Source organism: Urocitellus parryii, chromosome 3 (genome assembly GCF_045843805.1).
Source record: "Urocitellus parryii isolate mUroPar1 chromosome 3, mUroPar1.hap1, whole genome shotgun sequence".
Taxonomy (NCBI): domain Eukaryota; kingdom Metazoa; phylum Chordata; class Mammalia; order Rodentia; family Sciuridae; genus Urocitellus; species Urocitellus parryii.
Genome location: NC_135533.1, coordinates 115,012,704 through 115,292,366, shown reverse-complemented (window position 1 = coordinate 115,292,366; position 279,663 = coordinate 115,012,704). Strand labels below are relative to the sequence as shown.

The window sequence follows — 279,663 nt, the reverse complement described above, 5'->3', positions numbered from 1 at the left end:
AAAACCATCCACACTGGGCAAGAGGCAGACTTGCGCTAGGAAATGACGTGTGTGTGGAGATGGTAGGGTGGGCCACCACGGTTGTGCTGCTGGGGGGGGGAAGGTCTGACTGAGGCCCAGATGCTGGAGAAATAGGCGCAGGAACTGCATGCCTGGTGTGTGCGTGGGTCCTGGGGGTCTGTTGAGTGCTGGCACTGGGGCTGTGATCCAGGTCCCACTGATCCACCTCCTGACCCAATGAGGTTTCCCGATCATCTGGGAAGGGTTGTAGATGATGGAAAGCCCAAAGGTTGAGGAGTGGCAGCTATGGCTAGGCCAGCGATCTCTCCCCTCAGACTGGTGCAGTGACCCCGCCCCTCCCCAGAGGCGGCCAGGATGGCAGCACAGGTGGGCTGGAGTCCAATGGAGGTGAGGGCAGCTGGAGGGTTGAGAGTAGCTCTTGGGGCGTGGAGCAGGTGGGAACTAGGGTGACAAGCAGGTTTTTGGCTGGCAATACCTGTGCATTCTGTAGGGAGACATATCCCTGCCTCTTCAGGAGAGCTCTTCTCTGAAAAGGTGGGCAGTGGCATAGCCCCAATAGAAGCGCCCCCCCCCCATACCTCCAAGCTTGGAGCAGGGTGTGGTAACCTCTCTGGGCCTCTGAATGGGAAAGCAAGGGCATTAGATAGGCAGTGCACCAGCAGGTGAGCAAGTGGTGGTGGCATCTCCAGGATCTCGCTTGCTGGGGCTGGGTAAGGACACCCTGACCTCCCTTGAAGGTGTGAGCTTGTGTTTGTATCTAGCCTTGCTCTGGTGAGGGTGGGTAGGGCTGGGTTTGACAGCCAGGAGCCCCGCCCCTGAGCTTTCAGAGTTCTGTCTGCTGTCCTGCCTGGGCCTGGCCAGTCAGAAGGGAAACTGCTGGGGGGCAAGTTTCTTGGCTGAGCAGCATTTTCAGGTGGTGGCAGCTTTGAGTTCGTGGCCTGTGTGTCTTCCTGCACTTCCTCTGGGAACAGTGGAGGGAACAGCGGCTGAGAACACATCTAAGGAGCCACCCAGAGTCTTGACTGAGGGGTTCAGCAGGGCAGGTTGGGAGGGAATGGTACCCTGTGTCCACAGTCCTTTCTCTCTGTGTGGAAGCCAGAAGAACCCAGCTTTGTGCTCACAAAATCTGGTTTTATTCATATTTGGGTTGCTTTCTTTGAATTTTGATTATCAAGATTCTCCAATTTTATTTTTTTAGTTGTCAACAGGCCTTTATTCATTTCTGCACAGTGCTGAGAACTGAACCTAGTGCCCCCTACGTGCTAGGCAAGCACTCTGCAACTGAGCCTTAACCCCAGGTCTCCAGGTCTCCAGTTTTTGACTGTGTCTTCATTGCTTAGCTGTTCTGGAGACAATACTAGGCCTCCTACTGGTCCTACAGTGTAAGATATGTTACCTTTCACCAGTCCAATCCAACACAGACACCTGCAGACCCAGAGATCCACTCAGCATTCACTCTTGGGAGGTTCCAGTTGTCATGGGTCTTGGCTTTCCCTGGATAGAAGGGCACCTGCCAGAGGTAGTTGTGTGTTTTCAAACTTAAGCTCCCCATAACCCAAGGAGCAGCCCTGCATGTCCCACCACTCTCGGCTGTCAAGAGCTACCCTTCCTCCTCAACACTGGTGGAGTGCTCTGAGGAAAATAAAAAGAAGACACAGAGACAAGATGCAGAGGTAGGAAATTAAGATGGCAGAAAGGCAGAGGGACCAAGCTGCCAAGCTTTATTTATATCCATAGTTTACTATAGGTCATCGGCATAATTAGTACATATTGTTCATTGTATTACTAGGCAGGTTACAGACTTAGCAACATTATGCAGCTTATTCCTCAGTTACATACTAAGTTGTAATATGCAATGTTAGCAGCTTTGTGTAGCTCTCAAGAAAGCCCATTGTATAAAGTTACTGCTATGTGGACAGATTTAGGTTCAGTGTAACATTATGGTCTTCTAACAAGAGAGTTCCTTTATTCCCAAAGAGCTGTGTGCCTTAGATTAAGGTGAGGCTGTTAAGACTCTAACATGGAGCTTCCTATTGAAGGTCATTGCTACAGCAGCCAGGCATCCTGTGTCTTTGCACAGAAACTTCTTAGCTGCCAAGCATGCCACAGTCATGAAGACTGAGAAAATCCTAACCCTAAGATTTCTAAGCACGCTCTCTCTCCTCTGGAAGGTGGCAAGGGCAGCCCACCTAGCAGTAAAACATCAGAGACCTCAATCCCAAGCACAGAACTCCTACAGAGTACTGGGAGGGTTTCTGAACTGGGCAAAATATCAGCGAGCTGGGCCTGGAGGAGCGAGGCAGGAGGGATCTTCAGCTGGGACCAGTGTCCAAGATGGCTGCTCCTCAAGCCCCTCCCTGTCCATGGGCTCTCTCTGGTCCACTGTACCTGCAGGTACCCAGGTGCAGGCTGCTGGGTGGGGGTGTGGTGGCGCTCAGCTACCCTGGTACAGTTATACCTGGCGGTGCATCCTCCTGAGCCTGGTTGGTGGTGCTGCCCTGCAGGCTGCAGTGGGGACCAGGCCAAAGAAGAAGTGGGATCACCAAATGGGCCTGTGCAGCCACAGACCAGTGTTCCTTTTCCAGTGGGTGACAAACTAGGAGTTTGGGGTTGGGTTGCTAGAATATGGTCCTGGGGCTCAGTGTCTGGGTCCTTCCCTGTGTCACACAGCTGAGTGGGCACTTATTTTGAAGTGGCCAGGACCAGAAGCTTCTCCACTTCCCAGTGTAGTGAAATCATAGTGCTTTGGGGAAAATGGCTGGGAGATGGGTTTATGTCCCCTACCATAATCCTCCCCGCAGGCTTTCAGGCTAGGAAATTCTCAGTATCCTCTTTCAGTTACCATTTCCTGCTGCATAGGGAGGAAAAATGGACACCCTCCTAGATCATGCCTGCCTCTGGAGTCAGGGTACTGACTTCCTGGATGGACGGGGTGACTGAACCTGGGCCACACCTGAGTGGTCCTGGAGCCTGGGATCTGCCAAGCTTTTTATTTTCTACTAACAAAGGTAAACACAGTCTTTATTGCTTGTTTTATTCCTTAATAAGTAAGTAATTCATGCTTGTGGTAGATAATCTAGGAAGTACAGATCTACAAACAAACTTAAAAACAGCCCATGAGGAAGGATTCCAGCACCCAAGAGACCCTCACCATTGTCATTGTGGTTCACCATCTTCATGTTTTACTCCTAGGTGTGCTCCCACGCCCACCTTCCCATAGGACAGAGGGAGTTCTTAAGAATGCTTAGGAGGTGGCAGTTTCTCAAGATCTTAATTTTGACATGCTATGTATAGTTAGGTGGGGACATATTGACTTTCAAAGATTTCAGAGTTTTGGAGGTCTTAAGAGGTGACATGGTGAAATCAGGAAAACAAATATTAAAGAAATTGAACTCATATTTGGCTGGGATTCCTTGGGAGGTGGACTTACCCTTGGAGTATATGAATGATGTTGTATACAAGTGGTGTGCAGACATTTGAAAGGAATCTACATTGTGATGGTCACAAACACACACATAAAGGATTAATGTATATATATGCTAAGCCACATGAAGGCCTCACTGTGGTTTGTCAAGATCATCTTGATTCACAAGGACCCGTCTTTCCCTCTCCTTAGAGGGAACAGAATCTGAGTCCTGGAAATTGCCTTTGAAGAATCAAAATTGGCTTTGGAGATGAGAAAACACCGATGTTGGAGAGGACTGTGAAGATTTGAGTTAGAAATTGATTTCTAAATGTGGAAGCACAACATAGTAATACATATTTATCATATTATATATAATATAAACATATAATTGCTTCTAAATTATCAAGTCTAATTTCATAAGTATGTATTTGATCTCCTTAAACGTTTATATCATGGGACAAACCCACATTTTTATTCTCTCTGGAAAATTTTTTTTAACTCCCACACTGAAAATTTTTCTTAGAATTGGGTTCAGCTTGTATTTTGACACTTATGATTTTATATATATAATATATATATATATATATATATATTTAAATCTAGAGTTACTTGCACATATCATCTAATCACTTGTTTTTAAGTTGAATGTGATGATACACACACACACACACACACACACACACACACACACACACATTGATCAGCTGTTATTGTCACCCATTTTCTGCATGAGGCAGCAGAAGCACAGAGAAGATACAGAATATGCCCAGGACCCCACAGTGGCTTTCCCTTCTGAATGTTTGTGTCTCCTCCAAATTTATATGTTGAAGCCCTAATGCCAGAGTGATGGCGTGAGAAGTGAGGCCATTGTCAGGTAATTAGATTTAGATAGACCATGGGGGCGTGGCTCCCAAAATGAGATTAGTATTCTTAGAAGATGAGGAAGAGACCAGACCTCTCGGCCAAGTGAGGACACAGTGGGAAGGCAGCTAGCTATGAGCAAGAACTCTTTCCAAGAACTCAATCTGCCAAAACTTTGACCTTGATCTTCCCACCCTCTCAAATGGGGAGAAATAAATAATTGCTTTTTAAGCTTCCCAGTATTTTGTTATAGCAGCTAGAACCGATTACGGCAGCAAGTAAAAGGACTTCGTGAATATTAAAATGAAATAATGTATGCAAAGTGGTCTAGGAATACTAGCTTTATCATGTATATCACCATTACCATTTTTCATAACAAAATGGCATAGGAGTTATTTTCCCACCTAATCCAATTCCAAATGAAGCCACTGGACTTTGATCCAGCAGGCAGAGGCTATAGACTTCCAGATGAAGTGGTACCCAGATTTACAGGTAGCTTGTGGCCATTTTAAGACTCTACATAGACCTTTAGCTGCTCTGTGAATGATTTTTCTGGCCCATCATGAGATTTATACCCCTGTGCCATCAATACCATCCCCTTTTAGGGGGGCCAAGTCAATCTTGACCAGTCATTTACATCTTGAACCATTCTGAAATCCATGTGGATTTTCTCTTCCTAGAGGCCTGTAAAAACATGAATAACAGGTGATGTCACTGAAAACTGACACAGGAATGGAGAGCTCAGAGAGCCTGAAAAGGAGCCAGGCAATCAGAGGAAAAATGATACCAACGGTGGAGGAGGCCAGCCTTTGTCCAGGGGCTGGGAGCAGAGCCAGCCAGAGTTCTTTCTGGAACCTGCTCAGGATGGAGTCTTGGAAAAAGAGTCGATATGGTCAGCCATGAGCTGTGTGGAAGCAGGATGGATTTGGATTCTAGTAGAACTACATTTAAATTTCAGCTTTACAAATTTATAACTGAAGAATTAGGTTCAATTCCCTGAGATTCCATTTTCCAAACCACCAAATGGGCATTGTAAAGGAACCCTCGCCACAAAGATAGGGTGAAGGTGTCATGAGGCTACATTTACAAAGTACTTTTTTTTTTTTTTTTTTTTTTTGCAATTGGAGGCTGGCAAGCACAAGAGGAAAGTGTTGTGGAGTCAGGAGGAGCTGGTTAGAATGCTGTTTGGCCTCCTACCTGATTGACTTGCAGCAAATCACTTTACTACTCTGAGTTTCACTTTCCTTGTCTTGAAATAATATCAGAACATCCAGCCCCAATTGATTACAGTCACTACATGAGGTAACACACATACAAGAGTTGAGCGCAGGCCACAGAGCAAAGTATGAGCTCGGCAAAGAGAGGGTGTTGCTTTGTAAATCTGATTCTTATCCACCCCAAACTGCGCCCAGAGGAGAAATGTTCACTTATGTCGGCTCAGTTGTATGATGGAGTGCTGCATTCTTCAGGGTCCTAGCAAGAAACCGTTGTCATCACCACAGCGGGTAAGTTAAGAAATTAAGTGATAACAGCACCACAAATATATTAAAGTAATACAATCTCAAATAAAAATAACACATGCATGAATTATTTACAGGTGCAGTTGGAGCCTGACTGAAGATGGTGTGACTTACGGTTTGTATTTTTTTTCTTAAGCAGTTTTTATTATAATCGAAATATTAAGACAAGTAAAAAATAACATTGCAGGAGCTAGGGTTGTGGCTCAGTGGCAGAGCGCTTGCCTTGCACATGTGAGGCACTGGGTTCGATCCTCAGCACCACATAAAAATGAATAAGCAAAGTAAAGATATTGCATCCATCTATAACTAAAAAATATTTTTAAAAATAACCTTGAAATCAGGACATGGTATCAGTCAATAAAAAAGAAGAAACTCCTACAGTATGAAGAGATATGAAATAGGGAGGTTGTTTTCATTTAGAAATGCTAAATTTTCTTGAAACAGGACAAATAAAATACAGTGCTCTAAATATGCATAATTATGAAAATAAAGAAGAGCATCTGAACATTTACACTATTAGCATAGCAGACTCCATTGCTCCTATTTAACAGCCTTACTAACACAGGCCTACTCCCTTTCCAAGCTTAAACGACAATCTCCTCTCCGGAATACCAGTACAGCATAACTTTACATAGTTTATTTTGAAAGTTACCACCTACAGAGATATTAACACCTTGTCAATCTATTCTTCCCAACCATTCTTCACATGTACTTCTGCTGGAATGAATTTCCTTGGCTCGCAGGATAAGGTTATGCTATAGAAACTTCTCCCCAAAGCCACAAGTTCCCTTCTATGACCTATCCCTGCTACTCTTATCTCCTCTTCCCCACACTGAAATTCACCCTACCCCCAAAAAAATAGTGCAGTGCAATATAGCCTTGCTAGAAAAGGGTTTTGATGGATGTTCCAGGAGGCATGCTTTTTAAAAAGCTAACTCTGAACACCAGAGGTAATGGAAATTAATTGTGTTTTTGCATTTCATTTTGTGCTTTCATTAGGTCAAAAAGGTGTGCTCTGAGTACTTAATTTTTTGTTATGTGTATGGGTTTTTTTAAAAAATATTCAGATGCTCTGGGATATAATGGGAGTGAACAAAGTGAGGGTCAGAAGGGAAAGAGATGCAAGCTGGGGCCCGTGATTTGGCTAAGCTTCCAGCCCTCCTCCTGGCTCATTCTTTCACAGGAACTAACTATTGCTTCCTCAGCTGGCACCTGAGAGGCACCGCTCACCAATCAACTTAGGATTTTTTGACTTTACATTAATGCAGAGTGATCCACATTCAGTAAAAACTGTACTTTGAATTTGGATTCTTTCCTGGGCTGGTGAGAGTATGGTGTCTCACAATGCTGGGCAAGTCCTGCTCCCAGTCAGCCTCGGGATCCTGAGGGGAAACCATCAACCCTCTACAGTGGGCTGTGACCTGCGACAGTGCTGTTGAGCAAGGGTGTGTGGTAGGTCCCTGCACTGAGTACATGTTTGACTTTCAGTATTTTCTGATGGGTTTATTACAATGTAGCCCCATGTAAGCTGAGAAGCATAGGCCCAGGCAGGTTCCATCGACAACCACATGCAATAGTTTTGTATTGCAGAGAGAGCAGCAGCGGGATGTCAGTCATTTGGGATGGATAGAACTATTGTTCTAGTGTTTCTTTTTTTTAATATTTATTTTTTAGTTTTCGGCGGACACAACATCTTTATTTGTATGTGGTGCTGAGGATCGAACCCAGGCCGCACGCATGCCAGGCGAGTGCACTACCGCTTGAGCCACATCCCCAGCCCAGTTCTACTGTTTCTTTCTGAACCATGTGACACTGAGGTGTCTCCCAAAAGAACAGACAGAGGGTACATCTCCACCTTACTGATTTAAGTCATGGCCTTCAGACTTGCTCAGACCAATAGAATATGGTGGAGGACTTGATAGGAGCATGTGCCAGACCTGGCCTTCCATGCCACGCTCTTCCTTTTGTGGTTCTGTCATTTGCCATGAGAAGAACATGGCTCTGTTGGATCCTGAAAGGAGACCCACAGCAGGGAATCTAAACCCAACCAAAAGCCTGGACCAAGGTTAGCCAAGACCAAGGGAAAGTCAAAACCCACCTGCAAAGTCATGAATGCTTGTTCTCGTAGCCACTGAGATGTGGAGGTTGCTGGCTACCCCGTGGAACTGACAACGCACCCCTCTGGATTAGAGGGGACAAGGAGAGGTATGTTCCTGGACTGGACTGTCTGGCAGTCTTGTAAGAGTGGTGACTTGTTGTACAATGATACATGAAGCTGGCTTTCTAAATACCCATCAGGTCTCCTTGGTCACATACTAAGATGTTTATTCCCTACCTATTTTATAATTTCTGTGAGTAAAAAATAAAACCTTCATAACTGCTACCAAAAGAGAGGTGGGATGCAGTGCCTAGGAGCAGCCCTTTGGGTCATTACCTTGAGGATTTCCAACTCTCAGTTAGCTTGACTTCTCTCTCTTCCCATTTCTACCAGGACATTTAAATTCAGAGAGCCACATTGCCTGCCCCAGAAGGCTGCCACTTGGTAAAGACTAATATTGGTGTCCCTTTTAGTGTCTCCTGGGATTTCATCACACAAATACTTTTGGGCCATCATTTCTTCTTAAAGGGTAGGCTGATTGGCACCCCCCATAACAGCAATTCTGTGTCAATCCTGACACCTATGATTTAAACAGCTGTCCCACTCCAGGCTTGTGGTTAGGATCAAAATGTTACATAGTCATCCATGCATGCAATATAACAATATACTTTGGCCAATATCACTCCACAGTACCTTGGCCCTCCTACCCCTTGGTCCCTTTTCTCTACTGTTCTTTCTTTGATTTCCATGAGATCCACCCCACCTATTTTTCCCTTTTTCTTCTCTATCTCCCACATATGAGAGAAAACATACATCCCATATTTGTGCATCTAAGTTCTTTGGGGATGTTGGTGTGTAGGTTTTTTCCTTGATGTGTCCTTATTTGGTTTTGGTATGTGTGCAATACTGGCTTTATAAATTTTATAAATTTCATGGAGTATTTTGAAGAATTTTGGCATCACTTCTTCTTTAAAGGTTTTTGGTGGACCTCAGCTGGGAGTCCATCCAGCCCTGGGTTTTTCTTTGTTAGAGACAATAATGAAAAGCCTTCCATCTTATTACATGTTATTGGTTTGTTTAGGTTTCCTTTTTCTACAGTTTTGGTAGATCCTATTTATCTAGCTATGTATTCATTTCTTCCAGGTTTTCCAATGTATTGGAGTACAAGTTTTCAAAATAGTCTCTAATGATCTTCTGGATTTCTGTGATATCTATGGTGATTTTACCTATTTAATCTCTAATTTTATAAACTTGGCTTTTCTCCCCTTTTCTCTTGGTTATGTTAGCATGGGGGCTTATCAACCTTGTTTACCTTTTCAAAGAAACACTGTTTCATTGATCCTTTGGTTGTTATTTTTTATTCTCAAGTTCATTAATGTTGGCTCTGATCTTATTTCCTTCCTTCCTTCAGTGTTTGCTCCTCCACCATAGCCTGGATTTTACACCATTTCCCATTTACACGGTGCACGATGTGGGCTTCCTCAGTAGAGGGCGCTGAAGGGACACTGCAGGAAGCAGAGGCCTCTTGTGGTTAAGCTACTCACCATTGCTCTGTGATGCTGGGATGAGTCCATGTGAGGGCAGCGTGGATCAGGTGAGGAGATCTTCAGATCCTGAGGAAGGCTTTGGTCTCCAGGAAAATTTCACAACACTTTCCAAGCTGATCTTAGGTGATGGTGCACTCCTAGTGTATGGTCCAACTGTAGTGGGAGGCACTGGCTCCGAGTTCAGAACTTGGCAGTCCCTGGCCCCACTCATGCCCCACCTTCCTATGGTGGAAGAGCTGAAACACATCAGGTCTTTATCTTGGAGGAAAATTTCTAGAATATCAAGGAAGGACCAGCACAAGCCAGTTTTCAAGAGCCCCTGCTTGGCACAAAAGGAAAAGCATGGGTTGTGAAAAGTGGCTCCTAGAGTAAGGCGTAGGCATCCTTCTATTCTAAAGTACCCCAGTTGACTTAGGGGTGCAGCTAAGCAAGATCCACCACTGGAGCCTGAGGTCAGAATTTGAGCTGCTGCTTGCTCGCTGTATGCATTTGGAAAACCCCTTTCTTGGTTTTCTTCATTTATGACATAAGGACAAGTGGGAGTGGGCTCAATAGGGTCATGCAACCAAAGCCCAAGGACCTCAGCACAGTGCCCAGAACATACCAGGTCCTCAATCTATGGTAATTTTATACTTATTACCATTATTATTTGTGTTAGCTTTTTGGAGCTGTGACCAAAATACTCGACACAAACAACTTAGAGGAGGAAGGTTTTATTTTGTCTGATGATTTTCAGAGGATTCAGTTCATCTTCAGCCTGGTCAACTCAAGGCAGCCAGGAAGCAAAGTGAGAGAAAGAGGAAGTGTCCAAGGACAGGATAAAGCCTTCCAGGGCAGGTGACCAGTGACCTACTTCCTCCAACTACATCCGTCTCCCAGCAGGGCATCCACTTATCAATGGATTAAGTCAGTGGTGAGGTCAGAGTCCTCACGATCTGATCCCTGCCTAAGAGCCCCACCTCTGAACCTTGCTGCATTGGGGACCACCCTTTCCACACATGAGCTTGGGGGACACTGCAGGTCAGAACCATAGCATCATTTATTTTCTGCTGTCAAGCAAGCATCTCCCATTCTCCAGTCTCCTGTGGACTCAGCACTTCATCTCTGACAGTGGGGAATCCCCTCTTCTAGCTTAATAGGCACGTGTCCCAAGTCAGAAAATGTGGATCTTAAAGAGACGGTGCTGTTTACCTGAATGGTAATTCACAACTACACTGCCCTTGCCAGGCGAATATTCTCAAGGGTCCCCCCTTTCTGGCCTTTGGACCTATCTTGGTTTTATCCCATTTCCAAGATCTCTAGGCTCCCATGAATGTTGAAAGCAGCCTTCAGGCCCTAAGAGGATCTTGGCCGCCAGCCCTGTTGTGCACATCCCACTATGGTTCCCCTTGCTCATGCCACTCCAGGCCAGTGGGTCTACTCTCTCTTTGTCACACTCTCAGAGGGCACACTCATACCTCAGGGCCTTTGTGCTTGCTGGTTTTTTTACTCAAACTGCTCTACCTCTGGGCCCACCTCCACTGACCACCCTATTTCAGAATACAAACCCCATTTTTGCCCATTTTAAGAATGCAGTTTAGCATTTGCCACGTTTCAAGCATTATGTTAAGTCTTGATATAGAATTCCTTAAAACTGTAGTTAGGAAATAAGAATGACCTTTCTCCCGCCTCTCTTCCCAGCACCATTTCTTTTAATATTGTTTAATTATCAATGGCTCTTTATTTTTATTTATTTATATGTGGTGCTGAGAATCAAACCCAGTGCCTCACACATGCTAGACAAGTGCTCTACCACTGAGCCAGGACCCCAGCCCCCCAGCACCATTTTTGGCTTTTGCCACACTTTGACATTTTAGTGTTCATGAGGGTTCAAATACAAGATCTTTTTTTTAATTAAAAGTTTATTTATTTTGGTTGTAGGTGGACACAATACCTTTATTTTTATGCTGAGGATGGAACCCAGTGCCTCACGCATGCTAAGCAAGTGCTCCACCTCTGAGCCACAACCCCAGCCCACAAGATCTTCAAGTACAAGATCTTCCGGCTCCTTTTCAGAGCAGGCCATGTTCACGTCGTGCTCACCCCTGAAGCTGGAGAACCAAGAACTTCCCGAGTCCATAGAGCAGACCCACCTGTGCAAATCACTCATGTTGGGGCTATCCGTTAACTTCTGTACCATGCTCTGGTACAGATATTAATGCACATTTTTATATATGCACATTCCCAAATGCCCATGTTTGGAGCCAGGTTTCATTTGAAGGTCACCATAATTTGTATTATATCTCCTGATTCAATGAAAGTTTTCTTTATATGTGTTTATAAAAAATGAAAAAAAAAATTTTTTTAAGAGAGAGAATGCAGATACAGGCTCAGAAAATGGCAGTGGCAGCCCCACCATCTCTACACAACTTGCTCGCGCCCAGCCAGCACCCATCAGACATTCCATGAAGGATGCTTGCCCTCTCGGTCCCAAGCAGCAGGTGGATGGTGGCTTTGGGCATGGGGCGGGCCGGGGCGGGCCAGGGCTGGTTGGCTCCGCGCACCCTCCTGCCTGCCTCGGGCCATTCTTTTTTTTTTTTTAATTTTTTTTAATATTTATTTTCTAGTTCTCGGCAGACACAACATCTTTGTTGGTATGTGGTGCTGAGGATTGAACCCGGGCCGCACGCATGCCAGGCGAGCGCGCTACCGCTTGAGCCACATCCCCAGCCCCTGCCTCGGGCCTTTCAGAGGGTGTGTTCCAGAGGGCGGGGCCGCGCGCCATGACGTCACGACCTGGGCGGTCTTTGTCGTTCGCCCCGCCCCGCGCAGCTGCAGCAGCGCACCTAGCCGCGGAGCCGCTGCCTCCACCGCCGCCGCCTTCCCCGCCGCCGCCGCCTGCGACAGGACCTGAGCCTAGAGGACGCTGCGCGAGCCATGGCTGCGGCCCCCGCGGGTAAGGTGGGCGCAGGCGGGAGGGAGGACAGCCCCGGTCTCTCCCACCGCGTCCTCACCCGCGCCCTCCGGCTTGTCCCCCAGGGGCGGAGACCCGGCAGAAGCTGCTGCGCACCGTGAAGAAGGAGGTAGGTGCCCGGCGCCCCTGCGGGAGGGCGCAGCCGCCTGGGGAGTGGGGGGACAGCGGCTCCTGGAAGGATGCTCCTTGGTGGCGGGGGCCGCCAACGTTGGAGGCGGGCTCATCGGGGTTGCATCTACCTCCACAGGCCTGTAGGTGTGGCCTGTGAGTTTGGGGGTTGCAGGGCTGGAGGTGTGGGGGTACCTCTGGCGTGTTTGAGCTGTGTGTAGGGGTGGGTGCCATACCTTGAGGTGCCTGGCGAGACCCTGTCCTATGGAGGAACAGGTGTGTGGGTCTCAGTGAGGAGATCATATAGGAGAGACAAGCTCCCTGGGACAGGCAGGCCTGTTGGGGCAGGGGACTATAATAAATCGGGCTGCCAAAAGGGGCCCAGCCTTCAGCAAAGGGGAGAGATACAGTTTGAAAACAAAACAAACTGCACCCCCATGTTCCCAGTTTTTGGAGCCACTTCCAGGAGCTGGGAGGCCCCTCCATGATGGTCCCAGGTCAGTGTCTGTGGACTGCTCCCTTGGCAGGCAGGGTCTCCTCATCCCTATCTCCTCACTGACAGACAGGCCTCAGTTCTCCCTCTGCCCTGGGCCAGTTAGCCCAGTTAGCCCAGCCTCTGGATTTATAGCCAGCCACCTCCTGTATGTGCGTCTGTCTGAAGATGTCCAAACGTATTTCTAGGCATTGTATGTATGTGTATCTGTGTGTGTGAACTGTTTTTGTGAGTCTGTGTGATGCTAAGTATGAGTAAATAATAAGGATGTGATTGTGTGTGTGTGTGTTTGTGTGGTGTGTGTATTGCCCTCCTCTTTTCACCACCTGCCCCCCATCACTTAGCCTGGCACCCCTTTGCAGCCATGTTTGCATCTTGTGAGGTGCCAGCTCAAGATCTTGCATGGCTGTAGACCTTGTGGGCCAGCCTGGTCCTTGTGTGTGCATGGGAGTGGGTGTACATGTACGCGTATGTTTATTAGGGGTGGGTGTACATGTACGTGTGTGTTTATTAGGGGTGGCAGCACTGAGCACCACTGAGGAGCCCCTCCCCATGAGAAAGCAGGCAGCCCTCTACTGCAGCCTGGAGGCTGGGACCTGTTGCTGTCCCCAGCTTAGGGGTAGCATGGTTGTGCACACAAGCGTTGGGTGTGTATTTTTCTTTTTCTTTTTTTTTAAGAATCAGCTCCAGGGCTGGTTGCGCATTCTAGTGTTTTTGAATAAGGATATGTGCAAGATATCTGGGATCCCTCAGAAAGCCCAGAGGTTTTCTGTTCAGTCCTGGTTTGTAAGGAAATGCCAGGTTGGTCCAATTGAGGAGGGCAGAATTGAAAAATGGCAGTCAAGAGAGTGTCAGCAAAGCATCTGGGAGGGCTCAGGTTCTGGTCCCAGATCTGTCACCAGCTCCCTCAGAACCCTGCCCAAGTCCCTTCCCTTCTCTAGGACTCTTTCTTGTATGCAGAAGGAGGCATTTGTCCTGATGTCCCAGTCTAATCCTTGTCAGTGTAGCATGGTTTAGAGGGCAGGTTGTGGGGCATGCATTGCCCCAAGTGGCCAGAGATCTGGGCTTCTGTCCTGGGGTCATACAGGTTTGGAGTTGGAATGAGCCTTCTGTGTGGCTATAGGCTGAGGCCAGCTCCTGCTCAGAGGGACTGCTCCTCATCCTGCTTGGTGCAACTCGCTAGGTTGTCCAGATCTGTTGAACTCCAGATCTGGAATCACAGTTGCAAATTGGTGGTGCTTTCTAAATTCTGCATTGCTGGGGGCCCTCATTCTAGAAATAAGGGTTTCCATTTACCAGTAGACAGTACGTGCCATGCTCTGAGTATACCATAGGCTAATGAGGTAGGTAGGTTGAGTCCACTTCACACACAATCAACTGAGCCTCGAAGGGAGGAATGACTTGCCCAAGAGCATCCAGCGAAGAAGGGGCAGATTCAGGACTTACCGCCGAGATCTGTCTGACATCAGAGCCAAGCTCTTACCCACCCCCATACCATAAATGCTTCCATCGACACCTACATGGTGCCACAACCTTGGAATATGAGGGGGACATAGTTTTCAATGTATAAATGGGAATCCTGTGACCTGGAGAGGGTAAGCCATGTTTCAAGGACACAGATCCACTGGAGGGGAACTGGTTCAAATTTGCTGTCTTTGAGCTCTCTTTAGAGTATGGGTTCCCCTAAGAGATTGCTAAAATAAATAAATAAGTAAGAATGAATGAATCTGTGTCCCCAAAGCAAACCTCCTACATTCTTTCCTTCCATTGCTCACCTCCTTGGCAAGGAACATTTCTTCCAGTGTCAGAGAGCCAGTCTTTGGTGGGTTGGACGTCAAAGCTCTTGTTTAGAAATCTGAGTGCCGAATCATCTTTCCTCTCCCTCTTGGGTTCAGAGGAGCCATGTCCTTGACTGTTACAGCACAGCCTCACCCTTCTTTTTGGAAGGTGTATCTTATCAGCTTCCCTAGATAAGCTGGGTAGCTTGCAAGCTTGAGCTGAGCCTCTGCAGCCACTAAGGGCCTGGCACAGTCTATGAGGCTGGAAAATCTGTTCAGTGCTGACCTGAGAAACCATCAGGACCCAGGACCAATGAAACTGGTCAAGAAGGTACATTGGGCTCAACCAAAACTGGGTTCAAGTCCTGGAGGCTTTTTAAATGTTTTTTTTTTTTTTTTTTTTTTTTAATGAGGATTGTGTGTCCAACATGAGCTTGGTTTCATAAACACAGCAGTGAAGCAGACAGACTCAACCTCTGCCCTTCTGGGGCTGGCATTCTCCTGGAAGAGACAGACCCTGGAAGATTCTCAAGAATAATTATGAGGATCATTACAGAAGGCACTGGGCACCAACAAAGCATCAGATTGGGCAGGGGGGGTCGGGTGCAGATAGCGGTGTAGCTTAGAGGTAGAGCACTTGCCTGGCATGCAGGAGACCTTGGGTTCTATCACCAACAGAGAGAGAGAGAAAGAGAGAGAGATGACCAGGACATCAGGGACAGCTTCCCTGAGGATGTGATGTACAAGAAGATACATGAAAGCTGAGTAGGCCTTTTAGGTGGAGGTGTGAAGTAGCTGGAGGAGAGGGAAATCCATTCTGTAGGTGCTGGAGGCTTTGTTGCTGGATGGTGCATGGTGAATTTGAAGGAAGTGAAGTAGCTGGAGCAGAGAGGAAGGAGAACTGTGTAGGCTGCAGAAGAAACAGGGTGTGTGGTCTTAGTCTAAGAGCAAAGGGGAAAGAATGGGGAGAAGGATTCTGGGATTATGGAGGGAAGGAAGGGGGGGCTGAGATTGGTGGCTCCTTAGTCGGACCATCTTAGATAAGCACCTATCTCTATCTTCAGTGTCAGAGTTTGGGTTTATTCACAGTGGGAATGAAAATTACTCACCTGGCAGGATCAACCAGGTGAAAACACCCACCGTGTTCACCTGAGCTTCTCCAGGGCAGGGTTATCGCTTGTCTCTCTTCCCCATGTGCCACCAAGGCAAAGCTGGAGACAGGTGGCCTCAGCATGATTTCCCCTGGTTAAGTCCCACCAGCTCTGTCATGGCTCCTACCTGGCTAGCTTGTCTCCCTGACACCCCTTAATTTTGTTTTGTTTCCCAGAGTGAGCAGGGACTGGCTTCCCGTTGCCTCGACAACTGCCATTAAAGGAAGCAGCCATGTGATGCCAGTTGATAACGGAAGCCAAGTGACTAACTGCCTTGTTTTCCTGCCTCTGGCTGGGCTGGGAGGCCTCTTAATTGGAAAGGAGAAGGCAGGGGCTTGTGGGTGGCAGATGAGAGCCAGGGAGGAGGCAGGGAGATGAGGCAGGGCCTACAGGGGAAGGTGTTTTTACATCTGTAAACTGGGGCTGTTGGGAGGCATGTCACTGCAGAGCCATCTGCACAGCTGCCCAGCAGAGTGTGTTTGGGGAAGTGATCCTCCCAGCCCAGGATGGGGTGCTGGAGGCAGGCCAGGAAGGCTGGGGGTACTTGCTGTTTCCAAGGGAACTCCATGGTTTGACTCCAACCCAGTCTTTCTTCATGAACCAGGGCAGTAGTTTTGTCCTTCCCGCAAAGTTGGGTCACCAGATAATATATATATATATATATATGGTGACCCTACCCAGGGCACTTTTGGCAATGTCTGAAGCATTTTAGTTGTCACAGCATCCAGCAGGAAGAGGCCAGGCATGGAGCTCACAACATCCTGCACTACACAAGACTTTTCCCACCCCAACCACGTTATCCACAGGGAGGATTCAGCCCAGAATATTAGCATTGCCTAATTCCTCCCAGTTCATGGCAGGGTTACAGGGTGCTGGGCACCAAGCCAAGAAGATCCCAAGCCAGATCTCCTTCACTCCCCACCACAGCCCCACGAGGAGAACCCTCATCTCCTTTACTAGATTTGTGAGGAGCCAGAGGGACAGAGGTGTGAAGCAGCCTACTTTGAGATCACACGGCCAGTATGGAGCAGTTAGGATTCAAGCACCATTTTCACAGGCTCTTGTGGCCCTGGCAAGAGAGGGCAGCTAGAGGGAGCTTTGAACTTCAGCCAAGACCCCAGGAACATGACTTGAGGACAGGTACGTGCAGAGGAAGGAGATGAGGCAGGAGGCTGCCTCCTCCCAGTCTGTGCAGGACTGGATGAGCCAGGCTGCAGCACTTGTGCTCGCCTCAGCAGGGAGCAAGAGCTATAGGAGATGGAAGAGCAAGAGAGGGTTTGCTTAGAGCTCTCCTCCAGGAGGTCTCAGCTGACCGCAAGAAGGAGGGTGGACACTGTCTGCTGGATCATAAAAGAAAACTTCCTTCTTTCCCCTCTCCCTCCTTGCCCTCCTTCCATAAATATTTATTGAGCATCTACTGTGTCCCAGACCCTGTTCCAGAAGATGCAGATTGAGCACTTATTCACATGCTTTCATTGAATGTACAATCCAGCCTGGGAACATGTAGATAAATAATACATATCAAAGGTGATATATAGGGAAAGTGATATATATGATAAAAGTGCCATAGGAAATATAAAGGCTGGAAGAGAGGGAAGGGGCTCAGCAGAGGTAGTGGTCAGCTTGGTCTCTCTGAGGGGATAATGTTTGAGCAGAGCGTTGAAGGAAGGGAGGACATACACTTGTTCAGGAAGGGTGTTCCTGGCAGAATTATCAACACCTGCAAAGACCTTGAGCTGGGAAGACAGAGTAGCAAGGTGGCCAATGAAACCAGAGCAGAGTGAAGGAGAGTGACGATGAGGTCAGAGAAAGAACAGGGCCCACCATGCCGAGCCTCTTGGCTGCTGAAGTCTTTGGTCCTCACTCTGGGTAACATGAGAGCCCTGGGGGAGTTTGGACCAGAGGAGGAACATGCAAGTATCAGGGACAAGTGGGAGGAAGCACGGTCCCCAGGGTGTCAGGCCAGAGAGGAAACTTCTGCCTGTTCTTTGCAGAATTTTGACTCTGGGCTGCAAACTGCAGGCCCAGCCTTTATTCCCTTCCATGCAGAGGAGGCGCTGCAGAAGGTTTGGCAATTGGATGGGTCCAGAACCTCCAAGATGGACATTTCTGGGTCCCTGAGTCCTATTGGATTGACTTAAATGAGCCTGTGTGTGTAGGCTCACGGGGGCAGGACTTCTCATGAGCAATGCAGTCTTGTCCAAGTAATGCATTTTGAGGCTTTTTCAGGCCTCTGGCAGTGCAACTCCTGGGAGTTTCAGATAGTCCTGTGGCAGACTTGATGCTCTGGTTCTCAGTGGCAAGGGTGGCAAGAAGGGCCTGACTGTCTTGCTTCCTTGTGTCTCCTGTGCTGTTGAGTGTTGGGTGTCCCTGCAGCAGCCTCATGGGGTGCTGTAGGAGCTGGGGGGAGCATTTTATCATAGGTTAGCAAGTACTAAAGGTACTAAAGGGCACTTTTGTCACCTCTCAGGCCTTCAGTTTCTAAGGGTGCAGAACCCTAATGTGGCAGGACATGGCCTGAATCCTTATTCCTAAGCCTGTGTTCCTAACAACTATGACTCCTAGGAGATCCCTGCTCACAGCCCCTTGTTCCTGCTTTCTAAGCAGAGGGGGTTCTAGAGCTGCAAGAGTCTGAGAATCTCAGCTCATCTGATTGGCCAGCGCCACCCTCTGTGACTAGGCCCTGCCTGTTTTCTCTACTTGGAATTTGCCAAGTCTGCATTTAAGATGTAACAAAACATAGTAGCTGATAAGGCCTTGGGAGTCCTGCTCCCCTCCAGGAAACCCAGGGCTCAGCTAAAAATATTTTAAGAGAATAAAGGCTTAAAAAACAAAGAAAAAACATCAGAAACGGAGATTGTGGACAATCTCATTTAACTACCCCCATGCTCTGTGCAGTGAATAAAACACCTTCTCTTGGGGATTAGGAAATTGGGGCACAGAGATGACAGGTGACTTTCCAAAGGTCCCAGAGATGGTGAGTGGTTCACCCAGGGATCTGGCTGCAAACCGTGGTTTACCTTGCTCTGCAGCTGCAACCAACAGCCCACAGGTGGTTGTGACCTGGGAGTGTGGAGTTGGAGTTGGCAAAGGGCCAGACTTTGGAATCAGACAGTCCTGGGTTCAAATTGTGGTCCTGCCCACTTAGTAGCACCTGAACCTCTGGGATGACAGTCTCTTTCCCCTTATGCAGCAGTGTTGCTGACCTGTCCTAGTGGCACCATCTGTATGCAGGAAGGTGTGCTTGGCTCACTCCAGTGGGAGCAAGGTGGACTCAGCTGCAGGGGGTCAGTTTCTGCCCTCTGCTCACAGATGACTTTGCAGATGCTCTCAGAGCATGAGCTTGCTCACCTGGGTAAGCCCTGGGTGGGGGTGCTGCAGGCCCCAGAGCTGTGCTATATGTTGAATGCAAGGGGTATTTCTTGATGTCCAAAGGGACAAGCCCTTTGGGGGGAGCCTCCTGGCCCTGCCGTGGAGTTGTCCTGAGCCCCTGGATGAGGGGAGAGGTGGCATGTTGCCAGGGGAGCCCCACCACGAGCAGTGGGTGAACATGAGGAAGCTGGTCGTTCTGGGGTGTCTGGAGCTGGAGCCTGGGATGTGCTGGCTAGTGTCTGGGAGTGGGGGGAGATGGCGTGGAGATGGGGATCACGGTCACAGCTCCACAGTCTCATGGGTGACTGTCTGTGCATGGGGGGGGGTCAGCCTTATAGACTCTTAGCCATGATGCCCCCAGGTGAGCACCAGGGGAGCCTCCTTGGAGGGCTGTCTGAAGGACTGGACAGGACCACAAGTGGAGACGTGGATGTAGGAGCCTCGTCCCCAGGCCCTGAACACCCTCCTGGTTCTTGGCAAGCTGACCGGTCCTCACACTGTTGGGACAATTCCCGACACTTGTTGATAGCAAGACAGTGAACCATTAACCAGAGCCGGGCTGGAGCTAGCGCAGAGGCCTTTTTTTCTCCTTATGCCCCAACACCCGCCTTGAGGGCGGCAGGTTTGTTGCACTCTGACGACCCAGGCCACTGCTTTGTCCTTTTCATCCCCATGTCCCCTCCCTGTCGCCTGTTCTGGGGCTGCAGGATGCCCTCCAGCTCTGGCTCGGCTGTCATTACCTGTGCTGTATGGAGTGGCAGGAAGGGTAGAGGGTGGACAGTCCCCCCTGCAATGAATATGATCACTTACCAGCATCCTCCAAGCTCCTGCAGTCCTGGGGGAGCTGGGGAGACCACAGTGAGCACAGGGAAGGCCCCTGTCCTCCTGGAGCCCACGGTCTAGAAGGAGGGATTGAGAGAGGACAAGCAAACTGATGAAGAAATAGAATGAATTCAGAAATGGTTGAGGAGACAGAATGAGGGGAGAGAGGGTCAGGGTGTTCCTGGGTGGCAGTCAGAATGGGCTTCTCAGAGGAGGTGTCGTGAGCGCTGAGAGCTTATTGATGGACAGGAGCTGCTGGGCCAAGAAGTGGGAATGGCAGCGCAAAGGTGCTCAGGCAGCAAGCAGCTGGCAGACTTTGGGGAGTGAGGTGCAGGGAGGTAGGGACAGGTCAAGAACAGACAGAGAGATGGGCCCTCCTGACCCTGCGTCTTGCCCCATGGCCTCCTGGGGAAGCTTCTGAGCTGTCACCATCAGGCACCATCTCTGCAAAGACCCCAAAGCCCCTTGCAAGCCATGCTGTACTGAGCAGTGGAGAGGCAGGTTTGGAAATAGGCACTGGATCTGTTCGCCCTGAGCTCTGGCTGCCTGCCCTCAGCCTCCCCCACCCCCGTGCAGTCAAAGCACACTTTCTCCTCTTTTTCCTCCTTCTTTTTCTTTTCTTTTTTTGGTCCTGGGGATTGAATCCAGGGGTGCTGAACTACTGAGCCACATCCCCAGATTAGTTTTTTCTTTATTTTATTTACAGACCAGGTCTCGATGAGTTACTTAGGGCTTCACTAAGTTGCTGAGGATGGCTTTGAACTCTTGGTCCTCCTGCCTCAGACACCCAGCCACTAGGATTGTAGGCGTGGGCCACCTGCCTGGCTCTCTTTTTCTTTTTTAATGGACAATTTTGAAGAGCAGTTTTTGGTTGACAGCAGAATGGAGGGGAAGGTACAAGGATTTCCCCAGTGTCCCCCTCCCTGCACGTGCACAGTCTCCTCTGCCGTCAGTGCCCACCAGAGAGGCACATTTGTTACAATTCAGGAACACACGTCATTGTCACTTGGAGGCTGTGACTTACCTCAGTCTTCACTCTTGCTGATGCACATTCTGTGGGCTTGGGCGGTTGTATACTGACCTGTACCACCTTTGCCCTCTCGCACGGCATTTCCACTGCCCAGATGCCCTGATGCTCCCCCTGCTCATCTTATCCCCTTCCAGCCCCTGGTGACCCCTGATCTCTGCCCTGTCTCTTTAGCCTTCTCCTTTCCCGATGCCATCCGGTTGGATCATGTCATCTGCAGCCTTTGCAGATCAGCCTCTTCGCTTAGTAATAAGCATTGAAAGGTGGAGATTTGTCTTTGTTAGGACTGTGCTCTTTGGAGGTCTTGCTTGTGGCTGGAGAGAGGTGGGAAGTGCCAGGTGTGCTGGGAGAGCTTGACTGTGAAAATTGTTGGCCTAGGGCAGAAGTGGCAGGTGCTGCTGGGCCCTGGCTCTGGGAGCAGGGAATTGGCCATGACCATGACGTTCAGCTGCAGTGAGCTGAGGGAGCAGGTGCACTGGCCACCTAGACAGAGCAACCTGGGGCTCCAACAGATGCAAAGTGCAGTCTCCTCACAGGCCCTATAGGCCTTGCCTCCCCAGGTCAGCAGCCTCTTAGGGAACTTGGGAATGGTAACAGCGACACCTAGGTTGCATAGTTGCTGGGAATCTTTGGACTTGCATGGGAAGCACCCACTCCTAGGAAGCACCCATAGGGATCTATTGAATGAGTAATAAGTGCACCTACTGTGTTTCAGGCTTGGTGTGGGACAGATAAGCCAGAGTTTGAATTCCCACCCTGGCATTTCACGCTGCGTATTCTGTGGCAAGTCATTTCATCTGACCATGACTCAGATTCCTCATCTATAAAAAGGGGGTGTACCCATCTCATTGAGTTACCATGAAGAGTTGAAAAAATCATGTCCCTGAGCATGGGCCAGAAACAGTGAGCACTGTAGAGGTCGGTGCTGGGTGGTGCTACTAAAACAAGTGTACGGACATTTAACTATGCAGCAGCTATTGCCTTCGATGCTTAAAAGGTCCTGTGACCTCTCCTATCCTGGGAGGTAGGTATCTTACAGGACCTTATAATATCTAATGCAATGCAAGTGCTATATGAACAATTGTTATGCTCTGTTATTTAGGGAATAAGTTGAGAAAAATAACAACTTTTAAAAATATTTTCAATACCAGTTTGTTGAATCTGCAGATATAGAACAGTTGTATACGGAGGGTCATCTGATCCTCTTATGCCTCTGACACAGAAACTAATATCGCCCATTTCACTGGTGGTGAAGGTGAGGCCAAGGGAAAGGACATGAGTTATGGGTTAGCTGAGGCCATGCCTGTAAGAGCTGGAGTTGGAATTCTGGAAGTTTGGTTCCAGAGCCTGGTGTGCATAACCATGCATTGGAGGCCTGTCAATAGGGATTTGGAAGGGGAGGGCATCAACTTGAGGTGGGGGCCTTGGAGAAGAATGAGGAGTTGGTTGTGGCTCAGGAATTCATCCAGAGCTGGGGACAGATTGGAGTGGGAGGAGGTCAAGTGGAGGGACTGTATGAGGAAGCGGGAATCCTGTGGGTCAGGCAGAAGGAAGGACACCTGTGAGCAGCTCAGGGTGCGGGGAGGGAGAGGACAGGATTCAGAGGGAAAGGAACACTGAGCCACCCATGGAAACAGCCAGGTCTGGCAGGTTGGCACTGCCCCTTCCAGTCTGTGCCTTAAACTTCCCCAAATCCTCCCATCCTCACCACCACCACTGGCCCTGCTCCAGCCCCTCCCAGCCCCTCTCCCCTCCTCCCTGCCTTGCCCATAACAAGTGAAAAAACTCAAAGCTGACAGCCATTTCCACATAGTGCTTTCTCTGCACCTTGTCCATCCATCTGTTCTTGACTCCAAGTTATCTCTAGGGAAAGCACAAGGCCTCTCTACTTTAGAGGTGGAGAAACTGAGGCCCAGAGAAGTAATTTCTGCCTCTCTTTCAGATCTTGAGCCATCACCCCCTCCAGGAAGCTCTCCTTGACTTCCCCGCTGCCCTGTCAGGTCTGGTTTCTTGGTCATTTGTTCCCATAGAACCAAGCTTTTTGCTGTAGGGAACCAGCCTTAGGCTGTCACTGTTATCCATTCTCATGGTTCAGCTCATGTCTCTCTCACTGTGCGTTCAGGAGACACCAGAGAAACACAGTTAAGCATGGACAGCAGCAAAGAGCCTGCAACGCTCCAGGCCACCTTCAAAAGATGCTTTTACTAAAAGAGATCTCCTTTATAAATCTGAAATTTAGATTTATCTGAGCATCCCATAGTTTATCTGCAAGTCCTACCCCAAATCCAAAAGATTTGTTGTCTGTTCCTTTGTAGAAAAACTCCAGCGACTCTGGTCTTAAACTTGTCAGTGTGATCGGCAGCGAAGAGAGCTTGGTGGGGCAGAGACCCAGGAGCATGGGCTGCTGATGTTCGTGGGAGGGATGTGATCAGAGTGGTCACCAACATATATTGAGTGCCTACTGCATGCTGTGGCTCCAGGTCTTCCTGGGAAAGATGGGTGTTAAACAGATAAGCCCAGAGATGTTTGCCCTAAAAGGAGCAAGCAGGGTGCGAGGGGAGGTGGCTCGCAGGAGACCCTATTTTAGACAGGGTGATCAGGCAGCCCCTCCATGAAGGAGAAGTGTGGACCCCTGAATGAGAGGACACTGCTGTCTGGGACGCCTATTACAAGCACTCGCGGTGTGCCTGGCCTTGTTCTGAGCTGGGCAGGCCTTGCTCACAGAGCCTCCCAGAGCATCCCTGTAAAGTGTGCAGGCAGCATTCCTTTGTCACTACCAGGAAACTGAGGTCTGAGGTCACCCAAGAGCAGAGCTGGAGCTTGACCTGGCCTGCCTGGCAGCTCCTGAGGTCTCGTTCCTGCTTGTGCCTCCCTTGACTTGGGCCAGCTGTGGGCTGGGCCCTGCTGAGCCCCTCTCCCTGTGTCTTCTGTCCGCCTCACAGCAGTTCTGTACCCTAGGGCCTGGCAGCCCCATGCGGGGCTCAGACGAATAAACAGGACCCAGCACAGCAGGGCAGGGAGGATGTGACCTGACTGTGAGCCTGGCCGGGCATGAGGGTACCTGGACATGTGCAAGTGGCAGGTGTGAGGAACCCATGACTGGCCAGGTTTCCCGTCTGCCCTAACTCCCTCCTGAGGTTAATTCTACTTTTATGCTGTTTAAATATTTGCAGGTGGAGGGAGGGCAGGATCTCAGCGTGGCTTCTGAATGGAGGCAGGGTGGGGTGGGAGGTGGTCAGAGGCTTGTGGTGGAGGGGTGGGGCAGCGCCCAGCAGGCAAGCTATGCCTGCTGGTCTGGGCCCGGAAGCTCAGGCAAGAGGGAGCCGCACTGAAGAGCTTCTCCACAGCTAGCTCTCACCTAGTGAGCACCTCACGTCAGCCATGCGTGAGCCCCGGAGTCCGTGTCTCCCCAAGCTCGTGTCTTTGTCGTGTGTAGTTTGTGGGGCCCATCCTGAGTGTCAGGCACTGTCTTGCTGATCTCAGTCCAGCCTTACATCCTCCTATAGGTCAGGCTGCTGCTACCACTTAACAGACTGTGAATGGAAACATGCCCCAAATCACACAGACAGTGAGTGGCCAAGGATCCAACCCCAGGCCAGCGACTCTGTATTCTGACATCTGCCCTGAATGCTAATGAGCTGGCTCCAAAAAGAGTGAGCTCCCCATCATTGGAGGAAGCAAGCAGATGCTGGGCAGCCTTGTAAGGAGTAAGATCTTCCTGACCACTCTGACCTTTGGTCCCCCTCTCTGGAAGAGGCTCACAGGGTGTGGATAGCAGAGTCTGACCCAGGAAGCCTCACGATGAGTCTCCTGACTTACAATTCAATGTTTCTTTTGGTCCCAAGTTGGGGAGACTGAAGGGTCCCTTTTCACAGGTTTCAGGCATCTTGGGTTTCAAGATGACCCAGTACTGGATGGGGCTGGAGATGAAGCTTCACAGAGACCTGGGTTCAAGCCCCAGCTGTGTCCTTTCCTGGCAGTGTGACCCTGGGAGTTGTGCATAAACCCTCTGAGACTTGATTAAACATCTTGTATTTCTTTTGATGCTGGGGATGGAACCCAGGGCCTCACATGTGCTGTATCGCTGAGCTGCCCCAGATGTATGTACCTTTAAAAAGAGGATAATCATTAGTACTCTTGTGAGGACTGAATAAAGCCCTTGGCACATAGTAGATGCTCAGTAAGCCTCCTCTCACTCTAAGCTGGAGAAGTAACAAAAGCATTTGTTCTAAATGGCCTTTGCTTTCTGCTGTGGACAAGATATCTATTAGGATGAGGCCCTTGGTCTGCCTCCTGCCGCCTCTGTATAACCGTGTGTGGGTTATCTTTTAAGATCTGTGCCTCAGTTTCCCCACCTGTAAAGTGGAATCATTTGGAAATAACCTCATTAGAACTGTGCTTACACACAGTCCCTGGCACAGAGTGAGTGCTCCGAAATAATGAGTGCTGAGCACTGCCATCATAAAGTCCCCACTGTGTGCAAGCCCTTCCTGCTGTTTCACACAGTACATCTCATGTAATGTCCCTGCCGATCTTCACAGAGGAGCCCCTGAGATGCCAGCAGGGCATGACTGGCTACACTCAATGCAGGATCGGAGTGGCTGCGCTGGGGCGCTGGGGCAGGTCTGGGTGGCTCCAGAGTGGCACCACCCTCTCCTCTGCACTTCCTGAGGGAGGCCGGTTCCTGGATTCCTGGGACAGAGCCTAGAAAAGCATGCTGGTCGTGCTGAGCAGGGGGCTGCGCTGAGCCAGGGGGCCGCGCTGAACCAGGGGACCTTGCTGCCGTCACTGCCCCAGCCCACCCCTGTTGGGGAGAAAGAGATGAGCTAGATTCTGGTTCTTCCTCCCCCAGGGCTGTAGCCCCTACCTGCCCACACTCTGGTCCGTCCCAGGTGGTTTCCTCCCCTTGGGGTGGACAGCAGCCTCTTTCTGATGCATGGAGAGAGTCTCACAGCCACCTTCTGTGCTGGGCATCTGTCCCCAGCCCTAGTCACCAGCCTTTTTAATTTCCTCTCCTGGCCTCGGGCTACCTGTGGTTATTAACTTCCGCTGAGATCCTGATAGCTAGGCTTTCGAGGCGGGAGGTCCTCACCTGCACACACCCGTGGTGCTGGCTCCCCACCTCCATTTGTCACCCTGCCCTGGATCTGTGCCCAGGTGAGAGGCTTGGGGCCAGACAGCCCTGGGCTCCTCCCCATGTGACCCAGGGGAGGGCTTAACCTCTCTTGAGTTCCAAGATCCACAGCTGGAAGCAGATGGCCTTCTCCACTCTGCACGCTCAGACTTGAGAGGGTTTGTGCATAGAGTCAGGATGCAGTAGGAATCAGATGGTCCCCCAAACTCAGCCATGACGGCAGGCAGCGTTAACAGGGGGACTGTGGACTCCGGTGGGAAGTAGGCTGGGAATCTGCAAAGCAGGACGTAGCACCCTGTGGCTGGTAACATCGGGGAGCCAGGGATCATCACAACCCTTAGGGCTGGAAGTGACAGTGTAGGGAGGGGGTCCTGCAAGAGTCCTGGCTGAATTTCTTCCTTCCCCAGGGAAGCTGGAGACAGCTCCTTGTTCCTTTCCTTTCCTCTTCCTTTCCTCTTCCTCCTCCACATTCCGTCTCCTTCCTCTTCCTCTTACCCTCCAGTTCTCTAATCCAATTTGGGCATCTCTCAGAATCACCTGGAAGGCTTGAGAAATGCCCCACATTTTCCGGCTCAGTAGTTCTTGGGTGGGACCCAGGAATTTGCATTTCTAACCTGGTCCAGGGGAGGCGGGCGCAGCAGGACCAGGAGTGGGGCATCTGCTAGGCACCTCATCAGCCCCAGGACTCCATGGACTAGGAGCCCCTCAGGGGCAGGACCCTCTGATTCCGTCCCTGTAGCTCCCCAAAGCCCTGCCCTCTGTACCCGAGGGCTGGTGAGAGGGCCCAGCCTCCACCTCCTGCCCAAGTGAATTCAGGGGCAGTTGCACCTCCATTCGAAGCATTTGTACCTGGCCTGTGTTCACCGCTGTTCTGACCGTCCACGCAGCAGCATGGCAGTCCTGGTTGAGGGGGGCTCGTGTGCAGGGGGTTTATGAGGCACACTCTTGGGATGGATAGCAGGAAAGGAAAGTCAGCAAATGGGAGTGGGCAGGGACAGTAGACCATGAGGCCATCTCAGTGGAAGCCCTGATGTCCCTCTGAGGGAGCTGGGACTGCCTGTCCAGCTGTCCTGAGAGGGGAGAAGGTGCTGGCCCCCATCAGTGGTTGGATGTGGCCACGCTGGGAAGGAGTGAGACTGGGAGGAGGCTCTGTGCACCTGGGGGCACCCCTGACCTTCAAAGCTGCAGCCGAGTGTGGGTGGCTCAACTGTGGGGATGAGGATGTGATAATAACAATGACGCTGAGGGCAGACGTGCCACAGAACACGCCATTTAACAAACAGATGTATTCTGTGTTGGTTCTGGAGGCAGAAATCCCAGATCGAGCTGTCTGGTCGGTTCCTACTGCGGTCTGTGACCTGGGTCTGCTCTGGCCCCACTCTTTAGCATGGAGAAGGCCACCTCCTCCCTGTGTCCACACATGGTCTTCCCAGGGTGGGTGTCTGTGTCCTGGTGCCCTCTTCTTGTGAGGACACCAGTCATTTCAGATTAAGTCCACCCTAATGACCTCATTTTACCTCAGTCACCTCGGTGAAGGCCTCATCTTCTGGGCAGCCAATTCTGAGCAACCAGGAGTTAAGAACATTTCAATATATGAATTTGGGGTTCAGGAGAAAGACTCAACTCAGCCCATCAGAGTGGGAGAGGTGACATTGCAGGATCAGATTCCCAGGGTTGGGAGAGGAGTGATAGGAAAGGAAGGGCAGGAGGTGGCATCCTAGAAAGTGGAAGTCGGGCAGGTCTTTGAAGCCTGAATGGTAAGGGGCAGCCCAAGGCCACTGACTGGATGGTGACAAGGAAGACTTTCCCTGCCTGGCCCCTCCCTTCCTCCCTGAACTCCGAGTGAGAGCTGAGGATTTGGCTGTTCCGAGGGAGCTCATTGCTTCTTTCTGGGGACGTGGAGCAGATGGGGCCTGGTGCTCTCTGCAGCCACCATAAGGGAGGACACAGGTGGGCGGCAGGGCCTGCGTCAGAGCCACTCCAGAGAGTGACAGGCAGATGGCGGCTTCTGGAGAACAGGAGGACATTGGCAGGAGAGCGACAACCTGCCTAAGAAGGGTCAGCCATGGAAAGGGCTGGAGTGTGCGCCTTTGGGCGGGAGCCATGTTAGCAGGGGTCCCAGAGACTGCCGCCTAGGCCTGAGGCTGGGCCAGGGTGCAGAGTGGGCCGGCCTGGCAGAGGCACACATTCACCATTTATTGAGTACCTACTGTGCGCCAGAACTCGGGGTGCAGGTTACCTTAGTGCTAAAGCAGGGAGTCGCAGAGTGCTTGTCCTCACAGGGTTCAGAACCTGGCAGGGGAGCTAGGTGCGGACCACAGCACTGCAAGTCTGATCAGTGTTGGGAATGCAGCTGTTGTGGGAATGTCAGCAAGGGAATTTAACGTCCTGAAGGATGACACTCCAGCCAGGGCCAGAAAAACGGTAACAGGAAGCAGGTGAGGCTCCAGGCAGAGGTGACATTTGTCACAGGCTCATTATGTGCCGGGCTCTGCACTTAGGACCTGATGTTCCCTACCTTGTTCAGAGAGGTGATGTGATTTGCCTGAGGGAACACAGCTAGTCACTACAAGGACCAGGATATGGCAACTGGAAATGGAAAAATCTTTTTAAGTCCGAATTCCAGCTCTGCCTTTTCCTGGCTCTGTGACACTGGCTGGGCCACTTCACCTCCCTGAGCCTCGGTTTTCCCATCTGTAAAACAAGGCCCGCTCCCCAGGATCTTGGTAGGTTTTCACACTTAGAAACACTACAGGCAAAACCCAGCCTGAGCTCTCTGAGCTGGAGGTCGGGAGCTGTTCCCGGGGCTGGTGCTGACAGGAGGGAGGGGTGGTCCAGCGGCCAGCTCTGAGTGGGCCTTGTTCCTCCGTAGCACACAGCCAGGAGTGCTCTGAGCTCTGCCCTCGTCCCAGGAGACATCCAGATGTAAGGGAGAGTGGGCAGTGAGGCCTGCACTGCCCTCAGCAGGTGTCCAGATGTGCTGTAGACTGTGTGCAGAGGCCATGGGGAAGGGACCTGGGCAGTGCTGAACTTTCCCCCTCCTCCCTGACCCCACAGCCCAGTGATTCAGAGCTGAGCAGACCTTTATGGTCTTCTTTTGACACCCTCCATCTCAAGGTGGGTATGTGGGCCCAGAGAGGACAGGGCTTTGCTCAAGTCCCATAGTGACTAGAGCAGCTTGGGATCTAGAATCCAGTGAAGCCACCACAGGGCGAACTACATGAGCAGAGGCCTATCTGCCCTTTCCCATTGCCCCCTGTGCTTGGCACATCGGGGACCTCAGGTAATATTTATTGAGCGAGCAGGTGTAGTGAGAAAGCCCACAGCCTGGGGCATGGGGCCCGAGGTGGACTTCTGTCCCCTCTCTGGCCAGCTTCATCTCCCTGGGCAATTGCTTCCCCTGCGGAGCCTCCGTTTCCCACAGTGAGTTCACAAACCCATGTGGGAGGTGCCCAAGCAGAGATTTGAACCCAGGTCTACTGGATGCCAGGGCTGAGCGTCTACGCCACCCCTCCTAGTTCATTTGCCCACCTGACTCATCCAAACACCCACTCATTGAGATCTTTACTGAGCACCTACTATGTTCTGGTTATACTGCAGTGAAAACAGGAGAGGAGGTGTCTGCTCTCCTAGACCTTATATTCTGGAGTGGGGGGGTGCAGACAGTAAGCCTATAGAGAGAACAGGAAGGGCAGTGAGTACTGTGAAGGGCCCGTGGTAAGGGCCAGGATATGGACTGCTGTGGTCAGGGAAGGAGAGGACATTTGGTGTGACGTCTGACCTGGAAAGGCTCCGGGGAGCAGCACAGCCCTCTGGGGAGCTGCCCTGGTGGCACAGGTCTCTTCCATCTACCTTGCAGGTGAAGCAGATCATGGAAGAGGCCGTCACGCGCAAGTTTGTCCACGAAGACAGCAGCCACATCATCTCCTTCTGCGGTGAGTCGGTGGCCGAGGGAGTGTGGGCAGTGAGGCCACTCATGTAAGAGTCTCACTGAGTTGCTTAGCACCTCAGGAAAGGCGTCTTCCAGCCAGAATCGCGCGTCATGGTTTGCATTGTGACTCCCAAGTTAATTTTGGATCCTGAAGGGACTCAGTTGGAGAACCTGGAAATGCAGAGTAGTGAGAGAGGCAGTTGACAGTGACTTCCGCACCCCCCTGGAGAGGTGGCTGAAGCTCTTCACGTGGGCACCACCCACACGCCTAGCCGTGGTGTCCTGGCCCCTGAGCAGTGACCTCTGTGCTGGTTCCCTGCTCTGCCATGAGCTGGTGAGGTACAAGAATAGGGTGGCTGGGGACTTTCTAAAGACAGGGAGTGAAGAGCCGCTGACACCTCCCGAGGGACCATGGCCAGCTGGCTCAGCAAAGGCACAGGCCTGGTGCTCGGAGCGTGACTCAGACTTCTCTGCTAAACCCGCTCTGCCCGCCAGGTTCCAGGATAATGGCACTGCCAGGTGCTGCTGTGCTTTGACGGTGGCTAGAGACAGGGCTTAGCGTGAGTCTGAAGTCAGCACTCAGCTCTCGGTCAGTGTGCGCCCTGAGGGTGATTCTCGTCCTTCCTGGGAACTTTGTCTTCAGTGACAGCAGTGTCTCCTGTGAAGGCTTGCTGCAGTCCCCCTCCCTATGACTTCGGCCCCAGGAGGAGCCTGAGCAAGGGCACCCGCCAGCCCACCAGCTCCATGTGCATGGTTGGGACACCACGCAGGGGCTCACAATATGCTGAGCATGCGCATCACCTGGGGGACCAGAGCCTCAGTTCACCTGCTTTTCACCTAGACAGACCTGTGTCTGCCTCTTGCTGGGTGACTTTGGGGAGGAATCAGGGATTGAACTCCGGGGCCCTTGACCACTGAGTCACATCCCAGACTGATCTGTGTTTTATTTAGAGACAGAGTCTCACTGAGTTGCTTAGCACCTCATATTTGCTGAGGCTGGTTTTGAACTTGCCATCCTCCTGCCTCAGCCTCCCGAGTCCCTGGGATGGCAGGTGTGGGCCACCACCACCCACAAAGTCTTATTTTTTAAGTGGAATATGTTTATTTAAATATGCACACATATATACACACTCAGGTACTTATGGGTGTATATATAAATATATGTATTTTCATATGTGTATATGAGTACATATGAATAAGTATATATGTATATGAGAATATTATATATCTAGGTTTATTTGAAACATTAATATTTTGTTATATTTACGTAGCTTTTTATTTTCTCCTGGACTTTTTTATTTGCAAATAAAAAGCATACATGTCCGTGTCAAGACTTGCTAACATATCTATCAGTTAAGGCCTTAGAGAAGGAGAACGTGATAAGAAGCTTAGTCATAGTTCCCTAACTCTGACCAGTTTCTGTATGAGAGAAATCAGATGGCAGCAACGGAGGCTTGAAGGGCCCATCAAGGTTTGTTTTATCCATTCTCCTTAGAAGGTTCTGTCAGAAAGGATCCGACACTGTGTACAGAGCCTGAAGGTGATCAACTTATCAGTATAAACAAAGTGGAAAGTTTTATATGTACAAGTTAAAATTAAGATCATAAAAACGGTTTCACTCAAAATATTTTAAATGCATAAGCAGAGTGGGCGGTGTGATTTGGACATTCATTCAAACAAGTACTTGCCGACTGACCCAAAGCCTCTTCCTTTGCTCTTGACCTTGGCCAAGCCATCCACCTTGCGTGGCTCACTAGGGCTCTTCATGGGTTTTGTCTCAAGAGTTAAGTGAGGTAAACCTTAACAGTCATCTGACACCCAGCAGGTGCCCAATAAGGAGTAGCTGCTGTTACATACTCACTTTTTCAGTAAGCATTAACGATGTACCTGTTGTATACTGGCATGAGGAGAAGGTGAGAAGATGGAGGGCTCCCAGAAGTACCAGAGGCCATCAGAATGGCCTGCACAGGACCAGTTTCTCAGAATGACTCCCTTCAGCCCAGAGAAGGAAAATGGTTTGCCTGAGGCCACACAGTGAGTTAATGGTAGAGACCAGGCTATATATAATCCAGGTGTCCTGAGGAGAGCTAGGAAGGACTTCCAGGGAAAATGGAAATGAGAAGATTGCTATGAATTCCTCAAAAGAGTTTCAGGTACAGCACACCTTGAACTCAGATTGGGTTTGAATCCTGACTTTTATCACTCATTTTCTGGGTGGCCTTGAGCCATTCAGTTCACCTCTCTGATCCTCAGTGTCCACATCTGAGGAGTGAGGATAGTTTTTCTTTCTTCCCTGGCCTGGCAGAGAATAAAGGAGACCCATACGTGTTAGCTGCGCTACAGACACAGTGTCGATGATGATGATATCAATATTGATATTCCGTGGCCAGGTAGAGCTCAGCAGTCCCGTGGTCCATCTTTCCCTCTCTGACAGCACTATAGCTAACATTCATAAAGCACCCACTATGTGCCTGGCTCTGCTAAGTACTCCCATGCATTCTCTCCTCTCGTAACAGCAGCTCTGAGGCCAATGCTCACACTTCTGCCCTTTCCAGGTAAGGAAGCCGAGACACCGAGGGGGTCATTGCCCAGACACACAGCTGGCTAGTGACCAGCAGAGGACTTGAGTAGAGGTGGTCCAGCCTTGAGCCATGACTGTAGGTCACCCACTAAGCTCTCTTGCTTCATTAGAGGGGGAAGTCGGCTGGGATGCAGGGCAGCCGGAGGCAGGTGATGCTGGGGACTGGCTGTCCAAGGAGCCCGTGTCTGACTGAAGCTCTGAGCCTTGCTGGGAACATGGGCAGGAGAGTCAGTGCTGCTGACTGCCATGTCCCCGCAGCCGCGGTGGAGGCCTGCATCCTGCACGGGCTGCGGCGGCGGGCAGCTGGCTTCCTGCGCAGCAACAAGATCGCGGCTCTCTTCATGAAGGTGGGCAAGAGCTTTCCGCCGGCCGAGGAGCTGAGCCGCAAAGTCCAGGACCTGGAGCAGCTGATCGAGAGCACGTAAGTGTGGGGACCAGGCTGGTCAGTCCCCTGGACAGTGACCCCCAGGCCCTTCAGGAATCCACAGCCCCTGCTACTCTTTCTGCTCCTCAGACCCGCCAGCCCCTTTCCACCTCAGGGCCTTGGCACATACTGTACCTCCAGCAGGCTCCCCGACTTGGTCTTCCATGGCTGTTTCTTATCATCATTCAGAATTCCCCAGCTCAGTCACTGGCAGCCCTCACCCCATCTTCTCCTTCACATCACCTGGTTACTTCCTTCCCATTTGTTCCTGCCATTGGGAATTAGCTATTTCTTGTTTAATTGTGAACTTGATCGTCATCTCTGCATGAGAAACGGCAGCTACATGCATGCCACCCTATTGTGTCCCCAGCATCTGGGGCAGTGTCTAGCACCTGGAACATGCCCAGGAAACAGGTGGTACTGGGCCACACCCTGTTCTCAATGCAAAGTTTCATAGAATCAACATGCTCTCATCTGCAAGGGGCAGCTGCTGAAGCCACTGGGTAAAACCCTTTTTGAGGCATCCATTGAAGGGGGAGGAGTGTCACTCCCCTGTCGTGGTGACTGGTTAATGAGCTGGGGAGGTTTATGGACTGACTGTGTCACATGGTCCCTGTTGCCATAATCACCCCCTCAAGTCCTGAATGCACAGCCAAACCCCCAACTTGGGGCCTGGTTAGGGGTGGCAAATAGGTTTTGCTCCAGTTGTGCCTGGGGCTCCCAGAGACTGCAATGAAGGACTCTGAAGCCGTGGTTGGGCATCCTGGGAAAATGTGTGTGGATTGATTGGCCATGTCTGTCACATGCAAGGGAAGGGAAGGGGAGAGATAAACATACTCTTTGTTTGTCAGTTCTCTGTTACTGTGATAAAATACCTCTCATAATTAACTTAAAAAGAGGAAAGGTTGACTTTGGCTCACAGTTTGAGAGGGTGTTTTTGATGATCAGTGAGCCCCGTTACTGGGCCTATGGTGCGATAGCTGTTCACTTTATGGCCAGGATGCAAAAAAAAAAAAAAAAAATTTAAAGGAGGAAGGAAGAGATCCACATCTCACAGGGCTGCTTGAGGGCACTCCCTAATAACCTAAAACCTTCTGCCAGGCCCTCCCACTAAAGGTTCCACCTCCTCCCTGTAGCCCCAGGCTGAGCGGGAAGACTTTGACACATGGACCTCTGGGGGACGTTTCAGATCCAAACTCCAGCGTGCCCTAAGGTTGCCATCTCTGTGTAGGCTGTACTCCTCTGAGGGAGAAACGGCCCCCTTTTTGCTCTTGCCCTTCAGGCCCTGCCTGTCCAGGGCTGCTCCATAACTGAATGGTAGGCAGAGCTCATGACTGGGCTTTGCCAGCTCCGTTTGGAATGACTTCTTAGCCACCTTTAGGTTCCTTCCAGCTCACCTGCTGAATTCCTGGCTGATTACAGATAACAGGGCCTTCTACCGTGTGGGTCTGACTTCCTAGGGAGGGATCGGACCTGCCCTTGCCAGGCCATAAGGGACAGCCATCCATTCGCTTGTGCACTCATTCATGAACACGATTACTGAGCCTCCCCCTGTACACCAGGCACTGTGCTGGGCCCTGGAGGTTCAGACACAGGGGGGCCTGTGCTTGCCACATGCTTAGTCCATATTCTTAAGATCACAGAACGGAGGGGAACACAGAAAATGGAACAGCTTAGGGGGCAGAGATCAGCTTTGTCTGGTTCCAAAGGGCTTCCTGTAGGAGATGGCCTTGCTGAGACCCAAAGGGTGAGAAGGGATCAGCCCAGGAATGGGAACAGGAGGGAAAACAGGAAGCGGCATCAGCATGTGGAAAGTTCTATAGAGCCTGGCAGCCTCAGGAGTCTTCTCGTGCTCTGTGTCATGGAGTGAGCAGGTAGAATAAGGGGCTGCTGGAGAGGTGGGAGCAGGTCATGGAGCACCCTGCCAGTCATGGGGAAGACCTTCCTTTGCAGGGACACTGGGGAGCCACTGAAGGATCTGTAGTCCAAGGCTCTTGGTCAGCATGTCATTCCAGGAGAGAGGAAAGGAGCCAGGGAGAGAGGGAGGTGTGTCAAGAGCATCTGAAACCCTCTGTTGAACCACATCTGCACACTCACTGGGGATTATTACTTTTTCAACACTTGACCCAGATGATTGGAGCAACATGGGCTCCTGTTTAGCTGTCCTTCCTTCATTTTCTAGCAAGAATGAGCATTTTCCCGTTGCATATTGGTCCTGTGGATTTCATTTTTTGTTTCCATTCTTTCTTGTTGGTCTTGAAGGCGAAACCAGATCCAGGGCCTCCAGGAAAATGTTCGGAAGCTGCCTAAGCTGCCCAACCTGTCCCCACTCGCCATCAAGCACCTGTGGATCCGCACCGCCTTGTTTGAGAAGGTCCTGGACAAGATTGTGCATTACCTCGTGGAAAACAGCAGGTGAGGGGGAAGGCCAGATGCCCAGGTGTGCTCTGCCTCCACCTGCTGCCTGTCCTGGGAGTTGCACCCTCGAGTCTGTCTTTGTCCCATCGACAATGCAAGTGGGTTTGAAAGTGATTTTAAACAGGCCTCCTGGATGTTCCACCCTGAGCCAGGGCAGCTTTAAAAAATGAGAGGATTTGGGTGTTTAAGATCATAGGCTTCTGACTTAGGGCAGGGTGAAGGGATCCTGGGTTTCTTCCTTCTCCTGTAGAAGACTCCACTTGTGGCCTTAAGGGGCGGGGGGGGGGGGCAGGAGAGAATAACCTGTGCAGGTGTGTTCTGTTCCTCTTCCCATCTTACTGCAGAGGACTCTGAAGCTTAGAGAGGGCATTCACTTGCCTAGGGAGCCACAGCAAGGTGGCAAGTGGCTAAGCAGGGCTCCCATGCAGTCTGTCTGACCCCACACCCATGTCCTCCACTCACTGCTGGGTGACAGCAAGGGCCAAGCCAACTGGATGTAGCCCAAGCCTGCACAGCCCTACAGATGCAGTGACCTGACATGTTTCACCTCCAGCAAGTCATTTACCCTCTCTGAACCCAGCATCCCTGGGAGGCTCCTTCCAAACTTTGAATTCTGTTGGTCTGGGGGTCGCATGAGTTTTCAAGGATTTAGAAACCATGACACCATCGTAAGTCACACAAACAAACAAATGCAGAAGCATTCAGCCTGATCCTTGTCTGGATGACATCCCATAGTACCTTGCAGAGCCGAGTTTCAGGGGGCTTTTCTGAGCATCTCAGGCTGGCGTTCCCAGCATGAGGTGTCGGGGCAGGAAGGCCTGTTAGCACAGCATTGGGAGCACAGTGCAGGTAAGAGGCATTTTATTGTCTCAGAGAGAGAAGGGCAGACATAGCTGAGCCTCTCAGGACCTCCTGTCTTAGCAGAAGTCCTGGTGGAATCATCCAGCCTGCTGCTCATTACTCCTGTTGCTCAAGGGCCCCGTGTGTTCAGGTGGACACCAAACTCCACGCTGATACTGTTCATCTCATTTCTCTCAAAAGTCCTCCAGCAGCCCTGTGATATATACCGTGATAGTCCCCATTTGACACATGGGCAACCAAAGCTCTGGCAATAATAGGGTAGTGGGGCAATGAACCTGCTTGTCAGCCATGTGTTCTCTGCTAGCCTCCATCCAAACCCACGTGTCCTTTCCTCTTCTAGTAAATACTATGAGAAGGAAGCTCTCCTGGTGGACCCTGTGGACGGTCCCATCCTTGCATCCTTGTTGGGTAAGGGGTCTGGTGCTCTGACTTCCATGTGGTCCTGGGCCTCAGGGGTGCCTCCTGATGGCCCCTGGCTCCTCTCCAGCCTCCTCCATCCAAACTGCTCACTGCCTCCTGCTCCCAGGGCCTCCTCTGGCCTCTTCTTTGCAGGACTCTGGGGCTTCCCGCCTGGCTGAAGGGGAGGGGTGGTGGAACGAGTGGCCCCTCCTGCGGGATTTGGGAGGGTGGGCTCTCTGGGGCTGCAGTTCCCAGCCCCCTGTGCTCTGCAGTGGGGCCCTGTGCCCTGGAGTACACCAAGATGAAGACCGCGGACCACTTCTGGACCGACCCCTCCGCCGACGAGCTGGTGCAGAGGCACCGCATCCATAGCTCACACCTGCGGCAGGACTCGCCCAGCAAGCGGCCAGCCCTCTGTGTGAGTGCTGTGGGCGGCGGGGCTGTGGGAGGGCCTTGGGCCAGGGGACAGGGTAGAGGTCACTCCAGGGCCACCTGTCTATCTCCTGTCACAATACCAGATCCAGAAGAGGCATTCGAGTGGAAGCATGGACGACCGGCCGTCCCTGTCTGCCCGTGACTATGTGGAGTCCCTGCACCAGAACTCCAGAGCCACCCTGCTCTACGGCAAGAACAACGTTCTGGTTCAGCCGGTGAGTGTCCACCATGGGCCAGATCTTGCTCTGAGTGTCTGCTCTAGGTTATGGAGGAGGCTTTCCCTCTGGCTCTGGGTTGTTCGTCTGTTTATTCATCCATCCATCCATCTGTCCACCCATCCTCACCGGATCTCTAGCCTGCTGTCCAGCCAGTCAGCTCTCTTCCATTCTCTCTGGGCCTCCTTCTGTCCAGGCTCCACCCACCATTTGTCCATCCGTCTGTTTATATTTTTACCCACCCACCCATCTATTTAACCACCTTTGCACCCACCCATTCACCTGTCCTAATACTGAGGCCTGTACAGGTGAATTAGGGGACAGAATCATGATTTGAATTCATGCCAACGGGTGCCACTCATCAGTCACCTTCTATGCCCCAGAGGCTGGCCAGGCTCCAGGGGTGCAGGGACAGTGGGGCATATTCAGCCCCTGCCCTAGTGCATTGTCTCCTTTGGCTGTACCCTCTCCAGGGCCATTGGGTCACAGGGTCAGCATAGTGTCTGGGCTCTGCTGGGAGGAAGCTCTGTGAGTCATCAGCCACCCGAGATGTGTGGGTGCAGTTTCAGTCAATCACTGGGTGACCCTGGGCAACTCCTCGTCTTAGCCACAGTATCTGCTCTCTGTGGGCACAAACCTTGTTTGCTCAAGTCTAAGAAGCCATGATTTTAAGATGTGCCTTTTTTTCTAAAATGCTATTTAAATTACACATGGGACTTTTTCACTACACAATTTCACCTTACCCATTTGAATCAGGTCTTTGAGACGTAACCAGATATAGATTTTTTTGCTTGTCTTTTAATCATACATTGCTCTTTCATACACACAAGAGAAAATGTAATTAAAATACATTAGCTAAGATATTCCTAAAGCCTCCGCAGTCCAGAGTTTAATCTTCTATATCACTTTGGCTAAGAATCATTAATGCCCTAGTTTTTCCACATGCTTCTCTGTTCTACTATTACCCATGGGCCAAATGTGGTCTTCCACCTGTTTTTATAAATGGAGTTTTATTGAGACCCAGCCATAACCATTAGTTTGTGTGTTATCTAGCTCAGCTTTCAGGCTATGGTGGCAGAGTTAGGTTGTAGCCGAGCCTGTATGGCTCACAAAGCCAAATGTTTCTTTACACAAAAAATGTGGTGCCCCCTGACCCACAAGCCCAGAAAGTGCAGCATTTCTTCAGGAATATGCATCCTCATCTCTGAGATGGGTCTGACGTCCTGTGAAGCACTCACTTGCTGTTTTACAAGGGCATCTGGATTCACAGGCTTCCCTGCAGGGATGAATAATGTGCCTGCTTTGCCAATATCACGTTAGTAGTCTGCGGCTCTGTTCCAGCCTTTCTATGTCACAGTAACTTTTTTCAATTCAAAGCTGAATCACAAGCTAATCTCTCTGAAGGGATTTAAAATAACACCTGTCCTGCTCATGCAAAATAATAGCCATGCACAAAACTCAATTGAAGCGAGGACAGGCTGAACAGCTCTGACTGAGTTTGCGTGAGTTCAGGCAGTCACCTCTGCGTCATGGTTGTGAGTTCTCATCAAGGGTAATACATGTCCCCATTTAGGGAGGTTAAAATGTGAAAGGAACAGAATGTGCATCTTGGGATTGATGGAAGGCTGTGGTGGTGCTCCTCCATGGGGCACGGGGCTCAGCGGAGCCTGTGTGTGAGGACTGAGCCGTACTCCCTAGGCTCAGTAAACTGCACTTGGTGCTCAGTAAATGGTGCTGGGTCTCTGCCTGTCGTTGAGGTGGATTGGGTGCAGGGACTGCCTCCTTCATGTCTGAGGGATGTTGCACATCCCTCCTACTTGGCATAAAATAAAGCAGGTGAGAAGTCCTATGGGGAGTTAGGAAGGTGGAGGATCTGACCACTGGGCCAGAGCATGCTGGGGACACTGAAGGAGCACGTTGCTGGGGAATGGGCCACAAAACTCAGCTGCCACCTCTGCCTCCCTTAAGATTGGCCCAGATAAATGCCATTTTGAAAAGGGACAGAGCCCCCTTCCTAGTTCTAAAGACCCCTAGGCCTGAGAGGGAGAGTGTGATGGTGGGCGGCTTTCACAGCTGTACTTGGTAGTACTGCCCCACCTACAGGTTGGCTGCAGACAGCTTTGCTGAGCGCGGCCACCCAAAGAGGCTCAGGAGGACTTCAGCTTCTCAGATAACCTGCTCTGCACCCCAGAGTCTAACGGGTCAGGGCCTTTAGCCATATGTACTCCAACACCATGACCAGTCCTAAGCCCTTGTCTCTCTGCAGAGGGATGACATGGAGGCTGTACCTGGGTACCTGTCCCTGCACCAGACAGCTGACATTATGACCTTGAAGTGGACACCCAACCAACTGATGAACGGGTCCATGGGGGACCTGGACTATGAGAAGAGGTAGGTTGCTGGGTCCTCGCTGCACCCCGAGTCCATCCCCTCTCCTGGGCCCCACCTGGGAGCGGAGATGTGCACCCTGCCCTGTCTGCCCCTCCGCCTGGTTGTTATGGTGACCAGGCCCAGCCTCCCTGCAACTGTAGCCTTAGGGGCAACTCAGAGACTCAGGAAGATGAAGAAACCAAGGGAAGAGTGTTGGGGGTGGGGGTAGCCATTGGCTTGAACACCACTCAGAGAGGGAAGTCTACAAAGACCACGGAGCCTGCAAACACAGGATAGTGGCCAGCCTCGGCCCACCCTTCCCGTCACGTCCTAACAGGGGACTGGCGTTGTTACTGGGTTTCTGGTCCCTGGAGCTGTCTCTTCTTTGGTACCCATGATATATGCAACTCCGCAATGGCTTTGGAGTCATACTGGGAAGAACCACCAGACTGGGGCTCCCTCCTGCAATACCTGTGTTCTCGCCAAACCAGGGACAGCTTCAGGGAGAACAGAGGACAGCCATGGGTCTGAGGTGGCCCACCTGTCATTCCAGCTGCTGATGGGGAGAAGCAGCGATTGGGCTGTTCTGAATCCATGTCAAATTCTCTCTTTCTTTAAGAATTTAAGCTTGATTTTTTTTTTAATTTTTTTTTTATGTGGCACCGAGGATCAAACCCAGTGCCTCACCCATGCTAGACAAGCACTCTGCCATGTTTTTTCTTTTGCATTTTCTTAAAAAACATTTTTACAGTCAAGAATTTTTAACTTAAAAATAGTCATGGCACAGGTTCCCATGCCCCAGCCCTCTTGGCCGTTAACCATCCCCTACCTGGACATGTTTGAGAAGCTTGCAGATGACCTGTGATTTCATATGCATTTTAAAATGTAGTGTTAAAAAAAATAAGGGCTCATTTCAAGAAACATGGCCAAAACACTATTATTGAGTTCTACTTAATATGAAGCTCAGTGGGGTCCATATTAGATCTTGGGGTGATTCATAGCATTTTCTTAGCTGTTCACTTCTTGCTCTCTTTTTCCAGCCATCACCTCCTCTTGCACAACCATGGTCATAACTCCCCAGCTGGGCTTCTTAGTGTTAGAGAAGAAATATCCCCAGGAGGCGGCTACTCAGGCTCTGGAGTCAGACTGGGCTTGCCCCTGTCCCTGCCCTGCTATGTGGAGCAGTGAAGTGGGAGAACCTCTGTACCCTTTGGCAGGTTCTTTGGTTCAGAGGCCCCAGCACCTCCATGCCTAGGGATCTACCCAGGAGCATGATAACTTACCTACACAAAAGCTTATACACAAATGTCCACCATAGCGTTGTTCCTAATAGCTCAGCTGGAAGCAGCAATTCAGATATATTTTTTTTAATTTTTTAGTTGTAGTTGGACACAATACCTTTATTTTATTTACTTTTATGTGGTGCTGAAGATCGAACCCAGGGCCTGGCACGTGCTAGGCGAGTGCTCTACCGCTGAGCCACGACCCCAGCCCCTCAGATATAATTTTGATCACTGGGTTTCAAGGGTTCTTCTTGGGTTTTGGGGCCATCCTGCACCAGTCACTGTCACTGGACAATGGAGCGTGCTGATTGGCCAGGCCTGGGTCAGGTGATCATTGCTGGAGTCCTGGGGTAGAGAGTCGTGGATTCATCCTACCTGGGCCACATGGGCCGGGGAGGACGCTTCCCTCAGAAACTGAGGCTCTGGAACCAAAAGAAGAGGAGAAAGGCTGGGCAGGCTGGGACACCAAAGTTGGGGACAAGGGAGGACCTCAGGAGTGGTCCTCTGGCTTCCAAAGCCCCTGCCCACCATAAGGTAGGTGGCCTTCCTACAAGCCTCACCTCTCTCCCTTCCAGTGTCTACTGGGACTACGCCATGACCATACGCTTGGAGGAGATTGTCTATCTGCACTGTCACCAGCAAGGTAGGGACCACAGGAGATCACGGGACCGGCTGATGTTCCTCTTGGATGCCCTGCTGCCTCTAGCTCTGATTGTTCATTAGCCTCATGAGACAATGTGGTGGACATCCTGTTACCTGTGCAACTTCAAGCAAGTGGCTGTACCTCTCTGAGCCTGGGTTTTCCCTCTATAAAATGGCAATGCCTATTATTTCATTGTCACAACAACCCAGTGAGAGGTTTACTCCCATTTTAGAGGTGAAAAAGCCACCTGACACAAAGCCACACACCCTGTAAGCTCAAGAGCCTGGACTCAAACCAGATCTTTGTGACTCCAAAGTCAGTGCTCCTCAGTGGTTCTTTAAAGTCAGAAGAACCTACAGTCAAAAGAGGCAGATGGCCGTCCTGCTTTAGGAAGTGAGTGGCCTGTGTCTCACCGAGGTGTGAGACACTGCGGCTCAACTCCTAAGATGGACCTGGGTCCAGATCTGTGACCTTGAGGCAAAGTAACTTACCCTCTTGGAGGCTGGGTTTCATTTGTAAAGTAGTAGATCGGCCTCATGGGGATATTGTGAGTGTTGGACAAGACAGTTCTCGTAGGTATTGTGCTGGTGCACAGGAAATGTCCCTCACACTAGCCAGAGTCACCTAGGGGCCTGAGAGGGGTGAAATCTGGACACCCCGTGCAACAGTGAGCCAGGTGGATTTGCAGCAGATTCTGGAGGAGCGTGGGTGTTTCAGGGCATCTTTCCTTTGGCAGGTAACTTTAGGGAGGCCACCACACTGTTCCCGACCTTGTCCTGTAGCTCCCCATCCAGGTGGATGGTAGGTGGGATGGGTGGGACACAGGAGAGGTGAAACCTGCCCTGACCTTTTGCCCAGGCCTGGCCCAGAGCCTCAGATGCTTGGTCTGGCTGGGCACCTCTGGGGACATGTATTTGCAGAGTTGGGGGCTTGTCACCATGCCTCATAGTGGGTCTTCTCTGCTGGTCATGATGGCAGTGGACAGCGGCGGGACAGTGGTGTTGGTCAGCCAGGATGGGATCCAGAGGCCGCCCTTCCGCTTCCCCAAGGGCGGGCACCTCCTGCAGTTCCTCTCGTGCCTGGAGAATGGGCTGCTTCCCCACGGGCAGCTGGACCCGCCTCTCTGGTCCCAGAGGGGAAAGGTGAGCGGCCTTAGGGGTGTGGGTCCTTATGTGACTTCGCGGGCTGGTGCACGCCCCACCGAGACCCTTAGGCTGTGCAGGTTTGAGGACAGCTGTGTCCTTTCACTGGGACATGTCCTTCCAGGGCAAAGTGTTTCCCAAGCTGCGCAAGAGAAGCCCTCAGGGTTCCTCAGAGTCCACGTCTTCAGACAAGGAGGATGAGGAGGCCACAGATTATGTGTTCCGGATCATCTACCCCGGCTCGCAGTCTGAATTTGGTAAGCCACCCAGCCCGGCCCAGGGGTCCACCTGCCACCTGAACCTGGGAACAGCCCCAGGCATTTGGAACAAGAACTTAAGGGGTCAGGATTCTGGGGCTAGCCTCCACCTGGCTCACAGAGATGCCACTAGACAGGAAGCAACACGGGGTAGTGACAGTGGCATGGGCTCTAGAATCCAAGCTGCACCTAGCAAGTCACTTCACCCCGCGTGCCTCCGTGTCCTCAGCTGTAAGTGGGGCTGTTTGCAGCACCTGTCTCATAGGGTTGCTGGGAGAAGGGACCTGGACAGGGCCTTCGGCACCTAAAGATGACTCGAATGTTAGCTGCCCTCCTGTCCGCCTTTCGATGTTCACTTCAAGTCAAAACTTCCGTGACATGAGGAGGTGATGAGAGAGCAGCGTGTTGGGGGGGAGGGTGTCTTGCCCGTGGTAACCGTGGTGAGCGGTGGTGAGAACGGCAGTGGGGAGGCGAGCAGCAGCACTGTCACCAGATCGCAGCAGATGCCCTGCAGTCCGTATAGTGACTGCTATGAGGAGATGCTCTGCCCAGGGCGGCTCACCATGATGGGGCGGGGCCATGCGAACACTGTGAATGAATCTGCACAGCACTCAGAAGGGGCCTGGCACTTAGGCGGCCCTCTCTGGTGTCTGTTAAAGTAGTTCTGAGTTACAGCTTCTTTTCTGTTAGGCTCGTTTGTTTAGACCACTGCAGGCATGTTGATCCCATTTGAGGGACAATGGCCCTGAGCCTCCCTTTGCATAAGCGACCCTGTGCTGAGCCATGAGAGGCTCTTCGGAAAGCAGACAGATGTCCTCCCTGGCAGGGGCCTCATGCAGCCAGGCCCCTTACTTTCCTGGCTCTCCTCCTTGGCCAAGCACCACTGGGCCTGGGGCAGGCCTGGCGGTCAGGTATCGTGTCTCTTGCATTAGCCTGTGCTCCGCCCCCTGCCCCCCCCCCCGGCCGCCATGATGTTCTTTCAAAGCTCAGCAAAGCTTTGTTCCCACCTCACCCAGGTGTCCATGGCCACTGCTGCCCAGCATTAGGCCTCCCCGTGGGAGCAGATCTCTCAGGTAGCACTTGGCGCACCCCAAAGCTGTGCTGGCCCAGTGCTGAGAGCAGAATCCCCCAGGATGGGGAGCTGGCTTCTGTTCCCTTTCCCAAGAACCTGGGCTCCATCCTGAAGACTGACAACATTAGGACACCCCCTGGTGAGCCTTGTATCAGAGAGCCCAGATCCCTGGGGCTCTTTCCAGGAAACGCTTCCTGCGGATTCTTACCCAACAAATAATTTGCCTACTCCTGCCAGGAACCAGGCTGGTGCTGGATGCTTATTTGGGGGATGTTTGTGCTGAATCCTGTTGGGGATCATGTGGCCAGGAACAGAGGCCAGCCCAGCTCACCCACAGTCCTGGGCACCTCCCATTCTGGGCCTATGGTTTAACTGCCAGCTCCCATGGAGGTGTCTGCTTGGTGGAAAGGCTTCTCTGCCACCAGGCTCCCTTCTCCATGAGCGAGGCACGTTGGAAGTGCCCTGGAGCCTCCTCTGGCCCATGGCTGACGGGATTGGTTTGCAGATCCCAGCTCCCTCGGCCCTCGGGTGAGCAAGCTCTGAAATGTGCATGCTTTGCACAGCCCTCTGGTCCCCAAGGCCATCGGGCACAGTTGCCCCTCGTGGAAACCTGCTTGGTCATACCCTCCACTCCAGGCCTTTCCTGGCCTGTCTCGCTCACCTCTCTGCTACCCGAGCTTCTTAGGAGCACCTCCCAGATAATCGACTTGGGGTCCCTGCCTACCTTTGAGGAATCCTGATGACGCAGTGTATGTGGGACAGGGCCCCTCCACCTTGGCTCTGCTGAGGTGAGGCTGGAAGTACCCTTCACAGGACGGGCTTGTCCTGTGCATGGAGGATGCTGGCCACATCCCTGGGCTCAGACCCTGGATGCCAAGTAGCAAAGCTCTCATGTTCCTCCAAGTTGTGACAACAAGAAATGTCTCCAGACATTGCCATGTGTCCTCTCGGTGGGCAGATGGGTTGCAAAATTGCCCCTGCTTGAGAACCACTGGTTTCCAGAAAAGAAACCATCACTGGATACTGCTCTGCCACTGCAGGACACTCACGGGGTCCTTCCTGTTCAGGTCTCCCTTCCTTGCCTGGAGGACAGGGTGACAACACTGCCCCCCACCCCGGGTCAAATTCTGAGGGGTCAGCTCGATGATTTGTGAAACACCTTTCACCAGATGCAGGCCCATTCCTTAGTGGATGCTCAGGTCACAATCGCAGGTCTCCTGTACTGAGTGCCACACGTGCCAGGCCCACTTCTGCACTCGCTGTGTCTTAATTCACCTCACCCCCAGCGTAGCTCTCCCGAGCAGGATGTCATCACCATTCCCTGTTGTGCAGAGGAGAAAACTGAGGCACAGAAAGGTAAATCAACTGATCCAAGGTCACTCAGCTGGTTTGGGGCACAGCTGGGCTTTGCACACAGGTGCCTCCAGCACCTGTGCCTCTAAGCGCCACTCCATGCCTATGGTCCTGATGGTGGGGGAGAGGGCAAAGTACTTTCACCTTCTTCAACCTTGAGATCAGAGGCAGCCCTCAAAATGGTGACCCCACCCCCATCCTTGGTTGAAATTCTCAGGGGCCTGAGCCACACAGCGTTACCAGTTTAGAAAAATCAGAAATCAACACACCTCTTCCCGTGGGCCACATTTTGCAAATAATGTTTTATTGGAACACGGCCATATTCGTTCATTCACATATGGTCTGTGGTCACTTTCATGCCACAACAGCAAGGTTCAATAATTGTGACAGAGCTCAGATGGCCCCAGGCCAAAATTATATATTATCTGTCTCTTTGTGGAGAAACCATGCAGATGTTTGCCTTAAAGAGGAAGACGATTACTTCAACATGCGGGAGGGAAGACGTGGCTTAGCTGCTTCTACACTGCCTCCCCCTGTCATATGCTCCTGTCCCCACCACTGGATCTCTGGCCTGTCTTTATGCACAGAGCGGCAAAGACCAGCACTACAATGCAGACAGGTCACGGTCGGATCCTGGCCTTCCAGGCTCCTCTCTTGCTGAGGTTGTCTGTGCTGCGGTGGCCACAAGGCACATGTGCCAACTGAGCACTCGGAAGGTGTGACTGGTGAAGTTGAGGCATGAGGCGTGCTGTGGGTGCAAAACACGCCCCAGATTTTGAAGACTTTATGTGAAAAAAAGAGAATGTGGATTTTTGCATGAATAATTTTATATTGATTATATGTTGAAAGGATAACATTTTGGAAATGTTGGGTTGAAATTATTGGGACTGTTTTCACCTGTTTAATGTGGCTACTGGGCAGCTTTGAATTCTATGCATGGCTCCTCCATATTCCCTCCGACAGCGCTGGCCTGGGGCAGACTTCTCAACCTCAGCACTGTTGGCCTGGGGAGTCCAATAATTCTTTTGATTGTGAGGCTGTCTTGTGTGTTGGGGGGTGTTGCACAGTGCCCCTGGCCTCCAGCCACTAGGTGCCCAGAGCATTGAGCTTTTCTGCAAGTGTTGACAGCTGAAGTCTCAAGAGTCTCCAGAACCGCCCCGTTGAGAGCCGATGGGTGGGGAGACAGGAGCCAGTGGGAAACAGCAGTGGGGATTGGCATCAGAGCTTAGAGTCAGGCTCCTAGATTGGAATTCAGTGCACTAGCTGGAGAGCCTTGGGCATGTCACTCTATGTCCCTCAGTTTCCAAGTCTGTTAAAGAGGATGAGGGTACCTGCGCTCAGTGAGAGACCACTGTCATTAGAGGAAGGAGAAGGGGGACTTCAGTCAAAACGTCCAGCTTTGCCAGTCACTCCTTGATGGGTCTTAGGGTGACAAAATCCTGTCATCATTCAGACCCTCAACAGGGGAGAGCCGAGATAGGAGGAGTTGCCCAGGAGCCATGTGGAAAGTGTGCACATCTCTGTTCCTCAGTTACTTCTGCCAAATGAGAAAACAAATGCCCCCCTTAGAGGTTCACTGTGACCGTAAGACAGAGCACGGCCCAGCCCATCACCCACTCAGTATGCATGGGGGGGGCAGCTGTGGAGAGCAGGGCAGGGACGGTTCGAGCCCCAAAGCACTGGTTCTCGTGGCCATCTCCTGCCCCACCCCACACCTCGCCTTCACTAGTGCTTTCTGTTTTGTTTCAAGCTGCCCCCGGCCTCTTGGCCAGCGCTTGCCCCATCTCTGTGGGCCCCGCCTGGATGATGATTGCTGCTGGTCAGTCCACGCTGGTAGTGGCCAGGGGGAGTCGGTGGGCACGAGCCAGATGGAATACCACCCTCCCCACACCGGGCCTGAAGGAGCAGCCCCCCTGTAATGTCTGGGTTCCCCACTTCCCCCAGGGCTGGGTCCCAGCCACCTCTGCCATGTTGTCATTTGAGTCTTGGTCCAAGGGAGATGGAAGGAAGGTGCAAATCGATGCCCCAGCTGTCTACCTGAAACAGACAGCTGGCAGCCCTGTGGGTCCACTGGTGAAGTCTGCCAGGGTGAGGGGCTGGGATGGAGCCAGGATTGTCCCCACGTGGGCTGAGCCAATCAGTGCTTCCCTGAGACTGGCGAGGAACTGGGGATGTTTTTCTAGAACAGACTACAGGAATCACTGGCCTCTCTTGGCCGTCTCATTGGTGAGTCTGCATGGGGCAGAAGAGTGTGATGCGCCACTTTGGGTGGTTGCAAGAACCATGTTCTGTGGGCAGCTTCCTTCTCTGTCCGTGGGCAGAGGCAGACCCTGCTGGCTGCCGAGGTCTGATGACCAGTGGGGTCAGGCCCCCAGCTCTCTCTCCCCATAAAGCTCTAGGGGAGAGCTGAGATAGGATGAGTTGCCCAGGAGCCATGGCGAATGGGGAAATGTGCACCTCTTTGAGTTCCTGGAACGAGAATAAGAAAACCATAACCCAAGGGCCAAATCCAGCCTCATTCTGAACATCTCTGAGCTGAGGATGGTTTTTATTTGTTTCAATGATTGAAAGAATCAAAAGAGTGATATTTTATGACTTGTGAAAATGATGCAAAGCTCACATTTCAGTGTCCATCAACAAAGTTGCCTTGGAGCACACCCGGGCCCCTCTGTTGACATTACAAAATGCATGGCGACTTTTACACTGTGAGAGCAGAGTGTTGAGGACACAGACCAGATGGCTCACAAGCCTAAAATACTTCCCACCCCGCAGACTGTTCAAAGCCAGACTCAGCAACAGCAAGGCCCTGAGCAACTTGGCAAGATCTTGTCTCAAAAAATGAAAAGGGCTGGGGGTGATGTTCAGTGGCTAAGCACCCTGGTACAAAAAAAAATAGATCTGTCTCCAGGGGGTTAATTCAGAGCAGCTTTCTGGCTCAGGACCACGGACAGCACCCGCATGGCCTCCCCATCCACTGCTCTCTTGTCCTGAGTCAGGCTCCCTCCTATCTGACCACCAGGAGCTCCCCAGGAGGCCCCTCTCTGGGGACTCAAGCCCTTGGCCTTCATCAGAAGCACCCAGCAGGCTCCCCTGCTTCCCCTCAGTGTCCTGTGGGCACAGCTGAATGACAACATGGTGAGGCGTGGCCCCCTGTTTAGGTGGCTCTGGTCTCTGTTCTCTTCTTCTCTGGCCATCATCTGGGGCCAGCTCTGCCCGTCTCCTGGGGCCTCCAGGTCTTGGTGGTGGCTTTCATTGGATCAGGGGGCTCAGGGGCCTCAGTTGGACTGTGATCTGGATCGTTCTTTCCCGGTCTCTTTCAGGGCCTTTCCCTTTCTCTGTGCCAGCCTGGAGGTTGCCGGGAGCTGCTCGCTGTGGGGAGGTTTCTGTGGCCTACACAGACTTAACCAGGGCTCTTCCTTTGCCCCTTCTTCTACACCCCACAGTCCCCCAGGATCTGATGGATGTCTCCGTGAATAACCTCCCATCCCTATGGCAACCCAGCCCCCGGAAATCCTCCTGCTTGTCCTGTTCACAGAGTGGCTCAGCTGGTGGCAGCTCAACCAATGGCTGCAACCATGAGAGGTAGGAGGGGCTCGCGCTGTGGTGGGGAGAGGCTGAAGGGTTACCCAGAGCTTGGTGGATGCACTGAATCTGGAAGAGGGAACACGGGCTGTGGAGTCAACCAGAGCTGGATTAAATGCTGGCCCTGGTGTAGTTCTAGCTGTGGGAAGTCACTCACGTGGTTCAGTCAGGATAAGCAAGATCGAGCCACAGGAACAAATACCCCTGAACCCTGAGTGTAACTTACAGCAGACATTTTATCCTGCATTGTGTGTCCCTCATGGTCAGCCAGGAACTCAGCTCTCTGCATATTAAAGGGCAGCACTGCTGGATGTTGCCAGTCCCAGGTGACAGGCAATGGTAGCTCTGGCAGGCCTTGAATCAACAGTAAGTGTCCCACCAAAAATGATTACTTATAATTTCCTCTTCCAACTGTTGGCCCCACCCACAGGAAACCAGGAAGTACAGCCCTACCAAGTGCCTGGAAGGAAGAAACCAAAAATATCACTTAAAGACAAATGCCTCCTCAGTTTGACCCTCCACAAAATTCTTCCCTTATGTGATTATGAGGAACAAATAGAATAATGGTTTAAGGTGGCCAGCACACAGAAGCTGGCATGTGGCAGTGTTCAGTAAATGACACTCACTATTTTCTTGTTCTAAGTTAAAGCTCAAGTTCACCTCTGTCCTTACCCACAGAGCTCTTCTCTCTTTAGAACTACTCGGCCATTCATGAGATTGGTCTAGTTTCCCACTGGCCCCACTTGGTCTGGCCAGGGAGACTCCCTTCCTCCGTCCTTGCTGGCCTTCTTCCCTGTGGTGTCCAGTCTTCAGCCCGTCACAGTGTGAGGGAATGGGACTCGAGGGCTGGGGGCCAGCGTCAGATCTTCAAAGCCCCCTCACCCCCGGCTTTCCAGTCTGTGACCAGCAGCCGCACCTGGGCACATTCTCAGCTTGTTATCCCAAACCCACTGAATCAGAACCTGTATTTAACACCTCTAAGACCACTTGTCGGCATGTAAGGGTCAGAAGCCCTGATACAACTGGAGAGTCTCAAACTTTAATGTGCCTCAGTCACCTGGGGCGGTAGCAACACGTACGGGTTCTAGGACTTCTTCCTAGACATCCTGATTGAGGACTCTGCAGGGCCCAGGAATTCACATGTCAGAGAAACCCCGAGTGTCTCGGGCTGGACTGTCACCTCCATGGGGCATTGAGAAATGCCGCTTTCCCCAACACACACTCTGATAGCATCTGCTTGCATGTCCGTAGCGGTGGGGAGCTCACTGCCTGCTGTGGGACACTGGTCAGTGTGGTGCTGTTCTCCTGCAACCTGACCAAGTCAGCCTCGCCACCCTGAGGGCACAAAGAGGACATTTTCCCAGGTGCATAGCTGGAGATGGAGCTGCGTTTCCTCTCCAGCCTCCCTGGGTTTTTCCGGGTGTCCCCTGGGATGTCCTGAGTACATACACGGCACAGTTCTGCTCTGTGCTCTGCAGGAGTGTACCGCACTCCTTTGGCAGTTCTGTGGTTTTCAGCAATGCTGGGAGTGAGGGTTTACTCCCCCCTCAGCCAAAACAGCACCCAGAAGTGACCACACAAGGGGAAGCCGAGTGGCATCACCTGCTTTGTGGTCATCCCCACTGAATCCCAGTGTAGCTCAGTTTGGGTCACTTGAAGAAAGTGACAGAAACCCTCTTCAAACCGATTGAAGAAGAAAGTAAAAGTGTTGGCATAACTAAGGTTCAAGGCAAGCGGCCTCAGGCCTGGCCGAGTGCAGGTGCCCACTGCAGGAAACCCGTCTGTGTCCTCAGGCGTCACCTCTGCGGGCCTCTATGCTAGTACCACACTCTAGTCTCAGGCAGGGAGATAAAAATACAGCGACTATTTCCAACAACAAACAGTCCCAAGACTGATTCTCATTGGCCCATGTGACCATCTCTGAGCCAATCACTGTGACTTCAGCCTGGGTCCCGTACTAGGTAGAGTCCTTTGTCCCATCCAGACCACAGGGACAGAGGCTTAGGGGAGAGGTGATACCTCAGAGGAAATCTGGGGTTCTGATAAGAAGGGTGATGCAGCTGTATGGAAATCACGGGAGGCCACTCTTGGGTCCCCTGAGAGAGTGGGTCGTGGTCCTCTTCAGCAAACCTGGGCCACGGGCACCTCGTGTGAGCATCTTCCTTCCCCCCCACCCCCGCAGGGCTCCTCTGAAGCTGCTCTGTGACAACATGAAGTACCAGATCCTCTCCAGAGCCTTTTATGGATGTACGTATAGCTCTTCGTTGCTGGTGTGGTCTCCAAGGAGCATGTATTGAGTGCCTACTGTATGCCAGAAATACCAGGGGACAGAACCTGGCTCTGGAGTTTGAACATCCCTATCTTCTAGATATCTGGTTTCAGGCGCAGTTTGCTCATCTACAGATCAGGGATAAATTTTATCTCTGGGTCCTAAGAGAAGGCAGTGGACTGGGGACCCTGGGAGAGGAGGCCAGATCTGGTCACCATTGCATTCTAAGGTCCCACCCGGAGGGTGTGTCAGGATGGAATGAGAAGCGTGTGTAAAGTCTTTGGCCTCTAGTCTTGCATGTTGTAGGTGCTCAGTAGATGTCAGTTCCACTCCACAGCAGAAGAGAAAGGTGACCTGATCCCATCACCCAAGCTTAAAAATTAAAACTAATAACACAAATATTCTGGTTATTCCCATTAATTAGACAAGGCACAGAGAGGCAAAGTGATTTGTCTAGGGTCACACAGCTAACAAGCTTAGTTTTTCTCTCTGTCTTGTTTCTCAGCACACTTTATTTCCCAAACCTCATAGCCTAACTGGGGGAGATCAAGCACGCATTTTTAGGGATTCTAGAGGAGTTTTAATTACACCCTGCATGGGCCTGCATGTTGATGTTGGAAAACAGTTTCCTTATCAACTAGTTTGGGAAATGTTGAAGTTAAACAATTTTCTGTATTCTTTGGGACTATCCCTATCACACTCAAGAAATTGAGGCCATGGGAGAGTAAGAGGAACATCCCTCAAATGTATTTGGCCACAGAAACCTGGATGGCTCATCATCTCCAAGTGTCCAGGGGACAGGGAGTGGCTGAGGTTCTTGCCTGTCCTGTGACCACCATCCCCAGTGCCTGATGCAGAGCGTGGCGTGGAGTGGGCGCTGTGCAGGTGTTTATTAGACCCAAGTGCAGAATCTTCCTGGAGGAAGGGCAGGGTTGAGATGAGTCTGAAACGAGGTGATCATATGACAATATGGCGCATCCTTGATGCCTGTTGAGAGCCCAGATTCAAATGAGGAGGCCTGGGACAAATCCCAACCCTGAACTTCCTGGAGAGATGGGTTAATGATGTAACCAGTGTGTGCCTCAGTTTGCCCATCTATAAAATGAGGAAGGTGCCAATACCTGCTTCCTGGGGCCGTGGTGAGAAATAGCTTTGGAAACTCAGGGAACAGCCCCTGGATGTCCGTGCTGTATAGCGTCATGTGCTGTGTGAGTGTTGGACATTCTGTGGCCACCACCATCATTGTACCTTCCTGCTGTTGGTGGGGGTGAATCCTCAGGCTCTAGAAGGTCAGTTTCTCTCTGATGAGCTGCTGGACAGAGCCAGGAGGAAGGGACGCCATCAGCAAAGGGCATGAGCTAGGGTCTGGGGCTAGTGCTCAGTTGGTAGAGTGCTTGCCTTGCATGCACAGGGCCCTGGGTTCAATCCCCAGCACCAAAAAAAAAAAGGGCATGAGCTGGCACCCTTGGGGGCCCAGGTTACAGCAGACTAGGGGTGGCAAACATACCTTTAAGGTGACAGGTCCCTCTTCCTTCCCGATCCTTCCCTGCCTGCAGCCTGTCAGTTAAATGCATTGGATTCCAACCCAGTAGGCTAGCATCACCCTGACTGAGGCTGAGAAAAGCAACAGAAATTCCCTAGGGCTGAGCAGTCAAGCCACCAAGTGTCATCACCCCTCTGGGCTTCACTTTCCTTTTGTGGGAAAGGGGGTGATGAGAATTTGCAGGACATGGAGGTTCAATTAGCTGGGGAAAGAGACACCACCTTGAAGACTCCATGAGCTAGCCGGGGGCACCAAATGGCAGAGGGTGACTTGTCTCTTCCCTCTGCAATAGGGCTCGCCTACTGTAGACACCTGTCCACCGTGAGGACCCACCTGTCAGCCCTGGTCAATCACATGATCGTGTCTCCGGACTTGCCCTGTGATGCTGGCCAGGGGCTGACAGCCAGGATCTGGGAGCAGTACCTTCAGGACAGCACGGTAAGCCTTGGCGGGGAGTGGGCCACCATGGGGCAGGCTGCGGGGAAGGCTGTTCTGTGGGGACTAGAGTTCATCTGCCTGAGTCCTCTACATGCACACTGAAGGTCAGCTCTTCTTGAGAATTTCAAGATCTCCAGCTCTCTTCTATCCTTGCAAGGTGGAGATTGAAGGACGTATACAGGTTGAACATCGCTCATCTGAAAATCCAAAATTACCTGGGCATTGACATGACACCCCAGTGGAGAATCCCACACCTGACCTCATATGACAGGTCCCAGTCCCATCGCAGCTGCACTAAAATACTGCATGTCATTACCTTCAAATGATTTCTTGTTTGGACTCAGACCACATCCCCAAGATATCTCATAATGTAGATGCAAGTATTCCAAAATTTTAGAAAACCCAAAATCTGAACACTTATGGTCCGAGACATTTCAGATAAGGGTACTTAACCCTAAGCCTCCCCAGAGGGATGAAGAGGGAATGAATGGCAAACTGTAAATGATACAGCATCTTGTGTGCTCCGTCCTGCACACGGTGCTGACTAGATCCAGCTGCCAGGAGAGTGTACGGTGCTGTTCAAGCTCCTAGAATGAGAGCAGCTCCTCGGGAGGCAGGCCCCAGACCTCTCCCACCACGGCTCAGAACTCTCCCATCCCCGTCTGTGGCCTAGGTTCTAGGATTAGGCAGTTCCCCTACAGAGGCTCATTGCTTGGATGCTGTCTAAGATTTCCTGATTGCAGTAAAAGTGGAAGGAAAATATTGATGTTTGAGAAAAGTTTCTTTGTCAGCTAGTTTGGGAAACACTGAGGTTAAACAGTTTTCTGTATGTCTTGGGACTTCTCCAAACCTTGCCCCTGCTAATGTCCTGGTCAACTCAAGAACTCAGAGAGTAAGAGGAACATTCCCTCACATGTATTTGACCACAGAAGCCTGGTTGGAAAATTGCCTCCCACGGCTAGTGGGAGATGGAACCCACTCTGAGAAGCTCTAGTTTGGGCCAAGAACAGGATCTTGGAGGAGGCGCCTGTCCCCATGCTGGGTGGATTCAGTGCCCTATTGGCTGTGCGCCTTCCCACCAGGTGCTGGGGAGGACCTAGCTGGTGCACCCTGGGCTGGGCTGCCTCCCCTGCCCTTGCAGGGAGATGCTATCCGATGCCTTCCTGGGGTGCCAGGGGACTAAGTGGGAAAGACCAGCTGGTTCCTGAGCCCAGACTAACAGAAAGGTGGTTTTGCTTTTTGCCAAAGATACTTGTTTTTTAAATTATAGGAGTAACGTCCATGTACTGTAAGAATTCAAACAATGAACACAGGAGTATAAAGGTTTAAAAGAAATTTAAATATCCTCTTTCTGCTTCATTCTTCTAGTTCCAACCCCTGGAATGAATGGCCTCAATTTGGTGTAAATATTCCATATATTTTTATATTTATCCATAAGAATATCTTTTTATATCTTATCCATATTTCTATAACTATAGATATAAAGCCATACATATCTTTATAGCTTGTCTATATTTCTATATCTACATGTCTTTGGTATATATGACACATGTATACCTTATCTGTATTTTCATATCTATATCTGTAGATACAAATCTATGTATCTATAGATACGTAGAGATAGAGATTTTTGTGTATTTCTATATCTGCCTACATATTTATATATAAGCTATATATCTTTAAATCTTATATTGATCTATCATTTTGTTTAGATTTATATGTAGATAGGTAAGAATACATATATATCCAACATATAGATAGAAATCTTTACCTCTATCTATAAGATATCTATCTTATTTTTATTTTATTTTTATGTGGTTCTGACCCTGCACATGCCAGACGAGCGTGCTACCACTTGAGCCACATCCCCAGCCCGACTTATTTTCTTAATGATATAATACCTAAATTGTATTTCAGGTAACCAAATTGCTTTCATGTCAAGGGACTTTCAAATCTCTGGGTGAAATATTGAATGTTAGAACTTAGCAGCTTATTATGTGGGTGGGCCATAATTTATTCAAATCTTCCCCTGATGACAGATAGCTGGGTTCTTTTTTTTTAACAAAAATTATTTTAAACAGTACAGTATTTCAATCAACATCTTTATAGCTTTCTGTACTAGTGCTTTTATTTCAAACGATTCCTAGAAGTAAAATTGATTGATATGTTTAAAATTGAAATCAGGAAGCCCGCCTACTGCCCTAGCATTCCATAGCAATCATCATCCCCAGCAGTTTCTGAGTGTCCGTGTTTCCTGAGGAATGTAAAAGATTTGTGACTCCTGGGCTCCATTCCAGCTGTACTGATTTAGCCCCTCCAGCCCTGGACTCTGTGTTGAGAGTTCCCAGGTGCTCAGGTGCTCTGGTGACCCTACAGTTGGGGAGCCACCAGTCTAAGGACAAGCTGAGTGAGATACAAAATGGGTCAGCAGCGGGCATGTCTCACCTCACACCTTTCTGGACCTGCTTGGCCGTGACTCACCTTTAGCTGTGTTGGGCATTAGGGTAGACTCATGCCCAGGATGGAGCAGGCCCCACTCTTTCAGTTGCCTGGCACCAGGCTCTGGCTTCTGGCTGACTTAAGAGCCCTGGGTGGGCACTTCTGGTGAAGGGCATCTCTCCTCCCCCAGGGGTTCAGGCTCCTTCAATCTGTGCTCCCACCGCTCTCAGGGCCTCATGGTCATCTGCCTCCAGCAGACGGGAAAACAGAATGGAGGGAACCCACCTTCTTCCTCTGGCCTTGGCCTAGGAAGGGCTTCCCTCCCATCCTCTCCCGCCTCACTGGCCAGATCCTGCCCGTGCGGCCCCTCGCTCCTAACTGCAAGGGAAGCTAGGGAGTGGAGTCGGGTGGTTGATCCAAAGAGGCAGTGGGTGTTTGATGAAGAGGTCAGAGCCTCAGTTGCAAATCATTTTCTGATTTTTAAACAGCTTTGACAAGGACAGCTACATTATATAGATTAAAATTCCCAAAAAGGACCGAAAGAGGGGCTGTTTTTTTCATTGTTGTTGGGTACACCCAAGACTAGCCTTCCCATGAGAAATATGTTTTTGATTTTGGAATATGAAATAAAGAGCTGAGAGGAGGTGGCCCTGGGGTCCTTCCATGCAACCTCCTGCAGCCAGGGACCGCTCCCTTCTAGAGGCACAGGTGCAGTCGGGGTCTGCCGGCCCCTCAGCTCAACAAATGGTCACTGTGAAGCCTTTGTATAGAAGTGATTATTTCTTAACTGAAAAAAATAAACTCCACACAATGCAGCAAACAATTGCTAAGGTCATCCTAGCGTGCACAGGAGTTAGTGCTGTGTGAAGTGGCAACTGGAAATGTTCCCTCTAGATTAATTCACTGCCAAGTTTACTTAGAGCCGAGTCAAGACTGATAACTGTAAGATCGTCTTTCCAAATATACACAATAGCAAACATTGGCTGAAAAGTAAATCTAATGTGTATTCATCATACGCTGATTACCATACAGTAATATATAATGAACATACAACACGTCATTGATATTCATTTTTCTTTTCACCAAGATCCTAGTCATGTTCCAGTCGTCCTAGACGTGTTCTGTATTGTGCTTTTGATCCCCACTTAATATACATTGAACCTTGCGCGTGGCTTCCCTCCACACTGCCTACTTCCCCTTCTGCTGAATCAGACAACCGGGAGGCCCTGGATAGTGGTGGGAGCATAGCCAAGCCCCTGGAGGAGGAGAGATGCCCTTCACCAGAAGTGCCCACCCAGGGCTGTTAAGCCAGCAAGAAATCGACCCCATGGTATTAAGCCTCACAAACGCACCTCTGGTCCTCTTCAATCTCTGTGTGGTCCCCATGTAGGGATGCACGGTCCCCATTGGTGGGCAGCAGGGAGTTGCCTACGTTTGACTCTTTCCTAGGATGCCACAGTTGATATTCAGGAACTTGTCACTTTGCTCATGCACACAGGATCTCTGGGGCTGTCTCCAAGAAGCAGGACAGCCGAGCCTCGGAGCCCACCCGCTGGTGGGCTGTTGACCAGACCCTCTGCTTCCTCCCACCCCAGAGTTACGAGGAGCAGGAGCTGCTGCGGCTCATCTACTACGGAGGCATCCAGCCCGAGATCCGCAAGGCTGTGTGGCCCTTCCTCCTGGGCCACTATCAGTTCGGGATGACAGAAACGGACAGGAAGGAGGTGGGTTACCCCATGTAGGCTGCGTGGCAGGATCTGCTGCCACAAAACGAGCTGGATGCTGTGGCCTGGGGAGCTCTGCTTCCATGTTGGACCAAGGCAGGGAGATACGGGGGAGACCTCAGGTTCATGGCTCCCCCATATTTCCTGTCCAGTGGAAGCAACACAAGCTGCATATGTCAATTTTTAAATAAACCTTTTATTTTGAGATCTTTATACATTAATATGCAGTTGTAAGAAATAAAGCAGAGATCTTGTATATCCTCTACCCAGATCCCTGCCATGGGAATAGCTAGCAACACTGACATGGTGCTCCTGCGTCCCCAGGGCCTCGGCACTGGGGGACACGCCTTCCGTGCTGGGGCTGCCCAGTCTCCCCTGCCCTCGTGTTGGTGCTGAGGGTGTGTTTATTTAGTTCTCCTTGGTTTTCTCACAAGTGGAGATTCGTGTTTGCCATCACAGTGGACATACAGAACACATCCCTGGCCTCTGGTAGCCGCTCATCTGTTCTTCGATGCTGTAATTTTCTGGGTTCCAGGTGTTAAACCAGTGGAATCACAAGTATGTGACCTCTGGGGGTTGAGTGTTCTCATTCAGCCAAGCCTCTGGAGACTCCTCCTCGTCTCTGGGTCAGTGGTTGAATCCTTTTCCTGGCTGAGCAGTATTCCCCGGTCTGGGGGACCACGAGCTCTTCGTCTGTCTGCAGGGAGCTCTGTTGCTACCAGTTTCTTGGCGATGTGAACAAAGCTGCAGTGGACATTGGGGCACAGGTTTCTGTGTGAGCATGAGCTGTCATTGTCCTGGGATAGATGATCAACAGGATGACCTGAGGGGTCCGAGGGTAGCTGCAGGTTTAGACCTGTGCTGTGGCCGGGCCAGTTTACAATCCCCATCAGCCATCAGAGCTGCCCCACCTACATTTTCACCAGTTTGGTGGTGTCTCCATTTTTTATTTTAACTACTCTGACAGGTGTGTAAATGACATTGCATTTGGTTTTAGTTGCATTTCCTAAAGGGCCGTGAGGTTGAACATCTGTGTGCCTGTCGGCCACCCAGGGTCTCCCTCAGGAGGTGTCTGCTCGAGTCTTTTGCCCCCTTTGAACTGGATTGTCTGGGTTTTGGCTGCCGAGTTAGGAGTTCTTTAGGAACGCTACATGATGGTTCTTTGTAGGATAAGTGGTTTATAAATGCTCTCTCCCAGGATGCACCTTCCTTTTTATTTTCTTAAACAGGGTCTTTTGCCAAACACATTTTGATTTTTTTATTTGTTTATATTTTTGGTGCTGGGGATGGACCCAGGGCCTCACCCTGCTAGACAAGCGCTCCACCACCGAGCCGCACCCGAGCCCCTCTCGGTATTCTTGATGGAAGTCCAGTTTCCCCATTTTTCCTTTTACAGATTGTGCATTGGGGTTAGAGCAGAAGAATTTTTTTTGACCAATCCTAGTTCCCAAAGCTCTTCTATGCTTTTTTCTTTTTTATTTTTTCAACCAAGAGATTTTATTGGGGGGCTACCCAAAGGGGAAGAAAAGGAGAGGCCGAGAGAGGGGAGGAGGAGGTCAGAGGAAGAGCATGTGAGCAGAGAGAGGAGAGAAAGAAGAGGAAGAGGGCAGAGAGACTTCTATGCTTTTTTCTAAAAGATTTATGGTTTGACATTTTATTTTTAAGTCTGATCCATTTCAAGTCTGGCTTTACATGTAATATGTCATTTGGGTTGAGGGTGGGTTTTGGCTCTGAGTGTCCAGTGGCTCTGTCACCTTGTGTTGCCACGGTCAGCTTCCTCCATAGACTGGCTCGGCACCTTGTCAAGTCAGCTGGCCTCTCCACAGTGTCTTATTTCTGGTCCTCTGTTCTGTCCTATTGATCTGTGTGTGTCCTTCCAGGACTACAGTGACTTGATGATGGTGGCAGATTGTTGGAAATACCTTAGTATATTAAAAAGGAAAAAGATAAAGCCAAGTAAGATATTTAAATTTTGTATTATAACGTGATTATAAGGTCACAGGTGGTTGCAGAAATAAAACAGGGATTTTTTTAATCAGCTTTTTCGTTGTGACCAAAAGACCTGATAGGAACAACACAGAGGAAAAAAGGCTTATTTTGACTCACAGTCTCAGGGGTCTTCATCTACAGAGGTTGAGTCCGCAGCTCTGGGCCTGAGGCAGAAGGTCATGGCGGAAGGGCGTGGTGAGGGAAGACAGCTCAGGACATGGCAACAGAGTGGAGATAGACCGCCACTTATCAGGGACAAAATGTGTACTCCAAAGGCTCAGCCCAGTGACCCCCCTCCTGCCGCCACACCCTGAGGGTATGGCCCAGTTGATCCATATCCATAATCTTCATCATCTAATTGTTTCAGCTCTGCAGATTGTTGCATTGCCTCACGCATGAGCTGTTGGGGGACACTCATACCTAAACTGTAACAGGAGTCTTGTGTCCCCATCATACAGTTTTCACCACTTTCCTTCTTGTATAATAGAATGTTGCAAAGACACTGGCTCAGTACAACTAGCCAGACCCCAGGCCTCGCTGGGATCTCACCAGTATTTATATTTGTGTGTGTGTGTGTGTGTGTGTGTGTGTGTGTGTGTGTTTCTGTGACATTTCATCAAAGTGAAAAATATATTTTATTATTAAGTCCAATGTACCAACATATTACCATCTTAACATGTATTTTACGTTCTCTAAGTTTTCAAAACCTGTTGGTGCTTTAGCCCCCCGTCTGTCACCACCTGTACCATTATTGACTGACATTTGTCTTTTGAAAATGAACTCCCTTAACATTCTTGTGCAGAAGAGAGTGGATTACAGAGTGGAGGGGTGGAGCTCTAGGGGTCCCAGCACAGATGACAGATACTTAGAGAGAAGAAAATGTCGGTGACCCTGATCCGATCATAGGTGTAGACACAGACATTGAATTGTCACACCATACCCATCACTGTACACGAATGCTACATGTCCAGTAATAGTGACTTCTTAAGAAGGGCAGTCACAGTGTTGAGAACATAGTGATGACCCAGTAGTACCAGGCTGGCCTGATGGAGGAATCGGAGGAGCGTTAAGAGAGGAGACTTCCTGTGGTCCGTATCATGAGGACCCACCCAGTGGACTGACCAGAGTCACCTCAGTCACTTAGTCACCTCCGTCACCTAGTGTGAGCTCCACTCAGAGGAACTGGGACTCTGGGGTGCTGGGCCTGTGCTCAGGGCTTAGGAACCAGAGGGGCACTAGGTAAGCTCTTAAGGTGTATCAGGGTGGCCATGGTCACTGATGTGACAGAAGCCAACTCTAGGGCTGAAAGAGCCCAGAGGTGGCACCTAAGCCAGGCAGGAGAGAGTGGCAGGTGGAAGGTGACCCCTGGGGGAGCCCGTGGAACCCTAGAATTGCTTTCTAGGCAAGAGGATGAGGAGGGGCTTTCAGGAAGAGGGGACAACAGAGCAAAGGCCTGGAAGGGGCCAACATGCCGGGGGGCGGTGGTGTGAGCTGCTAGAACATGAAGGGCTAGGGGTAGGGGCCAGTGCGGAAGCTGGGGCTGGAGAGGAAATGAGGATGGAGGCTGCTGAGTGGTGCACAGAGAGGAGGGACCAGCTGGACAGGAAGGGACCTGAGAGGAGGGTTCTAGGTCATGAGTGGGGAGGAGCTTGGCCTGGGGTGGAGCTGGAACTGGGAGGTGGGTGGGTCTGGAGAAGTCCTAGGGAGGGAGGTAGAAGCCTAGGGCCTCGGGCTAGGAGGGCTGGAGCCCCTGTCTGAGTGGCCACAGGGAACAGCCCCTGCACCTGTCCCCTGCACACCCTGTGCAGGCGGGCTGTCTGCTGCAACATGCCCAGATGTCTGGTAGACTCAGAACCCTGGTCACCTGGGCTGTGTAACCCAGGACAATGGGAGTCCCCCTACCTGCTGACATCCCACAGGGAATGGCTTGAAATCTGTGCCCCTTCCATCAGGCACTGGCTATAGGGAAGGGAAGTGAGTTGGTTTTTCTCATCTTTGTATCCCGGCTCCTAGGCCCATGTTGGACAGGCAGGAGGCTCTCAGCAAACTACAGAGTGAGTGGGTAGATGGGTGGGTGGGGGTTAGAATCCTGCTCATCTTGTATTCCACATGCCTAACTAGGTGCCTGGTGCACAGTAGGTACTTTCAAATTAAATGAATGAGTAAGCAAAGGGATGCGGAAGCAGAGAAGCATGGTGGTAAAATAAGGAAAGAAACAATCTTCTCCCTCTGTTACCTCCAGAGCTGGAGACTGTCCAGCACACAGTGGGGCAGGAAGAAGGAAGGGGAGGAAGGAGCCTCGCTCACTGGTGTATTCTCAGGTCTGGCCAGTGCCAGGCATCTCCTAGTAGGTGCTCAGTTAATGGAAGCTCCCTGCAGGACCTTTGGGCTGAGTCTGCCCTGGGCCCAGTTCCTGCACCCTGGCTCACTTTGATCCACCCCGGCAGGTGGATGAGCAGATCCATGCCTGCTACGCACAGACCATGTCAGAGTGGCTGGGATGCGAGGCCATCGTGCGGCAAAGGGAGCGGGAGTCCCATGCAGCCGCCCTGGCCAAATGCTCTTCGGGGGCCAGCCTGGACAGCCACCTGCACCGGATGATGCACAGGGACTCCACCATCAGCAATGAGGTGAAGGACAGCTGGCCGGGGGTGCCAGAGGGGATGGGAGGGGAGGCTGGATCTCTCCATCAGATGATTTTGAGAGAGGGGCAAGGGTGGCATATCCTAGGCCTTGGGACAGTTGACCGCCTCACCCTTAACTGCTCTTTATTTTTTTGAGGGGGTGACTTTGGAACCATACCTGAGTTCAAATTCCAGTGTCAGCCCTGGGGTGTCCTGCATGACCTTTCCTCCTGGCCTTCATTTCTGTATCTAAACAGAATAATCAGTCATACAGAGGTCTGTGTACAGCTCCAGCAGGACAGTGCAGGTTTGGGCTGGGTCTGGGCTCAGTGACAGGGCGCTTGCCTGGCATGTGTGAGGCACTGGGTTTGACTCTCAGCAGTGCATATAAATAAACGAATAAAATAAAGGTCCAGGGGCTGGGGTTGTGGCTCAGTGGTAGAGCGCTTGCCTCGCACATGTGCAGCCTTGGGTTCCATCCTCAGCACCACATAAAAACAAATAAATAAATAAAAGTATTGTGTCCAACTACAACTAAGCAATAAATATTTTTAAAAAATTAAAAAATAAAGGTCCATCAACATCTAAAAAAAACAAAGGCATGCATATCAAATGACTCGCACAGTGCCTGACTTCTGTCTTCCATGTATTCAGCAAATGCTTATCAAGTACCTACTGTGTGCCAGGTACTGTCAGGAATGTCCCAGTAGCCAAGGCGGACATGTCACCCTTACATAACCACCAGCTGAACAGGTCAAAGCAGGAAAAAAGTGCTTCCTCACCAGTGATGTGTCCTTCCTGTGGCCACAGAGCTGGCCTAACAACCAGCCACCCAAACCCAGTGACTTCAGCCACCAGCATGGGCCTCGTTAGCTTTGCTCACTAGTCCACAGGTCAGCCCAGCAGCTCAGCTCTGAGCATGCCTGGGTGGGGCTCTCTGTGAGGCCAGCTGCCAGTGACTGTTCACCTGAAGGTGTTGATCTAGGTTGGGCCGTGTCACCTGTGTGAGGGACTCGGCCCTGCTCCATGTGCCTCGCCCTCCAGCAAGCTAGCCTGGCATGCTGTCCCGGGAACGCAGATGCTGAGGGACAGAAGCAAGTTCCACAGAGCAGTTGGGGGTGGGTGCTCTCGTGACAGAGGAGGAGGGGTGGGGATGTGGAGGCCCAAGTCATCTCTGAGGCGACTCTGGGGAGCAGGGATGCCACCTCCTTCGTCTTACAGCTGGGAAGCTGATGTCTCCAGGGGTGACGTCTCCTAACCAGGGACAGCGAGGGACCAGGCCTCCTGGCTCTGGCCCAGCAGTCCCCCTGAGCCTCACCCGCTCTTCTGACGCCCCTTTCCTCTCAGTCTTCCCAGAGCTGCAGTTCCGGCCGCCAGAACCTCCGCCTACAGAGCGACTCCAGCAGCAGCACACAGGTGACCTTCCAGAGGCCCTGCCCCCTCCCGCCCACACCCCACCATGTCCCCCAGGGTAGCGGGCATTGGATGGCCACCATCTTTGGTTTGTGTTTTAGCATTTTTATGTGTGTGTGTGCGTGCATTTTTGTTTTATTAGTCATCCATGACGGTAAATGTACTCTGACATATCATACATACATGGAGTATAGAACACTGAATCCCACCTTTCTCGATATTTTATTCTCACTCTTCTGGTCATACAGAATGTAGAGTAACCCTGGTCGTGTGATCATATGTGCATGTAGGATAGTAATGTCCGACTCATGCCACCGTCTTCCCCACTCCCCTCCCCTCCCTTCATTCCCCTGGGTCTAATACAACGGACTTCTCTTCTTCCCTACTGTGTTTTAGCTTTTTATTCTAGCATTCAAAATGCACCTTTTAGCGACACAACTAATACAGTTGTCCCTTGGTATCCAGGGGACTTGTTCGAGGAGCCCCCATGGATACCAAACTCCAGGGATGCGCAGATCCTATGTAAAATGGTGCAGTATTTGCAGAGCCTTCTGTATACTCAGGATGACTTAGAGTCCCCAACACAATGTAAATGCTATTGAAATACTAGCTATATTGAATTTTTTAGGAATAATGACTAGGAATTATTCACATACAAAGAATTATACACACATCCAGCACAGATGCGGTCTTTTTTTTTTTTTCCAAATATTTTCAATATGCAGCTGGTTGAATCTGTGGATGTGGAATCTGGGGATAATGGGAGACCGACTCCATGTGAATCCATTCTCCCAGCAGAACATTAAAACACTGCAGAGAAAGCCAAACTTGCTTCTGTCTTCCCTCATCCCCCTGCCTGCCTTGAAAATAACCATCAGCAGCCCACTGTGCTCTTCACAACTGAAATATGCAGATAACATGTAGCAGCATTTGGTAGTTTTTAAAATTTTCTACCTAAATGTGATTGTATATATTCCTTGTTGACTTTCCGGTAAACTAGATGAAAACACTTACTTCCATCTCTCTCAATATTAAAGAAAAAGCAAGTTGCAAAGAAAGGTACAGAGGATGACAACTTTTGTGTAGAAGGGGAAATGTGGATACATGTATGCAATCACATTCATTTTCAAATACAGTGGAAAGAGAAACCAGAACTACCCAAAGTGCTTACCCAGGAGAGGGGAGTGGGGTGGGGGGGAGCTGTGAGTCCCTGAGGTTGGTTTTCTCATTTTGACTTTGGAGTCAAAAAGTTCTAATTTTGACTCTGGGGTTAGATAAACTTTTATACACTGAATGAAAAAGAAATTTTAAAAAAACTAAGCAACATACATAATTAACCATAAATCAAGTCAGTAGAGAGAAGAAATACTGCAAATGACTTTGGAATGTAGTCTGTGGTCTTTTACTGTCTGTCCTTAGGCCATTAGGACACAAAGAATCACCAATACGTCTTTAAAATGAATTCCACAGATAATTTCATGTGATATGTTTTTTAGCCTGTTCCTGACATTCACTAATTGTTTAGTTTTTTAAAAAGCTCATGGTGAGCCAGGCACAATGGCACACGCCTATTTATATCTCACCATCTCCAGAGGCTGAGGCAGGAGGATTGCAAGTTCAAAACCTGCCTCAGCAACTAAGAGAGGCCCTATGCAACTCAGCGAGACCCTGTCTCTAAAGAAAATATATAAAAAATAGCTGGGGACATGGCTCAGTAGTTAAGCACCCCTGAGTTCAATTCCCAGTACAAGAAAAAAAGAATTCATGGTGAAAGTCTATATGATGCATTACAGTTCCCTGGTAGCCCTCTTCAGAGGGCTGTAATGCTTTCTTGTTATTTCTGAGTTATTCATGCATATATAAGCACGTATCACTTACTTGTTACAAATGGAGCATAAAATACACTTTTCCCGCTGTATAGTATTCCAGTGCATTCAAATTCCATCCTGATACCAATCCCCAGTTGTTGAGTATCAGGTTGCTGTTTGACAGTGTCACCATGGATACCCAGCTGTCCTGTTCACCTCTGTCCCTGTTCACCTTCTGCTCAGGTGTTTGAGTCCGTCGATGAGGCAGAGCAGGTGGAAGGAGAAGGCCGACTGGAGGAGAAACAGCCCAAGGTCCCCAACGGGAACCTAGAAAACGGCCCGTGCTCCCCAGACTCTGGCCATCCATCTTCCCACAACTTCTCCTCCGGCCTCTCAGAGCACTCGGAGCCCAGCCTCAGCACCGAAGACAGCGTCCTGGACGCCCAGCGGAGCGCGCCCCCGGCCCTTCCACCTGGGGACAACAGCGTGGACGACGGGCAGAGCAGTGAGGCCACCACCTCAAGGGACGAGGCCCCTCGCGAGGAGCTGGCAGTGCAGGACCGACTGGAGAGCGACAGCCTGGCCAACGGGAGCCTAGACGAGTTCATGTCCATCGCTGGCAGCATGGACGTGGCCCTGCCCGAGAAGGACGGTGTGACAGGGGAGGGCTGGCGGGGCTGCGAGGCCGAGAAGCGCAGCCAGGCGGACAGTGAGGACAACCTCTCGGAGGAGCCCGAGATGGAGAGCCTCTTCCCCGCCCTGGCTTCCCTGGTGGTGACCACTTCGGCCAACAATGAGGCGTCCCCGGTGTCGTCCAGCGGCGTCACCTACTCAGTAAGTCACCTGACTCTCCTCCATCCCGCTGCAGGGGTGGGGCAGAGAGACCCAACCTTAGAGCTGCAGCTGCTTGGTTTCCTTTCCTCGTCACCGTTACCAGGATTCACTGCACACACCCGGGTTGGGAGAGAGGAGTGTCCCTAATCTAAAAACCCACCAGACTCCAAAGTGCCCAAGCTCAGTGGCCAGCACCTGTTATCCCAGCTCCTCGGGAGGCTGAGGCAGGAGGATCCCTGAGCCCACAAGCAGGAGGCCAGCCTGGGGAGAAGAGCGAGACCCTCTCTTCAAAAACAAAACAGAATCTATTCAGCAGAGGACTCCATACCCCAAATCCAATTACCAACTTAATCCACCAAACAGAAAACTCCACATCTGACCTCGTGGGATGGGCTGCAGTCAGAAGGCACAAAGTTATTCAAAATACTGTAGAAAATTACCTTCGGGACAGGGGGAGAGGTGCATATGAAGCATAAATGGATTCATGTGTAGACACAGGTCCTGTCCCACCATATCTCATCAGGTATAGATATAGACATAGATACAGATGTGTCCCCAAAGCCTAAGCATCCCCAAACACCCCTGGTCCAGAGATTTCAGCCAAGGGATGCCCCACCATGGGGGACTGGGGGACACAGGCTTCACAGTGAGCACTCCCAGGCTCAGACCCCAGCTTTAGCAAATCACTTCAGTGCTCCTGCGCCTAGGTCTCCCTATCTGCCTGGCACCTTCTTGAGTTATTTTCAGTTCATACTCTGAAGTCCTGGGTGTGTGGCACACAGTGAGCACCCGATCTCCAGCAGCTCCACAGTCACCTTCATGCTTTTGACTAAGGTCTGATATCCTTTAAATGTGCCAATAAGTCCAGGCCAGAAGGCATCATCTGAAAGGAAGATGTTCCAAGCCACCCCTAGTGTACACATTTCTTTAAAAGATTTTTTTTTCCTATTAAAGATGTGCAAGCCCATAATTTAAAGGGTCAAACATCTGGACGAAGCTAACTATGAAAACCAGATGTTGGGCTGGGCTCAGTGGTGCACCTGTAGTTCCAGTTGCTCGGGAGGCTGAGGCAGGAGGATCACTCCAGCCCATGAGTTGGAGGCCAGCCTGAGCAACATAGGAAGATCCTGCCTCTTAAAAAAGGAAAGAAAAGAAAAAAAAGAAAGGAAGAAAAAGAACAGAACCATGAGCTCACCCCTCCTCCCCATCAGCCCTCCCCAGGGCAACCATCTTACTTATTGTGCCCTGATGTCTGATTCCACCCCATAGCTCAAACACACTTGTATTATTGCTGTTTGATCTTTTTTTTTTCCAGTTTTAGACGTTATCAGTGACCCCCATTATGGAAGTAGATTTTTGGCTCCCACGTCCTTCTCCATCCAGACCTGTCACTTCACAAGGGACACTGGCCACACCCATCTTTCCAGCACAGCTACGTAATGATCTTGGTTAAATGGTCACTCAGGTTCACAGGATCCTAGGTGTCTCCTCTGGGCCATGAAGTCAGCTGTGTTGACTTTTTTTGCAGAAGAAAAAAAAATGTCCTGGATGTGTCTTCATTTGTTTGCTTTCTTTCCTTAGTTTCTTGAATATTTATCACCAATTCACTGCCCCAAATCCTTGCCGGGTTTCTGGGTCCCTCCAACATTTAGACTTGGCAGGCTTTCTGTGTGCTCTGTGTATCTGGAGAGTTCAGCCTGTACCTGAGGCAGGTGTGTCCCGACCTTCCTCCCGCCCCCTCTCCAGGTCCCTTCCATCTCACTCCAGCCTCTGTCCCCCAGTTTCCCTTCTTCTAACTTGACACCCTTGTTTGGGTGGGGCTCATGCCTCAGTGAGCTCTGTCCCCCATTTGGCTTTTCTTGCCTTCTTATGTGGCGGGCCCCTGGCCTGGGGTCTCCGTCTCCGTGCGAAGTGCCTTCCTGAGTAGATGGGCCTCCGTTCATCTGGAGTGAGACTCATGTGGCCCTCGGTCTTGAAGATATTTGTACTGAATATGAGACTCCAGATCGCAGTGATTTTTTTCTTAGTACAGATGGTCCTCAATTTAGAATGGTTTGATTTATGACTTTTGAAGCTGACAGTGGATTTTTTTCCTGGGCTAGTAGTATGTAGTATGATCTTTTCTCTTGATTGCTGGACAGCGGCAGTGACCACAGCTGGCAGTCAGCAGCACCATCATAAGGACAAAACACCCCCATACTGCAGAGCGCACTGTGCAGTGAAGCCCTGCAGTGCTCCTTATGACACAGGGGTCAGGCCTCAGCCCCATCCTAAGTCAGGACACCTCTGGGCTTTGAAGACATTGTTGCACTTTCTTCCAGTTGCCTTCACTACTGTTAGCAAGTCAGGGAGCTGACTGTCATCTCTGCAAAGACAACCTCCTTCTTGAATTTTTTCATATATGCTGTGACTGTTTGATTATTTTATAGAGTTGCTATTTCTTTGACCTCTTATTTCTGTAAATATATTAAACACTTATTTTATCCTCTGTCCCTGATGCTTCCAGTAACAGAGGCTCTTTTGGTTCTAATTCTGCCATCTTTGTTCATGCCAGCTGTTATTTGGGGTCCTCTTTCTCTGAGCATCTTGTGGTGTTTGGACATAAGCTTATATTTCATGGAGTGTTATCTGTTAAGGCCTAGGTGAAAGGTTGATTCCTTCCTTTGCCTCATCCCAGTCCCAGAGGCATAACAAATCTGAGATGACTTTAAATTCTCCAGTCTTTCAGACCACCTAGGCAGTGGGAATTGGGTTAGAAACCTGCATGAGTTATAAACTTGATTTGGGGCTTAATTATCCAGGGAGATAGCTTTTACACTGAATTTGGCATCTGTGTTCAAAGTGCAATCGAGCAGTTACGTTCAGGCCCCAGAAGGTGAGCAGGCAATTTCATAGGTTTCCCTTACTGAGGCTCTGGCTCTTTGGGGTGCTGTGTTGCTGCGGAAGGTCTCTTACTAGGACTCACCTTGGCAAGGGCTATAGATGGTTGAATCCAAGCTTGATTTCTCTGGTTTGGCAGCTACCCTCAAGGCAAAGCCAGTTTTAGTATTTTCTTGTTTTTCTGGGGTTTTTTGTTTGTTTGTTTTGTTTTGTTTTGTTATATATTGTTTTGGGGGATTTTTTGTTTGGTTGGTTTTTTTGTTTGTTTGGTTTGGGGGTTTTTTGTGGTTTTTGGGTTTTTTTTTTTTTTTTTAATACCAAGAATTGAACTCAGGGGCACTAGGCCACTGAGCCACATCCCCAGCCCTGTTTTGCATTTTATTTAAAGACAGGGTCTCACTGAGTTGCTTAGGGCCTTGCTAAATTGCTGAGGCTGGCTTTGAACTCATGATCCTCCTGCCTCAGCCTCCTGAGCTGCTGGGATGACAGGCGTGTCCTATTGGGCCCTGCTCTAGTTCGTTTTTGATCCTGAATATTCCTTCCTTTCTTGCTTATTATTGAGCCATTGCATCAGTCGATGACCACAGGATCTGGTCTAATATGGTACCAGACTTGGACCCGGGTTCAGTTCCTTCACCCTTCTGCAGTTTTCTACGGTGGGGGGCACTTCCAGCTACGATTATAACTCCAAGTCTTGTTTGTTTTGTCTTGTTTTGGTGGAAATTTTAGTTTAGATGGACACAATACCTTCATTTATTTATTTTTATGTGTTGCTGAGGAACCAACCAGGGCCTCACACCTGCTAGGCAAGCGCTCTAGCACTGGGCTACAACCCCAGCCCAAGTCTTGATTTTTTTTTTTTTTTTAGTAAAATGGGGATAATGATTTTGTGCATTTCGTGAGATTGTTTTATTTAAAAAGGAACAGAACATACAAACTCAAAGAGGCTTTCCCAGAAAGTGTGCAAATAAATAAATAAACCCCAGCTGGCCCTGCCAGGAGACCTTCTCTTCCCTGTCCACAGGAAAGGGTCAGGAGGAGGAACGGGGTTCTGCCCCCCAGTGGGGAGTTTGGGGATAATCTCTTTTCTTCTCCTGGGCACCCACAGCCGGAGCTGCTGGACCTGTACACCGTGAATCTGCACCGCATCGAGAAGGACGTGCAGAGGTGTGACCGCAACTACTGGTACTTCACACCCGCCAACTTGGAGAAGCTGCGCAACATCATGTGCAGGTGGTGTCCTGGGAGACCTGGGGGAGGGGCGTGGCAGGGGGACCCCGTGGGGCTGTGGTGAGCCCAGGCGGAACTTCGTTCAGCCTCTGAAGCTGGTCTATTTTTAACCCACACTGACAATTAAATAACAACAGTAATGATAAAAGAGAGTGATTATTGAGTGCTTACTGTATACCAGGCACTGTCCCAAGACCCCTACTATCCTCAGCTCATTTATTCCTTCAACAGCTCTAAGGAGTAATTATTATGCTCTGTGACAGGATGTGGAAACTCAGAGGGGGCCACCCGGTGCCCTCACTGGACCACAACTCAGGGGGACTCACAGCCACATCTCTATCTAAAATCTATCCTTTTCTTTCTTTTAAGCCAAGATCTAAGGCTACTTATTTCTGTTCATTAAAAATTATTATTGGCATCTCTTAAGAAGTAAAACTGGCCCAGGCATATTAAAAATCTGCAGCAATTAAGGATATCAGAAGGTCCTAAGATGCAAAGAGAAACTTCTTCATCTCTGCCTGTCAGTGACACTCCCACAGAAGTAATACCAGCTAGCCACGTGGCAAATATCTTCCATAGCCACATGGATGGTGTTTAATGATCATATAATCTTATGTCGTATTCTGTGCACTGCAATATGAGTGTGTATTACATGACATGATGTATTTTAAAGTTTCCAACTGAATGACAGATGTTATATGTAAATGAGAAAAGTGCTGGGGAGGAGGAAGAATAGACTGACTTTTTCTGGTTATGAGCTTAGGGAGAGGTCATGGGGAGTCTCACAGAGGTGGGGACTCTCCAGAGAGACTTGGAGAAAATTTTTTTGAAATGACTGAAGAAACCACTGGCCATGGAGTTTAAGGTCATATACCCTCAAGTGAGGCTTCCTGGGTCCAGAAACTGCCTCCGCCCCCCACCATTAGGTCTATGACTCTGGGGAAAGCACTTACCTGTGCATGCCTCAGTCTCCTCATCTGTGAAGAGTGGTAATGATGATATTTATTTTATATGATTATCTTATATGATTATCATAATTTGTATGATTATCTTGAAATACATAATCATATATCTTTTAAGATATATGATTATCTTAAAAGATGCGGTAAATGTGTATCAGCCTAAGTATATAGAAAATACTCAGAAAATACTAGCTGTTATTAATAAGAGGCTGATCAGAGTTTCCGAAAGCGGGACCCCCTAGGGCAAAGGTGCAGGGACGTAACTGTGTGGTTTGTCTGTGGGGAGGGAGACCTCCACGTGGCTGGGGAGGAAGAGGCACTGGAGGTGCTGCGTGGGGCTCTGAGATGAATTGGGAGGCGCTGAGTCCTGTACCCCAGTAAAGGAGTCTGGATGTCACCCCACCCAACAGCACCCTTGTGAAGGCTTCTGAGCATGCAGTGGCCCCCTTGAGCAGGACATTGGGAGGGCCATCCAGGTGGCTGTGCCCAGGTGTCTGGGGAGTGTGAGACAGGATGGGCATGCAGGTGTCGGGCTGAGGGCACCATCTAGAGGAGGGGTAACAGGAGGTGGCTGGTGGCGGTATCACTGGCCCCTGTTCTCTCATAGCTACATCTGGCAGCACATTGAGATCGGCTATGTCCAAGGCATGTGTGACCTTCTGGCTCCGCTGCTGGTCATCCTGGATGATGGTGAGTGGGTCCCCTCTGCTGTAGACTCGGGGGTCAGATCCTTCCCACTGCAGGGAAGGGAGTGACCCTCACTCAGTGGGTCCATGGAATGAGCAGGGCAGGGGCTCAGGATACCTGTCTGGGCACCACATCAGGGTCCCAGTGAACAGAGTCCTCCTGCACCAGGTGTCCAACACCGAAACCCAGCCAGGCCTTTGCTAGCTACCGACTGTACAGACGTGAGTGACGGCAGAGAAGAACCAGGCCCAGGTGGCTTAACTGTGAGCGCTACCAGATATTCAGGGAAGATTTAACACAACTTCTTCACAGACTCTTCCATAAAAAAAAAAAAAAAAAAAAAAAGGAAAGGAAATGAGCCAGGCCCAAGTTCAATGCCTAGTATCTGGAAGGGAGGAAGGAAGGAAGGAAGGAAGGAAGGAAGGAAGGAAGGAAGGAAGGAAGGAAGGAAGGAAGGCAGGCATCCCAACTCATCTGGGAGGCAGCCCTCGGATAAGTGCTGAGCTCCTTATCACCACCCTGTCGCCCACACCAGACACAGCCATCACAGGAAGGCTGCACCCCAATATCTTTCATGGATATGAATGCAGAAATCCTCCACAAAATACCAACAGGCTAACTCCAACAAGATATAATAAGTGAGGTGTTTCAATTTGTTTTGTTTTTATGATGCTGGGGTTTTGAGTCCAGGGCCTCACATACGATGGGAAAGTGCTCTAACACTAAACTACACCCCCAACCAGAAATAAAAAGGATTACAGTCCATGACCAAGTGGGATTTACCCCAGGGATGCCAAGGGGTTCAACATACAAAATAATAGGCACTATTCACTGCATCAATAAAATTGCAGGCAAAAAAAAGTTCATCTTAATAGACAAAGAAAAACATGATAAAACCAACACCTTTCATGATAAAAACACTCAATGAACTAGGAACAGAAGGGGACCTTGACATGACAAGCAATATCTATGGAAAACCCACCATCAACATCAAACTCAGTGGGAAAGACCGAGCACATTCCCTTGGATCTGGAACAAGATAAAGATGTCTGCTTTCTCCACTGTGGGTCCAGCACGGGCAGGTCAGGAAGGAAGAGAAACCACTGGAGAGGAAGCAGAACTGTGTTCCCAGTTGGCATGACTTTGCTGTAGAAAATCCTACAGAATAAAAAATATATTAGAACTAATAAATACATCGATTTTGCAGGATATGAGATCAATAAACCAAAGTCTATTGTGTTTCCATTCAGCCTCCGGAGCTGGTCTTATTTTAGCTGATGATTAAATCACAACAACAGGGATGATAACAGAGTAGAATTGGAACAAGCAATTCCAAAATGAAATAAGGAAAACAGTCCCATTTGCAATAGCATCTATGACACACACAGGACACTTAGGAGCACATATAACAGAAGGGCAAGGAGGGTGCCCTGAAAACTAGAAAACATTCTTGGAAGAAATGGAAGAAAACCTAAACTATAAAAAGACATCCATGTTCATGGGCTTGAAGACAGAACTGCTGAGGTGGCATTGGCTGCAACATCCCAACACCACGGAAGAAAGGGAGGGAGGGAGGGAGTCCCCACTCTTAGGCATGGACCTCACTCCTTCCCAAAGATCCAGGTTGAGAGGGGGTGGGGCTGGAAATGAGAGGAACATCACAGTGGTGCAACACAAGGACAGACATTCCCTCTGCAGAGTGACCAAGACCCACGTCATGTGTCATAGGTCGTGTTCACAGTGTGTATCCTGGACATGATTCAATTAAAATGCCCTTTATCTTTGGGATCTTCCTCCCAAAACCCATAACCTCATCTCATTGTGAGAAGAACATCAAATTCTCCTGCTCGTAATGGAGCATCCTATAAAAATAATACCCGACCAGGACTCTTCAGGACTGTCGAGGACATTAAAAACAAGAAAGCCTGAGAAACGCGGGAGCCCAGAGGAACCTAAGGAGCCAGGACAGCTGTGTGTGATGGGCCACACAGCATGAAGTCCTTCCACAGAGAAAGCACAATAGGTGACTGCTGAGGAAACCAGAATACGGACAGAATTTAGTTAATGATGTATCAGTATTAGTTCATTAGCTATAACAAATGAGCCATGCTCCCGTAAAGATATTAATAACAGAGGAAACTGGATGTGGACCATGTGAGAAAACTTTGCTGTCTTCTCAGTTTTTCTATAAATCTAAACTGTTGTAAAAATAAAGTCTTAAACAGGGTGTAGGGGTGCATGCCTATAATCCCAGTGGCTCAGGAGTCTGAGGCAGGTTTGAGGCCAGTCTCAGCAACTTAGTGAGACCCTAATCAACTTATCCAGAATCGTCTCAAAATAAAAAATAAAAATGGGCTGGGGATATGGCACAGTGTTAAGCACCCCTGTGTTGAATCCTTGGTTCCAATACATAAATAAATCAGAGTGTTTAAACAATGAATGAAATCCCACTGTCCTTGGGAAATTTTCCAGTCTAGCATAGCTCTCCTCAAAGTTATCAATTATTCAGCAAGGGAAAATAAAATCTACCATTTTTCAAATAAATTTGTGACTCACTGGATGGTATGAATCAGGTTTCTTTGCTACAAGACTTCTCAGAGCCTTTACTTTTTAAATATGTGTATGCATGGGTGTTCTAAGCAGCAGATAATCTGAGCAGCATTTTCCAAAGTAATTTAAAACTTTGCATGTTGTCTATAAAAGCCCTTCCGATACTCAGAGATGCTGCTTGAGGATAGTGGTTCTCAGACTTGGAATTGCCAGTGGAATTTCTTTTTTTTTTTTTAATTGTACTTGGACACCATACTTTTATTTTAATGTGGTGCTGAGGATTGAACCCAGGGCCTCGCACATGGTAGGCGAGAGCTCTACCGCTGAGCCACAGCCACAGCCCCTCAGTAGAATTTCAAAAAAGAAAAAAAAAAAGGTACCAACAAAACACTGTCAACTTTTTACTGGAACAAACAGAGGCCTTTTCAAAAGAGCCTCGGCCACACCATCATTTCCTAAACGAGGGTGCCAAGAGCTCCCGGGTGAGAAGCACACGATCCCCCTCAGGTTGGAGAGCTTCCCTTGGAACCCAATCCAGTGGGCCCTTCACGGTCCCATGTTCCCCCCCTGGCTGTGGACACTCTGACCCAGCCCTGGGCTTAGCACTTCCCCTGGGGAGCTGGGGGCCTTGTGCAGTGGTACCACTAACATTTGTCCCTCACTCACTGGCGCCCCAGAGGCCCTGGCCTTCAGCTGCTTCACAGAGCTCATGAAGAGGATGAACCAGAACTTTCCCCACGGAGGCGCCATGGACACGCACTTTGCCAACATGAGGTCGCTGATCCAGGTATGACCGGCATCTAGTCAGCTCTTTTGGGGACCAGTAGGTATCACTCCGTGACTTAGGATTGAGTAGCTTGGGGTCAAGGTGCATTTGAACCCTATTTCTGCTTCTCGCTGGCTAGAAAATCTAGGCTTTCTGGGCCTCAGTTTCCTCATCTGGAAAATAGGTAATTTTCCCATTTATATGATTCCCAATGAATTGTTACAGTTATGGAAATGAAATAAAATAATGCATTTATAGTACTGAGCACAGGGCCTGCAGGGTCCCTGACCAGCGGCAGCAGTGTCACCTAGTAACTTATTAGAAATACAGGTCAGTCTTACCTCCCTCTGCCCCCCTGACTCAGAGACACGGAGCTGAGCCTGACAATCTGTGTCATATGAACCCCTCAGTGACTCCGTGCAAGCTGAAGTGTGCAGGTGCTATGAAAAATGCCAGCCCTTCAGCACCCACCATCTGCTCCCAGAAGAATTGAGACATTCGCCCCTTTGAGTGGAAGGAATGGAAATGTATCAGCCTTAGCAAATGACAGGGAAATGTCACTACCTGGGCACCTGCAATGACATTGCAGCAGTGATCAAGTTAATCCTGAGTACTTTTTTGATCAAGCTAAAAAATGTCACCAAATATTTTAGGCATAAGAGAAATGATGATCTTATGAGTGTCCAAAGCATTAACCTTAGATTTCCAGCCCTCATGTGTCCCTGTGGATGGCGTGTCCTCATTCCTGTCCTCCTAGTGGAGTCCCCTTTCTAAGATGTGAAGCTTGTCATTAAAAGACATTCACAAAAATCCTCCTACCACGTATGCACTGCCGTGGGACTGTGCAGCCCACAGCCTAGTCTCAAGCTTCCCAGGGGCTCATGTAAGACGTAGGAATAGTCTTAACTGGCGTCTGTCCATCTGGCAGTGTGTCTGTGCGGGGGGGGGGGGGGGGGGGGGGACAGGTCTGCGGCTCTCCTCAAGGGTGCAGCTCACTGCCTCTTCCCTGAAGCCCAGCTTCCACTCTAGGAGTCACTCAGGCCCACGTCATTTGTAGCCCTTTTCCTGTAGGTGGACACTTAGTTTATTTCCATGTTGGTTTGTTTTGCTTTTGATTTGGGGAATTGGTGAGTTTGCTTTTGGCCTTTACAAATGGTGCTATTAAGAAATTCTGTGCATATCTCCTCCTGCATGCACGAGCTGTGCTGGGGCTTCATTGGACACGGCTAGATCATACTCCAAAGCCATCAGTTGTCCCAAGAAGGTCTTTTTTTCTTTCTTTCTTTCTTTCTTTCTTTCTTTCTTTCTTTCTTTCTTTTTTTTTTTTTTTTTGTTTGTGTTTGTGTTTTGTTTGGCAAACCCAAGACCTTGCTCCTGCTAGACAAGTGCTCTTAGCATGAGCTACACTCCCAGGCTTTTTTTGTTTTTTAAATATTGAGACAGGGTCTCACTAAGTTGCTGAGGCTGACCTTGAACTTGCCCTAGATCCTGCAACCTCCCTGGATCCTGAGCCTCCTGCACTGCCCCACCCAATAGTGAGATTCCTTGACCCACTTTACCCTTATCTGACCCGTCACACTTCTTCCTTTTCCCTAGTCTCCTGGGTGCACTTGCAGCAGTGTGTGGTGATGTCATCTGCGTTTTCTGAACAGTGCCATGGAAGATCCGTCCTTTTCCCCTTGGAGTCATTTGGGTCGCTCTCTGTGGATTCCCTGTCCTAGTGCTGCTCGCTTTATTTGGGTGCCTTCTGCACACTTAAGACTCCGGCTGTGCGTGCTGCCCTTCTCTTCCCGCAGACTCTTTCAGAGCTGCTGTTCCTCTGAGCACAGTGTCTGATGGCCGCAGATCTCTGCCCTCTGTTTTCTAACAGCCACGGTTTGTTGCTCCATTTATCTTTTGGTGGACGCCGGACTGGTTTCCATTGGCCGTTTTGAACAGTGCTGCTGTGCAGTCCATGGTCAGATTATTCCATGGACTGTTGAGGAGTCTCGTGGGAGTGCCTAGGGAGGACCTGCTGGATAGCGCGGCAGCTCTGTGTTTAACTTTTTGAGAAGCTGCCAAAATGTTCTCCACAGTAGCTGCCCCACTTCCCAGAGCAGTGGAGGGGGCTCCAGCTTCTCCTGATCCTCGCCAGCACTTGTTATTATCTGTCACTGATTGAGCCGTCCCAGGGGTGTGAGGTGGCGTCTCCTGCAGTTTTCATTTGGCTAAAGATGCCAAGCGTGCTGTGTGTGCTCATGGCCACTTGGAAGTCTCTGGAGAAACGTCTACTCATAGTCTTTGTCCACTTAAACCCCACCTGGTTGCTGAGGGCTGTCTGGTGTGTGGTGTGGGCTTGTGCCGTCCTTGACCCAGCGGTCCCCTCTTGTTCCAACCTTGCTCTGGAGCTGATACCACCACTTTTTCTTCCTCTAACAGATCCTGGATTCGGAGCTTTTTGAGCTGATGCATCAGAACGGGGACTACACCCATTTCTACTTCTGTTACCGCTGGTTCCTGCTGGACTTCAAACGAGGTACCCGCTTCAAACCAGGGCCTTGTCCCAGGCTCTCTGAGCAGGACCTCAGAGGAGGCGCTAGGGCAGAGGCGAGGCTGAGTGGGTGCTGGGCCAAGGCAGCAAAGGGATCAGCATGTTGGTCACTTGCACTAACAGCTTCTGCCACTTCTTTTTGCCTGACCTTGCAAACACACTGCATGGGGACTGTGACAGTCCTGCTTCACAGATGGGAAAACTGAAGCTGAGGAAGATTTAATCCAGAACAAGGAAGAGCAGAGCCAGCCATCTGAGCCCACTCTCTCTACCCCCAGGACCACCTCCTCTTCCACTCAGTGCTGCTTAGCAAAGACTCTCAAACCCACGGAGTAGAGGGTGCTTTGTGCATGTGTCATACATGACTTAGAAGTGACGTCACTTCTAGATGCACGGCTGTTATACACATTGGGGTGATATGATAATAAGAATGACTCACATTTGGAGGGGTTTACTAAGTGCCACCCACTTGGGTGTCTTATCTCTTTTACTCTCACCAGTATCAGCCCCCCTACAGATGGGGCGAGAGGCAGGGAGAGAAGCAGCCACCCTGAGGCCCCAGAGCTGGACTGACAGCCAGTTAATGGGAAGCCTTGCTCCTTTTGGTCTCCAGACCATTAATAAGTAGAACTTATCTCAGAAATGCAGATTATTTACATATGAAAAGCACTCAGTGTAACACATGGTATCCATAGAGTAAGGGGAAAAAAGAACATGATCACTTAATACATGACATAGAAAAAGCATTTGGCAGTGAAACAAAAAAGCTTTTGACAAAATCTAATCCTTCAGGACAAACCAACCAACCAGGAGTAGAGGGACTTCCACCAGAAAAATGGGAAGCCACAGTGACCCAGCTGCCATCATGTGATGGTGAAGGCCACATCCCCCTGCAATGAGGAGCAGGACGTGGGTGTCCGCTCTGGTCTTGTCCACCCTGCACTCCCGGAACTGCTGGCCACAGCAGCTAGGCAAGCTGGGGCCGGGCTGCAGCTCCGTGGTAGGGCGCTTGCCTTGCGTGAGCAGGACCCTGGGTTCGATCCCCAGCACCACCTAAAAAATAAAATAACAGTGTTGTGTCCTACAACTAAAAAAAAAAAAATTTAAAACAGCAGTTAGACAAGAGGAAGAAAGAGCCTCCACACTGGAAAGGAAGAAGTAAAAATTCTTCTGTTTGCAGAAAACACAATTGTGTACAAAAAAAAGGATTTAGAAAACCCCAAGGAATCCACCCACACAGCTATTGGAACTAAAGATAAGCTCAGCAAGGTGGCAGGATACACATCTACGTGCAAAAATCAGTGGTATTTTTATACACTAGCAACAAAAAAATTTAAACTCAGAACAGACAGATTAATAAAGCATCAGAAAGAATAAAATACTTAGGAATAAAATTTTATGGATTTTTTTTTGTTTGTTTTGTTGTTTATTTTTTGTTGGTTTTGGTTTGTTTTGTTTTTTGCTACTGTGGATTGAACCCAGGGTCTTAGCCACTGAGCCACATACCCAGCCCTTTTTAATTTTGACACAAGGTCTCGGTAAGTGGCTTAGGGCCTCCGTTAAGTTGCTGAGGCTGGCCTCAAACTTGCCGTCCTCCTGCCTCAGCCTCCCGAGCCACTGGGATTATGATGTGCATCTACACATGCAGTTAAGCCTTGCTCTTACCTACCCCTATCTTCCACCTCTTCACTAACCTCAGGCAACAGCAGCCAGCCCTGCCCTGTGCAGGCTGATGGGTAGCGGAGGGTGGGCCCTGGCAGAAGCCAGGGAGGGCACAGGTCCATGCCAATCAAACCTGCACGTGCTCGGTTCCTCCACTTGAGCTGGAAGAAACGCAGGAAGCTGTTCTACTGATGGGGGAAACTGAGGCTTCCCAGGGTCAAATGACAGGGTTCCGGGCTCCATGTCCTGCCTCACAGCCAGGACACAGGCCCAAGCCCGGCTGGCCCCGCATCCTCAGCAGGGAGGGCAGCCCTGTGAGCGCACTGCTGACCTGCCATGCGCATGCGTGTTGGTGTCCCTGCAGAACTCGTCTACGATGACGTCTTCGCCGTCTGGGAGACCATCTGGGCAGCCAAGCACGTCTCCTCCGCCCACTACGTCCTGTTCATCGCGCTGGCTCTGGTGGAAGTCTACCGCGACATCATCCTGGAGAACAACATGGACTTCACGGACATCATCAAGTTCTTCAATGGTACCCTGTGGCGGGGTCACGTCGGGGGTGGGGTCATCCAGAGGGAGGGGCCGAGGGAGTTGTGCACATGTTGTTACTAGTTCCATCTCATTTTTCTATTAACAGTTCAAAAAGCTCTCACGTATAACCCTTTGTTACCACTACAGAGTACACCCCAGTGACTGTCCTCTAACTTACTGGACCATTCCTTGTTCTTGGGTGTCCATTCCTTGTTCTTGGGTGTCTTATTTTCCATTTGAAGATGTGATAGAGAAAGAAAAGCAATTCGTATCTTGGTGTCCAGGCTCCCAGGCCCCTCGGCTCAGGGCCACCCAGGGTCTCTGCCCAGCATCTCCATGACATTGTCATCACAGCATCTCAGGCCAAAAGTTCCATTTAGTAAACAGCTTGGGCTAAGTCACTTAATGAGTTTCCATGTCTTAATAACACAGTAGCCATTGCGGGGGGGGGGGGGGGGGGGGAATGCATGTAAATTGAAAGAAATCTTTTCTATTTCATTCTTTAAGTCAGTTCCAGGGCTGTGTGCGCCTGTTGGACCCACCGTGGCCTCACCAGCCTCCACTCCAGCTACGACTCCACCCCCTTATTTCCCGTTTCTCACACAGTACTTGCTTTGTATCACAGCATTGTATCACAGCAGCTTCGAACAACCCCGCAAGTGGACAGGCGATGTGTGTGTCTGGGGCTGACTATCCCACAGTGCAGTTCACTGTGCAGTCCCGGGGTACCTCGGCCCCCGGTTTGGGAACTGCAGTCTTAGTGCTTTTCTCTTTGCCCCATAAATGGTTCCTCCATGGCAAATGTCCACTCTATTTAGAGGTTTGAAGATCTGACCTCAGGAAAAAAACATTTTTCTTCTTTTTTTCTCCCTCCCTCCCCACCATGCCCCTCCCACTGTTGCTTTCTTCATCTCCATGTCATCCGAAGCACCAATCTCGTGCTCTTTTCTTGAAGGTTCCCCGTCGTCTCTCTGTAGGACCGGGGTGGACAGACGAACACTTTTCCCAGCACAGGCTGTGGACCAACACTGCCTCGTTTTGTCTCCATGGCAACCTGGAGCGATGGCCCTGTGACCTCCCCAGATGAGGGAACTGAGGCAGGCGGTGCAGGCCCTGCCCAGGGTCTCTGCCCGCAGGGTCTGTGTGACGGGGCTGTCCCTGAGGGGGCAGGAAGCAGCTCCTGAGCACGCCTTCTGCTCTTTCAGAAATGGCCGAGCGACACAACACCCGGCAGGTGCTGCAGCTGGCCCGGGACCTCGTGTACAAGGTGCAGACCCTGATTGAGAACAAGTAGGGGGGCGCCACCCGCACCCGTCTCCCGCCCTCCTTTCCTCCCCCGAGCCCGGCCTGGGCGCCCGCCCTGGAGTCTGCTCATGAACGTGGCTCCTGTGCCCAGAGAAAGGGCCCTGCTTTGGCCGTGGGCAGGTGGGTCCAGGTCAGTCCAGCCTTACGTTTTCCTGTTTGACCAAAGATTGACCAAGCCCAAGGCCTCCGACGCGGGTCTGGCTGCAGATGGACGGAGGAGGCCTCTTCCCTCTGCCCTGTCTGTCCCCCAACCCTTCCTCATCTGTCCAGAAGAGGTCTGGAGAGGTCTCTGGGGCTCCCACTGTGCCCTCAAAGCGGCCTTTGGAGACATCCAAGAACATGCTGGAAGGCTGGTCTTGGGGGGCCCCTCCCGCAGCGCTGTCTTGGAGGTCCGCGGGTTCCTGGTGGCGGGCTGCCCCACACATCTAGGATGCTGAGCGGCCTCCTCGGCTTCCACCCAGATGCCAGGAGCTCTGTCCCCACCTCATGCTTGTTGTGATAATCCCAAATGTCCAGAACATCCCTGGATGTCCCCTGCAGGGCAGAATTGTCCCCATTTGAGATGTCTCCGCTGCCTCCCTGTTTTGCCAAGCCATCCTCTGTCCTGAGGCCTCCCTCAAGAAAAAGGGCGCACGGGGTCCTCCCCAGGCTCCCCTGGACTCTGGGGCTGCTCTGCTGCATTAGCTTGTTTTCCCTCCTCGACATGACGCCAGGAGACACTTCTTTTCTTCTTTTCAAGAAAAGCATCTTCCTGCAAGTAGCTGGAGTCTGAGGACTTCTGTGGGCGCCAGGTCCAGGCTCTGCAGGGCCCTGTGCACCTCAAGGCCGGGCTCGGCCCCCTCCCAGTGCCTCTTCCTGGGGGAGACCTCACTGGGCCTGGTGCGCAGAGGCCTGCAGGGAGAGCCTCGTTCAGGGGGCCGACCTTTCCCTAAGTGCTTTGTTCACTCAGGACAAAGGAGGGAAATGAGAGGGATTGGCCAGGGCAGAGCTGGCTTCTGCTGTCCTTGGGGAGCACCTGGGCCATGGCTGGGTCCAGGAAGAGTCCCCTGAGCACCTGCCCATCAGGGGCACAGTCTACAGACGACGAGCTTCAGCACCTGCCCCTGCCCTCGGGCAGAGCACCTGGCCAGCTCTCCCATCAAAGAACAGACCTGGACAGGCCAGAGAGCAGGAGGCTGGGCGGAAGCTCCTCCCGCTAGACCTGCTGCCTCTAGGGTCACCAAGGGCCAGCTGCAGCTTGGGATGGGAGGAAGTGGGGAAGCGGATTTAAGATCTGAGAGGCTGCAACCAGGCGGGGAGAGTCTCTCCTGCCTCCCTTCCTCCTGCTGCATCTGTCCTCCGCCCTCCCCCGAGGGGACAGGATGGACAGAGGCCTGGCTGCTGCCTGAGGAGAGTCCCATGGAAGTCACCTTCGCCCCACCCTGCTAGGGGAGGGGACATTCTGGTCCCCAGCTTCCCAAGACAGAGGGGCCTGTGGGACAGAAGTGTTCTCTGCCACTCAGCAGTTCTCTAGGGGGATGGTACTGAGCACAGCCCAGGCCCCAGGCCTCCCGAGTCCTATTTATTTTTGTATCAGAAAGTCTCAAAGTACAGCACAAGATCTCTCCTCTGCCTCCCCTGTGGCGTGCCGAGTGTCTGTGGTTGTGGTTTGGAGTGACTTTATATTTACACAGTTTACCTGCTCTCATTCAGACTTCGTTGGCTGTGTGTGTCTGTGTCCGTGTGTCCTGGAGCTGAACGTGAGAGACTCTGTCTGCGAGCTGCCCTCTTTCCCTTTCCCCAGTGTTGGCCACATGTCTTGTAAATGTTTACTGAAGAATTGTGTCTATATGTGGAGAGAAAATATATATGAGCAGAGAAACATAAGTCTGCATTATGTTTTCTTTTGTTTGGAGAACTTTTTTTTTAATCTGATGGTTTCCATACTGTGCCCTTGCACCCTGCACACATGGGGAGCTGCTGGGTTTTCTCTGGAAAGGTCGATTCAGGTGAAGCACTTCTCGCCTTGTGTATCAGCTAGCAGTCCCCCCAGCAGTGCTGCGTAACAATACCTGAAACGTGGTGGTTCTGGGTAGCCTTTTATGTAGCTCTGGGTCTGTGGGTCCAACTAGGGAGGCCTTCTGATCTTGGCTGGACTTCTTCATGCGTCTGTGGTCAGCTGATGGCCAGAGAATCAAACACTGCTGACAGTTGGCTGGCTGGTGGCTCGGGCAGGGGGAGCTGAGCCACACGTCCTCCTCTAGCAGGGCAGCTAGGCTCTTCCGCAGGCCCTGATGGCAGGTTCCCAGAGGGCAAGCGGAAGGCCACCCCTGAGCTTCGCTGGCACAAAGTCATTTGTGCCACATTCTGGGCAGAGTTCAGATGCGAAGGTGGGGACGCAGACTCGGCTTCTCATGGGCGGCTTTGAAAAGCGACATTGGAAAGGAGCGTGGGCACCGGCAGGGACATGCCGTCAGCTCTCAGGGGGCCACTTCTGCAGATTCAGCCAACCTCGGACAGGAAGTTAAACATTGGCAAAAGGAAACCCAACCCTGGTCTGCTCTGAGCACATCAGGACCTTCCCAGTCCCCATTCCCTGAGCAGCCCGACACAGCACCCGTTCCCACAGCGTGAGGAGGGCGCACCCTGTGTTGTAAACCCGGTCTCAGGACTGAGGTGACATGTACTGTCACACGCAAGCTACCTGCCCATGCTGCCCACTTTACATGGAGACTTGAGCAGCCTGGGATTTGGGTGCCCACAGGGTCCTGGAATCAGTCGCCCTTGGGTACCGAGGCCCACATGGGTGAGCCATTAGACACAGGCCCTGTCCCCAAGTCACCACCTCGGTGTCCCCGCTGCTGAGTGGTTCCTCGCCCACCTCCAGCGACCCCACAGACCCTGACCCTGCCTTGCCCGGCATCCCTGATGCCCTCTCCTTGCAGCCGCCCTGCAGGCCCTGGTGTGTCTCCCTCACCACGGGCCTCGAGACCTGGGCTTGATGTCACTTGCAGAAACAAAGCCTGACTCCTCCAAGGAGCACAGCAACACTCGGGGGGGTCAGTGCAGAATGCGAGACTCGCGAAAAAGCCGACAGAGCGGAGGAGTCTGGAGAAGCCCCGGTCCTAGGGTGCACCCCGGCCACGTCCTTGGAGATTTCCAGGAGTAGCAGATATGAAGCCACCTGGCAGTGGGTGGCACTGGCCAGCTCAGCCGGGGCTGTCCTGGCTGGAAGCTATTCTCCCTCCTGAGGTAGGGAGGATGAGAGGCCTCAGAAGGCAGGAGCCCTAAAGGTCCGCTGTCCTGTGGAGTCACCAGTCTCACCTCTGACTTCAGCCCTGGCTCAGCCTGTGTGGCTCTCCTCAGGGGTGACCCGTGAGGTGCTGGGCACTGTTCACAGACGCCTGGCCGTGGGAAACTGATGGTGGACTTTCTGGGTAAAAATAATTCCTCAGAACCAGGTGCAATGGCCCACGCCTGTCATCCCAGGGGCCCAGGAGGCTGAGGCAGGAGGATTGCAAGTTCAAAGCCAGCCTCAGCAACTTAGAGAGGCCCTAACAACTTAGTGAGACCCTGTCTCCATATAGAAATAAAAAGGGCTGGGGATGGGGCTCAGTGGTTGAGCACCCCTGGGTTCAATCCTTGTTACCAAAAAAAATTTAAAAAAAAAAAAACCCTAAGGTATTATTTGCTTTGTAGACTTCCCTACACTTGGATTTGAACTTTGCCTAGATGTGGATGGTGAGGCACATGGCCATGACCCCACTGCGTGAGAGTGGTGTTGATTCCCTTGCTGGGGCGGTTCTGGGGACCTCCTCCCTTCTCTCTGCCCAGGGGAAGGGAGGCAAGGGGCTCAGGGCCGTAGGAGGAGGTGGCACAAACGCCCTTCCCTCTCACACGCACTCTCAGGTTTGGCCAGCGTTAGACCGATCAAGTCTTCTCCCTGTGTTTTGGTTTTGGTTCTAGTTTCTGTGGTGTTGGGACTAGGCCAGCACCCTACCACTGAGCCACGATCCCCACCCATCTTTTCAGATAGACTTTTGCTAAATTGCCCAGATTGGCCTCAAATTTGCCATCCTCCTGTCTCAGCCTCCCAAGTAGCTGGAATTACAGTGTGTGCCACCACGTCCAGCCTAACCATGTTTCATGACAGCATCTCCCAAGCTCGGTCCCTGCCATCCACCTAGATGATCTTGATTGTGTCTGTGGACCACCCATGTCCCCATATCCTAATGGCTTTCTTTAAATCAACATACTTTTTAAACTTGAAACATGCAAAACCAGGATGAGTTCCACAAAAGGAGGATAGCTGTGACGTCCGATGATGTTATCAAAGCGCTCACTACTCCCTACCAGAGGTTTTGGGTGCAAAGCCTGTTAGTGAACATCTTGTCCCTGTAAGACACACCTAAGATAACCAACTTAAAAAGAGAAAAGTTTTACTTGGGCTCAATTTGGGTCATCAGGTCCATGATTGCCCTTCCACATCTGGCCCTGGGGGCAGCGCATCATGGCAGAAGCACATGGTGGAATAAAACTGCTCACCTCGAGGCTAGGAAGTGAAACAGAGGAAGAGCCTAGGGTCCTAAGGGTCCCCTGCAAGGACATTCATCCCAGTGTCTTAACTCCCTTCCACCAGGCCCCACCTCTTCAAGGTCCCACCACCTCCCAGTAGCTATCCCAGCTGGGGACCAAGCCCTGAGCACATGGACCTTCAGGAGACAGTTAAGATTCAGTTAAGAAAAGGTCATTTAAGGACTTGAGAGGTGTCGAGAACATGCCAGCCCCCAGCCGTCCTCCCTCTTTCAAAGACTTCAAGGAGAATCAACTGCAGCCCTCACCGCGTCTGCCCGCCTCTCGGAGAGTGAAGATCCAGCATCCCAGGCCTGCTCGGCAGCGGTGCAGTGGGTTCCCCTGCTCCTCCCGTCCACCCCGGGCTCCCAGATGGGTCTTGGCAAGATAAGAGGCTGCGGCTCCAGGAGGGGAGCGGTTCCAGGTGCGCCCCAGCCCCCTTGGGCTGTGCCATGCAGAAGCGCCATCAGGAGCGCTGAGGCCGCAGGTCCTGAGCAGCAGCTGCCTGTGGGTCTGCGCTGCGGTGTCCTTGTGGCTTTCAAGCCTCTGGGAACATGGAGAACTCCGTCCGGGACAGAGGCACAGCTGACCCACCTGCAAGTGCCAGCCGGCCAGCCACAGCAGGTCCACGCAGTCCCTGGAGTGGCCCCTGGGCGCTGGCATGTGCTGCGGGAGTCCTCTGCCCTCCCCCGGCCGCTCCTTTCTCCCCTTGTGGGCACCACGGCTCTGTAGTGCCATCCTCCTTGCCAAAAAAAAAAAAAAAAGGACACCTCTTGTTTTGCTGGAGAGAAAACAATCAAGAAGGATCCCTCTGCCTGTTGCCAAGTAAAACAGAGTAAATGGCTTTGCTTTAAGGGCTGGGGACTCGTTCCCTTTGACATTGCTGAAACAATTCACAGAGAAACAGTTAAGGACCTTGGGAGCCATTGTGAGGTGCACAGAGACGGGGTGCCCCACCCCAAGCTTGAGTGGGTGACCTGAGGAGTGAGGGGCTTCTACTTGGTGGCACCCCTTACGGCTTTTTTTTGGGGGGGGGTACCAGGGATTGAACTCAGGGGCCCTTGACCACTGAGCCCCATCCCAGCTGTATTTTGCATTTTATTTAGAGACAGGGTCTCACTGAGTGGCTTAGGGCCTCGCTGTGGCTGAGGCTGGCTTGGAAATCCATCCTCCTGCCTCAGCCTCCCCTGCCTGGGATGACAGGAGGGCACCATCGCGCCCAGCTGCTTGCTGCTATTTGTGCTGTGACGTGCCTGGGTTTGCACGGCAGGGCAATTGGCATCAAGTGATCGTAATGACATTGGAAATGTCCTGCTGGCCTCCCAGTCCCTTGGAACACTACTCTGTGGCTGCCTAGGTTTTTCTATTTATTCCATTTTTTTCAAAGCAGAAGTTATCGATCATCCTACTGTTCCTTCTGGAAGATAAACACGAGCTGCTTTTTCCTGTGATCTATCAATGCAAGCTGAGTGGGTGGGGGCAGAGGGAGCAAACCCAGGTGGTCTTTTACCTCCCCCAAAGTCTGTCGGATTTGGATTCAAATCCCAGCTCTGCCATTGATCAGCTGTGTGGCCTTGGGCAAATGACTTTACCTCTCTGAACAATTTTCAAATCTATGAAATGATCTTAATAAATAAAACCTCCGTTAAAGAGCAAGCTGGCCATGGGATGCCCAGCAGCCTTCCCCCACTCCAGTACCAGCAACCACTCTAACTCTAGCTTTGTAAGTGAGGCTGCTGGCACACCCATCCCTACTGTGGGCACGGGACTCGGTGCTGACCAGTCAGATACTTCCCTGGGATTGGGAAGGGAGGAAAGGAACTCTGGGTGCCAAAGTACTTTATTTACATTGAAGATCTTGAGTTAACTGTCATAACAACCCTTCATTTATTCAGAAGAATAAATAGGTCCAGAGAGGTAAAGTGGCTTGCCTGGGGTCACACAGCAAGGAAGCAGCCTAGGTGGGATCTGAACTTGAATATGGAGTGATTTCATCCAACTGTAGAGTAGACTCTTTCTGTTCTTCCTGGGAGATTTTTATTTGCTGACTTTTGGCACAAGGATAATTTTCTCGGTGTCACTGGAGAAGATGGCCCTCCCCTGGACCTTGGTCATGCAGGGCCACCGATGATGGGCAGGAGGCTGGCCAGGATTGTGTTGAGGATGGCAGTGACATAGCCCCACCCAGCTGGCACTTCCCACCACGGTGCATGGAGCGGGCTTCGCAGGCTGCTTTGGCGAACGGGGAGGCCAGGCTGGATGGTGGGCTAGAGACGGAGGTGGGAGGGCACTGGGCCGTCCACCTCTTACCATCCTCCAAGCACATTCGACTCAGCTCGTCCTCCCCACCCCTCTACACGGAGGCAGTCCCTCCGCCATCCACCTGTCTGCACGTCACACCAACTGTCCCAGCCGTCCCTCCACCCCACCCTCCAACCACCCACCCACCCGCCCGCCCTCCATCCAGGCACCCCTCCCCCGTCCGTGCGCTCACCATCGGAGCCTGTTGGAGGGACCTGACTTGTCACAAGAGAAATGAAAATCAAAGCCACACTGAGGGTCCCCCACACCCCTTAGGATGGTGACTATCAAAAACCCAGAAAGTGAGTGTGGCAAGGGGGACACGGGGACCTGCGCACGGCGGGTGGGAGAGGGTGGTGCAGCTGCTGCGAGGACCATGGCTCCTCCCCAGAAGGCTCCAGGGGTGGCCGTGGGATCAGCCACTCCACTTCTGGCTGAGTGCCCGAGTCGGGCACCGTGTTCCCACAGCTGATATGTCGCAGCCTCGGCTCCACCGCAGATGAACAGAGGAGCAGGAGCGGCGTGCGGGTGCGCAGGAACGGCCAATGCGTCCATTTTAAATTTACAAATATCTATGTTTTTTCATCCTTTTTTTTTTTTTTTTTTTTTTGGTACTGGGCATGGAACCCAGGGGTGCTCAGCCACTGGGCCACCCACAGCCTGTTTCATTTGATTTTTCTTGTGAGAAAGGGTTTCACTGAGTTCCTTAGCCCCTCACTCACTTCCAGAGCCTGGCTTCCAACTTGAGGCCCTCCTGCCTCAGCCTCCCCAGTCGCTGGGATGACAGTTGTGAACCACCACATCGGGCTCAGAACATATTTGTGAGGTGCGACTTGTTGTTTTGAAGCGTGTGTGCACTTAGACCAGTGGCCATCACTGAGCCTTACAATGGAAGGAAATTCTGACCTAAATAGGTCACAATCCTAGGGCTTAGGAGGCACCGTGTGGGCCCCAGGGACGTGGAGGCAGATGGCTACGTCCTTGCCCTCTCAGGAACAAGTGGATAAAGACGGACAGTGATCTGCGAGACGGGGAAGGGATTTCAGATCAGCAAGTGCGTGAAGGTCTAAAGCTGCATCAGAGGATGGAGCGCAGGAGAGAGGAGCTGCCAGAGGCCGGGGAGGCCCCAGGGAGGCAGGGCGTCCGAGCAGACGGGGGGAGCCGGGTGTGGGAAGGTCTGGGGAAACCACCGGGTTGCAGGCAGAGGGACAAGCAGGAGGGACAGGAGCAAAGGACAGTGGGTTGGGGCGGAGCCCGGCACAGGAGGGAGAGATGAGGTGGTGGAGAGGGGAGGCCCGGGTCTGGGGAGCCCCAGGGGCTGGCCCCGGAGTTTGGATTTCACTCTGTGACGTGAAGCCACCGGAGAGTGGACGAGCCAGCCAGCCTGGCGTGATCCCATTTCACTTTCAGCAGGACCTGTTTGTCCAGTGTGCGGCAGACAGACTGGGGGGTGGGCAGCAGGAAGACCTGGTGTTTCTGACCTTGAAAGGAGCTCTGTTCCCCAGACAATGCCAGTGTCACCTGGGGAAGTCACTCCAACAGAACAGGTGCCAGAAAGCTAAATGAGGCGCTACGGCCCCTGAGCACATCCGGGCAGGCTCCACGGAGCTGGGGGCACCCGAGGGAGGCTTGGGAGAGACTGGCCTCTTTGTCCCTCTGTCCTAGCAGGGACCCAACACTTCCAGTGCGTCCCTTCCTGTCAGCCTCCCGGCCACCCCATGAGGTCGCTGCTGGTTTCATCAACTCCATCTTACAGGCGGCTTCCCGGGACTGCCCAGGGTCAGGACAGGACGTCTCTGCCACCTGCTGTCACTGGGGGCACACAGGTGGTCCAGGAGGGACAGCCGGCCGCCGGAGTCTCGGGAGCAGAACTGGGAGGCCTGGGGTCTCTCTGCCCCCGGCCTCCATGTCCCCCTCCGTGAACCGAAGGTTGGGATCATTGCTCAACATCCACGTGCCCCCCAAAGTGGCCCCTGCCCCCCACCCCTAGATTACAATGGTGAACAGGACAGAGTCCTTCGCCTCAAGGAGTTTAGAGTTTGGTGGGCAAGACAGACAAACAGGGTAACAGAACATGTCCATGTGTCCATCCATCCGCCCATCCACCCAACCAACATTACGACTCCGCCATGTTCCAGGGGCGGTGCCAGGTGCGGGGGCGTTCAGCAGCAGGGGGAAGAGAGGCAGCCCCTCTGGGGGCCCTGACAGCTCGGGGGGATGGAGACACCAAGGAGACGCTTGATCTAATAAGAACCACTAGTAAAGCGAAGCCTGGAAGGGTCACGGGAAACCTCAGGAGAAGGTGACCTTTGAGCAAGGACCTGGAGTGGGTTAAGGAGGAGCCACCTGGTCAGGGGTGGTGGAGGCTTTGGCCTCTGGAGGAGCAGGTGCAAGAGTCCTGGGGTGAGCAAGGGTCTGGGGAGGTGGGGAGGAGAGGAGGGAGCATGGTGGGCTTGTCACAACAACAGGGCTTTGGCTTTTGACTTCTGAGCAGCCAGGGAGTCTCCGGTGGTCTCCAGCAGGGGGAGACCTCTCTGGCCCTGGGTGAGGAACAGGGAGAGGGGCCACCGCAGGGAGCTGAGGATCCTCAGCAGGGGCTGCGACTTGGGGACAGGTAGGGGGAAGGCCGTGGGCCAGGGCTGCCCAGGTTCGGGTCTGCTCTGCGGGTGAAAGGTGAAGCCCTTTGGCTGACGGGGGAGCTGGAGTGTGGGAGAGGAAGCGGCAGGCCAGGCAGCCCCCGGGGCTTTTGTCCTGGGCATCTGGGATGAGGGAGCTGGCGTCAGGTGACACTGGGAACCTGCCCGAGGAGCAGGTGTGACGTCATAGTGAGCCCAGGCTGTGCACCGGTGCCAACCCGCCACCAACAGACCCCACGGGCACGCTCCCCGCCAGGCCGGCAGGTGACAGCGAAGAGCAGGACCCCGCCCAGCCTGGGGGTCCAGGTGGCGTCCAGCTGAAGCCGGACCCCTCGGGACTGGGAAGGGCTGCCACTAGGGCCCCCGTCTGATTCTCCCACTGCCCCTAGGATGCCAGGGGCCGCTGATTTCTGGTGCTGTTCCCGAGGTGGCTGAGCCCCGAGACAAATGACGCAGTGGCTCTGAGCCGTGTCCTGGCCCAGCGCAGCTCCCCCTTGTGGAGTGAAGGGTCCCCCGACACAGGAGTTAGTTTCTCCTTATGGAGGCTCAATGGCGCCTGTGCCCCCCAATACCATCTATGACCTCTGGGGCCCCAGGACCCCCGAGCCTGGGCAGTGCTGGGCCAGCAGGCTCCCCCCCTCGCCCTCCTCACCTGGGGGGCCCTTCTCTCCAGCCACCACGCCCTAGGTCCAGGCTCCAAGGTGGCCGCCCCCAGTCCATCTCTAGCTTTGGATGTTGATCTTGCAAGAGACCCCCGCTGCCTTTGAAGAGAACCTTCAGGCAGACAAGGACCCAGGCCCGTGACAGGCCGGCAGGAATTCTGAGGCCAGCCCCATTTGGCATGTCTTAGATTTGCTCTCCCTCCTTCCCCGCCTCCAGGTCCCCTTTCCTTCTCCCTTGCTGGACTGGGTTCACCTCCCCAATGAAGCATTAGCACTTAAGATTTTCCCCAGGCTCTGTTTTCTAGGGAAGCCAGACTGAGATACTAGCTGTGTGACTCTGGGCAATGTACCTAACCTCTCTGAGCTTCAGATCCCTCATCTGTGAAAAGGAGATAATAATAGGTCATCTCTCATGGAATCGTTGTGACATCTAATGAGACAGCACAGGCAAAGCATTTGGCTTCATCAATGACAGTGTATATTAATATCATTACTGTCCACCAGCCACGGGATCCCATCGTATGAAAACGTGTATTCGACACTGAGTTCCATGAATATTTATCAAGGGTCAGCTCCGTTTCAGTCATCCTGCTGGTCCCTGCCCTCCGTGTCCTCATGCTCTAGCAGGCAAGGCAGAGGAAAAACTGGTAATTATACCCCAGTGCGATCCGGGCGTTCATGGAGGTGGGGGAGTCATACAAGATTCAGAGGCTTTGGCATCTAACCCGCCTCAGGAGTCGGGGATGGCTCTGGGAGGGACTGAAGTCACAGCCAAGATCGAGGGACATGGAGTCTTTAGCCAGACGACGGGCAGGCAGAGGGCGAAGTCTTCCTGGCAGGGGACACGGCATGGGCAAAGGTCTGGGTGGAGAGAAAATCCCGGAGAATACACAAGCTCTCACCCTCGAGCGTGAATGACAAGAAAAACAGAGTGAATCAATGTGCCACCCACAGGGATGCGTGGCCGGACCTTGGCCAAGCGGTGGGTGGGCTCCCGGGCCAGACGGTTCCAAGCAGCGGACACGGTGGGGGGGGGGCAGTTCACATTCAAATGAATTAAACACAAAATAAAATTTAAAATTCAGCCCCTCCATCTCGCAGGCCACCTTTTCAGTGGTCACCAGTGGTTACCAGGGGCTAATGGTGTTCAGCGCGGACACAGGATGCTCCATTACGGGGACACAGCCACCAGGGAGCCTGAGCACTGGCGGCCGAATCAGGACACACTTCCTGAAGGAGGAGGCAGAAGATGGCCGAGAAGGGGTCCCAGGACAGACCCTGATTGGTACTGTCCTTTGTCCTCAGGAAGAGGAAAGTCAGGGCTACCCTGAGGGGTCAGAGTTTGATTCTGGAAACAACCAGAATCTGACACCTCTTGGGAGTCAGAACTGAGAGGGAGGGTACTGGAGTGCAGGGGTAAGTAAGGAGGGGCTGGACCAGGAAGTCCCACCCCCTGTGCATCCAGAAGGATTCTGGGAGTTGTAGTTAGGTGCTTCTGGGAATCCCTTAAACCTTGATGGTGGGAGAAGAGCTGGCATGTCAGAATGGGGGACAGGGAGGTCACCAGTGGGGAGACATCTGGGTTAGAGGTCTCAGGAGGAAGACTGTCTTGTCCCCTCTTCTGCTTACATTCTGGGATGGAGAGGAGATGGCAAGTGGAAGGACTGAGAAACAGAACATCCATTTGGCACAACCTCCAGCCCATGAATTCTGGTCCTATCTAGGAGAAATGGAAAGTTCCTATAAGGTTAGACAGGAGAGGCCGCAGATGGTACCTTAGCAAGTGTTGCTCACTTGTGGTTTTACGTCCATTCAGAGTGCTACCTGCTATGTGCCTAATCTGTACAAAGCAATAAGAATCAGGAGTAAACATACATCCCTTCCAGGAGGCTCCCAGCAATTCTGGAGGCTGAGGCAGAAGGATGGAAAGTTTGAGACCAACCTCAGAATGTAGCAAGGTCCAAAGCAACTTAGAGAGATTTTGTTTCACAATAAAGAAGATGGATTTTGAGATTTCATTCTAATCATCCTCTGTTTCTTGTCTTAAAGAGGTACGGGTGGTCCTATATAAAAACCACTGAGATGGGTCCTGTTGGTGACTGTGTTCATGACATCATGATCCAGGAGAATATCCTAAGATATAAGACGTCACAGGTCCTCTTTCTCATAATTTCTGGGTTCTGTCATTGCGACAAGTCTCTTAGGGAGCCCTAGGTAGTTCCTCAGTATAAGGGGATAGATGGGTGGTGGTCCCAACAACGCAATCGTGTGAACTGCCCTTTGTATACACCAACAACCTGAGCTAAAGATGAAGCGAGAGAGTGTTCCTGCAGTTCTCCAGAAGTCACACAGTGTGATGTTCTTCTCTCTCTCCACTATATCGAGGTCTAGCTGACTTAAAGGCACAAATGATGTCAGGTCCTCCAGTTACCCATGCTCAGAAATTCTCCTTAGGAGCAGAGTCACAAATGCAAATTCAATATACTTGTTCACCCCTCCCCCACCCCGCAAAAAAAAAAAATCTGTAAGCTCCAAGAGCCAGGATGCTGCCAGTTGCTTCAGTGCCATGTCCCCAGCACGCAGCAAAGGGGGGGATGCTTCATAAGGATACGCTGGCTGGGCACAGTGGCGCGCGCCTGCAGTCCCAGCTACTGCGGAGGCTGAGGCAGGAGGATTGATTGAGCCCAGGAATTCCAGGCCAGCCTGCGCAACAAAGTGGATCTCCGTTAACAGGACGCAGGACAGGCACCTCCCATCCCAGGGGCGACTTCCTACGATTTTCTCAACTGATACACAAGCCTACACTCATCATTTCCTTCCGCAACAACAAGGCAGTGGCTTGGCTCACAGCAGGATGCGCGCCTCGCCGAGGACATAGGTGCAGTCCCCAAGCCCGCCGCGAGGGGGCGCAAGCGCCCCGTGCAGACCTCGCGACTCCTGGCCGGCGCCCGCAGTCCAGGTGACCTGCCCTCGCCCACAGCCTCCTGAATTGCCCGGCGGCCTGGAGCGCTGGGGGGTACGCACCCGGCTGCCGGTCGGTGCCCGTCGCGGGGCTTTCCGACCCATGCCTGAGGATGGCTCTGGGGACGCGGCGGGGTCACGGTTTGAGGGGCGGGAGGGATGACCTCCGACCCGGCGAACAGTCCCAGGCCCAGGTTCCCCCGGGCGGATAGGGTCCGGCGGCCGCGCTCCGCCCGTGCTCTCCGCGCAGGCGCCGCGGGCTCCGGTTCCCATGGCGACGGGGCGCTTCCCGCGCGAGGCCCCGCCCCCAGCAGGCTAGGCTGCGCGGGGCCGGCGCGGGCAGGTGCGGCGGCCGCGGGCAGGTGGCGGCGCGGCGCGGGCTGGCGGCGGCGCCAGGGTAGGTTGCGCGGCGGCCGCGGGGGTGGGCGCTGGCGAACCGCCCCCAGTCCCGAGCCGCTAGCGGGCTGCGGAGGCGGCTGCGGGCGAGGGCCGCTAAGTTTCTGCCTGGCCGAGGCCGGGGGGAAAAGTTGGCAAAGTTGGCCGAGGAAGAGGCGGGGACCCAGTGGATCCCCGGGCTCCGGGGCCGCCGGGAGGGGCTGCCCGGCTTGGGACCCGGGGAATCCGTCTCCCGAGACTTGGGAGTGGATCCCGCGGGAAGATCCCGCACCGGGCCACCAATGGATCCCGCGCCACCCGGTTGGCCACTTGGGAGTCGATCCCAGGAGGGATCGGGCGCCGGCGGCCTGGGGTCCCCCTGGGTCCCTAGCCAGGCAGTGACGCGAAGGGTGATTGGCGACTGAGAGTGGATCCCTCCCCCTCCACGCGGGTCCGAGCCTGGGGAGTGAATTCCGAGAGATCTAGTGGCCAGCAGCTGGGGGATCGCTGGAAATTCGGGGTACCCAGCCTGCAGCTGCTAAGAGCTGGACATGCGTGCGGGTTGGAGGCCCGGGAGGTGGACCGTGGGCTGCCCGGGCCCCGGGCGGGGCGGGGCGGGGGCCGGGGCGCGCAGGCCTTGGGGACAGCGCGGGTGGGCAGAGGGCAGCGCTCTGGCCCCGGGGGCTCGGCACGCGTCCTCCCTGCGGGGCCTGCGCTCCGTCCGCCCGTCTTCCCAGGGCAGAGGAGGACCCAATGAGATGGAGCCTCTGTCCCCCTGCTCCAGACAGGCCCATGTGGTCCCCGCCCCGGTGGCGGGCGGCGCCCGGGGATACGGGAGGGGCCTCTGGGAAGGGAAGCTGCCCATTGACCTGCACCGGAGCCTGACCTTTCCACACCCTCCCAGCGCTGCACGCACTGGCCTCGGAATTGAGGCGCGGTGCCCTCAACCCTGCTTTTCGTGTCCGGGAGCGGGCGTGTGACCTCCGCAGGACACCTCAGCGCTTAGGGCTTCCTGAAGGCCAGGACTGAACTTTCTCTACCAGGAGCAGCCATTACCTTTTGGAAGGGGAAGGGCTGTACCTGTTGCACAAAGAAAAAGTTTTTTCTTTGGAGACTCTTGGTGACCTTGGGCAACGCACTGCACTTAACCTGTTTGAGCTCCCGTTTTCACTGAGACAAAATGGGGGGTAGGGATGTCACCCTTTCCCCTTTTAGCGGGCATATCGGGGTGAATGGACACAATAGGTGAAAAAGTTCCTATAAATAGTCGCGCGCCCCTCCTGTCCTTTTCCATCCCCTGGACGTCCCCTGCTTGTCTGAGGGAAGGCTCCAGAAACCCACCTTGGCTCTTTGCACTGCAGGCGTAGATGTCTAGCTTGGCCTTTCTTTCAGATGGGTTAATGCCCCCCCTCCTCCTTCCTTGCAGAAAGAAGCTCTGGGGTTGGCTAATGAGTAACCAGGCATTTGGCCCAGGCTTCTCCCGTTGCTAATGCATCAAGGATCCTGGACAGACCTGTGTTCACTCCTGACCCTGGTGTCTTGCTCCTTTCATTGGCTGCCAGGGACTGTCCCCAGGTCGTTGTGCGGATGCAGGCCCGGGTCTTGATGGTTTGGGGGGATCCTTTTGAAAGGATTTGTGTGCTCCACAGGGGGGCAGTTACTGGAGAGAAGTTCAGCCTTTTAGTGCTCAGTGTCTGGGCACAGGGTTTGGCGGGGCAGGTGAGCTGGCCCAGTCTGTCTGCCCTGGGGATCGAGCACCTACTAAATGCCGGCACTGTAGAGTGTGGAGTGTGGCCAGGGCCACCCGGATCTGACATTCTAGCTGGGGAGCGGGAACTTGCCCGATTCCGTGTTGGGCATGCGGCCCTCACCCCCGATCCTGAGCTGGAACCCTCCCCTCGAGGGCCGGGGGCTGGTCCTTATTCAGGGCAGATCTTGGCAGAGTGGAGGGGCCAGCTGTCTGCCCCTGAGCAGGGTCCCCTTGGCATCACCAGACTGTGTCTCTGACCAACTCAGGGAAGGAGCCTCGGGGTATCTCCTCTGTGGGCTCATTCATTCCCCGTGGCTCATTCACTCATATGTCAAGACACTGTGTCCCAGATGCGGCTTGCAGACACGTCAGGTGGGGAAGCCTTTGGGAGAAAAAGTCCCTTATCTAGAAGAGCCGAATGCAGAGGGCCAGCGGAGGGGCCTTGGGACCTGAGCAGGATGGAGCTCAGCCTGGTCGCCTGGACTCTTGCCAGCAGGAAGAGGCTGGTGTCCTGGGTCCTAAAGCCCAACAGCAGAGGCTGGAGGGAGGAGGGAGTACGGGGGTGGGCCGGGGCCGGGCCACGGTGCCCATGATCTGGACTTTATTCCTGGGCAGCGAGGTGCCCCGGCAGGTTCCTGGCCCTCTTGCCCTGGCTGACTTGGGGACTGAAGGGAGGGGACGGTCCTGGAGCCCCAGGGGCCGGTAAGGAGGCTGCTGGGAAACCCCAGGTGGGCTGAACTTGCCTGGAGCAGGACACTGGTGTTGAAGGTGGATGGCAGCGGGGACGCGGGGCAGGGTTATATCCAGAGAGCCACTCGGGACGACACCTCCTCAGGGTGTAAGTCCACCTGGAGAAGGACGCCGTCGCGGACACACTTAGGACTTGTGAGTGTGTGCACTTGGCTGAGCCGTGGTCCTGCTGGGATCCTGTCAAACCTCCTAGTCTGCAGGGCCTCCCTGTGGGGAGCTGGTGGGGTTCCTTGCTCCTGTGTCTGATGCAGGGCTGGGGTGTCCTGAGGTCGACCAGCCGCAGGGGGCAGAGCAGGGATGTGGACCTGGCCACCACTTGCGTTTGGCGAAGGTTGGAGTCGGTGAGGTCCACTGGGCAGAAGCTTCAGAGGATGTGCTGCAGGGTAAACCCAGGGAGGCTTCCAGGAGGAGGCGGGAGGGAAGGCGGGAGCCAGCCAGGGACACCCGGGGGCCAGGCTTCGGCTCTGGAGTGTGGATTGTGGCCTTGGTGTGGTTCTTGTTTGGATACTCAGCTCCTGTCTGTAAAATGCGCTGCAGAAAGGGTCCCCCCATCAAACGGGGATTCCCTGGGTTTAGCGAAGTGGCACCTGGGAAGTGCCAGGCACAGAGTCTGGCCTGGCTGTGCCCAGGATGTAGGGTATGACGTCATCGCCAGCAGCAGGAAGTGTTCCAGGCAGGGCAGCCTCACCCAATCTGGAGTGTGGGGGAAGGAGCAGCTGTCTTGGAGAGGAGTGGGAGGCGGAGGCAGGGAGGGATGGCGGAAGGAGTCTGGGCTGCCCCTTGCAGAAGTGAGGGTAGTCGGCATGCCCAGAACACAGGATGTGTTGACTGACCAAAAGACCATTAGCAACCCCTGCCTTTCCTTGAATACCCAGGAAGGATAGGAGATGCGCATCTAGGAGGGAACAGTCCTGCCCCGGCTCGGCTCACCCGTCAGATTATAGGAAGATAATTCCAGATGAGTCCCTCCCCCTCCAGCCTCAGTTTCTTCCTCCGTGAAATGGGAGGATCAGAGAGAACGCAGGCAAAGCCTGTAGCACATTGGAACAGTTGCTTTGAGCCGGAACCTGGACTGAGTTCTTTCATTCCTTCTTTTTAATTCTTTGCATCAAACCCAGACAGTGCCTGCTTTGGGACCCTCCAGTCTGTGGTTTGAGATTCCAAAGCTTTAAAATGTTGCACAGCCGGGAAGCGGAAGAGTCAGGATTTGAACTCAAGCCCTCTGCCCCAAAGCCATGCACCCCTGCCACTCTGTCCCTCAGCACAGGGGTGGGTGCTCCTGGCCACTCCCACCATCAAAGGCCTGCCATTTAAAAGTGAGCTGACCTCTGTTTGGATTGAAGGGCAGGGACTCAGATTTGTACATAGGTAATATTTCCCACCATCAAGACGATATTTTAATGAGGATCTTCTGCGGGCAAGGCACTAGGCGAGCCAAGACTGCACAAGATGGATTCTTCCGGAATCCTCTGGTCAGGGATGGTTTATGGCACAATGAATAAGTAGGGGAAGAATTATGGCCTTGACTTTGGGAAGGGGTTATTGCTTCGACATTGGTTAATTGCTCGATTTACTGACCTTTGAAATGTTTTATAACCTGTCTCCATTAAGAATATGAAGCATGTTTGCGAAGCATGATCTTTGGCTGCTCCTATCTCTGAGTTAGGAAGGATGACCCCACATCAAAATGCAGATAGTATTCTGGAAATAATGCGCGTTGCACACCACACACCCCACGTGTCAGAGACGGCACAGTGATACTCCACTGGGTGAAAAGTGTGTCTCAAACTCCCGATTCTTACTTCTTGAAAAATTAGCCTTTTCTCTTGACCTTCCTGAAGGTTCACGTACACTTGTTTATTCCCTTCCCAGTCCCTGTCACACTCTGCTAAATCAATGATATTTTAACCTCCCGACTGGAATCAAGGGATGAGTTTGAATCTTGTTTGTGCTGCTTATCCGCTGCTGTGAGACCTTGGGAAGCTGAATTGACCTCTCTGAGCCCCTTTCCTTCCCAATAAATGGCATAATAATGGGACCTGCCTCTGAGGGTTGCAGTGAGGCGCACATGACAAGAGCTTGGAGACGGCGTGCGCTCATGCCTGCAGATTGCGGTTGTTATCCATCATCCTTATTATTACTGGTGGTGGTGGTAGAGGGTCGGTATCATGGCCAGTTTCCCCTCTGACTTTCTGCTCTAGAGGGCAGGAGCCCGACTGTCCTCACTGCTGCGATCCTGGAACCGCCCGATGCAGTAGGTGCTCAGTAAACAGCCGGGTGATGAATCAGTGCCTCTGCCTGTGTGGGGCCACACCCGCGTTGATGGTGATGTGGAGCAGGCTCGGCTCTCCCCGTGCTGGGACATGTCATGTCGGTTGACCCTGCTCCTCCTAAGGGCCCAAGGACACTCCCATGTGCATAGTGTCCCTAGTCACCTGGTCTGCCTTCGGTGGACGGGGTGGCCTTTTGCCGTGGTGCATGGTGCTGTCATAACACCCCGCCAGGTCGTCCTTGTCCGTCTGTTGCAGGAGACTGGGAGACACATTCCAGAAGGTTCCCTGTGCAGCCCTCTTACACTCACGCTGAGGCTGAGGGAGATGGAGACTGTTCGGATACCCCCAGAGAGGGGTAGCTGGTTGGCTTTGTCTTATCAGTGGCACGGGCTGTGGCCTGGTGGCAGGGAAGTTGATCATTCCCACAGTTTGCACAATGTTTGGTGGCCTCTGGGATTTTATCCGACCTGCTGAAGACTGTGTCTTGGAAGACATTTGCCGTGTACCCACAAGTCCTTCTGGAAACGTGTGGTCGTTGTATTGGTCAGGTGTTCAGGATCTTGCTGCGTAACAAGCACCTCCCAGATCCCAGTGGCCTTTCCTAGAGCAGCCATTTGTTTCATGAGCCTGAGTCGACAGGTCTTTTGACTGATCTGGTCTGGCCGTGGCCTGCATGCTGGACTCCGGGATTCAGATGGTCTTCTTTGATGCACTCAGGGGGATGGGTGACAGCCAGCTGGGGCATGATTATCAGCAGGAGCCCGCAGTGCTGTGAATGCCTCAGAGAGAGCTGAGGAGGTGTTGCTCCTGCCCTTGATCCGTAGTCCACTGCCAAGGCCAAGCCCCGCAGCAGGGAGCCCAGCCCCCTCCTCACCTGGAGCAGTGCAGCTGCTGGAGTGGGAGGGGCCTTTGGGGACGAGAGCGGCTGCCAGGAGAGGCTCAGAGTGTGGCTCGTGGTCTGTGTGGAGGAGAGGACCTGGTTCCAGCTGATGGCCCAGAACAGGTCGTTCCCCACCGAGTCTCGGTTTCCTCATCTGGGAAGTGGGGCCAGCATCCCTCTGCTGAGCGGCTGGGAAGCCTGGACCCAGTACTGGGGGGCGGGGGCTTCACCCGCCTGGTGGGGACGCGCTGGGGGTGACTGTTTTATGCTGACTTTTGTTCGGGACCTGGGTGTCACCTGGAGCCGGGGCTCTGTGTTTGGGTCCCAGCGCCACCTCTTTTGGGGGCACATGACCTTGACCAGCCCCATCACAGCCCAGCCTGGGGTGCACTTTGTGAAATGGACACGGGTGCTTGGAGGTCAGGAGGGACGGGGGCAGGCTGGGCACTAAGGAGATGATAAGTGCGTGGTGGCTGTGAGGACGGTGTGGGGCCCAGGCATCCTGCCTGGCGTGGGGGGAGCCAGATCCCAGTTCCCTCACTCGCTGGCTGTGTGGCTTTGGGTAGGGCAGTGAACCACTCTGGGCTAAATGGGAGAGCGAATCGGCCTGCGTGCTGGGGTGAGAACATAAGCTGCCTTGACAGTGCCCTTCAGGAGCCCAGTCCCCGTGCCTGTGGCTGTTATGTCACTGTCATCAGTATTACTAGGGCAGGGAGGGGCTGGGGGTCACCTCCTGTCCTGGGAGCCCCAGGGCTGGGAGGAGGAGTGGGGTGGGAGATGCTCTGGGTCCACCCTGAGCCTGTGTCCCCTGCTGCTCTCCTGGGAGCAGGGTTGGGGCTGTCCCCCAGAGGGGCCTGCTGATCCAAGGCAGCCCCTACCCAGGACCTGCAGGCCTGGGGGGGGGGGGCCCAGGGCGTGGCCAAAGGCTGCCCGTATGAGGGCGGGGTCAGAGGTCACCCATGCCTTCATGTTCCTGTTGTCACACCCATCATCTCGTCACAGGCCAAGTCCTGTGCTGGCTGAGGGCCTGGGAATGTGCCCGGGGCCTGGGACGCCTTTCTGAGCAGAAGCTGGGTGGGGGGCAGAGTCTGGGGCAGTCTGGCCCGGGCCTCCTGTGTGACCCTGGGCAGCCGCATCACCTCTCTGAATGTGTCCTGTCTGTGAAGTGAGTCTCTGGGGGCCACGGCGCCCTCCAGGTCAGAGAGGGCAACCTTTGACCTGCAGGTGCAGGTGGCTTCTGGGCTGGCCCCTGCTTTCACAAGTCTGGGGGTGAGCGAGGCTGCCTCTCCCCTCTATGCAGACACCCAGCTTTTTATTTTTTGTTTTTGTAAGTTTTCCTTGAGGTTGGACACACACCTTTATTTAATTTATTTATTTATTTTTATGTGGTGCTGAGACTCAAACCCAGCGCCTCACGCTGCCCGGCAAGTCTCCACCACCGAGCCCCGCCCCAGCCCGAGACCAGGCTTTTGAGAAGGACAAGGTCATGTGTAGTGAAGGAGAACTTGTGTGAGTGAGAAGTCACCCGCCCAAGCTGTCTGCCACCATGCCCCTTGTGTTGTTTCATTTGATCCGTATAACCCCATTTTACAGAGGGAGTCGCTTATCCAGGGCCACCGGGAAGGGGGACGTGCATCTGGGCAGCCTGACTCCAGCCCCCATGTCCCAAGTCTCTCCATGGCTCCTTCCCAGGCAGAATGGGAAGATCCTAGTGTTAGATCCTGTCTCCACACGTCAGTGCTGTGTAGCTTTGGGCAAGTGACTTCACCTCTCTGAGCTTCAGTTCATCCACAGATTTTCCCTGAAGGGTCATCGCAGGATTAGATAACTGTATAAAAAGTCTTTTGCACATAGTAGGCACTTCAAAAACAGGGCCTCCCCCATAGAAGATCCCTTCAGGGTTTTAAAAACAATGTCAGTCCTAAGGTCCGAGCCACGCCATGAATCTTTGTCCGAAGTCGAAGCAGAAATATCAACGGTGGCCATAATAAAAGCCAATAATCAACGCCCATCGGCTGCCTCCGCTCCCGGTCCCTGATGTGCATCTGGCCCGGTGACCAGTCCTCGTGACTGCCTGTCAGGATGGTGCCGGCATCGTTCCCGTCTGACAGAGGAGGAAACCGAGGCCCAGAGCGGCCCGCCGCCCTGACCAGCGACCAGCAGTACCCGCCGGCTCGCAGCGGCCAGGACCACAGCCCTCTCTGTGCCCGCGGCCTGGTGGAGGGGCAGCTGCTGCGTTCCGAGGCCCAGGGGGCGGGGCTGTGGCCCGGGGGCGGGGCTGTGGCCCGGGGGCGGGGCTGCGGCGCGGGGGCGGGGCTGCGGCGCGGGGGCGGGGCTTGCCTGTGCAGGGTCCTGTTCTGCTTCCTCCGTGACTGAGGTGCTTCTGGGCACCGCGCTCTACTCAGGGGCCTCGGGCACAAGGGAGGCCACCGGGCGCGGCAGGCACACCCCGGTTCCGTGAACCTCGTCCTGCCCTGACATGAAGCCAGGCCTGGCAGGCACTGCCCTGGGCACTGGGCAGGGCTGGGAGTGACGCGGGCGCGGAGCCACGTCTGTGCCTCACCGCAGGCCCAGCCCTCCTGTCCTGTTCCCCCCTTGTGCCAGGGCTGTGCAGGGCACGGGAGGGGTCCTGGTGGGGGGGGGGCGGGTGGAGAGGGCCGGAAGCTCTGGGCCACAAGTCAGGCCTCCTGCGTTCTAGGCCTGGCTTCTCTGCTGTGTGTCTTTGAGTAAGCCCGATCCCCTCTCTGGGCCTTTTGTTTTTACTGGTGTAAAGGAAACCAGGTGAGCAGACCGCAGCGCCTCCTGCTCCTGCTGCACCTTCTGGCGGAGTCCAGACCAGCCCTCTGCCAGGCAGGGCCACCCTCGCCCTAGCCAGTGCCTGCTGTGTGCCTTCTTCTCAGATCCCAACGGCCCAGAGAGGCACAGTTGCCCTCGCTGTTCTCAGCTGGGTTCAGAGGCCCGTCTGGACCTGCCTCCCACGAAGTCCTGTCCCCATCCCCCATCTGCCATGGGAGTTCCAGGTCACAGTTTCCTCTCCCCTTGGGATATTTATTATGGTCGTCTTTGTGTTTATTGAGCACCTACTGTGTACTGGGCCTGGGCACAGAGGAGGGAGACAAGGAGGCAGAGAGCAGTGTCCTTCCTGATGCGCTCAGGGGAGAGGACAGTGGGCAGGGGCAGCCCTTCTCTCCAGAGGCCAGTCGCTGCCCCCTGAGCTCCAGGCCGCTTCCCTGGGGGGTCTTGACAGGGCCCCTCGGTCCTTCCTTCTTCCCTCTGTCCTTCCACTGGAGGGGGGGTGGTGGGGTGGAGGGAGGCGGTGAGAAGCTGCAGGCGTCTTCCGGGCCCAGCGGCCGGCCCCTGTCTGCCCCACTGCTCTGGGTCAGCGCCCCGCCCAGCTTCTGCTGGGCCTCCTCGGAGGAGGAGGACTGTCCCAAGAGACAGCGCCAGTCAGGGCCGTGTGGCCCGTCCTCTCCTCAGCTTGGGGGCCCTGGCCTGGGGCCCACACCAGGGATGGGGTGCTGGGGTCTGTCCTTCCTCTAGCCTGTGGGGGAGTGCTGGGTGTGGGGGGCCCGAGCTGTCCATCAGGAAAAGCCCCACTGTGCAGCGAAGTCTCTGGGGTGCCGTGGGGTCCCCACCTCTGTCCTCCACTTGACCTTGACCCTTGGTGGTTCTCCCTGCCCTCACCTCCACCTGGCAGGTGCGGCCTGAGATCCCGTCAAATAATCGGGCGGATGACTCTCAGGTCCTTTTGTGTCCCTTTATCTTGACCGCACAGCGGCGCCCCTTCATCGCTGAACCTGCACAAACACAGACACCCCCCACAAAGGAGAGCACCCACATTCTAAAGATCACCGTGCCAGCGTGTGGGGCTGGGATTTTCTCACTCACCCCGCACACCGTGCATGCGTACCTGTCCATCCATGGGAGGTGTCAGCTCTGTGTCTTGGTGCACGGAATGTGGGTTTGCTTCTCAGATGGCTTGGATTCCAATCCTGGCCTGTGACCTCCACGCTGTGTGACCTTAGGCAGGACCCTTGCCCTCTCTGAGCCTGAGTTTCTCCCGCTTACGGGGCGTGTCTGTGCATGTTGGTATTCTGAGGACACCTTGGGGGTTCTGAGGTTGCTCTGAGGACTCAGGAGTCCTTGCTGGTGGAGGGTTTGGAGAGCTCACGGCAAATGCTCAATTCCCGCCCACCGCTGTTCCCTACGTATTTGGGCTCTCTCTTGTTTTGGGGGACAAGCCCCCTCTAGAGTGCTGAGGTCTGTAGCTGTTTGGGACCCAGACATTCGGCTGGGGGTGCAGCCACAGGCCACCTCCTGGGGGTACACAGTGGTGCTTCCTTCGTTCCCTGGGGCTAGGGCTGCGCAGACCGGGACCGGGGACCGGGCACACGGGGTGCCTTCAGAGCAGGTCCGTCCTGATCCCTGTCCCTCAGGGGTGCTTCCTGTCCCTGCCAAGGCCTGGCTGTCGACCAGGTTCGGGCTCCTGGGCTGTTCCAGGGCCCTCTGCCTCCTCCCCAGGCTGGATGGGCTCGGGGACATGGAGGGGAGGGTCAGTGCCCCTCCGGGAAGGCCTGGCACTGGGACCCTGTGGCCTGGGCAAGTGGCTGCCTGGGATTCACGCCCAGTCTCCTCCGCTGGCCTCCACTGGCCTCCAATGGCCAGTCGGGTCTCTGGGCCACATGGTGTTCTGGGCCCTCCGGGAGCAGGCGTCTGGCTGGGCCTCTCCGTCAGCCTTGGGCGCCCCGGGGACAGCAGCCCTAGCCCAGCGGAGTGGCCCTGTGCTGGGTGCCTGTGAGCTCCGCCCCCGGGTCCTCCTGGTGGATCTGGGCACCGTTATTAATGCCACCGTCTGCTGTCCACAGAGCTTGGGACTCTGTCTAGCTGTGCTGGCACATCTAAATGTGACGCTCAGTGGGTGGGCAGTGGTCACTGCAGGCCACGGTTGTGTGGGGTGTGATCTGGAGGTGGCCCTGGGCGGCTGGCTGGGTTTCCTCATCTGTGAAGCTCCAAGGCCACGCCTAGCAGTCCCTCCCTCCGAGGTCCCCGGGGCCCTGTTTGTCTGTTTGAGTGGCTCCGTCTTGGGGTGGCGCCCAGGGCCCTCCAGGTCAGGGTTGCGCCCACACAGGTCTCGGGGTCTCTGACCTGGGGTGACAGGGAGATGCTTCTGAATGGGCACCCATAACTCTGTGGGGTCCTGGAGGAAGCAGCTTGGCTGGGACAGGGGCGGAGCCACCGTGGACAGTGGCACCCAGAGCTTCTCTAGGGCTGCCCAGGGGTGTCCAGTCCTGGGTGAGCCTGGGGAGGGGAAAGGGCTGGCGACAGGGAGGACTGGCCAGGCCCAGCGCTCACCGCCTTGCCCTCTGTCTGGCCAAGTGAAAATGAAAACCATCCCCGTGTCACCAGGCAGTGGGGACAAGCTCACGACAGGGACGTCAACGGGGCGGGTTTGCCGAGCACTGGCTCAGGAGGCCCACGCCTGGTCTCACTTGAGCCACTCAACAAATAGCCCCCTTGAGAGATGGCACTCTGGGCCTCGGCCCAAGAGCCACAGTCAGGACCCCAGGAAAGATCTGTCACTTGTTCACGGACATCTGCCTCCGTCCACCTGTCCCTGCTGCCGCTGTGCATCCTTCACCCGCCTGGTGCAGGTCTTCCATCACCGGTCCATCTGTCCATCCACCCACCTGTCCTTTCTCCCCACCCCGTCCATCCTTCCACTCTCCCCTGCGCGTCAGCTTACCCTTCCTTCCATCTGTCCATCCCCATCCCTCTGCCCGAGCACATGCCCACTTACCTTCCTGTCCACCCAGCCCCCTACCACCCATCTAGCCCATGACGCTGTTAGCTGAGCACCTACTCTGTGCCAGGCACTGAGGACGCAGCCCTGTGGCTCAGTGCTTTATGGACCTCGCCCTCGAGTGTGGAGAAGCTGATAACGAGGAGCTGCAGGTAGTGACTAAGGCAATGGCCAAGATCAAAGAAGGTGCCCGAAAGGTTGGTGTGTTTTAGATCAGACGGTTAGGGAAGGGCTCTTGGGAAAAGTGACCTTTGTGCTGTAACCTGGAGGACTTGAAGGAGCTGGCTAAAGGGCCCAAGGGAAAGTGTTCTGGGCAGGTGCAAAGGCCCTGAGGCAGGAGCCCTCCAGGCGAGCTGGAGGAACCCAGGTCATGGGGAGCCAGGTGGGAGGGTGGGAGGCCGCCCCGGGCCTTGCTGGTCCGCAGTTGCCCTTTAGGGTGGCCTCAGGGGAGGTTTCAGAAAGAAGTGCTGCTGAGCACAGAAAGGCCTTGGGAGGTAGAGGACGAGGCTGAGGGGACAGCAGTCCTGCAGGGGGCAGGAGGGGGACACAGGATTGAGCACAGCCTGCCCCCTGCCCCTGCAGTCCCCAGCCCAGACCCCAGCCTACAGTCACAGCGGAGTCTGTGTTTCTGTCATGCCTGTCCCCCTGTGCCACGCTAGGTCCCAGAGGGCAGGGACTTCTGCTCACAGCCTGGCCCTTTACGGTGCCTGGCACACAGTAGGTATGCTCAGTGTTTCCTGAATGGATGGCCAGTGAGTTCCAGAGAACACCTGGGTGACCGTGGCAATGGTGACCAATAGTGATGGCCTGGTCATGACCAGAGGCAGCCTGTGCTCTGGAGCCTCCTGCTGCCCCTCGGCCCACCTTGTGCCACCGCCCTCTGCCCTTCCCTGGTTGGTGTGAGGGGCTTGGCCGGCCCTGGGAGGCCCTGTCACCGGCTGGGCCCCAGTGCCGGGCTATTTCCCCTTGTGTGGCTGTGTGAGCTGGACTCCTGGTGGCCGGGGATGGAGAGGGGGCGGGCTGGGAGGGGACGCAGCACTGGCGTGCACTGAAGAGCCGAGTTCAGGTTTTCCAGCTTTCATGGCTCAGCCTCGGGACCCAGGGCCAGTCCCATCCCCTCCACAAGCCTGCTTGCCAAGTGGTGACGGTGACAGCAGCAGTGTCCCTTTATGGACCCCCTTGCGTGTGTCAGGCACTGTGCTATCTCAGTTCTCACGGTGACTCCACAAGGTAGCCGCTGTTCATGTTCCACTTTCTAGATGAAGAGACTGAGGTTCAGAGAGGGGATGCTACTAGAAGACAGTCATTCAGCCGGGAGGTGGGGGGCTGGGGTCTGAACCCACCAAGAGCTAAGGCATGACTTCAGCGCTACCAGACCCCACTCATTCTTGTATCATTTTGAAATTTTTCTTTTTCATATTTTTGTACTTGGACTGCTTTTCAGTGAATGTTTGTCTTGAAATCGTCTCTTCTTAAGTAACAGCTTTATTGAGAGAGAGACTCCATGTCCCCGATCCAGTCCTTTAAAATATACAGTTCAGTGGCTTTTATCCCATCCATGGGCAGGTGCGACTATTGCCACAATCAATTTTCTGTAATATTTATTTTTTAGTTTTAGATGGACACAGTATCTTTATTTTCTGTTTCTGTGGTGCTGAGGATCGAACCCAGGGCCTCGTGTGTGCTAGGCGAGCGCTCCACCACTCAGCCCCAGCCCCCGCCACCATCAATTTGAAAACATTTAATATTTTTTTATTTTTATTTTTGGGATTGAACCCAGGGGCGCTCAACCCCTGAGCCCCATCCCCAGCCCTGTTTTGCATTTTATTTAGAGACAGGGTCTCACTGAGCTGCTTAGGGCCTCACTAAGATGTTGAGGCTGGCTTTGAACTTGTGGTCCTCCTGCCTCAGCCTCCCAAGCTGCTGGGATGATAGAACACTCTGTGACCACAGAAGGAAATCCATGCTTGTCATCTGTCACTGCTCACTTTTCTCCCACTTCTCCAGCCTTAGGCAACCATGAATCTGGTTTCCATCTGTGTAGACTTGTCTGTTTGTCGGGTCACCTAAAGGCCTTTTGTGACCGACATCATCTTCCACTTAGCAGAATGTCCTCAGGGCTCAGGTGTGTCGTAGAAGTTGGTGTTTTTTTTCCTTTTTTATACCTGCATTCTACTCCCCTGTGTAGATATACCACATTTTGATTCATTTTTATTCTGTGTATTTATTGACTTATTCCCAGGGCTGGGGATCAAACCCAGGGTCTCGCACGTAGTGGGCAAGCACCCTACCACGGAGCTGCGCCTTGATTCATTTTTAAAAACTTTTTAAAAAACTTTTAAAAACTTCTATGAAAACACCGTCAAGTACGTTCAGTGTGCTGGTTGTACTTTGCCTGATGTGCACGTGAATTCATCCCATAAAGCGTGCTTGTACGGACTTTGCCATGGTACCCACCCCACACTGGGCGTCCCTGTCCCTTATCCTGCAGACTCATGGGCCACCCACAGACGGGCTGTTCTGGGTGTGGTGGTGACTTTTGGGGATGTGGTTTACATCTCTGCCCCACAAGTGAGCAGGGCAGATTTTTGTGCCTCCCGAGGACCCGTGCGAGTGCTCCTGGGATCCGCTGGCTACTTTTTCAAAGCCATGACTTTGCCATCGGCTTTGGCATTGACATTGCCCAGGGCTCTCCCAGACCTGCGACCATCCCCAGTAGTTTGGACTGAGATCTCTGAATTTGCAGTTTTTTGCAGCTCAGTGATAGGGGAGCATTGTCATTTCGGAGGGCTCAGCCACCAGGTCAAAATATCGATCCCTTTTTCCAGGCAAGAAAACTGAGCCTCAGAAAGGGTGGTGACTCTGCCCACGGAACACAGCAAAGATGAGGCGGTCAGACACCAGCGTCTTGCTCCTTGCAGTTCGTTTGGCTTCCCGGCCTCCCTTAGCCCTTGGCAGTGCTGCTGCTGACCCATCAGCAGGGGACCCAGCTGTGGCTTCTTGGCCCAGGGTGGGCCTGGGCCTCCCTCCCCTCCCCCTCCCTCCCCCCCTCATCCTGGGCTTCTGTGGGCCCCATGGGAAGTGCTGGGCCCCAGCGGTGTGTGCATCTCCCTCTCTGGGCCTCAGACAGCCCATCCTCCCCCACCCGGCCCTGAGCCAGGACTCTGGTCCCTGCTGCTGCGGGCCCCTGGGGAGGATGCTCCCCTTGGGCTGTCCCTGCCTGTAGCCAGCAGATGCCCCCAGGGCAGGCCACAGGTCCCAGCAAGCCACCTGGAGGCTTGGACTTTGGTTTGGAAAGTCTCCTCTTCTGGGAGGGAACAAGTTCTGGAGCAGATGTCAGCTGTGCTCAAGGTCACACCAGGGCGCTGGGCAGGGCAGGTGTCCGCACCCGGCCTCTGGGTTCTCTCCAGTTCCCGCCCCTGGCTGCTCCGCGCTGCCTGGGACCCTGTAGTCAGAGGCCTGTGTGACCCTCCCAGGAGACGGGAGCCGCCCGGGTGGAGCCTCAACACCCTGCGTGCCCTGCCCATGGGGGACAGGGAGAGCCCAGTGACCCGTGGTGGGACGTAGGCCATGTCAGGGCCCAGCACCCTGGTGGGGGACAGAATGGGTGGTGGCCTGACCCCCGCCTGCTGGCGCCCAGAGCTTATAGGAGAAGCGCTCCCGGTGGCTGTCACGGCCACACGTGTGGAGGCTGGAGGCGTCGCCGTCCCCAGGAGCCTGCCCACAGGCCCTCTGGTGTGGGCTGGCCACAGCTGCTCAGGCCGCATCACAGACAGGGGATGCCTGCGCGGGGCCCCTGGGTGCGGGGCTGTAGTAGGTGCTCAATGCGCAGCAGAGTGAGGAGGCGCCTGCGTCGGGAAGGCTCGCGGGTCCTGGCTTGGCCGCTCTGCCTGCGCGACTCTGGCGGCACCGGAGACCCGTCTACACAGCGGGAGGGACTCGGAACCAGCTCTGGCCCTCGGGATCAGCTGGGCTACGCAGGGGCCGCTCGGGGGTCGGGGTCACTGTGAAGGTAATGACGGCATTGTCCTGATCAACACCTCCGCGTGTGTATCAGGGGACCCTGCCTTTGTAAAAGGGACCCCAGGGGACAGTGGAGGCAGGGCTGGACATGGTGACCTCTTCCCAGCCCGTGATGCTGGATACAATGTTTGTCCCAAGGCCAGGGACTGGGCCATTTTCTGCCCTTCCAGGCCCAAGGTGGGGGCTGGTGCCTGGCAGGACTCAGGGCTTGGTGGGTTGCTGTCCCCAACTGCCCCCTGGGGGACGGTCAGGTCCTAGGTTGGGCCTGGGGAGCCCAGGAGGCAGGGCCCAGAAGGCTGGCTGGAGGCCCTTCATCTCTGGTCCCTTGAGGAACCGCCACCCTCCAGGTTCCTTCCCGTGGGATCCAGTGGGTCCCACTCAGGGCGGGGCCTCGGCCAGTTGAGGGCGAGGCATCTCCTCTGTCCTCGCTGGGCCCAGTCGCCCAGCCTCCCCAGTGCACCACCCAGACCCACAGGCCAGAGACCTCTGTGCCCTCAGCCTCTTCCTGTGGGTGCCCCCAGAGGGGAGCCATTAGGGCCACCACCAGGTTACAGCAGGTAACAAGCTGAACACCCACCGCCCCTGGCCCCTGCCTGCCTCTGCGCACCAGAGCTCACCCGGCACCCAGTCACGGGGTTCAGAGAGGCAAGGCCACCTGGAGGCTACCTGGCTGGCACGTGGTGGCACTGGGGTTGACCTGTGCCCGCCCGCCTTCTGAGGTTAACTTGTGGTGAGGTACAGAGGATGACTCACTCCTTAGCCTCCGCCAGTGACGTCGAGGACACTCACGTCCTCACGGAGCCTTCACCAGCGGCCACCTCCAGGACTCTGTGTTTACCTTAGGAAAATAAAACCCTGTTCCCACGGCAGTCCCCTCCTCCCCAGCCCCAGCACCCCTCTACCTTCTGTGTCTGTGAGCTTGACAACACTAGGCACCCAACAAGTGGCCGCATACAGTACTTGGAATCTGCCCTTTTTTGGAGGGGCAGTATGGAACTCAGGGGCCCTCACCCACTGAGCCATGTGCCCAGTCCTATTTTGTGTTTTATTTAGAGACAGGGTCTTACTGAGTTGCTTAGCACCTTGTTTTTTGCTGATGCTGGCTTTGAACTTGTGGTCCTCTTGCCTCAGCCTCGCGAGCTGCTGGGATGACAAGTGTGCACCACTGTGCCCAGCAGTATTTGTCCTTTTGAGTCAGGCTTATGTCACTTGGTATGATGTCGTAAAACTTCACCCACGTTGTGGCATGGGACAGAATTTCCTTCCTTTTTAGGGCTGAATAATATTCCAGCGTGCACACTTCACATTTGGATACTGGGTTGTTTCCCTGATTTCATTATTGTGAAGTGTGCACGCTGGAATATTATTCAGCCCTAAAAAGGAAGGAAATTTGTCCGAGTCCCTGCTTTCAACTTATAAAAAAAAAAAATGGTATATCTTGAAGTGGAATAACTGGGCTGTATCTTTAGACTTTTTGAGAAACATCCATTCTGCGGTCCCCCGGGTTGTATTTATTTATATTCCTACTCGGGCTGCACCGGGGTCCCCATTTCCCTGCCTCTTCACCCACACATGGTGTTCTGGTTTTGTTTTGTTTTGTTTTGTGTTTTGAGGCACTAGGGATCGAACTCAAGGGCGCTCTCCCAGTGAGCTACATTCCCGGTCTTTCTAAATTTTATTTTTGAGACAGGGTCTACTTAAGTTGCTGAGGCCAGCCTCAAACTTGTGATCCTCCCATCCCAGCCTCCCAAATAGCTGGGATGACAGGTGCACCCCACGGTGCCTGGCTATTTTCTTTCTCTTTTTATAAATAGTGACCATCCTCGTGGGTGTGGCTGTCCCTGTGTTTGGGGCAGACTTAAGGGCGATCTTTGTTGGGCCAGCCTCTACACGAGGTGAGATGCCAGGCAAGGGTGGTTCCTGCAAGGAGGTCTGTCACAGTGTAATGTGTGTCCCGGAAATACTCCGTGTTCTCCCCCGGGGCACGTGCTCTCGAGGTGACCAGGCTCCCTGCAGCCAGTGGACATGGCCGAGGGAGTGCAGAGGATCCACTTGTCACTGGCCAGGTGCACCTGGCTGCTGTCTTCTGGGAGAAACCCTGAGACTGGGAACTAAGATTCTCCCAGGATGCTCTGTGGCCCCAGAGGGAGAGAACCCCGGACGGGGGAAGAGTCCCCCGGGAGCTTTGCCACCTGCAGGTGCCAAGATCACCATCCAGGGACTGGGATCCTGGGCCTGGGACGGGGTCTGAGCATCTGTCCTGGGGAAGAAATCCCCGGGGGTCTCTGGGCACCTGCTGGAAGTCCCATTACCAACTGGATCCGCTGGGGAGGGACCGTGTTCTCTGTTGCTAGAGAATGGCCAACCCACGGAGGGGCAGCGCAGAGCCTGTTGTGTCCCTTCTGAGCTGTGATTCACCCTGAGAGCTGGGAAGCACCCCCAGGCTGGCTGTCACCAGGAGGTGGCTTTAAAAATACAAACAGGGAAGCAAACGGTGGCCCCAAGTTCCCACCAAGAACATGCCCTTGGCCGGGAGCTGGAGCCCAGGGGCCTGGCGCTGCCTCTGTTCCCAAGCTGCTTCTTTTGAGTGGTTCATTATGTCCAGCCCTGGACCCTGAGCCCCCAGGCCTGAGCACGGAGCCCGGGAGACAGGGGCAGAGAGGGGCCCCTGGGAGAGGGGACCGTTTCTTCAGGTCCAGGCCACTTGCTGGCATCTGCCCTGTGGGTGTTGGGTAACCAGACTCCAGGGCATCCCTTGCCCTCCAGAGCCCCAGAACCTCCGGAGAATCAGCCTTTTGTCCTCAGGGTCATTGAGCTGGGACGGGTCCCTGCCAAGGTTGGACTCTTGGCTGGGCACAGGCCAGGGAGTCGGGAGCAGGAAGCAGAAGGTCTCACTGCAGGGCCCAAGTCCTCACAGGATGGCTGTCCGCATCTTGACTCTTTGGGGCACTAGTGTAGAAGCAGTGATCTGAGTATTGGTCCCCCCCTTGCCTGCTTCTATGTGCTGTGTGACCTTGGTTGAGTCCCTTGACCTCTCTGAAAATACTCCTTGACACCTGCTGTGGGCCGGGCTGTATGCTGGTTGCTGCAGGGAACCCAAGGCTAAGTCCTCTTCTAGCTTGGGGTTGACGGGCAGGAGGCAGAAGCTCACATTGCAATGAGGAAGGACAGCAGCATTTTTTTTAAAAAAATATTTTTATTAGTTAGGTCAGGCACAGTGGCCCACGCCTGTCATCCCAGCAGCTTGGGAGGCTGAAGCAGGAGGATGGCAAGTTCAAAGCCAGCCTCAGCAAAAGCAAGATGCTGAGCAACTCAGTGAGGCCCTGTCTCTAAATAAAACACAAAATAAGGCTGGGGATGGGGCTCAGTGGTCGAGGGCCCCTGAGTACCAAAAAAAAAAAATTATATATATATATATATATATATATATAATGTTCCAGATGGACACAATACCTTTATTTTGTTGATTTTTTGTGAGGACAGAGCCCAGGGCCTCCCACACGCTAGGCCAGCCTCCACCACTGAGCCCCGGGGCAGCCCCAGCAGGCCTTTGAAGCAGGTCCACCAGATGGACTCCAGCTGCGGGTGTGCCCAGCCCCCCCCCCCCAGCAGAAATGCTTCCTCCTCGGGTCAGAAGGCCAGGGTGTCCGCAGGGCCACACTGTCCCCAAGGCTGGAGAGGAGCATCCTTCCTTTCTTCCAGTTTCCCGTGGCTTCTGGCAGGGCCTGGAGTTTCTTGGTGTGTAGCTGTCTGTCTCTCTGTCTGTCTGCTCCTTCTCTAGTCATTGGATGAAGGTGCGCCGGAGGCCAGGATGTCCTCATTCAGGTCCAGTGATCCCACCTGCAGTGAGCCTGTTTCCAATTCCGGGGGACAGCAATCGGACCCACGAGCCGCAGGACAAGCCATAAGAGCCAGGTGGAAAGGGGGTGCGGGGTGCAGCGCGTCCTCCAGAGAGGGGAGCGGCAGGGCCTGGAGCATGCGCAGAGGGGCCTGGGGGGGCCGAGGCGGCTGTCCTGGGGCCTGGGCTGAGGAGCCGTGGCCAAGGGTTGGGCTTCAGCAGGGTGTGTGCTGCCTGGATTCTCTTTTGGAGAGAGGTCATTCTGACTGGGTGGGGCATGGTGGTGACTGTTGGAGATCTCACTTTCAGGGCCCAAGCTCAAGTACATCCCTCCAGGATTTGGACCCTCCAACCCCTTCCAGAAGGCAGGGCAGTACTGTTGTCCCTGGAGGAAAGAAGGCCCAGAGAGGGTAAGCAGTTTTCCCAGGATCACACAGCCAGGTAGAAGGGGACTCCAGGCTGCGGCCTGTTCCTTCTGTGGTGTGAATGTTCAAGGCACCCGGAGGTGAAGGTCCACCCTCACCGACAGCTGGGAGTCTGGAAGTGCTTCAGGACAGAGCATGGGTTCTACACCCATGATTTGCCCTGCTAAAAGAAGGTTTAGAAGTGCGGCAAGGGGGGCGTCCCAGCCACTAGCACCTATGAGCTGCGGTGTCCCCCGTTCAGAACGAGCTGCCAAGGAGGAAAAGCAGGCGCAGAGCTCTGACCACTGACCTGCCCAGCCCTGAGCATTTTAGAGGTCTTGGATAAAATCATGGTCCCGGGCGTTGCCAGAGATGTTGGCAGGATGATGGGGTGGGGACCGTCCAGAGCCTGGGGCTGCTGTCCCGCTCCAGTCTTGAAAGTGTACTTGGCACGAAGGCTCTTCACTGTGAACTGTTGTCCCCAACCCGTGATTAAAATGTCACTGAGGTCCCTGTCAGGCAGGGGTGCAGTGGCCGCCCCCAGGGAGCCGCGCCTGGGCCTGTCTGCGGGTCTGCAGGTCCCAGTGGAGCGGGAGGCCCCACTTCCTGCAGTCCCTTAGGTGGCTCCTTTGTCCTGGTGCCTTGTGAGCACCTTTTGAGCACCGGTTGCTCCTTAACAGCAGAAGCCCCCCTCCCTTGGGGACTCCTCTCCAGCTGTGTTTGGAGAGGCCGGGTGCTCCCTGGGGGTGCTGTGGCCCTGCCCGCTGTGGCCCTGCTCGGGGCGGGAGGGGCCCGGAGGCAGCTGCGGTCCGGCTCGGGCTCTGGCTTCCTTCCGCGGCGGGATGAATCACGTCCTCCCTTTGTGAGCCCACAGGACGTCAGGGCCGGCGGCTGCTGGACGGGTGTCCGCCCGGGGATGTCAGGCCGGGGTCTGAGCCGCCGGAGGGACTCGGCCTCGGGAGGGATGACGTCGGTGGCTCCCACTGGCGCGTCTTCGGTGGCGCGCGGCTTCCTCGCACCGGGAACCCACGTGCGCCTGGCCAGCCGGACGCGCTGCCCGGGGGCGTGGCCTCGCGGCGGGGGCGGGGCCTTGTGGTCACCCTCCCCCCACTTGTTATTTGAGCACCTGCCGCTGGCCAGGCATGGAGGACAAGCCCCCCCCACCCCCCCACCCCGCCCTGGGAGCTCCAGCCAGAGCAGGCGTTGGCTCAGTCCTCGTGTAAGAACCAGATAGTGATCCTGGCGCACATCGGGGATCCCCGAGCCTTCTGCAGAGACCCGCCTGCAGGGCTGCCCCGCTCCCACATTCATTCCATCCCCCCCACCTGCCCCGGCCCCCTTGGCCCTGCCTCCTGGACCCTCTTTCTGGAATTCCCTTTCCCTGGCAGTTGGCACCTTCACAGACTCCATTGTGACCTCCACCGAGAGCCTCCCCACCCTGCTCTGACCCAGAGTCCACTCTGGAACGGTTTCACTCTCACATCGGCGGTGGCTCTGCTGCCCAGATCTGACCCTCCTTAGGCAGTCCAGTGGGCACTGTGGCGACGTCCTGTGCCCTATAAGTGCCGGGCATACAGAAGGTGCTTAATTAATCCGTAGTTTGGGAGTGACCCGTCCGGCTGAGGATGACCAGGTTCCGTGTGGACCTTGCTCCGCCCCCTGCTCTGGGAGCTCAGGCTGTTGTAACCCGGGAGCTGGGCTGCGAGGTCTTCTGGGTGGAAGATTCTGGACTTCAGTGCTGGCCAAGACTGGGGTGGGGGTGGGGAGCCTTAGCCCAAGGCAGCAGTGTGGGAGGAGGGTGACCCCAGCCACAGGAAAGGGAGGGTCCCTGGGTGGGGAAGAAACTATTTGGGCGAGTTCCGAGGCTTAGCCGGAGCTCCAGGGCCCCCTCCCGCCGCTCCCGGAGGACACGCCTATTGTCATGGCTGCAGGGTTGGTGCTGGGGGCGGGCCCTCTGCCAAAGGGGCTTGTGTTTATTTGAGATGTGAACAGAAAAAGGCTGTCCTCTCAAAACCCCGCTGCACAGACCTCACTGGTGTTTTGGGGTCAGGGCAGAAGATGGCAGGGGGTTTCTGGCTCTCTCTGAAACATTTTTTTCCCGATGGAACATTATGTTCACCAAACAGCAAGAAGAACAAGGGCCTCCCCGGAGCCCACCACCCCGGGAAGGAGGAACACTGTGAAGGTCGGCAGGGAGCTTGGTGTCTTGGGGAAGCCCTTGCATTTCCTGAAGGTGAATGGTGCCAGTTCTTGTTGTTTTGCTTTTGCAAAACCCAGGCGAAAGCAGCTTCTTTGCACTTAGCACCCAGCCGTCAGCTGGGTAAACTTGAGTTCATTAGGGTGTGGAAACAGTTGCAGAAAATGGCCCAAGAGCAGATCATTATAGTCTGTTTAAGAGATCCCTACTCTTTGGACATTTAGATTATTTCACATCTTGGTCCATGTCTCCAGCCCTGTGTACCTGGGGTCCCCAGCTTACTGCCTTCAGATTACTCACTCCTTTCTGTTCCTCCCAAAGCCCAGGGCCTCAGGACCTTTGCATACACTGTTCCTTATCTGTTCCACCATTGACTCTTCTTAACATGATCCTTTTACCCTTATCACAGTTTATTTTCAAAACCTGTCTTGGGTTGCTTTTTGAGGTCTGCCTATCTCCCCAACCCAAGACTGTGAGCTACATGGGGACAGGGGTTTTAGCTACCTGCCTACCCTCTCTATTCATTGTCAAACCTCCGTGTACAGCTCAGGGCCTCTGGAGGGGACAATGAGTGTTAGTTTCATGCCTCGTGAAGTTCATTCTTGGATTATAAAAACCAGGCTCAGCTTCCTCTGCCTTGTCACTGGTTGACTGGAGTCTGGAGAAGGTTTATGATTCCATGCGGAATAAGATTTTAGCGCCCCCCCCCCCAAATAGGAGGCAAAGATGAAAATGACCCCGCGGGACACCAGACACCCCCTCCAGTTCCTCCGTGTACATTCCACATACACGTGGATCTGCACAATGCCAGTTGTTGCCATGGAGACCTGCCCATACTGTTGCCACCATGGTAACAGGGAGATGCTCTTTACTGAGCGTGTACTATGTGCCGGGTTCTGGGCAAGCACTGCTGAGCAGAACCTCTAAAGTGCTGTTACCCTGCAGGTTCCAGGTGAGGAACTGGCCCAGAGAGACAGCACTCCTGGGGGCCGAGGCAGGATAGAAACCCAGGCTGGCTGGTCTTGTCTGAGCCTTTAACCCCGGCCTCTCCCCACCCAGCCATAGGGCAGGCCTCTCTGCACACAGACAACCTCTCATGCTCCCTGTGACCAGGGCACACAATCCGGCCAACCCCCATGCCACGCCCAGCTTGGCACGCCCTGCTGTCCAGGGAGTGTCCATGCTGTCACCCTCTACTGTCCCTAGGCATGTCCTGTACACAGCTCGGCACCCAGACACAACACAGTCCCCACCCACATCGACACCTGGAAACACATTCGTGGTGCCCACTCACCCCCAGCAACCCTTGCACACACATGTGCCCAGGGTGAGCAGGCCACCTGGAGTGTCTAGCAGGAGCAGCAGGCGCAGACCACCTGGCCTTGCTCTTCCCTGATGAGTGCCCGCCCCGGGGACCCGCCTGCAGGTGGCAGCTTCCATAAGCTGACCCTGGACTCCCGCTGCAGGCTGGTGCCCACCTCCCCTCCTCGTCTGTGGGAAGGGCCGGGGCGCCCCGTAGCCAGGGGATGGGGTCCCTGGGCCAAGGTCACAGTCAGACCAGAGGCTCCCCTGGAGCCCAGTGCACCGGATGCCCTCAGGCCTCTGTGGAGGACCCGCCCGCCTCCTGGGGGTCACTGGCTTCTTTCCTGCTTGTCCTGCCAAGAGCTCAAGCCCCTTGGGGCTCTGGAATGTGACAGGATGTGTGACCACAGACAGGCCCCAGCTGTCTGTGGTCACACATCCTGTCTGGAGCACCGGTGTCTGGAGCACCGGTGACAGTGAGGAAGGTAGGGGACGAGCTGCAGGCAGAGTCCACTCTACACCTGGTCGTGGTGGAGGGAGGTTTCCCAGGCTCCCCTGGTCCTCATGTCCTTCTGTCCCCTCCTGGTCAGGGTCGGCCTGGTGGCCCCTCCCTCTCAGAGCTGCAGGACATGATTCCTGCCTGTCCCACCCGGGGCAGAGCTGGCCTGTCCCAGGGAAGCGTTGGGGATACTGTCTGGGGTGTGGGGGAGGGGGGCCGGGGCACCCACCCTGTTGGTGTCCGGTGGCCCCTCGAGAGCTGGCTTCTTTTGCCTGGTGTCCCCAGGAGACCCTAACCCTAAGGAGCCTTAGCTTGGCGGGGTGTGTAGGCACTGGGCTTTTCCTGGGGAAGGGGGTCAGTCTTGGATGGAGGGAACACACCTACCGTGTGCTTTTAAAGGTCTGTCACCGCTGACGTCTGTAAGCTTTGGACATCTTCCCCTACTGGGCCTGGCTCCGTCACAGCTGTGTCCCTGGTTCCTAGTACAGGACCTGGCACATAGTAGGACATCAAGAAAAATTGGATCTGTCTATAAACAATGCCAAGCTCTTTCCATGAGCATTCTCAGCACCTGTCTCGGCTCCTTTGCAAAACAGTGGGATTCTAACCCACTGGACAGGGGAGGGGAGCGAGGCTGAGACAGTCAGGAAACCTGCCCCAGCTCAAGAGCAGGATTTGGATTTGTGGGCGCCGGTGGACCCCTAGCTGAGCCCCGACACCACGCCCACTTGCCAGGTGCTGCCCTGTCTGCCCCTCCCTCCACCTGCCCACGCCTGCCCCGACCAGCAGTTCTCACCTGGTGCGGGGCCAGGCCACAGCAGGTCCACAGGGGACATGCCCGCCCTGGAGGAGGGCGGCTGCGGGAGGCCCCTGGCAGGTGGACAGCAGCTCCACCCGCTCCTGCTCAGGAAAGCAGACCCCTGCCACGGGGAGGGGGAAGCGCTCCATGCACCCCCTGAGCTGCCCACTCCCCAGTCGCAGCCCTGCCACTTTCCACTCCAGGGACATACAGATATTTCTACTCCCTGCATGTTCACGCTCTTTTCTGCCTCTTTTTTTTTGGGGGGGGAATATTGGGGATTGAACTCAGGGGCCCTCACCACTGAGCCACACCCCAGCCCTGTTCTGTGTTTTATTTAGAGACAGGGTCTCACTGAGCTGCTCAGGGCCTCGCTGTGGCTGAGGCTGGCTTTGAACTCGTGATCCTCCTGCCTCAGCCTCCCGAGCCCCTGGGGTGACAGGCGTGGGCCACTGCACCTGGCAACCTTTTCTGCCTGACCTCATGATTTTCTCTTGGCCAGCTCCCTCCGGTCTTCTAGGTCATGTGGCTGAAAGGTCCCCTCCCCCAGGAAGCCTTCCAGGGTCACCTAAAGTGAAGGGCCCCAGCTTGACTCATCACAGACTTGGTCCCCTTGCCTCCCTGGTCACCTAAGGCCACTTTTATCTTGGTGCCTTGGCATATCCTTTGCCTGAGTTCCCCCTATTCCATAAATGCCACCTAAATAGGGACCTTCATCACCAAAGATGGGGTCAAGCACACAGTAGGTCCATCAGCCTTTTGGGTAAACTGGTGGAAGAGCTGCTTTGTAAGCTGCAGAGGTGGAGACCGCTCGGTGTCCTTTTGGTGTGTGGCCTGAGACCCTGCTTGGGGGGGGTGCCTGGGGAGACCCGCGTTGGGAGCCCTCCGTCCCTGTGAGTCAGAGCTTCCAGAAAAGAGGGGTGTCACAGGCGGGCTCCCCCAAAGCTCAGCCGAGTCAGGGCGCCAGGGAGGGTGGCTTATGGGTGTGGATGCACCACCAGTGTGCGCTGAGGATCAGGTCACCTCTGGGAGCCCCTGGGGCTGGCCGCCGCGGGGAACCTCCGGGGGGACTGTGGGACGTGCCTGTGAACGCCCCATGGGTGCTGGGAGCTGGGTCTTTATCACCAGCAGCAGAGACAGTCACCCTCGGGCACAGAGGTCGTGGCCAGGGCCAGGGGCCTTTGCCAGGACAAGGGCGAGCTCTTCCCAGGGTGACTGACCCACGGCTCGGCTGCCACACCCTGGCGAGGGCCTGGCAGGCTGCAGCAGGCAGAGGGCAGCCGTGGCTCCGGGAGCCAGAGCCCAGAGGCCGTGACGGGGAGGTGGCCTCTTGCAAGAAAGTGTCTCTAAGGACAGAAGAAGATCCAGGGTCCAGAGAGGGTGTTTCCTTGGGGTCTCCTTCTGAGGAAGTCAATCTACTGAGTGTCTGCTGTATACACTCCAGGCCTCCTTACTCCATTTGGGGCTGGGTAGGGGGAGGAGGACGAACCTCCCCCAGCCCCACCGGATTTCCTGTCCCTTTTCCTGCTCCTGGGCTGAAGCTGGAGGACCTAACTGCAGGCTCCTGGCTCCTCAGTCTCTGAATTATTAACTATAAAACTGCTGGTGAGATTGCTAATGGACGCCCCCGGTGAACATCAGCATCATGCTGCGAACTTTGAATTGGTGAGCTCACTTAACTGCAACTGAAGCATGCTAAGCATGGTTTCGTTTTACAGACGAGGAAGGCAGGGCTCAGAGAAGTCCAGTGAGTTGCCTAAGGTCACACAGCAGTGGGGGGGGAATGGCTGACTCTGAAAGTCTGAGCTCTGAATAGTCATACAGAGGGACACAGATAGGAGGAGACCAGGGGCTCCTGGCCACCAGCCCTGTGTGTCATCCCCCCAACCCTGGCATCCGCTGAGCTCTTAAGAACTGGCAATTATGCTGGGCAAAATGAGGCTCTGGGAGGACGTAGAGCAGGTGGTGTTCATCCGAGGTCAGGCGTCTAACTGAATTTAGGAGGGGGACAGTGTTTTCGGTAGCGGGCCAGATAGACGCTCAGGGACGAGCCTGCGTGGGCTCATCAGGGACCTAGCCTGTCTGTGGCCACTGGGAGCTGCCCGTGAGGCAGGCCGTATCCCCAGAGGCTCTCTCTGCACTTTGGGATACTCCAGGGCTTTGCGGTTGTTTCCTCTTTGTCTGATCGACTTCTGTTCTTCCCTCCCCCCTTGTTGTGAATTAGCATCCACATATCAGCGAGAACGTTCAACCTTTGGTTCTTTGGGATTGGCTTATTTCACTTAGCATGATAGTCTCCAGCTCCAGCCATTTACCTGCAAAACCCACAGTCATTCTTTTAATGGCTGAGTAATATTCCATTGTGTACATGTACCACATTTTCTTTATCCATTCCTCTGCTGAAGGGCATCTAGGTTGGTTCCACCGTTTGCTATTGTGAATTGTGCTGCTATAAACATTGATGTGGCTGTGTCCCTGTAGTGTGCTGGTTTTAAGTCCTCTCAGTACAAACTGAGGAATGGGATAGCTGGGTCAAATGGTGGTTCCATTCCAACTTGAAACCACATTTGAATCCCGTCTGAGGCCTGTTTTTCACCTGACGTCTTCTAATGAACAGAAGTTTACTTAGGATCTAGTTGTCCATGTTTTCTTCTGGACACTGGCTCCTTTGCCCTCACGGGGGCAGTTCACTCTTGATCCATAGTGGACACAGCCAGGGAGAGGCAGCTGGGTCCTGCAGGCGGGAGAGGGTGGTGGTCTGCCCTGGGGTCTGCAAAGTGTGTCACATGGAAACTGCAGAATCAGAAACTGCTCTTTTTCGCTGCATGAAATTCAGACGTTATAACTAAGCAAAATGATCTTAAAATGCCTTCCGCCACTCGGAGGTAACTTTTGCCAGCATTTTCCTATGCGGGGTCTTCTGGCACCTTCTCTGGGCACCGGGTGCCCTCCTCTCTGCAGCTCATCCACAGGCCTCTCTGTAGGACAGGAAGCGGGCCTCTGTGCGCACTGGACCTGAACGTTTGCCCGCTGAACTGTTACTTGTTTATCTGGCTGATAGCACACTTGCAAACTCCAATGTGGGTCATTCCCAGAGCGGGGACAGTGAGACGGCGTCCCCTGTCCTTCTGACCTCCCCATCCCTGAGCAGACCAACCTGGAACTTGTCTTTTAATTGAATTTGAATCTTTTCCCCGAAAACCTTTGCACGGCCTTGACCTCCGAGTCTGGAAGGTCCTCTCTTGTCGTCACGGCAGCCCTCTGTCCCTCAGAGAGCCCCGCCGGCCTCCTCGGGGGTGGAGAGGCAGCCTCAGCCAGGACAGTGACCGGTGGCCCTAGCCGGGCCCTGGGGATAGCGCCATTTCTAGTGCCCCGCAGGCCAGTGATTAAAGATGACATTGGGGCGGGCAGGGTTGGTGCTGGGCAGCTCCCCGTCCCTCAGTCTGGACCACAGATGGCCTGCGCCTGTCCCTGAGGCATTGTCCCTGGGGGCCGTCATTAAGCAGGACCTTCTTTAAGCCCAGGGCTTCTGCTTTACTCCCGTCACGGTGTCCCCTGCATTTAAGGCAGAGGGACAAGAGGTCAAAATGAACCATCCCCGATGCCCCGAGAGGTCACGCCCAGCTGCTGGCCGAGGGGTAATTGCCGCGTCCGGCTAACGGAAACCGAGTCCGGCGAGAGACGTCGAGGTTAAAAAATAAAAAAAAAAAATCACAGGACACCAAGGTTCTTCATCCAGGAGGAGGCATGTGTGCCGTTTATTATCCAAGTTTGTTCCCTTATATACTTTCTATAACTGCAGTGGAAATTTAGCCAAAACAGAGGAGGAATAACACCTGCTACTCTTGGGTTACCGTGACCGTCCCTTATCAGAAAGCTCCGAGAAGGCCAAGATGTTCCCAAAAAGGCATATATGTCTGAGGCAGATAAACATGAAACCGCAAGCCTGCTTCACGACCCAGTGAGCTGGCCACTTTTACATGCAGAACAAGAAACTCGGGGCTGAGCCCCAGGGGCCAGGGAAGGCCTGCCACCAGCAGGTAATTAGTGGTCAAGTGAAATGCGCCTGGCGGGCGGGACAGCCCAGCCACGTCTGCCCTGTCGGGAGGCCCATGTGGGATGGGAGGTCAGACCCCTTCCTGCCCGTGCCACTCGCCGTCCTGCGCCTGCGGGGTGTGGGGGGCCGTTCCCTGGGCGGCCTCCTGCTCCGGGGCTGCACCTGCCTGTCCTACCCGCAGAGCGACACCCTCCCTAGAGGTCAGCTCCACTGCCCCGCAGGTGCTCTGTGTTTTGGTCCCAGCTGGGTCACATGGCCACTGCTAACCGCAAAGGTGGCGGAGGAAGACAGCGTCTGGCTTAGGAAGGGACGTCCCTGAGCCCCTCTGTCTGCACGGTGGCTCCAGATCCACATTCTTCCCTCTTCCCCCGAGGGCTTCCTTGTTCAAATTAAATGAAAAAAAGAAAGAATTAGAAAAAAAAAAAACAGACTTTTACCATGGAGACATGACCCCTGGGTATGACCTTGCTTTTCAACTTTTCACTTTTTGTTTTTCCTTTTTTTGGTCCTGGGGTCTGAACCCAGGGGCCCTCGACCACTGAGCCCCATCCCCAGCCCTATTCTGTGTTTTATTTAGAGACAGGGTCTCCCTGAGCTGCTTAGGGCCTCGATGTGGCTGAGGCTGGCTTTGAACCTAGGTCCTCCTGCCTCAGCCTCCTAAGCTGCTGGGATGACAGGTGTGGGCAGCGTTTTGCTTTTTCAGTAGTTAAATAGACGTATTTCAAAAACAACCTTCCCAAACAATCTCCATTATAAACAGAAAACCAATGTCACTTGCCTTAAATAGAAAATAACAGTAAAAATTAAACACAAAGAAAAGAAAATGACAGTTTCCATCCGCCGCTGCAGCAGCCGTGGCCTGAGTGGGGGCTCGCTCTGTGCTTCGCTGGAGATGAGCAGATAATGGAGATGTGCATCAAACCCCAGCGGCACCAAGCAGAGCTGTCTGGGGGACTTCCCAGGGAACAGGGAGAATCAGAAAGGAAGCAGCTTCCTTTGAATGGTGTCATTTAAGACTCTTGCACTGTCATCTGAGACCATGTAGTGCCCCAAGTGGTCCCCTCCAGCTTCTGCAGAACCCGTGCTGCCTGCCCCCCCTTTCCCCACCCAGCAGTGGCCCTCCAGTGTGTCCTAGGTTCTGGGAAGCCGTCTGTGCCCAGGGGGGGCTTCAGTGGGCGAGTCAGTCTTGCAGAGGTGCGGCCCGGGCTCAGCACGGACACGAGGCTCTCTGATCAGGTCAACTGAGAGCTGGAAGTCACTTTGGTTTGGGAAATCTGCACAGGCTTCTGGGAAGAGGTGTCATTTGATTAATCTCTCTCGAATGTCCTTTTGTCCTTCTTCATGGACCCATTTGAGAATCTGGGGTGAGACCTGGCCTGCGGTATAGACCAGGTTAGTTTGCTGGGGGGAACTTGCCCAAGGAATGGACAGTGGGAGCCACTGATGGTTTCAGAGCTGGGGAATGCCCTGCTCAACCCTGCTAGGACCAGGGCTTTGTGCACAGGCAGCTCTTGGGCCAGCATCCGCTAATTCCTTCAGAAATGTTCTTGGACTTGGAAGAAATTGTTACTTTTTGTGAAAGGCAACATGGACTTCTCAGGCTCCCTAAAGACAGTGCATCTCGCTCATGTTTCTCTCTGGGTCTGGCGTTGGGCTGTGCCTTGTCCACTGGTGCTCAGGGGCTGTTTCCTCTGCTCTGAGCCCCGATTCTAGGGCTGGGCCCCATCTTCCAAAGCCAGGCCAGCCGCCGCCGCTGGGCAGCTGTTGGAACTGTCCTTGGAAACCTCGTCAGGTGTGTGGTGGCCTGGCCATCAAGCAGAGCCAGAAGACTCCCCGTGAGGGGCAAGGCCACCAGGAACTCTGGTTTGTTGCTTTCTGGACATTTTACCGGGCCTGCCCCAGGGCAGAAGTGAAGAACCCTGACCGCACACTTGGCTTGAGTCAGCAGGGGAAGGTTCCCTCGGATGGGATTCTGCATGTCCCTGGAGCTCTGGAAAAGGCGTGCACCCTGTGGCCAGCCAGCCTGCGGCTAGGCAGGATGTATCTTGGGAAAATCATTGCATGAGGCTTTGTTTGCAGTGTTGGTTTCAATGGTCAGTGATTGGAGGGTGGGCCATTAGTTGACATCCAGGGGTGAGGGATGAGTGACCTGAGGATGAGGCGCTTTAATAGAGGAATACCATAAAAGTGCTGGGATCCGCAGTAGAGGGTGCATAGCTCTCCAGGTGAGAGACCCCATGAAATTAAGCCACAATTAAAAAAAATTTCTAGCCAGGTGCAGTGGCCCCTGCCTGTCATCCCAGTGGCTCAGGAGGCTGAGACAGGAGGATCACGAGTTCAAAGCCAGCCTCAGCCACAGCGAGGCCCTGAGAAACTCAGTGAGACTCTGTCTCTAAACACAAAATAGGGCTGGGGCTGGGGCTCAGTGGCCAAGGGCCCCTGAGTTCAATCCCTGGTACCCCCCCCCAAAAAAAAAATCTAAATAGTGTTCAAGATTTGATTCCATTCCAGTTTTAAGTGAAATTCTCCATGTAAGGAATGAAAGCCCCATGATGACTCCGGCTGCTTGTCACAGAGCTGACCGTGGCTGCTGGCACTGACAGCAGGGTTTGGGACAATTAGAAACACTTGCTCTTCTGTGGTTTGAATTTTTCTGCAGTTCTCATGTGGAGCACCGAGGGGGCAGGGCGCTACCAGAGGACGAACTGAAGACCAGGGGCTGGGAGGGGTGGCTGGAAGAGGCCCGGGAGGATGGCATCCCTCCAGGTCTGGGGTGCAGGCCTGCCTCATCAAGGAGCTGGGTGGGGAGCGTGCTCGGCAACACAGCACCTGTCAGGGAAGCCCCTTATTTCTGTTTTGCATATGAGGACCCCCTAGTCTGCTGAGATTCTCTACTGTAATGAAATCTTGGAGACTTGTGGGGACTCTTCCTAAGTGTCATTAGGTTTTTTGGTACCAGGGGTTGAACTCAGGGGCTCTCAACCACATCCCCAGCCTGATTTTGTATTTTATTTACAGACAGGGTCTCCCTGAGTTGTTTAGGGCCTCGATAAATTGCTGAGGCTGGCCTTGAACTCTCCATCCTCCCACCTCAGCCTCCCAAGCACGGGATGACAGGCATGGGCCAACCACACCCAGCTCAATAGAGTTTTTTCAGCTCACTTTGGTGACATTTCCGGTTTCTTAAAACGTTTGCTTAACTTTTCCACCTTCTGCAAGTCCCAATTCCTGTGGCTTCTTTAGTGTTGAGCTGATGTGCTCTCAGCTCTCCACTTTTTTGTGTGCAGACATTCTTTTCAGATGTATTAAGCAAACAAAAACAATTCAGAAAAGAAGTGAAGAAGAAGAACAAGGAGGCCCCCAGGTCCTTGGAGAGCCAGGCTTTCAGGGTCTCCATTTTCCACAGTCTAGAGCAGGGCCACAGACTTTGTCTAGTAAATAGCACAAACCATCGGGCCCTGTGGACTCTGTGACAGCAACTTAACCCTGTCACTCACACAGATCCCCGTACTGGATGGCCCTTGAAAGGGGTCACAGCCATAGTAACCAATGGGTGTGGCTGTTGCCAATAAAACTTTATTGACCCAGCAGCCCCGTGGGTTGGGTTCTGCCTGGGGCTTCCCGCGGATCTAGAGGAAAAACGGGAAAGAAGCAGCTTGATTAATGGCTGGGGCCAGTGGTCCCCCTGTCCCAAAATAGCACAAATTGTAGGAAGGAACAGGCCGGAGAATTGAAAAGGCGGATGTTAGGCGGAGGGGAAGAGCTGTCCTGACCTTGGCCTGCAGGTCAGCGGTGGCCCCTGGCCGCGGGGTCTGCGCGGCAGCTGGGATCCCGCTTTGAGGCTCCCAAAGGCAGATGGGCCCCTTGGAGGCTCCGAGAAGTTTCTGGAAGAGCTGGCTTGCCATCCAGGACCCAAACCCTGTCCCTCCCGCCTCGCAGAAGTGTCCAGGGGCCTGGGAGGGGCCCTGCAGTGGGTGCCAGGTGGACTGGGCTGCGGCGCCCGGAGGCCCGGCCGTGCCCAGGCGGCTGTCACAGGACAGGGACGCGCCCTGGGAGGGCTCACTGCGCCTGTCCGGCAGCGCGAGCGACGGTCCTCTGCAGCCCCCCAGCCCTGCGCGGAGCAGCGACGGCTTTTCAGGAGTCTCGGGCTAGGAATCCAGGAAGGCGTGGTGCCCGGGGAGGGGCCCGCCGCCGGAGAACCCAAGGCCAGGAGCCTCGGTGGCGCCAGCTCCCAGTGCACGCTCCTCTCCGCGACAGGCAGGTCAGTGTCCCCTCTGGCCCGCGCAGCCTCTCATATCTGAGGCCCGGAGGGAGGCAGGGCGGGCTTTGCTGGTGCAGGGAAGTGCCCGGCGGCCCCAGCGCTGGGTCTGCAGGTCTGGCCTCGGAAGAGGGAGGCGCTGGGACCTCAGGAGCGGATCCCTCCGCAGCGACAGAAGCCGGATCAGTGGCTGCCAGGGCTGGTGGGGGCGAGGGCTCGGCCTCCCAGTGACGTGGGAGATGCTGTCCTTTGGGAAGGCGTTTGGAAGCTGGAGGGCGGTGGTCGTTGCGCAGCTCAGAGGGGCAGTGCTCAGGGCTCCCCGACTTACGATGTCTCCGCTTTACGATGACGTGGGAGCTGCGCCGGGGCCTCCGCGTTTGGAATTCTGAGTGTTTGCTCCTCACCTGGGCCTCAGGTGCTGTGTGATATTCCCTCCCAGTGCGATGCGGCTCCTGGGCCAAGGCATCACAAGGGGGAACAGCATGTGCACTCCCGAGTGCTCAGTGTATTCAGCCGGGAACGGTGGCACACGCCTCTCCCCCCAGCGGCTTGAGAGGCTGAGGCAGGAGGATTGCCCATTGAAGGCCAGCCTCAGCGATTTAGCAAGCCTCTGTCTCCGAATTTAAAAAAAAAAAAAAGACTGGGGATGAAGCTCAGTGATACAGCACCCCTGGGGTCAATTCCCACTACAATCAATCAATCAAAATCCAAATAAAAAGAGATCTTTGTGCTAAATGGCTTTGCCTAACTGTGTGCTCTCCTAAGTGCGTTTAAGGTGGGCCAGCCTAGGTTGTCCAGGTTAGTGGTATTAAGAGCATTTTGGACAGCAGTATTTTCAACTTAAGGATGGATTCATTGGGACATGTCACCATAAGCCCAGGAATATCCATACTGTGAGTTTAGTAACCACCGCGGCATTGTGAAACCTGGAGGTTCTTGAGAATGAAGGGGTATGACCCAGATGAACAGGGGTGTGTGGGCACCCTGGCCAATGCCACCCTGTGCAGACTCTCCTCCTCCTTCAGCCTCCTGAGTCGCTGGAATGACAGGCATGCACCACTGCGCCCGGCTAGTATTTGTTCTTTTGTGATCCATGTGTCTCACATGATGTCCTTGTGGTTTGTCCATGTTGGAGCAGCTGTCAGAATTTCTTTCCTTTTTAGAGCTGTATAATATTCCTCTGTGTGAGTATTCCCCATTTGACTCATTTGTCTGTTTGAGGTGGACAGTTGGGTTGTGTCCACCGGCAGGCTGTTGTGATGATGCTTGAACATCGGTTTACAAACACCTGTTCAAATACCTGTGTCCACTTCTTTGGGATATGTGCCTAGGGGTGGCATTTCTAGATCCTTTGAGTGGTTTGGGGGATTCCCATACTGTTTCCACGGCGACTCTGCCATTTTACATCCCCACAGCAATATCTAGGGTCCCAGTTTCTCCACATCCCGGTCTGCATTTCTTCTCCTTTCTCTTTTCACAATAGCCACCCCATGGGTGTGGCATGCCCTTTACCTGTGAATGTCATAAAAAGCAGTGATTCTAGTGACGTTCAAGTGGACTTTGGAAACCTAACCGGGAGGGAGGGTGGGGACCAGAGTGCCAGCTGCCTGCAAGCCAGGCGCACCCTCCTCCGTCTCCTCTCCTCACCTGTGAAACAGGGGTCACAGCAGGACCGGCCACCGGGGCTGTTGAAGGGCCAGAGTGGAGTAATTCCTGGGAGACACCCAGCAGAGTGCCTGGCACTGTCTGGGCCCTGAGATCATGGCTGTTTTTAACTGTAAGCACGTTGTTTTCATTCTGGTTTCATGTGTTTTGTGTGCGGGTTTTGAGATGGCGTCCCACTGTGCTACCCGGGCTGGCCTCTATCCTCTGGCCCTCCTTTGATCCTCCTGCCTCAGCCTCCTGAGTGGCTGGAACCACAGGTGTGGGCCACGGCACCTCGGCATTTTGAATGGATGGAAGAACACAGCTCAGGGACACAAGCCCCCCCCCCGATGACTGTGACATTTGCCTCTCCTGGAGAATGGGCGCTGTTCCCGTGGTTCTCCTGTGACGGCCGCGGCTCACCCATCTTTGCTGACCCCAAACCAAGGACTTGCAGGGTGAGGGCTTCGCGGGGCCCTGGTGGTGCCCAGGCTGGCTGGGGCTGGGGTGGTCTGCCTGTGGGTCGTGAGTCGGAATTACTTCCAGCAGGCGTCCCCAGGGGGACGGGGACCACAGTGCCCTGCAGATAAGGCGGTTTTCCTTTCTGGTGACTTCCTAGGGTGACTTTCTGGCGATGGGGTCACTGAGTTGAAAGTAGACAGGGTTTGGGGGGACGAGGTGCATGGGGAGCCTCCCCACTCCTGTGATGGGGGGCTGGTGGTCTTTCCGGGCCAAAGCCCATGTGGGGACAGCACCCCAGTGTTGACAGGATTTTTTTTTGGTACCAGGGATTGAACCCAGGGGCCCTCACCACTGAGCCCCACCCCATTCCTGTTCTGTGTTTTATTTAGAGACAGGGTCTCACTGAGCTGCTTAGGGCCTCGCCATGGCTGAGGCTGGCTTTGAACTCACAATCCTCCTGCCTCAGCCTCCCGAGCCACTGGGAAGACAGGTCAGGAGAGGCTTCCTGGAGGCGGTTGGAGGAGGAGGGGATCATGGGTGCACAGAGATGAGGAGGCAGCTAGAGGAAAAGGGTGCTTCCTGCCTCCTGCCTGGGAGTCACTTCAGAAGTAGGAGAGTGTGTGTAAGAGACAGAGGGAGCAGCCTCCATTGTAGACCAGGCTGGTGGGAGAGAGAGGGTCAGATCCGGGGCCTTGGGGAGGAGTCAGGTCTCCACCCAGGGGCAGTGGGAGACCGGAGGGATTTGAGCTGGGGGTGACGTCCCGACCCTTGGGTGTTAGGGAGGCCCAGCCAAGGGAACCAAGGGCCATGCTGAGGCTGACTCCAGAAGTTCCTTCTCCGTGACGCCCTCCCCGGCCACCGAGGAGTCCCCTTCTGCATAGTCACCAACATTCTTCACACTGGGATCAAGTGTTTTGTTCACTGCTCTCTCTGTGTTCAGGGCTTTCTGCTGCATCCCCAGCACCTGGCACATAGTAGGTGCTCATTAATAGGGCATTGGAATGGATGAATGAATGGTTGGATGGATGGATGGAGAGATGAGCTAGGGCTGCAGCCATGGGGACAGGGACAGGGGACGCGCGCGCTCCAGTGACATCTGACATTTCGGCTGGGCCCTGTGCATCTGGGGCCCGTGGGTGGCCAGATCTTGTGTGTTCCGCGCCCAGCTCCTCCTGGAGGATGCCAGCGTGCGCTCTGCCAATCTGCTCCTGGCCTGTTGCACGGTGCGCGTCACGGGACGGGTCTGCAGATTCAGGGGCCAAGGTCATGTTCTGGGAGACGCTGAAAGGTGTCAGGACCGGCCCACGCCCTGCACCAGATGGTGGCCTTCCCGGGAAGCAGCCGCAGCCAGAGAGCTGGTGAGCTCCCAGAGCGGCTGGCGGGTGTGACTGCGGAGAAGCGTCCACAGCCGCGGGAATGAGTCAGGGCCTCCGAATCCGGGGTAAGAGCTGTTTGATTCTGAATGGGAGCGTCCCTCTCGCCCGTCCCCAGGGGACTGAGCCCTGTGGCTGCTCCTGGCACTGGGGCATAGAGCCCGGCGCCTCGGGAGGCCGCCTGTGCCCGGAGCGTCAGGATGAGGGTTTGGGATGGTCCCTGTGGTTCCTGCACCTGTTGCTCAGTGAGTCCCTCCGCAGACAGCTTGTCACGGGAAGTGGGGGGGTCTCAAGCTTTGCAGATGAATCCAGGGACATCAAACCTGAGGATTCTTCAGGTGGAGCCTGAGAAGTGCCCGCTGCTGCGGTCACAGCGGGGGTCAGGCTGAGGTCCTCTCTGTCTTGGTCGCCCACAGCCTGCTGACCCCCAGGTGGATGCCTGGCTGTCTGTCTGCCCCAGCTGACCTCTGTGACAGTGAGTGTGCATGACCAGTGTGTAATGTGTGCACACCACACACACACAACCAGGTCTGGCTCAGGCGGGTTCCTCCTGGGAGCTCTTGGTCCCCTGACTTTGTCTGTGGCTTCACTAAGGCATTTGGAAGGAGCCGGCGAGGCCACCCAGGAATAAATAGCAGCCGGCTTGGGTGCGAGTGGGCTTCCAGAGCATCTTGGAAGAGAGGAGCATCTTTTAAATCAGGCTAACATATGCGATGCATTTAAAGTAAGGTCTGAAGGCACAGCCTTAATCAAGCGCCTCGTTTTATGACAGGTTGAGGGAAAACCTGAGCTCTCTGGGTCTTGGGGGTCGCCAGGACTTGGGACTGCTATTCCGTGGTCTGCGGTGGTTTAGGGTCCTGCTCTCCTTGGATTGATTCATTGGTTCCTCGATTCGTGTAGCCTCCTTTGCAGACCAGGGCGTCCCCCAGGGCTGAGCTGGAGCGCGGGTCCTGCCCTTGGAAGTGTGCCTGCCTCACTGAGAGGAGTCCCGCCCAACATCTGAAGGTCTGTGGTGACCTTGAACCTGTACCACAGGCTGGCTCCAGGTTGGAGGTAGACAGAGAAGTCTGAGCTGTGGCCAGAGCCTATATCCATGTGTGGGGAAGAAGGGTCCCCAGGTAACAGGCACAGCGTGTGCAAAGGCCCTAAGAGCATGTGAGGACCTCTGAAGGGTGCATCATGCAAATGCAGAACAGAAGGAAGAGCTCCCAAATGACATTGAGGGCATTGTCTGGGACCACCATTCCAGATCTAGGCAGCTCATTCTCTTCCTCCTTTGTTTCCTCATGAACTATTGTAAAGGAAGACATTATGACCTAGTGTTGCAATTGCTGTGTGTGTGTGTGTGTGTGTGTTACATAAGACTGTGAGCTCCATGGTTGCAGGGTAGTTCTTCTTACACATAGTAGGTGCTCAGTAAACACGGGGGATTCTTATCGTCTCCTGCGCACACATGGATATATAAGGCTAACAAACTGGATAACGGGAAGGAGTGTGTTTTAGTCGCTGGAGGAGATGCCAGCGGATGCAGTTGGAACCCAAAAGCTTTTGCGCCGTCTGTGCACATATTGCCAGAGCTCCAGAACCCAGGCTGTCCCTGTGCCTCAGACCTGCTGAAACTCAGCTGCAGGGACCAGCCTCCGTCCCCCTCGGGCTCCTGCCATGGGCGCGCACGGCTGGCCCCATTCCCCCTGAGCAGGGACTCTGGGGCTTCCCCGGACTCACGCGTCCCCAGCCAGGGCCACCAGCTCGGGTAAGTGGGTGCAGGTACCACCCGCACGTGGGGCTGTGGTCCCGGAGGTGCAGACTCCGGTGCTGGGAGACTTTCTCCCTGGAATCCTGTCGCTGTCCTGTGTCTCCTGCCTGGGCTGCGTGTGTCCCACACAGGGCTCCAGCGGCCCGAGGCCGGCTGCTGGGGCAGGGGCAGGGCCGGTTCTCAGATCCTGCGGGTCTGTCCCTCTGTTCTGCCTGTGACCGCGAAGGGGTGATGTTCTGGGTGGGAGATGGGCTCTGCTGGCCCCTGAGGGTGTAAGGAGGAGAGAACCCCAAACCCGGCTGCGTCCCTCCGTGTCCCTCCCGAGGCTGTGAGTGAGTCAGCCGGAGCTGAGCAGCCAGGAGGGAAGGAGGGAGGCCGGAGGCTGCAGAGGAACCAAAATACCTCGGAGGTTTTGCGCATCTAGCTGGGGGCGGGCGGGCAGTTTTTAAGGGAAAGACAACACGGGCCTGGAGCCCGTGGGGATTGCGAACAGTGAGGGCGCCCACTTTTTAAGATCAGAAAGGAATCAGAAAAATATTGTTTTAAAGGCAGGGCTGGATGTGACCCGTTCAGCCGCAGGTCAAGCCACAGCTGTGTGATAATAAACAAGCTGGGTAACCTCTCTGGGCCCTTTCCTTTCATCTGCAGAAGAAAGAAGATGACAATTCTTGCCTTTCTGAGTTGTTTGAAGCTTAAGGCAGGGGGAGGCGTGGTCTCCTATCTGGGTGAACCAGGGCCTTGCCCCCTGCAGCCTCGGCAGGTGAATCTGATCTGTGGACCCACTTTACAGGGTTGTGGGGGTGAGAGTTATAGACCGCATGGAGCTCTCGTTTCCAAGGTGGGCTGTCATGGTCAGTTTTACTCTTACTAAGAATAGGAAGGGGGCTGGGGTCGTGGCTCAGCAGGAGAGCACTCTTCCTGCGCATGTGAAGCCCTGGGTTCAATCCTCAGCACCACATAGAAATAAATAAATAAAACAAAGGTATTTTGTCCAACTGCAACCAAAAAATAAATATTAAAAAAAAAGAATATGAAGGGGATTGGGGTGGGGCGCGTGGCACACACCTGTCATCCCAGTGGCTTGGGAGGCTGAGGCAGGAGGATCCCAAGTTCAAGGCCAGCCTCAGCAACTTAGCAAGACCCTGTCTCTACATAAAAAAATTAAGAAGGCTGGGATTTTTCAGTGGGTAAGCACCCTGGTTAAAAGAAAGGGAAAAAAGAGGAAGGGACATAAAATAGGTGTTCAACAGAAAGAGCCCCACAGCAGATGAGTGAAAGCAGGCTGAGTGGGAACAGCGGCTTTGATTTTTAGTGCCCATGGGAAGGCAAGAGGCTCCCGCGGCCAGGTTGGGGTGGTGACTATGGCATGGGTTCCAGGCCACTCCCCAGCTTTGTGATTCTGGGAACCCCTGGTTCACGTAGCTGTGTGAGCTGGGGCCGGTCACTTACCCTCTCTGTGCTTGGTGCTCAGCACAGGGCTGTGATGCAGATCCTCCAGGGTGCCTGACAGACCCTGGGATGGGAAACAGCCAGCGCCACAGGAGCAGGGGGGGAGGGGACCACACGCCCATGGGGCCTCGGGCTGGACCGTGTGCCTGGGTTCAGATCCCGACTTGACCTCTGGCTTCCTGAGCGCCCTCTGGCCTGTTTCTGGGCCTCTCTGGGCTGGCTTCCTTATCTGTCGGGCAGAGGTCCTGGCCTCTAAGACCTGGCTGGAGACCTGGTGAGTCAGGAAAGACCCACAGGATGCTGGCCCTGGTCCAGCCCGTGAGGGGCTGTGCAGGCCACACCCTTCCCAGAGCTCAGAGGTAGGGTCCCCAGGCTGCCTGGGGAGGTCGGGGTCCGGGGCTCAGGTCTGGGGTCCCCCTGCTGGGACCCAGACACTGTTTGCTAAATTGACTTTTTTTTTTTTAAGCAGTCGCTTCTCCGTTCCCGATGCTCTTGATCCTCCTGGAGCCTCAGCCGTAACCATGGTGACGCGGGTCGAGGTGGGCTCCATACCGTCCTTGACGGCAGTGCCGGGCCTCGGGGACATGGGCAAGGAGGAGGCCCTGAAGAGGACTTACTTCTGCCCCGCGGGGGACGCCCCTGGGCCGCCCTCGGCCCGGATCTTGGACGGCAAGAGCCCCCTGCGGAGCCCGGGCGGCCTCTTCCCCGCGCCCAGGCTCGCCCCGCGGCCCTTCTCCAAGGACCAGGCCCCCGACGGGAAGGCCCCCAGCTCAGCCCTGTGGCCTGGGCCCGCCCGGCCGGGTCCCGCGGGGCCTTGTGACCTGGACAGGAGGATGCCCAGCCTGGGGGGGCAGGGGGTGGGCGGTGGAGTGGCCTCGGGGACAGGCCCGTCCCCGCTCAGCAAGGCTGCCTGCCCACGGCCCGGCCCTGGCACCGCACTTCTCTTTGAAGCCACCAGAACTGGTCCCACCCTGGGGAAGGGGCTCAGCAAGGACACGGTGGCCGTGACCCCCGAGTCTCCTCCCAGCTCCCGGCCTGAGGTGGCCGCCAAGCCTGCCCGGAAGCCCCCAGGGGCCCTTCCCCGGCCGGCGTCACTGCCACAGGACACGCGACCAGCCGTCCCCCAAGAGGAGGCCACCCATGACCAGTCGGTCCCAGAGGGCGGCGAGGAGGACCCCACAGGTCCCCCAGCAGAATCCAGGCCTCGCCCCAAGAGAAGGCCCGTCTCGGCCATGTTCCTGGAGCCCGCTCAGCCCCCGAAGCCGGGCCCAGGCGCAGGGGCCACGTCGGGGAAGGTGGCCCCGGCCCCGCCCGAGAAGACCTGGGTGAGGAAGCCGCGGCCCATGTCCGTGGACCTCACGGCCCCGTTCCAGAACAAGGAAGCCCTGCCGAGGAAGGGGACCCGTGAGGGGCCGCAGGGGACAGACAGGGCCAACCCGGAGCCTCGGTTGGACAGGGGGTGGCCTGCCAGAGCCGAGGGTCCCCCTGGGGACCCAGACGCAGACTTCCTGGAGGTGGCCAAGAAGATCCGTGAACGGAAGAAGAGGCTTCTCAGGCAGGAAGAGACGGGCAGCCCCAGGAGCCCAGGGGACCCGGCCAGGGCGGGCCCTGGACATGACCCACGTCCCCAGCAGGAGAAAGCCAGCCTGGGCCAGGAGCCAGAGAAGAAGCCCCCGTCCCCGCTGCCCAGGTCAGCGAGGGGCCCGGAGCTCGTGGAGGCCCACAGCAGAGGGGGCGACAGGGAGGCCGCAGCGGGGACAGCGGGGCCCTCCAGGGGCTGCGTCAAGAAGCGCCTGAGCCTGTTTGGGGAAGAGAGCCCCCCGGGCCCCGCAGCAGCACGCGAGTCCCCACCGGCCACCCCTCAGTCCCCACCCACAGTGCCACCGCCCCAGAAGGGGGGCGTGAGTGTCCAGGAGCGGATCAAAGGCTGGACCGCGGAGGGCTCCAGAGGGAGGCCCGAGCTCAGGAGGAGGACGCTCCCGTCGTCGCGGCCGCTGTCGGCAGATCTGACCAGACTGTGAGTGGCCACCTCCCCCCCCACCGCCTCCTCCACGCCCCGGGGGACGGGGTTCAAGGGCCTGGGCTCCTCCTGGCCAGCTTATCTTCGGCCCTGAGAGCAGGTGGGAGTCGCTGCCCTCCTCGGACCCTCCGCCTCCCCCACAGTGGGACAGATTGTTCCCCGCTGCCCAATTTGGCATTGCCCAGTGTTGTCACCGCCAGGCCTTCCTCCCCAAGGTCAACGACAGTTGAGATTAGGCCCAAGCCTCCGTGAGCGGGCCCCCAGATCAAACCAGAGGAGCCAGGGAGACTGGTGAGCCTCATTGTCCTTCCCTGACACTCGCTGCAGGGAGAGCCCCTGTCCCCCACCCCCACCCCTACCCTGAGCAGCCCAGAGCGGGGCCTCCTGCCACCGGGTGTCCTGGCTCAGTTGCTGGCTAGGCCCCTGGTCAGTGAGGGCTCTGAGCCCTGCCCACTGCCCAGGCACCCTGCTTCACCAGAGAGTGGCCACAGCAGGGAGCTGCCACCCTGCTCGCCAGTGTCACCCATGCTACTGACACGCTTAGTCCAGGGAGGAGCCTCAGAGCTGGCCTCCAGGTGGACTGCCCTCTCACCTGGGAACCAAGCCGCCAGCCAGGCCCCGCACACACTAGAATCACCCCGGAAATGTGACCCCTGCTTGGGCTGCACCCCCAGCACTTCTAGTCACTGGGCCTGGGGGGGGGTGCTCATGTTTGGGTCTTTTCTCTTTTTTTTGGTACCAGGATTGAACCCAGGGCCCTCACCCCTGAGCCCCACCCCAGCCCTATTCTGTGTTTTATTTAGGGACAGGGTCTCCCTGAGCTGCTCAGGGCCTCACTGTAGCTGAGGCTGGCCTTGAACTCACAGCCTCCTGAGCTGCTGGGAGGACAGGCGTGACCGCGCCCAGCTGGGTCATTTTTAGAAGCTTCCCAGGGTTCTCAGGCTCAGGCAGGCCTCAGGGCCCTGAGTTACGAGGACAGAGAAGAGGGCACCTGTGCCAGGGCCTCCCCAGCTTCCGCTCACTGGGCCCGGGACTGCCCCAGGTGGCCGGTGGTCATCTGACCGAAGGGGACATTGAGGCAGGGAGTTTAGACAGGACCCATCCCAGCCCCACCTCCCCGGAAGCAGACCCCTCCCCTGCTGAGTTGGGGTCAAGTTCCAAGTGGCTGGTCTCCCCCGCCCTCTTCCACACAGCACCCCTACCCCGCCCTGAACTGAGCAAGTGCCACATCTGCAGGTGGCGTCCACCGAGGAGACCTCAGAGAGGGAAGGACCCGCCCTCCTCCCTCTCTCCCTTCATAAGTGGGGACACTGAGGCACACAGGGACCTCGGTTAGACTCTGGCCACCCAGAGAGGCCTCACGCGCGGCTGTGACGGCCACTGCCTGAGGCTCGTGGCAGGGTTAAGGTGGGGACTGGGGCTGGGGCTGCCACCCCTCCCTGGCGTCCCCTCTCCCCAGACGCCTCCGTGTAGCTATTAGGGCCGTGGGTGGCCTCTTATCTGCCCTATAAAAGAAGGTGCTCATTATCCCCACTTTATAGACAGGAAACAGGCTCAGGTGAGGTCCCAGGCCTGAGCTGGGACAGCACTGGGTGTCCGCACCTGCCTGGGCGCCTTCCACCCCACCTCTGCCTGCGTAGGCCCTGCCCCGCCCCCTCCTTTGGCGACCCTCAGGAGGTGTCCTGCGGCTTGGCCTGGGAGGCCTGTGATCTCACCAGCCCCTGAGCTGGAAGCAGAGTGGGCTGCGGGGGGCCCGGGGGCCGGCTGCTGGCTCCACGCGAGTGACTCGGGTCTCTGTACCAGGTTTTCAAGTTCAGCCTCCAGTAGCGACATCAGGTGTGAGAAGACTGCTGTGCCCAGCCCCAAGCGTCCTGAGGAGCCCACGGCCGAGGTGAGTGGTGGCTGGGCTTTGGGCAGGACGCTGGTGGGTCTCCATCCCCAGGTGTCAGGCGGGACTCTGAGAGTGACCGGCAGGTGGTGGTTATTTTTCTTCCTCTGTGCTAGGAGGAAGAGGGCCTGCGTTTCCTGCATGAATCCTGCCTTAGTGAAACCCCAAACTTGGGTTTAAATGACATTAAAAGTCCCTGAAGCTGGGCGTGTAGCACGCACCTGTCATCCCAGCGGCTAGGGAGGCTGAGGCAGGAGGATCGCGAGTTCAAAGCCAGCCTCTGCCATAAGGACCTCAGACCCTGTCTCTAAATAAAACAGGAGAAGGGCCGGGGTGGGGCTCAGCGGTCAAGTGCCCTGGGTTCAGTCCCTGGTACCAAGAAAAAAAAAGTCCTTCAGGTTACCCTGTCATGACTCTCCCTCCTTCGTCACCTTGACTTGTCACCCAGCAGAAGAAAGAAGGAAGCTGGCAGCAATTTCACTGCCTACAAGTGTTTCTGTGTCATCGTTCAGTAAGAACAGGCTCCTGGGTCAGCCCTTGGCATGACTGCGTGCGCCCGGTGCTCTGTGAGCTCCTGATGCTGAAAGCTGCTCTGTTGAGGGACACGTGACCGACACGGAGAGCGCGTGGCGAAAGCTCACAGGGGAGTCCACAGCTCTGCACACTGGGACAAATGCCATGATTTTATTCTCTTTTATTGCTGAGTAATATTCCATTGTGTATAGATGCCACATTTTTTTTCTCCATTCATCCACTGAAGGGCATCTAGGTTGGTTCCAGAGTTTAGCTATTGTGAATTGTGCTGCTATAAACATTGATGTGGCTGTGTCCCTGTAGTGTGCTGTTTTTAAGTCCTTTGGGTATAGACCAAGGAGAGGGATAGCTGGGTCAGATGGTGATTCCATTCTCAGATTTCCAAGGAATCTCCATACTGCTTTCCAAATTGGCTGCACCAGTTTGCAGTCCCACCAGCAGTGTATGAGTGTGCCTTTTCCCCACATCCTTGTCAGCACTTATTTTGTTTGTCTTCATAATAGCTGCCATTCTGACTGGAGTGAGGTGATATCTTAGTTTTGATTTTTATTTCTCTGATTGCTAGAGATGTTGAGCATTTTTTCGTATATTTGTTGATTGATTGTATATCCTCTTCTGAGAAGTATCCGTTCAGGTCCTTGGCTCATTTATTGATTGGATTATTTGGGGGTTTTTTTGGTGCTTAGCTTTTTGAGTTCTTTATCTACCCTAGAGATTAGTGCTCTATCTGATGTGTGAAGGGTAAAGATTTGCTCCCAGGATATAGGCTCTCTGTTCACCTCACAGATTGTTTCTTCTGCTGAGAAGAAACTTTTTAGTTTGATTCCATCCATTTATCGATTCTTGATTTTAATTATTGTGCTATAGACGTCTTATTAAGGAAATTGGGGGCTAATCCTCATGATGGTGATTAGGGCCTACGTGTTCTTCTATTAGACTCAGGGTCTCTGGTTTTATTCCTAGGTCCTTGATCCACTTTGAGTTCTGTGCACGGTGGGAGACAGGGGTTTAATTTCATTTTGTTGCACATGGATGTCCAGTTCTCCCAGCACCATGTGTTGGAGAAGTAGCCGGTGCCTTCTGATGGGCCCAGGCTGTTCGTGTGCTCTTCTGCTTTTACAAGCTGGGCTTCCAGAACTTTATTGCTCACTTGTGCATGTGGGCAGAGAAACCCTGGGAAGAACCTGGCCATCCAGGGAAGAAAGGGTCTTAAGACCCCCGTAGCTGAGCCCCGTTCTCCACATCCTCCTATTGTGTCCTCTGCAGTAGCCGCCATCGGTGTCCGTGTCCCTCGCTTGCCTGCCCGGGGTGTGAAGTGGTTTAATGGTGAAGTGGCCGCAGGGTTGCCACACGCCTTCCTGTCCCCCTGAGTGCGTTAACACCGCCTGTTTGCTTGTGTCTCCAGCAGAAGGAAGGACAGAGTCTGAATGGACGGACTTCCCCAAGGACCCTCTGGAAGCCTGAGGTCCCCCAGAAGAAGGGCAGGCAGCCTGCAGGCCAGGACGGCGCTGACCAGGTCCCCAGCCGCTGTCGGGGTGGCGGCTCCTCCGGGGCTCCAGGCTCCCCTGAGGCCACCCTGGAGGAGGAGGGCAGCTTCCAGAAGGTGTGGGCCACTGTGTTCGAGCACCACGTGGAGCGACACTTGGTGGCTGACCTGTCGGGACACCGCCTCTCGGCCACGCTCCCTCATAACGGGGCGGGGCCGCCCTTCCCAGAGTCCAGACCCAGGCCCGAGAAAGGCCCTTGGCCGGCAGTGACGGTCCCCAGGAAGGAGAACCCCAGGAGCCCCGAGAGCGCTGAGCCACGGAGGCTGGGACGAGGCTCCCTGGCCGATGGGGAGCCGAGACCGGGCCACACACCCGTCCTGGAAAAATACCCTTTTGGTGACAAACGCACCAACAGCCCTGTCCCGAGGCCCTCGGAAGCCCCCCCGGCGTGGCCCAGAGTGGAGCCCAGGTACGACGTGGTGCTCGCCGTCGGGGAGCGTGCCCACAGCGAGGCTGTCCCCCTCGTGCCCGAGGCCAAGGCTGTCACACTGCGAAGCAGCCGGACCCAGCCCTTGCCCAAGGACCGGCAGCTGTCCCAGGAGGCCACCTCCTCTGACCTGGAGCGCAGCCCGCACGGGCCCCTGGGGTGTGTCCAGAGGGCCAGTCTGATGTGGGAAGCTCAGGGGCAGGAGGCCAGCTGGAGGCCTGTCTGTCGGGAGCCCAAGGACATGCCTGGAGGCAGCTGCCCGTCGCCCCGATGGACCGGTGGGACGGTGGCGAATCTGCATAGAGCCACTGTGGGGGTCAGCCCAGCGCCCTGTGCTCCTGAGGCCACTTCTTCCAGCACTGTCCAGGCTTCGGTCCGGGAGGCCCAACCCCGGGGCCCTGGGGGGGTCAGTGTGTTGGTGGCAGGAGAGGTTCCCTCCCAGGGGGACCTCCGGGGTCCTCCGGCCAGGACCTTGAGCTCCCCGGCACAGCCGTGCCCAGAGACGAAGCCTGTGCAGAAGGGGCCTCAGGTGGCTGCCAGCACGGGTGACCCAGGGCTGGCCCAGGTCCCCGAAGCCAAGGTGTGGAAAACCAGTCCCACTACCCGGAGGGTGGACCGGTGGAGGCGGCGGACTTTACCCCACTACGTGAAATTCGATGACTTCAGCTTCCTGGGCCCCGAGACCACTGCGAGAGCTGAGCAGAGGCGAACCGACTCCCTGGGCCCCACGGCCAGTGCCTTCCAGAACCCCCCCACCCCACCCGCCCGGGAGACCCAGGAGGAGGCCCCAGGGCCCTCAAGGACCTCCCCAGCAGTGAAGCCAGCGTCATCCGTGGAGCCCAGGGTGACGTTTTTTGCAGTAACATATCAGATTCCTGATATTCAAAAGACAAAAAGTGTCGTTAAGCTCGGGCCTGAGAACTCACTGGAACATTCTAGAAAAACGGCCCCGCCCCCCTCATCCCACTCTCTCACGTCTGCTTCGGTTTCTCCCAACCACGGGGAGCCACAGGCGACTGCGGCCAGGAGAAGCTGGGCTCAGGGACCAGAGGGTGTCAAGGGGACCGATGTCTCCAGGGCCCCGAAGCCCACAGACCGCCCTTCGCCCCCTGGGGACGGGACTCCAGACCCTTCCCGCGAAAGGATCATCGACGTGGACGCTTTATCGACTCCGCGGGGGTCAGGAGATGACGGGGGTCTTCAGAGCAGCTGGAAGGACTGTGGAAACAAGGTGTCCCCAACTACCCCGGCCCTGCGGAGTCTGCCAAAGGCCAGCGGCCTGCTGGTCAGAAGGAGGACCGAGGTGGTCAGCGAGACGTACCCAGGGAAAATGAGGGATGGCTACAGACCCGGCGTCCTCGACATCGACGCCCTGATGGCCCAGTACCAGGGGCACTGCTCCCAAGGCCCGGGCGAGGCCCAGGAGCGCAGGGGCAGCCCCACCACGGAGCCCAGCAGCTCGCCCCTCGAGAGGCCCGGCCGGCTGGGGAGGCAGGAGCTGGGCAGCGGGAGTCCCCAGGAGGCTGCGGGGGTCTGGAAGCGAGCCAGCCTGGCCGAACCCCTTCACACGTCCAGCCCCAGCTCCCCCAGGCCGCCAGCAGAGACCCCGGGGCCAGCCCCGGCCACCAAGCCTAGCTCCCCTCTGTGGGCTCGGCCACTGTCCACTCCCGCCGAGCAATGTCCTGCGGCCTCTCCTGTCCCTGAAGGTCCCAGGCACAGAGTCTTGGGGGTCACCGAGAATGAAAGCAGGGCCTCCGGCAGCCAGCTCGGGGCCGAGTGTCAGCACTGCCCTGTCGAGCGCAGGCCCCCTGCCCCCGAGGACCCGGCCGGGGGGGTGAGGGGATCACCCAGATCACCCGCCGATGACCACAAGAACAGGACTCCCAGGAAGTCCACTGGGGAGGGCGAGGAGGCCCCGGGGGGCGGCCCCCCACAGCCCTGTGGAAGGGTGGTGCCGGACGTCAAGAGGTCCTGCTCCGAGAAGGGGCCCCGTGCCAGGACCCAGGAGGCTCTGTCCATCATGCAGGAAGCCAGAGAGAGGAGGCCAGAGCTACCCAGAGGGAGGCTCAGCCTCCCCGTGGAGAGTTCAGAAGCCAAAGCAGGACCGCGGAGGTGGGAGCCGAGGACTCAGGACAGCCACAAGGTGAGTCAAAGCTCTCTTGTTTTTTTTTTCAAACCATGATTAAGCCTCCAGGTCTCGGGCATCAAACTCAGGTCTTGTGTGAGTCACACAAGGGCACTAAGGAGTGGAGTCAGGTGAGTGTGAGCTGCAGGGAGCGGCGGGGAGTGTGGCAGACAGAGTCTCCTGCCCGCTCAGGAGGGGCCACCGCTGTTCGGTTCTGGCTGGTTCTTGACTCATGAGAATGGCAGGCCTAAGAGGACAGGCCTCATCTTTTAAGGGAATGTGAAGATCCAAACGTGTGTCTGATCCCCCCATTAGGAAAGGAGGGCGATTCATGTTAAAACGCCGTTGTCTGCTGCTTCCCTCAGCCCCTTCAGGCCGCTGGCTAGAAGGATGGTAATGAAGCATCGGTGCAAGCCTTAACGGAGCACCTGCTGTATATGGTGTGCTGTGCTCTTTGTCATATCCACAGTACACAGCCTCATGCTCACCACCTTGTGAACATTGAAGCAATGCTGCGGAATGAGTGTACCACCCCCTGTCCTGCAGCACCGTGCTCAGTGCTGGAGGAGCCACCTGCCACTGGCACATACTTGAGTGTCAGGCAGGGCGCTGACAATGTCCATAGGGTGTGGTGGTCTTCCCGAACAGATGGAAGACGTTGAGGTTCTGAGAGGTTCAGTAACTTGTCCCAGGTCACACAGCAGTAAGTGACAAAGCTGGTGTCCGAGCCCAGGTCTGGCCTGGTTTTTACCTCATGCTCGTGGGCCACTTTCTAACTGGCCATGTTGGGGCCCAAGGAGCCACAGAGCTGTCTGGGAGCTTCTGAGCTCTGTGGGAGATGGGCCCGCGACCCAAGGCCAGGAAGTGACACGGTACAGAAGCAGGCTGTAGGAAAGAGTCAGGAGGGCCTGTGGAGGAGGGCCTGGCTTGAGCCCGACCTTCAGGGGCCAGGGGACTTGGGTGGGCAGAGGAGGGGTCGTGGGGCTCTCGCAGGGGTCTGGAGGTGGGGGAAACTGGGGGGTGTTCTGGAGATGGCACCCTCCTGGGGGACCAGGCACTGGTGATCTCCAGCTCCAAATCCCATCCCTGCTGCTGGCAGATGGTCCTGGACTATTCTGTGGTGCTGAGGCCACCATGCCTGGGTCCCCCACAAGACCAGAGCAGGCTCAGCCACCTGCCAGGCCCAGCTCCCGGCCCGGGCTCTGGGGGCACCTGATCTTGGCATGAACCACACTCAGGCTTGCTCCCTCCTGGGAAGATGGTGGGGTCCCCCGGCGGGGACTCTGGGGAGGAGGAGCTGGGATCGAGGTTGGCAGGGATGGCCGCCTGTCCCCCGCCTGGGGCTGTGACTGCAGGAAGCCATGTGAAGGGGGCACTTGAGCCTCCACAGCAGCCTGAGCACGGGTGGCCTGGTGAGGGAGGCTGTGGAGGTGTGCGGAGCCCGCGGCCCCGGGCTGCTGTAGGGGAGGCGCTTTCTCACCACACGCCCTGGAAGCCGTGGACCTGCTCCCTGGCGCTCTCTTCTCTCCCACCCAAAGATCTCTGGTTTTTATCTTAAAAAAAAAAAAAAATCCAAACCAAACAGAAAAACCCAAACCCAAACAAAAACCAAAATCCAATTCAAAAGTACAAAATGTTGACTGTTACAAATTCAGCCCTTGCAGGTGTATGAGAAATCAAAGGTGCGCGCCAGTTGGGGTGGTGCATACCTGGAGCCCCCGCTACGCAGGGAGGCTGAGGCAGGAGGATCACCGACTCAAGGCCGGCCTCGGTCACTTGGGCTGGGGCTGGGGCTCTGTGGCAGGGTGCGTGGCTGGCCTGCCGAGGCCCCGGGCTCCACCCCAGCACCACAGCAGACAGACAAACAGACATGCAGCTTCCCCAGGTTTTTATGTCCTTTGGGACAGTCTTATGTTCCATAGTCATTTCTGTTGCAGAGGTAGGGCCTGCTTGGGCAACGTTTGAAATTTAGAATATTCTAGGACATCAGCGGTAGAACGGAATCTGCCCCCAGAGAAAGAAACCGGGACCGTTCCAGACATGTCAGTGGTTCTCGCCGCCGACGATGTGTCCCTGGGACACCTTTGCTCATGGCCAGGCGCTCCTCTGCTCGCCCAGCTGGGGAAGAGCTAGCCAGGGCATCTTACCCGGTAGGAGCCCAGGATGCTGCTCTGCAGCCTGTGAAGAAAGTGCCAGTCCCCGAGGCCCGGGCCAGAGGCGGGGCCTGGTGTAGACTCAGGTGGGGACACAGGTCAGACACCGGTTGAGCAGTTCATCTGGGAACGCGACAGCATCCTACAGAAAGATCTTGCAACTTGATTATTTTTTGGGGGGGGCAGCAGGTACTGGGGACTGAACTCAGGGACACTTGACCCCTGAGCCCCACCCCCAGCCCTGTTTTGCATTTTATTTAGAGACAGGGTCTCCCTGAGTTACTTAGGGCCTTCCTTTAGCTGAGGCTGGCTTTGAACTCAGGATCCTCCTGCCTCAGCCTCCCGAGCCGCCGGGATGACAGGTCACCACGCCTGGCCACCCTTGTTCTTTCCGAGGGCCTGGGGACGTAGCACAGTTTGTGTGACCTTCCCAGGTGGACGATATTTCTGACAATTTGATGTTGCAAACAGACGTCGCCCCCACTCAGGATGGCTCGACTTGATGATTTTCAGCTGCATTGTGGTGGGAAGGGTGGGAGCCCGGCCTCCTCCTGGGTGGTGGGGCCGCGGTCCTGCCTCGTGGTGCCCGCAGCAGCAGGGCGGGCATTTCGATGCGCATGTGCAGCGTATCGTGGGTTGATCAGGACAAAACCCTGTCACGAGCCAGGCCCCTCGGTACGTGCAGACTTCTGCACACCTGCGGGTCTCCGTGGCTGCAAAATGGCCATCACCTGTTGAAGTGTGGAGCTGGCGGTCTCTGCAGGACCCTGCTGGCCGTGCCACAGCAGGGATGCACCTGTCTGCACGTCTAGCAGCGCCTGCTCCAGGGCCCGCTGCCCTCATCTTGACCCAGCGTGTCAGCCTTCTGAGTTTCACCCCCCACCAGTGCCCTCACCTCTCAGCGTGGCTTGGTGAGCTTCCTCCTGAGTGAGGAGGCATTTGTCCAGTGGGGCAGGTCATCTGCACTTCCTTCCGTAGCCTGCCTGTTTATGTTCCACTGCTTTTCTTCTGGGCTGTGGCCCTCTTATTGATTTCTGAGAGCTCTTTATTAAGGAATGAACCCTTTGCCCTTGTGTGTTTTGATTTCTTCCTGGAAGCAGCCCTGGACTGCATACTGGGCAGATCTGGGATAAACTCTAGCCTGGGTGGCTCTGGGCCCCTCCCTGGAGTTCTCTGAGCCTCCATTTCCTCATCTCTGGGCGGGGCGGCTCCCTGGAGATTTATTATGGAATAATGCAGGGCCAAGCCTCTGACCGTTGGGTCCTGGTATGGAGGAAGCAGGAGGAAGTCAGGGGGAAGCTACTGGGGGTCACCCTCCTGGCCTCATTTACTATGTGTAATAAATGCACTAGGCTGTGTCCTAGGTGCCCTGGCTCCAGGCTTGCAGGAAGCCACCCCAGGTTATTTAAGTTATTAAAGATGAAATACACGGATGAGTCAGTGCTTGCACCCCCTGGCCACGTCCAGGCACTTAGAAGTCACATGTGGCTCCCCAGGTGGGACCCACAGACACAGACGTCTCCCTCCCTGTGGACACTCGGGTGGACGGCGGGGTCTGGAAGGGGCAGGCATCTGGTCATCTGGGGAGCAGAAAGCTGGGCAGGTAGGGACAGAGGCGGGAGGACCTGGGCTGACAAAGGGCTCCCTCCAGGCCAGGACGGGGGGCTGGCCGGAGCTGGGGTGAAGGTGCCTAGCCAGGGGAGGAGCTTGTCCCGTGGACACTGGAGGGACCTCAGTGGGCAGGGGTTGGGGCCCAGCTGAGATGGAGAGGGGGGCAAGGCCCGAGCAGGAGACCTGGCTGAGGTCACTGAAGGACTGTCACCCTCTGTGTCTTAGAGACACACCTCCCCATTGGCTCTCTGTGAGTGTGGACTGAGGGCCGAGGTGGAGGCCAGGAGGCCGGGAGGCCGCCATGGTCCAGAACCCACCAGCCTGTGGCTCGATTCTTCCTCACCCCCAGTCCTGGGCCACTGCGTCTGGAGAGCCCGTTCTACACGTGTCCCCTGACTGAATGCACGCGGCTCCCACTCTGCTTCCTCTGGCAGGTTTTGCCGGTTCATCTGCTTGGCCATGTCATTGAGCCTAGCCTCTTTCCTGAGTGCATAGTACTCCCTGTGTGTAGCCCACATTTTCTTTATCCATTCCTGGGCTGACTGCCTTTTCGGGTTGCGTCCACTTTGGGCTGTTAAGAATGGTGCTGCTGTGACATCTGCGTGTGCGTCTTTGAGTGGACATGTGTGTTTGTTTGGGTGTGTACCTAGCAGTGGGCCAGACAGCCACTCCAGGCTTCACTTTTGAGAACTCGCCACCCTGTCTCCCAAAGCAGCCGCGCCATGTTATGTTCCCCGTAGCAGCGTCTTCACGTCCTCTCCACCTGTTTTTGGTGACCCATCTTAGTGGGTGGGGTGTAAAGTGGGATTTCATTGGTGTTTCAACTAGGATTTCCCTCAGGATTCATGGAATTGAGCATCCTTTCGTGTGCCCCTTGGCCATTTGTATGCATTTGTATGCATCTGCCTATTCAGATGCTTTCCTTGTTTTAAAATTGGGGTGTTTGTTTATTATTGAATTGCCATTGCTCTTTATATATTCTGGATACAAGTCAGTATGTGTGGAAATTTCCTCCCATTTTGTGGGTTGCTTCTCCACTCTTAATGGTGTCCCTGGAGGCACAAACACTTTTCATTTGGATGGAGTCTATTTTATCTGTCTTTTGTGGCTTATGCTTTCAGTGACATACCTAAGAAGCCATTGTCAAATCCAAGGTCATGTAAGAGCTCTGGTTTTCTTCTAAGGGTTTGCTAGTTTTTGCCCCTACATTTAGGTCTTTAGCTGAGTTGACTCTGGTACAGGATGTGAGGCTTGCAGGTGTCCTGCAGGAGGGCCTCTGTTTAGTTGGGGGTGCAGGGGTGTGATGTGGAGGCAGCCCAAGGGCCTGGGCCTGCCTGGCTGGGATGAGGACTGAGTTTGGAGAGGAGGAAGGGAGAGGCCTGTCCTGGGCTCCTGGTGCAGGTCAGAGGCCTGAGCTGCTGGGTGGCCATGTGAGCAGCAGTCGGGTCTGTCTGCTGGAGCCCAGCCTGAGAGCTCTGGGGGTGGCCTCACGGGCATGAAGGGAGATGGCAGAGAGAGTGGCTTAGGAGGCTGTGTGGCTGGCTCAGGGTAGGCAGGGAGGTGGAGAGGGAGGGGGTGTCCCATAGGCTGTGAGGAAGGGCCGGGGGCATCCTGCCTCTCCTCCTGCCGCTGTGTGTTCTTAAGCAGGCCCCTCCCCTCTCTGGGCCTCCCTTCCTGGTGTACACAGGGGTGAGGCTAGTAAAATACAGATTGTGGAGTCCTGTGTTTAGGAGCCGGACGGCGTCCCTCTGTGTAACCAAGTGGGAAATACGGCCCAGTGCGGAGGAGAGGAGCCAGGGCGCAGTCCCACTCTGGCAGGGCCTCTGTATCTGGGCGTGAGTGTGGACGCACCAAGCATCCCCGCAGGCGGTACGAGGCTGGCTGACCTTCGGGCCTCCTACAGGCCCCATGGCTGGGCTCAGGCCTCGTGCACGCCTGCCACCTGGCGGCTGTACTGCGTCCTGCATGTGGCTTCTTGTTTTTCTCATGTACCCTAGAAGCTGGCTACTGTTATTATCTGCTTCCTGACAGTTGAGGCTCAGAGAGGGTAAAGCAGTCACCCAAGGTCACACAGGGGGCTAAGGCGGACCAGTTGGACTTAGGCTGGCTGCTGCCACAACTTACCTCCAACCATTAGGGTTGGGGGATCTCTGGTGGTTCAACACTCTTCCTTGCCCCAGTGGACCCTCCTGGCATGCCAGTTTTCCTGTAAATGGCACAGCCCCCCTGTAACCTCCTTCCCTTGCGTTCTTTGTGTCAGGTGCCATCGCGGGGCCTGGAGCCGGGGGATGTCCTTCAGGATAATGAACAGCCACTTCGACAGGGATCCCCTGTGGCCTCGGGACCTCAGAGAAGTCACAGCTTTTGCAAGGACAAGAGGAATGGGCCTTTGGTGGTGAGTGACCGCGGCGTGGCTGGAGAGGAGCCCAGGGGGCCCGGGATCAGGCTCCGCCGGGAACCTGCCCCGGAGGCTCGGGCTGCGGGCGGGCGGGGGGCGCGGCTGCTGTCTGGGAACCGAGGTGGTCGCCGGCTCCGAGGGGAGGTGTCTGCGGGCTCTGTGGGGAGGCCTGGGCCGCCTCGGTTCCCGCGCTCTGTGCAGAGGGAGCGCAGCTTGGTGCGCCCTGGGGGGGGGGGGGTTCTGGGGCCAAAAGTCCCGAGTTCGAACCCCCGCGCTGGCTTCTGCCTCCGATGTTGAGAACTTGAACTGGTTTCTGTGCACGTCGGTGTCTTCAGCTGGAAGACGGGGACCTGCTGCTTTACCCCCGGGTGAGGATGGCGTCGGGTCACGCCCCGGGCCCAGCGCCCAGCGGCGCCCTCCGTAGTGACAGTCGGGCTTACAGCACGGCGCGCGGGGCGGGGGCGGGGGCGGGGAGGGGGGCAGGCCCGGCTGCGCATGCGCGCGGAGGCTGGACGGCCGTGCTCCACGGGGCGGTGGGGCCGGAGGACTCAGTGCGGGAGGGTCGGGCCGTGCGGGTGTGAGCCTCCGCGGGCTTGCGCTGCCCTGTCCCAGGGGCGGTTGTCCCCTCGCTCGCTGGTGGACAGAACTGGGCAGAAGGAGCCGTTCCCGGGGAAGTCCTCCTCCGGGAGTCTCCGCGGCCCCGGGCCAGGGCAGGCGCCACCTCCGGGATTCCCGATGGTCTTGGTGGTCTTTTCAGTGCCGTGACACCTGGGGACCTGTCGCGTTCTTGCTTGCTCCTGGCCTCGGCGGGGTCACGGGCTCCGCAGGGGCGGGGGCTAGGGCAGGAGGCGACCCAGCAGCAGGTGCTTCGGGACTCCTTCGTGAGATCCAGGCTGGGCCCGCGGCCGGGGACGCAGTGGCACCTGAACCCCAGGCCCACGTCTCCCGGCTCCAGGCCACTCTTCCCTGAGCCTCCAGGTGCTCCTCTGTGAAGTGGGGCGAGGAGGCCGTGGCGGGGCTCCTGCTAGGGCCTGGTGTAGTGGCCGCCACCAAGTGGAGGGCTGTCATTGTAGGGCTGAGGGGGCCCGGGAGGCCCTGGACTCCAGGAGGCGGCTGCTGAGCAGCCCCAGAAGCTCTGGCAAGCGTCGTGATCCCAGATGCGCGCACTGCACACAGCCTGGTTTGGTGCTGGACATTCTCTTCCACGTTCCTTTCTGACCCTCGTGGCCAGCCCCTCAGGGGTCCTGCCTGGGCTTCTGTGACTGCACTTGAACTGGGGTGTGTGGGCGAAGTCGAAGGTGATGGGGAGAAAAGCATTTTAAACCTGTCTTTTTATAGTTCTCCTCGTGCTAGAGTCCTCCCTGGCCACCGGCTCCTTCTCTTTCACCCTGACACAGACCAGGGACCAGCCTTTGTTCTTGGCATCCTCGGCTGGCAGCAGCTTGCCTTGGCTCCCTCCTTCTGGGCTCTGAGGCCCTTGCTGGGTCACCCTGCCTGAATCGATGTCCTCTGGAGATGGATGGGTGGGACTCAGCCCTCTTGGTAGCACCTGACCTCAGATCCCTTAGGTACTCTCAGGACTTGTGCCTGCAATCACAGGGAGAGACCACCAGAGGACAGTGGTCCCACCTGGGAGGGACAGTCTGGGGCCATGGAGGCTGAGAGAAGGGGGTTCCCATTCCAGCCCTGCCACTGTGTGACCTAGGGGACATGGCTGGAGGAGGCTCCCCGAGGCTGGCTTTCCTTCTCTGAGATGAAGACAGCTCTCTCTGGCCTCAGGAGTATTCTTGTGCATCACTGCAGAGGTTACCCAGCACATAGTAAGTTCTCAGTTAACGCTTCCTCTGCAGGGGCCGAGTGCCCTGCTTCCTCCCTCCCCAACTTCCTCTCCACAAAGAGCTCCCATGTTGGCCAGGGGGATCCTCCAGGTGAGGCCTGGGCCCTCACCCCTGCTGGCTGCCCCGCTGCTCTGTGGTTGGTGCGCCTTTCCTCAACCAGAGGGGACCCTGATGGTGCTGTCCACTGTGCCACCATTGGCTGACCAGTGGCCATGCTGCTGCTTTCCAGCTTGGGTTCGGTTCATTGCCTTCATTTTCTGAGCCTGCGGGTTGGTCCTTGTCACTTCCACTCCATGCTCACTTGAAGAGCATGAATCCCATCCTGAGAGGAGGAACGTGAGGCCCAGAGTGGTTAGGCCACTTGATCACAGCCACACAGCAGTCAGGGGAGCAGGAATGGAAAAGGGGCCTGTGAGGCTCCCAGCTTGGACCTGGGAGCTTCCTGCCTTGGGACTGGCTTGGCCCCCTGCCAGCCCCTGCCCCCCCCCCTGGCCTGCAGGGCTTGTGCCTCAGCTGCTCCAGGAAAGCGGACACCCGCACCCTGGGCCTCCTCAGGCTGGGAATGTGATATTCCTTGAGCTGGGGTTGGCCCCGCTGTTCTGCTGCTGCCTTCCAAAGGCTGCTGGGGACCTGCCAGGCCGGTGGCCTGAGGATCTGTACAGGCCCACCCGTCCTGGCCAGCCTCAGGCTGGTCAGGGCCTGAGCAGAGGCCCGGCTGGCCTGGCCCTGCCCCTGCTGGAGCAGGGAGTTTCCCACAGGGGACACAACCAGGAATAGCAGGGCGGCCCCACGAGACAGTCCCTGCCCGCTTCACAGGGGACGCTGTGGCCCAGAGCCAGTAGGGCCCTCTGGAGCCCTGGGTCTGGAGCCGCTCTGGGCCCTGTTTGGTGCAGGTAGAGGCTGGAGCCGGGGGTCACAGGGCAGGAAGCTCGGCACCACCTCTGCTCTGGCTGCTGGTACCGTTGACCGAACTCAGGGCACCCGACCACTGAGCCACGTCCCCATCCCCATTTTGTACTTTATTTAGAGACAGGGTCTCACCGAGCTGCTCAGCGCCTCATTGTCGCTGAGGCTGGCTTTGAACTCTCGATCCTCCTGCCTCAGCCTCCTGAGCCGCTGCCTTCTGCCTTATTCTTAATACTCAATTTCAGGCCTTTTACATTGTTCTCTACAAGAGTTGGTGGGAAGGGAAGGCGGCCCTCATCTTAGATGTTTTTCTGCCCTCGAAGAAACGCAGGCCTGGTGAGTGCCTTGTCCAAGGTCCCGGGGCGGGGACATAGCTGGACGAGGCCCCTTGTCCCACCCAAGTGCTGAGCCAGACCTCCACCCCCATCTGCCATTGGGCGCCTGTCCTCCAGGCCAGCGAGCTCTGCACTGTATGATCTCGCAGGGGACACAGACACAGGGGCTCAGCTGTGGACCCCGGCCTTGGGTCGTGCTCCACCCAGAGACCCCACGGGTGACTGCAGAGGCACGTGTCCCCTGTGGGGCAGGGTGGGCCTCCGGTTGCCTCGAGACTTTGGTCTGCTGGTATCGGGGGGCTGATGTGGCTCTGAGTTCATGCCTTTGTCGGACCTACTGTGCGCCAGACCTGGGTGAGGGTGCTGGAGATTCTCCCTCAGCCTCCTGCCGCTGACAGGCCAGGGGTCCTGAGATGCCTGGGGGTCTCCTGGGATGAGGGGGAGGAGAGGAGCGCAGGTGGGGCTGCGCATGTGCAGATGTGGCGGCGGCCGGAGCTGGGGCGCAGGGAGCAGGCTGGATTGGCCGTGTGCGCAGGTGTGGGGCCAGGCCGTGGTTCTGGTTATGAGTGGGACAGGTTATGAGAAGGTGGGTAAGTGCTTGTCGGGGAGGCCCCCCCACCATGGTCGAGGCCAAGGTCTGCCCCCCGGGGCAGGTCTTCGGTCGCGGACCGTGTTCGCTCGGAGGAGAGCAGGCAGCCTGACCAGTCAGAGGAGGCTGGCCTCAGTGAGCAGCGCTTGGGCCCAGGTTAGAGGCAGGAAGGAGAGTCCTGGACGGTGGGCGAGGCCCCGGGACCTTCTTTGACTCTGACTGGATGCATAGTAGCTGGGAAATGGGGAACCAGATTTGGATTCTGAGGATAATAGCAGTTCTTGTGTCACCAACTTAAGAAGAACTTGTCTCCCGAGGGGACACATCCTTAGTCCCAGTGGGAGAGACTTAAATTTCAGTTGGTTGACAGGGCATCCACATGGGAATGAAAAGATCAAAGTGAAAGGTTTCAGGACAACTTCCAAACAGCTCATCAAAGATACTGATTGAATAAAGAGCGTGTATTTTTATGTTTGCCTGGAATGTAGACCCTCAGGCACTGCTCCCGCCCCCAATGTGGCTCACTGGATGAATTTGCTTTCTTGCCTCACCCAGCAGGATGTCCAGAGTGGGCATCTGCTAGCTCCTCTCCGCATTGCTGAGTGTCTCTTGGGCTTCCTTCATGCCCCCTGCCTCATGGTGCCAAGATGGCTGCCACTCTTCCAGGAACCAATTCCACTCTTAGGCAGGAAGAAGTGGGGGACCCCACTGAGTCTGCACGTTAGCCAGGGAAGCAGAGAAGATGGTTCTCTTATATATCATGGGTAAGACCAGGTTACATGGCCCCACCTCACAGCAAGAAAGACTGGCAAAGTCAGGGTTCAAGTCTTCCAGCTTTTGGCATGAAGTTGGTCAAGGTGGAATGGCAACCGATCATTTCACAAGTAGCATTGTTCATCACACAATGAAAGAGAATTGGGACCATCGATTCTTAACAAGGAAGGACCAGGTCAGGGTATGGGCCAAGAGAGAAAATTTGCTCCGCATGCTGGGGGGTGGGAGTGAGCTGAGCACCGGGTGGCAGGTGGGCAGGCTCAGTCCCTCAAGGCCCCCAGCTGCGGGGGAGGGGGGGAGCAGAGGTCTGAGAAGGCAGGGGCCGAGGTGGAGGAGACAGGCAGGGTGGGCCAGCGGGGAGCCCCGAGGGGCACCTGCCCATGGGAGAGGGCTGTGGGACTCATGGCGGCAGAGACTGGGCTGCTCCGGGCTCCTCGGAGGCTCGGAATCCTGACGTGGGTCTCCTTCCACTTGTTAATCGCTTCTCACCTCCTCTCTGCTGGGCTGGGAGGGTTTGGACGCTGAGCAAGTTCTAGCTCAGCTGGTTAAAGTTCATTTTTTTGGATTAAAACCAGCCAGACCAGAAAGTTTTCATTTCCTGGGTAGTGAATGTGAGGCCCAGGGGTGCCAGAGAGGGTGTGCTGTGTGTCTGTCGGGTACCTGGTTCCCTCTCCACCCACCCACCTGTGTGTGCCCCACCTGTCCACCTACCCACCTCCTACTCACCCACCCATGTGTTCATACACAGGCCCACCTCTGTCGTTCCCCCAGGTATTAATTCATGCAAAGCTCTAAGGAGATGAGCAAGGAATCCATTAATCAAGGCTCTCAAAATGTGTCACTCCCAGACTGTAACCAGGCAGGTACGTGACCCAGGAGGACAGGTGCTGGTGATTCATGTACTCACGCTCACATGCATCTGGAGGCATCAATGGGCACCTGAGCATCAGAAGCTGCAGCAGTGACCCTTGGGGTTCAGCAATAGGAAAGGCATGGCCGCCCCTCTGTTGCTCAGGCCTGGTGTGTGGTGCCAGGCACTCAAAGATAGCCAGGGAGGGACCAAGACTCTAGGAGGGCTGTGAAGGAAATATGATGCGTTCCCGGGGTCAGGAGTGACCGCAGGGCTCTTTCCTACCAGGTGGTCAGGGGGATTTCTCTGAGGAAGTGAGACCCGAAGGAGAAAGACCCAGGCATGTAGAGGCAGAGGGGGCAGAGCAGGGGCAAAGGCCCTGGGACTTGTTGGGTGACCATGGTGGTGATGTCACTGGAGCTGGAGTGCGGAGGGTGACCGTGCACTCAGAGTCCGCGGCTTGGTGTTACCCAGGAGGCCCTGAGAAGCCAGGAGATCCGGTGAGCTGGTTCCAAACCACCAAAGGCGCGGCTTGCAGCGCCCTCTGCTGGACACTGCGGACCGGGGGTTGGAGTAGGTGACCGGGAGCCCCGAGGCCAGTTAGCGAACCGCAGCGATCCAGCCCAAACCTGTAGGATTTTATTGCCGCGGTTAAATAGAAATAGCAAATCCCGACCATTTTCACCATTTGGAGCATGCAGCCCAGTGTCGTTAAGCCCTTGTCCTCGGCCCACTTCCAGAACCGTCCATTATTCCCAACAGAAACTGCACCCAAGGCGCCGAACCCGCCACTCCCCGCCAGCCCCTGCAGCCCCGGCCTGCCTTCTGCCTTTGAATGTGCCTATTCGGTGTCGACATAAGTGGACTCGCACAGCAGTGGCTGAGGGTCTTCCAGCTTCACCCAGGTTGCCGCGGGCCTGAATCGAGGCTCGGGTTTGCAGGTCCACTCCACCATGGCCGGCGCCGGCTGTTCCCTCTCCCCGCTGAGGGGGGCTGGAGGGCTGTGTGCAAACGTCGGTTCCTGCTCCTGCTTCCTTCCCGGGGCTCCTGCCCGGGGGTGGAGGGGGTGGGTCACTAGTAATTCTGTTTCCTTCTCTGAGGAACCACCGAACCACCTTCCACCGTGGCTGTCCTGCCCGGCAGTCTGGCCAGCAGTGCCCCGACGCTCGAGTTGCCCACGTGCACTGGGCCTGTCATGTGTTTTCAGTCATAGTCCCCCAGTGGGTACAAAGGGGACCCCATGGAGGCTTTTATTTTTATTTCCCTGGTGACTAATGACGTCCAGCAGCTCTGTGTGCTCAGTGACCCACTGTGTATTTTCTTTGAAGAAATGCCTGTTGAAGCCCTTTGTCTGTTTTAAAACCAGGCTGCTTGGATCTCCGTGGTCTTCATGTCCACATACAACCCAGGTTTTATTTGTTCTGAACGAGTCTCCTATCAGATAGTCATTTGCTAATATTCTTTCCCGTTCTGTGGGTTGTCTTGTTGCTCTCCTTGGTGTTGGTGTTCTTTAATGTACCACATTTTAAAATTTGGATGAAATCCAATTTACCTTTCTACTTTTCCTTTGGTTACCTGGAAAAATGATGAACAATTGAAGTGTAATGTGCAGACAGACAAGAGTGCATGACCTATGCCAGAGGCCTGGCTAGAATCCCAACTGTGTAACCTGGTGTGGTTTAACAGCTCCCTGCCTCAGTTTCCCCATCTGTGAAATGGGGATAATCATGGGGCCTTCTTGTGAGGAGTGCGGTGAGCTTAATAAGGCACCGTGAGCAATGCCCGCACCCAGTAGGTGCTTTACAGGGGTCTGCTGCTGTTGTTGGGACTGTATATTAGATACGGAGCTTCTGTGCAGCAGATGCTTAAGTGCTGCCCATTGTCCAGAAGGAACCCATATGGCACCTGCTGAGTCCCCTTTCCTGGTATTTTTCTCCCAAGTGACCTCATTGCATTCTGAGGTACCTGGGAGTAACCATTTTAGAGATTCGGAACCTGAGGCTCAGAGCAGGGTAGGTGACACCCGGATTGAATTCTGGCCTGTGGTCTCATCCCTGGCAGCTGAGGAAGGGAAGGTGCTCTCTTGGGAGTAGGGTCCCTGGGTGAAAGGACGCATCCTGCATCCCAGAGCTCCCGGGCACTGAGGCTTGGACACCTCCCTGTTGGCACCAGGGACATCCAGGCGCACGCACGCCCCCTCGTGGAGCTGCTCGGGCTTGCGGGCACTGGCGTCCCCTCCGCTGGAGAGGGAGCCGGAGAGTGTGAACCCGTTTAATCCCCGCCTTCAGAGGTGAAGAAAAGGAGGCCCAGCGAGGTGACATCACAGGCCCAGCGTGGGCTGCCAGGCACTCTTTCCGGAAACCTGAGCAGACCGTGGGGCTGATGAAGAGTGGGAGGGAGGGGGTGCTGAGAGATGGAGCAGATGCCGTGAGGTCCCTGAGTGCCCCCTCCTGGTGCACATGGAATCTTCCAGGAGATTTCAAGCACGAGATGAAGATACTGTGCCCTGCTGTCACACAGCCCCGGAAACGCTGCCTGCTGGGGCTCATCCTTGACTGACATCTCGCCGCTCCTTAGCACTCAAGAGGCTCTGCGGGGTTGTCGCAGAGACGCATCCACTGAGGTTCCACCCAGCGCTTTCCGCAGGGGAGACACAGCCGCTGCCGTGCTTTGCAGAGTTGGCTCGGTGGGGACTTTGGAGGGGCTGCAGCGGCCTCCCGTGCCCCTCATCCATGGGATCGTACCTCGTAACCCGCCGTGGCAGCCTTGTGTGGGGAAGTGACTGAGGGCCAGGCGGTGCCAGACCCGGCCTCCAGATCAGCTCCACCTGTTGGAGTCTCCTATCGCTGCCGTCGCGGAGCCTGGCGCTCACCGGCCGGAGGGTGGGAGGGAGACGGGGCGGGCTCTGGTGAGCTGCGCTCGGATTGGCGCGGCCGTTGGGCGTGGCTCTGTGGGGGGTGGGCGCACTGGAGCGCCGAGGCCAGGGACGGTCACCCGCTGCGCCCGGGAGGGGGACTCTGAAGGCCGCCTGGCTGCAGGCACGGGGAGAGGAAGCTGCTGGAGTGGCCCTGGCGAGCCCGACAGGCTCAGCCTCTGGGCCTGGATGGGAATTGGCCATCATGCCGGCCTCACCACGCCAGGAATCCAGGAGTTGCAGGCCACGGACTGCTTCCCCGTGACCAGGAGCCCCAGGGGCTGGACAGATCTCCCCGCAGGGACCCACCTGCCACCTGCTCAGCAAAGCAGGACATGGGCCAACTCCCATCAATAGACCGTGCCTACGGGGTCCCTGTGTTAGAAAGGGCTCTGGGACGTCCAGGCCCAGAGGGAGATGGTGTCGCAGTCCATTAGTGGGGTCTGCCAGGAGCTCGGTCAGGAAGGTGGGGTCCTGGTTGGAGGCAACACACACACACACACACACACACACACACACACACACACACTGAAAGATGTTTGGGAAGGTCTTAGTCATGATCCTCCAAATCAAAATATATTTTAAAATCAGCCAAATCCATGGTTTTAAAAAAAAATCTCCCTTTCTGACTATTACCCTGGCTTTTGAAGGCCGGGCTTTCCTCCTCAGTTAGTGGGTCCCAGACCCTGGGCCTGTGAAGTCGGCTTGCAGAGCCCTTCCACACCTTGCTATCCCAGAGAGGAAGTGAGAATGTCTGGGGCAGGCGCAGTTTCCAAATAGATCTTACTTTTCCAGAACAGCTTACCTTTACAGAAGAATTTATAGAGTCCCCCACGCAGTCTCCCCCACCGCCCGGTCTCACGTCCTGGGTGCGATGGATAGTGCGGCGTGTGCCGATATTGGTGCACTGCCGTTACCTGAAGAGGGTGTCAGTGTATCCACAGTTCTAACCTAGGGTCTGTTTTCTGTTCTGCGATGCCACCCGGGATGTGGTCTCTGGCTTTCTGCTTCAGGAGCCCCTCTGTCCGGGCTGTCTGGGCACCGTGCTTCCAGGGAGGTGGTGACGCAGCCTGGAACCTGTGCTCTGGGGCTTTGATTGGCAGAATGGGGGGGGGGAGCTGTTCACTAGCAACGTGTCAGTGAAGGAGGAATCCTTCCTGTGGGTTAGAAGGAGCCACCTGCAAAGCCAGGGTGTCACAGCCACCAGGTGTTAGAGTCATGAACTCTGCAGGGCACCATATGGAGCTGGACCACCTGAGCCTCTCCATTTGCCTCTGGGCTGGGCTCCCGGGGCTGTTGGCTGAAGCCGCTGAGGGAGGCGTCCTCTCTGGGCATCTCCGCCCAGATGCCAGCCCTCAGCTCCGCGCCCAGAGAAGAGCCCGGTCCCATCGGCCTCTCCATCACCTGGTGTCTGCCTCCCCCACCCATCAGAGTGGAGGCTCCTGAGAGGCAGGGACACGGGGCACTTCGCCCAGCACAGAGTAGGCGGTCATCACTGATTTGTGGAGTGAATGAATCACTTTTTAAAAAAGAAATTTTTGTAGGCATTGATGGGCCTTTATTTTACTCATTTATTTCTATTCCCAGCCCCAGCCCCAGCCCCAGCCCCAGCCCATCACTTTTAAATTGTGCATGTCAAAGGCTTCAGGTCGATTCAGAATTGACTGTTTTTCCAATATTTTAACAATCCCTGTCCTCGACTCTTCTGGCTACTGTGACCAAGGCCGCACACCAGGTCGCTTAGGGGCAACATAACTGTACCCTTTTCTGTCTTGGACCCTGGGTGTCCAGGATCAGGTGCAGCAGGGTTGGGGACAGTGAAGGGGCTCAGCTGCAGACAAGGTCAGAAAGGGCCTGGGGCCTCTCCTCAACACCTGTGGTTCTCCTCCACTTGCCCCATCATTTGCATAACCCTTCCCACTTGTTTAGTTTCCTCACACCCCCTCCCTGGAGCAGCTTATTAATGACTTGCTGGTTTGCTGTCCTCCAGCTCCCTGGCCCTGGCCCTGCCCAGAACTGCAGGATCCTAGGGCTCTGGCTCAGGAGCAGTCAGCACAGAGCCGAGGGGCTGCATCTGAGTCAGCAGCCACCTGCAGAGCCAGACCCCCATGGGGGCCAGAGGTGTAGAGGCCAGAAAGGCTCCAGGTTCAGCTGCCCGATAAGTGAGGAGCTGACCAGGCGGAGGCAGGAAGGGACGGGGCCAGGAACCTGCCTGCACAAGGCTGGGAGTGATCAGTTGTCCCTGCTGCAGGGTCCCTGGGCGGTGCCACGAGTGCCCACATCTCTAAGCAGAGAGGAGGCGGGGAGCTGGGGTGGAGAGCGCGGTCCCAGAGCAGAGTTCCAAAGCCAAGTGCACCCCAGGTGGCCTCGGGAGCCCTGACCCCTGCTTCCCAAGGGGCAGCCCCCTCAGAGCGCCCTGGGCACCTGGGGCTTCTGAATGGCCTTGAGGTCCTCTTCCTGTGGACCAGGCTTCAGAAGCTGCCCTCAGGGGCCAGGCTGGCGGGCCAGGGATTTCCTGATGGACAAACGGGAGGAGGACTGCCGGCCAGCCGCTCCCTGCCCAGAGTGGCCTGGTCAGCTCGTTCATCTAATTTTTCAAGCCAAACTGAAGATCCTAATTTTAACATGGAGTCTCGCCATTTATATGTTGGAACAAAAAAAAATTAAATTTAAACACCCATGGTGACAGGTGACAGGTGGGTGGCTTGGGCCACACCCCGCTGCCCTCAGGACACTGGGTACTGGAAGTCTTCCTTCACACACTCGTTCCTTTGTGACGTCCTTGTACCCCTGGCAGATAACTGAGGCTGGGGACGGGGGTGATTTGGCCTGGTCGAAACCCAGGGCCTCTCTGTGGCCTCAGGAATTCCCCGGGTGCCCCTGGGGTGGGTGCCCCTGGGGTGGGTGCCCCTGGGGTGCCCCCATCCTGGCTTCTCCCTTTCCCCTCCTCCTTCTTCTGGAATGATGGGGGCACCTTGTCCCTTGCAGTGCCAGAAATGACCAGGAGAGGGCAGGCTGCAGCTCTCATGGCCCTCCGTATTAGGGGACTCTCAGCCTGAGACACTGGCGCTTCCCTGACCCTCTGGATCCTCTTCCCAGTGGATCATAATTTCAGCTCACTCCACTCCGGATGGCCCGGTGGGTTTCTATTTCACGATGCTGAGGTCCAAGCTGCCGAGCTCTGCTGGCTCACCCCAGGGCCCTCATGGCCCAGCTGCCCCCTTGTTGTCATGACGTGGCTTCTCTTCTGAAGAAATTGTTTTCAGGGGAAAATTTCTCCGTTTCATTTATTTCAGAAAGGTGTGTGCAGGGAGCGGGCAGGTACGGATCGGCCGTAGAGCCCTGTGATGTAGAGACGGAATTTGTGACTTATGCCCAGTATATCCCCACTCTGCAGGGAGCCCTGGCGGTCTGCTGGTGCTTAGCTGGTGGCATCTCAGTGTCCCTCACCGCGGCCTGTGAGGAGGGAACTGTTCCCACTACTGCCGTGGGCCTTGGCCTCCCTGAGGGCTGAGGCCAGGAGGGGAGGAGAGGCAGGTCCTGGGGGTGGGGGTGCTGTTTGGCAGGACCAGAGCTGGGATCCGACCCCAGGCCTGTCCCAGGGCAGCTGCAGCTCCCAGAGTGGCTGGGCCTGGGTTAAAGGGGTGATGGAGCCTGGGAGCACAGTGTGCCCTGGGGCTCTAGCCTCGGCCCACTCTTTCCCAGGGCTGCCTCCCCTCCCCCTCCCCTCCCCTCCCCTCCCCTCCCCTCCCCCTGTACTTCAGTAGCTTGTGGCTTGTGATTCACACACTACGACCCCCTCCTTCCAAGCATTCAGTGTGATGCTTTTTAGTAAAGTCCCAAAGCCGTGTGGCCATCACTCTCTCATCCGGGAGCCTGTCCGTCACCTGCGAAACCCTGCACCCACCGCAGTCTCTGCGGTCTCCCCCCCACCCTCTGGTCCATCTTTGTGACTCCCCTTTCTGGCTGGGCACACACATGTGTTTTGCGCCTGGCTCACGGGGCGTGACGTCTTTGCACGCATCTGTGCCTTTGGCACTAGGCTGCTCCTGCTGGCTGTGGGGTCCCTGTCCCCTGACCCCTCCTGCGGCTGCCCCTCCATGTGGGGAGAGCCCACCAGGCCTGAAGGGCAGTGGCCAGGCTGGGGACGGAGGAGGACCCCCATCTGCTGTTTCCTTCCCTCGGCGCGTGTCCAGGTACTCTAGATGGTCTGCCGCCGATGACGCCCCTCGGGGGCCTGTGGGTGGGAGGCTGTGCCCGGTGTCCCCCACTGTCCTTGACCCCTGGGGTTGGGGCCGGGCCACCTGGGTTGGGGGCCAGGCAGGGCAGCTGCTCTGGGGCTGTGCCGGGGACTCAGCCCTGGGCTGCAGACGCCTGGCCCCGTCTTGGCTGGCGGTGTCCCGTCCCCCCCCCCCCCCCCGCCAGGACTGCCAGGCCCAGCCCTCCCCTTGCACGTCCGCCCCCTCCCGTCTGTCCCATGTCCTCCCAGCTCTGCCAGTTCCCTGTCCCTGGCTGCTTCTCCGCCATCTGTCCCCTGGTTCCTGGGACCTTCTTGGGGCTCCTTCCTTCCCAGCTGGTGTCGCTCTCCATCTTGGTCCCCTCGGTCCCCCTCTCTCCTGTCTCTGCTGTCCCCACTGTCCCTGTCATGCCCTGGTCCCCTACTGTCCCTGTCACACCCTGGCCCCCCACCGTCCCTGGTCCCCGCTGTCCCTGTCACGCCCTGGCCCCCACTGTCCCTGTCACGCCCTGGACCTCTCCTCTCCCCTGCTCCTCCTGTCCCTGCCCACCCCTCTCTCCCTCTGCCTCCCTCAGGCTCGGGCCTGGTTTCCAGCATCTTCTCTGCCGTTTCCCTCCTTCCTGCTCCTCCCCAGGCCGATGGGAGACAGACTGTGACCCCGGCCTCCCCTGGACTGGGCCACCATGGCGGGGGCAGTGGAGGCCTGCACTGACCGTGCCCTTGGCGTTGGGATGGCGGGCGGTGGGCTGTCCCCACTCCTCTGCGGGCCCTGGGTGAGCAGGGCGCGGTCCCCTGACCCCAGCGCCATCAGGCAGTGGGGACCCCAGCTCTGCGGCCAGTCGGCGGGGTCGGGGGCCCAGGCCTCTGGCCAGGGGTGTTGGGGGCAGGTACCACCCCTCAGTGTGGGGGCGGCGCTGGCCCTTCCCCTGCCCGCCCCAGAGCAGCGCCTGGCCTTCTGTGCCCGTCCCGGCTCTGCATCAGTGGGACCCACTGTGACGGTCAGTGAGCCGTGAGTGGCCGTGGGGCCTGGAGTCCACGATCCTGACGGCCGGGTGCTGGGCACCTGCTCTGTGTCTCGCTGCGCGTCCCCCGCCCCTCTGTCCCCCCTGCCCCGCTCTTCCTTCTCAGAAGCAGGGCTCCTGGCCGCCAGGGACACTCGCTCGTCTCCTGAGCACCCTTCTGCGCTGGCCTCGCGTCACGGCCTCCTCATGGCGGGCTGCTGTGGAGGCCTGGGCCATCGGGCCTGGACTTGAACCCGCCTGGCCGTCCGCTAGCCGGTCCCCTAGGCTGCCCTCCCTGCCCTGTGCTGTGTCAGCAATGGAGGGGTCACACGGCCCTCGTCCTTGAGATGTGACTGTGAGAACTTGATAGAGGTGCTGGGTCCTTCCACTCAATGGACTCCTGTGGGACCCTAGGGACAGTCCCCTTTGACGCAGAGGGAGCCGAGACAGAGAGCTCTTCTGGGGAAGGTGGCCTGGGTGGGTCGTCATCTGCTTGTTTAAGCTCTGAAAACCGATGTCCCCCACTCGGCACAGTGGCCGGCATCAGGAAGCTAACCCGCTGTCCCTTGGCACCCCGCCTGGTGCTGGGCAGGCCCAGGAGTGGACAGAACCGAGGCTTGGGCTTGGGGACCAGGCTTCACGGTGGCTGAGTGACCAGCTCGCTGTGTGACCGTGGCCAGGCTCTCAGCCCTCTCTGAGCTCCTTCTCCTCTATGCAAAACGGAGGTGACCAGGCCCTGCTCCCAGGACCACCCAGAGGCTCAGCAGGGGCAGGGACGGCAACCCAGGTCAAGAGGCCTGTGTGGACCTGAGCTGTGTCCTTCCTCACCAGGAGTGTCCCCCGCCACGTGTGGCCTGGGTAGGAGGAGGCACACACACTCAGGCCTTCCCTTGCACGCACGCGTGCACACACACACACACACACACACAGCCGGGCTCCCGCCTCACCTGTGCTCCCCCTGCCACAGAACTGGAGGTCCCTTCTGTCCCCAGAGCTCTGGAGGCCACACTTCCAGGCATCTGGTTTGGGAGGAGCCACCCTGGGCCCGCCCAGCACCATCAGCCCGAGCTCCAGGCTCCGAGCCAGGGCTCTCTGCCTCAGCCGCTGCCCGTGGCCCTTCGCAGGCCTGGCTGGCCCCGGGCTGTAGCTGGCTTCTGAATGATTCATGCCGCCTTGAACTTGACTCCAGTGTGACAGGCAGTGGCCAGGGCTGCCCCTCCAGAGACACTCCTGAGGGTGCTCCTGCCGCAGGCACAGCCCTGGGCCCCGCGATGGAGTATTACTACTGCCCCGGCTTGCTGAAGCTGCTGCGCTGCCTCTGGGTGAGTGTGCTCCCTGACCGGGGGATCTTCTTCACCTCCCTCCTGCCTGGCTTCCCGCAGTGTCTCTCTGCTCTGAGAGCAGGGGAGGGAAGGCTGGGGAAGGGGAGGGGAGGGTTGGGAGGCAGAGGGGGTCTGCAGAGGAGCACAGAGGCCCGGGGCCACAGGGGGCTCTCCTAGTCCCGGGAAACCAGGGCCGTGGCGGTGAGTCGGTCAGAAAGCCCCGTTTCTTTGATCTGAAGGACTCGCCTTTATTCCGAAACCAAATCCCTCCTGGCTTTGTGGGTGCGGGAACATGTCCCGTCTTTCATGAGATGAAAATAATAGATTTTGTTTTCCTTTCCTTGAACTTACTCAGCAAAAGTAAAAAAGTTGGACTCCCCCCACATTGCCGTCTCTCTTCTATGTAACAGAGAAAAAAAATCTGAAAACTTTTTTGGTGAATTGCCAAAGTTGGGGAACTCGCATGGAAGTGCTTGGGTTTATAGAGTGTTTTTTTTTTTTTAATCTTGTTTTGATTCAGAGACTCATCTGCTGTGTGTCCCTGGGCACATTGCTTGCCCTCTCTGGGTTTCTGTTTCCTCATCAGTAAAACTAAGGGGTGGGGATAGTTGACAGGGGGTTCTGTGACACGCCAAGGGGCTCTGTGAGCAGAAGGATTTATAGGGGAATGGTCACATGTTGGTCTCAGAGTTTTCCAGAACGTTTGCCATGGTTCAAGAATGCCCAGTAAGGAAAGTCTCAGGAAGTATTATTTTTCCCTCTTCTGAATGTTTGCAAATACTTCAGACGCCTTCTCACCCAGGGAATTTTCCGGAGCTCCTAAAAATACAGCTTTAGGAAATATTGTCCCCCAAGTGCCAACCCCCAGCACCTCCCGCCCTCCTGAGCCCCCTTGGGGGCCCTCCTGGTCCACACCCTGAACCTCCTCTTATTTATCAGTTCGTTTCTTTAATTAATCACAAAAATGACATTAGGGCAGAAAACTTGGAAGATCCCAAAGAACACAAAGAAGGGAATAGAGAACCCATGATAACTGGTACGTCCTGTGGCCTGCAGGGTCCCCAAGACCTCCATGTGCCAGGCCGAGTGCTCCAGGCCCAGCGCTTAGGGACTGAGGCCCGGGGACAAGTAGCTCCCTCCAGGGCCTCGCTCGGGCTCGGTCAGCAGCGGTCAGCAGTGGTCAGCAGCGGTCAGCGCTCAGGCGGTGCTCACCACCCAGACACCCTGCCCTGGTGGCACTTGCCGTCTGGGGGACTGGATTTTGCACAAGGAATTGGGACAGACTTTGTGTCGGGGCCGTAGGGGGTGCGCCTCATGGGGCAGGGGTGCAGAGAGGCTCGGGGAGGCTGAGACCCGTGAGGCCGGGGCCCAGGGAAGATGAGCCGGCCGAGGGCACAGCACCTGCGAGGGCGGCGGGGTGAGGCCGCTGAGGGCAGGGGGCGAGCCGCGGCCACTCCAGGAAGGGGCGCAGCACAGCCCGGCTGGTGACCAGCTCCTGTCTGGGACCTCGGGCCGGCCTCTTTCTCCCTGGGCCTCCCTCTCCGGTTTGCAGGCCTTTCCTAATATGACCAGGGAGAGAGTCCCCCTGGGTCCCCTGCTTCCTAGGGGCGACCAGGTGCTGGAGTGTCCAGGAGCCTCCCCGGGCTCGCTGCTGGCTCCTAGTCACCTGCAATTTCCCTGTCCCCCTCCCCCCGGGCAGTCACTGAGGTCAGCCCCACACAGGTGCCAGGGGACTGGGGTCCGGATCAGCCCCGGGGTCTGCAGGGTAAGCGGGGACCCTCCCCCCCGCCGCCCCCTGGACCAGCTGCTTCTGCTGGACCCCCCTCACGGGCTGGGAGCACTCCCTTCCAGGAAGCCACCCTCGGATTCAGAGCAGCTTCCAGCCTGAGACCGAAGCCCAGAGCCTCGGGGGTGGCAGCTCCCGTCCCCACAGCTTCCTGTGGCGCGACATGCGCCACCCACCATCCCTGCGGTGTGGGCTGCCCCCACTGCCCTGTGCTGCCCCTTCCCACAGCGCCCTCCCCTCCCCCGTGCAGTCTCTGTCCAGTAGTGGGGGGCCGTGGTGGCACGCCTGTCACCCCATGGCTGGGAGGCTGAGGCAGGAGGATGGTGAGTTCAAGCCAGCCTCAGCCACTCAGGGAGGCCCTGTCTCTAAATAAAAAGGGCTGGGGTGGGGCTCCGTGGTTAAGTGGCCCTGGGTTCAATCCCTGGCGCCCAGTAAGTGAACGGGACAAACTGCAGGCCCAGAGTGCGCACCCCGCGCCACCCCAGTCCAGCAGAGGAACAGGCCTCCCGGTGGCCTGGTGCCTGCGGAGCTCCCGAAATCCAGCTGGGCCGGTTCCCGGCACCCCCGAGGACGTCCTGTTGGCCTGTCACTGCGCAGTCACCTCCCGAGCCCCTGCTTCCCTCTGGGCCCTGCTCTGCCCACAGACCAGGAGGGTCCCGGGAGGTGCTCCTCATCATCCAGGCTTCCTGCCGGGCTCCCTCTGGGGCACGAGTCACCTGGAGGGCCTGGGATTGTCACCTGGGGGTGGCGGGTACCGCTGGTGGCCAGTGCGTGGAGGCCAGCCTTCTCCGAGGCACAGGGCTCCCCCTGGCCCTCCCCAGCAGCACCCGGGGGACCCTGGCCCCGTGCCCCGAGCCCCCGGGGTGGAGACCGTGCCGTCCCTCTCAGCAGTGTTCCCAGTGATGTCCTTTGACCACCCCAGGATCCGAGCCAGGACCCACGTCAGGTTTGTCACTTGAGGCTTGTTCCACAGCAGGACCTTGTCACTGCCGCTGTGTGTGAAGGCACCCACGTGTGTGTCCCCAACGGCAGGCCCGTTGCCTGCGTCACTGGACACAGAAAGCACGAGGCGCACTGGCTGGTCACCATTCCCGCTCGCTGTCCGCATGGATTTCTGTACCCATCCCCAGGAGCTGGACACCTAGTTTGCTCCCAGGCGTTGACCGGGTGCCCAGGCCAGCCCCGCGCCCGCCTTACCCCCGACTGGGTCATTGCCGGGCCAGCTCCTGAGGTGGGGGCCTGCGGGGCTGCCGGGGCTCCCTGAAGCCGTCGTGGGACGTCAGAGGCCCCCTTTTGGCGGCTGCAGACTGTCCTGGGGGGAGCCCGCCCTGGCCGTCGCCCGCGCCAGCTGGACGGTGGGGGAGGGAGGCCGAGCTTGGGTTTCAGTCCCTGGTAACCGTAGCCCAGGGCCCTGCGCCGGTTAGGGTTTCTCCCTCTCCTGCTCACGAGATAACCCCCCGGGGCCTGCCGCGCCTCGCTGTCAAGCTGGTGGCCGTGGCTGTCGGTTACAGCGATGGTCACAGTGATCACTAACAACGATCACGGCCACCGTCACCTGCCGTTCCTACCGGGCGCTCACAAAGTCCTGGCCGGGTGCCACACGACATCCTCACCAGAACCCTGTGGGCAGGGCTCACTGCTGCCCCCATTTTGCAGTTGGGGGAACTCAGGCCCAGAGAGGTCAGGTCGGTCCTCCAGGGCTGCCCAGCTAGGAAGTGTCAGAGCCTGTCTCTCTCCTCTGTCACTTGTAACTCTCTCGTGGGGCCTGATCTTTCGGGTTCTCAATGGGGAAACTGAGGACGTGGGACGAGGCGACTGGCCGGCCACAGGGAGGCTTCTTCTGTGAGTCGTGCCCCACGGGGGACTCAGGAGGAGGCCGCTCTGGGCCCGGCCTCTCTGTGCCGCTGTGGCCTCTGGCAGGTCCCGCCAGCGCGCTCAGCCTGGGGTTCCCCGTCTGGAAGTCGGGCTGCGTGTTGGGACAGAGGGGCCCTTGGGGGACTGAGGGGACCCTTCACATCCAGATGTCTGTGGGGGCTAGATGATGGCAGAGACGCCCCCGCCCGCCGGAGCCTCCCCAGGCCTGTGAGGCCCCTCTCGCTGGCTCCCTGTGCCCCATGTTACCCACAGCAGGGCTGGCGGGGGTGCAGAGCACGCTCCAGGGAGCCGTGGGGACCCACAGGGATGTCCTGGTGGCTCTAGAGAGCGCAGAGGAAGCCACCCTCGGTGCGTCGGTGAGGCCCCTGGGCTGAGGAGCCTCTTCCCTGGGGCAGGTCCAGGCTGCCACGGGGCCTACGTGACAGGGCTGCCACGGGGCCTGGTGCCATGCGCACCCGCACACCCAGCCCTCGGTGACTGTCACCTTCCAGCCCCCAACGGCAGCCCCCAGTGGCTTTGGTTTATGCCGAGCCCCTGGTTTGGCTGGTCATCGTCGGTGGCCGACACGGAAGAGCTGGCCACTTGGGGGCTGCTGACCAGGGCTGAGGTCGGCCAGAGACTGCGTGTGTCAGGAGGCGCCGTGGGGCCCAGCTGAGGTGCAGAGCAGGTCCTGCGGGGACGGCCTCCCGGCCTCTGACCCCGGGGCCTCGAGCAGATCTCTCAGCCTCTCCGAAGCTCAGTTTTGTCATCTGTGGAGTGGCCACAACACGGGCAGTGTCCCAGGGGACATCCAGGGGACCCCATGAGGTGGTGCAGACAAAGCAGGGCATACAGTAAGTGCTGCATAAATGTTAGCTCTGGTGCAAGACACCTACTGGACCTTCAGTTCAGTTTCCCACCGTCCAGGCCCTGTGCTGTGTTTGGGACCCTTCAGGGAACAAGACGGTGACGACCTTGGGGACTGGGATTCTGGGGGGTGGGGTGGGCAGGCGGGTTCAGGAGGTTGCGTAGCACACTGGGGGGTGGGGTGTCCAGTGGAGAGAAGGACGGAAGCAGGGACAAGGGGGGACGTGGCTGGGCAGGGCCAGGGGCCTCTGTGAGAAGGTGACATTTGCACAGAGGCTGTGGAGGAGGGGAGGGAGTGGCCAGAGGAGACTAGGAGGGGAGCCAGTGCAAAGGCCCTGAGGCACGAGCAGAGCAGGCCCCTGCGCAGAACAGGAAGGAGGCCAGAGCAGTGGGAGCACAGGGGGTGGAGGTCAGCAGAGGACATGTGCGGCCTTCCGGTCACTCTGAGGAATTGCCTTGTGCTCTGAGGGCCCTGGAGGCACAGAGGAGTGTCACTTTGAGTAGAAGTGACAGTCCAACTTGTGCTCTGAATAGATCCCTTTGGCCACCATGTGAGGAACAGGGTGAGGTGGGACAAAGGCAGGGAGGCCAGTGAGGACCTCTGCAGCGTCCAGGCGGGTCAGCAGGGCAGGACGGGCAGCGAGGGTGGCGGGAGGTGGGCGGCTTCTGGCTGCACTTGGCGGAGCTGAGGGCCGGGTGGGTAGGTGGGGTGGAGGTGGGCAGGCAGGGGCCGCCCCGGCCTTCTGCTGGGAGTTGGGGCTGGGGACAGGCAGGACTGTCTGGACCGGCTGCTTGGGTTTGAGTGTCCAATAGATGCCTGGGGCCCCCTTCCCCACCTCTTCCCGGGCCTTGCCTGACCCTTGTGCAAGGGGCAGGTCATCTCTGCCTGTCCGTGTGGAAGGGCGGGCTGGGGCGGGCGGCCCGCGGGGCCAGGCTGGGGTTAAGACACCAAGCCCGCGTCCTGTGTCCCCAGGTCCTTGCCCACGCAGCCCCAGTGCCCACCAGCCTCTGTGGCAGCCTTTGAGAATTGAGCTGGACCATGGTTGGCCCCCCAGCTGGACAGTCCCCACCTGCTGGTCCTTGACATATATGTCTTTCATTATAAAAAATGCAAAGAGAGCCAGGTGACACTAGTGTCACCCAAGCCTGGAAGGCCACACCCTGGTCCCCGCGCCTCAGCTGCCCACCTGGTGTGCGGAACCTGGCCTCACAGGGCGTCTTCCAGGTCACAGCCCCTGCTGACCCACACAGCTGTGGCTCTTGGTCGTTCTGTGCCTCAGTGGTTAGAAGGGACACGCTGATCCTGTGACGGCCGGAAGGAAGGATGAACGCAAGGTGGGAGCTTTGGAGGGGATGTGGGCTCAGTACCGCTGGGAGCCAGGAGTGCGAGGTGCAATTGCTGTGTGTCCTGAGCAATTGCTTGCCCCCTCTGGGCCTCTGTGTGTGTGTGTGTGTGTGTGTGTGTGTGTGTGTGTGGTGAAGTTGAACTAGATTCCCCTTAGCTCTTTTTCCTGTGGACAGTCATGCAGGTCCAGGTGTCCAGTAGAGAGGACTGGACAGAACTGGGCTCAGACAAACTTGGGTTCAAATCCAAGTGACCTTGAGCAAGTGCCTTCATGTCTCTGAACCTGTTTTCTCACCTGGAAATGAGCGATCGCTTTCTCAAGCGGGAATCCTGGTGTCCTCTTGTTGTGGAGACCAGAAGATAGGACACCTGCACACAGTAGGTGCTTAATAAATGGGAGCTGTTGTTTTTTATGGCCTTCCTAAGGCTGTTACCTCTGAGCCCAAGTGGGTTGGGTTTGGGGCCAGCTCCGCCAGCAGGCAGGATGGTTCCCAGGTGCGGACACCAGAGGGCGCCCTGCACTCACAAATGACCCTGGTGGGCGGGGCCTTTCCCCTGGGGCTGAGGCTCTCCTGCAGTGACCCTCCAGCAGCCCGGGTGGGAACCCATTTCTCAGGTGAGGCTTCTAGAGAGGCTGGTCCTCCAAGGCGGCGTGGGGACCGGGATTCCGGGGCAGGGCTCCCGGGGCCTGGTAACGTCCATCAGCAGGACAGCGGCCGCCCTGGGGATGGTTGTGCCTCGTCCTCACCCCAGGATCCAAGGTAGCAGGCAGGTGTGAGAGGCCATCCCGAGCTGTGTGTTGGCCCCGTGCAGACAAAGTGCCATTTTACCTAGTGACGTAAGCGCCTGCCATCCTGGGGTCCTGGGGTCCCGGGTCTTGGTCCCCTGCGGGAGCCACCTGTGTGTGGAGGAGGGAGGCTCCTGCAGCCTGCCCCTCTGCCCCTGCTCTGTCACCTGCCCAGAGCGGGGCTCTCCAGAGCTGGACGGGGCCCGACAAGGGGCTTTCAAGCTCAGTGGATACTGTGAGGAGCAGGGAGGTGACCAAAGCTAGCAGGAGAGTGTCACTGAATTGGGAGCAGGGACACTGGGGGCTGGTCCTGTCCGTGTGACCCTGGGCCAGTCACTGCCCCTGCTGGGCGGACACTCCTTCCTGAGAGCCCGTCACACCAGGCTCCGGGCTTGCTGCGCGTGATAGGACACGGCGCCTCCCTGGGCTGTGTTCTAAGATGGGGCGGGCCTGCGGGTGGCAGGACCCTGTGTGTGGACGCCTCGCAGAACTGGGGGGGCTTGGGGGGTCTGTCACTGTGATTGGGGCCCAGGGGTCGCAGCTCAGATGTCGTGAGTGTGATGCTGAGAAGGTGGCCGAGGAAGCTGGCCTGGCCTGAGTCCACACAGTTTATGAGCCGGAGAGCGCTGGCCGGGGCCGGAGGATGGGGGTGGTCAGTAGGTGCAGGTCAGGGGCAGCAGGTACGGTCCCAGTGTCCTGTAGCACTGCGGGTGACTACGCTGGCCAAGTCGCTGACTATTTCAAAATAATCCGTAGCAGGGATTCTGGAGAAAGGATCCACGTCAGAGGCAGTGGACGTGCCCGATACCCTGGCCCAGTGCACGTGTGTCCACACAGTGGGGTGTCTCTGTGCCCTGCAGACAGGGACAGTTACCAAACGAGCAAAGCAAAAAACTAAGGAAACAAAACTCTGTTCAGGTTACGGGAAACCTGACGTCGTGTGTCGAATTCCAGGGTAAGAAGGGATGACTGCAGATGTGCTCTGTGACTGTTATATCATCGACATTTTTATCAAACATTTATGTTAATAAAACGGGACGCATGCTTGTGTTGACGTCTTAGTCTGCAGTTCTCAGTGCAGTGATACCGCAGCAGGAGAGTCTGGTTCTCCCTTCCCTTGTGCTGACTGACGTATCAGTTAACTCAGGACGCTGTAACAAAGGAGCCCGACTGGAAACTCAGGTCTCACGGTTCTGGAGGCCAGAAGTCAAGATCGCAGTGTCGCAGTCCCCGTGCCTCCTGAGGCCATCTCCGTGGCTGGCCGACAGCCGCCCTTCCCCGTGTCCTCAGGCGGTCTCTCCTCTGTGGGGAGGCCCTCTGCTCTCTGTGCCCACATTTCCTCTTCTTATTAAGACACCAGCTGGACTGGATCAGCGCCCACCCTAATGGACCCACTTTCATCACCTATTTAAGAGCCCTGCCCCAGATATGCTCTCCCCCATCCTGAGATGCGGGCAGTAGGGCTCCAATGTCAGGATTCTGGAAGGCTGGACACAGAGGTACACACCTATAATCCCAGCAATTGGGGAGACTGAGGCAGGAGGATTGCAGATTCAAGGCCAGCCTCAGCAACTCAGTGAGACACTGTCTCAAAATGAAATCTAAAAAGGGCTGGGGACTTAGCTCAGGATAGAATATCCTTGGACTCAATGCCCAGCACCAAAGAGCAAAACCAAACAAAAAGCCAATAACAACAGCAACAGAAAAAGAAGAATTTTGGAGGAACACAGCTCTGCCCATAACAGCCAAACAGTGGGCCAAACAAGTCCTGTTCCTGTGTTTCATCCTCACAGTATTCTTGGAAAGGAGACCCTGGTATCACCTGTGTTTCACAGATAAGGAAAACGAGGCTCAGAGAGGTTAAGTCACTCGCAGAAGATCACACAGCTGGTGGACAATGGAGCAGCTGTGTGATCACAGCTACTTCCAGCTTCAGAGACGGCACGGGTTGGTTTATGTTTATAATTTGACCTGAATCCTGGGGATGCTTTTTTTTTTAACCTTTGGCATTCTCTCCAACTTACCAAACATTTCCTCAGAGCCTGCATCCTGTCCACCCTGTCGAAGGCCCAGATTGGCAAAGGCCCAGAGGAGGAGAGCACAGGGCAGCTGCCAGACCTCAGTGCTGCCCAGACCCTGGCTGGCCTGGGCCCCACCCGGTCCGTCTGGCCGCCTTCCCGGGGCCCTGCCGGGGGCCACCTCCTCCCAGCTCTGCCCAGGACGCCGAGCTGGCCGGGACAGCAGGTCTGGTGAAAGCAGCCTTTGTCCTGGGGTCCGTTGCTCCCAGAGGGGCGACCCGAGTCCCATCTTGGGAACAAAGCGGTGACCGGCACGTGAGCCCACGTCAGCCCCGGGTCCTGCAGGGCCTCCCAGGCTCCCCAGGCAGAGCGGCCGCCTCAGCCCTGGCCTGTCCAGTCAGGGGGGTGGGAGGGCCGCAGGCCTGGGGTCCCGGTGCTGCTGTGGCCACAGGGCTCGGGTCACGTCCCTTCCTGGTGGAGGCGTCTCAGGTCTCCTGGGCTCTGCAGGCCACGGAGCCGGGACTTGCGGAGGTGAGGCCCGTGGCCAGGTGCCCACCGTCCTGCCAAGCCCCTCCAGGGCCCAGCGTGTGCCCATCACTGAGCCCGCTCCCCTGGGCTATGGGACAGGAGCTCACAGAGGACCCAGTGGGGACTGTGGCCTCGCTGGCACCTGGCTGGGAGCCCCAGAGTCGAGAGCCAGCTCCTCTGGAAGCTGCTTCACACGCACCCGGGGCCTGTGCTGAGCAGGGGTGACACAGTGCCCAGGGCCACCAGGGCCAGGGTAGCACAGAGAAGGCAGGTGCCACCTCCCAAGTCACGCAGGTCACTCCTGCTGCCCTCTGTTGGTCACAGAAGGAGGGGACCTGGATCCCACCTCCTAATGGGCGGGAAGCAGAGGATTTGCAGCAATGGAGACCTGGCCCACGGGGGACCCCACCCCCGGGAACAGCGTCGGGCTTCAGGGGACGCCACTCGATGCCTCATGGCCAGGACTGGGGCCTTCGGAGCCGGGTGTTTTCCTGACCGGCACCTGGCCCGAGAGCAGCGTGCTGGCGGCTGGTGACGGTCACGCCCCTCTCGGGAGCCGGGCCTCTGGACTCGGAAGGTCCTCGGGTCCTGCAGGTCCTGGCTCCTCCCGTGGTGTGTGCTTCCGCCTGTGTCTCCCGTGGGTTCTTCTGTGAATTCCAGCAGGGCCAGGTCTAGGGCTCATTCATCTGCCTCCCCAGGGCCTGGCATACAGTAGGCGCCTCATATGTGTTTGGTGAACTGAACCGATCACTGGGGAAGGAAGGAAGGCTGGCCGGCATCCTCTCCTCTGCACATCTGTGTCCGTGGCATCCAGCAGGCACTCCATAAATGCTCGTTGTGCTGAATGAAGGTCTGAGTTGTGACTGTGCAGCCATCTCGTATCCATGTCACATAACTCAGTGCCTGGCACCCGGGCGTCCATCCGTGAAGGCCTGGACAACACAATGGCCTCTTCCCTGGGAGCAGCCGTGTCTCGCTTCACTTCTGTATTGACAGCGCTTGGCACAGGGCTGGGCACACAGCAGGTGCTCAATAATGAAAGAAAGAATGAGGGCTAGGGCCCACACCACATTCATTTCTGACCCTCCATTTCTTAGCACAAGGACTTACACACAGTAGGTGCTCATTAAATGTTAAAAGGAATGAATGAGTGAAAAAGTGACATTTTTCAAGGGTAGGGACACATTGTGTTCATTTGTCCCCAGTGAATGACCAGGATGTGGCACACAGTAGGTGCTCAATAAACGCCCGTGGAGTGGAACAGGGGAGTGAGTGGATAAAGTTCATGGGGGGAGGGGCTGCTCTTGGTTCATCTTCCCCAGGGCCAAGCATGCAGCAGGTGCTTAGCAAGTGCTTCCTGTGCTGTCCTGGCCTCTGTAGGAGTGGCTAAGGCTGGATTTGAACTCGCGATCCTCCTTCCTCATCCTCCTGAGCCGCTGCGGTGACAGGCGTGGGCCACCGTGCCCGCCTCCACGTGCTGTTTTAGTGTCGTCTGATTTCAGTGTGTGGTGGTGATCTCGTCCTGGTCCTGGCTTTGCTCTTTCTCGTGATGAGGTCTTTTCCATGTGGGCACCACAGGGTCCTCCTCCACTGCCGCCAGTTGAAGCTGTCCCCTCTGGGTGGACATGTGGCCCTTTCCAGTTCTGAGCATAGTGTGAGCAATGCCGTGGTGACAGCCCCTTGCAGACAGACGGCTCTGCGCCCTACTGTGTGCTCTCTGTAGGAGAAGCAAGGCCGTGGGCTTGCTGGCCACTTGAGGCTGGAGAGGAGAGTGGTACAGGCTAGTGACAGGGTGCCAGGCAGCCTGTGTGGGCCGTGAGGCTGGAAGCCAAGCATCTGGGCTGCTCTCAGTCACAGCCAGGTCCTGGGCTGGGGACGGCTGCTCCAGTGCCACACCTGCCACCAGAGTTCATTGCACAGGGCGACCTGGTGGCTGTGAGCAGCTCCTGGCGGGGCGTCCAGCCTCCCCCCACCCCCTGTCTGGCCTCCAGGTTTGCATCCAGGCCCCTGCTCCTGCTCTGCCCGTAGTCCCCGAGGCCTGGCCTCCCACCTGTGGCTGGTCTGGGTGCCCTGGCCGGGGCAGCCCCACTCGACACCCCGCGGGCTGGGAGACTAAGCTGCTCAGAGCTCAGCTCAGCCCCTTCCTCAGTAGTTTTCTGCACGTTCATGTGGAAAGCTGCATCCCAATGTCTCAGACCCCCTGGGCCCTCCGGGACCCCAGTGTTCCTTCAGGGAACCTCACGCCCAGACAGCTCTCCAGGCCCTGATGGCAGGGACAGCCCATGACCAGCTTCCTCTGCTTCACAAGCACTTGCCATCTACCAGGAGCTTTCCATGGGTCCATCAGCACCTTCAGGCAGCATTGTCATCATCATCGTCTTCCTATCATAGGCTCAGAGAGGGACAGTGACTTGCCCAGGGACACACAGCCCGTGGAAGGTGGACCTGCCCTTTCTCCTCTGCCATGTTGCCCTCTTCTGCTCCTTGCCACCAATGCCCCTCTCATGGGTGCCTGCTGCATTGGACTGAAGGCTCCTTGGGGACAGTGATCCCGCCTGCTGTGTCCCCAGAGTCCAGCCCAGGACACTGCCACCGCAGGCACTCATGACTCAGGACCCGTGGCGGTCAGGCAAGCTGCCGGCCGCTCTGCTCCAGGCAGAGCGCTGCTCGATGATGGTGGAGGACGATCGTCTGGTTCCCACCCTGAGAACAGAGGCCCCGCTTAAAAAATTAAAAATAAAACCCTGCTTTCCGCCCAGGAGTCGGGGGTCGGGTGTGGGGACCCGGCGTTGTGCGTTTTCCTCTCGGAGCCGAGGGAGGACATTTTCTGTAAGAATGTCCCCAGAGGAAGGGGTCTGAACGCTCCTTTAGAAATTCCCGTGTGAGAAGTGAGAGCCCCGCAGGGATGCGATAGGCATGTCCGTCGCCATGGCAACCAGGAGAGGCGGGACGCGGGCTGTGGACCCCCCAGGACTGGGCTCCAGATGCGCTTTCCGCAGGGAGGGGTCCCGAGGAGACACCCGCTGCGGAGTCCCTGTGGCCGAGGGCGTCAGCACCTGGCGCTCCCTGAGTGTCCCTGGCCGCAGGCTCCCCATCAGCCCCCAGCGGGTGTCGGCATCGGCACCGCGGTGTTGCGTGGCCTTGGCTCATCCCCCGCTCGCTCTCTATTGGTCCATTCACGCGTTCCTTCCTTGAGCTACTCGGCAAATATTGATCTGTGCCAGACACCATCTGAGGCACCAGCCACTGGCAGCGAATAAGAACACCGTCTGTGCCCTCTGGGAGTATGTGTCCCAGTGAGAGACGGGGTGCTATAAATAAAGATGAGTCTTTCCTTCCTGGTAGATGCATGAAAAGAAAAAAAAGCAGAGGGATGGGGCAGAGACTGGGGGGATGCCTGGCTGGAAAGGCAAGTGGAGCTCTGGGAGGAGTGTTTGAAGCAGAGGCAGCAGCATGTGCAAAGGCCCTGAGGTGCGGACAAGTTTAGAGAGGTTGTGCCCTAGCAAGCCCATGGCCGGCCTAGCGCTGAACTGGGGGAAGTGGGGGACTTACTCAGGGTCACACACCAAGGAACTGGAATGCAGGCATTTGGTGCTGGGAGCCCTGTCCTAAACTGTGGTTTTGAGGATGACAGGAGGTAACCTGGGGCCTGGCGCACCGTCCATGCTGAGGAGACAGAACCTTGATGCAGCAGCATTTGGATGGGGGCTGATTCAGCCTGGGCAGGCCCATTCCTCTTTACAGCTTCGTCTTTCAAAATCTATGTCCTCAAGCCGGGAGCTCTCTGCAGCAATCTGATGCTGTCCCACCAGCCGTCTCCCGGGGCGGGCAGCGTGGAAACTGGGGGTGGGTGTCGGGTTTTCATGGGCAAGTCGAGGTGTGCTCCCCTGGGGTCTGAGTGGCCTCCTGACCACACCTTCTGCCCCTGGCCATCCCGCTGACACAGTGGGCAGCCCGTCAGTTTTCTGGAGCCCCGCCCTGCCCCGTCCCTGCTACCTGACAGCCTCGTGCCCTCTTCAGTCAGCCTCGGTGTCCCTCTGTGCCGCACCACGACCTTCCGGGCCGTGTCATCTGTGGTGCTGCTGTAGCTGGGGGCCCAAGGCCGGTGGTTTATAAAGAGCGAAGTTCATTCTGCCCTGCTTCTGGCAGCTGGGAAGTCCAAGGTCAAGACTTTAGCCTCTGGTGAGGGCCCTGTCCCACATGGCGGGTGGCCAGGGTGAGAGCAGGGGGTGGGGGAAGCTGCATCCGTGTGCCCTTGAGCCCTCCGGGCGCAAAGGCCTCCCGAGGCCCCTGTGGAGCGGGGGGCTGAGTCTCCAAGATGAGACTTCAGGGCCACAGTCAGTCCTCGGCACTGAGGTGTCCTGTCACGGAGGTCGCAGGGCGCACAGTAGGCCCTGGGGGTGACCGCTTGGCAATGGTTCCGTCCTCCGGAGGGAAAGCGCCGGGGCGGGGATTGGGCTCATGGCCTCCCAGCAGCAGCCAAGGTGCGCGGTGCCCAGTAGGTCCCCAGGCGCGGTGCATAGTAGGTTCTCAATGAAATGCTCGCGGAGGTCCACAGGGGAGGGCTGGGCATGAAAGGCGCCCCGCTGGTTCTCGTCTCTGCCCCTCACGGGACCCTTGGAGTCGCGGGGTGCTGCTGGGAAGCCCCTGGCCAGCGCGTCCTGCTCTCCAGCCCTCACTGACGCGAAGACATGGAGGTCCCGCTGCTCTGGAGGAACCTGCTGTGAGCTCCCAGACAGCCACCCGGCAGGCAGCGGGGACCCGGGGGTGTCACCCCTGAAGCCCTGGCCTCAGGCAAGATGGGTCACCTCCCAGGAGGTCGGCAGCTCTACTGGTCAGACCCGGCTGGGACGACCCCCAGGCCTCGCCAGCCCCGGGACACAGCGGTCGCTCCCTCGTGTGGACAGGGCTATTTCTGGAAAGGTCTCCTGGCTGGCTGACCGTCTTTTCGCCTCCCAAGGTCAGGTAAAGACACGTCGGGTCATTCCGATGACTGTTTGAGGAAGAATGTGACACGAGGGACCGAGGAGATGTCTGGGGCCTGGTTTATAAATAACCCGGGTCGACTGAGATCAGGCGCCCCCACCAGGAGGCTTTTCCTGTTGCCGTGGAAACAGCCTCGGGAGAGGGATGCTCTGAGCCTGGGTCCAAGCCGCAGCCCTCCCCCGGCTCCCCGCAGTGGGCAGCTGCTGTCCTCGGAGATGGCTGGGCACACCGAGTCACGGCCCAGCTGCGAAGCGACTTGTGAGGGTGACATGGGCAGGGAGGGAGCCCAGAGGTGGCCCCACAGCACAGGGAAAGGAGGCAGGAGTCCAGATGGAGGCAGGGAGGGCCAGGGAGCTGGACCTGACCTGAGCAGCCATGTGGGCATCTGAATGAGGGACGGCCAGGTGTGACCAGGGGCAGCTCACCCGGATGCCCAGGGTGGACCTGAGCTGGAGGCAGGTGGGCGTGAAGCACGTCCTGTCAGAGGCACCTGGCCCCAAGGTCCCTGGGGCCTGGCACAGCCCTGCACAGGGCGGTCTCCCTGGCTAGCCCAGGGGCGGCCCGGGTCCAGCCCCGCCGGGTGCCCTGGTCCTGGGACCTCTGAACCCTGCAGTGGGCAGCATCGAGGGCTCACAGCGTGCGGAGGCAGGCCGACGTCGTCCCCTTGCCTGGGCCTTCACAGGCTCGGTGGAGAGAAGCCACACTCGGGCCCAGGGTGCCAGCCTTGGAGGGTGGCCCTGAGCGGTCGGTCCTGCACCACGTTGCTCTGTCCATCCTGCACCACGGGTGTGAGCTGGCCTCGCGACCAGCCCTTCCCACGCAGGCCAGGGAATTGTCTCCGGCCACTGGCAAGACAGGGACACGTGGGGAGGGTCTGCCCCCACTCGCTGCCCTCGAGCCAGGGGTCGGGCAGGATTGGCTCTGGGGGTCTCCGTGGGATGCAGCTCTGCTCTGTCTGGAACCCGAGCCCAGGTTCCACTCCCAGAGCCCTCTTGTCCCTGAGTGGCCTCAGACGTCCCTTCAGCTCTTCCAACCCCACTGTCCCCTCTGGAAAGTGGGGGCAGTTACCTCGGGACTGTCCCAGAGGGCCCTCCGAGGTGGGAGGTGTGGGTGACCAGTTCCCGGCACGTAGCAGCTGCTCAACTAATAGGTGCTACTGTTTCCCCCGCCACCTCCGCCCTCCGCACCACGGTGGCCTGTTTACCGGCCCACAGACCTGCCTTGCCTCATCCTAGGAAGCAGGATGTGGAGAGGGTGGTCCAAGTGGGGCCTCCTGGGAGCATCTGGAAATGGCTGAAGTCGTGTTGGGAGCCAGAGAGATGGAGGGAGGAGGGAGGGGGAGACCGCACCGTCCCTCCCGCCTTTGACGTGCCGTCCTGCCTCCCAGACTCCTCCCTGGCGTCCTCCTGTTCATCCTCCAAACCCTCTCCCAGGCGCCAGCCCCAGTGAGTGCTCATGTCCCCTTTGTTCTTGGCTCCTCCACCTCCCGCTTTCTTGGGGGTCCCCTCCCCCTTGCACTCCGCAGCGGGGGGCCTCGCTGCTCCCTCAGAGCCCCCCGGGTTGGGTGGCCACTTCCCCCTCGCCCCCTGGCTCTTTCTTCCGTGGATCACAAATTCCTGAAAGTCCACGTGTTTGTATTCAGTTTTGGGGAGAAGATGGTGTGACCCGGGTCGGAGGTGGTCCGGCGGGACCCCCTTCTCCTTTAACAGTTGAGATTAGAGCGATACCCTGAGATCTTTGGGGACCGTAGGTCCCCAGGGTCAGCGCAGACTTTGCACCAAGTCCCCGTTCAGAGGATGTTTGTGGACGGAAGGAGCGACCTGCCGACCCCTCTGCCCTCGGTGGCCTCCGCCGCCCGCCGACCCTGGTGGAGAAGGTCCCCTCTCTTTCCAGGACCTGGCAGCATCTGTGCTGCTTTGGGGATTAATTATATAAGAAAGGGATGGTTCGCTTTCCTTTTTGATGCCCAGCAACGTCCCAAGAGTTTCCTGGAGAGAACAGAGGAGCTTGCAGAAAAAAGCCTCTGGGGGAGCAGCCTGGGCTGCCCCAGTTTTCGGGGAGCAACGCTTTTTATAGTCGGCTCAGACCACGCTGTTCCTAAAGGAAGCCGGGGGGAGGCAGGGAGGCCGGTCTCTGCTGTCCCAGACACCTGTCCACCTGCAGACAGACCAGGCAGAGGCCAGGACATCTTCAGGACTGTCACAGACGCAAGGCTGGAAGTGACAGACTCCTTCCTTTAATAGCTCTGTGGCCTTGGGCTGGTCACTTGACCTCTCTGTGCCCCGGTGTTCCCGTCTGCAAGTGGGAGCCCTGATCAGAGAGCAAGCCAGTTGGGAGGAGCAGATGGTGTGATCCAGGGGTGCACCCAGGATGCAGGGACCCTGGCGCACAGTGGGCAGCTGAAGTGGTGGGGGCCTGCCAGGTCCGGTTCTCGACTGAGCCAGAGATTCCCATTCAGCCGTCGGGGTGGGGGCTCTCAGGAGAATGCAGAGGGGGAGCCAGGGCCACAGGTGGGGAGGGGACAAAGCAGGCCACACACTGAGTGCGTGCTGCACAGGAGCTGGTTCTGCCGCCAGGCGTTCAAACATCCTCCACACGGGGCACCTGGGTTGTTCTTTCCGGCCGGTCGCTGGTCGTGGCCGTCACTGTCAGCAAGATCAATGTGTTATTTTATTTATTTACTTATTTTGGTACCAGAGGTTGAACCCAGGGGCTCTGAACCACTGAGCCCCGTCCCAGCCCTTTTTAAATATTTTATTCAGAGACAGGGCCCTGCTAAGTTGGTGAGGCTGGTTCTGAACTTGCGATCCTCCTGCCTCGGCCTCCCCAGCCGTTGAGATGACAGGCGTGAGCCACCACATCTGGCTCCACGTGTTATTGAACCAACACTCACAGAGCAGGAAGCCGGTGTCTTCTAGAGAAGGGTCTGAGTCTGGGAGGTTCTGACTCCGTCCTCGACAGCGATAAGCTCCATGATTTCATCTCTGGAAAGTCAGAAAGGTTAGGTGACTTATTCCAGGTCACACAGCTTATAAGAACTAGTGACAGGTGTCCAAACCCTTCATCTGATGCTTGCCGGATCCAGCTGGTCATGGTGGGCCTGGGGGAGGCTCTCACTGAGGGCATAAAATTAGGGGGCACCAAAAAGTCAGTCATCAAAGAATATCCTAATTCACCAGCCCACAGCGGTAACACCAGCCCTTTTTATTTTTTGTTTAGAGATAGGGCCTTGCTAAGTTGCTGAGGCTGGCCTTGAACTTGTGATCCTCCCGCCTCAGCCTCCGGAGGCCCTGGGACAACAGGCGTGTGCCACCGCCTCCGCTTGGGCAGGATCATTTTAAATATGTCTGATCTACTGTTTTACCCTTTTCCCTCCTGAAGGCGGTGATGGTGCCCAGACTTCCCACCTCAGGGACCTTCACAAAGCTCTGTCCCCTCCGACTCTCCCTGTATTTCTGGTGTGGCTTTCCTGAGGCCCTAGTGTGTGTGCGTTGGGCAGGGGGGGGGGGGGCTGCTGTCTGTCCCATCCTAGAAGTCCCCGGCTGCCTGGGGAGGGAAGGCTGTGAAGTGACCGCCAGCTGGTGGACCCTCTCTGACAGGGAAATGGGCCGAGTGTGGAGGCCAGAAGCCCTGGAACGGGGAGGCTGCCTGGGAAGATGGAGCGGGGGCCTGTGGCGTGGTGTCTGCCCTGAGCCTGCTGCTTCCTAACATGCAGGACAGGCAGTGCAGGGACAGGCCCTCGCCTTCCCTTATAACCCACCCCTTTTCACCCCCTTCAACAGTGGGTTTCCTCAGGGGCAGGCACAGTCCTGGGCATCAGCACCATGTGCATTACACTGGAAGCCGGGGCCTTCGGGTTGGGTGGTCAGCCATCAGGATGCTGCGGGGGCTGCAGACCTGCTCCACTGTGCCTCCTCAGGTGGCTGGCTGTGCTGCAGGCAGAGGGCCAGGGCCTCTGAGCCTCTGCACACAGGTGTCTCCACAAGGTGGAGCTGCTTGAGCAGCCTCACAACATGGCGGCCACTGGCTGCCCCAGCACCACCCCAGAGCCCGGGGAGCTGGGAGCTGGGTGCCATGGACCACCAGGCATAGGACTCAAACATCATCACAGAGTCCCCAGGGTTCCTTGGGCGGAGACCCCAGCAGAGCATGAATACAGGGGGCGAGGAACACAGGGGTTGTCCTGGAGGCTGCATGTCCCCTTGCATGGCCTTGGGCCTTGGTGGATGGCTTCTCCTCTCTGGGCCTCGGTCTCCTCCTCTGTCAAATGGACACATCATGAGTTAACTGCTGGGACTGACTGTCCTGGTGGTGGGGGTCACCCGGTCAGTAAACACCCCCCACCAGCCTGGTCCTGGGCCACCCTGTGCCAGACGGGATGCACCATCCTTGGTGTCCCTGTGCAGTGCCTGGGCCAGAGGAGGCCCGCTGCAGGCACTCATGAAGCAGAGGATTAAGAATGAGGGAGGCCTGGGACTGAGAATCCACAGGGTGAGGCGCTCTGTTGGCCACCAGATCCTGGACCTCTGTGGCGAGCTGCCCAGCTGGGCCCTTTGACCTGCCTCTGGAGAGCAAATGTTTGTTCAGAGCTGAGGTGAGGCGGTGGTGGAAGGAACACGGCAGCAGCCGGGCTGACCTGCACTTCAGCCTTGGACTTGGTGTTTGACCCGTGACTGTGCAGGGAGCCCAGCTGTGGGCCAGGTGCCACATGGGGAGGCTGCAGCTCCAGTGCGCCCTGGTGGGAGCCTTGCCGTGTGATCTTGAACAAGTGAATCTACCTCTCTGAGGGGTGGTGTTGGGCAGGGCTGGGGGCAAGAAAACTCAACAGGTGAACCTGACCATCCAGAATCTGGCTGCTGCTGCCCCCTTCCCCGCAGTCCCGGAATTGCACCCCACCCCCAGCCTTTACAGCCGGCTGCCTTCTCCTCCCTCCCCGCCCCCTCCCGTTGCTGCAGCTCCAGCTCCACACGGGTTAACCCCGGAGAGCCCACGTGACCCCTCTTAAGCCGTGAATCACTCCCTTTGCTCCCTTCGCCCAGCCCGCCTCCCTAGGACGGGGCAGATGTGGCGCCCCTGGGTTGCCATGGCAACCCTGCGGTGGGTGCCGGAGTGCAGCCCGCGCCAGGCCCTTGCGAGGGGGAACCTCAGGAGTGGTTCACCTGGCTGGGCGTGGCCTCCTGGGCGGGGAGGGCGGAGCAAGCTGGGCAGGCTGGAGAGCGCCGGGCAGAGGGGCCCAGGGAGGACCCACCCGGCGGGAGAGGGAGGACGGCTCGAGAAACTGACCTACGCGCCGGGGAGGGAGACAGACCAGGGCCTCGGAGGCGCTGCCGGGCCCGGGGGGCGGACGCTGTTCCCGGCAGGCGCAGCCTCCCGGCGGCGGATCTCGCACACATGCCCACACACGCGCGCACACGTGCACACACATGCACACCCGTGCCGCCGCATTTCCGTGTGCGCCTGCGGTGAGGGCACAGGGCGGGTAGGCTGTCAAGCACGTGAAGTCACCGTTGGCCTCTGGGGACAGCCAGCGAGTTGGGACTTAGGGGAAAAAAGAAATGGGGGCGGTTGCCAGCTCCCTGGGCGGCCGCCTCCGCGAGGCCCCTCCTGCATTCCTGGGCCCAGAAGCCCCTCGCTAAGCCGAGGCGGGGGCTGATGTCATCCAGGGCTGCTCAGCCAGGGGACCCGGGGGCCCTGGTGGCTGCCTCCGGAAATGAGCTAGCGACCCGCTGGCCCACAGGTTTGGGATCTCCAGCCAGAGGACGGAGACCTGCCCGCGTCAGGTGAGCCGAGCCCAGCAGCGGTGTGCGGCGGGGCTGGGGCAGCGGCAGGGGGCAGCCCGCCCTCTGGGACCCTCCAGGGCTTGCTTCTGAGGGGCCACCTACTTGAAGGAAAGAGAGGAGCAGAGCGCCCGCACCCCTCCTCTCCGACTCTGAGGGACTGTCACGCCCTGGATCTCAGCTGGGTGTGCGCTCAGAACTGGAAAGTGGACTGGACAGCGACTCCCCAGCCCGACCCTCCAGCCGCTGCCTCTGCAGCCGGCGCTGCGTCCAGCCTTAGTCTGGCTGCCGGGAGCTGCAGGCTCTTCTGTGGGGCCAGCCAGGAAGTTCTCCAGCGACCAGAGAGCCAGAGAGGGGAGAGGACACCGGGGCTCAGCCGTCCTCCCCAGCCGGCCCCATGGATTACCTGGGAGACAAACTCACAGTGGCCCAGAGCCACATGGCCCAGTGGATGGGCTCCATGAGGAGGTCCTTCCAGGAGGCCCTCAACTTAGTGACCACCACTGTGGGCCCTGACCGGGAGCCCGCCAGCAGGACCCCCTTCAAGCGCACCTCCTCCTTCCGACACCTCGCCTCCCGCAGTCGCGAGTCTTTCCGGCGCTTCTCTGCTCGCAGCCAACAGAGATTTTCATCCCTAAGGAAAAGGCAGACGGATTCGGAGCCGCCGGATATAGTAAGCTTATTCTGTTTTTTAAAATATTAAAGCAGCCGCCGAAGCTCCTCCCTCCAGGCCTCCCAGGGAGGGATCCCAGCATCAGGCCGGGAAGTTGCTGCTTCCAGAACAGCTGTCAATCAGAGCCACGCGGGGTGAGCCTTCCTGTTGCTGTGTCCGGGAAGGAGGCTCACGGGGTGACTGCCCGGCGGCCGGATCCCTCACACCCCAAGTTGTCAGGACATTCAGACAGTTTCAGGTTGTCAGGGCCCTGGCCACCCCGGAGCTGGCGTGCAGACACTCCAGCCCTGACACAAATGCTCCTTGTCCCTATTTTTAGGGAGGATTAGTTGGCATCTGCTTCATCCCCTCTCACCCTCCCTGGATGACCAAGTGTCCGTGTCACATGCACGTCGAGTTGGGGCTTTGGTCATCTTGTCATGGAGCAAAAGTGAGAGGAGAGGGCCTGAGGGGGCCCCGGTGGCAGGTGGAGTGAGGGGGCCCAGCCCGAGGCCACAGGCCAGGTCAGGGGTTCCGCCATCCCTCAGGCAGGGCGTGGGCAGCTATTGGAGCAGTGGCCGGTGATTTACCAAGCAGCCTGCAGCCTCTGGGAGTTGGTGCAGAGCAATCTTAAGACCTTAATGATGATTTGGTGAGCTGGAACCCAGCCCAGAGAGGGAAAGACACCTGTGGGGATGCACAGTGAGCGAGTGAGTGGCAGGGACTGGGCCACTCTGGGTTCTGATCTTCCCCTCAGGGCCCTTCCCCACCCAGCTCTTGGCAAATGGTCTCTCTAACTCTCTCCATAACCCCAGAGACACCCACATCACACCCAGGCCTGAACCTAGTAAGAAGGCTGGGCACCTTCGCCTGGAGACTTCTGTCCCAGTCTGTGTTGGCTCGGTTTGCAGGAGCATCTGAGGACAGGCGAGGACCTAGCCATCCCCTTTGGGCACCTCCTTCCCATGGGCACCCTCGATCCTGAAGGGTGGCAGTACTGACAGAAGGAGCCCTGAGCAGCCCCTGGGGTTGCTGAGAGCTCACAGGTGCCCTGGAGGGTGCAGAGATTCAGCATCCCCTCTGTTGGACAGAGAGGTGCAGTGACTCACTTCGAGTCACACAGCAACCAGAGTAGGAAGGTATGGACCCCAGTCAGAAGCTGAGCACCTATGACATGTGTCTCTGTGGCAGGACCCCTCCTCTCACAGCTCTGTGCTCCTTGTGGCCCTCGACAGATTAGTGGGGCTTCCATTTAGGAGCCAGAGCCCCCAGCCTGGGTGGCCCAGCTCAGGGAGAGGACTCTCGCTCCTTCTGTCTCTGTCTTTCTCTCTCTGTCTCTGGTTCTCTCTGCGTCATCTCTGGGCCTCTGTGTCTCCGCCTCTCCGTCACTCTTGTTCCCTGTGACATTGTGTCAAGGGCCGGGGACGGCTGACACGCAGGCTCAGGTGCTGACCGCCCCTGCCCCTTCCTAGGGTGCCACCTGACCTGGTCTTTGACCCGAATCCCGGCACCACTGCCCTGGGGAACAGGCTGAGTGAGTGAGTGGCAGCAGGTGGCCCTGGCCGTCCCCTGTGGGTCAGCGCCCCCCCCCCCACACAGCATGGCTCCTTCTGAGTCAGCCTGGCTCAGCCCGTCCCATTTGGCAGTTGGTGTCCACTGGGGCCCGGGCCCCACTGCATCAGCCTGGCCACGCCCTGGCTCAGGTCCCTAAGCCTCAGCCCTCCGCTGGGGCTGGCTGTGAGGCTGTCCTAGCGTTCAGCATGCTGCTGGCACACAGTAGGTGCGCACTTACCAGGCCTCCTTGCCCTAGGCCGCCAGGTGTCCCGCCCGGGCAGGGCGAGGGCAGAGTCAGGACAGGAGCACCTGCCTGCTGCAGAGAAGTGGTCCAGGCCTGGGTCCTCCCACGTGGGGTCGAGTCCTGCTCTCCCCCTTTTCTGCTGTGTTACCCAGGGCGGGCTCCTGCCCTCTCTGTGCCCCACTTTCCTCCTCTGTGAAACGGGGAGGCTGTGCACTGAGGAGGTGGGTGTGGTGGCTGCACTTAGCCTGGGGCACACGTGCCTTCAAAGTCAGCTCCTGTGACAACCAAACCTCTCATTCCTTCCAAGATCTCCAGTGAGCTGGAAATCCACAGCCGCCCCTTTTCCGAGAGCCTTTAGATAATATTTGTCTTATGGGAGGGACGGCTGATGGCTAGGGACATGCCACTGCGGTACCTGTGGCTGGAGATGGCGGGATGGCCTGAGCCCTCCACCCTGTGCCCTCGGCTCAGGGCCCAGGACCACCACCGCAAGGGCGCTTCCCAGGTCTGCAGCGGGCGCCTGGCGGGGCTTCCAGGGTCAGCCTTGAAGCCATCTGCTGACGGCCTGCCCCCACCCCCCACCCCGTGACCAGGGAATAAAGGGGGGAAGGAAAACAAAAGCAGGAAGAGAGGAGCCTGGAGACCCGGCGGCTCCCCCAGAGGCCCCCCGAGGCCCAGGGTGGAGTCAGAGCAGGAAGTGGGGTCCCTGAGGTCCCGAATCACCAGATGGCCGGCCAGGCCTGGCTGTCTAGTCCCGCGCTCCGCGTTCCTCACCTCTAGGTGACTTTAACCCTGTGCCGTGTCGCTGCTGTGTGAGCAGAAGTCACACTCTGTCACCCAGGAACAGCAACAAGAGAAAAGTCCCCCGGTGCCCGGGACAGAGCAGCTATTTGTCTGGATGTTCCAGCTGAGGTTGGCTGAACCCCAGAGACAGGACCCACAGGGATCGAGGGCCACTGTGACGGTACAGGGCACGGTGACCGTAACGGGAGCAGGTCCCACATCACTGAGCTCCCGCTGGGCTAGAGCTGGTCTCTCCGGACCCCACGCTGCCGTCCTGGGAGATGGGGTGTCGCCCATACTTTGTGGTTGAGGAATCTGAAGGTGGAGGAATCGGAGAGGTGAAGCCAGGGGCCTGGGGCCACCCAGCTGCCATCAGCAACCTCTCTGGGACCAGGGCTGTGGCCCACCCCAGGACTCAGGGCTGCGCACTGGCCCTCAGAGGAAGGCCCAGCAGGAGTGTCCCGCCCTGTGTCCAGGACTGGCACCAGTGCTCCGGGCAGCCGGAGGGCCTTGGCCCGCCCCGGGCACACACCACAGCCCCCAGGAGCTTTCCGTCAGGTAGAGGGCACTTGGAGCGCAGGGTGGGCACATCCTAGCCGTCCTGCCTGCTCCACGACACTTGTCCTTGGGTTCCAGCCCACCCAGGCGGCCCAGGAGGATCTCACCTCCGTGTCCTTGACTCAGTGACCTCCGTGAAGGTCCCTTCTCTCAGGGAGGCCACCCGGGGGCGCGGGTGTTGGTTAGGAGGGAGACACGTCCTCCTGGAGGCCCCAGGCCTCACCGCGACTCAGGAAGCCCCTGGCCTCCCAACGTGGGCTGGCCCAGCCTCCCTTCTGGGGTAAATTGAGACAGAGAGGATCGGTGATGTGGCCCTGGTGGCAGCTCCCAAGAGCTGACACTGGGACTGCAGCCCGGGGCAGCTGGGGTTCTTGTAAAGGGTGGGCCGGGGACCGTGCTGGGTAGAGAATGAGACGGGAACAGAGAGGCACGTCGTCAAACCAATAAACTAATGAATGAAAAGATGCTCTCAGGTAGTTGTTGGGGCTCTGAGGGAGAGTGGGGCAGGGCCCAGGGAGAGGAGTGTAGTTTGGGAAGAGCACTGAGGGACACCTTCCCGGACAGGGTCACTGGAGCAGACCTGTGTGACTGAGGAGTGAGCCGTGGAGGACATGGGCACAGCAGTGCAAAGGCCCTGGGGCAGGCTGTGTGTGGCTTATGGGGGAGGGGATTTCAGGGAGGTGGTGGGGCCAGTTCCGGGCCTGGGGCGCTCCAGGAAGGATGCTGGGTTTTAGGATTGGAGGGCTGGGGCAAGGAAGGGCTATCGACAGAGCAACAACCACTGTGTCCACCTACTGAGCACCTACTGTGTGCCAGGCGTGGGCTGTTGCATTTCTCCCAGACACAGGGGCCAGATGCACGGCCCCCTCCTCGGTCTCCTGCCCGCCACTGCCCATCAGAGCCCTGCCGGTGCCCAGGCCTCTGGCCACACCTTGAGGTGTGGAACTGAGGTGTTGGACTCAGTGCGGCCCCCCCAGGCCAGCATGATGTCACCTGGTCCTCGGCAGCGGTGTCAATGGTCAGGCCGGCAGAACGGGCAGCTTCCTCTGGGCCTCACCTCATCCTGGCAGCAGATGATGTCACCTACCGGAGGACAATGGTTCCTTTGTGGGTCCAGCGGGGCCCTCGGCTGGGCCCCAGAGCAGGTGTTTCTGGGAGAGAGCTGGCCTGACGCAAGGCCGTGCTGGACAGAGTCCGGCTGTCCCTGGGGAGCTCCGCCAAGCTGGTCTCGTTTCCCTGTCCCCAGAAAAAAACGTCGGCTGTTCCCCCCAAACAAGGAGGATACGTTCAGATTCTATTTGGAAAATGGAGGAGAACCAGATCCGCACACTCTTCCTCTATTCCTGAACCTCGGGTTCCACGTGTCTCCTTCCCGTCAAAACCAAATCGCCAGCCTGTGACCCTCCTGTCCCTGTGGGCCTTCAGTAAACCCCTGTGGTGCCCGGGTGGCGGGCGACCGTGCCCAGGCTGGTGAGCGCCAGGGTTTCTGAGCCCGTCCGGCTGGACATTGGGGCCCCTTCTTGGCTCCCAGGCGCCCCTGCAGGGTGGGTCCCGTGGAGCCCCCCGCTTGGCTCTGGGAGGTCTGGATGCGCCACTTCCCCTCTGGCCCAGGCCCTGCCACTCCCACTTTCTCCCCCTCTTCCAGCAGCTTCCCGTCCAGGGGTTCATCAGGAAGTCAGGACTCAGGAAATCTGGGTGGACCAGGTCCAGGGAGCATTAGGCTTTGGGGTCTTCAGCAGGGGACAGTCACAGAATTCCTTATGAGAGTCATGCACTAGTTCCAGGGGTGTCTAGCAGCCTGGGCTAAGTGCCCGCCCATTTCTGTGGTACCAGTCTCCCACACATGGCCAGTTGCTGGTGTCCAACAAGCTGTCACTGAACACAGGGCTGGGGGAAGAGGGTCCGCGGACCACTGTTTTTATAGTATTTTCACTGTACAGACGTGACGTCCATAAAGGACTCTAAGTCCATAGTGAAATGTCGTCAGGTAACTAAGAAGTGATCGAGGTTAGCCGGGCGCAGTGCCCACGCCTGTCATCCCAGCAGCTCGGGAGGCTGAGGCAGGAGGATCACGAGTTCAAAGCCAGCCTCAGCCACAGCGAGGCCCTAAGCAACTCAGTGAGACCCTGTCTCTAAATAAAATACAAAATAGGGCTGGGGACAGGGCTCAGTGGTGAGGGCCCCTGAGTTCCATCCCTGGTACCAAGAAAAAAAAAAGACATGATCGGGTTTAAACATCCGTCACTGTTGCTTTTCAAAACTTACTGCATTGTCAGCGTGTGTCATTTAATTTGTACCAATGTCTGTGTTGGACATCTGGCTCCTGAACACTTCACCGTGGCCTCTGGGGGGACAGGCCAGCTTGGGCACACCCCTGTCAGGGGCTGTGTCATTGGGCCTGAGAGCGCTGAGTTCCAGTCCTGGCTGGTGACTTGGGGTCAGCGCCCTGGTTTTCTACGCTCCTGTTTCCTCCTCTGGGAAACGGGCCACCCCTTCCTCCTGCAGTGGCACTGAGGTCACGGGTGTGGAGTGCCCAGCAGGGTGCCCGGCACCTGGGTCCTCAGCCCTGCTGCTTGAGGAGCAGCGTGGGGTTGGCAAAGCACAGTCCATCTGGTGGGCGGTCCCCACCTCCCGGGTCCCCCATCGGGCCTCTCTGTCTGCCTCTACCAGGTTGCTCCCTGTGACCGACAGGATACACAGTGTCTCCTCTGCGACCGGGTTGAGGGGGACACCACGGCCTCCCTCTTGTCCTCCTTTCCGTATCTTGGGGACCTTAGCCTGGGGGAGCTCAGCTGCCACATGTTTACACCAGAACCATCCTGCAGAGGGGCCCATGTGGCAAGAACCTCAGCCTCTGGCCAGCTGCCAGCAGGGATAGGAGCCTGCCCACAACCACGGGCGTGTACCTGGAAACAGGTCCTCCAGAAGCAGGCGGGATGGCACCTCTGGCCAGCAGCTAGACTCCAACCTCATGAGAGACCTGGAGCCGACCCCTCAGTTCAGGCTCTCCTAGACCCCTGACTCTATAAGGCATGAATAAGGAACTCAGCCACTGAGTCATGGGGCTATTTGTTACACAGCTATAGGTGACAGATACAAGTTCTGCTCATCGACCCTGCAGCAGTGGTCTGAGGACATCCAGGAGGGTTATTCCACCTCCTCTCACAGGCAAATAAGTTGGGAAGAGCCCAGGCAAGCCTTCAGTGTCTGTGCTGTGTGGCTGTTAGCGTTTCCGGGGTGTCTTTCTTGCCTCAGGGGTGCTCACTCCCCTAGCCTGGGCTCAGGGTCCCTGGGGCTTGAGCAGCCCCCTCTCAGGAGTCAGCAGGGATCTCCCGGCATGGGATGGAGTCCACTCTTGGCTCCTAAGTGCTCATCGCCCCACTTAGCTCAGCAAACATTCATGGCGAGGGCCACTCGGCGGTGATGGACTCCACGCTCAGAGCCTGGTGTCCAGGCTGCTGCCATCTCCATTAGTAATTTCTGGGCCAGGGGACTCCATCGGATTGCCCTGCTCCTTCGAGAGGGGGATGCTGAGACCCACGTCAGAGCTCATGAGATTCCTAAGAGTTGAAAGTCGCCAAGTTTGTGAGCAGTTTTTGCTTTTGTGTTTTGAGTGTGGGTCTGGTGTCTCCCACTGTCCTTTCTTGATAGAAAAAGGGATACAGCCGAGCATGTCGGTGCATATCTCTAATCCCAGTGGCTCGGGAGGCTGAGGCAGGAGGATCACAAGTTCAAGGTCAGCCTCAGCGACTTAGTGAGACCCTGTTTCAAAATAAAATAGTTTAAAAAATAGGATGGGGATGTGGCTCAGTGGGTTCAATCCCCAGTACCCCCCCCCCCAAAAAAAAAAGATGCGGGTAGAATCAGCTGAATGCCATCCCGAGTTTGAATCCCAGTTTTGCCACTAACTAGCTACGGGACCTGACTGGCAAGTAAGAGTTTCCGTGTGAAGTACTCAGTGCAAGGCCTGGAGCTTAGAAAATACATGGTACATGTTCGCTACTGTTGCTATCTGTAAACCTCAGTAAGATGGTCAGGTTAGGATTGCGCTGCTGCTGCAACAAAAAGCCACCAACTCTCGGTAGCTCCACCTGAAGTGCTAATTCTTTTTTTTTCATAATTTATACTTATAAATACATAATAATAGCTAAATAGTAATTAAAAATTTATTTTTGTATTTCTTGCTTTCAGATATACATGACTATAGAGTGTATGTATGTTATTACATACGTGGAGAATAACTTATTCTCATGAGGGTCCCATTCTTGTGGTTGTACATGATGTGGGGTTTCACTGGCCGTGTATTCACATATGAACATGGACAGTTATGTCCGATTCATTCTATCATCTTTCCCATTCCCATTCTCCCTCCCTTCCCTTCATTCCCCTTTGTCTAATCCAATGAATTTCCATTCTTCCCTCCATCCCCCCTTCTTGTGAATTAGCATTCCCATATCACAATGAACATTCAGCTTTTGGTTTCTTGGGATTGGCTAATTTCACTTAGCATGATAGTACCCTGTTCCATCCATTTACCAGCAAATGCCATAATTTCATTCTTTAAGGCTGAGTAATATTCCATTGTGTATATGTACCACATTTTCTTTATCCATTCCTGGCTGAAGGGCATCTACGTTAGTTCCATAGCTTAATTATTATGAATTGAGCTGCTATAAACATGGATGTGGCTGTGTCACTGTAACAGGCTGATTTTAAGTCCTCTGAGTGTGTGCTGAGGAGTGGGATAACTGGGTCAAATGGTGGTTCTATTCCAAGTTTTCTGAGGAATCTCCACACTGTTTTCCAGAGTGGTTGCTCCCATTTGCAGTCCCCGGAGCGTCTTGGGTTATGATTTTCTGCTGTCCCGGGGTTCTCCGTAGTAGCCGCCTCTCCTGGCTGTTGGCATCTGGCACTTAGACCCTGGGGGAAAACTTGACCCTGTTTAATCGTGTCTGGGGGTCAGAAGCAGGCGGAGGCTGGGCCCATTGCTCAGATGGGAAGTTGAGGCTTAAGCACCGACCTCCTTGCTGCTGCCAGGGAGGTGGCTGTCACCTTTGCCGTCCCTGTTTCACATCTCTGTTTTATCAGGACCCAGGGAGAGGAGGCCTCCAGGACCCAGCCCAGGTCTGCTGGCCCCCCCTTTCTTCTCCCTGCACCCCAATCAGGGCAGTAGGTCGAGGGGCCCTGGCCACACTGGCATTCGGGAGGGATGGTCTCTGGTGTGGAGCGTCCTGCGTGCCGTAGGGTGTTGAGTGGCATCTGGGGCCTCTGCCCTCGCCCTGCTCCCAGCTGACAGCAGACGGTGTTTCCAGAAGTTGCCAAATTGGGGGGGGGGAGACAGAATCGCCCCTCGCTGAGAACCGCTGGTGTGGACGGGGAGAGTCCAGTGTGCGGCCAGCCCCGACCGGGCCCATGCAGCCACCTGGCATCCACCTGGCATCCACAGACTGACCTTGAGCGAAGCCAGGTGTTGACAGAGGGACTGTGGGTCGTCCTAACTCTGGGGTAAAGTGACCTTTGGCTCCTGGGGTGGTTTGGGGCAGGTCTTCTGCTCAGGAAAAGCACAGGTCCAACCCCAGAGCTGCTCTGGGAACGTGGTGAGCTGCGTGGTGGGGGCCTCAGTGGTGGCGCTCTGTAGACAGTGGCCTGGATTGCCCTCGTCCTCAGCCTGTCACACAGGGAGCTGAGGGGCGCCCTCTGCAGCCTTCCAAGCTCCTTCAAGGTCATTGGAGGCCAGGCCCAGGTCGCTGGGCTCCATCCCTCCAAATATTTACTCCCTGCCAAGCCAGGAGGACCCTGCAGCTCAGTTGCCATCGTCACCACCCTATCTCTGGAAATGGCCCCTCCCTGACACACCTAGGGCCACCCGGGCCCTCCTGGATCAGCAGCCAGGGCTGCTCTTCCCCTCTTGGTGTTTGCCCTCTCCTTTGGGGAGGGCCACGGGGTGTGAGGGCCATGTGGAGGCAGCTGCCTCCCCCGCCCTCCGCAGGCATCTTGGCAGGAAGAGCCTGGAAGGTTCTGGAAGCTTTGGTGCTGGGTTTGAAGGTACAAAGGTAGCTGCCCTGGGGGTGATGAGGAAATAGAAGTTCATTATCATCAGTGAGATCCTGGAGCCAGTGTCAACAGGCTGCTGAGCCACAGCTCCTCCTGGAGGACCCCCCAGCCTCAAGCTGGAACCTCACTCCAGCCCACCCCTTTTGTGTTATCTCTGGGGAAGAGGCCCAGAGAAGGAAAGACGCCTACCCATAGTCACACAGCAACCTAGTGACTAGACCAGGACTGCAGCTTGGGTTTCTCCATTCAAGGCTGGGTCAAGAGATCTTAGGAGTTGAGCACCAGACCTTAATTGAGCTCCTACTGTTTGCAGAACCCTGCGATCTGCTATGGAAAGTATTAATGACAACGAGACCCAGATTCTGCCTTTGGAGAGTTTGGGGAAGGCAGTCTGTGTATGTCCCAAGCTCAGCCTCCAGCCGCCCGTGTCCCGTGTGCTGGCTCTGGGCCTCAGCGCCCCTTAGAGGGGAGTCCCACTGTCCTGCTCCCCGTGATAAGGGCTGCACACGGTGACGTCTGCCAGACCTCAGCACTGTACCTGGCCACCACTCAGAAGCTGGGGTGGCTCCTCACCACTCCCCCCTCTGCCCCTCCTCCCTTCCCAGGCGCTAGTCACCGTCCCGCAGTCCCCTGCCCGGTGTGATGGACAGATCCACCTGGTATTTCAAGTTGCCGTCTTCTCATCAGATCGACCCTGCCCTAGATGTCTCTGGGTCGGGGTCGGGGTCAGGAACAAGGGAGCACAGGAGGACAGTCAGTCGCCCGCAGTGACGCAGACCAGTGGCCTCCAGCTGCCCCCCACGTCCAGCTTGGCCGCCCTGCCCACTGAGCAGGCCGGTGCCCCGAGCCCCGCCCACTGGTCCCTGCCGGGTGGCCAGAGCTTATTTGGGTCAGGCACAGCCACAGCCAAGGAGCAAGCAAGGCCAGGGGGGTGAATAGCGGCATGGGCTCGTCACAGCCCTTGCTGGAAACCCTGGTCCCCTGTGGGGGCACGAGCCCTCTTGGGGGCAGGATGAAGAAGGAATGGGGACCCGGAGGCTCTGCTCAGTGAGTGTGCTGACCACTCTGTCCTCCAGCCTCTGCCCCGAGGGAGTCACAGAGGCTGCGCCAGCTCGGGACGTGCCCAGCCCAAGGTCACCTCCTGGCACTGCCACTTCCTGCGTCTGGGACCAGGTCTTGACCTCTCTGAGCTGTGACGTCCTGGGTGCAGAGGGGCCGACACTGGGTTGGACTCAAGCCTGGCTGGTGTCAGAGGTGCACTGCATCCTGGTCCCACTGGGTGCCTTTTGGGTTTCGGGAGCCCCGGGTGGAGGCGGTCAGTCCCTCGATGTTTCCTGGTCATTCAGGCAGCAGATCCTTTGGAGCCCTTGCTGCGGGCCACACGTGGCTTGAGGCTCTGGGGGTCCATCAGGGAACAAGACGGAGATGGTCCTGGCCCTGGGGCCCATGCTGTCCCCACAGAGGCACCCACTGTGTCCACTCTGCGTGCCAGCAAGTGAACGAGCATGAGAGCCTTCATGCTGTCCCGGGCCCGCTGGCCACACCCCTGTTCTGGTCATCGGTGGGTCTCCGTCCCTCTTTCCCAATTCTTTCTAGCCATTCTTGCTGGCCACCAAGCGCCCCCGGGAAGTGGTTGCTGTTCCATGTCCTCTGTGCCCAGCGCCGTGCCTGACTCGTCCGTGATGCACATTAAATGTCCAGGATCTGAAGGGGCTTGGCTCCCAGGGGCTGCCGGCCGTGCTGGTCGGGTGGAGGCCAGGGCTCCGGGGGCTGTGGTCCCTTGCTGGGCATGTGGTCCAAAGGTGAGGATGTCAGACCTGGAGCAGGGGCCCAGGACCGCAGCAGGCTCGGGCTCTCTCTGGTCAAGTCTGACAGTCGGTCCCTGTCGTGACGGGCCAGAGGAGGTTTTGTTTGCACTCTCCTAGTTGGTGGCCTCCGGGCCACGTGGGTGTCTGCATGGTCCCAAACCCCACTCCGTGTATCCTGGGAAGCCGCCAGACCCCACGATTCTCAGCTTGTCTGTGCCGCCACGTGGAACTGTGGCCAGTCCTTCTCCAGAGCTAACCAGAGCTTCTCTGGAGCCACACGGGGTGCCAGAGGATGTCCCCGCAGCCTCTCTGTGTCACTGATCCTGGTGGCCTCCTCTGCCGACCGGTGCAGCTGGCGTCCTGTGGCTGGGTGCTCCACACACTTGAAACTGGACATGGCTGAACCCTCACCAGCTCCTCGGGGTGGGAAGGAAGGGGACAGACACACGTAGTGGCCAGGGCCCTGGGGCTGAGGCCGGGTCACTCTCTGCTACTTGTTTTTTTCCTGGTGCTTGAGGTGGAATCCAGGGGCCGCACGTGCCCAGTACAAGCGTCACCACTGACCCTGCCCCGGCTACTGTGCGTTCCTGAGCTGGGCTGCCCAGGTGCTCGGCTGTGCCCGGCCCCACGTGTGAGGACAGAGGACAGGTGCCTTTCTGTCCTGCTGAGAGCCGGAACATGCTCCTCGGTGGCAAAGCACCTGGAACCGGGTGGTCTGTGGGAGCCCGGCTTTGTCACCTCCCAGGTGCGCGACCTGGGAAGTGACTTCACGGCTTCCTGCCTCCGTTTCCCTATTTGTAAGATGAAGGAGGGCCAGCGCGACCCCGGGGCTGTGGGACGTGGCCATTGCAGTATTGTGTCCTGCTCAGCGCTGCGCTGTCAGACAGTGTCAGTGAGTGTGACACCCGGGGAGGGTCCTGGAGGTGTGGCTCAGGTGAGGCCAGGCGCGTTGCCTTCGGTGTGCGGCTGTAACCACAGAGACCACTCCTCCACCGAGATCTAGAACGTTCTCCTCACCCCAGCGGTTCCCCCAGCAAGCCCTCTCCAGGCCACCCCCCCCCTGGACTGAGCGACGGCCCGTCCTAAATGGACAAATGTGAGCATCGGAGCGCCCACGGGCGGACCCCGACCTCCCGTGCTGCTGGGTGGATGTGGCAGCCACGTGTGGGGGACAGCGTTGTCACCAGGAACACTTAACCAAACACTGTGCCGTCCTGTTGGGGACACCAGGGATGGGGAGAAGCCTCCAACGTGGGGAAGGGTCCGCGCCCCCGGACACAGGGGTGTCCAGGCTCCACGCAGCTCAGGCACTGCCTGCCCGTGCTGTCCCGGGCCCGGCCTGTGGCCTCGGAGCCCCTCCCCTCGGGAGCAGAGGCTCAGAGCGCCAGGCCTGCAGGACGAGGGGTTGGGGACAGGCCGGCCGCAGGCTCCCCAGCCCCCACCCCACGGGGCCACCTGTCCCTCTGTCTTCCTGGCACATGGACTTCTTTGCTTAAAGGGATGTTTCCAAAGCTAAGAAGCCCCCAAGGCCCCCACTGTTGCCAGGGCCTCTGACACAGGCGTCCTTCACCTGGGGCCTGGCCACTGGCACAGGGCACCGCTCCGGACAGTCGGTGATGGTGTTGCCCCTCTGTGGCTGGGAGGTGGAGAGGTCCTGTGCCAGGCTCCCGCAGGGTCACCGTGGGCCACCACTGGGCGCTGGGGGCCGCCCTTCTGCCTGCCCACGGGGGGGCGGGGAGCTCAGGGGAGCTGGGTGGGTCCTGGCCGCTCCCTCTTCTCAGAGCCACCTCGGGCTGCGAGCCTCAGTTCTGCCCCCTCCTTCTCCAGGGCCACCAGCAGGGTGCCTAGCCCCGTGCCCCCTGCTTCCTGCCTGAGGGGGCGGGGCAGAGCCTCGCAGGGGCCTCTGAGTGACAGGAGGCCGTGCAGCAAGGCCATTCCTCGCCTTCCCCAGGGGCACCCTGGCCATCGTCACTGCTGTGACCACAGTGCAGGGGGCGCCGTTAGCCAATGAGGGGACTCGGCCCTGAGCCTCGCTCGGTTCTTCCCAAAGTTGATGACGTAGATAGACCCGCGGTCCCTCTCAGGCCCCCTGTCACTTAGTCCTCCAGACTCCACAAGACACCCGTGGTCTGTGGGCGGGGGTGGGGTGGTCTCCGGAACCTTCCTCGGGCCCCACCTCTGCAGGGTCCTGCTGGGCCGCGCTGAGCCCGGGCTCTGCAGCTGTGTCAAGCTCCAGGTGATTCTGCCCCCTGGGCAGCAGGGCCAGGCACCCGGAGATCAGGTGGCACAGCAGAAGGAATAGGCTCCCGAGCAGGACGGACCAGGCTCAGCGCCCAGAGGGCCACCTGGGTCACCTGGCAGGTTCCTGTCCCCACACCTGTGCCTCGAGGTGTTTCGGGGCTGTTGGGAGGCCCAGGGGGTGGAGGCGGATGGCACCTCTCAGAAGGCTGATGAGTCAAAGAGAGGACATTCCCTGACCTGTCCCTGGCTATCAGGACCGGGAAGGACCACAGACACCTCCCAGCCAGCGCCGTGTCCTCTCCACCAAGATCCCCATTGGTTTCCCCTCCCCTCCCCAGACTGGAAGCTTCCAGAGTTCCGTGCTGGAGCCCCTGGCAGGCGACAGCCGATCCTGGGTCAGGAACAGCAGAGCGGCCACGGCAGAGCTCCGTGGTCAACAGTGTCCTGACACAGGACTTTTCAGGGCCTTTAGTGATGAGCTACACACCAGGGACCTCCAGAGGTGCTGTTGTCTCTCCTCTGAGATCTCAGGTGACGGAGGTGCCGGTCGCTCACCGACCTGCCCGGGGACTCTCACTACCGCGAGTGCACCCGGCAAGGGGGAGATGTGCACTTTGAGAAATGCTGAATCTGGGGTCCGGGGACATCACCTCCAAATGCAGGAACTTGGTACTGCGCATTGAGCGCAGGATTCGTGAAGCGCCCAGCTGGGGGCATCCCAGGACACCGACCATCCCAGCTCTGCTTTAGAATCAGGTAGATTAGCTTCCGCCAAAAGATGGTCGTGCAACTGTCTTTATCAACTCAGTTTGTTCCCTTCGGCGTCTTTCCTGGACAGTGGGGATGGGTCCTGCCCAGATGTGTGTGTCACTTCCAGTGCAGACACAAAGGGACAGTCCTGAGAGACCCCATCAGGCCCTGGCCCCCGCTTTGTCCTCAGAAGGGAGATGGGGCTCAGAGAAAGAGGTGACTTGGCCAAGGCCACACAGCCCCCTTTGGAGAGGCTGGGGACCCAGCTTCACCCAGATCTGGGGGTGCCTCGCTGCTCTCTGCGGGCCGAGTCCCCCTCCCCCACCACACACCGTTTTTTTTGGGCAGAACCTGGCCGTCCTCCGACTATTGTTGAAGTGAGGTTTCTGGGCAGCAGCAAATGCACAGTTTAATTAACGTGTGCCGGAGGGCTTGGCGGCTGGAGCCTGGGGAAGGGCTTTGGGAGGGTGGGGTCCCTCTCCCTGCCCTGCCCCCCAGCACTGTGTGTGAGGGAGACCTCAGGACTGGCTCCCCACCCCTGTCTCAGCCACAACCCGCAGAAGGTTTTCTTTTCTTTATTGTCTTTAAAAGTGCTGGTGTTTTGTTTTTAACATTCTTTATCAATTCTCGGAAACAAAACCGTCCCCCAGAGAGCCTGGAAATAGCAGCTAAATGTCCCTGTCGTGGGCAGGCCCAAGTAGACGCTTAGGGTGCGGCGCATACAGCCGGCCAGTGAGGGGCCAAGCCGGGATCACCGGGCGTGCCCAGCTCAGAGGGCAGGGCTGGGCATGCCAAGGCCTGGGGTGGAAGGGACCCCAAATCAGATCCCAGATCAGCTGCTTGCCTGCCCGTAACCCGGGGCCGACTCCGGCTCCTCTGCTCCCAGGTTCTTAGGTTGGGCCTAATAATGCTACATAATGCTAGTCACTGTGTCTGTGTGTGCGTGTGTACGTATGTATGTGCATGTGTAACATGCACACATGTGCGTGTGCGCATGTGTGTGTGCGTGTGAGCAGCCTTAGTGCACTGACTGGAGGGGAAGATTCCATGAGATGGTGGTGCAGACGCCTCAGGTGTCACAGCTGTCCCCAGTAGCAGGGTGGACCGTCCTGTCCAGGACGCAAGAAAAGACCACTGACTCCAATTAAAATCAAATTAAAGCAAGCTTATTATTTCGACCGGCAGGGCTGCCTCTCCCTCCCAAAAGGGCGGAAACAAGACAGCCCCGAGGCTTCTTTGTGGCCCAGTTTTATAGCCCAAAAAGTTACACAAAGGGGGGGTTACAGATAACAACACTCTGAGGAGCATAACACAAGTTTACATTTTTGCTGGCCCCGGCATCAGAATTTATGGAGATCTTAGAGACTCAGAGAGGGTCGTTATCTGGCCAGGGAAGGCCAGAATTTATGAGGCGTCACTAAGGTTTAGGAAAGGGTTGTTATCTGGTCAGGGAAAACCGGACCTGGGTGAGTTCAGGGCACGGGCAGGCATTCCAAGTAGGTTCAGAATTTGCAGTGATTTATAGTAAAGCCGAAATCATCTTTTCATGGTTTTATGGCGAGATGCCCAGATTTAAGAAAAGACCAGGTTGGGTCTATCAGTCCGTCCCCTCCCAGGTGTGACAGCGAGTCCAGGAGAGCGTCATCCACTTGCCAGAGGCTGTGGCGTGGCATGATGATGGCACATTCGCTTGTGACATTTGCCGTACGCTGTCACTTGTCACTCACAGACTGAGAAGTGCATGGCCAGGTGGTCTTGCCACCAGCTCCCGTGTCCCTGGGGCTGCCCGTCCTGTGTCAGGTCCCGGTTACGTGGTGCACAGTGCATTCACGCAGATCGCGAGGGGCGCGGCCATTGGACCCTCGCTGTGGGCCCGTGTCCTCTGCTGCTGGTGGCGGCTCCTGTCCCCTCTCTGGCTTCACACTTTTGAGACTCACGTCCCACGCTCTAGTCCACAGATTCGAAGCCAGACGTGTGACTAATTAGCGCCTCTTAATTGGGGAAATATAACCTTTAAGATGTCATTAAAATGGCAGCCACAGAACGGAGGTGACTGTGCCCCTGCTGTGGCTGTGGGGGGTGTCACTCCAGAGAAGGACCATGGGAGGCCCCCAGCAGCTCCCAGGTCTGCACCTTCCACTTGCCCAGGAGCCTGGCCACTGCCCGGTGGTGGTGGCCGCCTGCGTCAGGGCTGCTGAGTGCCCGGAGGCAGGTCAGAGCTCTGATGTGCCTGGCTCTACGTCCCCTGGGAGGGTGTTACCTGCTCCCCTGGCAGGTGTGGGCCTGGAGGCTCAGGGAGGTGGGGTGCCCTCCCAAGATCACACAGCAAGGGGCCTCAGGATCAGCTTTGACCTTGGCTTTGGACTGGAGCCCACGGGCAGAACCACAGAGCTCCCCAGAGCCAGGTTCTGCAGCTCACAGGCTGAGTCCAAAGCTGCCCTGGCCCCGGTTAGAGGAGGAAGATGGGCAGGGGGCCCCGTTCCTTGTGTATCTGAGGCTGTGTCAGGTGCTGTGTCAGGCGCTGCAGGGAAGACGCCCTTTACGCAGCTTTCATTTCATTCTCTTTTTTTACACGCCCCCCCCCCCCTTACCATGCATGGTCTCTGTGAGCATTACACTTCCTGCTTTTTAGATGAAGAAATTGATACTCAGAGACATCAAGCAGCTAACCCAAGATCACACAGCTAGTCAGCATCAGAGTTTGAACCCAGGTCTGGCTGATTCTAAGCCCCAACCTCTTTCCACACTGACTCAGACTTGCATTTCTGACCCTGACCCACATCGGAGAAAGGGTGATGTGAACCTGGAGTCCAGCTTCACAGAAACGGCCCCAGACCAGAGTCAGGTGGCCGGGGAGAGCTTTCTGATTGGGGGATGGGGGCCTTGATGTGGGGCCACAGAGCAAAGCTTGCCTCGTTTCTGCCTCCACCAGCCCGTCTGTGCCCCAGGGGACCCGTGGCCCAGGTGCCCAGCCTCCTTCGTCCGCTAGCCCTTCACGTGTTCTGATCCTGGCGCCTGTGAATCCTGGTGAAGCTCAGCGGACCCGAGGGTCTTGAGGAAGGAGAGGCTGCCGTCTGCTCTGTGTGCCTCTCGGGGCAGAGCCGAGCCCAGGGATGGCTCTCAGTTAACAACACGGGCCCCTTTCCCTCCTGGGGGACAGGCGGGTGGCCGGAGCCTCATCCTTGGGGTACATTGTGGGGACTATGGACAGTCAGGGTTGTGCAGCCACCGCCCACCAGATGTCAGTCAAGCCACGAGTCCGTCTCCAGGGCTAAGCTGGTGCCATGGATGCGGGTACCGTTCAGTCCAGGATCCCGTGATCCTGAGCAGGATGGCCAGCTGACGAGTGTCCACCCACCTGCTGACCCTGGCTGGCTGGGCATGGCCTCCGGGGTGTGGCGCTGTGCGTTCTCAGGGCTGGTCAGGACTCGGTTCCAAAATTGGTCATTAACTACCACCACAGGCTCTTTCCAACAGGAAGGGACCCTTGAGTTCTTTTCTTTTATAATCCTAGACAGAGATCAGCGGCCACTGCCTCCCTCGCCCGGGCCTCTCTGCCCTACTTCCCCAGCCCTGTGGGGTCCCTGCAAAGGGCGGAGGCTTTAGGAAGATCTCAGTCACGTGACGCCTGTGCTTGGTCCCCTGGTTGTGAGGGTTTGACAATACCAGGAAGCAGGTGGTGAACGCGACCATGTGAAATGAGCCTCGTGTTTCCTAAGGGGACACGTCTGCACACCTGATTCTCAAAGCTGAGGCCGACTGACGGGCCAGCTGGGCCCGGGCCGAGGACTCCAGCTGAGAGCCGCTTGTTAGCCTCTAAGTCTGTTCTGCTCTCTGCCACACTGCTGCAGTCCCCCTCATGTCCTCATCAAGACACCTCCTTTCACAGCAAAATGGAAGTCGCTCGGTGCTTCCTGGGAGAGACAGTCCTCTGCCAGGATCTCTCTGTAGCTCACAAAGTTTCCAGCAAGAAAACACACAGTGGACGGGACTGAGGCCCGGAGAGTTAAGTGGCTCATGGCTCAGGCCACACAGTTAAAAAGCCACAGCGGAGGCTGGATCCTAGATCGGAGGCCTACTCGCCTCAGAAGCTCCTGTGCTGAACCTGCCAAGCGGGTGGCTGCTGCTCACTCGGTGTCAGCACGCATTGGTTCACTTTTCTTGTACTTGTCTCAAGTTAAATTGTTTGTGTCTTGATCAGTCAGGCTGCACTAAGCTATGCTGCAGTAACAAGCAACTCCAAAACTGCAGTGGCTCAGAACAAAAAAAGTCCAGGTTTCTTTCCTCAGGCCTGCTCACACTGGTCACCTTTATTTCAGGGTCTAGGTCAGTGGAGCCGCTTGCCTGGGGAAATGACCACCATGTGGCTGACCAAAATGTGTGGCCGGTCAGCCTCGGCTCTTAAAATTTCTGCCTGGAAATAACTGACATCACTTCCACTCCACATTTCATTGATCAGGGTTTGTCACATGACCACACCCAAGGGGTATGTGATCCTGCTGGACAGGCATGTGTGCCCGGCACTGCTCTAGTTGCAGCCTCAGCCGGCCTTTATGGGCTCATTTGTAGATGTCAGTCACAGCTGGCCCACTTCCTCCTTCCCCATAGCATGGATCATTCTCTTCTGTCTCCTGGATTCCTGAAGGAGGCCCAGCCGAAGCTGCACACCCAGCCTCCGTGCAGCAGAGTTGGCTTCACCATCTCCCTACGGTTTTCCCCTGTCATCCTAGAGGCGAGCCCGCGGCCTCAGTGGCGCTTCAGAGACACCCCGAGCCCTCTAGAGACCTTCCGCCAGTGTCTCCCAGCCCCTGAAGTGCTGCGGCAGCCCCGGGGCCTGTGTTCCTCCGGGTGGGCTGTGTCCTCCCAGTGCATATTGCACATTCCATATTGCAGAAGCTTCCAAGATGCAAGCCAGCTGTGGCAGGGAAGGGCTGCCCCAGGAGCGCTCCAGGGAGCTCAGGGAGGGGGTCGGTCCCAGGGGCTGAGAACCCACCTGCCTGTGTTCCCTGGAGGGAGAGGGGGGTCCAGAGCTACGCAGAGAGAGGCACCCACCCACCCCCGCGCCAGAGAAGCCGCGGAGGAACCACTCGCAGGGTTTAGTGGGATCTCCTGAGCGTGTGTGCTGTCTTGTCTCAGTCGGGAGTTCTGGGGGATGATGCTGGAAGATATTTATAACAGGAGCGCTGGTTGCCTGCTGTTCTCGGAGAGGCAATTAACAGGAAGAGCTGGTTCCCCTGATGAGGCCACAGGAAGAGGGAGGCTTGGCAGCTGCTTGCTGCTGTGAGGAGCCACGGGTCAGAAGCGGGTCTCCCTGGCTGGGCACGGTGGCCCACGCCTGTCATCCCAGCCACTCGGGAGGCAGAGACAGGAGGATCGCAAGTTCAAAGCCAGCCTCAGAACAGCCTTAAGCAGCTCAGGGAGACCCTGTCTCTAAATAAAACACAGAATAGGGCTGGGGATGGAGTTCAGTGGTCGAGGGCCGCTGAGTGCAATCCCCGGTACAAAAAAAAGGGGGGATATTTGCATCTTATAGTGAAAAGGCATGACTTCTATAATCAGGAAAAGAAAACCGACTGTGCCTGGGGCACGGATCAATAGCGGAGCTCTTTCCTGGTGCACAGGAGGCGCCAGGTTCCACCCGCAACCCCGCAAAACAAATCAAATCCCCCAAAATAAAAATACAAAAAAATACTGACCCCAGGGCTTTGGGGGAACGCACCTTTCTCTGAGTGCGTCCCAGCCCTGCAGGGACAGTTGGGGCTGCACATCCCCCTGCATTTATTTAAAGAGGCAGATTTCCATTTATTTTCCAGCCTCCTGAAGCCGAAGGTCACAGTTCTGACTTAGACATGAGTTCGAGGTCCACCCAACGGGATTCCACGGGTGCAAGTGGCCCTGACCCCACTCTGCCCGGCTCCGTGGCCTTGTTGGCTCCTCTTCTCCCTCCGACCTTGTTTCCCGGGACCTGGAGGATAATGGTGCAGCCAGAGAGGAGCAGCTGGCGGAGGTCACCGGGAAGCCCCTGGGAAGCCCCAAGTCACTTTAAAAACAGTCATTTGTTCAAGATTGCGAGCAAGCTGCAGACCTCCCTGTCCCCCACTCCTGGGGACAGACCTGGAACATCTCGGACCCCTGTCATTCGGCATTTGGATCGCAGGGCGTGGGGCACCTGCACTCTTGCAGCCCCTCTGGTTGCTTAGCAACCGCACATCCCTGGCTGTGGGCATCCGAGTTGTGGGAATGCCCCCACCCCCCACCGCTGGGAGGGCATGTCATCCAATGACACACGAAGGGACAAGTCAGCCCTGGCACAAAGCTGCCCACAAATCGCAGAATCCCATCCCTCCCCAGAGCCTTCCAGGCCATAAATAAGATCTCACAGGCCCCTGCAGGGTCCGGAGCCTGGCTCTTCTGCAACACCACTTGAATCAGGAGTTTTCCACGCCCTCCTGGCCCCCGGGGTCTGGCTTTGAGATGGATTCCGATAAATCCATCCTAAATCGAAAACCCCACTTAGTGGAAAAAGCCTTTGGAACACCTGGCCTGCCAGCCCTCCCCGCTTCGCCCACCTTAAACCTGCTCAGAGCGCTGACTGGCCTGACGTTTGGGCAGGAGCGTCAAATGTGATATCATATGACAAACTGTTGACATTCTCTTGTTATTTAGGTTTTCTCCTTTTGTATGGGGATGAACCCAGGAGTGCTTTGGTGCCTTATCACCGAGCCTCATCCCCGACCCTTTTTGGCTTTTTACTTTAAGACAGGGTCTTACTAAGTTGTTGAGGGCCTCTCCACGTTGCTGAGGCTGGCCTCCAACTTGTGATCCTCCTGTCTCAGCCTCCTGAGTCTCTGGGAACCCAGGTGTACTCCACTGTGCCCGGCTCGTGTGTCACTGATTGAACCCTGAAGGTGGATCTGCTTTCACACCGTTGTGAAGCTGGAAGACGAGGGGGTGGGGGGATGGGGGGGCATGACTCAGGTCCTATCTGGTGACTCTCGAGCTCTCCCAGCTGAGGCACTGGAGACAGTGGACAGTGGCAGTAACCCTCCACCACAGGGTGCTTCGCAGGGCTGGGGGGAAACGCGGGGCCTGGGGGTCTGCTGCTTGGGGAGCCCAGGGAGAGCCCGGCACAGGCAGGCGTCCCAGCTGCTGAGCGCGGGTGAGTGGGCCAGAGTTGAGGCAAGTTTGTCGCAAAGCTGCAGCTGCCTTTAATTTGGAAATGAGTTTGTCATTATTCGAGGATGTTGACATATCCAAACATCCATTCTGAAATGAAAAAAAAACCCAGCTATGAAAACCCGGCAGCCCGAGCAACCCCCTCACTGCCTGCCCGCCTCCCCTTCCTTCCTCTCGCTGAGGATCAGGCTGTGAAGTGCACGCGCTGGGCTCCGCACATCTGCTTCCAGATCCTCATCAGACCGCTGTGTTCCTGCGCCCGGGCACCTTCGTCACGCGCATCTGACGGTCCTCTGCCCTGCTTGCCTTGTACTCTAGCCAAAGTGGGTACACCCTGTCCCCAGGCCCTGTCCCAAGTCCAGATGGCTCAGGCCAGCCAGTGGTCTAGAAACCCGGGCTCAGAATACACTGGATCCGGTTTATCCTTGTTCTGCCGCTCGGGTGCTGTGTGACCTCAGGCAAGTGAATCAACCTCCCAAAACCTTGGTTTCGTCATCTGTAAAATGAGAATGGTAATAGTCCACCCGTGTCATAGGTTTCTGCTTTTTAAAAAAGTATGATTAACGGGTTTTTAAAACGTTCCAAGCTTTTCCATGTTTGCCACTCTGATCCTTATCCCCTGTCTTTACCTCTGGGCAGTGTCCTGGTCCTTGCAGCAGTCACATGCCTTCTCCCCACCTGTCCACTGATGCCCACTCAAGAGTGCAGCAGCTCCAGGTGCCCAGGCCCGTCCTGCTGCTCTGAGAGGGCGTCCTGCCCCCTGGGTTCAGGGCCCCTCCTCCCTCCCCAGTGACACTCAACCCTAGGGACAAAGCAGAGTGGCCCTGCTGGGTGCCGTTCAGAAATAGCCCCCACCCCAGGGTCCACCGACCACACTCAGACGTGGGCACAGCCCCCACAGCCACCGAGCCACACGAGGGCCGTCCTTGTCCCCATGGAGCCGGTGAGGAGACCGAGACCCTGAGCCAAGCAGGGGCCAGGCAGGGGTTTGGGGTCCGGTCTGTGTCCTCCTGGGAATCACTGAGCTTCGGCCACTGGTCAGCCCAGCTGCGGGGTCCGGGTTTTCCTGAAGGAGCCAAGAGGAGCCTTGGGTGTGTCCCCACCAGAGGACGGGGACCTTTGGCTCTCACGTGGCCTCCTAGTAACCTGACCTGGCCTGGGACGGGGTCCTTGTCACCCTGCTCCTTCTCCTTCTCTGCCCACCCCCTGCCCCTGCCTCTGTCCCCTGCCTCCCCGCTGCCCCGTGCGGCTCTCTCTTGCCCCCTCCGATGCCCACCCGGCACCTGTGTGTGCTGGGCCCTGGGAAGGTGGGGGCCAGAGTGGCCGCGGTTCTGCCTCCTGAGTGCTCTACAGAGCAGGTTCCTGCAGGTAATGGAGGAGGCCCTGCAGGTAGAGGCCAGGCAGGTGTCCAGGCAGAGGATGCAGCCGGGGACAATGCTAGCTTGCCACCAACTCGTCCATGGCCTTGTCACTAGGGTGGGTGCAAGGGCAGTAGCCTGAGATGGCCTGGGAGGGGACCTAGGAGGAGCTGGGGCTTTCCCCACCTGCGGGAGGGAGCACAGCCCCAGGGCCTCTTGCTGGCCTGGGTTAGGGCGGGGAGGGGCTCCTGAGGTTGCTGCCCCCGCCCAGGGCTCTCGCCCTGGCCTCCGTCCCTCTCCTTGGCGTCTTGCTGCGGTAACTGCCGTGCTCTGCCCTCCGGAGATGGCCTGGCGTTTGCTGCCAAGCCTTCCTTTCCGGGAAGCCAGGGCGGTCCCTGCTGCAGAGTCTTAGGGTTCCCAAGAGAGCGGCCTGTGATCTGTACCAGGAATTCCTGAAAGCTCCTCCGCCCATCATCTGCCCCCTGCTTGATGACACCTGCTGGCTGCGAAGTCAGAGAGAGGTTTCTTCTGACTCACAGCCATCGGAAAGCGCAGTCATTTCCTGAGCATTTAGTGCACGTCAGACACTGCGTTCAGGGCTTCCGCGGATCATGAGCTCCTGTAGCTGCTGGCCTCACTGCTGGGCATTGGAGTGATGTGTGCTGTCACTGAGGCTCAGAGAGGTGAAGTGACCCACCCAAGGCCACACAGCTTCTAAGTGCCAGGGAGCCAGGATTGCGGCTTGGGTGTGGGTGGCCCCGGCACCTGCCAACCCGCGCCTCTCTCTTCCCAGATCCCCTGTGACCACCATGATCTGTACTAACATGCCATCCTTTTAGAGGTGATGTGCTGCTCTTCAATTCTTCGAATCTTGAGGAATTCATGGGAGGTGCAGAGTGGCTTGGGATGCCGGCCTTGAATCCTGTCACCTCCTCTTTCCCAGAACGCCCCTTCCTGCCCCTGTCCCTGGTGTCCCCGCCTCTCACCTCTTCCTTCTCTGTGCCCTTTGTCCCTGTCACTGAGATGGGACCTGGGCTCTCACCCCCTAGGTCTGGCCAGTTCCAGTGTCTTATTTCCATAAACGCATCTGCCGCTCTCCATCCCTCTGCCCAGGCCAGGCCCCGTGGCCTCTGTCCAGCCCCTTGGACCCCAGGCTCCCCTCTCACCCCTCCAGTCCCCATGCAGCAGGTGGCGAGCGAGCTCTCTAGGTTGACCCGCGTGTGTTGCACGCGCCCTGCTGGCCTGCATTCCACCCTCTGACTTCCGGGCACCTAGCTTGTTTCCAGTTTCTCTCGTAGATCATGCCGTGACTGCTGGATGCCCACAGTCACGCACCTGCTTCCCCAGAGTGGCATTCAGACTGGCTCGTAGAGGTGGGGTCACTGGGACAGAACAGGGTGCCCTGCAGCCTGAGGACACGGCGTGTGTCCTGAGTCTGAGGTTGTTTCTGTGTGTGGGGGGGTTCAACCCTCTGGCATCGGCTGGCCTCCGTGTGAGCACACATGCACACATGTGTACATAGGCATGCACACCAGTGAGCACCCGGGCATATGCACAGATGTGTGCATGCGTGGACACAGGCAGGGTCACGTTGCCGGCTATGCCAAGCCCCCCGTTCTGGCCATATGAACAGAGCCCCAGGCTCACGACACTCACCGAAACCTGCCATCCAGACAACCTCCCCCCTGCAAGACTCCCCGGGCCAATGCAGCAGGCGAGGTCACGGGTGGAGTGTGCTTAGCCTGCATAGCGTGGCGTGACACCGCCACAGTTCCCAGAGTCTGCGCTGTGGGTCCCAGGTGAGCAGAGCACCAGGGCGGAAAGTCACCGAGGGGGCAGACAGCGCAGGACATAGCAGCAGGAGGCAAAGAGCTTGTTCACGAGGGACAAACTAGAAGGCCTGCCTCCCGTCTCCCAGGCAATCCCTCCAGTGAACCCCTGCACTGGGGAGGTGGGCCTCACCTGGTCCTCTCACCTCCTGGGGGCCAGCTCACCTCTTCCCCGTAACAGCCTCCTCCAGGGCAGGAGACCCTCCCCTCTGGCCCCTGCTCTGAGCCCTTGGGCTGGGCATGCGGCCACACCCACGCAGGTCTCAGGCCCGGCACCTGCGTCCCCAGCCTGTTCTCTCTGTGACCTTGCCTTCCCTGCTCTCTTCTCCTGTCCAGATCTGACACCCTTCCCAGGCCCAGCTCCTGTCACAGGGCCCCCCACCAGGCTCTCTGTCACCCGCTGCACCAGCCCCTCTGTCTGAGGCCCTGGAGGACTTGCGTCCTGGGATAGGAACCTCCATCCACCAGTGGAACCCAGGATGACAGCGTCACTTAGGAGTCCTCTGCCCTGGTTCTTCTAAACCCCTCTCCAAGGACTGGTCCCCTTTCCCTCTTTGCCCTTATGTTTCCCCTTTGTTATGGTGAATGGCCAGGTCTTCGCCCCCTACAGGGATGAGCTGTGGTTTCTGCAAGGGCAGCTCAGTAGGGTTCACTGACCCTGAGCACCTTGCGGCAGCTACCACCCCTTTGCGTGTGAGCTCATGTGAGGTGTGTTTAGGGCGGTGTGTATATGGCGTGGTGTGTATGCATTTGTACATTACTGTGTGTGGTGTGTACTTGGGCATTGGTGTGTATATTTACATGGATACATATATTTTGTTTTTTGAGTTTTGGGGGTTACTGGGGATTGAACTCAGGTGCCCTTGACCACTGAGCCACACCCCCAGCCCTATTTTGTATTTTATTTAGAGACAGGGTCACACTGAGTTTCTTAGGGCCTCGCTGTGGCTGAGGCTGGCTTTGAACTCTCCATCTTCCTGCCTCAGCCTACCAAGGTGGTGGGGTGACAGGTGTGTGCCACCGCACCTGGGCTTTTGTGTGTGTGTGTGTGTGTGTGTGTGTGTGTATTTTGCTGCCTCTTTGTGCCTCTGTCTGCATTGGCATGTGTTTGTACTAGGTGTGTTGGCCATGTAGTGTGTTGTGTATCTTTGTGTGTACTCCCCTCTGTCTGCAGGAGGCTGGGGGACATCCCTGCTGGGTGGCTAGCAGGAAGCAGGGCTGGGGCTGCTGGTGTTGACGCTGGACCCTCTTCGTCCCTTCTGATCCTGATGAGCTGGTGGCTGGGGGAGGATTTGGTCCTCAGTCAGGAAAGACACACCCGTCCTTCTCTCCCGTTCACACTTACACATCCAGGCTGCCATCCTATCTCCTGACGGCTGAGCCCTGGCCTGAAATAAACCACGGGAGAGAGATTTTGACATGTGATGGTTTCAAAAAAAGAAGTCAAGCTTGGCTCAGGCTGTTTTAAAGAATCCCTCCAGGAGAAGCCAAGTCAGGACAGTTGGGAGCGGATTCCACGAGGGGAGCCGCTGGGGACCAGGAGATGCTGTGGGCCTGGCACAGTGAGCCTGTGTGACGAGCCACAGATGTCACAGGACACCAGGGAGGTGGAGGAAAGCCCGCCTCCCTGTCCCTCCTTCCCGGGCACTCAGACCCCTGCAGATGCTTCTCCTGTGACCCCGGTGGGTGCTGTGCTGTTCAGGTGTCCCACACTTGTGACCTCGCCTGCCTCTGGAGCACGTCAGTCATGACACCTGCCTCAGCAAACGGCATGCCACGTTCCGGCCGTTTATGATCTAGTTCATTTTAAGAACTCCTAGTTCCTTGGCTCCTCTAAGCCTCACACCCGTAGGCCTTTATTAAAAGAACTTGGGACTTAAAAGGAAAATCAAATTAGTCTGTGTCTACCCAAGAGATTGGCAATGTTTCTAGAATGTTCTGTTTCCTCTCCCTCCTGACTGGGGAGACCGCCCCTTCCCTCTCTCAGACCCAGGTCTGGGCACCCCATGTTTCTGTCCCCCCATTCTGTCCACAGCCAGCAGGGATTTAATTTAAGGTGAAAATGGGGTCCCTCCACGCACCAAGAGGAGGGCTTGGGGGCCGCGGCTGGGTCTCAGCAGGAGAGCGCTTGCCTGGCTCGCGTGAGGCCCTAGGTTCGATCCTCAGCACCGCATAAAAATAAATAGATAAAATAAAATAAAATGTGCTGTCCGTCAGCAACTAAAATATTGAAAAAAAAAAAAGGGTTTGGTGACAAAGGGACAGTGGCAGTACTGCTCGTAGACCCTGGGGTCGTTCCTGCACCTGCCCACTGTCGGCCACTGTGTCTCCCTGTCTGCCTGAACTTGGCCGTGAGGTCAGAGGGTGCACAGACCCCCTGGGGTCCCCAGGTTGGAGGGGATGAAGACCCACCTCAGCCCAGCACGGTGACTTCCATGCCAGGTCCCAAGGACAGCCCTGGCTAGGGGAGGCGCTGCCTGAGCTGGGCTGGGCAGACGGGGGCAGCCTCACCCCTGCGGTAGGGTGGGGGCTGGACCCAGATGCGGAGCCCTGCAGCCCACTTCTCAGCCTGGACTCTTGGGGTGGCCAGGAGGACTCGCTGGGGCGGCATACAGTTAGTGCCACCTAAGTGCCCGTGGTTGCGTCATCCCTGTCTGACCTCTGGGAGCTTCCCGGCCTGCATCTGGGAACTGGGATGTGGATGGTAGTGTTCTGGATCCTCAGGTCGTGGTCTTTCCCGGGAGTGCCGCAGTGCCTGAGTGTCCCCTGTGACTGTCACAGATGACTCCTGACCTGCCGTGGCTCAACATGGGAGTTTGGGACCTCAGGGTGCGAAAGTGTCCCCACACAAGTCTTCTGCTTTTGGCTTTTAGTTTCTAAGAGTTCACGAGAGGTGGTTGGTTCTGAGACTGGCTTGGCAGGAGGTGACCGCCCGGCCGTGGCGGGTGTGGACCTCTGAGAGTGGAAGGGCCCGGCCGAGGGGGACACTGTTGGTGGCGTGTGAAGCGCAGTCCCAGCCTACGGTCTTTCTACCTTGGTGTCATTGGGGTGTAATCCCAGGGGCCTCTGTGTTCTTGTCACCCACTTGCCCGTCCCTGACGCCCCGTGTGCAGGCCCCAGGTGCCTCTGGGTCTCCTGGGTCAGGGAGCGGCCCCCAGCCCAGCTGTCCTTTCTGTTTATAGCCTCTATAGAGGCTCCTATGGCCCAGCTGCCAGCACTGCTCCTGTTACTTTGGGTCACACCCGTGCCCTGGAGACAGCTTGTCTTTAGCAGCCTGTGCCATGGCCCCGGCCACAGCCGTCCCCCTGCAGGACCACGCCTGCACCCTTTTGTGACATGGTTCCTTCCCCTGGTGACCTTTCAGGGTAGCATTTGACTGGCATCCAGGTCGGGGGACACTCTGGGCTGGGATAGGCAGCCCCGGTGCTTCTTGGCTGAATGGCGGATGGCCAGGCCACGTCTGGACCTTCAGCACTTTGTGATGGTGTTGGTCAGAATGTTCTGGGAGCTGAAGGGCAGACACCAGCATCATCACGGGGCTGGCATCTGCTTGGCACCCACCGGGTGCCAGGCATGTGGGAGCCTCGCCAGGCCTTCCGCAGAGTCCTCCTGACACCCGGTTTCACAGAGGGGAAGGTGGAGGGCTGGCGAGGGTGGGTCAGAGCTAGGGAGGGCGGAGCTGGGGCTGCCCCTTGGACGGCTTTCCAAGGCGTAGGGATGGGCACGTGGTCAGCGCTCAGTAGGTCGTCCCTGGTCGGTACCGTTACTAGGACTGGGTGGCCGTGTGCGGGTCTGACCCCGACACAGAGCAGGCAGAGCTGTGGGCCTCCGAGGTGCTGAGGTGGAGCAGGAGCCCCCAGCCTGGGCCCGTGACCACGGTGCTCCCTGCGGCTGGCTGCAGAGTTGCTGCGTGGGGAGGGGACAGCTGCGGGGGCGGTGATGTGCCTCGTGAGGTGCTCAGAGCCGCTGTCAGGTCCGGGCAGCCTGGCGTGGCCCTGACTCAGGGCTCTTAGGTGACTGTCAGGTGTCCAGGAGGCTGTGGGCAGGGGGCTTCTCCTCCCTGCCCTCCCTAAGCTCCCACCTGCCCACTGCAGGAGGCGGGGTATATATAACATTTGCAGAGACACGTTCTCCCCACAAATTTATTTAACAACTACTAGAGGCCAGGAAGCACCCAAGGGCTGCCAAAGGAAGAGCCCCCCATCTTCATGCATCAGACAGGCTGAAGGGTGCAGATCGATGGATCAGGGATCAGCAGCTACTGACTGAGGGCCAAGCGCACCCCACCTCTGTTTTGTAAGTAAGGTTTTACTGGAGCCCCGCCCGGCAGGGACAGACACCATCAGGGCCCAGAAAGCCCCAGATCCTTGCTCTCTGGTCCTTTATAGAGGGGTTGCTGAGCCCTGGGGTAGTGAGCAGTCAAGAGCCCCGTCCATGGTGGGTGTCTCGTGACAGTGCCAGGAAGGGGCGCTTCAGCAGCCTGGATCTCATCCTTGGATCCCATCTGGGTGTGGAATTCCATCTGGGTGAGGAATTCCAAGTGTGGATGCGAAATAAAATCAGTATCAGTGACAAAGAGGCAGCCCGTGGCCTCACCTCTTGTGATCCATGCACCTTGGAACCTTCCAGATGTTCTTCTTGGCTCGTGGTCACACAGAGTGTGGCTTTGTGTTTGCCGGTGTGTGCGTGCCTCTCCTGTGGCAGCACGTCTTTGCAGCTGTCATTGTTCTCGTGCGCGTTGACTTCATCCCGTGAGTTCCGTTTTGCACACTCTCATCCTTAGCCATGTAGGCTGTTCCTGGGGCTTTGGGTCATCGATGATCGGTGCGGCTGATGGCTTCTGTACTGATGGATCTTGACGAGCGGGTCTCATGGTTTCCTTGAGATAAACCCTGGCATTAACCCTGCCCGGGCAGCTAGGCTTACTCGTTTTCCATTTGGGGACGGATATCGAGACTTGGCGTAAACCCTGGAGGGTGCGTGTCAGCTGGGCCTCCCCAGCATGACCTTCCGGAGCTGCTCACTGTGGTGCCTGGGCTGGGGCATGGCTGGCCTGCAGGGCGGGCCTGAGTTCCCACCTGCCTGCGGCTCTGGGGCTGGTGAGCTGTCTGGGCAAGTGGGGTTCAAACCTGCCAAGTTCCTGAGGTTTCAAAGGCATCTTCCTTCGGTCTGCTCATCAGCACCTCCTGAGCACCTGGAGAAGACGGGGCTGGCAGAACACCTGGGGCTGGAGGGCACGTTGGCCGGGAGCCCAGAGGCTGGCTCCGAGTCTCCTCATTGAGGAAGTGCAGGGTTGGGCTCAGGGGATCCTGAGTTGGGCTCAGGGTCTGACTTCTACCAAGGGCCCACGGGCGGGGACTAAGGGTGCCACTTCCCCCTAACTCGCCCTGCGCATTTTCAGACCCCTCTGTAGATTCCAGCCCCCTGCAGCCAGCGACAGGAGCCTGGGAAGCAAAGCCGAAGTGCAGGATCATCTGCCTCCGCAGACTCCCAGAACAGACACTTGGAAGGTTCAGAGGCAACCAGGCCCTTTTTGGTGGTTGATCTCAAGGCCTCCTGGCCCTGGGAGCCAAGCCCAAGCACTGCCCATCCCAAGTCCTGCCGGGCCTGGGAGCAATGGCACGTGAACCTGAAGCAGGTACAGGGCCACCAGGACACAAACCCGAGAAAGTGCTGATAAACAGTGCAAGGTGCACTCCCTCAGGTCACTCGCGCCCCTGCTCTCCTCCCACAGTTCTGTGTCACAGCGTCAGGACGGCAGTGGAATCCACCCTAACACCTTCAAATACTTTTTATGTCTGAATGAGGAGCCTCAGAGAAGTTAAGAAACTTGTCCAAGGTCACACAGCTACTATGTAGTGGAGCGTGGATTCAAATGCAGGTGTTCTGGCTCTAGAAACAGGCCCGTCCAGGGAAGACTGATAAACTGGTCGATGACAATCATTATTTTATGGCCAGAAGATCTAAGGTAGTAGATCTTGTAACTAGAACGTTCCCCAGTGATAGCAACGTGCTGTCACCTGTGCTCTCTGAGAGGGTGGCCATAGGTAGGTGACTGTGATACCTTTAAAATATGGATCGTACTGCCAAGAAATTGAATGGCTAATATCAGTTCATTTTAATTAATTTAAATTGAATTTACATAGCCACGTGTATTTGGCGGCTGTTATATCAGCACAGGTAGAGACCTGGGGTCCAGGGGATGGGGGAGCTGGGGCTCCTGAGCCAGCCTTGGGGGTGGGGCTCTCAGGGAGGCTTCGCTGGAGGAGGACCCTCAAGGTTGCAGTCGGCTTTGCCACTAGGGGGTGCTGCAGTCCCAAAGACTGAGACCACCAGGGACGGGAGAGGCTGGAGGAGCCAGTGGGAGCACCTGGGGGAGAGGACGGCTCTGGGGGGAAGGGGAGCTGCCCCCTCCAGTGAGGGTGGAGCCTGCTGCGTCTCCCAGTGCTGGGGCTTTGCTTCAGGAACATGGGAGCTACGATGGTGACCGAGCAGGGGCCCTACCGGCTCCGACTGAGCTCTGGAGGTCAGATGGCAGAGAACAATGTGCGAGAGGCTGAGGTGACCCCGCCCCAGCTCTTGCAGGGGTGGAGAGCTGATCTCCTCAGGATGGAACATTCTGGAAGGAGACACCAGAGGTCTGAGGATCTGTGCCCTATGGCAGGGGGGCATGGAAGGAGTCAGGGACACTGCCCTCAGGACACTAGATGGTGGGGGATATGACCCACCATGAGGATTTCAGATCCAAGCCTTCCTCGTCCTCAGCCCTGGGGACCCATCTCTGGGGGCTTCGGAGAGCTCTGCCCAGGCTCCTTCACCCGCTGACCCTGGAGGCCTGAGGATCATTCCAGTCATGGCCACTCCTGAGCACCTCCTGGTGCCAGACGCCAAGCCTGTCCAGAGAGGGTCTCCTGGAAGGCCCCAGCAGCCCTGTGCTTCCACGGAGAGTGAGCTCTGGTGTGTGGCCATGTGGCTGCCCACAGGGACAGTGCTGACCCAGGCCCCTCCCCACCCCAAGCCGAGAGCTGTCCCTGAGCCATTACTCCTGGGCACATCCCCAGGGTCAGCACAGGCCCAGCATCTAGGTTGCAGCCATCTGCAAACGGGCTGGGACAGTGGTGTGGGTCCACGGGGACAGCTCACAGCCCCTGAGTCCACGTGGACTGAGTAGGGAGTGGCCAGCCCCACCTTGTCCCTGAGACAATAGGAAACTGGGAGCTGCTCAGATGACCGCTCTGTCCCTGGGTGCCAGGGGTGATCTGCCAAGGGTACTGGGCCTCCGAGCACGTCACCTTTGAAGCAAAAAGTGAGAGCTGCCCCAGCTGGGGCCTAGCTCCATCCTGGTGTGCCAGCAGCAGGCTCTGCCCGCAGCCAGGGACCTGGAGGGGACAGGGTGGCTTGCTCAGGAGAAGCCAAAGCCTTGAAAGTGGCCAGCGGTCTCCCTGGGGCAGCTGCAGAGGTGCGCTGAGGTAGCCCCAGGGACGTTCCTCATGCTGTCCATCCTGAGTGGGAAACTGAGAGTCCCGGCACCCAGGGGCCCTCTTTGTAACTTCTTTGCCACCCAGAGAGGGAGGCAGTGGCTCTCTGGTCACACAGCACAGCTCTTCCCCAGATGCTTCCCTAGTGTCCCTGCTCAGCTGAGGGGGTTTCCAAAGCAGCCAGGAGGAGGCAGGTTCCCCATGCTTGGGAGGAACCCAACCCGCTAACCAGCTCTCTGCTACTGAGCACCTACTGTGTGCCTAGGAGGCTCCAAGTGGGGTACAAGGACAACAAGGAGCTGGAGTAGACTCCCGGAGCCCGTGTCTGTGCTGTGATACCCCCAGGCCCTGGTGCCTGACACATAGCAGCTTCCCTGTAAAGATTCGTTGAATGAATAGCTGAAGTATCAAATTTGACCTGGTACAGATGAGCCACCTGGGCAAGACGCTCAGGGGAGGCTGGGGGAGTCACTGTGAGCCGCAGTGGCTTCAGGTGAGCATGATGGACAGGAAGGGGTCGGCACACGCAGAGCTGCAGAGGTGGGGGAGGTTGGGGGAGTGGGGGGTGTTTGGGGGGATGCGGAATGGGGGGTGGGGAATAGGTGGATTGTACGCAACGCATGCGCAGTAGGTCAGGGGACCGGGGTGATGAGATGGACAGGTCAGGGGCTGGCTCCCAGGGGCCGTGGGTTCCTGAGGAGGGCAGTAGGGAGCCCTGGGAGGTTTTTGAGCAGTAGATGGGCCGTCTGCAGCACACCCCACCCCATGCCTCCTGAGCCCAGGCGGAGCAGGGTCTGACGGTCCCCCTGGGGTGGGGGGTGAGGGCTGCTCTCATGGGCCGAGGCGCCCAGCAGGACCCTGCGCCCCAGTGCTGGTGACCGCTTCCTCCAGCTCGCCTGTGTGCACACGGGAATCCCTGTGTCTGTGACCTCTTGGGCAAGCCAGGCCTCTTGGTCACTGAGTGTCCAGCCCAGACATCTGCACCCACCTCTGAGGGCAGCAGGGGGCTGGGGGCATGTGTCGTGACCTGGGTCAGCCAGGGTGGGGTTCCCGGCCCTTTCTCTGATGGCCATCTCCCGTCTCTCTCGTCCCCACAGGACCACCTGAAGCAGTGCTTCTCCAGGCGACCCCCTGAGGCCAAGGACACAGACACCCTGGTGCACGAAGCCGATGGCCAGTATGGGACATGGGCAGACCAGCGCCAGAGTGGGGACAGGTAAGATCTGCAGTAGGACCGGCCACCAGCAGGGCATCTGGTTGCAGTGGATGCAGCCGGCCCAGCAATTTCTGCAGCCCAGGACCTCTTTGTTATGGTAAGAGGAAGCCATTCACATCAAAAAGAATCTTTACAAAGAAAAAAAAAAAAAAATATATATATATATATATATATATATATATATATATATATATATATATATCAGATCAAATCTGGAGAATCTCCAATAGGCCAATCCAGAGACAGGGAGCAGCTGAGGGCAGTGGGAGGAGGAGCCTGCTGCACGTGGGCTGGGACTCCTCTGGGTGGCAGATACTTGGCGATGGTCCCAGGACTCTGTGGACGTGGTCAGTGTTGCTCGCAGTGACCTTTGGGTATTTTGCCACTATAGACAATTTCAAAGAAAACAAAAACCACCTATAATCCCAGCACAGATCTACCTTCATTCATGTTTTTCTGGTCTTTCTAGATTTCTTTCAGTGTGGGGAGGTGTTTACAAATGCAGGGCTGTGTCTCCTCCATGTTGCTTAATCAGCTGTGTCTGCTTAGAATCTCTGTTCATGAGCCATGTGTGGTGGTGCATGCCTGTGATCCCAGCAGCTCAGGAGGCTGAGGCAGGAGGATCACGAGTTCATAGTCAGCCTCAGCAACTTAGCAAGGCCCTGAGTAACTGTCTGAAAATAAAAAATAAAAAGGGCTAGAGATGTGGCTCAGTGGTTAAGTGCCCTGGGTTCAATCCTCAGTACCAAAAAAAAAAAAAAAGAAAAGAAAGAAAAAGAAAGAAAAGAAAAGAAAAATCTCCGCCATTCATGGCCAGTGGGCCTCAGTGGTCAGCCTGGCTCGGAGGAATATTCTGGCTACTGCAAAAGCCTGAGGGCTCTCAAACATAACCAGATTGGGAGGCAGGCAGCTGTGAATCCAGTCCCACCCTGACTGGGCACAGGACCCGGGTAGATGCCTTGTTTTCCCAATCACATGTTCCTCTTCCGTGAAAGGAAGTGATGCCCAAGAACTGGACATGCCTGGGGAGTGGGTGGGCCACACACATGGTGAGCACTTTTCATGTTGATTAAATGTGTTAGCATTTAATTCTGTCATTCCATGTTCTAGAAGAGAAATCAAGTACCTCAGCACATGGACTGGTAACCTGTGTGATTAGGTCCTGGCACATAGTAGGAGCTTTTGTGTAAAGTGCCTGTTCTTGTTTCAGAAATACATTTCTTTCTTCATCTTTTGGATGGGGTCGAGACAGTAATGGCTTCATGGCCACTCTGTGGATCTGCTGTGCCTTCAGCAGCCCACTCAGCAATTTCTGCCACAGGCCGACCTCTATCTAGAGCCCTGGTCAACCCCGGCTGGGCCACTTCCCGCCCTCTCCTGTGTGACTGTTTCCGTGTCTGTGGCCCTCATGCCCAGCCTAGCAAGCCGAGGCTCACAGGCAGCGCAGGGCCTGCCCAGGGTCACCATATGTGTGTGGCTGAGCTGGACTCAAACCCAGGTCTCCTATGGGCCCTCTCACTGTCAGGAGTGACCATCCCCCTCTACTGGGTCACATCCCATGACAGGTGCTGATTTGAAGCTGGGGTGAAGTTGATAGAATGGAAAATAGGTAAGAAAAAGGGGAGCAAGACAGTCCTGCAAATCTTTCTTTTTCTCTCCTAACCTGTGAAATTTAAAATAGGGTTTAGTTAGGTTCAGTTTCCTTAGAATGCCCTGCAAGGACGCTGGGTTATCGGGAGACCTAGACTGTGGTTTTGCTCATCTCCTAAATGACCCACGGAGCCCCTTCCCCTCTCCAGGCCCCAGATCCCCAGCTCCTAGACCAGGACCTGAGACCAGCGGGTCCCACCCAGCGCCCTGGTGGTGCGCGCCCCCTGCTGTCTCCCAGAGGTACTGCAGCGCCCTCAGAAGCTCCAGCCTTGGGCAGTGGCGCCATCTGCTGCCTGCTCGTTGATATTTCCCTCCTCTTGTGTGGGTTTGCTGGGTCCTACCCACATCCTCACACCCTCGGTGCTGTCGGCCTTCCAAGTAAGGGAGGCATCCCAGAGCTAACAAAAGCACCCTGGAATGCGGGACAGCAGGGTGGAAAGTTCTGCTCGCGGGTGCAGCTTGCGGGTCCTTCAGCTTAAGTCAGGTGGGCACCCCCTTCCTCAAGGGGAGGGCTCCCCAGACCCTGCAGTTCGGCTGCCTTCCCGACGTGGGTGTGTTCTGTGGACTGCGGGGGATTTAATTGCTTGATTTCTATATCAATTTTCTATCCTGTGTGGTTCCAGTTTTCCAGATGATACGTGAATATAATCATGGGAAGGGATTTGAGTGGTAGGAGAGGCTCATGAGGGAGGATCCTGGAGTGCAGCTGCCTGGGTCATCCCAGCTCTGCCCCTTTGGGGAAGCAATGTTGCTTCTCTGTGTCGGGTTTCCCAGTCTTTAATATTTAATTTCATGAGGTTACTGCCACCTCACAGTGTGGTGGGCATCAAAGGATTTTAAATAACCCTCATAGGATCATGAAGAGGATTGAAGGGCACTGTGTTTAGCCCAGTGCGTGGCACATAGTAGGTGCTCAGTAAATCACTGCATGAGTGAGTGGGTGCCCTCCCGACTTCTTGGGTACCTGCTGGTGGCCACTGATCAGCATCAGAGACCCCCCCTTCCCCATACACACACAGATACACAGACATCATGTCATTTAAGATGTCCCGGGGGGTAGGAAAGGAGTAAAAAGAAACAAGAAATATAAGCTAACTCTAAAGCTCACAAAGTTTAACCCAAAGTTGATTTGAACAGTGTATTTGATGGAACCCCACCCATCTGACATGCTCCCGTCTCACCACGTGAGCAGCGCGGGAAGTCACTGGGGAGACATCGCGCGGTCTTTTGTGCGAAGGGTTAGATGGCCCCTGCGCACCTCGCGCTCGCGGCGATCCAGGCTCTCACTGGCCACATCGCAAGGCCCCGACGCCACCCGGGACCACACAGGGCTGGAGAGTCTTGGATGGCGCGGGGCCCACTGTCCCTGCCCCGCCCCTGCCCCGTGTGCCCGGCTGGCAGGTCCTGCGTTTCCGGGAGGCGCTGCCCCGCGAGGTCCCCACCGCTGCTCCCCGGTGCCCACAGCGCCCCACCCAGCGGGTCTCTGAAGCACCCTCCGTGATCCATCTGCCCTCCTTCCCTGTGTCCCAGCTTGGCCCCCGAGTCACCGTCTCCGGACAGCAGCACCCCGTCAGCGCGGAGACAGCCCCTCAGTGGCCGCTTGTCCTCTCTGTCCTCGCAAACGGAGCCCGCCTCGGCTGCCGACCAGCGGAGCACCAGCGTGGACCGCTCCAGCTCCGAGCTGGAGTCCACCGACGGGGTGGACGGGCTGCCCCCACCGGAGCCCTGCGCAGCTGGCAGAGCGGACGACTTCTCCTTCATCGACGTAAGTCCTGGCCAGGAGCACAGCTGGGTGCCATCGGTCTTTTCCCTTTAAAGGGAGGTGCCAGCATCTCCTGGAGACTCCCCTTCAGGGGTGGGCAGGGTCATGCCAGGGCCCCTGCGCTGGGTGCAGAGGGCACAGGGTGTGACCAGACCCACTTGGACCACCGTACACCAGCTGTGGGTCTCTGGGCAAATGTCTTCACCTCTCTGAGCCTCAGCTTCCTTATCTCTTTGTAACCTGCACAGTGGGCGCACAGCCTTACACACAGTCACGTGTTCAGTTAAAAGTGATCTAAGCCCTCACCCACCAGGAAGGCAGAGGGCCACCTCCCCGCCCCCAGGGAACTCTCCCAGGGGTTTGCAGTTCCAAGCACGAAGAACCCAGGGTTTGCTCAGAATGATTGTGCCCATGTCCCCCCTGTCTTTCACAGAACAGTGTCCCTGGTGCCAGGGCGGTGGGTCTCTGCAGCAGCCATCCCAAGAACCAAAGCCCCTCAGGAAGGCATCCCTTGGATTCAGCTCCTTCTGGGTACAGGGCTCTGTGGCAGCCGACATGCTTGTGCGATGTCCCCAGGAAGCTATGTGCCTAGTGTGTGCAGGCACGGTGCTGGGTCTCAGGCCCACTGCTTCATTGATTTTTTTTTTTTTTTGTTTCGGTACCAGGGCTTGAACTCAGGGCCTTCGACAACTGAGCCCCATCCCAGCCCTATTTTGCATTTTATTTAGAGACAGGGTCTCACTGAGATGCTTAGGATCTTACTTTGGCTGAGGCTGGCTTTGAACTCAAGATCATCCTGCCTCAGCCTCCCAAGCCACTAGGATGACAGGTGCGAGCCACCATACCCAGCTCCATCAATTCTTGTAATTGGCCTAGTGGTTCCTGTGGAGGGGTTTAGGTGAAGGGCATTTGGGTTACAGGCTAGCCCACGCGATAACGAACTAGTGCCTCAGGGATCAGGAACCTATAGGCATCCTGCTGTGGACGCTCTCCTCAACTCACGGATCCTTTGCCTTTTTTCTTCCTCCTTGCCACCCCCAAAGCAAACCTCAGTCCTCGACTCCAGTGCCCTCAAGACCCGGGTGCAGCTCAGCAAAAGAAGCCGCCGCCGGGCTCCTATCTCCCACTCTCTCCGGCGTAGTCAATTCAGCAAGTCAGAGAGCCAGTCTCCTTTGGAGGAAGAGATTGATAGCATGTGGATGTTCAAGGACTCAACAGGTAGGCCAATGCCTCTGTCCTACCTGGTTACCACATCGAACAGCAGGAAGGACCTAGGTTAAACTCTAGGGAGAACTTCCTGGTTTTGGAGGCATGTGAACATTAGAACACAATTAAATAGAAAACTGATTTCTTGTTCAGAAGAGCTTATTGGAAACCAGGCAAAAAATGTTCTGAGGGATAATATAATAATTGAGGCCCTTTGGGTTTCACAACTTAATAGGGGTTTACTCTGTATGCTTTTATCCTTATTAAGGTATAAATTCACACTTATAGTTTGTTTGCTGGTCTTTTCCTAAATGCTTGGGTTAAAAGATCATTTATTTTCAGTCTTTCCTGATGAATCACTTTAAGGCTATACATTTTCCTCAAAGGACTGCTTTGGCTGCATTCTGTATCAAAATCTGAGCTGACTCTCAAAGAACAGAGAAGAACGATCTAGGTAAAGGTATTCCAGGCAGCAGTGTCCATGAGATCTAAGGGACACACGTGTGCAAAGAGCGTTCTGTGTGTCTGGGGACTCTCTAAGCAGTTTGGTGTCCCTCAAGCTGGGAGCGATGGGAATGAGGCTGGAGAGGTTGGCAGGGGCCAGGCCCTGGAGACCCTTGACGATGTGCTGAGGAAGTAGAACCCATCTGTAGGTGGAGAGCCACCAGAGATTTTAAGAAAAGCAAAGTTTCTTCAGGTCATGGGAACCAGGGCAGCTGGCCCCTGTGGACAGGAGGATGTCAGACCAGGCCCTGAGCCGGGGGAAGTGCATTGCTCCTGCAGATAGCCACCTGTCACCCGGGCTTGGAAGATCCACGTCCCCCTCTCCCATCGGTTTCTGTTGCTAAGGACACGTTCAAGTGCCTTGGGGGAAGGGGACTCCTCCCCGCACCCGTCCTTGGTTTTCTGGGGCGAGCTCTGCTAAGTCCCCTGGAGCAGGTGAGGCCAGCAGGGACAGAGCACACAGAGAGCTCCAGCTCTGAGGAGCTGGCCCAGGGCAGGGCACTTAACGGACACGCCGCAGCCCCTGCCTAGTCTGGGGGCTCCAGAGGCCAGCGCTCCCTGGTTCACCTCCCACACCTACCGTGCCCACACCCGTGTCCAGGTCTCAGGGAGCCGAGGCTCCCCGCACGCTGCCTGCTGTCCCCGAGGGCTGGGGACGGGTAGCCCCTCCCCTGGAGGCTCTGGCTGGGGTAGCTCTTCTGTTCTCTAGGGTCACGGCTCCAGGGGAGAGGCTCAGGGTGTGTCCACTCCTTTCCTGTCTCCGCCACCATGTCCTTCTTGTTCCCTGCCATGGCATGAGCCAGGAGGGGGTCTCTCTGTGAGCGGGGGTGTTCTTCAGCACAGCCGCAGTGCCCTCCTCTCAGGGCAGTGGGCAGGGAGGTGCCAGTCCTGGCCCCTAGGACCTGGGCAGATGCCGGCCGTGACTCCAGTGCCCTTTTCTCTGCCCCAGAAGAGAAGTCACCCCGGAGGGAAGAGTCAGATGAGGAGGAGAAGCCTCCTAGGGTGGAAAGAGCTCCCGCCAGCCTCCCTCAGAGGGTGCCCGTGTTCCCGGGCATGGACCCAGCCGTCCTGAAGGTAGGGACCCCAGGACTGCCCGTGCCCCCCCTCCTCACAGCGCCCCTCCCTCCCTCCTCTCTCCCTCCCCCTCCCTCCTCTCTCCCTCCCCCTCCCTCTTCTCTCCCTCCCCCTTCCTCCCTCTCTCCCTCCCCATCCCTCCTCCCTCCCCCTCCCTTCCTGCTCCCTCCCCCCCTTCTTTCTTTTTGAAATAATTTAAGGCCCAAGGGACGTTCCAGAAGCAGTGAGGTTCCTACACACCTTCCAGTCAGCTTTGTCCCCTGCTGCTGTCCCACGGGAGCACAGCACATTGTCACAACCAGGAGAAGCCTGGGCACATGCCACCGGCCGTGCTGTTGAGCCCTGTGGATTTGGCCCATGGCCCTGAGTCCCTGATTTCCAGTTGCATCCTCTCTTCGGCCCCCAGACCTGCTGCTGTGTGGCCCACAGCTGGGCCTCAGGGTCCTCACCAGTGAAGGGGGCTGGCCATCCATTTTGGCCATTAGGGCCAGCGCTGGGGAAACAGAGAGGCCACCCACGCCCCCCCCCCCCAGATGGAGGACGCAGGACACTCTCAGTTCCGTGCTGGCTGGCGGGAGGGCTGCCCTGGCACCTGACGCTCTCTTAAACTTACCAGAATCCCAGCTGGATTATGGGGTTCCGGGGGAGGTGCTAGGCAGCCTCCTCCCTCCCGGCTCGCCCAGGGCCACCCCGCGGCCTCCCTGAAGCGGTACTTACTTCGGACAAGGAAGGGCCCTCTGCGCTCCTGGCTCTGGGCGACTGCGCGCTCACTCCACGCGCCACAGTCCCACAGGAGTCTCTGCGGCCCTTTGTTGAAGGCAGAAAAGCCCAGATTCCTCGTGGAACATCAACTCCGGATATTTTGCACAGGCCACAGAAACCGTGTAGCAGAGGCCACGGGCCTGTTCCTCCTTTGGTAGACCGAAGCTTTGCGTTCTGTGTTCTTTTTAGCAAGAATCAAAAGTCACTAGATAGTGTTTGGACCTTGCCTTTTAACGGATCTCACAGGTCCTCCAAATAGGAACATCTCTTGAGCCACTATCCAGGGCCAGAGGTTATCGGACTCAATAAAGTGAAAAAAAAAATTGTAATGAATTTAAAAACTTAAAAGTCAAAAAATATTTCCTATGGCTGGATGAGGTGGTGCATCCTGTAATACTAGCGGCTGGGGAGGCTGAGGCAGGAGGATTGCAAGTTGGAGGCCAGCCTCAGCAACTCAGTGAGGCTCTGATCAACTCAGTGAGACCCTGTCTCTGAGTAAAAAAGTGAGAAAGGGCTGGGGACGGGTTCACCCCCGGGTTCAATCCAAAAAGAAAGGAAAAAAAGAAATTTCCTTAGCATTGGAACAAAGGATCCTGGAAGGGGCCTAACAGAGGCAGAGGAGGGGTGCTGGTCGAGGAGGGGCAGGGCTGGGGCGATGTCCTGAGTCACCCCTGGGGCAGACCCTGGATCCTCGAGCGCATCTGGAATCTCCTGCACTAGGTGGAAAGAGGCTGTGCGTCGGCTCCTGGAGAGGAGGCTGGGGCTGGTTCACCAGGGGCGGTCAGGGGGTGGTGGTGGCAGTGACCGTGGCTGGGACCCACCCAGCACTGCCTGGACCAGGGGCTGAAGGGACCTTCCCTGTCACCACGGGATGGAGCTGCCGTCCCCCGGGAGGTGGGGAGGTGGGAGGCAGGAAAATGTGACTGTGGGTTTGGGTGGCCACTTGACCTCGAAGGCCAAGGCCACCAGCTGGAATGCCCCCTGGCCCCTGGCTTTCCCCAGCCCTGTTTCCTGCCTGGTTCTTCAGCCTCAGGGCCCACTGCTTCTGGGGGCCGCCACCGGAGAGTCCCCTGTGCAGTCGAAGGTGGTTATAGACCCGGCTCTTCTCTCCCCAGGCCCAGCTGCCCAGGAGGCCAGAGGTGGACAGTTCTGGAGAGACCCCTGGCTGGAGCCCCCAACCCAAAGCCCCCAAGTCCCCCTTCCAGCCTGGGGTGCTGGGTAGTCGCGTGCTGCCCTCCAGCATGGACAAGGACGAGAGGTGAGGCCCGGGGACCAGGGTCTTGCCTCCCGATCTCTCCAGCCTGACGGCCGGAGCCCGCCGCAGAGGAGGGAAGGAGGCTGGGCAGCCGCGGCCCACTGCCCTCCTCCCGCTGCCTCCTGCCCCAAACCAGCCCCTGAGCTGGGGAACCGCCGATGGGTGCAGCCTTCTCCAGATGGCGGGGAACCAGAGGCCACCTCCCTCCTGTCACCCTCCTGAGGGTGCCTTTGTCTCTGGAGGTGGGGGGCCGGGGAGGGTGGTCCCAAGGGCACAGCCATAACAAATACCAACTGCCGGGTGCCCTTCCTGGCCAGGCCTCCCTGTGCAGGGAGGAGCCCAGGATACCCCTGCGTCCCGCAGCGCTCAGACCAGGCCAGCAGCTGGCCTTGGAGGTTAAGGGCACAGGCTCCAAGGTCAGCAGCCAAGGTCGTGCGACTCCTCAGTAGCGCTGCTGATGAACCTGGGGAATGTTACTTGACCACTCTGAGCCTCGGCTTCCTCGTCTGTGAAGTGGCTTTGCTAATTCAAACCTCTCGGCTGGTCACGAGGATGAACCAAACGTGAACAGAGCCTTTTGCCGGCGGCTGGCAGGAGAAATCCCCTGGGAGAGTGGACATCTCACGAGGACTGTCAGCATAGGAAGCTCAGGCTCATTCGTGAGCCCAGGGTGCGACCTCGTCAGTGAGGTGACAGAGCACACAGTGGCAAATGACGACTCCCAGGCCTGATCTGGCCCGCTGTCTGTGTTTGTCAATAAAGCTTTATTGGCACACGGACACGCCCATTCACTAGGTGCCGTGGCGCCCACTGCAGGAAGGGTTCCCCTTTGGCCCTGTGGAGAGGAGGGAGTCATCACCCAAAGTGCAGGAGGAAGGGTGTCCCCAGTAGCTTCCACAGAAGGGGACACTTTTGAGAGTCCTGAAGGACAAACCCATCTCACTAGGGGAGGGAGCAGTGACCTCATCCAGGCGTGCCAACGTGGAAAGGCCTGCGGTGCTGTCCCGGCACAGCCCAGGAGGACCAGCTGACGGGGGAGGGGTGTGGCCAGATGTGCCTCCTGCCCTGGGTGCAGCCTGCAGCTCAGCATTCCTCCATGGTGGAGAAGCCCCCCAGAGCAGGGTCTCCAGGCCCACAGGCCTGGGCTAAAGTCCAGGGTGCCCCAGAGACAGCAGGCCAGCGGCTGGAGACCCAGGGAGAGCCGGAGTTCAGGTCCAAAGGCAGTACACTGGCAGGATTCCCCCTTCCTCCTATGAGGGCCTCTGACTGACTGGGTGAGGCCCACCCATAGGAGGGAGGGTGATCTGCTTTACTGAGTATGTTGCTCTAAACATCAATCTCAGACTGGGGGTGTGATTCAGTGGCAGCACACTTGTGTAGCATGCAAAAGGACTTGAGTTCAATCCCTAACACTGCTATACTACTACTACTACTACTACTACAAGTACTACTACTGATAATAATAACAATCTCCTCAAAAATACCCTTCACAGTCAGGCACAGTGGTGCACACCTGTAATCTCAGTGGCTCAGGAGGCTGAGGCAGGAGGATTGCAAGTTTGAGGCCAGCCTCAGCAACGAAGCGAGGCCCTAAGCAACTTAGCAAGACCCTGTCTCAAAATAAAAGTAGAAAGGGCTGGGGATATGGCTCAGGGCTTAAGTGTCCCTGGGTTCAATTCAATGATACCAAAAGAAAAAGAAAAAAATACCTTCACAGAAACATCTAGAAAAATATCTGACTAAATATCCGGGTGCCGTTGTAGCCAAGGTGACACCTAAAGTAGCCCAGGTGTTACACAGAGAGCGAGGGTGACGTGTGTCTGGGTGATGGGTGGAAAGGTCTTACATCAGGTGGCCTTTCACGGCCGCACGTCAGTCCACAGCGGGCCCCGGGGTTCACCCAGCACCCACTGTGGCTTTGGTTGGTTTCTAGCGCTTGCTCATCAGCGGTGTTAACACGGGCATCCTGCCACCCATGGGTGCCCGGCTCAGCACCGCCTCGGCATGGCAGGTGGGGCAGGGTACCCTGGTGCTGCCTGTGAGAGCCCGTGGCCTGGGTCCCCTGACACCCACTGACCCTGTGGTTTCAGGTCAGAGGAGCCCTCCCCCCAGTGGCTGAAGGACCTCAAGTCCAAGAAGAGGCGGAGCCTGTATGAGAACCAAGCTTGACCGGTAGGAGGGGCCTGCTGGGGAGAGCGGGAAGGGGGAGGCCCAGGTGGGAGGCGGGAGGAGAGGGGCTGTAAGGAGGGTGGTGACAATCTGCCCCCGCAGGGAGGAAACAAAGCTGGGAGCCTGGGGTGGCTGGAGAGGCCACAGGGCCAGCGCCCGACGCCAGGGGCCTCACGGGCCGGGCCAGCCCCTCCTGCTCCAACTCAGGCCCCCTTGTAGGGAAAAGTTGGACATGGAAGGACTGATTAATTAGAGTAATCTGAAATGTTGCAAATTTTACAAATGGAACATGTCTGTGACCCAACTGTGTCATGAAGATTTAATCTGAAAAACAGTCGTCCCTTGGTGTCTCCTGGGGATTGGCTCCAGGACCCCCTCCCCATGTACCCGAATCTGGGGAAGCTCAAGCTATAACATGGCGCAACCTTTGCACGAATCCCATTCTCCCACGTTCTTGAAATCACACCAGGTGACTTAGAATCAGTGCAGATGCTGTGTGGTCACCACGCTGTACCGCTCAGGGAAGAAGGACAAGGAAAACCTGTGTGGGTGCCGCACATTCTCTTCTTTCCACATATTGCCAGTCGGGGGCTGTGAGTCCACCGATGTGGACCTGCAGCCAGCAGGGGGCTGACTGGGTCAGAGCAAACGTCCAGGGATCAGATCTGCCCTGCTGTTGCTGCCAGAGGGCCCGACACAGTGACCATCAGCTTCCCCATCTGCAAACTGGAGAGCGAGGACCCCTGGACCCACGAAGGTCCCACCCCAGGTGTTCCCATACTGTCTCTGTGGCCTGGGTCTGCCTAGGGCCCAGGGTGCTCGCGTCAGCTGTGGTGCATCAGCAGAGGGACCCACGTCCTGAACCGCACTAGTGCTGGTGGCCAGGCCCTCCCGAATGCCTTCTGGGCAAAGCCAGCCCTGAGCGGACGCCGTGCTGCCCAACTCCACCCGCCCCACTTCATTTTTTATGGGGGTGCTGCACGTTAGGCACGTGCTCTGCCCCTGAGCTGGGACCCCAGCCCTGACTGACCCACCGTAGTGAATTCTGAGTCATGTCAGGTGCTTGATTGTGAGTGTTGCAGGGTACGTATGCACGTATGTGTTATGTCACTTAATGTATATGTATGTGGACACACAGGTATGTGTATAGGCTAAGCCCAAGAAGACCCATAAATCCCCAAATCTGCCTAAGGGGCTGGCTCGGAGATGAGGACCTACGTGGACTTTGTGTTAGTGGGGTACCTGTACCGGCCCACGGAAGCCTTGAGAAATCCACTCTTTTTTTTCTTCTTTTTTTGGTATTGGGGATTGAACTCAGGGGCACTCAAATACTGACCCCAGCCCTTATTTGTATTTTATTAGAGACAGCATCTCACTGAGTTGCTTAGGGCCTCACCATTGCTGAGGCTGGCTTTGAACTCTCCATCCTCCTGCCTCAGCCTCCCCAGCCTCTGGGATGACAGGCGTGTGCCACTGCGCCTGGCCAGGGGAAATCCATTTTTCAAAGACTTTGTTTTTCATTGGCATGAAATACTTGTACATATTTGTGGGGTGCATTGTGGTGTTTCAGGGCCTGTATTCCCTGCCGTGGTAACACCAGGCCATTAGCTCATCCATCACCCCAAACACTCATCGTTCCTCTGTGGGGAGAGCATCCCCCATCAGCTCCTTTAGCTATTTTGAAATATATAATACAGTGTTTTCACCAGCAGTTCATTTGTGGAAATTGAGGCTCAGAAATGGTCCTAAATGTCAAGTTTGTTCCACTGAACCAAACTGTCTGCTCCTCCTCTCTCTGCCCCCAAATGATTTCATGCCAGTCCTGAGGCTTGTGGGGATTACTCTCTTGGGATTATCAGAAAAGGTTATATATTTATTTTATTGAATTATTTATTTATTTGGGGGGCAGGGTGGGTACCAGGGGTTGAACTCAGAGGCCCTCACCCACTGAGCCCCGTCCCCAGCCCTATTTTGTGTTTTATTTAGAGACAGGGTCTCCCTGAGTTGCTTAGGGCCTCGCTGTTGCTGAGGCTGGCTTTGGACTTGAGATCCTCCAGCCTCAGCCTCCCGAGCCTCTGGGATGACAGGCGGGCACCACTGGGCCTGGCTCATTGACTTATTTTGGGGGTGCTGAGGATCTAGCCCAGGGCCTCGCACCTGCTAAACACCTGTACCACCACTGAGCAGCATCCCCAGCCCCCCCAAAAGGTTGGAAGCCCTGATGACGGAGAGGATCGGGGCCAAATGTTCCCACTACTGATACCAGGACTGTCCCTTCCTCTCCAGGCAGGGGACACCGCCACATCCAATTAACAGAAGCCTTAAGTGCCAGACTGTCTGAACCCGCCGCTGAGGCCGAGCCTCCGTTCCTGCACCCCGCACACGTGCCTGGGCCCCTCCCGAGGCCCGAGACCACTGTCCAGAGCCCCAGGATCCGGCCAGGAGGCCCGGCCTCCACAGCCCCGCTCAGCTCCCCAGACAGCACCGCTGCCTGGGACGAGGCCCGGCCATGCAGAAAGGCCCATGCCGCCGGGTCCTGCCTTTCCCTCAGAAGTTCACATCTCGACCCTCTCCCGGAGCCGTGGACGCCGGGGCTGGACTGTCACCCTGGGTCCTGGGAAAGCCCCGCATTGGGAAGGCACCTCGCTCCTCCCCAGGCAGGCCTTCTGGGAAGGAGGTTTTCCAGAGAGTTCCAGTGTCTGCTCCCTGCACAGCCTTGGTCCGGGCACCGCCACGAGGCCACGGTTCCTGGTGACTTCTCGACAGGCTCCTCCCCTGGAAGGAGGCCGCACTGGCAGAGTGCAGCCACCTTTCCCGTCCCTCCAAGGGTCTGTCCTTCCAGGAGCCGTGTGCAGGGCCGACCGCGTCATCGTACGTCATCTTTGTTTGCTTTAGAAAGTGATAAAGCAATAATCCCGCCACTTTTCTTTGAAGCTCGATATGTCCACGTTTGTAGAGGCCGGGAGGGGGGTCTGACGGCCAGCCGTGAAGTGCCACCACCTCAGGTTGTCCAAGCTCGGTGAAACGGTCATTGTCACCCTGGTCCAGGTCTTCCTGGTTCCTTTCCGTCTGATCCCTGGGGAGGCGGTGACCTTTGTCTCTGCAGCTGGGACAGCGGACGGCGCTGCCCTTGCCCCCAGACGTCGGGCCTGCGCTGGGCCTCCTTTCCCGGCCTGTTGTGAACCCTGCTGGCCTTCTGGGGAGAGGGACCGCCACTGCGAGCTGAGCTCAGGACACACAGGGTCCTGTCCTCCTATCCCACCCCATCCCACCCGCACCCAGCTCCACCCGCCCAGGGCCCTTCTTGGCCCAAGCGCTGATCTCACTCCAAGTCCTTCCCTGGAGGGGAGCCCCGGGCGGGGACTCTGGGCAGAAGTGCTGGGTGCTGGTGACACGGGGGGGACCCACTTCACCTCTCTTTCTTGCTAGCTATAAGCGAAGCCTGGGGGCAGCCACAGTCTCTGGTGGCTCCTGACGCCTTCCTCGCCTCTCGCTCTCCCTGGGAGTACTCAGCACTGGCACCTCCTCTTGGGAAACCCAGGCGCCAGCAAGCACCCTGCACCCGTCCTGCCTGGAGTCGCCACCAGTCTTGTGCCACCTTTGCCTGGGAGATGTCCTCGGTGACATTCTGGGCTGTGCAGGACTGTGGAGGGCCCCAGCACCTGCTCCTTGGCTTCCCAAGTGGCGGCCCTCTCTGGGTATCCCTTCTCTGCAGACGTGTCAAGACCTGCTTCTCTTGTCTCTGGCTGGTCACGTCTCCACTGGTCCCCCCATCCCCACCTCCTGGTCTTCTCTGCCTTCACCACTTCGTATCTCTCTGTCTGGGGGGACAGCAGCCCTCCGTCTCTCCAGGTTAGGACAAACACCCGTGCCCGGGGAGTGCCATGTTCAGTACCATGGACAGTGGCCACAGACCCCAGGGCACCCCACGCCATCCCTGCCCCCTCCCAGCTTCTGCACCTGGGAGCCTCCTGTCTCCGTGTCTGGGACTTCGGACCTGCTGGGTGACACTTTGTATTTCCTTCATCCCTGAGTTAGTAGTTGGTGTCCTCTGCAGCCACCTGGGGACTCACTGCCTCTGGAATAGCTTGAATTGGTTTTCTTGAGGGTCTGTCTCAGTTTTCCAGCAGTTTTGAGGTGGTGGCTTTCCAAGTCAAGGGACACATTCTTGAGTGTTTTGACGCTGACGTCTCAGTTTTTATCTTTTCTTGTGAGTGAAAGGGCTTCTTGTTCCCTCTCAGGAGCAGGCACAGAGCAGATCTTGATATACTGATGCGACCACCAAGGGCACGTAACCACTGAGCAACACCCCCAGCCCTTTTTAAGTTTTTGTTTAGAGAGAGGGCCTCACTAAGTTGCTGAGTCTGGCCTCCAACTTGCGATCCTCCTGCCTCAGCCTCCCAAGCCTCCGGGATCACAGGCGTGCACTACTGTGCCCAGCAGAATCCTCAATTCTTAATATAGTAGCCCACCTGACAGGAAGGAGATTCCTGAAATGAGATTCCAGACAAAAGACTGCCCTGGGGTGGTTCTGTCCAGCCTTTCCCTCCTTGATTGGCATAAGTCTACTTAATTCCCTGTTGATGAAGAGGTGACACTGACCTTGAATCTGGCCAGAACAAGCCTCTGCACCTTTGGCCATGCACCTCCGCATCTCTTCCAGCACCCCAGGGCTGACAATCACAGCCACGCGGGTTCTCTGGACCCCAGGCTCCTGCTTATGATCAGCGCAATGAAGTGACAGGTGGCTGATGTTCCAGGGGGTGGCCCTGCGGGTTGCCGATTTCTCCTTTGGAAATCTGTCCCCTTTTAAACTACCTTAATATGCCTTAATCCTCCGGGTGCCCCAGCCTGCCCCCACCCAGCATCCTCCTGGCTCCCCCGCTGTGGACCCCACATCCCCGTGCCCCTCGTCCCCTCCGTCCCCTCCACCTCTTTGCACATCAGCTCTTTGACAGCTGGCCTTTTGATAGTCCGTACCTTGTCCTGCAGTTAGACCCCTCCCTCATGGCCCCCACGGCCAGGGCTCGGGAATCAGTGTTGGGGAGACTCTCGGCCCCCCGAGAACGCAGGTGGGGGTGGAACCGTGGTCCCGGGGAGGTTGGGGGTTGGGAGCGGCGACAGCCTCACATTCGACAATCAGGGACAGGACAGTCAGATGGCGGCCATGCCTTCCAGGGGGACAGGCCAGGTGACAGATGCGGATGTTCCTCTGCCCATCCCCAGGGGTGACGCCGGCCTGCTAAGGACTGGATCAGCAATGTGCAGGTCCCAGGCCTGGAGCGCAGGGGCTGAGCGAGGGACTTGGAAGGACCTTCAGGTGATTTCCCTACCGCTGACCACGGCTTCTCTGCTTGCTGTCATGGTGCCACCTCCATCTGTGCGTGGACCCTCCAGGATGCCCGGGGAGCTTGGCAGAACTGCAGAGCTGAGTCTCCCACCCCCAGTTTAGAAGTGTGGGCCGTGGCCAGGTGGACGGTTCCCAAGTGACACCGCGGCAGCCTCTGTGCCTTCTCCACACCGTGCGTTGAAACAGGAACGCAAAAGGCCCAGGGGGTCCTGGTTCCCTGGGGCAGGAGGGACCGTGTGCCAGGAGGGGGACACTGGACCTGTGCCACATCCAGAAAGGATAGAGCAAGGGGGGGGGTCTGTGCTGAGAAGCTCCCCGAGTGACCCACCAGGCAGGCTCAGTGAGCTGGCTGTCCCCGTCCCTGTCCTCCTGGGTCCCTTGCTCTCTGTGTCCAGTTGGCTTCTGTGGGAAGGTGGGTGGGAAGCCAGTTTTCTTTTCCAGAAAGTCAACCTGATGCTTTTGGCCAGCAAACGCTTGAAGTGGACACCTGAGCCTGTCCCCTCGCTGCCCGGGAGCTCCTTAAACAGTGGCGCTCTGGACCGCGCCCCGTCTCCTCCTGCCATGACTCGGACCTGCCCTTCCGTGACAATCACTGGTGGCATCAGGCCCGCTGGACATTGATGCCATGGTCTAAAGAAGAATCTGAGCTTTTTAGTGGCCTCATCCGACACGGCCTTACGGATCCTATAAACACCGGGTTCACCCACGTCCTTGGCTGCGTCAGGGAAGAGACTTTTGTTCTGTCGTTTCCCAAACCCCGACAATGCCCTGAGAGTCCTGCCCTTCCCGGGCGGGCGAGCTGGCCCTCAGGACACTCCCGGTCAGGGGCAGGAGGGTGAAATCCATATACACAGAGTCTCTATTTTCCTAGTCATTCTTGCGGGTCCCTCCTAGGATCTTTGAGTCACCATAGAAGGTGTCAATTCCAGGGACAGGTGCAGTCTTCTGCCCGCCGGGTTGTCGCAGTGGCCTTATGAGTCCCCAGGCTCCGGGCCTTCTGGACAGAGGGCAGGCGAGAGGCACCTTAGCCAGTCCCGGGAGCGACCTGTCACCGCGTGGCTGAGGATTCATCCAGAAAACCCTCTATTTTTCATGTAAAGGCCCCGCGGGCTCCCTGACCTCTCGGCGTCACGTGAATACAAGGGCTTTCATGTTTGTGACTGTACAGAGGCCCTGCCTGTCTCCAGAGCAGCTGGGGACGGTCCACCGCAGTGAGGAGCCTGGGCTGGGCTTGCACAGAGATGCTGCGCTTGGACCACGAACATAGCAAATAAAGCTTGGACCAAGTGGCGTTGGAGAAGTCCCCGTGTCCCTGTGTGAATGAATGGGTCTCCCCGGCCAGCAGGCCTGGTCCTCACTGGCCACGTCGGTCTCTCTTGGCCGGGCAGCAGGAGGAGCAGCGGGGTCCCGGGAGAGGGTGGCTGACCATCACCAGAGCCCACGGGAACGAGGCAGGAGTTGCATTCAGATGACAAGGGCTTGTGTCCCCACCTCCTGGGGGTGGCTCGTCTCTGAGCACCTGTACAGATGGACAGTGACGGCAGCAAGAGTGGTCCTCCGCGGGCAGGGCCGTGCCCCCCAGAGGACATCGCCAAGACAGGAGGCCTCTCCGTTACCACAGGAGGGGAGGCTGCGACCAGGGGGGCCACTTGCTCATCAGGGGACAGCTCCTCTCCCCACGTCCACCCCCACCAAGAATGACCTGGCTGCAGGTGGCAGAGGGGCCAGGCTGGGCTCTGGGCTACGGAGGCCTGGAACATGACAGCACCTGGGGACCGTCCCTCCTCGGCCTTCCCCTCACGCTCCACGGGAGGGTGTGACCACATCCCAAGTGGCAGGTGACCACAGCAGGGGTCCAGGGAACAGGGTGAAGGAGCCGCGGCCGTGAGGGGTTTGCTCACAGGATCTCTCTGTGGCCGGAGGAGGGAGGAGGGAGCAGGTTCTCCATTTGTGGCCCAGGAAGCTGGCTCTGGGACCGTCACTGCTCACCTCAGGTCACAGGGATCTGGTCGAGTCCAGGGTTCGATGGCCACCCGCAGCCTCCTGCCACCAGCTCCAGGGGATGCCGCAAGGTGACCAGGGCCTTTCCCAGGCTTGAGGGGTTTCACCCAGAGCAACTGCACAGCGAAAGGGACCTTGCTGAACCGTCCACTCGGGGCCCCCACGTCTCGTCCACTCCGTGTCATCCGCAGTGATCTGTTGGGTGATCACATGTCACAGCCCAGCTCTGCCAACCCTTGAAAATGGCTCCATCTACTCTCGTCCTAACTAAGTTGACCTTCATTTCCGCCTTTATTTCTATTGAGGCTGAGAGCCAGGCCTCCAGCTCAGAACTCCGTTTCTGAACTGTAAAATAGAGGTCAAAAGTCCTCCCCTTGAGGTAGCTGGTGAGGGCTGCACACAATGCTGATGAAGCCTTGCACACAGTAGGTCTTCAATACATGGTAGCTATGGTGTGTCCGCCATCTCTACGAAGAAGAGACTGAACCCAGGGGTGCTTCACCACTGCCCCATCCCCAGACCTTTTTATTTTTTATTTTGAGACAGGGTCTCACTAGGTTGCTTAGGGCCTTGCTGAGTTGCTGAGGCTGGCCTCACACTTTTGATCCTCCTGCCTCAGCCTCACAGCACATGGAAAAGGGAGGATTCCGGAGTCCCCCCGCCACGTCAGAACTGAGCTTTCCAAGCGCATCGTACACCCCAGGGGTAAAAGGGGCGATCCCAAGACACCCAAGGGGGGAGCCGGGGCACACCCGGAGCCCCAGGGCCTCTGCCCTGCCCAGCACTTTCGGACTTCCCACAAAGCCCCCAGGAAGTCATCAGAGGCCACATCTGAGGACGAGGCGCGGGGGCCTCTGCGGGTGGCTATTGGAGTGAGACGGCCCGGACAGAATCGGGTGGACAGGACGCTGCCTCAGCAGGCGGGGATGTGCTGGGCTGTCAGAACGCGCCCATAAATAGGGCGCTCCTGGAGGCAGGCCGAGTCCGCAGCGCGACCTGGTGCCCGTCCTGCCGGAGGCTACAGCAGCAGGTTCACGGGGGCTGGGCGGGGCCGGGGGGCAGGGGAGAGCGGTCCAGGAGGCCTGGGGACCCGGGTGGCCACCCCCTGCAGACACTGGGGGTCACCTGAGGGTTGGCACTGAGTGAAAGGACCCCAGACAGCCACCAAACCCACTGGGAGCCAGCGGGGACCTTCCTGATCTGTGGTGTCAGAGGGCGGTGGCCCCTGTCACGTGCCCGGGGGCGGGGCTCCCAGGACGAGCAGAGCAGGGGAAGGGGACCTCGGGAGCTGGACCGAGTCCTACTTCCAGCTGAGCTGGGCACAGGGACCAGTCGGCCCAAGTGTGGCCAGGCCTGTGTCCAGGGCTCACGGGCCACACGGCTGTGTGTCGGGAGCGGGCTCCCTGGGAATGAGGGTGGGGACAGCGGTGTGTGAGGTGTCCCTGTGGGGGCTGTATGTGCCACCGTGTGTGTGCGTGACAGAGAGTGTGAGGAGGTGTCTGCGTGCCCATGGGTGGGATGTCACTAGGCAGGGGCCCCGGGAGCTGTGCGTGTGTGTGTGCGTGGAGAAGCATCCTGTGAGCGTCCACGTGGGCAGCAATCAGGAGGACCTTCCCTTGACACCTGAAGGTCCCCAGGCTGAGTGTCACTGTCCCTATCTGGGTTTGTCTCTTGAGGAGACAAGTTTGAGATGGAAGCGGTCACCCTCCTCCTGTCACTGGAGTGCAGGTATACAGTAAGTGCTCAGTAACTGCATGGACAGAGTGACCGGCTGCATGCAAACTGGCCCAGAGTAGGTGTCTGAGGATCTGGCTCCCAGGACAAAGCTCCCTGGGTCCCTCCTGCCAGCTGTGGTCCCCTGCTCACCCTGGTCACCTGGTCCGGGCCCGGGTGCTGAGCAGGTGCTCACAGACTCACTGGAGGACCAAGGGACCGGGGACAGACGACCACACTGCCTGGGGCTTGGGGTGGGAGAGACCCCGCAGTGACGCCCAGACGCCCGCTCTGGCCAGGGTCCTCAGGCGGCGTCTAGGGAGCCCCGAGAAACCCACTTCAGGGAGCCACGGGTGTGGGAGAGGGCAGGGCTTTGAGGCCAAGTTTGTGCCTTGGGAAGGTCCCTCTGTAAGTGGGGCTCCCAGTCCCCAGCGTGCGTCTGAGCGAGTGCTGACTGACCCAGGGAGCCCCGAGCAGCACAGTCCCAGCCCCTCTAATCCCAGCAGGCCACCCCGGGGACCCGTGACCCGTTCTCCTTTGGTCTGAAGCCAGACGCTCCCCAGGAGATGGCGGAACAGCACGGGGCCCCCGAGCAGGCTGCGGCCGGCAAGAGCCACGGAGGCCTGGGCGGTGGCTACAAGGTACTGGGTCGGGGGACCAGGCCGGAGCAGGACCCTCTCTCCACCCCGCTGTGACATGGCTAGCTGTCCCCTCCAGGTCCTCATAGGCAAGATGGCAGCAGTCCCCTCCCCCTGCCTGTCCCTGGAGGGCAGGGCGCAGAGGCGTGGCCTGAGCTGGCTCCCCTCCCCCCTTGGGACGGGGCGGGGGGGGGGGGTTAGCATTGGGGACTCTGCCCTCCCAGCCATCCCTGGAGGGGCCACTGGAGACGGGGTCCCAGGATGGGTTGAGGGAAGGGCAGGGGTCAAGTCAGCCAAGAAACCCCCGGCTCCTCGCCTGACCCTCAGGTGATGTGCGTAAGCCGTGCCCCGACCCTCAGCTTCCTCCTGGGGACCATACAGGACTGGCCTGTGGCCTCCAAGGGCCTTGACCAACCCCGGAGGCTGCTGTCATCTCTCTCTGCCTCCCTTTGTCATCTGCGGACATTTCCTGTCCAAGTGTGGGGAGAAGAGAAGTAGCCTTACTGAATCCCAGTGCCTCCACCCAACTTGCTGTGCAGCCTGAGGAAAATGACTTACCCATTCTGAGATTCTCTCACCCATTCTGTAAAGTGATTGGAACGGGTGCTCCCTAGGTGCCACATACAAAGACTGCGCTTCAAGCTAGATGGGCGCCTTTGAGCCCCTTCCCTCTTGGGCTTGATGCAGGCAAAGCTGAGCCCAAAGTTTGTAGATGGGCATTTCATGTGCCTTATATGGAGGGTTTGTTGTCGTTTGCTGGATACCGGGGCGTTTTACCTCTGAGCCCCATCCCCAGCCCTTTTAATAATTTATTTAGAGACAGGGTCTCACTGAGCTGCTTAGGGCCTCACTAAGTTGCTGAGGCTGGCTTTGAACTTGCCACCCTCCTGCCTCAGGCTCCCCAGCTGCTGGGATGACAGGCGTGGGCCACCACACCCAGCTTAAGTAGAGTTTTTAAAGGAGGAAATTTCACATGAAGGGAATAATGGATTTCTCACTCCTCTTGAAGTTTGCAAGTGACCCTTGTTCCCTCCCGGCCAAAGAGGCTTCACTTCCTTCCCTCCAGCCCTCCCGTCGGTTATTTTCCTCTCCCAGGGTCCCTCCTGGCGCCTGCCAATCATTGGAGTTGGCATCATTATTAACTGTTCGATGGGAGGCGCTGGAGGCGTCCCCGCTGCGGCCACCAGGGGGCGGTGCAGGCTCGCCGCGCGGAGGGCAGGGAGCAGGTGGTGCCGAGGGGCAGCGCGGGCTGGAGCTGGGAGTCCAGCGCGTGCGACGTTGAGGATGCTGCTCTTGCAGGTGACGGTGTACGAGCTAGAGAACTTCCAGGGCAAGCGATGCGAGCTCTCGGCGGAATGTCCCAATTTGACCGACAGCCTGCTGGAGAAGGTGGGCTCCATCCAAGTGGAGTCCGGGCCGTAAGTACCTGTCCAGGCCCCGTCACCTCCCCGGCGCAGGAGCTCAACACCGGCTACTGCGGGCCCTAGACAGCTCCCTTCCGCTCTGGCCTCGGTTTCCTCGTCTGTAGAACGAGAGAGGTTCTTTTCGAAAAAACTTCAAGCTCTCCATTGCCAGGGCAAGTGGCAGGAAAGAGGACAGACTGACTCCATGACCAAATAGTGAATATTCAATTTATATCAGTGCATATAAATAAATGGATATGATATTTGTAATTTCCTTTTTTTTTTTTTTTTTTTTTTTTACATTTTTATTTTGAGACAAAGTCTTGCTAAGTTGCTTAAGATCTTGCCAAGCTGCTGAGGCTGGCCTTGAACTTGTGATCCTCCTGCCTCAGCCTCCCAAGTTGCTGGGATTCCAGGCATGTACCACTGCACCCTGGTGATACTTATAATTTCAAGTAAAAATATCATCTCAAGTTTGACAAGTATTGCTCTCATCCTATGAGAGAGGTGCCATTCTTATCTCCACAGATGAGGAAACTGAACCCCAGGGGTCAGGAATCCCAGCCATGTCTACAAGGCAAGCAAGTCCAGACGCTGGCACTGACATCTGAGTGACCCTGGACAGATGCACATCAGATAGAGAAATGAAGAGCAGGAGGGAGGGGGAGGGAGGGAGGGAGGAAGAGAGGAGCGGAGGAGGAGGGGGGTGCTCTACAGAACACTGACAGCCTGTCGGGTGTCCTGCTAAGACTTTCTGAGCACCCTCCTCACAGACTGGACTTCACGTGGATTCTAGAAAACATGTCCTACGACGGTTTCTGGGTCCAGGGTCTCAGACTTATTCAGCATGTCCCGGTCCATCCACAGGAGACCCAGGAATCAGCAGCAAGACTGGGGCCAGGCAGGGAGCCAGGTCAGAGCCACCCACCCCCAGATCTGCAGGCCTGGGTGCCCACTCTGCCGCCCTGGAGGTGACCCAGGCCCTCCCTCCCCAGGTGGCTGGCGTTTGAGTGCAGGTCCTTCCGGGGAGAGCAGTTTGTCCTGGAGAAGGGAGACTACCCTCGCTGGGACGCCTGGTCCAATAGCCGCCACAGTGACAGCCTCCTGTCCCTCCGGCCTCTAGAAATCGTGAGCACAAGCCCCGCCCCCGCCTGGGTGGTAGCCTGGAGGGGCCCCCAAATGTCTGCCCCCAGGAGAGTGAGACGCAGTCGGCTACTGAGTGGACACTGGATGCAGGGGTGCGGACACCGGGGCTCGTCTTGAATTAACCCATGCCGCCCTGGGGTCTCCGTTTGTAACCCCGTGGAAATGAGAAACAGCCCAGGAGATAACCAGAAATGAACCCTGCCGCCCTTCAAGTCCTTCCTGGCTTCCCTCTGATACCCATGTGCGCCCACTCCTGCCCACGGCAGCCCTTCTCCCGCTCCCACCACCCGGTGCTCCTCCTGGGCAGTGCGAGGGGAGGCCGGGTGGGACCTGGTCCAGCAGGGCGGGGTGGCACCTGCGTCCACACTGCCCATCCATCGCTGCTGCCCCGGCCTCAGCTTCCCTCTCTGCAGCCATGGGTGGAATGAAGCTGTTTCCTACCCGTGGCTCGAAGGTCCCGCTGAGTCTCTCCGCGGCCCTCTCCCTCCTGGGTCAGCTCTGGGGTGGCCGTTGGCTCTCTCCTCCTCCCGGGGCGTCCCCGAGCCCGTCGGGGTGGGGTGGCCGGCTCAGCCCCGCTCTCCCCCAGGACGGCCCGGACCACAAGCTGCACCTGTTCGAGAACCCCGCCTTCAGCGGCCGCAAGATGGAGATAGTGGACGACGACGTGCCCAGCCTGTGGGCGCACGGCTTCCAGGACCGCGTGGCCAGCATCCAGGCCATCAACGGGACGTAAGGGACCCGGCGCACCCTTGCCCCGCCCCGTCTCCGCCCTCTGTTCTGCACAGGAGCCACCTGTGTCCTCCAGGCCGCAGGGGACCATCCTGCTCAGAGTCCCAGTCACCCGCACCCAGGATGGGGACGTCCCGTCGGGTGCTCCCACCACTGGGACCCCAGGAAGCTCTGACTCCAGAAACTTATTTTTTTCCATTGAAATGGGTCCCCTACCTGTCCCCATCTAAACCTTTGCTCCTTTTCTGAACCTATCCAGGCCTGGAAAGTGATTCTCGGACTGTTCTTTCTTCTTCACAGTCCTTGACCCCGATCAAGGACGTGAGATGTATGCCGAGGTGTGACCCGAGTCCTTCCTAGGAGAGCAGACTGAATCACTTCCCTCCTTCTAGGCTGCATGTCACTGTTAATGCCACCTTAAGGCGTCTTGCCCTGTGTTTGTGGTTAGGTCTCATGGTGGGCCTATGACTTGGGTTGATCCTTCCTGTGAAATTTTACTCAGGGAATTTTTGCTGAGCATTTACTATGTGAGAGGTAATGGGACACAGGGAACTCTAAGAACTAAATGGCCACTGCCCTCAAGAATTTCCCAGGCCGATAGGGACACAGGCCAGGAGACAGGTATTCACAGCTGGTTGTGATCAGGGTGTGGAGGCAGACGTATGCCTCTGGGAGTCCTGGGGAGCTATTCAGTTCAGCCAGGAAGGACTTTCTAGAGGAAGAAGGAACTAAATGGAGTGGTAAGGGGTGCAAATGGAAGGGGGAGGAATAGGGCAAGGTGAGGAAGAGTGTGCCAGGCAGGAGGAACAGCATGTACGGAGGCTCAGCGGCACAGTGTGAAGAGGGACGTGGAGACAGCACCTGGGGGTTTTGCAAGGGTCTGGTGAGAGGGTTCGAGTTTAGGCGCATCCCAAGGGCACTGGGGAGCCCAGGAGGAGCCCGGCCGGGTAACAGGCAGTGGGCAGAGTCGGTGGCTGGCCGAGGCCGGGCCTGGTGACAGCTGTCCTCAGCCCAGCCTTATCCCGGCAGGTGGGTCGGCTATGAGTTCCCCGGCTACCGCGGGCGCCAGTACGTGCTGGAGCGGGGCGAGTACCGCCACTGGAACGAGTGGGACGCCAACCAGCCGCAGCTGCAGTCCGTGCGCCGCATCCGCGACCAGAAGTGGCACAAGCGGGGCTGCTTCCTCAGCAGCTGAGGGGCACGGTCCCGCGGCCTCCGCCGCCCTGGGTGGCCTCAGGGCAGGAAGAGGGGGCTCCAGGGTGGGGCGAGGGCCTGCTGTCCGCCACCCAAGACTGCTCAATAAAGCCTGGGGTCAGCCCCCACCTGCCATGTTCCTCGGCCTCGCTTCCTGGGCAGGGCCTGGGGCGGGCGCGGAGGGAGGGGGGGCTGTGTGCACCGCAGTGGGCTCTCCTCTCGAGGGGGGACCTGTGTCTCTGCCACTGCGGCGTCCAGCTGGCAGTGTGTCTCCACCCACCACCCACCCACTGTCCATCCATCCATCCATCATCCTTCCATCCAGTTGTCTGCCCATCTATCTGTCCATCCATCCACTCATCCATCAGTCCAGTTGTCTGTCCATCCTTCCATCCACCCATCTGTTCATCCATCATCCATTATCCTTCCATCCAGTTGTCTGCCCATCCATCTGTCCATCCATCCATCATCCATCTGTCCATCCATCCATCCATCCATCCACCTATCCATCAGTCCTGTTGTCTGCCCATCCATCTGTCCATCATTTGTCCATCCATCTGTCCATTCATTCATCCATCCATTCATCCATGCATCATCCACCCAGTTGTCTGTCCATCTGTCCATTCATCCATCCATCCATCCGGTTGTCTGTCTGTCCATCCTTCCTTCCTTCCTCTCTTCCATATGCTAGAGGTGCTTCCTTCCCTGGGTTCTTCTGTCCTGACTCCCCCACTGTCCATCTGTCCATCCATGGACTTTCCCTTCAGTCCACCCACTTGATCCTCCTCCCATCCGTCCATCTGTCCATCATCCAGCAGCCACCTGTCGGCCTCCTGCCTTCCTCCGCTCCTCATTCCCCGGACTCTCTGTTGGTCGGGTGACAGTGACATTATTAATCAGGCAGCACATGCCAGGCCCTGTCCCAGGTCCAAGGACACAGCACAGTGGAGGACCTCCCCTCCTGTGGGAGAGACAGACAGAGATCCCCGGGTGGAGCTGGAGCGGCCGCAGGAGGCAGGGGTTTCAGGGGGCGGGGGCGGGTCTGGGAGGGGATCTGCTTGGAGGCTGGTGTTGGAGCGTCCCTGTGGACGCACCTCAAGGCCTTCCCAGTGGAGGAACAGCAGGTTTGAGGCCCTGGGGGTGTGGGTGGCCAGAGACTGCAAGGCATCCCAGTAGTGGGGACAGCTCACCAGGGCTCCGCAGATCCCAGGGAGCTGGGGACAGCCACTGCTGGGCGCAGAGGCTCGGGCTGTGGTGTGGAGTGTGTCCTGAAGGATGGGGGGGCAGAGAGGCCACCCTACACCCCAACCCCCTTGCCCTGTGTGTTGTGCAGAGCCACCTGGGGACGCACCCCTCTGCTCCCTCCACCGCCTGCTCCTACCCCTCTCTGGGGCTCATGGGGGTGACGGGAGTCATGTGGGGAGCCTGTGGGGAGCCAGGCATGACGGGCCCTCCCTGCCCAGGTGGGAAGAGGGGCTCCTGCTGACGGTCAGCCCTGGCCACCTTGCCGCAGGCTTGCTCAGGGCCACTGCCCACCCTGCAGGCTTCCCCACTGCTCCCTGTCTGCCCGAGCCGCCTCCCCAGGAGCAGCTGGAGCAGCTGGGGTGTGGGAGGCCCTGGGGGCCTTGGGAAGGCTTTGAAAAGAATGTGGCAGGTTGTAGTTATTCCAACCTGTGTGTTTAAACACACACACACACACTCACACACACACTCACACAGTCTCACACACACACACACTCTCACAACACTCACACACACTCACACACTCACACACTCTCACACACACTCACACACACTCACACACTCTCACACACACTCACACACACTCACACACTCTCACACACACTCACACACATTCACACACTCACACACACTCTCACACACACTCACACACACTCACACTCTCACACACACTCACACACTCTCACACACACTCACGCACACTCACGCACACACACATACTCACACTCTCACACTCACACACACTCACACACACTCACGCACACACATACTCACGCACACACTCTCACACACTCACACACACTCACACACACTCACACACACACACTCTCACACACACTCACACACACTCACACACACACTCTCACACACACTCACACTCACACACACTCACACACTCTCACACACTCACACACACTCACACACACACACACGCACACACACATGCACACACTCTCACACACTCACACACATACTCACACACACACACTCTCACACACACACACACTCACACACACTCACACACACACACTCACACACACACTCACACACACACACTCACACACACGCACACACACATACTCACACACACACACACACACACAAGGAATCCCCTTGACTTCTTGCTTTGCTGTGTGTGGGAGAGCTGGGTGGGCCTCAGGCTTGGCTGGATCAGGGTACTCCCCAACAAGACAGATAAAAGGCAGAAGTGGACTGGCAGCCTCCCACTCTGTCCCCTTCACTGTTTCTACAAGGAGCAGTTTCATTGCCCTTCATAAATGAGCACTTGCTGAGGACTCAGGGCTTTGTAGACATCATCATCTCATTGAATTCAAAGAATGTCACTGAGAGGTGGGCACGGCAGGTGGTGGGCCCATTTCACAGACAGGCCAACCGCGGTCCAGAGAGGCAGGATTCCTCTCCAAGGCCACACAGAAAAGAAGAGGAGACTCCACCCCTGGGTACTGATTCTAGAACATTCCTTCCTGACATATCCACCAGGGACTGGGAGCTGCCAGGAAATAGGGTGGAAAAGAAAATGGCAGCAGAGGCCATGATAACTGCTGTCCTGGAGCCGCTGCTGAGCCCACGGTGGGGACAGTCACACGGTTCTCGTCTGCAGAGAGAACGGATGTAAGTTCCCCCAGGCCACAGCTTACACGGCCTGGGACTCCAAAGCTCATGTGTCCACTCTGTGGGCTGTCGATGGCCGTGACCGGCTCACCTGCTGCTGCTGCTGCTGCTGTGTTTAATGAGCATCTGCTGTGTCCTGGAAGCTGGGCCGGCAGCTGGCCAGGCCTGATGTCAACACCATGATGGCCGTGGATGGGCAGCAGGTCAGGGCCAGCTAGGCAGGGAGGGCCGTGCAGCGTGGGGTGGGGTGCCCGCCCCTCTGTGTCCAGAGCCGGGAGCTGGGTGGGTTCTAGAGGAGGGCTTCAGCTGGAGCCCCAGACCCAGGGCAGCTCCAGGTGGACACTGATGTCCAAGTGACCATCCAAAGCCTCAAACCCAGAACTAGGATCTGGTCTCTTCAAGCGCCCAGGCACTGTCCTACTCAGACCTGTGGCCCTCTGGGAGGCTCAGAGAAGGCGAGTCAACTGCTGAGGTCACACAGCCAGGGAAAGGCAGAGCTAAGACTCGTCCCCAGTCGGGTCTGACTGAAAAAGCCAGCTCACAGGTGTGATCCACCCCAGATCAGACCCTGTCTTCTGCAGGGCGGAGCCTGAGAGTGATGGTAACGCAAGAGTGTCCCCCAGTCACTGCAGATGAAGCTCAGTGACCAGTGTCACTGAGAGACAGTGCAGCTAAATGGTTAGAGGGAGTGAGGACAGGGGACCGGAGGCAGCAGGGCTGAGTTGGGTCCCTGCCCTGTCCCAGTGGGATGGCTTTCTGGGCTTTGCCGCTTACTGTGTGCCTTTGGGCAAACGACATAACCTCTCTGTGCCTCCTTGTCCTTCTCTGTAGCTTGGAGATAGGGAGACCAGCTATCTCGTAGGTTGTGTGAGTGTCCACGTGAGATGACAATGAGAAGGAAACCGACAGGCTTCCAGAGGTCCACTCCAGACCCTGGAGGCAGCCCCTGGGTGTCCGGAGCAGAGCCGTCCCTGTTACCCAGCCGTGGGGGTGTACCCTAAAGGCCCCCGAGGGGCAGGCAGCAGGGCAGCCTGGCCATGCTCTGAGGGCAGCCTCTGAGGTCTCGTTGGTGCCCAGGACCCAGAGTCCCCGAGCCCTCTGCAGCTGGGCGGCTGGCTCTGTGGCCATCCCCCAGGGCCCACTAATGAGCTAAGCGGGGGACCTCGTTATTCTCCGGGGCTCTTTGTACCACTCCCTGCCACCGACCCTCCCCAGCCTTACCCTGGCCATCTTTCACCTGCAGTCGGGGGGCAGCAGACTCCAGCCATGTCTCCCAGGACCCTGCGGTGGGCTGTGCTGGGCCAGTTCTGTCTGCGGGCACCTGGCATGACTGCAGGACATTCCCCTGTGCTGTCACACCCCCTCGGAAGGGACTCCATCCCCAAATGGGAGCTGGTAGATAAATGCCTCAGATCTCCGGACCACAGATGGAACCTTCCCAGGGCCTCGTCACCGTCTTGGAAAGTCGTGGCACCCGTGGCAGTGTGGTCTGTGGTATTTGCAGCATCAAAAAAATCACTCCTGGCCCCTTTTGCACATGTAGCTGTATTATGTTCCAGATGCTTCTATACCCCAGTAACTCAGGAGGCTGAGGCAGGAGCATTGCAAGTTGGAGGTCAGCCCAGCAACTTAGCAAGGCCCTGAGTGACTTAGCAAGACCCTGTCTCAAGATAAAAAAATAAAAGGGCTGGGGATGTGGCTCAGTGGTTAGGCACCCCTGGGTTCAGTTCCCAGCACCAACCAACAAACAAACAAAAACCTGCTCACTGAGGTGAATGAAAATCTTGAACATACATTGAGTTCCTAGCCCAATGTATCCATGATAATTCTCCCGTCTTAGATCACCTGGCACAGCAGTGTCAAAGCCTTTATATATTGAAGCATATTGTTACAGATTGAATTGTATTATACTTTTCTACTATAGTTACAGCTGTGACAGCTTTTCATTAATCTTTTTTTGGGGGAAGCTTGTACGTAGGTAGGTTGTATTATCAATTTTATTTCGAGAGAATAAGAGGCTGTTACAAAAAATTATCAGAAGTGTGGAGCTGAAAACTGCTCTCAGCTTATCTTGGGGGTGTCTTCTGCCTCTGACTCCTTCGTATCTAAGGACCAAATTGAGTTTTTTCAAGGAGGACACTGAGGTGAGCTTTCTCCATGGGAACAGGAAGGTAGAGAAGAGGGTCCAAGCCCTTTCTTTCCATGTATGGGTCAAGCTGTGCTGCATAACAAACAGCCCCCTTGTCTTGGTGGTTTAAAACAACAAAGGTGTTTTTCTCCCTGATGCTGCATGTCCACTGCTGGCCAGCAGGGGCTCTGCTCCATGCGGTCACTCAGGGGTCCAGGCTGATGGAGACTCTGCTGTCTCACAAGGCTGTCGACTCAGGACAATGGAAGAAGAGAGTCCACTGCAAAGTCTGCTCCAGCAGTAAAATGATTTCCACCAGAAATGTTGTCAGCCACTGTTGAGAGCCACAGCCAAGGGGCCCCAGCAAACTTCCAGCTGCCAGCAAACTTCCAGCTGCCGGCTGATGATTGGCTCACAGCGGCCCCAGCAACTTCTAGCTGATTGGCTCCTCTGCGGTGATGTTCATTGGGCTGTTTCCCTGCTCTTCAGACTACGGAACTGCTCATTGGGGGACTTTTTGGCTCCACCCACACGACCCAGCCAATCGGCCTCAAGAGCAGGAGGAGTGGGGGAGGTGGAGAGGCTTGTGGGAAGCCAGTGGTGGCAGTTGGGCTCTGAGGGTTTTTCCTGAGGAGCTGTGTGGTTTGGTGTGTGTAGTTCTAAAAATAAAGTTCATTTCTTTTGACAAGTGGCTCCTGAATTGTGCCCAGCCAGACTGCGGCAAGCCACACTTATCAGCTACAACGAGTCACGGGACCTCCCTGCTAATCCAGGAAGACCCAGCGGTGACCCTCCTGTGAATCCGCCCTGTACCAGGGCCTCCCCTTCCCTGCCCCTCATCCTCTCCACGCCCTTGTGCTCCCTGGACTTCCAAATACATGGCCCCTCTTCCCTCTGTCTGAGGGACTGCCTCCCGTGGGGCCCGGACCAGACAGCCTCATTTTTGCCATTTCTTCCCAACTCGTGGGTCCCAGCCAATGGTCGTCTTGCAGCCCACCCAGGGGTAGCAGCCTGGGATCGCCGAAGAGCTGCAGTTACCCAGCGTCTCCTGTGGTTGGGACCCAGCTCCTGGTGTCACAGGGTGGGTCACTTTAAAAGGGGGAGGGCGCTCGCTAGCCATGGACTCAAGAAACTAGATCATCACACACCTGCAGGCCAAGGAAACATCAACTGCAGGTGAGGAGTTGAGGAGGAACAAGGGGAGTTGTTGTGTATTGAAGCCCTGGGATCTGCCAATCCTGAGCGCCTGGTTCAAATCTCAGCCTTGCCACTTCCTGGCTGTGTGACTTTGGGGAAGTTTCATTCCCTCTCTGAGTTTATTTACCTACAAAAATAGGGATAATCATCGACTGCCCCCCCCCCCAGCATGCTTTACCCTGCCAGTCATGGGAACTCTGAATGTCCTAGAGAGAAAAATGTGAGGTGCTGGGGAAAGGACCTCATTTCTGAAAGGAAGACAGACTTGGAGAAGAGGACCTGACCACAATCCTCAGGGCGTAGAGAGAAGCATCAGAGCGTAAAGAAGAAGAGCATTTTCCTTGAAGTCTGACTGAGATGAGCTCAGGTTCTGGCTGTGTGATCTCAGACAAGTTTCTTAACTTCTCTGAGCCTCCACTTCCTTATTTGTAACAGGGGATACTACTCATGCCTATCTCAAAGATGACTGAGAATTTAATGCAGGGAGACCCTCTGGGAAAGGACCCTCTGGGAAACCTAGTAGAGAGGCAGTCCACAAAGCCCAGCTCTATTACTTACTGGCTGTGCCATCTTGGGCAAATCCCATAACGTCTCTGAGCCTACAATTTCAATAAAATGGGGTGATCCATAAATGCAACACTTACCTGTTGGGCTGGGAGGATTAAAAAAAAAATAAAATAAGTCCAGACAGCGCCTGACTTGGCACCTTTAGGCTCTCACACTCCCTAAGTGTTAGGAATTCTTTCTTATTTATTAGGATTCTGCAAATTCTAGAGACTATCTGTTTGTTCAACAAATACGGCTGGATCCCTGTCGTGGTCTGAACCGTGAGTCAGGAAGGTGCGATGAAATCCTGTACCCTAGTGCCCCAGACTGGGACCTGGCTTAGAAATGGGGTCTTTGAGTTGTGATGCGTTCTGCTGTCATTCATTTTTAAAAAATCAATAAAAATCAAAAATTAAAAACAGAGAGAACAGGTCTTAGGATGAGCAGGCCCCTCCTCGGGAGCAGCACTTGCTTGGTGACCTAGAGAGCAGCTTCCCAACCCCAGTGGGGGGGACTTCTGCCACCAGCTGCTGGGGACTCTCGCAGAGCCCCGGGGAGGGTCCGAGTCCTCCTGGGAAGATGTCCACCCCAGGAGAGCCACGTCACCCTGGGAGTCTGGCCTTCAGGAGGATTCAGGCTAAACTGTCCTTGGAACCTGAGAAGAAAAAAGTGGGTCCTTCCCTTTTCCGTCAGGAGGAGGACTTAGCCTCAGTGACCAAGGGACCCTGCGGTGAGTGGGTTCACGGTGCTTCCTGCCAACCACGTGGCACAGAGCTCGTTCCAGACAGATGGCTCCAGGCTGGGGTTGGTCAGGGGGGAAGTATGCGCAGCCATGTCTGGGGACACCTGTCACCGTCTTGGAGACGTGGAGGGACCCAGTAGCTGGGCTGCCGAGCTCAGTGCCTGCAGGTCACAGAGGCGTTGGGAGAGCCAGCAGAGTGGGTGTGTGACCTTATCACAGGAGCCAAGACCTTCCAAAGGGGACAGGGTCACCACTCACCTGGGCAACGGGGAGGCTGACGTGGACAGTCCCGTCACTTCTCACGGCCTGGGTCTGAGAGCTGGGACTCGGGCCAGCCTGGCCTCCTCCATCTGCACACTCACTGGGCTTCTGTCCCTTCTGTGGTGACGACTCGAGGATCAGAGGTGTTTCCAGTCCCTCTGTCCCTCCGTCTGCCCAGGTCAGCAGACCTGAGGGGAGGGACAAGGGCTGTGCCTTCAAAGTCCACCAAACTCTGGGGGCAGATTGAGCCCGGTCATCTGACTGACCCCGGGTCACCTGGGGGAGGACAGGCTCAGGGGCACATCCTGGACTCGCTGTTGTCATGGTTTGGACAAGAGGACCCCCCTCCAAAGTCCCTGTGTGAGACAGTGTGAGAGGTGAAAGGTCATGAGGCTGTGACCCAGTCGATGGATTGACCCGCTGAAGGGACAGCCAGGCGGGGACGGCAGGGGGGAGCGTGTGGCGGAGGAAGTCCGTCCCCAGGTGCCTTCGGGTCTATATTCGGTCTCTGGTGCGTGGAGCCCTCTCTCCCTCCTGAGCTGCGTCCCCGTACCAGGCCCCCTGCCATGACGGTGTCCATCACCTTGGGCCCAGAGCGACGGAACTGGCCGGCCACGGTCTGACAGTGAAAGGGGGTCTTTGCAGAGCTGACCAAGGTCAGATGACGTCACGGGGGCGGACCCTCCTCCCAAACCACTGGGATACAGGGAAAGGGGGTCGATCCACTGTTTATGGGTGTGTCGTCCCCACAGGTGCCAGTGAGGGCCACTTGCCATGTTCCTTCATGTCTGTGACCTGAGCAGCCCGGCCTCTCCCCCCCAGCCCCCATCCCATGATAAAAGGGGGGATTTGGACCCCAAGACAGACTTGCACAGAGGAGGAAGACGTGGGGACACCAGGAGAAGACGGCCCCAGGCTGGGGGTGACACTCTGCCAGGGAGGTGGCACCCTGGTGACCAGCCCCTGCCAGGAGCAGGAAGAGGCCGAGAGGGACCCGCCCAGACCCTCGGGCAAAGCCCAGCCCTGGGGACGGTCCAGCTGAGAGTCGGCCTTGCGTACTGTGTGGGCTGGGGGGGGGGGGCTTTCCTGGGGAAAAACACGACATAAATGTGACCTTTCACCGCGTTTCCAGGGACAGCTCCGTGACATCGGACCACATCACGGCCAGCCGTCACCACAACCTGTTCTCTGGGCCTGTGGATCACTGACCCCCGCTTCTCTGCCCCAGCCCAGGGCCACCGCCATTCCCAGTTCTGAACCCTTCCCGTGTCCACTGAGCTGCGTCCTGGACGGGGGCTCTCACGACTGTCTTCCTGCTTCAGCACAGGGCTCCCCCGCATCTTCGAACGTCCTTCCTTCCCAGAGCTCCTGGGGTCCTGCTTCACGAACCCTGACAACCCGCCATGTCCCCAGATGCAGCTGCTGGCCCTGGGCTAACTCTGCCTCCAGCTTTTTTTTTTTTTTTTGGTACCAGGAATTGATCTCAGGGCCCTTGACCACGGAGCCCCACCCCAGCCCTGTTCTGTGTTTTATTTAGAGACAGGGTCTCCCTGAGCTGCTGAGGGCCTCCCTGTGGCTGAGGCTGGCCTTGAACTCGTGATCCTCTTGCCTCAGCCTCCTGAGCTGCTGGGATGACAGGCGGGGGCCTCTGCACCCGGCTTTCAGTATGTTGCCCAGACTGTCCCCAGACTCCTGGGTTTAAGCAACGCTCCTCCTCAGCCTCTCATGAGCTGGGATGGCAGGCGTGGGCCACCGTGCCCGGCTGATCTCACTATTTGAGGAGCGGCCACGCTGTTTCCCGTCCGGCTGCTTCATTTTATATCCAAGATTCTGCTGTTTACCTAACTGCCCGTTTACACAAGCACCTACTACGTGCCAGGCACCGGGCTCCTGGACGCCATGGAAAACCAGGCAGATGACATCCTGCCTCTGTGTATCTGCTGATGGGAAAGACGGTGGCGGATGGGGACAGTTGGGAGGTCCCCAGCAGCCGGGGGCCATGTGTGCGGGGCCTGGGAGGCGGCAGGAGCCTCTCCTGGACCTGCCTCCCAGCCTCCAGGGCTGTCTCCTCCCCCTGCCTGACCTTGGATTCAAGGTCAAGACCTGGGCTGCAGGCAAGGACCTCAAGGGACCTGAGGTGCCCGGCAGTGACTTGGCCAGAAGTGAAGACCCGAGAGGCTTCTCCAGGGCAGAGTCCGGGGTCCCAGGGCTCCCCTCTTCAGGACATCCCTGGCCTCTGCCAGGGGGTGAAGTTCACTGTCCCCAGCTGCCCCCTGGACCCCGCAGGACCAGCCCCTGTCCACCGTGACCCTGCCCATCACAGGCCATGGTGGGGCCAAACCCCCCTGCCCCCAGGGCGTCTGGGGACGCATGGCCCTTCCTGCTTGGAACTCGCCCGACCCTGTCCCTCAGGGGACCTTTCCCTGTCACCAGGGCTCTGCTTCTTCCTGGGAGCCTTCCTGATGGCCCGGGGCCGGGTACCTCTCCTCTGTGACACTGACCCCCGGAACAGAGCTTGGCACCCATGAGACGCCCAGCGACTATTTTTGTTGAATGGCTGGGTGGACGGGTGGGTGGGCAGAGGGCCGCTGCCCCGGTGCCGTCTCTCCTCTCCTCGTTTTCCACGGGGCCACCGAGGTCACCTCTGCCTTTCAAGCCCCGGGGCCCGATGACCGCGCCCGTGAACCTGGCCTGGCCCCGTCCTGGCAGCCGGAGGGCTGATGCATGCAAAGCGGGCATCTCCTTGCCCAGCCGCCTGCCCACCCTGGCGCGGCCGAATCTGACAGCTAATGACATTATTGTGTGGAGACACAATGTCTGCCCGCATCTGCTGACCGGGGCTTTGGTGTGGGCTTAACCCTGCATTCTTCCCCTGCTTTCCCGCGCTGCCCGTCTTGGCACCGTCCCTCCTGGGGAAGGTATAAATGCCACCTGCCGCCGCGGGCTCCACGGGCACTCGCGGGGGCTGCCGGTGTCGCTGGTAAGAGGGACACGCCTGCTCCCAGCCTTTCCTCTGAGCCGGGTCGGGAGCCGGGTGACGGGGTGAATCCAGACGCCTCCTGACCAGCTGCCCTCAGCCCCAGGTTCCTTCCCGCTCAGTGGGGACAGGGGTCACGCCCCGGGGTCCAGGGCTAACAGTGGAGGGTCTAGCCACTGCCTGGCATGTCCTCGGCTGTTGGTGGCGTTGGTCACTAATATGAAACAGCCGTCAGCGCCTCGGCTTTGCCAGGAACGCGGCGGGAAAATGTCACGGGTTTGCAAACCGGTGCCACTGGGCACCCCTCAGCGATGCCCGGGGAGGCGGCTCTCCCAGACCCACGGCCAGCTGCCGCCACACCCTGTGTCCAGCCTTGGGCAGTGTTCATGGCTAGGTCACCAAAGGTGATCTTGGTGCCACCACCACTGGGTGGCAATGATCCCTTCTTCCCCTCCTCCTGGGTGCAGAGTGGGTCCTGGGTGGCTGCCAAGGGCTTGCGCCTCCTGTGCTCGGTGCCATCGAACCCTGATGTTGCCGGGCACCTCGGCGGTCCCCATTTTACAGAGCAGGAAACTGAGGCCCCAGGGGCAGTGACCAGCCCGGGGTCCCCGAGCGGCAGAACCGCTTGCACAGCGGGACCCCGGCTGCCTCGGCTGCCCTCTGAGAACACCGGGGACCAGGGGCACCCATGGGACTCCAGGCGGGGACGGGGGTGGCAGATCCTCCTCCTGAGCCGTTGGATGGGTGTCCTCCCCCGAGGCCGACCAGGCAGGGGCTGCCGTCTCTGGATGAAGGATGGTCCCCAGGCGACCTGGGCCCAGCGCCCCTGCCTCAGGAAGGGAGAGAGGGACGATGTCATGTCCTGGGCTGCCCTGTGTCCTGCGGTGCCCGTCTCCCGGTCACACTGTGGGGACCAAGATCAATGGCCCAGGGGACGTCCTGGGTGCTGGGAGCTGGGACCCAGGGGCAGGGGATGGGGGACCTCGCCAAGTCCCAGGGTGGCCAAGCACGGGGGGATGAGGGTCTGGTTTTGCGAGGAGATGGCGGTGACAGCCGAGCCTCCCGCCATGGGGACCCACCAGAGCTGTGCCCTGCCCTCCAGGGGCCTCACCTCGGGTCCCAGTGTGTCCCCAGGGAGCCCCCCCTCCCACAGCGCCCAGAGCCAGACACAAAGAAGTCAGGCTGGCGGTGGGGTCTGAGCTGCCGCCCCCGACACCCCAAGACCCCCGTGGGTCCCCAGGAGGAGGAAGCCGGGGCTGGTGACGTCCTCACAGTGGTTTCCCCGTGTCTTCCAGGTCATTCCTGCGCGGGACAGTCCACGATGGCTTCAGACCACCAGACCCAGGCGGGCAAGCCACAGCCCCTCAACCCCAAGGTGGGTGCCAGGTGGGGGGGAGGGGCAGACCACCCACCCCCCTCCCCTCCCCCATCTCCACCGACTCCGAGGCCCCGCCCCAGCACAGGGCACGCAGGCCTTGATGCAGCTGTGCAGGCTGACACCTCCACTCCTCGGCTGGTGTGCACCCTATTTTGCACCCAGGCTGGGTGCACCAGAGAAGTGGCTCTTGGTTGAGAGGTGAGGGGTGGCGTCCAGCTCCACGCCTGCTGTGTGACCCAGGCCAGTTGCTTGACTTCTCTGAGTCTCAGTTCCCTCTAAAATGGGAAGAGCAGCCAGGCCCAGCCTAACTCCTGGCCCACGGTGCCCGTGAAGACCTCAGCTTCACTCTCGTGGGGTCACTGGGGTCTTATTCCAGTGGCAGAGGCTCGCCTCCCCCCAGCCTCACACTCTATCAACCTCCACCCACCTGCCACTCCCGGGTGTCCTTCTGCTCTAGGAGTCCTGATGCGGAGTCCATGCAAAACTGCCCCCCGACACCCTCCTGCTCATTCGTCCCCTTCCAAGCCGCACTTTCTAGAGGACAGACAGACCCTAAGCAAGCAGCTGGATATATACCATGGAGTAATGATAACTGTGCAGTAAATCACAGAGCAGAGTGCAGGGTCCCTGAGAGCCAGGGAGGACGGGGAATGGCCGTGTCCACAGAGGGGCTCAGGGAGGGCCTTTCTGAGAAGGCGACCTTTGAGCAGAACCCTGAGTCAAGCGAGGAGCTGGGGTCAGCCAGAGCACCCAGGCAATGGGGACAGCATATGCAAAGGCCCTGAGGTCAAGAATGAGCTGGGTGAGTCTGGCAAACAGCAGAAGGTTGGGCTTAAAGCATCCCCCGTCCAACTGATGTGCACTGTGAGCCACCCAGGTAACAAAAATGTTCTAGTCGCCACACTTACAAAGGTGAAAACTAATATTCGTCTTATGTCGTATTAAACCTAGTGTATAAGAAAATGAGCACTTTAGTGAATGATCAAGAGAAGACTCATGAGGGAGGTATTCTAGGTTCTTTGTTCCCCATTCAAAATCAAGTGAGTGTTTTATACTTAGAGCATCATCCTCACTCAGACGCACTGCAGATGTGCAGCTGATGGTCGTTGCGTTCAGCAGGACAGCTTTAAAGAATCAGATCACGTGGGACGTTTTAGCTTCCAGTTTACTTATGAACGACAACAGTGAGCACTGACACGGGTGGACTGGGCTCTCTGAGGCTTTTCAAATGCCTGGAGAGTCTGCCTTCCTCACCTGACCCTCCTTCCCAAGTGCCTGCTCCCGGGCCAGGTCACGAGAAACCAGCCCCTGACTTCCACACTCTTGATCCTTCCCAGCACCCGTACAAAACAGGCCGACCTCCCGTTTCACAGACAAGACAGCTGAGGCCCAGAGACATCCCGTTGCTCCCTAGGTTTGCACAGCACAACCCATGTCTCCTGCCCCCGGGGTCTAGCTGGGTCAGTGACTCTAAAGGCTGAATGGATCCCGTGGAATTTGTCTCTGAGCCCCGTGGGCCACCCCCTTTGCTTCCTTTATCTGGCTAATCCCCTGCCTGGGAGCGGGAGGCCTTGTCCCCTGCCAGTGCTGACCTTGTGGATTCTGCAGCTGGGAGCTGTCCCCCCACCCCCGCCTGTCCAGAGGCAGCGCCCGGGGAGTGGTGGCCGTAGCGCACTGTTCCCAAGCTCTCCCCGAGGGTGGCCTCCAGCGGGTGCTGGGTGGGCCCGGGTGGGGGCGGGGGCCTTGTACTTTGCAGAGCTTCGGCTTCTCTGACGGGGACCCCGAGAGACCCCTTCCCTGGGCGAGGAGAGGACCAGGTGAGGCGAGGGGCGCGAGTCCCCTGCAGAGTCTCCCAAGGGGAGGCCGAGGCTCCATGGAGGGGCCCAGGTGGGCGTGGTCCCCGTGGTTTCCATGGAGACCAGGGACATCGGAGGGTGCTGGTCCAGCTCCAGAGTGGGCTGGCCTGTCTGGGACAGTCCCCAGGGCTCAGGGTCACAGGGGCCTGGTGTGGGGGGTAGATCTGCAAGATGCTGCCTCCCTCCAGCTGCCCTACCAGCCTGGGCGCCCGGTCGGCTCTGCTGCTGCCCACCGGGACTCGGGGCTGCGCCTCGGTTCCCACGACCGTGGAGGGCCGGGGGGTGCCCGCCCAGCTCTCCAGAGGCCCTGGATTCGTCCCAGTACTGCAAACAGGGAGGGCAGCCCGGCTGTCCCCGCCCAGGCCCTCCAACGCCGGCCGGCCGCATGCACCCCGAGGGCAGTGCTGCGCCCCATGATACAGAGGGCAGACTGAGGCCCGGGAGCCAGGCGGCTGCGGGTCTCCTGGCCCTGGGGGTCCACCCTGCAGCCTCCTGGGAAGCTCTGACCCGACTCTCTGCCCCTGCAGATCATCATCTTTGAGCAGGAGAACTTCCAGGGCCACTCCCACGAGCTCAGCGGGCCCTGCCCCAACCTGAAGGAGACCGGCGTGGAGAAGGCGGGCTCCGTCCTGGTGCAGGCTGGACCGTAGGTATCCGCGTGGCCTCGCCCGGCCAGGGGCTGCCAGGGTGAAGCCATTGGGCTGTGGGGTAGGGGGTCTGTCCTCTCTGTGCCGCTAAGATGCGGGGTCTGGCAGCCCAGGGGGAGAACTTGTGCTTTGGAGCTGAGTTCAAATCCCGATTCCACCACCTCTGGGCTGTGTGACCTCTGACCAGGAGCTTCCGTCTCTGAGCCTCTGTTTCCTCCTGTGCAGGACGAGGGTGACCCTGTCCTCCTGAGGATGGGAGGAGAGCTCAGCGGCAGGGCTGGGCACAGATGACAGCCACCTCTTCAAGGCAGGGATACAGAACTTTTAAGAGCTGCCGAGCTGCTGGCATATTTGGGGGCCACATCTTTACTTGAGAAAGAGGGGGGTGATTGGCAGATGGACTGTCCCCTTGTGGGATAGATAAGCACAGTCCTGTGTGAGCCGGCAGGTGGCACGGGTCTCTCCCACGGCTCCTGGCCACTCCCTCTCTGTAAGAGCCTCAGGATTGGAGTCTGGTATGGCTGGGTGTCCTGCGGGGACCACCCCACACTTCAGGATGCTCTGGGAATTTTGCTGGTGCCATGGCCCTGCCTGTGTCCGCGTCTGAAGACGTGGAGAAGGTGGCCCACGCAATAGCCCTGCCGAGCCTCCATTATCTGGCACACGCAGGGAATCTGTTGCACGCCTTCCAGATATCTGAAGTCTGGGCCACTGGAACTCCACGTGGGATTCTCAATTACCTTTTAATATATATATATTCATACACCAGGGATTGAACCCAGGGCACCCGACCCCTGAGCCCCACCCCATCCCTATTTTGTGTTTTATTTAGAGACAGGGTCTCACTGAGCTGCTTAGGGCCTCACTTTTGCTGAGGCTGACTTTGAACTCACCATCCTCCTACCTCAGCCTCCCCAGCCTCTGAGATATTCTTTTAATATTTTGATGATAGAATTTCCGGAGCATATTTTAACCAAGGTTTTTGAGTTTGGTGGGTGGATAGTTTGGGCAGTGCTGCAGATGACACTCAGGGTTTTAAGACACTAGGCCAACACTCTTCCACTGAGTGCTGTCCCCAGCCCTGCCCAACTATTTTACACTTTTAATTTTAAAATATAGATGTATACATTTGGGGTTTTAAAATCTGTTTATTGTTTAAAGTGCTGTTGCTTTAAATTAAGAATAGAGGAGCTGGGCGTGTGGCTTGGTGATAGAGAACTTGCCTGGCATGCACGGGACCTGGTTCAAACCCCAGCAGCACCAAAAAAAAAAAAAAATAAGAACAAGTGTTTAGATTAAAAGAAGAAGGAGGAGGAGGAGGAGAGGAAGAAGGAAAAGAAGAAAGAAAGAAAGAAAGAAAGAAAGAAAGAAAGAAAGAAAGAAAGAAAGAAAGAAAGAAAGAAAGAGTTTTAGCCCGACCACTCAGAAGTGGCCATTGTTAAGATCTGGGTCTAGCTGGGCGCGGTGGCCCACACCTGTCATCCGGGCTGCTCAGGAGGCTGAGGCAGGAGGATCTTGGGTTCAAGGCCAGCCTCCGCTACTTAGCAAGGCCCCAAGCTACTCAGTGAGACCCTGTCTCTAAACAAAATTTTAAAAATAGGGCTGGGGATGGGGCTCAGGGGTCAAGGGCCCCCGAGTTCAGTCCCTGGTACCCCCCCTCCCTGAAAAAAAGATTGGGGTCTAAATCCAGATTTTTCTCTGTGTTATATTTAATGGTTTTTGAAAGAATCAGAATGGCACGGTGATGTACTTTGAGTTTTGTAGCCCAGGAGGTTATAAGGTAGCGGGGACTCACCTGGGTCACGGAGGGCGTTCTGTGTGGCATCCTGTGGACATTCCTCTGGGTCACTCCCACAGCAGACTCCTGGCCCCCAGCCAGCCCACTGACACTGGGTGGAGCCCGGGGACCTGCTTCCCACCCCCACGTGGCCCAGCTGAGGCGGAGACTGGGGTCCTAGGGCATGACCCTTGTGGCTTTACCATCCCGTGGTCGGGTGGGCCACCTGGATGTCACCGGCCCTGCCTGGTGTCACATGCGGAAGTCGTCTCTGTCCTTGTGACGGGGTCCTGGGGGACAGCTGTGAGCTCTTGACTGCCACTTTCTGGGTCCCCTGCCCACGCAGGCTGGTCTCCAAGGACGCTGAGCACAACCTCCTGTTCCCAAGGCCACTGTGCGCCCGAGGCAGGGTTTGGTGGCACTGGGTGGCCCCAGAGTGCTCCCTGCCAGAGGCGGGCCCTCTCCCATCGGCCCCTCACTCTATTGGCGACCCCCCCCCCCAGAGAGGCTCCTTCCCCTAACGTCCCTCGTCCCTCGAGGCCACTCGGCACCCACAGGATGGGAGATTTCAGGAAGGAGATGGTCCCCGTCCTGGACAGGAGGCCGGTTCTCCTCCTCCCCCCTCCCTCCAGGGAACAGTGAGATGGCCATTTGCCAAGCCTCAGCAGGTGACAGGGACAAGCCACCTGGAGGGGATGTCAGGTCCCCAGGAGCAGCAGGTGGCTCACAGCCTTTCTAAGGAAGGGCCTTGAGCACCCAGGGGGGACGTAGGCCTAGGGGGACAGATCTCAGAGACCCTGTGTCCAGGAAGAGGCAAGAGACTCACGAGGACAACAGAGTCCCTGTTGCTCCCAGGGGGAGCCCCAGGGTGGCCCCGAGAGGGAGCTCAGTGGAGAAGGCGGAGGGCGCTCCTGTCCGCCCAGCGTCCCCTGCGGTGACAGTGCAAGGACAGCTGGAAACCCGCCTGGTGGCGTTATTGAGGCCACCCGACGTCTGTTGGTTCTGTTTGCTTGGACAGTAGCTCTGAGCCTTGGAGCATCCGGTGGCCCTGGCATTTGGTGCTGGGGGGTCCCTTGGACCTGCTCCGTCTGTCACTGTGTCCCTGGCTGAAGGTGCGTGGAGCTGGGCAGCCCAGGTGGCCGCGCTGCTGCGTCTCTTTGCCCTTGGTCGGGGCAGCTGCCGGGGGCGGGCCTGGGGCGGGTTCTGGGCGGGGCGCTGGCTGGACTGACTGTCCCCCGTCTCCGCGGCAGCTGGGTGGGCTACGAGCAGGCCAACTGCAAGGGCGAGCAGTTCGTGTTCGAGAAGGGCGAGTACCCCCGATGGGACTCCTGGACCAGCAGCCGCAGGACAGACTCCCTCAGCTCCCTGAGGCCCATCAAAGTGGTGAGTGCCCTGCCCCATCACGCCGTCCCCTCGGCCACGCGGAGCCACAGGTGCAGGGACCGGGAGGAGCCTTTGCGGTTGGCTCTGCACCCCATCTGACTGGCAGGGAGCCGCCTGGCTTGTGACCTTGCAAAGTCCTTCCCCCTCCCTGAGCCTCGGGCTCCTCCTCTGGACCTGGGGCTCTTAGTGTCTGTGGTCCTGAGATTCCCAGGAGCTCAGCCCCAGGGTTGTCACATTCTGGAACCCCACAGCTGCTCACATTCTATCCTAGGTGCATGGTGCTCCCTAGAGTCGCCCGATCCTGTTACAAAGTAATTGCTCAATAAATGGTCACCATCTTGAATATTAAAAGAAATTCTGTGCTGAGGGGAGAAAAAGGCGGTTCAGCTCTTATTCAAGACTCGTGCCTGTGAGAGCTGTCTGTACTTCTCTGAGCCTGGTTCTCACTGGTGGATAAACTCTTGGGGGGGGGGTAAGGACCTACCACTGCTCAAGCACTCAACTCCCAAGCCTTCCAAGCCCAGACTGTGTCCTTCCACAGTGTGGTGGAAAATTGGGAGAAGATTGGACTTGGCTTTCTACAGACCACCCAGTCATGTGTTGGCTTTCCTCTTCCCACCTGTGTGACCCTGGGCAAGTCACTTGACCTCTCTGTGCCTCAGTCTTCTCATCTGCCAAGTGTCATAAGATTTGCTTCATGGATTCAGCGAGACAACTAAGAAAAACGCAGGAGCAGGGGGAAGGGAAGAGACAGGAGGGGGGCTGTGCTGTGCCTTGGGGGTGAATAAGACATGGCTGCACTTTAAGAATGAGAAAGTCCAGTTTGTGGGAGGGAAAACCACGTTTCAGAATCAAATATCCCCCCAAGTGTGACGTCTGGGAGCCCATGGCTCAGGAGGGACTCTACAGACTCAGTCCACTGACGCTGTCACAGACTGTCACCGGGTGGGTCTATGGAGCAGAGGGTCTGGGTGCAGCGTGCTGGGGTGTGGGGTGGGGGAGGGCTGCTCCCCACACTGGCTTTCCCTGCCCCGGCCCCAGGACAGCCAGGAGCACAAGATCATCCTCTACGAGAACCCCAACTTCACGGGGAAGAAGATGGAGATCATAGATGACGACGTGCCCAGCTTCCACGCCCACGGCTACCAGGAGAAGGTGTCCTCGGTGCGGGTGCAGAGCGGCACGTGAGTGCAGCCCCAGCCCCCTCGCCCCCGGGCACCGACTCGGGGCCCCCAGTCTTGGAGACCAGCCTGGGGACGTTGCAAGACCCTGTCTCCAAAGGGCTGGGTGTGGCTGGGCGGCGCGCGCCCCCTGGGTGCGATCCCCGGTACTGCAGCAACCAGTGGATCCATTCCACCCGGGGGGATGTGGGCGGGCTCTATGCAAATGCTATGAGGGCTCCCCCGCCCCCGCCTGGCCTTGGACAGCCTGTTTGGCGACACCTACTGGCTTCTTGGGGTTCTTCAAGTCCCCTAAATACTGTGCAAAGTCCCCGGCTCCTGCACACGTGGATTCCCACGTCCACTCAGTCCCGGGCTTCCACGGGCAGCGTCAGGAGGAGGCCTGGCAGCTGCCCCGTGCAGGGGACCCTCCAGGAGGGGCTGGTTTGAGGTGCCCCCAAACCTCAGCTTCTCCCTGGAGGGAGAGTCTCGGAGGCAGAGCAGGGCTGCAGGGTCCGGAGGGAGAGCAAGCTCCCTGCAGAGCCGGGCCTGCGCACAGCCGGCGGAGCCTTCCAGGGAGCTCTTGATCCATGAAGGCCCTGGTGGCCTCAGTGCAGGGACACAGGGGCACCAGGCGGGTGGGCGGAGCTGGAGGTGTCCACAGAGACTGGCTGGGCAGGTCCTTGTGGGCCAGGGCTCTGCATGTCCCCTGAGGACAAGATTGTCATTCGCATTAGGTGCTTAAAAGACTCAGTGACCCCTGAATGGCAAAGGCCCTGAGCAGTGGGTGGATTGTGGGGGCCCCTGGGGGGACCTGTCCTAGTCAGATCTTCTGGGAGCTTATGACCCTCCTTGCTCTGACCCTGTGTCAACCTTCAGCTAAAACTCATGTTGGGAGGGAGTGAGCTGCCTGTGGAGAGCAGGACGGGGCGGGGCGCGGTGGTGCTCACCTGTCATTTCCATGGGGGAGGCTGAGGAAGGAGGATTGAGTTCAAAGCCAGCCTCAGCCAAGGCGAGGCCCTAAGCAGCTCAGTGAGACCCTGTCTCTAAATAAAATGCAAAACAGGGCTGGGATGGGGCTCAGTGGTCGAGGGCCCCTGGGTTCAATTCCCGGTACCGTCACCCCCCAAAAAGAAAGAAAAAAGCAGGAAGGAAGCAGAAGGCCACCCTGGAGGGGCGGGGTAGTGCCGAGTCCTGCCAGTTCCGGGAAGGCAGGCGCCCTCTCCTGGGGGCTCCAGGATGAGCCTCTCTTTCTCTCCCCCCTCCCGCCCTGCAGGTGGGTCGGCTACCAGTACCCGGGCTACCGCGGGCTGCAGTACCTGCTGGAGAAGGGCGACTACAAGGACAGCAGCGACTTCGGGGCTCCCCACCCCCAGGTGCAGTCCGTGCGCCGCATCCGCGACATGCAGTGGCACCAACGTGGCGCCTTCCACCCCTCCAACTAGAGCCCCCGAGCCCCCGCCCTTCTCCCCAGGGGCCCGGGCGGCTGCCCAGGACCCTCCAGACCCCCCAGCGAGTGAATAAAGTGTGCCTTGCAACTGTGTGCGGGCTCCTTCGTCCACAGCGGGCCTGGGTGGTGTGTGCGTGTGAGTGCGCGTGTGTGCATGTAGGTACATGTGCGTGTGTGTGCATGTGGGTGGAAGTGTGTGCGTGTGCGTGCATGTGAGTGTGCATGTGTGTGTCAGAGAGAGAATCGGCAAGTGCTTGGGCAGGGTAGCAGCAGCCCCTCCTGGAACCCTCCAGCTCTGCTGCTACTTAGCTGTGTGACCTCAAACCCACTGTCCGACCTCTCTGAGCCTGTGTCTCTCGGCCTCATTGACAACTCTGTTGCCTCCTGGGCTCTCTCTCATGTGGAGGCTGAGCACAGTCACTCTCAGGAGCAGGTGAGGGAGGCCCCAGGCCTTAAAACCTACCGCATCCGCCTTCTCCCAGGACATCCGTCTCCCTGCCGTCCTGGGTGGGGATTTGTTTCCCATCTGCAGCGGAGCCCAGAGCCCGGCAAGGCCACCCCGTCCTGGGGGCATGTGACAGCTGCATGTTTGTGCCTTCCTGGGTCTGATGGCTCAGCGTCACCCTGCCGGTGGCCAGGCACAGAGTGACGGAGCAGCATCCTGGGAATGAGGCGTGGGCTGCGGCCGACAGGCCCGGCCTGTGGCTGTTCTGCAGGCCCCGGGCGGGGGTCAGGGGGCTCCTCTGGGGGAAACGGGCGCAGCACAGCCCTCCTGGCTAGGGTGGCCCTGGAGGTGAGGGGAGGCGCAGCTCTGCAGACTGCTCCTGTGTTGGTCATGAGTGGTGCAGAGCTCTGTCCTCACAGGGCAGCTTCCCTGGGGCCTTTCCGATGTCTTTCATGTCGTTTTAAATTTTAATGTAGCCAAGCTCCGCGTGCTCTGTCCACGCTCGCGCATCCACAGCTCCTCTGAGAAGTCCCTTCTCACCCCAGGTCACCAACAGATTCTCCAATATTTTTTTTCCCTAAATGTTTTAAAGTTTTAAAAACACATTTAGGTTCTTAATCCTGCTGGAGGTGGTTTTGGGGAGAGTCTGCTGAGGGGTTCAACTGCTTTTTTTCCACTTTGGACAACTGTTGTCCTACAATAATATGTGAAGAGTCTAAGTTCCCCCCAACAATACAATGACACCTCTGTCAATTATCAAATTTTCATGTAGGCAGGGGGCTCTCTTTTCTGTTCCTTCCACCTATATGTATCTCTGTATTCTTACCATATTTTTAAAATAACTTTATTTGTTTTTATCTGGTGCTGAGGATCGAATCCAGTGCCTCACACGTGTGAGGCAAGCTCTCTACCACTGAGCCCCAGCCCCAGCCCACCATGTTGTTTTAATGATTAGCTATTTCTAAATAAGAAGTCTTAGGGTTCCCTAAATCATCAGTTTTCTTCAAGAGTGTTTGAACTCTCTTGCCCCTTTAAATTTCCATTTAGAAGAATCCCCTTGAGTTTGGAAAAAAAAAAAAAGAAAACCTTGTTGAATAATTTAAAGCAGTTAAAATGGTGATCATGCCGGTGGTGTGTTAATCTATTTTCTCTGGCTGTAACAAAATACCTGAGGCTAGGTACTTTATAAAGGAAAGAGGTTTATTGAGATCATAAATAAACCAAAAGTCCAGTCCAAGATCGAGTGGCCCCATCTGTTCACAGGGATCTTTTTGGTTGTTGTATCACAACATGAGGGAGGATTGGGGAGGGAACTGGCTCCAGGTGGAAGGGCCAAACGTGTGGGTAGCTCAGCCCACCCTGGCGAGAATTACCCAACTCTGCAAGACCAGTGTTCATCTCTTCCACAGGTGATGCCCCCAGTGACCTCGTTACTTTCTGCTAATCCCCACATGCTAAAGATTCCATCAGCTCACACCTTCACAGAATCACGGCGATTACTATGAGTTGAATTATGTGCTCCTCAAATTCATGTCACCTCCTAACCCTAGTACCTCAGAATGTGTGCTCTTACCTGGACACGGGGTGATTGCAGGTGTAATTAGCCTAATTAAGTTGAGGACATGCTAGGAGAAGGGTGGACCCCGGACCCAAGATAAGCCGTGTCCTTACCCAAAGCAGAAATCTGTAGCTGCACACACAAGGAGAAGAACATGAAGATGACAGTAGGGAGATGCCTGTACAGGCTACAGGGGGTCAAGTGTCACAGGCCACCAGGACCTGGGAGGAAGGTGTGGAACAGCTTCCCCTCCCAGTCCCGGGAAGAACCAACCCCACCCACGTCTTCCTCCTGGGCTTCTTGGGTTGTGAGGCAATACCTTTGTGATTTATAAGCCACTGGCTTCGTGAATCTTTGTTATAGCAGCTCCAGCAAACTCATACGCTGGTGTGAGAAGGAAGGACAAGAGAAGGCGTTCCTTCCTGGACCAGTCAAGATGTGGGGTGTTTGCAAGGAGAGTTGGAATTTCCCAGGTGAATCTTGGGGATCGACAATGTCAAAAAAGGGAACAGAGTATGCAAAGGTGAACAGGCAGGAAAACGTGCTGTGTCCCAGGGCTCCCGCTGGCAGGTTCTCTAGGGCCCAGAGGGTGGGCAGAGCGCTGGGCTCCCTCAAGGAGCCATTCCTCCTGCGGCCACCAGGTGTCAGCCTTGCGCCATCCGTGGGCTGTGGGGCGGTGGGGAGTGAGGATGCTGAGCTGGCAGAACCCAGCAGCCAGGCTGCGAGAGGACCTGGGGGGATGCCTTATGAAACTCGGGGTCCAGGAGGGCGTCCCCAGGCCAGGCCAGCTCAGGGGGTCGGCAGGTGAAATGGGGAGGGCAGTTCGGGGCCTGGTGGGGGGAGGGGGGATGACAAGCTGTTGACCTCCCAGTGCCCGAGTTTGGTGCTGGCTGGAAGCTGGGGGGCTTCACACACAAACTAAGACTTCAGCCAAGACTAAGTGACCGCAATGAATGGGGCCGCGAGCTGGGGATGCAGAGGCCGTGGTGTAGGCTGGCACCACGGCTTTGCGCCAAGAGCTTGAGAAAACCTGGTGATGCTGAGAAGAGGCAGGGATCTGGAGACCCGGCTCTTCCCAGGCTGGATGTCTCCTGGAGAAATTCTGCCATGGCTACACCAGAAGAGAGGTTCAGGAGGCCCCGGGCAGCAGGGTCTGGAATTGACCTGGCACGTCCATCAGAGGGGGGACAAGTCCTCAACCTGCATGTCAGGACGTGACCATGCCCCCACCACCAAAATGGCTGGATGTGGTGGTGCACACCTGTCATTCCAGCAACTCTGGAGGCTGAGGCAGGAGGATCGAAAGTTTGAGGCCAGCCTCATCAAGTTAGCAAGACACGGTCTCAAAAAATAAAAAGGGCTGGGGCTGGAGTAATGTGTACAAGGCCTGGGTTTGGTCCCCAACACCACAGCGCGCGCGCACACACAAACACACACACACACACACACACACACTAATAGTAAAGGAGTAGTTGTTTTACTTCACATTTCTAATCCCTCATGGACCAAAAATGAGATTAAAAATTATTATTAAAATGAAGTCAAAGGACCATACCCAATTTTTTTTGTTTTAAATCCAGTAGACATTTTCACATTGTGAGGACTTGCTCTCAGTTCCTGCATTATCTCATGGGATGTTGATCACGTGGCCCTGGGCCCCACCGTGAGGAGTCAGCCAACTTCTTACTGCAGGGGAGTAAGTAGCTGACCCTTGGAGGGGCCATCGGGTCACGGCGGCCACTGGGAAGTGAAAGCGGGCGTCAGTGTGTGAATGAGTGGGTGGGGCTGGGTTTGTAGGAAGCTTTATGAACCCTGACATTTGAATTTCATTTTCGATGATCACAAATGATCATTCTCCTCCCCCTCCCCCCACTAACACCCTAAGGCCCACTCCCCGAGTGCGCGGTCACAGCGAGCGTCAGGCGGGATTGGGCCTCAGCCCGTCATCCCTACAGATGATCCGCCGATGCTCCCTGTGAACCTGTCGCTTTGTTTTCCCCGAGACATTTGTCAAAGCTGCTGCCGTAGCTGCTTCTTCACACAAAAGGGTAATTATGTGGACAGATGAGCTGTCTGTACAGTTTTAAAAAGCAGATATGTAGAATATGCCAAGTCATTAACAATGGTCAAATTTGTATGGTGAGGACTTTAGACAACTTTTCTGGGTTTTTTTTTTTTTTTTGGCATTTCCAGGAAAATAGGGGTTTGGGGGGAAGGGGAGGTGGTGGTTGTTGATTGTTTGTTGCAAGCACAGATCCTGGGAGTGTGCTGTGCGCTGTCCCCTCTCACTCCAGAGGGGCAGCGACTGGGGGAGAATTCCCCGCCCGCCAAGGAGTCCTCTGGGAGGTGGAGGTGGTCATGAGCAGCTGGCCCTGCCAGAGCCCCTCCTTGGGCCTTCTCCTGCCCCAGGACTGTATTCAGGGGCCCCAGGACTGTAGACAAACCCATTCTATTGAGTGAGTCTAAGGACTCGATAAAAAAGTGCTTCTCTTGCTTTTGGGTTCTATCTGTGGCTGGAATAAAAATAAAGCATCAAATCAAGAGAGCAGGGGCGGCCCAGGGAGCTGTGGGCTCAGGAGGGGCTTAAAAAAAGTGGGAGGATTGAGGAGCACAGTGTGGAGGTTCCTTAAACATCTACAACAGAAAGACTGAACAGTCCGGCAACTGCACTACTGGGTGCAGCCCAGAGAAAGTGAGATGGGCACATGTGGACACACCAACACTCCTGTATTTACTGCAGTACTGTCCACGAGAGTCAGGAAATGGAATCACCCTCAGTGTCCATCAGTGAACAAAGCAAATGTGCTGCATGTACCCCAGTGGAATACTATGCAGCCATTCAAAGGATGGAATCCTGTCATTTGCAGCAGCTTGGGTGGACCAGGAGGACAGAATGTTAAGTGAAATAAATCAAGCACAGAAAGACAAATGTGGCATGATCTCACTCATCGGTGGAATGCAAAATGGTTGATCTCATAGAAGTTGAGAGTAGGATGAAGGAGATGGCCGGATTGGATACAATGATATGGTCACCTAGGAGGAAGCTCTGGTGTTTTGTGGCGCAGTGGGGTGAGTGTACCTAGGAGGGAGCTCTGTGGGGGACCGGCCCTGTTCCCCCACGGGCATGGCGGCTCTGGCTGCCCTGTGCCCTGGCTCCCCAACCCTGCGCCCCTGGGCGCTCTCCCTCACTTGTGCCCTCTGGGTCCCCTGCTCCTCTCAGCCTCTCTGGGGCTGGGCTTGCGGGAAGCCAGGAGGCACCTTAGGAGACCCAGATCCTGGCTTTCAAAATAGGGACCCCAGCCGCCCTTCCTGGGCCCATCCTTGCCGTGGCTCCTGGTGTTGGCAGGGCGCAGGGGCTCTGGGTGGGCTGCGAGCAGGGGGAGTCGGCCCAGAGCGGATGGTCAGAGCCGCAGCAACTTCCTAAAACCAAATGCGGGCGCTGTCCCCATGGGGGTGCTGAGTGGCAGTGGGTAGGCGCATCTGAAAGTCTGCGCAGGGCTGCCCCCAAGGAGGTGGCCAAACCCAGGTGTGCGACTTCCTCACAGGACCTCCTGGATTTCCACCCCTTGTCACCAAGTCCCTCCCAGGTCTGGTCTCCTCCCCTGGAGGGGGCTGGCCTGGAGGGGTCCTCTCTCACCCCAGGCAGAGAGAGAAGGCAGGAGGGGACCCACAGAGCCTCTCACCGCCCAGACTCCAGACTGGCTCCGGCCTCTGTCTATGGATCTGAGCAAGTCACAGGACCCAGTCCAACGTGGGGAGCCGTCCCCACCCCTTCAACAGGGCGACTGCACAGGAAGGGCAAAGGACGGGAGTCAGGGTGCGTCTTGCCGTCTGCTCTGGGTTAGGGTCTGTCCACACACCCCTGATTCCTTAGCTGGAGCCCGCCTCTCCTTCCCTGGCACGTGACCTGGACTCACTCTCTCCCTTTTAGTGCGTGGAACAAGGGCAGGTGATGGAGTGTAGCTTCCAAGTCAGGGTCATAAAAGGCCTGTGGCTCCTCCTTGTGCTCCTGCTCTGGGGGTGTGGCCGCCATGTTGTGAGGACACTCAAGGGGCCCCAGGGAGACACCACATGAGGACCTCAGTCTCCTGCAGCGGCTGCGAAGGTGCCACCCTGGAGGTAGCTCCTCCAGCCCCAGCCGAGCCTTCGGATGACACCACAGCTTCTCCAGAGACCCAGGGTCAAAACCGCCTGGCCCTGAGCTGTGCCTGGATTGCTGACCCCCAGGAGCCCTGCTGAAAGAAGTGTGCACTGTTTCACGTGGCCACGTTCTGGGGCCACTTCATATGCGGCAGCACAGCGGGAGGACGGTCACCCTGCAGCTGCCAAGGCCATTACAACGTGCCAGTCTTCACAGGAGCCGTTTGCTTTTCTTCTCCTTGAGGATGCAGCAAACTCCCGACAATTTACCAAAAATACCCTGTAAACTGCCGTTGTTAGGGAACATCTGTTCCTGAGCTGCCCCCATTGGGCAGTTCTCAGAGGGAATGAAAATGCATCAGAGGACGGGGACAGCTGTGCGGGAACCAGCGCCAGCTCCCCGGAGAACTCAGCTGCCACTTGGGTCTGAGGCAGGAGGAGGGATTGGAAGAGGACCCTGTGGGGTGTTAAAAAGAGCTGCCAGAAGCCGGGTGCTGAGGGCTGCCTCTGGCCGCAGCCCTACTATGTCCTGGGGCCAGGGTGGGCGCTGAAGGCCCTGCAGGCCAGGGCCCAGGGTTGGAAGATGGGCTTTGTGACCAGGAGTGACAGGCAACATAGAGCCAAAGCTGACGGCCAGGGACACACTTGGCTTGAACACTTGGACACACTTGCTCACTAGCCGCTAAAGTTTGGGTCTGCAACATCCCCAAGGGGCCATAGGTTGGCAGCTGCGCCCCAGCTAGTGGCACTTTTGGAAGATGGTGGAGTCTTTAAAAGGTGAGGCCTCAGCTGGGCACGGTGACCGACGCCTGTGATCCTAGCAACTCAGGAGGCTCAGGTAGGAGGATGCGAGTTTGAGGCCAGACTCCGCGACTTAGCAAAACCCTGTCTCAAAAGTAAAATAAGATCCAACAGACCTGGGGATGTAGCTCATTTATGAAGCACCCCTGAGGTCTATCTTCAGTACCCCAAACAAAACAACAACAACAACAACAACAACAACACGAAGAAACACATGACATACACACAAAAATACATATAAAACAGATACCGACAAATAAAAAACACAAAATGAGGTGGATCTGAGTGGAAGGGTGTTGGGTCACTGGGGAATGCCCTTGAGGGGAACTTGGGCCGTGGCCCTTCCTGCTTCTCTCTCTGCTCCCCAGCTGCCCTGAGGTGAGTGGCTTCCTCTGCCTGTTGCTGCGCCATGGGGGGCTGCCTCTCACAGCCCAGAGGCCGGGTGGCCAATCTCCAAAACCATAAGCCAAAGTACCCTTTTCCTGATTTTAAGTTGATCATCTCAGGCGTTTTGTTACAGTCTCGGAGAGCTGTCTGGCACACTGGTTCTGAGCCTTGTATGTGGCCCGTGCTCCAACAGTTGGCTCAGGGCTCAGCTGGGCAGAGTGACAGGGCTCCCTGACCTGCACACGTGGCTTCACAGGACCCCTCCCCCTTCCTCCACAGGTCTTGTCACTTCCTGCCATTGTAGCATGGCCCCTGGGCCACAGTGATTGTGACCCTACTGAGACCAGGGAGATGGATAAAGGGCTATCGTTTTTGCTTCTTGGAATGTGAGTTTAGGTCGGGAGCCAGGATTGCCAGTGTCACCTACCACATGTACCCTGTGAAGAAATCTTATCCAAAACCTGACAAGAGATGACGGAACCTCGTGATGTTGTTTCGCCTCCTGGATACAGCAGTACCTGAAGCATATCCAGAGTCTATCCTGGGGGTCTGCATCAGTCAGTGTTCGCCAGAGAAACAGAAATACAGACAGATGCATATATACATGTATTTATGTAGATTGCGGAGGCTCTCGAGAAGGTGGAGACTGAGAAGCCCCAAGAACTTCAGTCAATAATCTGGAGACTCAGAAGAGCCAGTGATGTGCTGGCTCTGGTCCAAATGGGCACATGAAAATCAGGAGAGCTGAGGGCCCTTTCTCAGCCTGTGGGCTCAAGACCCAAGAAGATCTGAGGGTTCAATTCAAGTTCAAAGACCAGAGAAGGCCAGTGTCTCAGCTCAAGCAGGCAGGCGGCAGGACTTCCCTCTCGCTCAGCCCTTTTAATTCAAAGCAGACCTTCAACTGATTGCACAAGGCCCACCCATGTGAGACAGGCTGATCGGCTTTACTCAACGACTGATCCAAACATTCCTCTTACCCAAAAGTCCCCTCTCAGACAAACCCAGAATACAATCTGACCTCGGGCACCCGTGGTTCAGACAAGCGGGCACAGGCCATTAACCACGGCGGCGTTTAAGTTATGGGGTCTCATGCTTTCCCCGCAGTTGTTTAAAATGCATCTGAGTTGGTGGACTTTGCTGGCAACCAAGATCTCTGGTGGATAAGAATGCTCTTTTAGAGGGAGTCTGGGAAAATAAGAGCTTTGGATCAAGGCGGGAACCGAGCCACCCCCAAGACTGTGTCCTGCTGCGTCATCTGGTTTGAGTCCAGCAGCTGGACGCAGCCTCTTTGACATTTTCTGTAATAGATTCTAACCTCCCCTAGACTGATGGATGCCGGGGCGGTCCAGGCCAGAGCTGTCTCTGGGGAAGCAGGGTGAGAAGCACATTAGGGCGCGGTGGCCCACGCCTGTCATCCTGGGGGCTCTGGAGGCTGAGGCAGGAGGATGGTGAGTTCCAAGCCAGCCTCAGCCACAGGAGGCACCAAGCAGCTCAGTGAGGCCCTGTCTCTAAATAAAACACAGAATAGGGCTGGGGTGGGGCTCAGGGGTCAAGTCCCCTGAGTTTAATCCCTGGTACCCCCCCAAAAAAAAGCACATTAGAAACTCCAACAGGGGCCCTCTGACAGCCTTTCCAGCCAGTGCTGATTTGGGCTTCCAGCACCTTTTGCTCCATGGGACCTTGTTTCTGCTACTTCCCATGGGACCTAGAGGTTGGTAATCCAGCCTTGTCTTCCAAGCCTACGGATGAGACTTACCTCCTGTCACCATTCTTTATGCCCCGGAGAGAAAGCGTCACACAGAAGAGAGAAGGAAAGATAACTGAGTGGGAGAATAGCACACGAGCACCTGGATCTAGCTACGCCTGAAGCCTGCCTGCTTTTGCCCATTTGAGTTGAAAGGATGCTCTGTGTCTGTTCCTTATGCCTGAAACTCTCTCCAAAATTGGTAAAGGACACTGAGGACATGTTTGTGTCAAGGAGCTCCAACTCGGGCCAGGCCAGGCTGAGTTTCCAGATGGCAGATGGTGGAGACTCTGCTCCCTTTTTGTGGCCTGGAAGTCTGCCCTGGTGCCCCAGGGCAGAATCGGCCCTGGAGGACTGGGCTCTGAGCCCCGCAGCCCGACTCTCTGGGCCTTGGTGTTTCTCCTTATAAACTATAAATACCAGCACTTACCTCTCGGGGCGGTGAGAGGATCAAACAAGGTCGTGGAGCAGAAGCAGCGCCCGCCCGGTGCAGAGCCAGGACCCACCGGCAGGCGCCGTCTGGCCCATCCCCAAGGAGCCCGCCTGAGCTCCCTCGCTGCCTGACCCACTTTCTCATCCCAGTCTGGCCCCAGGCCCAGGCCCTGGCCTATTTTAGGTGCACCTCTTTTTATTGTGGGAAAAACAGGCTCCCGCGAGCCACCTTAAGACAGGGGCTTGATTGTGGGCCCAGCACAGGCGGGACACGGAGGGCGGGCAGCAGAGCCTCGGGCCAGGGGAGGGCTGTGGAGAGTTTCCCTGTGCCCTCCTGGAAGGAGCACCCCACCTGTCCCCACAGGGGCCCCTGCCCAGGCCTGAGGGTGCCTAGCTGGGGACCTGGGGACCTGGGGCGGGGTCTGAGGCACCTCCCACCCTCTGTGGCTGACCACTGGGTGCGAGTTTTAAGAGCACCTGGGACCCTCAGGGCCACTATGAGTGGCGTAGTGGGCTGGGGTGAGGACACGGGACATGCACGGGGTGTCCGTGCCTTATCACCCGATCCAGGACACTTCGAGAGAGAAAGTAACACCACCAAGAACTCAATCAGGACAAGGTGCCAGCACCAAGAGTGGCCACGAAAACCAGGCCACCGTCACGGTAAGAGCACAGAGGCTGGGGCTGGGGTTGGGGCTCAGAGGTAGCCGCCTGGCTACCGGGCGTGAGGCCCTGGGTTCGGGCCTCAGCACCACGTCAAGATAAGATAAAGATAAGATAAAGATGTCGTGTCCACCTGCAACTAAGAACCAAATGTTAAAATTGTGGAGAGCCACAGCCCAGGGGGCCCCAGCAAACTTCCAGCTGCCAGCTGATTGGCTCCTCTGCGGTGATGCTCATTGGGCTGTTTCCCTGCCCTTCAGACCACGGAGCTGCTCATTGGGGGACTTTTTTGGCTCCGCCCACGCGACCCAGCCCATCGGCCTCAAGAGCAGGAGGAGTGGGGGAGGTGGAGAGGCTGTGGGAAGCCGGTGGTGGCAGCTGGGCTCTGAGGGAATTCCTGAAGAGCTGTGTGGTGCGGTGTGTGTGTGTTCTAAAAATAAAGTTCGTTTCTGCTTGACAAGTGGCTCGCGGATTGTGCCCAGCCAGACTGCGGCAAAAGATCACAGAGTCTAACGAGGACAGGTTGAGGAAAGGAGACGCCCAGATTGGAAAGAGGCCCAGGAAGGTGGCTGGTGCCCCAGAAGTGACGAGGGGTGAGCTGGGGACTGGGTGGCAGCCCTCAGGTATCCAGAGACCATGCCATAGCCTGCCCTGTCGGCAGCAGATCTTCAGGTATGGCTTGATCCAGGGACTCAGATGGTATCACCAGGTCCTCGTTCTGTATCTCTGTGCTCATGGGACTTTGCCACATTTGCAATGAAAGCCCTGGGGACCCTGCAGTCCACTTGGGGGAGACCACACCTTTCTACTGGCCTCAGACCTGCATTTAGGAAGCTTGGAACCCAGAGGAGACACTGTACCTGAGCAGGTAATGAATGGAGAGAACCCAGGGGAGAAGATGGGCAGAGCCCCAGACCTCCACCCCCATGTGGGCCATCTGGATGCCGTGGCCGTGGGCCCAGGACTCTGGGCATGCCAGGAGCTTCCTCCAGCCCTGTGCCTCCTGGTGACTGAGCTTCTCCAGTGCCCCCTCTGCCTTCCTGACCCCCGACCACCCCCTCTACCTTGGCTCTGATGTCACATCTTGTCTCAGAGCTCATCCATCCTGGAACAACTCCCCCAACCTGAAGGACATGTTCGTCCTCGGTGCGCTCCCCGGGAAAGCAGGCCACCGATGTGGGGTCCTTCCCAGGTGGCTGGATCCTCCACGCTTCCCTATTAGGTGGGTCTGTGTCCCCGTTTTGCCTGGGTGCAGACCCCCTTCCCTCACGCCCGCCCTCCATACTTTCAGGATATTCGACTCCCCCCCTGGACAGGAACACTGGACCGTAGTGCAACAAGCCAGGCCAATGACCGCATCCTGTTTTCCTGGACACTGACTGGCCTAGGTGTGGGTGGATCCCAGTGTGTGCGGGACTTCTCTTCGGATGCCACACAGGACCCAGATGCAGATCTGTCAGTGTTGTGTTTAATGAGGGATTTATACCTGGAGGCAGCTCCAAGGACATGAAGATGAGCATGGAGTGGTCATTTGAGATCCTGGATCAAGCCATACCTGAAGGTCTAACCCTGGGTAGTTCAAACACAGAAACCAATCAATTCCCCTTTCTCAGCTCAGGTTCTCTGCTGCCTGCTTTGGGCAGAGCTCTAACTTCAGGTTAGGGCCCAGGGCCAGAGGATGCGCCAATCAATGTTACAGGGGTTGGTGAATCACCGCCCTCTGTAGAAAGGACGTCCAGGCTCTAATTACAGCTATTGACCCGTGTCCTCCTACCCGATGCCCCGGCTCCAACAATCCATTCCTGGCACCATCATGAACGTGGCTTGTTGGTTTCTGGGGCTCCAGGCTCCTGCTCACCTCCCTCCGGGCAGCCCTCTGCCCAGCCAGTGGGTCCACGGGGCCCATTTCCTGAGCATCTGGGCCCTGGGAACCCAGCAGCTCCCAGCCCCCTTGGCCCAAGGTCCCAAATCCCACTGGTCTCCAAGGCCCGGCACGACCTGGGCCTGGCCCCTCATGTCCTGGTCATGCCTCGCGCACGCCCAGCGGCTTCTGGGGGTCGCTAACCCCGCCCCGCGCAAGCTCTCAGAAGCGTCCGGAGGACGGTCGCCCCGCGGCAGGTGTGCAGACGGGGGCCAAGGTCACGGAGAGGCAGGGATGTTCCCTGGTCACACAGCAAGTCCACGGTGGCAGCGAGGACACCCAAAGGTGGACTCCTACCCGTGATCTAGATGAGCTCCGGGTGGCCGCCCGCCCCTGTCTGCAGGGGACAGCTCTGCTGCCCTCTGCAGGGGCCTCTCTGGGTGCCTGCGGCTGCGCCACCGAGGACCACAGGGCTGGGGATCAGCGGGCCTGACAGAGAGGAGGGGCTCCCTGTTCTCCATCCTGGGCACCTGGCTGGTCAGCCAGAGCAGGTGCAGGAGGCGGCCCTGCCATGGCATGAAGCCCAGAGCAGGGGGAGAGGCCCTGGACGCAGGGCCCTCCTCACCTTCGCTCCACCTCAGCCAGGGACACCTGGTTCCAGTCCCAGCTCCATCCGACCTGCCAGCCCTGACTGCAGGCCTGTCCCCTGCCCCCGGGAAACAGGATGAATAGAAACAACCTCGTGGGTTTGAACAGGAGGAGGGTGAGCTGGCCACAGCCCCAGCAGAGCAGTGCGCAGGTTCTGGCTTGGGAGCAGCCGACGGCCCTCCAACCCCGCTAGTCACGCTGGCTTCCTGGACTTTGTCACCCCTGGACAGCCCCGGACCACGCTCTCCAGGAAGACAGGTCCTGCGTGGATCTTGTTCACCAGGGAACTCGGGCAGGCTGCCAGGGCCAGAGAGGGCGCCCAGCCAAGGGTGAATAGATGGGTGGGCGGATGGGTGGACGGGTGGAAAGATGGAAGGATGGGTGGATAGACAAATGGGTGGACGGAGGATGGATGGAAGGATAGGTGGGTGGGTGGGTGGGTAGACAGGTGGAAAGATGGGTGGGTGGAGGGAGGGATGGTGGAATGGTAGGTGGATGGATGGATGGAGGAAGGGATGGTGGGTGTGTAGGTGGGTGGATCTCTGGATAGGTGGGTGGATGGGTAGAAGGAGAGAGGGATGGAAGGATGGGTGGATAAATGGATAGAAGGGTGGGTGGAGGGAGGGATGGTGGAATGGTAGGTGGATGGATGGATGGGTGGATGGGAGGGTGAATGGATGGAGGGAGGGATGGTGGGTGTGGAGGTGGGTGGAAGGTGGACGGTGGATCGACTTCACTCTGTGGAGGAAACCTAAGCAGTGCTCTCTGTTGACGGGGGCGGGCCTGCCCAGGGCCTGGAGAGCCTGCCTGCTGCTCAAGTCTCAGATCCTCTTTGCTCTCGTCTCGGGGTGCGGGGCCCAGGTGGCTGTGACAGAAGGGCCCGCAGGGCCTGGGGACAGCCCTCTACTGGGGGAATTGTTTTTAGTGTCTGTGGACAGAAGTCGGAGAGCAGACAATGGGAGAAGAGGGCAGCGGCCCCCTGTGCGCCAACGGCGGGAAGGGGACTGGTCCGTGTGGCTGCATGTGACTCCGACCTCTTGTCAGCAGGAGGGTGACCTTTCCCCATTGCTGGGCCCCGGCAGGCCTGGGAGGGCAGTCCCCAGCTCTGTCCCCACGGCTACATCCTGCCGAGACCCACATTCACTTCCTCATTGCTGCCTGCTGCGGAGTCACCGTGGTGGTGGGGACAGGAGCCAGAGGAAGGGCTGGAAACTGCCAGTCCCACCCGGCCACCAGCCACTGACCACAGAGGGAGCGTCCCGTGGACCTGGCCTCAGCACGAGGCCTGCGGACTCTTCCCCAGGCTGGGCCTCGGAGGCTGCAGGTTCTCTTGCCTTTTTGAACTTGGGATTCACCAGGATGCGCAGATGCCCAGTGGACAAGGGGCCACTCAGAGGAGATCAGGGTTGGCTGGACCTGGAGCATGACCATCTTGGACCTTCCAGCTAGCTGGTCCTCCAGCTTCATGCAGCCAGCAGAACAGCCCAGGCTAACCCAGCAGCGCAAGTGAGAATGCAGACCATTGAGCCACGAGGCCCAGGGCTTGGCTGTCTCGAGGCGCCTTTGGGTGGCTTGCAGGCAGTAGAGGCTAACACACAGCTTCTGTAACAAACAGTCCCAAACCTAGTGGCTCAAACGACCCTCATTCCCACCCCAGGCCCATGTGTATGGGGCTTCTGCTCCTTTGCAGGGAGGGACATTGACTCTATGACATATTCTAAGGTGCTGCTGCTGGATCTTTGGAGGCTGCCTGGGAATTTGAGGGGCCAGACTGAGAAGTGGCCCTGGTGACTCCTGCCTCCTTTCCCGAAGCAGAACTCAGTCTTAGGCCCAACCTGGTAGCAGGGAGAGGGGACTGGGCCACTCGGCCAGCTGCTGCACCCTCTGTTCCAAGCTCTGGGCCCAGCACTGTGTCCTCCGCATTCCTCAAAGGCTCACCACCCCCCTTTGGGGCAGGGACTATGAATGCTCACCCCAGCTCTACATGGCCGTCCAACCTGACCCAGGGCTGCAGACTGGACCTTGAATGTTTCCCCAAGCCTGTGTGTCGAAGGCTTGGTCTCCAGGGTGACACTATTGGGAAGTGGTGGCACCTTTAGTAGGTAGGGCCTGGGGGCAGGTTTGGGGTTGCCAGGGTTGTGCCCTTGAAGGGAATGGCAAGACCCTGACTCCTTCTTCTTCCTCTTCTGCCCCTGAGCCATGAGGAGAGCAATTAGGCTCCACCATGATTGCTGCCTCGCTACCAACTGATCACCTCCAGAACTGTGAGCCGTGGTGAACCTTTTCTCTCTATAAGTTAACTGCCTCAGGTATTTTCTGTTAGTGGCAGAACACTGACCCAGACAGCAATGGACACAGCAGATTCAGTTTCTGTTTGAAGTCAATCCGTAAATAGGAAAAATAACACATAATTTCAGAGTGGGATATTCCATAAATGCCTTGCCCTTGGCAAAGATGTCTGTTATCCGCCCTGTAATAGCCACATCCTACTGCTGGATTCATCAGGATTCCTGGCCATATAAACATGTTTCCTCTCTTCCTAGCAGACAGGGATGTCTGATACTAAATGGTCACTAGATGAACGTTCTTTTTAAGTGCCTTAAAAGAGGCAAATTTGATTCAGAAGAGTGAATAATTTTGTCATTTCCTCTTTTCTCCTGTCTATAATGCACACATTAAAGCTGGTGCTACTGCAGCCATTATGGACCATGAGGTAAGATGCTAAAATAGACATAAGGAACTGGGGGGTATTGTGTGAAAGAACTTTATCAGTCTGGGATTCCTCGTATACCTTTCATGTGAGAAAACCCCTCCTTTTACTCATACTGTTATTATTTTGGGTTGCCATCGCCGAGAACTGTATAATAAGGATTTTTAAGATCAGGCAACTGAGCCCATATTTTCGGGATGACAGGCTGCATCTTACCTTTCAGATCTCAGGGTAAATGTCACCTCCTCAAGGATTACCAACCTGCCCATCCACACAAACCCTCACATGACAATGTTCTTAGCAGCATTATTACTGTCACCCAAAGTGGGATGATTCCAAGGTCCATCCGCCGATGGAAGGGCTCTCTTCAAACAGGGAAATGTTCTTCAGCAACAGAGGAGCAAGACTGCTGGCTGGAGCCAGCGTGGTCCCCGTGTGGAGGGGTCTGGGAAGCAGCAGCCTAGGGGCCAGACACAGGCCTCAGGCCCCGTGATGCTGTTCATGGTCAGTGCCCAGGAGGGGCCGTCCACGGAGACAGACAGCAGATCAGAGACGGACAGGGACAGAGAGAGTCAAGGGGGTGACAGGCAGTGGGACCGGGTTTCTTTTGGGGTTGATGAAATGTCCTACAGTCATCTTTGGGTGGTGTCTGTCAACATTGCCAACAGACTGGATGGCGTGCTTTGAAAGGGCGGGATGCCGTGGTATGGGAATCCTCTCTTTTTTTCTTAGTAGCCGGCACATGAGTCGATTAACTAACTGTCCCCTATTTCTTACCAGTGCGTGGTGGCTGTCCTCCACAGTGGGACCTGGCGTTCCACAATTGCACAGGCACATGATGTCACCATGTCATTCAGTCACTGTGTTCCCCAGCATTTCCCCCGTCGCTCCCCTCCTCCGTCCTCCAGTCCCTTTTCTGTTTTCTGCCGACATCTGTTCAACAGAACCCACTTCCTCAGAAGGATTTCTGGATTCTTCTCCGGGGAGGCCGCTCCCCGGATGTTCTTCCACTCACACTCACACTCCCCGGGAGGTTCTGAGACGTGGACGTGCAGGTGGCCTGTGGGTGCCGTAGGTGCGTGGCCCTCATCCTCAGGAGCAGAGGCCTGAGGTCTGTCTCCTCAGACTGGGTCCAGGGATGGTTGTTGATTGAATATTTGTTGGTTGATCACTAGGTCCTGGTGGTCCATCCTCTCCACAGCTGTGGAGGCTGAAGTCTCAGAGGGGTCTGGGCCTGTCCAGGGCGTGATGAGCCTCCTTCATTGCCTTCTCCCTCAGCTGTTGTCTGAGGGTCAGGAGACCACCCGGCCACTGCCCCAGCGCACAGGCAGACTGTTGTGGATGTAGTAGTGAAGTGACAAGGACAGATGATGCCGGGGTCCCAGCTGAGCTCCCGGATGCCCCCTCTCTTCCGTGACAATAGATGGTGTGTGGCCTTGGTGTCTCTAAATGCCACCCTCTGCTAAGCTGATGGCAGATGCTGCCCCAGGGAGGGGGCTCGGGCCAGCATGGTCCCCACAGCGGCGGCCAGGCCACATCACGGCAAGTCACTCCTGGGCGAGCCAGCTGGCTCCCGGCCTGGGAGCGCTGGGTCCTTTGTGCCTTGGAGTAATTAATTATGCCATATGGCCAGGACACTCAACAAGATTTATAGCAGAGCCAGGGACAGATGGCCCTGAGAGGAAAGCAGATCAACGGAGAGATGGGGCCACGGCACGGGGTGCGGGGACGGGGCGGGTGGGCTCTGCACTGGACGCGTCCATCGGAGGCCTCCTCCCTGACC

The 279,663-nt window shown here is 56.5% G+C and overlaps 4 protein-coding genes, 1 long non-coding RNA gene and 1 other non-coding gene across 11 annotated transcripts; 4 read left to right on the top strand and 2 right to left on the bottom strand.

Annotated features, from left to right (window-relative positions):
* Positions 1–12,310: 12,310 nt before the first annotated feature.
* Sgsm1 (small G protein signaling modulator 1) lies at positions 12,311–83,224 on the top strand. Its single transcript, XM_026408529.2, has 25 exons — positions 12,311–12,388; positions 12,472–12,515; positions 30,151–30,226; positions 33,062–33,224; positions 35,490–35,642; positions 36,847–36,914; positions 37,178–37,323; positions 37,424–37,555; positions 39,822–39,946; positions 41,784–41,851; positions 42,830–42,993; positions 43,118–43,250; positions 49,119–49,257; positions 51,440–51,504; positions 53,362–53,507; positions 57,542–57,670; positions 62,107–62,289; positions 63,631–63,699; positions 65,748–66,338; positions 70,327–70,451; positions 72,018–72,100; positions 75,325–75,434; positions 77,832–77,928; positions 79,970–80,137; positions 81,342–83,224. The coding sequence occupies exons 1-25, from the start codon at positions 12,370–12,372 to the stop codon at positions 81,428–81,430; spliced, it is 3,285 nt and encodes a 1,094-aa protein (XP_026264314.2). The 5' UTR covers positions 12,311–12,369; the 3' UTR covers positions 81,431–83,224.
* Trnag-acc (transfer RNA glycine (anticodon ACC)) lies at positions 74,914–74,986 on the bottom strand. Its single transcript has one exon. It is a non-coding gene; the product is annotated as a tRNA-Gly (tRNA).
* Positions 83,225–94,894: 11,670 nt separating the features above from the next.
* On the top strand, positions 94,895–234,577 carry Kiaa1671 (KIAA1671 ortholog). 6 transcript variants are annotated; one of them, XR_003302567.2, is made up of 13 exons: positions 94,895–94,949; positions 134,911–136,458; positions 138,265–138,352; positions 140,289–143,000; positions 149,007–149,141; positions 217,441–217,559; positions 220,740–220,974; positions 222,015–222,189; positions 223,631–223,755; positions 225,633–225,775; positions 227,863–227,944; positions 230,228–230,812; positions 233,168–234,577. XR_003302567.2 is itself a non-coding variant. In XM_077796032.1 (12 exons), exons 2-11 carry the CDS (start codon positions 134,963–134,965, stop codon positions 227,939–227,941), a joined length of 5,307 nt encoding a protein of 1,768 aa, XP_077652158.1. In that variant the 5' UTR covers positions 94,895–94,949; positions 134,911–134,962; the 3' UTR covers positions 227,942–227,944; positions 230,228–234,577. The 6 variants fall into 6 exon arrangements, 5 of the variants coding, with proteins under 5 accessions (XP_077652158.1, XP_026264329.2, XP_026264333.2 ...); XM_077796032.1 differs by having other exon boundaries at positions 230,228–234,577; XM_026408544.2 differs by lacking the exon at positions 94,895–94,949 and adding an exon at positions 127,466–127,760 and having other exon boundaries at positions 230,228–234,577.
* Positions 179,694–184,815, bottom strand: LOC113196584 (uncharacterized). The gene is made up of 3 exons (XR_003302568.2): positions 184,411–184,815; positions 180,975–181,065; positions 179,694–180,726 (listed from the first exon to the last, which is right to left on the bottom strand). It is a non-coding gene; the product is annotated as an uncharacterized LOC113196584 (long non-coding RNA).
* Positions 234,578–237,571: 2,994 nt separating the features above from the next.
* Crybb3 (crystallin beta B3) lies at positions 237,572–242,116 on the top strand. The gene is made up of 5 exons (XM_026408540.2): positions 237,572–237,646; positions 238,943–239,061; positions 240,042–240,174; positions 240,779–240,921; positions 241,951–242,116. Exons 1-5 carry the CDS (start codon positions 237,572–237,574, stop codon positions 242,114–242,116), a joined length of 636 nt encoding a protein of 211 aa, XP_026264325.2.
* Positions 242,117–254,141: 12,025 nt separating this feature from the next.
* On the top strand, positions 254,142–262,486 carry Crybb2 (crystallin beta B2). The gene is made up of 5 exons (XM_026408538.2): positions 254,142–254,215; positions 256,602–256,720; positions 259,749–259,881; positions 260,923–261,065; positions 262,318–262,486. The coding sequence occupies exons 1-5, from the start codon at positions 254,162–254,164 to the stop codon at positions 262,484–262,486; spliced, it is 618 nt and encodes a 205-aa protein (XP_026264323.1). The 5' UTR covers positions 254,142–254,161.
* The last annotated feature ends 17,177 nt before the right edge of the window (positions 262,487–279,663 follow it).

Coding starts and splice junctions, on each gene's coding strand:
- Sgsm1 (XM_026408529.2), top strand. Junction 41,852..42,829: donor TCTGCACTGTCACCAGCAAG/GTAGGGACCACA, acceptor TCATGATGGCAG/TGGACAGCGGCGGGACAGTG. Junction 43,251..49,118: donor CGGCTCGCAGTCTGAATTTG/GTAAGCCACCCA, acceptor TACACCCCACAG/TCCCCCAGGATCTGATGGAT.
- Kiaa1671 (XM_077796032.1), top strand. CDS start 134,963: ATGGTGACGCGGGTCGAGGTGGGCTCCATACCGTCCTTGACGGCAGTG. Junction 217,560..220,739: donor CAGCGCCAGAGTGGGGACAG/GTAAGATCTGCA, acceptor CCTGTGTCCCAG/CTTGGCCCCCGAGTCACCGT. Junction 223,756..225,632: donor TGGACCCAGCCGTCCTGAAG/GTAGGGACCCCA, acceptor TTCTCTCCCCAG/GCCCAGCTGCCCAGGAGGCC.
- Crybb3 (XM_026408540.2), top strand. CDS start 237,572: ATGGCGGAACAGCACGGGGCCCCCGAGCAGGCTGCGGCCGGCAAGAGC. Junction 237,647..238,942: donor GCCTGGGCGGTGGCTACAAG/GTACTGGGTCGG, acceptor CTGCTCTTGCAG/GTGACGGTGTACGAGCTAGA. Junction 240,175..240,778: donor CCCTCCGGCCTCTAGAAATC/GTGAGCACAAGC, acceptor GCTCTCCCCCAG/GACGGCCCGGACCACAAGCT.
- Crybb2 (XM_026408538.2), top strand. CDS start 254,162: ATGGCTTCAGACCACCAGACCCAGGCGGGCAAGCCACAGCCCCTCAAC. Junction 259,882..260,922: donor CCCTGAGGCCCATCAAAGTG/GTGAGTGCCCTG, acceptor CCCCGGCCCCAG/GACAGCCAGGAGCACAAGAT. Junction 261,066..262,317: donor GTGCGGGTGCAGAGCGGCAC/GTGAGTGCAGCC, acceptor CCCGCCCTGCAG/GTGGGTCGGCTACCAGTACC.